The following is a 287,062-nucleotide window of genomic DNA, read 5'->3' on the forward strand; positions in this document are numbered from 1 at the left end:
GCCTGCGAGAGTGCCAGTGCTCCCTGGACCACGTCCTGGGATGGTTTGCCCGGCCGCTGTTCACAGACGGGGACTACCCGCCCTGCATGAAGGCCAGGCTGGGCTCCCGGCTGCCCTCCTTCACCCAGGAGGAGAGGGAGCAGGTGAGAGGAACAGCTGACTTCTTCGCCCTCTCTCACGGGGCAGCGCTGAGCTTCCACCTCATCAACGACAGCTTGAAGTTTGGGCAGCAGGAGGACCTGGACCTGAGGATGCTGCTCTACTGGGTCAACGCGGAGTATGACAAGCCGCCTATCTTTGTGGTGCAGAGTGGTTGGTAAGTCTGTCTGTTCCGCTAGGATGCTACCTCGTATCTGGTGTTTGCTGTGTTGAACCTCTTGTTTTCCCCGCTGCTCAACAGGTACGTCCTCGGCAACACCAAGACGGAAGACCCAAAACACATGTACTACCTCAAGAGGTTCATCGCAGAGGCTCTTAAATGTGAGTCCGTAGGTTCACGTCGGCTGCACGAAACGTTTCACATAAACTCGGCTAAGCAGCTTTCCATTTTCTCATACGAGCATAACCTGTTCCACATGATGTGATCTGGAAAAGAAGTCCAGTCTAACACAGCGAACCTAAATGGTTGGTCATCTGTCGTACTGTGTCTGAATTACAGCAATCATCATAGATGGAGTGAATGTGATTGGGTACACAGCCTGGTCTCTGATAGACGGCTTTGAGTGGCACAGAGAATACGGGATACGACGAGGACTTTACTACGTCGACTTCAACACTCCTGACATGAAGAGGGAACCCAAGACATCTGCCACTTTTTACAGGTACGTGTTTGACGTGTGGCCGTTTTACACAATGTTTAAATTTGGAAAGATATCTTTTGAATTTGACCAAAAAAAACATGGAATATAAATAATAATTACAATAGCACAGCAGGTGGAGATTCGCCGCACAGGAATAATACTCTGATACAGATGCAGATGTCTTGTTTATGGATGCCTCTCCTGATAAAGTCTCTTAAAGTTTTTGATCCGCTCCCTTTAGTCATCAAAACATAGATAGTGAGTCAGTTTTTTTCCCCCAAAGTATCTGGTGTTTAAATTTTAGTAAGTGTATGTCAAAACGGACATCTTATTTCTAATATTTCAAATGCAGATAATCTGACTTTTGATATTTGTATTGCCCTATATTTTAAAGAGCGTTTTAATTACCGTTAAACAATTCACTAACAAGTCACTAGCGGAGGGGGAAGCTTGGCATGACACTTTCACAGTTCTGGTTTCATTTTAGTTTTGAAGGACTTTTTATTTTTGATAAAGCTTCGCACAGAATGGAACGTGCCGTGTTTCCTCTCAACTACAGAGATATTTTTTCACGCTCAGCACAGCTTGTTCTGTCTTTTCTGTCGTCACTTCTTACAGGAACGTCATCCAGAGAAATGGTTTCCCAGAACTTCCAGAGAACAGGCCGGCACAGGGTGTCTTCCCGTGTGATTTTGCCTGGGGAGTCTCTGCCAACTCTATACAGGTGTGTGTGTGTTTGTACACAATGTCTGTTGCGGAGGGGAGGAGGAAGAGTGGGCAGTGCACGTGCATTTGTGGAAGGAAACGGAAGTCATGGTGGGTCTAATGTGCCAAAGGCAAGAGGTCGGATAATGAATGAAAAATAACCAGAATGCTTCCTCTGAGATAGGAACTTCACAAAGTATTAAACTGTATTAACTTTGGTTCAGAGATTCTGTGTAGACTTCACTAAAATTCACTGAAGTGTGAAGTTTTGTCAGCTCTGCAAAGATGGAAGTCTGTATTTCACATTAATTGTTGTTCCGCAGAATGAAGAAAGACCAATTTGACATACGGAATATCTAATTCACAACTCTAACGGACATTTTTAATCCTAATCATTATTATTATTATCGTTGTTTCCTTCGATTTAATTTTATGAAAAAAAAAAAAAAAAATCTGTGGTTCTCCCGTTGGTTTAAGTTCCGTGATGTTTATCGCATTATTGCAGTTTTCGTGGTGAAAGTCCAGTTCAGAAACAGGCACTATGACGGATCGTCTCTTAATCATAAACCCACTCGGCTGCCTGCTTAGCTAAACAGCACGGGGCCAACTGTGACAATCGATTTGCCCCATTTGGCCTTTATTTGCAGTTGTGTGTAACATGTTAGAGATTTAGCAAATGCATGTTTACACTGGTGTGTGTGTGTGTGTGTGTGTGTGTGTGTGTGTGTGTGTGTGTGTGTGTGTGTGTGTGTGTGTGTGTGTGTGTGTGTGTGTGTGTTTTAAATCATAGGTTGAGACCACTCCCAGCCAGTTTGCAGACCCCAGTGTTTACCTCTGGAACATTTCCAATAACGGAGAGCTGATGAGGCTCGAGGGCTTCAGTGCGCCACCGTTACGCCAAACCACTCACTGCGCTGATTATGCCACCGTCCGACAGCAAGTCAGTCTCCCGACCCGTCAGACATTTTGAAACTATTTTTCCACAGATAACATCTGGCACAATCGCATTTAAAGCTGTGCCAGTTAAGTGCAGATTCATCACTTTTCACCCTGAGGTAAAAGTGCATTAACTTATCTACGTTACGTCACTGATCGAGATGCCCTGCTGGGGAAAAGGTCTTATCTATCAAGCACATTCAGTTCTGTTCATGTGTAAAAGTCAGTGAGGGTTCATCTCATTGTTGCAGCTCATTCAACTCCCAACAAGAACAGCAACAACACATTGGTTTTCTCCGTTTTCCCCAGTATGTTGTTTGAATATATTTAAGGTAACTATTTGTGAAGGTCTGAGGAACAAAACATAACGATAATGCGAGTCTACAATGATTAAGAGTGTGCAGGATTTTTGTCGCAGTCACAATTATTGATCCAATGCACCTGTCGGTAACACTTTTTAATTGACAACTTTCTACATGTTTTTACTTTTGAGGGTGTTTGCATGGAAATGTATTGCTACAGCAACCAATCTTTCATATTAGAGATAAATTTTGGACTAAAAAGGTTCAAGTTTTATAGCCTATGTAACTGTTGACGTGACCTATTTATCCTCCGACCTCCTCAGGTGGATGAAATCAAGAAGGTGGGGGTCAACCACTTCCACTTCTCCCTCAACTGGTCAGCTCTGGTGCCCACAGGTGACGTAGCTCATCCCAACACCACTCTGCTGGGCTACTACCGCTGCTTCACCCGTCAGCTGCTGCAGGCTGACGTCACTCCGGTGGTCACTCTGTGGCACCACACGCGGCAGCGCAGCAGCCTGCCGGCGCCGCTGGATACCGACAACAAGTGGCTGAACAGGTGAGACGCAGCTCTGATTTGGGGGCTAAAGATTTATATGTTTCCATCAGGGTTTTATGGTATTTGATGACTGAAGGGGGAGAAAACTTTTTGTGGCTTCTTTAGTTTTACAACCTTTTCTGCTCAGTTCTGTTCTTACTATTGTTCCCCGAGGGACCTTTTCTGTTTTGAATTTATATTATTCAGATGAATGCTGAGCAGGTTTCATTACCAGGAAATCTGCTCCAGACACTGAACTAATAAGCATCCATTTATCAGCGATGGTTTATGGCAATTTACAACAGTTAACAATGTAAAAGCAAACGTGCAACGATGTTCCCAAGAACAGGGTGTCCTTGTTCTCATCTGTTTGAAGCCATCCTTTATCACTCGATGGTGTATTGTTCCTTCTCCTGTCATAAAGAAATAATACTGAACCCATGATAATGAAACAGTTTAATGTGTTGGCATTTGACTGGAAATATTTAGCAGTGTTATTATAATGGAAATCTGCTCAGCCATCATTACATTCCAGAAAAATGTAAATGGCGCTCACTTAATGTGAATATCTCCTGAGCTTTTTACAAGACACCATTTATCATCATTTATCACTTTTTTCCTTGCATGCGGGTGGATGAGTGTGTGTGAGGTTATTTTGAGCATATGTAGACTGATGATTGTTTTTAGTACATTACAGTTCCTCATGCCCCGATTTACTGTACGTATTAAGACGACTTGTATTTTCTGGCAAAGAGTCCAAAAGGCAAAATGAGTTGAGTTTACGAGACTGCGACTGAGAAATCCAGCACACGTTCACGTTTAAGAAGCCACGATTTGTGATGCTATGGCTTCAAAATTTGACTTACAAATCCTTGTAATGCAATGTAATTACCTGACACACTGGTTTGTCAGCTAATGTTTTCAGCTCTGCTGTGACTGACACATAGTGTGTGTCACATATATCTTGTCACATATGAAACACATCTTAGAGCATAAATTAAAATGTCCTTTCTTCCCAGGGAGACTCCAGAGGCCTTTGCAGACTACGCTCGACTTTGCTACAGGGAGCTGGGCGCCCAGGTGAAGATATGGATCACCCTGAATGAGCCCAATGATGAGATGGTGAGCTACCAGGAGGGCCATCACATGCTGCAGGCGCACGCTCTGGCCTGGCACGCGTACGACGACGAGTTTCGACAAGCACAGGGAGGACAGGTCAGTAGAACTGTGGTGACAAGGTCTTGGTTTTCTGTAGATTTATAAAGATGATTTTTTTTTTTTTTTTTTTATCTGTTAGACTGGATGGTTTCATATATCTGCCTCAATGTTATAATTAACGAAGTGATCTGGAAGATGCTGTTTTGTTATTTCTAAGCTGTCTTTGTTGTTCGGTTCTTACGTCAGTGTCCATACAAATATTTCCCATTCAAACAGCCGTTGCCACTACAGTGACATCTTTTTTAAAGTCATTTGTGTGTAAAAATACGTTTTTATGTTTATATTGGTTCTCGCTGTTTGATTGTAGTAGCAGTAGAAGTAATGTCAAATATAACACTTCCTTGTGTGCCGGCAGACGTGATAATGTGTTGGACGCGTTCAGCATAGCACATGTTAAAGATTTCATTGATTCGCTTTAGATTTTGTCAATAGGATGAACATTTCTGAGGTGATCTCCTGTTTTTCCTGCCCTGGGTGGTCTCAGGTGTCTCTGGCTCTGCACATGGACTGGGTGGAGCCGGCGTTTTCGTTCAGTCGAGAAGACGTGGAACCGGCCAAAAGGGTTTTAGACTTCTGCGTCGGCTGGTTTGCGGAGCCGATCTTCGGCAGTGGGGACTATCCTCTGGGAATGAGGAGCTGGCTGCGTCAGCTCAACTCACTTGAGTACAAATCTTTCATTCGCACTTCAACACTGTCACTTTGTCTTCTATAGAGTAAGCACGGCTGTTTACAGTCGCATTGAAAAGACAAAAACAGATCATCTTGGTTCTGTCATTTGATGTATTGATGCATTTATTGTTGTAACGGAACTAAAGGGTTGGATATATACTGGGACTATTCAAAGTGGTGGGATATCAGTGAGGACTGATGCTGCGGGACTGTTGAAAAATCTGTTGTCTTTAATTAGTTGGCATTTTTAGCCATCCTATGGTCTGTCGATCAGTCAGTCCAGCACTTCAGTTCAGACTGAAAGATCCTGACCACTTTTTGATTGACATGTATGTTCCTAAGTGACTTTTCTTCATGATCAGGTCAAAGTTCAATCTGTCTAATACTGTAATTGTGAAAGACTAAAGACATTCCCATCAGCCTCAGTTGCACTTTAAATGACATGTGTTAGAAGATACCTAAAATAAACAATAAACATGAACATGGTGATGTTAATATTTACCCTTTAGCACTACTGTGTCAACATACCGCTGTGCAGGGCTTATGTGGCTATAGAACTTGACTGTTGCTTATTGATGATGCATCCATATTTGTGAACTGTTTGTCTTTGAGATTATTGTATTAACTCTACAGTTTACGAGGAACATTTCCTGCTCATGCATGCTTTACCATGCAACACCAACATAACAGACAAAACTCCACTCGGTGTTCCTGATTTTGATCTAAGCTTTGCCTTAAATGTAAACCAACAGGCCCCATGATGGTTCAAATTCTGTTTTAAAGCTTTGTTATTAATATGAAGTATACGCAATTAATGGGACAAAGCCAAAGCTACTAACTTGCACTTCTTAAATACAACTTTTTTTTTTTTTTTTGTCCTCCTTTATTTAAAATGGCTTCTTTTCTGTGTGTTTCTGCAGGCTGCCGGTTTTCAACGAGGAGGACAGACTGCTGGTTAAAGGGACGTACGACTTCTTTGCCATCAGCCACTTCAGCACCAAGCTCGTGACTCATGCCAAGGAAGACTCGTAAGATAGAATGATTTATTGCCTTTATTTTGGTTGTGATACAAGTCGTACAGACAAAGAACAAGGAAGGGAGAGAGGCACATAACAAAAGTACCTGGTCAGTCAAACAGGGACATTCAGGTTAGATGTTATGCATCTTAAACACTACTTCTCTAATTGTTGTAGTTTTATAAGAATTCATTACTATCCTGGTGTTTAAGTAGCACGGGGTAGTTGGAAACACATTTGTTGTCCTGATATTGCTGAGATTATAATTTATAATAAGACAGATTTTTTTTTTTTTGGATTCTCTGCATCATCTCCACATCTGCAGCTACACCTACACCGCAATGCTCGAGGTCCAACACATGATAGACACAACATGGATCATGTCCCCGAGGCCTGTTGTTCCCTGGGGCCTTAGGAAAGCCCTCAACTGGGTAAGACTGTCACAGGATCTGTGTCACTGTTTGTTTGGATGGCCGTGATGATCGAGGGTTGAGTCATCGAGTTTTGTAAAGAGTTTAAAAGTTCTGTGTCGATCTACTTGCTACTTATGTAAATTTATTTTTTTGTCCTCGTGTCGAGGAGTTAGTTGATTTTATACCAAGTTGGACGCAAACTCTCATTATTGTTTCCGTGGAATAAACATTGAAAGAAAAATCTCGATAAAACCTGACATTGCTTTTGCTGCGTCAGGTGAAGGAGCACTACTCTGATGTACCCGTCTACGTGATGGCTAACGGGGTGCAGGAGGACCCGGCCCGCTTCACAGACAGCCTGAGAGTTTACTACCTGTACAACTACATTAATGAGGCACTCAAAGGTGAGACAAACATTTTACACTCGTATACCGAGTCCTTTAGATGTGACTGAAGTTTCCCCCCCCCCTTACTGGCCTCTGTGGAGCTTAATGATTAGACAGGCGTTTGAGGTCACTGATCCCCGAACAGTCAGCTGACTTCGAGCTCATGTATTTGCAAACACAAACATCAACAGAGATACAAACTACTCTGAAATGTAGAGTTCAGGTTACCTGCTCCAGTTGTTGAGTTTATTGGATCACACTCGGTGAAGACCAGGCCCTTTGAAACCCTGCAGCGTGGCACTGTGATGTGCGCACAGCATCATGTTGTTGCATGTTGTAGTTTGCTCTGTCGCCACTAAGTGGCAGCCATCCACAGTCTGTACAGTAAATATCTATGTAAAGTGATGTTTACACTCAACCAACCTGTGTCTAAAATAAATCAGATATGAGGTAACTTCCTCTTCATTTTTTTATGCTGAATAATTTATGAATTTTTTTTACTTTACTTTTTTTTTTTACTACAGGAGGCTGTGGCTCAGACGGTAGAGTGGGTTGAACACTAATCGGAAGGTTGGTGGTTCGATCCCCAGCTCCTCCTGTCCACATGCCCAAGTGTCCTTGAGCAAGACACTGAACCCTAAGTTGCTCCCGATGGTGTGCCATCGGTGTGTGAATGTGCTCCTGATGGCAGCACCTTGCATGGTGATCTGTCTCATTAGTGGGTGAATGGGTGAATGGAAAAACCATGTTAAAGCGCTTTGAGACCGAAAGGTGATAAAGCGCTATACAAGTACAGACCATTTACCATTTACTTGTTAAAACTGAATATGAATACCCGGACTGTGAGAGGACCACGATCGTGAAGGCCGTGTCTGACCATGACATTAGAAACTGAATATTTATAAATTTGGTAAAAGAATTAATAAATAATGACGAGGCATATTAGTTAACTGTGAATGAGTTGTTTGTTCATGCTTATTGACTGTATTAACCAATATGTGTACAATGTTAGCAGGAGGCTATGTAACATAATGTGATGTTGTGTATCATAAATATAGGTCATTTTTCATAAGTAACAATGTAACTACAATAGAGGTTTCATGATTAGGAGAAATATTTTATGGCATAAATGGGTATTTTAAAAGCCCAAAATATAGATAGATATGCTTCTCAGTCACATTATGATAGGACTTGTCCTTATAGCTGTATCTGATAAGTACTTTTTGCGACTTTTGTCAGTCTACAAACACAAGTGTTCTCGTCTCGGTATTTTTTGGTAACACTATTTTTACCTTGCATATTTATAAGCAGTGTGCAACCATTTAATAAACTACATTATAATGTAGCAGGCAAAACACTTCCTGCCCGCCACGTCTCGTTCACACGCACATACAAGTAAAGAAAATTACAACTGATTATCTTGACATGTTCTGTGTTCCCTGCTCCCTCCACAGCGTACACTCTGGACGGTGTAAACCTCAAGGGTTACTTCGCCTATGCTCTGAGCGACCAAAGGGACCCCGAGTTCGGCCTGTACGGCCAACTCCACGAGGAGGTCATCGTCAAAGCCTCTCTGGCCAACTACCGCAACATTATCCAGCACAACGGCTTCCCCATCCAAGGAGCTGCACCCCAGCAGTGCCCCGATGTGCCGCAACCCTGCCTGGGCTGCCACGTTCTGGTCAAGTGGCCTGTGGTGGGCTTCTTGACTCTGGTGGGTTCAGCGGTGCTGATCACCCTGAGCTTCATTATTTACTATACAGCCAAGAGACACAAGGAGTGTTACTAATAATATAATTTAATGTCTCATTTGTAAATGACTCTCGACAGAAATTGTTCTTGTTGTTCAGCAGTGTATACTTCGCGTTGAGCATTAATTGTAAAGGTTGTTTGGATTTCATGTAAAAATAAGATACGAGTGTTTTGACTCGGCCTTGAACCTTGTCGCATCTCCTCTACCTTTGAGCAATGTCAAGACAATATTGTCAGTATTGTCAAGCTCCTTATCATAATTTCAACATCAATAAGGTTGATGCCAAAACAATTAATTACTACGGCAAGAATTCTGTCTGTTCATGGTGATAAATATTATATTTGTTCATGTATCCATAGAGCAACATCAGACTTTTAGCATGTTGTAAACAAAGTAATTTATTGTCATGTTCTCATGTTGAATTTTGGGAAAACATCTTTCAACCGTGCAGTATATTTTTAATACAGATCGCTACTTTCCACCGCATTTCTCAGAACCGCTCTGTGTTGTCTTCTACTCGACCTTCCTTCTGTTTTACACCACTGAAGATAAAGTACAAAGTGTACAAACTGTCTATGGCGCTGAGGATTTGGGCAACAATCCTTGACACGATTCAGTAGAAATCTGTAAGACTCGTTCTGGAGGTGAATTGTGTCAATTTCACCACAATGTCTGACAGGGTATTCATGTAAATCTGTCTCAAGTCCACTCATTGTCTTACAGGGGCAAAAAAAAAGAAAAAAGAAGAAAGGTATTGTGAAATAAATGATCATCTTAATATTGGTAATTAAGTCCATTCAAAGTCAAAACATCATAGCATCCAGCCCATCCTCCATGAACTTCTTGTAGATGGCCATGAACTTGGCGATGAAGGCCTCCAGGTGGTAGATAGCCTTGTTGCCCAGCTGTAGTCTGTGTTCGTAGTAGGCTGCCATGTGGGCCACCTCCGTCTTCAGCTGACCGTCGCAGTTATTCAGCAGCTCTTTCACCAGACCCTGTTAGATGATTGAACAAGGGAAATAAATACTTAACTTTTTTTTTTTTTTTTTTTTAAATGACCGCAAGCTGTTTCAGCACTTTGATGGTGGTGGTAAACGGTACCTTCATGATAATATCAGGAGGGATGCAGTGAGTCAGCAGCTCGTACAGCCGGCCTCGAACCTCCAACAACCTGGAACAGAGACGGAAAGACGGTCATTCTGACGTAGCCGGTCCTCAAATAAATGAATGAGGTGATCCTCGTTTCTTCTGTCCAAAACTCTTCCTTTTCAAGCGGCTGACAGTTTCTAACTGGTGTGACCGCCTGACTTTGCTAAGAGCTGATTGGCTCGTGAAAAGAGGCGAGGATTTGGGCAAAACTCTTCGACATGAAGCGGAGCAACTTCTTGCCTTATGTTCTAAAACTGCCCACTGGCGACTTGACGAGCCGAGGTGGCGCCGTCGGCTCGTTTAGGGCGAGCCGAGACGGGCCAGTTTGCACCGCTGCTACTTTTCTCTGCAATGTTCTAAAACGGTTTCATCTCGTAGTGAATCTTTAGTCTGAACTGGGCTCAGCAGAACCATCTGAACCTGCTCTCTCTTTGCCTCGCGTACCTCTGAGGACTCTGCTGGCTGACGATGGCATTAGCTGTTTCTCTGAGGTAGACCTCCCAGTCCGTCTCCGGGACGTCTTGGTCCGCTGAGAAAGGATACCTGGAAAAGATCAACACCGGCTAAATAAGCAAATACCTTTTTGTTTGTACTTTATACCAACCTGCGGATAAGGCTGTGAAAGAATGCTGATAAGTTTTGGCACGACTTACTGCTGCACTCTGCAGGCCTCGCACATCAACAGGGCTTTGCGGAGGTTGCGACCAGACTTCTCACTGATAAGCTTGGCCAGCTCGGGTGGGAGGACCAAACCCTCCTTTTTACAGACCGATGTCAGAACGCTACACACCTGGAAAAAGGTGACAATGTCTTTGGTCACAAGTTATCTTATGCAGCAAGTGCACATGTTCCAAAAAAAAAAAAAAAAAAAAATGCTGATTAGTAGTTAAGAGTCTAAAGCACACCATCTTGCTCTAACCTCTTCAGCGCTCGGCAGAGGAACTCTGACAGCCAGGCAACGGCTCCGAATTGGCCCGATGACTTTGGAGGTGGAGGTGGAGCAGAGGATGAGGCGGCAGGTGGCCATGTACTTTTCCATTGTCCGACGCAAAGCATGCTGGGCGTCCTTCGTGAGTCTGTCCACCTCTGTTAGCAACACCACTGAGGAGAAAAGTGTACCAATTCTTACAAGAGTGACAGGCTTGCATCATGGCAGCTGGCTAAAACTTAACACAAAGAGCAAAGATGATCCTCCAAATTTCTATATTTACCTGAGAAAGTATCATTTCTGTCTTAAAAGAATGATTATACACCTGTAGGACATGCCCTTTATTCTATCAGCACAGCTGCTCTAAAACATGGACGACCAGGTCTTTTCTACCTTTGAACTCTCTCTGGGTGCTCGACTGGATTTGCTGAGACTGAGCCACAGTTTTGATCAACTCTTGAATCACCACACGGTCCTGGTTTCCTGCGTCACTGTACAACGCAGAAGAGAAATATTAAAACATCAAACACGCGGCGTCACATCTCAACCAAAGACGATCTCTCGGTAAGATCTTAATCTGCAGAGTAAAGGTAGCTGCAGTTGTCGTATGTACCCTGAGAAAGACGTGAAACAATTATCTGAAATGTACATTATTATTAAGTTACCTTGCGTTGACTTCCAAATGATAGTTGCTGGCTATCGTGTTGATCTCAATTTTCTTCTTGGAGGGAGCCTGTAGTCAAAAACCAGACGTGCGAATATCTCTTTAGACAATTCAAGTGTGACCTCATAAAGACTGAGAGCAGATGTTACCGGTTGTGCACCGTGCTGGGTGTTTGGCGGCTGAATTTTGGTTCCCCTTCTCACCACGACGGTCTGGTGCTCGATACGGAGCTTCTCCACTCCGGCTCCATACAGCTCCCTCAGCAGACACATGATACGGGTCTTCTTCCCTGCACCGGACGGACCGTACACCAACAAGTGAGGGAAGTCGCCACATTGAACCTGAAACAAAACGATCACGAAGAGGTTTTGGTTCTTTGGAAGAAGTTTCCTTTTCACTGTTAAAAAAAACAACAACAACAACCACTTGTGTCAGTACTTTTTTTTTCATGATGAGAGAGAGGTCACGTTTTGATGTTAAGAAAACGTCGTAAAAGAAGCACAAAACGGTAATATTAGTAAAAAAAAAAAAGCTCTTCATTAGTTCAGGGTAACTCTGTAGAAACTGTCCAGAGATGGAAGATAGTCTCTTGCGCTCTCCCCGTTAAATATGTCAGTCAAGTAAAAACACACCAGAATAATTTCCCCTGCATATTTTCCAGCCACAAATCCACGAGTGTTGTACGTTTTTCAGATGTTACCCAAGTTTCGTCCGTTTATAAAATACAAGCAAAAATAAATAAATAAATAAATAAAGTGAATGAGAACAGCTTTATTGATATTCGGCTGTAAGAAACGCCGCAGTACACGTGCGCACAGAGAGTTGGAGCGACGCAGCGTCCGTCCTTACCAGGTTTTTCAGCTTGGCCGCTTGGTCTTTATGAAAGTCCAGTTTCCCGAGGGAAGTCGGTCGATATTTATCCACCCACAAGCTCATTGTGTTGTTGACTTCAGTGGGTGTTGTCGCTCGTGTTGACAGCAGACAGCCTCGCCGCGAACCAGGTACTCTCCCGCGAAATATGTTATTCACATTCACGCGCTGCCAACTGCTTCCGCCCGAGCTACGGCGAGAGGAAGGAGTCAAAATTACTACAGCCGAGTGGGAAATTCAACTTTTTTTAAATTATTATTATTTTTTTTTTTTACTGTAGAAACAAAATAAACTGTCAGTACAGTTCTCGGTAAAGTGTGTTTTTACATCTTTAATGATAATTATTACATATATATATTTGATTTATGGAACATTTTAGCAGCAGTATTTATTTATTTATTTTTTTTTTTGCAACGCACTTGCGGTGTTGAAAGGGAAAAAGCTGGATCCTCGGCTTCACAGATGTCCATGGTGGTAAAAAAAAAAAAAAAAAAAAAAAAAATCTATGGACAATATACAGAGCATGAGGTTCCCTACGCGTTTATGCGTGTGTACGCGTATGGAAAGCAGAAAGTTCCACAATTTATTTGTCTCCTCTGGCGTCAAAGTACCCATATGTTCACACATGCAGCTGCGCTTTAGGAACAGCGGGTACACAGCGAGGGTCATTTGTCATGTCAACGTTTGTCTCCTCAGCAGTTCACGTGACATGCCCTCTGCTCGTCTTGCGTGCCTTTTTTTTTTTTTTTTTTTTTTGCAATGTCTACAAACATATGTATGCGTTTACCCCTCCTCCTCCTCCTCCTCCCCCAACAACCAGGGGCGCAAGTGCAGCATTTTAATGTCCATGTTTTCTGTTTTGCTACGAGAGAGTTGGAAAGGACGTTTTTTTTTCTTTGCTTTATCTGACGTTGAATGTTTGTTGTCAAAATTGGGATTTTGTTGTCTTTCATATTCCAGTTTACGCAATTTAGTATGAACCCAGTAGTGCCCCCTTTTTTTTATTATTATTATTATTTTTTTTCTGCAGCAAATCCTCAAAAACACGTTGACGCGCTTTCCTTCAGTGGAATTGATCTGGACAGTTAAATAGACAAGTCAAGTGTCACCTCGGCTTCTCTCTCCTTTTTCTTTGCGTGCGCGCTTTCCTTTCCCTCAACCTGACCCAACAAAGGAATGTTACACACCATATGACGCGTGTCTCGGCAGGTTAGCGTAGCTTATATTGAAATAGACGGCGTCGGTTATATTAATACAGATAAATCACCCCATGCGGTGCAGAACAGTGTGACATCTGAGGCCTGTTTCTGAAGTGCCTTCCGGGCGACATCGATGTTTATTCATATCGTTCACAACTTCCCAGTTTAGGAATTAGTGCGTCTCCTCCGCGTTGTGCTTGATTTGTGTATCGGCTGTTTAAAGAGTACGTTTGGCTCACGTGGGGGAGACATTTGAAATGATGGGGTTTCCTCGGGATCAGTGAAACATTTCATTTTGGGGTGTGTGTGTGTGTGTGTGTGGGTGCTTACTGTTGAAAAATTCAGCAGCGATTGTTTTCCTGATGAAACGCATCCCTTGTTGTGAAAACGGTCAACTGTCCCATCTCCAAACAGCAGAAGTAGACGGTTCGCAACCAGGTAAATATTGAATGATCATAAATAGCATTTCAATTTGTATGACCCAAATATTTCTAATGTCCTGATGTTGAGTTTTTCTAAAGTCATTTTGTAACATTCAGACCCCTGCAAACATGGCTTTGCTCCTTTTGTATTTGTATCAATTACACACACCGGCAGATCCCTCGGAGACTTTCTGAGCAGCTCGATGGCACTCTGAAAAATATGTTTGCGAGTGAAGAGACAGCAGGTCTCAAGACGTTTCCTCCAAAATGGGAAATTCTGCGTTTTCTAGCAACCTTGAGGAATGCCACAGTCCGTCGACAGCTCTGTAAGGACTATAAGCTCTTTAGTTGTTGATTAAAGCTCGCAGCTGGAGTTACAAAGAGTATAGAGTGAGCGAGATTTACAGAGGATAGGAAGAGTTTTAAAGCATTACCTCATGTGTTGTCGAGGAATGTGCTTCGAAGGTGAAAAATCCTTCGCCCTGAGCCATATTGTACAGCAGTGAGCACGACTGAGGAACAGGTGGGGTGGGGGGGGGGGGGGGCAGGGAAAGGTAGGAGGGGTGGGGAGGAGGACCCCCGAGCCTTTTAATCTGTGTGTACGTGCAGCTATTTAATCTGTTCCATCATTTCCACAACAAAAACTTATGTTTCTGTTGCCCTGAGTTTATCTTTGTAACTCACCTGCACACACTTGCATTCACGTGCAAAATAATATTCATACTCCACACACACACGCACACGCACACACACACACACACATACTTGCACCAATAGCACAAACACCTGCCTGTGGAACTCACCGTCTTCTCGCTGAGGTAATGTAGGAGGGAAAAGCATTCCTCAGTCCGTTCTTTTCTCTCTCCTCCCCTCTCAGCATTTACCACAATATACTCACTTCTTTCTGTATCATCTGTGACCTGCATCTTGCAAGCGCCGAGTTTCCCCGGCTGGATACTTGCGTTACCTCCCGGTTCTTCAGACTGCTGTGTTGGAAGTGATCTCAGGATGATACAGCCTACGTACAAAAAATGTCTGGTATGTTGAAGCCCATACAGTTCATGAATGTCTTTAAGAAGCAGTTCACACGTACAGATGGTCCCATACATGGCAGTTATTGAGTATTTGTTGACATGATGTTATTCATATTGAGTATTTGTTGACATGATGTTATTCACTTACTCCACTGTAATATTTTTCTTTCACATCACCAGGTGACACGTGGGAACCATTGTCTCTTTGTTTGCAAATGTACAGGATGAAACTCTTCTGAGAGGAGTCCTGTGTTTTGCATGCTGTTTGTGTTTCATAGTAGAATATTCAGGATTTTTACCTAATTTTGAGACCCGCCGCTGTGTGAGTTTGAAAGACAAAGACCAGGCGAGGAAGGGGTGTGCTGGCTTCAGCCGAAAATAGCTATCTACCAGGAAAAAAACCCAATGTGTTTGAGAAAACACAAAATGTCTGACAGCTACAGAGTGGTGGGCTGTGGAGGCAAACTTCATTGGCATGGGCCAGTCCAATCTGTGATTGGTTTTGGCCCAATATATACCACTAACTCACAAAAATAAGGGGGCGGGGGAGAAGAGAAATAATCTTTTACACTGATTAACCTAATGTCATTGGGTTTTGGATTTCAGATACATTTGTCCTTACAGTACACACTCCAGCAGTAACGGCACACTGCCGCTCAGCTGTTTTTTTAATTGCTTACTCGTATACTGGAGTACCGGTCGTCATCTCTCCATCCGAATTCTTCTACTGTACGTTTAGAGACAAAAACAATGAATTGGGAATGAATGAATTGACTCCTGGAAACGTGTCTAAGCAGCAGCTCCAGTAAATCCACACTTGAATTCAGATATACATCCATTTACAGAAACAAATGGGAATTTATCATCCATGTGTATATTCGTCATCGTGTGCATGAGTGAACATGAACCAATTTGCCTAAATAAACATTCTGTCTTTTTTCTTTTTTTTTCTTTTTTTCCCCTCCTTATCCTCCCATTCAGGTTTCAAAGGGATCTGTGGCTCAATTGTGGTCATAACTATGAAGATCATCGACTCTCGGCTTTATTTTAGCAGCTTCACCTCGGTCAGTTCACTCGGCTCCGTTTAAATACCGTGGTCACCAAAAGGGAAGTTGCTGATGAGGACTGGTGCGGTAGTAATGGATGACAGGCCATAAGCTGCGTTGCCTGTTCAGGAGCAGTCTGACAGACATATTTACCACCGGGCTGTGGATGTCCCCTTGGGTTACACGCAAGGTCAAGTTCCTGTCCCTCTGCCACGCTGCGCTCTGGATCCCGTGACCAGCTCTACGACAACGTGGAAGGAGCTGACGATGGACAACAGCTCCCCCTGCGATGCAGCTGACTGTCACTTCAAGCAGAATGGACACTGTGAATGCAGACGGAGTTCAGACACGTCTCCTGGAACAGGTCAGGACATGGAGGTGTCAGACCTGCAATGCAGAGCTGCAGTTCACGGTGACTCCCAGATGGAGGCACAGAATGTGAAACACTGTGGAGCTGCATCACGTCAGCAGCCGGAGGGGAGCCCCACGGTGACCTCCCGTCCTGCTGAGATTTCATCTGCCTTTTCACCCGTCCTGGATGACTGCTCTGGTAAACATCTGCCCGCCTCTGTGAATGCACCAGAGGGATGTTCCCTGGATGTCCTGAGAATAGTAAAACACAAGCCCAGTGCGATTGTATTTTGTGATAGTGATTGCAGCACTGACAACCAGGTCATCAATGTCAATGACAGCTCCGATGGAAGAGAGTCCTCCAAAGAGGCAGAGGGTGATGATGATGATGATGATGATGATGATGATGATGATGATGATTTTCCTGAGACATTACAATATAAGGAATTTCTGGTCAGTCGCCGTCGTAGAAACTCGAGCAGGAACAGGAAGTACTTGAGGAGGAGACAGGATGCCCAGCCTAGTAGCTCAGCATCTGACTGGCAGAAGCCCACCAGCCAGGGCAAACCTGAGTTCACAGGTAACCAGGAGGAAGAGGATACATGGCAGGACAATGGAAAACAGGTAAGAAAAACATGACAGGCGGAGAGCGATAACAAATACAAAGACGTCTTATACACTGTAGAGAATTGAATTTGCTAGAGAGAGATTCAGTAGCTTCATTGTGTTGCAGACACAAGGCGGGAAAAGTACAGGTTTTACTAATAACATTAACGGTCTGTTCTATTTGTTCTGATCTACGTTCTATTCAAGTTTCTGAGTAAGCCAGGACAATATGAAACTGAAGCAGCTAAATGGGTTCCAGCCATGATTAATCTCTATTATGTTGCTTTTCCCACTGTGACGTGTCAAAAATGTCTTCGGTCAAAAAAAAAAAAAAAAAAATAAGGCCTTTTTTGGAACAGTGATACCTGCTTGCATCACCAGAGGGCAGCATTGTCAACATGATTGTTCAACATAAAGCGTGTTGTGGGCCTATTTTTTTTTCTCCAATTGAGGAACCAGAGATTATAAACAGTGGAAATTATGGTGAATTATGAAATTATAGTGAAGTTCTAAATGCCTCTACCAGTACAGAAGAATATTGATTACATGTATATCCTGCATACTGTATGCTGTACAGCGAGTTATGTGCTGACCCAGTCCTGTATTTACAGTAAGTGCAGGAAAGTAGAGGATCTCCACACACTAAATTAACCATTAACTTGGTTATAATTTAGTAAAATAACCTGGAACGGGATTTTTTGTGTGTGTGTGTGTATTTTGTTGTCGTCAAATGCAAAATTAAAGAAAGAAAATTTGCCTATTTTTAAAAAGAAAATCAAGTTTTGTAATACCCATTGCTTTTCAGCGTATAGTATTATATTACCAAAACTTTTAGGAGTTAAAGGGTTCAGTTGAATTATTTGGTATATGAATTTTTGAATTGAAGAACTACCGTATCTAAATAAAAAGGAATATTTTGGCAGGTATACCTCCTATAATAGATTCCGCTCATATTTCCCTTGGCCCAGCCTGGCATCTCCTACCTCCCAGCATGCACCACACCAGCAGGCATCCTTTAGTGTGAGCTTGCCCCTAACTGTGTTCTCACACCTGTCAGAGCAGCCCTCAGTCGCTGGCACGTTCCCATAACGGTCCTCTGGCACACTGCACGATGTTCTCCCTCCTCTTGGCCTGAAATGAAAGGATTACTTCTGCCTGCACTGCCTTTTGTGAGGTTGTTCTCAGAGTTTGACCAAGTAGCTTTTAAAGTCACTTATTGACAGGCTTAGGCCAGTGCTCATTTGAATACCTGTTTAGTCAAAGAGGCCCCGTTATGGCTCCACATTCCTGGAATATCTTGGCTCGGGCAGTTTGTCACACTCTCCAAAGTGGGAAACAACTTCGCAAAATTGAATGAGTTCGAGAAATTTTTAGAAAAAAATGCCATCTTTTTATAACAGTACCTAGAATGACAGGAGTCCCACAAGACTGGCTGTAAGTTTGGTATATCGAGAGCATTTTTTTTTTCCTATCATTTGTATTGATGTTTTGACTCTTATGCAGCCTTGGGAACTGATCTTCAGTATATTGCAGAGACAGGTAAAAAAAACCAAGTATTGGTTTTCCTACTATGTGACAATTACTATAGATATTTTCTTACTGGAGTATACAATCTGTTTTTAAAGGTGTTACTTCACTGTCTTGAAGATTTATCTTTTTGTTCCCATGACAAAAGTTCCACCACAAATCTTTACGAATTGCTCAGGTACACCAGGAATGTGCTTGCTTTTCTGGATCATAACAACTAGTAACAATTAGTTTGCTGTACTGCAATTGATGTGCCCTTTGACAAATTTCAAATAGTGTAGAACACTTCAAAATATAAAACACCACTGGAGATTCCCTATCTAATGCAGGATAATTAAAAAAAAAATACAGCTTTACATGTCATTTTAAACCCCTCCTCTCATCTGTAGAGCAAGTTGACACCATCATTATTTACTCTCACTGAAGAGCAGCAGGGCACACCAAGGATCTACTTCTTTAGCTATTCATATTGTATCACATTAATAGGTGTCTTGGCCTTTCCATGACAGTTCAGACGAATAATGAAATGGCCTTTTAGTGTAGGCACCGTGGTGCATTAAAAGCGCTGTCCTCTGTGACTACTTAGGACAGAAACATGTTAATATTTCATGAACTTTAAGGGCACTCTGCTGGGAAACAGAGTGTACACCAGTGTGTCTATATGTATGCTATGGTGTGCATTTGAGCTCACATTTGCACATTTATGTGCCACTCTCTGTGTGTGTGTGTGTGTGTGTGTGTGTGTGTGTGTGTGTGTGTGTGTGTGTGTGTGTGTGTGTGTGTGTGTTCATGTTTACAGTCCCTCATGCCGCTGAAAAGCCTCCACTGGCTGTGTTTTCCCCTCGCCCTGACTCTGTCCCCTGTAGTGAGGGTAAAAATAGCACCCTAGTTCACATAGACAGACTTCTGTGTTCTTGAGTGTAGGAATCTGGAGATGTGGGGGCTGTAACACACAGGAAATGGCTTTACTGCCAGAGCTGTTACTGCAGATATTTTTCAAACTGGTCAACACGATGGGTTTGGGAATGGAAGTGGACAGAAGGGTGTGTTTGTGTGTGTGAGTGGGTAGGTGGGCGGGTGGGTGGGTGAAGGCATGCTTGTGTGCATGCATGTATGTGTGTGAGTGAGTGAGGGGGCTGTTTTTGGACTTCAAGCTCCTCAAAGGGGCCCTATGTGCTGCTATCAGCCTCTGGGACTCTGGGATTGGCAGCGGAGCCCAGAAACAAAGCAGTTTGTTCATTTCCTGGAAGGCCAGTGAACAAGTGTCTCAGTCAGACTCTGTGACCAACGGGTGGCGAGGGAAAGCGAGGGAAAGCAGGAGGTTAGATATGTGCATCACTATCGGCAAGGACAGATACAACACATTTACATAGCGTGCACCGGCTTCATAGCTTTTTTTTGTAGATGTCGTAAAAGCATCTCATTCCTTTCCACCAGCCATCTTAATTTTTGGCTTTGGTATTTATCTTCTGTCAAAGGTTTCTGTTGTCCTCGAGCTACAATAATCTAATTGAGAAGGTGTCAGCTCCTCCACAGTGCAGGGTCCACTGTGTACCCCTGTTCAGGCTGAAAAAGCGCAATGTTCATTGCCAAGGAGCCCAGAGGCAATGAACGGTGGAGTGGGTGGATGAGTACCAGGAGTTGTGTGTGGTTAGGCTCAAAGGACTTTACTAAAAGGCCTCAGTGCAAGGTTAACCCCAGAGTTTCCCCTTGAGCCATACTTACCTGCATTTGTATTTTTTTTGACCTGTGTGTTCAGGCTGCTGCGTGTGACTCCATGACCTTGCTGATGAAAAAGTTGGATCACCTCAGTGAGGAGGTCCGAGACGTCCAAAGCGCTAATTCCACCCACTCATACGCGCCCAGTGCTGATCGGGAGCAGCAGAGCACCACGGTAAGTCAAGTGCACTTCTCATTTATTTATACGGTGCTTTAAACAGTCTTGACCCGAAGTGCTTTAGCAGCACCAAAGAATATGAATATACATAAAAAAAATAAACGAACAAATGATAAAAAGATGAAGGAACTATGAACATATAGGGGAAGTGAGAAAGTTCTGATATATACATAGATATAGCAGACATACTGTGCATTGAAACATAGAATTGCACACACTTATGAACATTCTCTGTTACGTTCTTCAAGGAATATCATTAGATTAAAAGTAGACAACATTAAGTCGGGGGAAACTTTCTGTTCAAGATGAATTGTTCAGTATGACATTTTTTATTTTTTTATTTCAACCACCGAGAAACAATGAAAACGGGTAAAAGCTGTTTGAAATGACTTGAAGTTGTACATCATTTTATAACAACCAAACTGATGGTCATCTTGTGGCTCAGTATAGGTGCAAATATTATTTTACAAGGTTTCATGTTCCAACCAGTTCATATTGAGTTAAAATATTGACTTGAGTTAAGGACACATGGAGTACAGTATTAACATTTCTAGTTTAACATTTGAACTAGAACTTGCTTATGAGGCGTTTTGATAACTAACCACTACTTTTACGACCAATCACGTAACTCCAAATAAATCGGTTATTGTTTCTGTGACTGCACAGGGGTTTCCAAAAAAGACTTTGAACTCTGAACTTCGAATTAAGATGAAAAATGGATGACAGGAATGACTTTGATTTGTCTAATCAAAGCACCAGCTTGACTTTCAGTAATAGATTGTTCATTTTTAAGACAAAGCTCATAACTTTAGCAATATTTTACACACCATATATTCATGTACACCACCCATGGCCACACACACTCCCCGAACAATTCATCATACAGTGCACGACACGTTAGACATCAAGCCTATATATAAACTCGGATGAATGGGTTTCCAAGCTTGCCGTCTCTCCCCTGTTAAATATGGGCACTTAAGCATAATAGTTTAGATGTTCTCCAAGCCTGTTGTTTTTCCACCATTAAAGCCTTTAATAAATCAAGTCGTCTCTGACTCGTATGGCATCCAACTGGAAAAAAATTCTAATTCCACCCAGAAACCACAAGAGCTGAGCTCATCACAGCTATACTGTTATTTTAAAGGTGTATTTACCTTCATTTTTGGTCGCGGGTATAGCTCCTGTGCTGTGCTCAGCCGCTCGCCGCTCGCAGGGCATTCCAGCTGCCTCATTATGCTTACCAAGTGTAAATCTGGTAACCTCAAATCGCTCTTAAACCAACAGCACAGAACGTCAGGAATTTTTTTAATAAAAATTCAAGCAAACTAATGCAAATCAGGGAACCAGCAGTAAAACACTTGCATGTATACATTGCCAGCTTTGTGTGTCACACTCTCTGACACTTTATGTAATGTTTAAGTACAATTTTATATTCATTGTAATGATATATGAAGGTACAATACACGACACAATCGTAATTCATGAGAAAGTCACTCCAGATGGCCAGATCAGCTACCTGCCTTATACTAGAAGAATAGCAGAGGGAACATTTATTTCAAATATGTCAAATATTTACAGGGTAATAAAGATTATCTTTACACATTTAACTGTAATTCATCTTTTTTTTTTTTTTTTTTTTTTCCGCTATAAAGGTGTCCATGGTTTGGTGCAGAGTAAAGTAAAAAGGAGTTCAGATTTGTGTGAAATTCATTAATGAGATATCAGAACTTCCTCTTAAATATGCCCAAGTTATTCACTCGTTTTATCAGTCTAGCACCCTTTTTTCGATGTAGGCCATGGGCTTAATATATGAAACTACTTGGGCAACTGTTTTGTACTGTAATCAGATATCAATATAAAAAAAAAAAACATCTTATCATTACCCTTCTTCTTCCATTTTAGAAATGTATTGTTACTGTTTTTTTTAGTTTTTTTTTAGCCATGCTTGCATGTTCGTCGATCCATCAGTCAACCACATGGGTCAAGATTGAAACATCTACACAACTATTAAATTAATTACCATGACATTTTAAAAATGCAATTCATAAATCCCAAAGGATGAATATTACTGATGATCCCCTGACTTTCATCTAATGTCACACTGACATGTTTTTTTTTTTTAGTGAAATACATCAGATAAATTTGGAAGGATTTGCCGTTAATCTGGTACACACATTTATGTCCCCTTCTGGATGAAAAGTATGAAATTTGCAGGTCCTCTAATTTATAATTATTTGTTTCATGACTAAATTCCTGAACATTTCTATCAGCCTGAGCTGTACTTTGATTTTCTTCCAAATGCTAATATGCCAAACAAAGACGGCAAACAAGATGAAGATTATACCTGCTTAATTTCAACATATTGGCATTGTATTTTGAGCATGTTATCTGGTGTTAGCATTTAGTCCCTTTGAGTGCAGGCTCACAGAGCTGCTAGTTGGATTAGTTTTGTTTAGTTCTTAGTTTTGTTAAGAAATTGAATTTTCTCAATGCAGATCCTGCTAGTAACATGAGAAAGTACAGACAGAAAAAAAGAGTAACAAAATTAGAAAATCAGATGAGAAATTTCCCGACTTTCATTGTGACCTATACTTTGTTTTGGTGGACACGGTGTCCTTGATGTTATTATGTAACTGTGACCACACAGTTGGGAAATTAGCCTCAGCATCATGCCATCTCGATGATGGAAATGCTCTTCAGGGTCAGAAAGGGAATTTTCTACACAGACGAGCATTGTGTGTGGTGATGAAGTGAAACTGCGTCTCTTATCTATGCATTCGTTTGTGAACTGGATTCTTGACAGAAAAAAACTTGTTGTTCACTGAAATTGCCATCCTTCACTTTCAGTTCCACATGCTCACATTTTCACACACATCCATGTTATCAGCTCAGTTTTGGACAGGAAGGGAGAGCGGGAAGCACAGTGACGGGCCTTCCCAGCTGAAGTGGATACAGTAGTTGAGTCATCACGTCAAGCTTAGATGGACTTTCCAGTGTTGAGATATGAAGGGGACAAGATGGGCTAGTCAAGGGGGGGGGATTTTTCAGAATGAGAGAAGGGCAGACACGTCATCAGCGGCGTCTTATATCTTTAATCAGTCCCCACCAACACCAGCTCCTCCAAATACTCCACAGAAACTAGAGATACAGAGAGCTGCTGAAGAGACAGGTGACATGAAGACAGGGACTCTGGTAAGAGGCTGAAGGAGACACAGAGACTGATGTTAGAGGTGTTGAATTTTTAGACAAAGCTGCATTTTATTAAATTGTACATCTGTAGTTATCGTGGAAAAACACAAAGGCAGTGATGCTCTTACAGTTTCCTACAGTGTAAATCCTACTAAACTGATACTTAAACTGATGTTTGAAAATGTTGGAGTTAACATCTTTTAAGAGCAGATGTATAAAAGAGATGCATCAAATTTTAAAAGCTGGGCACGATGCAGTAATTAGCTTTTTACTGACTTGTATAAAAATTGACAAAACACCCTAAAAAAAAAACAACCTCCACCATGCAGCTTTTCTGGAGCTTTCGATAGACTCATATGATCCTCCCAAACAGATGTCGCCGGGTATCATGGAAATATAGCTTAAAAAGTACTGGATGGACCTCGTGATGCGATTGTATTCAACTTCTGTATCCTCGGTCAAGAATTAACACGAAAGAATGAACTTTCAACCTTCATAATCTTCTCCCTCTCTGTCCTCCCAGGGTACTCTGGCTGTGGGCAGGCTGGCGAGCCGAGCGAGTCAGGATCAGGGAACCTCCAGATTTCCAAACAAACCTGAGCCACTGACCAGGCAACCTTTGACCCGCAGCAGACCGCTGACTCGTTCGTCACTCTCGTCCCCTGCACATCTCCAAGCTCGAAAGGCCAGGGTGAGCCAGACCGTGTGTCTGTCTGCGTCTGTGTTTGTAAGATAAGAGTGAGTGACAGCTTGGTATATGGGGTCAATATACTGATGTCTGTGTCAAAGACTCCGAGTTTCATGGTAGCCACTTCTTTTGAGTGACTTTGAGGTGAATACTACTGTCAAAAATGAGTACAGTTTATGTTAGCGTTTCTTTCTGGTTATTCACGAGACAAAATGATTGAAAGAGTTTTGGAACGATTTCAGGGAAAACGGCAGCATATCTTTCACAAAACTGTATCAGGATTTCTGTCTCATCACAAATGTAACTAGGCTACAGTCAACTGCAGCTTCTCCCATGAGAACCTCGCTGAGGCCCTGTTTGCCCACTGATTTTTACGTGAGGTTACCACTCACGAGCTGAAATGACGTGATTCATCTCAGTTGGATCAGTTTACAGACTCGGTGTAAACCTGCAGTCTTTCCTGCAGTTACCTCATTCCTCACTAACTCCTTAGAAACACGCTGGTTTGGAGGTAAACATCATCAAACACTTTGCAGCTGACCCTGCTGACAGGAGCTTCAGAGACATGTCTGATTGATGTAAGGTGATCAGTTAACCATCTGAGAAAATGTTTTGATGTCTACCAAACTCGATTTGAAACCTCGAGGCTGCGATGCGTAATTGTGGTCAGGGAATTGTTATTTTCTAATTCATTCAATTTACATTTATTTAAATGGCGACAAGTCACAACATAAGTCACCTCAGGACACTTTACATAAGAGAGGTTGAGACGTTACAACATTATATAGAGGAACCCAACAACTCAACAATTCTCACAGGAGGAAAAATGGTTAGAGTACAACTCATCCTGAACCAGGCCTGTTGGGGTGAATGGAGAGCAGAGAGACCTGCATGGAGAAACAAGCAAACAGTAAACACTGGGTATGTTGGGCCAGTAATAAAGTTCAGAGACATGCAGCTTTGGAGTCAGATATATTTGCAGAAGGTTACAGGTTACAGTTAATGATATGCAATAGAGGCATATCAATGTATGGAGAGTGAAAGGGAGAGGAGAGGAGCTCAGTGCATCATGGGACAGCTTTGGCTTGTAGCAGCAAAACTAAAGGATGACATGAGTCAGCCTAGTTTCAGATATCTTTCTAAAAAAAACATTGACCTCTCACTCCCTTTATCATATTTGCACTTTCTGTTATCGTATATCAAGAATTTCTACTTTACAGGAAAGCTCGTTTTTTTCCCCCTCATTCAGTATTTTGACTATTTCTTTACAAGTCACGATTTACTCCCTCCCTCCCTTCTGCCGTCCTCCTCCCTCTGTCTGGGCCTCTGTCCAGTCTGGATGTCCCCTGCTGCTGTGTAAATAAGGTGAAAGTAAAAGGTTGAGACAGCTCTGCTCTATCCAGCGTTGTGCAAGGTCAGCTTTTTTCTCTGTCAGCACTGCGGCAACAACACAATCTAACACAAATACACCGCTGCTCAACAGATACAACTGTCAGACAGAGGGAGGGAGGTAACAATGATATGAAATGAGGAATTACATTGTCCATAAATTCACCAACTTAAAAAAAAAAATCAGTACGAAACAGAGCTTTTAAACACTGAAGTTTATTTTTATACAAGTAAATATACAAGTTTTTCTTTGAGTTTTCTCCCACACATGATCTCATATGGTCTTCATCAGTGGATGGAATTTATACAAAAGAGATGAATCGGTTAGAATTTGTTTAAGACTTCGTGTCCTCACTGGTGTAATAATTAAATTCATTCTTGATCTTGGAAATCGTAATTTGAAGAACATTTGAAGTTTGTAATGCAGTTTAAAATTTTGGAAGAATAGTAAGTGGACCTTGAGTTTGGATTGTTTGTTAAGCAGCAAAAAATATCTTATTTTGTGAGGCTGAATTTTGGTTCACATATTGGTGATTTGTGAGGTTTATGCATCTATATATTTAGTTATAAAAGACATCACAGCAGCAGGATTTATCTAACCATGTACACACTGAAATCCTGTCATTTTAATGCTGTTAAAACAGCAGCTACATGTTCCTAGCTGTTTGTGTACTGTCTTGGTTTTGACCTGCGAAGCACTGACTCCGAGCTCAGTGTACGCTGCAGCGCAGACTGAGGCTTGTTGTCCTGTTTCCATTAGAGGTGACGTTCCTCTGCAGAATACTGAGGTACACATCTTTGCTCAGTGTGCAGTTCACCCTGAAGTGTCAGAAATATTAGTTGCGTATGTTTGTGTGTCTCTGCATTGCATGTGTGCGGCAGTACGCGAGTGCGCGTATAGGCAGGTAGGTAGAGGGAGCAGCAGGGGCCGTGGGATCAGACCGATGCTGAGGAGTGGGTTTATTTTCCCCCGAACCATGACTGATAAAGTACAGCTGTCCAAACTGACTCCCTCTCACACACACATAGACACGCACACACACAGGCACGCACAGATGCAGATGGACAGTGGTTTTGCCAGATTAAGAGCACATATTTTGCATCAAAATTATTTGTAGAAGTGTTTTTTTAAACAATTTGGTTATTATTTTCTTATTCTTTAAGCAGATATTGCAAACATAGACATGCGATGTACCATTTCATTGTTTTTATCTGTTAGTCACTTTAGGGCAAAGATTAAACCTTTTACTTGGACTGGTGATTAGGAAGATGTACTTTTGGGCAAACCATCCACCATGAAGTATTAAAAATGTGTCGTTAATTATTGTTAATCGATATGTTTGTACAATTTCAGGGCTTCACTGGCATGTGAAGATGTGACGTGTGAAAGCTGTAGAGCACAAGTTGGACATAGAAACTGACAAATGGGTAGTTTATTTGGGAAAATGTATTTTATCCCAAACATTTTTATTGATAGCACAAATGTTTTATTGCAATTATAAAGTACATGACTGATTACAGCAAGACATATGGACATCTTGCTTTTTTTTTTTTTTTTTTTTTTTTTTTTAAGTCAGGCTTCTAACCTAAACTTTGAAATGACTTAGTTTGAGACATGAAACAAAAAAGAAATCACTGCTTTCTTGTCAAACTTAACTTTTCATGAACTGTCCTTTTAAAACTTGGACTGAGAGGTGAGATGATGCCTTGTTTGTTTAGAGATTGACAGTATGCTGTATGACCTAAAAAAATATTTGCAAAACTGCAGCTGCATCTTTTGGAAAATCTCAGCTTCTTTCTATGGATGAGTGGTTTTCCTATGACAGTGGCAGCATTTATGATACACTGTCTGTGTTTGGATAATGTTTCACAAAGAGGTTAAGGTATTAAATCTGGGCTATTGAGTTCCCTGAACATACGGTTTGTCAGTTCCTGTGGATACTGACACCAGTGTGAATACGTTTGAATTTCTTTACATTATTACCCTTTTTCTTCTGCCCTTCTAATTTTGTTTTACAGCAGGACCATCATCTATTTTCATTTCCTTTTCTGTCCTCCTTTCCTTCTCTTCATTCCAAGCCAGCTTACAGACTCTCAAGTCAACACACACACACACACACACACACACACACACACACACACACACACACACACACACACACACACACACACACACGTCCGCAACATCCTTTCCAATTTCCTCCAGTTTAATTGCATCATTTATTATGATTTAAGTAGCTTTTCCTTGAAGCGACTTCATTTCATTCATCAAACGGATGTCAGGAATTAAGCAACATAGTCTTCATGTGTGATTTGTTTTTCTTTTAATTTAAATAAATCTGTGCTTAATATTAACAAATAAGCTTTTAGGGCTTGTTGGGTTTTCATACAGCCAGGAAATCTCAGTTTCTTGGTTGAAGCAGATTCGGAATTTGGGTCATTTTCCCAGCATAGTTACTGCTGATTTACAAGAAGAATGTATATTAAGGGAAACTGAGTCACTGCCTTTGGCCAAAACTGAGTTTACATTCACCACTGCTTGCGTGTTTAGATATTTTGTTACTTTTTGTAATAAATACCAAATATTTAATTGTATTTCTTTCTCTTCTCTTTTGTTATGACAGGCTGCTGCAAAGATGACCAGTGGATCAGCAGGTATGATCACTTTTGAAGTAATAGTGTGTGTGTGTGTGTGTGTGTGTGTGTGTGTGTGTGTGTGTGTGTGTGTGTGTGTGTGTGTGTGTGTGTGTGTGTGTGTGTGTGTGTGTGTGTGTGTGTGTGTGTGTGTGTGTGTGTGTGTGTGTGTGTGTGTGTCAGTGAGTGTTTGGATGTGTGTTAAGGGGGGTTGTGTGCATTTTGTATCATTTCTGTTGGACTGCTTGCATTCCCACTTTGGGATAAAACTGGACTTTTGGGAATGTCTCCCATTGGATTTCTAGCCAGCATGTCAAAGTTCGGACTTGATGAGATTTGTCTGTTTTGTAGGATACAGAGGTTCTTCTATCTATAGCTCAACCAGCTATTTTGCTATAATAATTTTTTTAAAATTTGGACTTGAATTTTTGTCTTTTTCACTTCTCCCTCTGGGACTCATGTTCCCAGAAACTGTGTTACAAGAATCTAAACATTCTAAGGAGATGATTAATGAGTCCAACTCTGACCCCGTCCATATCTCTTATCCTCAGAGTGCGTCTCTTTTGATTGACATGCACAGGCGTCCTGGCGACTGTAGTTAAGTGCAACCCAGGGAGATGTCTTGCTGACAGGGTCACATTCTCTGCGCTGCGGGATTGTTTACTTTCATGTGTTTTGTCTGTATGGGTGTGTGCACTTGTATGTGTGGACGTGTTGTAACAGTTGCCGAGTCTCTGATGTGGCACTACCACCGGTCGGGGTCACATTGCTGTCAATGATAGTCCACGGAGGAGAGGTGTACTGTGGGTAATGAGGCCCCCGAGGTTGCAGGGAGGTCAGAGGTGATGCCGTCAGTGGCATGCGACGAGAGTGTGTGTGTGTGTGTGTATAGATGAGAGTAAGAAACATGTTATACAAGCATCGTAGCGCTGAAGGAGGTGCGTTCATACTTCAGCTTTGTTTTCTCACTCCAGAGTGTTTATTTTCTCCTCTTGTATCAGAAAACACTTTGGCTCTTTGACAAAAATCTTCTCTAATCAATCAGTGTTGGTCGGCCTGTGTGGTCTGTGTCTTGGCTGCGAAGCGGCAGGATATGATATGGTCATATCTCTGCTCACATAGCTTACATTCACTCTGCTCTCTGCCAGATAAACAGGGAATTCCTCCCAGGAGTTTTGACCAGAAACTAGTGCTGTTCATACTGTGTTCTCTGCTGGGTGTCTCCTTATCTGTCTGCAGATTATTGTAATTACCCTCAGCATGTATCTTTGATGTGTTTATTTACTCTGATTTTATTCAAATTCTGTGGCCGAAGGGAATTCGTGGCATGACGGAGTCTGGTTTAAATCCAATCTGCCTCCAAGCCACTGAGGAAAACCGCTTTAAACCTCGCAAAGATTTATTTTCAATACATTATTTTTCTGGAAAATTAATATGCACCCCGTGGCCCTGCTCAAGACAAAGCAGGTATAGGTAATGTAGGGATGGAAATAAATGTGCAGTAACCGAAGAATATTTCTGGATGTTTAAGTGCTTCATTTGATTCACCTCCACGGTGCCTGTTGTGTCTTTCTCCAGTCGCACTGCACATTGCAAAAAAACGGATTTGGAACCTGGAGCCACATGCAAAGCAGCAGTGATGATTAAACCTCATTATACACCATAACTTTAGTTGCCTGCGTTGCCTCAGCAGAGAGACATTTTATAAACTGAGCTGTATCTTCAAGAAGTTTTGCTTTTCAGTATGTTAATATTGTGTTCAAAACAGCCAGTCTGCCAAATATTCAAACACACACACACACAGAAAAATGCACTCCCAGTTCCCAGTACTCTGACTTAGTATGTGACACAGTGATAATCTTAATCAGGGGTGTGGACTGGAATCACATGACTTAGGCCTGAGTTACACTGAAATTATACAGTAAATCAGGCAACTTAGAACTCCTTGTGACAAAGTTTTATCACTGATTTTTATCACTAATGACTCGTGAGTTCACTTGGACTTAAGCAGTTTTACTTGGAATGACTTGATATCTTCTCCAAGCTCAAAAATGACAAAATATGCGAGGAAAAAATGGGCACAGCAAAGCGATTCTACATAAACAAGTTAGTCTTACAAAAGCCAATCACAGGGTGAAGAGGGAAAGGTGCGTTTGGGTGTGTAGACCAACAAACAGACAAAAAATACACTTGACCTAGACTTGACAAAGGACTTGGTTGGTCTTGACTTTGCACTTCACTCAGGGCTTCATTGCCAAGACCGGTGATTCCTTTTGACTTAAAAAAACAATGACTTTGTTCTACTTCTGATCATTAGTAGCAACGCTTATGTGTCCCTCTCAAGTGCATTATTATATTCTCAGAATAAATGGTTTCATCACAGAGTAGTTGTCTGAAGTTGCCCTTGTATTAATAAATCTCATCATATACAGTATACCATACATATGCATTATGTATATTATAAATTCTACTTAACACTTTGCCACATTTCATCATTGGGACTTTGAGCTCATTGCATAAATATAGCTTTATTCCATCTTTGTATTTTTTCAGACAATCTGGATGAATTCACTGCTACCTCTTTGGTGAAAATATTTCTGAATAGTGCTGCTATTTAAGAACAGCTGATGGGCTACATATGACCTTGGTCTGAAAAACACACTGGCAGACATTCTCCACATTTTCACTACAGTCCAGGATTATAAAAAAATTTAAAAAAAAACGTATAATCCATCAGAATTTTCATGTTATTGGAAAGTGCTCAGGGAGGCTGTGAGTAATCTCAACGTATGGCCCAGGAATCCCTTTAATGTGTCTCTTGCATATCTGTTTTTACTATGTCTGACTGGAGGGATTCAGATGATCTGCAGCTCCAGCAGTTCTCTGACACACATTTTCCTAGAAGCAGTGTCACGCTGATATTTAACCCGAATGACTTTTTTTGTTTTAGTTGTTAGTCAACTCACAATCTTTTTTTTTTTTTTTAAATCTCATATAAAACAGGTTTCAGTCTGTCCGTGTGGCAAAGAATGCGAGACTGTGAAAAAAACTCTTCTGCTGCTACTGTGTTCATAAGATACCTCACACAGACAAGAAGCTGGCTCAGCAATTAACTTGCTATAAACCTAAATAACTTAATGATGGTGGCTTTTTGTGGTGTTAACGTGCGCATGTGCATGTGTGCGTTTGTAGCGGTGATGTGCAGACCAGCCTGAGTGCAAACATTAAAGATTCATGGTGCTAGGAGGTTTCATATTAACTCAGTGCTTAGTAAATTTGTGTGCGTGTGTGTGCGCATCTGTGTGCGTCTGTTTGTGTGTGTGTGTGAGACAATATTGCAGTAGTGTGCAGCAGTGCTTTAACAAGTCTGGAAGTGGATTTGGCTGTAGTCCCGGTCTCTCCTCCTCTTTCATTCTTCACCTTTCCCTGTTCATTTTTCCTACATCTTTCTGCCCTCTGCTCTCTTCTGACTGCTCCAAATGTAAATTGATCCCCACAGTAATTTTGTTTTCGTTTCCATGTGCGTTTTCCTTGATTTGTTTCACTCTGTTTACTACAGTCCCATTGGCATGACACTACTTCTTTCTCCCTAAACTGTTGTTGCTCCCAGTGCGTTTTCGTCATGCGTAAAAAAACACACACGCAGCAAGACTTGCAAATGCTTCTACGTAAAAAACAACCCATAAATTAACTAACATTCAGTGTTTTTTTTTTATTGTTAACTTACAGCACATAAACACAGACATCATCTGACGCCTGTTTGTGCTCTATGAGACTCTGAATCCATTGATGAGCTCCTGGGTTTTCCTTTGCATCAGACTGCTGTTATTTATACAATAGTTTGGAGACACTTAACTTTGAAACCTAACTGGGGGATGTATTAGGCTGCCCAAAAGACTTATAAGGTCATTTTTGGTAAACAATCTCTGGTTTCGATATGCAGCAAATAACTGTAGCATTCACTTTAGGTTGGGTTTCTAGGCTCCTGACAAATTTACAATACTCACTCTATTTTTAGCTTTGTGTTTTTGTCCAACTCATTTTAACAAATTTGAATGAATTATAACTAATTGTTAACCGTGCTAAATATGTTCACAAGCTAGTCGCTAACTGCTGCTTGGTGCAGTGCACAGTATCAGAGTATCAGAGCTTTATATGTGAAGACAGCTGCCGGCTAAAGAGGCAAACAAAGCTGATGAGAGCTGTGAGACTGAACCAAAACGTCGGAGCTGCAGGTTGTAATAGCCCACCACAATACAATACAATACTCCATGAGGGCTCAGAGTAGGGGGACCAGGTGTCCAACTTTATCAGTCAGACCATATTCAGATTCGTTCTAGTTTTCAAAAGTCAACACTGTCGTCTGGAAATGCAGCTATAACAAAGACATTCAGACTGAAACCCAAAGATGATTGCCAGACAGATACAGAAACGGTAGCTGAAATAACTTGCGTTTACCACACTGTGCAGCACTCTCAGTGATGCAGGTCAACAGATTGTCGTAGAGACCAAATTCAAATCAAATATATTTGCTTAGTTCTTCATAGACTAAAGGCCTAACCTGTAACATGTATAGTATATTGCAAATATATTAGCGAATCGAGTGAAGCAAAGTTAGAGGACACTGTGAGTGGCGTTCTGTTTTTTTTTTTTTAACTAACTTTTCACTATAATTATACACTGATAATGTTAATGATAATAAGTACCATGTTCAGTTAATCAGTATATGATAGCATTATGGTCATGGTTTAATTGGAATAAAAATCTCTTTACATTTGGCACCATGAATGTAAACATTAGACTCTCCCACTTGTGTCTTTGCCTGTGTATGCTTTGGTCTGTGTTTGGCAGCACACATATTTGGGTATTGCCTACATGTTAACTTGTTAGTGTGTGGTCCTGCAACCCTATACCACCACAGAGAAAAGGTTTGAGGAAGGAAGTCGGTCCTTGAGGAATAAAATGCTTATTTTAACAGCTAAAAAAAAACCACTATATGCATACAGCTCCTAAGTGCCTTTAAAAGTGAGACACTCGGCAACAAGGCGCTCCTATCAGCATGTCATCTGCACTCCCATGACCTGTGGAGTTTCCTTCGTGTCCATTAGCTATTGTTTCCCCTCCCGGTCCTGCCCCAGGTCATCCTACTTCCATACCACAGTCTGCACCCTGTAGTCCTCTGCACTCAGCATTCAGGCCCCCTCGTCCGTCTCCAAATACATCGCCTACCCCTCCCCATTCACCTCCATACGGCAGAGTCTGCCTCCCATATCCCAGCCCCGGTTTCCCCTATTTCCGATCTGTATCATCTCTCCTTTTTGGTCCGTAGGCCGAGACCTTTGCTTTGTGCCAGTGGCCCAGGGTGGGCTGCAGCGATAGCCGTCTCCTGCTGTAGGTTATCCAGTCTCCAGAATAGGAGCTGGATGTCCACAGACTTATTTTCACAGGCTGGACCAGGGAAGTTGTTTTTGTTGTTGTTTTTACTGGAGAGTGTGTGTGGATAGACACTCTGAACTAGCTGTTGACCCACATTACCCCTGGCCCATTTTTCTGAAGGAACTGACCAGAGGAGCGAATTCATCAATGGCTAGTGCAGGAATATTGACAGAGATACTGTTGATTCAAGCCTACGTGAACAGATGTATAATGTTGGCTTTTAGTTTAAATCCTCGATGAAAGGTATTCAAATAATGTTGTGTATTTTAGTGAAGCCCGCTGTTCAAACTCAGATTGTTAATCGTTTCCACTCAGACATTGGCATTCTTCCCCTGGAAATCAAATGTCTCTGGCTTTTAGCAAAAAATATTTCTCATTTTTGTTTTACTTTTTGTCTTAATTTTGGTTGTATCTGTTTTTATCTCAGTATCTCTCCTCCTCATTTCCACTCTTGCTGAGTCTTCACTGCGTTTGGTTTTGTAGGAAGCACCTGTCACTCAGTGTCACTCTGATGTATTCAAAGTCAAGGGTCAAGTTAACAATATCAGCTCTGAATACCAAACACAGTGTCATTTTATTTTCTATCTTTTCATTTCAATGTTTAAAGTGCGGATCTATGAAGAATGACATGCTGTGTTTTCTTCGTTCAATTGAGATACCTTTATTTTAGGTTTATGCTTCTTTTACCTTAGAATCTCTCTGGAAAAGCGTATTAACTCTGCAGAAGCAGCTTTATTTGTCTGCGGAGCTGCTTGTACAGTGCAGTGTACCGTTTAAACTGCCGAAGGTAAAGATCACAATCAGGATGAACACATAAAAAGATATTGTGAGGGTTATTCTTCAGAATGCTTTTTGAGGATATAAGCAACATATGGAATTATTATGTGTTTTAAGATGATTGTGTGTGTGTGTGTGTGTGTGTGTGTGTGTGTGTGTGTGTGTGTGTGTGTGTGTGTGTGTGTGTGTGTGTGTGTGTGTGTGTGTGTGTGTGTGTGTGTGTGTGTGTGTGTGTGTGTGTGTGTGCGCGCGTGCGCAATCTCATGGATTGAATAAAAACACATAGTATGAGCTAAGAATTTAGGTCAAGGTCACACTGTGCCATCTGTTCAATGGTTTCATTTAATCTGGAGGTTTTCCCCTTTAAATAGACGGGTGTTACTCGCCGCAGGTGACATGCTGCTGACCATTTATTTTACAGGCTGATAAATGCTTCTCAGTTCTTCTGTTGTATCAGGATGAGTCTCTGTCTGCATCACTTGTTTTAGGTTTGTTTGCAATGCACCTGAAGATTTGAAGTGTGCAGCTGTTGAGGTGACATTCAGGATAGGTACGGGGGGGTTATATGTTGCTTCAGTCTCAAACATTAGAGACCAGTCAGCTGATCTGCTCGGCCTGAATGACTGAGTGTTGCTGAAAATAGAAGACAGAAACCAGGGAGACTGTGGTGGGGATGAAGAGGAGAAAAAAATGAGGAGGAGGAGGAGGAGGGATGGAAAGAGGGTACATGGCAGCTGAGGACACATGTAAATTTAAGGAAGCTGGGAGAGGAGAGTGGGTTGCATGAGCTGCTTTTGTCACAGGATGTGATCACGTGATCTGTTGAATCATTGATCAGACTGAACTCGCTAACCTAGACTCTGTGTGCATGTGCAGCTATTGACTTTTTACAGTCGTTCCATCCCAGTGGAGGAGAGACACAGCGACAGAAAGCTCGAAACTGGAGGGTGGTTTTGGTGGAATAAATGTTCAGAACAGTCAAATGTTGTTAAAATTCAGCTAGAATGAAAAACTGTGAAATCATTCAGGTTTAATTTGTTAATATAATTTAGAAATACTACTGGTTGTGAATCATTTTCAGGCATTAGAAGATGAACATATCAAAAGAGTATTTATAAAATCATCTCTATTCTTTGGAGACAGGTTCATGGAAATACCAGAGCGCTGTGAGCATCTTTGTGAACATTACAACCAGTTTGTGAAGTATTTTTGACACTGGCTCTCAATGCTTATTTGACACAATTTCCGAACCTCAATTGGCCCGACAGGAAGCGAAGGGAAAAACTGGACCTCCTTCCCGCTGCTCCTCCTTTTCCGCCCCTGAAAGACAGCAGCCTTCTCCAAACCAACCTGGTCCTTTTCTGTAACCACTGCGAGATCTGATTGCTCTCCCAGTGGAGACGCCCATGCTTTGCTGTGTATTTGTTCAGAAAGTCAGACCCCGGGTCGGTCCAGAACATGTCCATTCCTGCTGCTTTGATTGGCTGTTTGGGTGCTGGAATGTGTAGGTTAGTGTTTTGATTGGCTGCTGCTGTGAGACAGTGTTCCTGTGGTGCTCCTTCTGTCTGCCCAGGGTCGAGCTTGACCTCAAGGACCAGCTCACCATCCACATATCATAGCCTTCGACATCACAGGAGAGAAATACAAAACTGACTGTGGATCAAAGTCACGACACGTTTTGCAGTTTTCCCACAGAGGTGTTTAATTTCTCTTTCTTTCTTTCACACGCGCTCTGTTTCTTCACCCACAAGCCACCATGCTTCCACAACATTACAACAATGGACAGCTTATTTTTTTTACCGTCTTTTCAACATCCAACATTGATGCCCATGGGACGTCCACAGCGGACGTTGATCAAATCTTGAAAGAAGACGTTGTAAAAACTTAAATTCCGGCTATGCAGTGGACATAATTTAAAAGTATGGCAAAGACGTCTCCCTGACGTCTCGTGTTATCAGGGTATGGGGTTCTTTTTGTCCAATTTATGAACGCGCCCTCTAGAGCCTCCGAAAATGTTGTGCAAGGCTGATTCGTATTCCTCAAGAAGAGTAAATTGAAATGTAAAATCTGTATAGTCCCCCCTTTGAAAATGAATAAAGAAAATAGAAATAAAGAAAAAAGACTAATCCTGGTTCATGTCATGCAAATGCTATGTTGTCTTAATAGAAGATTTTAGATTCACTTCACAGTAACTTTGCAAAAAAAGACATAAAACAACAGAGAAATTTAATTTAATTACTTTGGAAATACTGTACATGTTAGTACTAAATGTTCTAAAAGATTAAAGAAAACAGAGAATGTCTGTAGTACTTAATCCCTTCCCCTCTGTCTATGTGTTCTGATTATAAGCCAGTGGTGCCTGTTGTTGGCTGTGCTAATGTGCTAAAATCCCGAAATCCTGCAGCCCATACATGACGGCACAGGGAACAGAGGCCGCAAGGTTGTGTGTGTGTGTGTGTGGGTGTGTGTGTGTGCGTGCGTGCGTGCGTGTGTGATTTAAAAGCATTAAACCCTTTTTTAGCAGCTTTTAGTGCTCCTCGGTAGAGACTGTCCAAGTCTCTAAAACTCCTCTGGAGGGATTAAACATCATTCATTTCTAAAATATATCCCTTTATTTAGTGTGATTGTGTTGGTCCAAAATCTCATCAATCATCTGGGTCGGACAGTGAAGCTTATCTAATATGATTTACACATTCAGTGACCTCCTGTGCTCTTATTGCATCTGAATTTCTCCATGTTAAGCCTGTCACCTGTGTGTGTGATAGACAGATAGCATCTATCAGACGGGTAACATCCGAAACATCAGCGAAATGGCGGCATTGTTTTTTTTTTTTTTTTTTTGCTTCAACCTGTAGGATTTGTTTTTATAGTAAACCTATCGATGCTGCACAGTTCTGGTTTCTTTGCTTGACTTCACATGTCTAATGACGGAAGGGAGGATGGTTCATCTTGCGCATGTTAAAAAGCACATACATACTTCAGTCCTACACCGTCTTCTTCCTCTTGTGTGCTCTCATCAGCTCTTCTCTGTTTTCGCTAATCCTCAAATCCTTTCGATGACACACGCACACACACATTTTCACTCCTCCCCTCGACATGACTAGTGCTCTCCGAATTAAAATATAATTCTGCACACCAGCATCCAATACCTACGTCTTCTTGTAAGAGATCCATGACAATATTTTTCTGAAATCAGCACCCACACACATCATGGTCCTTTGACAGTTTTGGATCTTAACTCACAAACCGTCTGCACACAAATTTCCAATTACCCGTGGGAAATGAAAAGTTGTCATGGGGCTGGTATGCATATGTTAGCCTGGTATCTATGTCATGTACTGTAGGGCAACAATAACACTAGATATTGAAAGTCAAAGCAGACAATCTGTTCTTGCTCTGAAATAAGGGTGATAGATGTCTTTGTATCAATTGAATTGTAAGTGCTTATAAAACATCTTCCTCTTTACCACATTGTTTTGCAATGTGACCTTGTCGAATACTAAAAACACTGTTCTATTAAATCCCATTCTCATCTTTCATTGTTACTATTTGAGCAGGATTAAATGTGAAAGATGTGCAGGCCATGTGACTTTGAAATATGTCCCATCCTCTATTTTCAAATATGGCACTCGTGAATCCCATTATGCTGTTGTAGAAGCACCAAAAAGAAATAGGAAATTCCATCAGTTGTTTCTTCCTCTGAAGTTTGGGCTTTAGCATGTTTGTCTGCCCCCTGCTCATCCTACACCGGATGTTCTATATGTTGGTGGTCTTGGCACTTGACTCCGAGGTCATTGGTTCCTTCCCTCCTTCATTCCTCCTCCATTCAACTTGTTGTTCATCATGTCCTTCCCTCTAAAATACTTTCCCTCTTATCAAGACTGTGTGGCAGAGCCAGCTACATGTCTCCCCTTGGTCTCAGTAGGTTGACCCAAGAGTATAAATCAAAGCGTCAGTCTGAAGATAAACTGTCAGCAGAGACTAAACTGTGGCAGGGCAGAGCAGGGAAAGTTGAACCATGAAAGTCAGCCTTAATATTCAACCCTTAACATGTACTGTATGTTTGATGGGGAACCAATCCAACAATATAAGTCGTATTTTGGAAGAAAATACTTCCCCAAGCAATAATTCAGTGCCCATCTACGACCGTCAATCAGTAAAGTGGTGTTCGGTGTCCACATAAACTCAGGATTCTGCTGACTGCTAAGGATGGCAGGCATGTTTCAACAAGCCGAAATGTCGAATCAGGACTCCGCTCATGGATCCACGCTGACCTGCAAGTCAACACTTCAAACAGGACATCCAATGGTGTCAAGCAGACGGCAGCTGAGCAGCATCCCGGGCCAGTCTGATCGCTGTGTCTGGCATTCCTGGAATAACACGGGGAATAACTCAGAGCTCAGAATGAAATTCCCAAAACTCTTAACCCGTCAGAGGAGTGAAAGCGACTCCCAAAGAGAGACAGCTCAGATGGTGGAGCACTTTCACTTCTGCTCGTCAGGCTGACTGGAGCTTGTCAACTGCTGAGTGCACTCCTCTTTATCTCAGTTCGTCAAGCAATAGTCACATATTACTCATGTTGTGATTTATTCACCCATTTGTGCAGTCAAAGGAAAACATGCCTTGGATTCCTGTATTGTGCTGTGTCTTTCCTGCACGGTCCTGTGGACAACTGACATCTTAAATAGTATAATCATAAATTCCCAATGCTACAATATAAAATTCCAAAAGTTTACTAAATTCAGCTCCATAAATGTGAGAATTTTCTGCATGCATTCTATTTCCCATCATTGTAAATTGCATCGGCTACCTCGTGGTTGTTTGCAGCAAAGACAAAAATAGCTGTTTGGAAATTTTGCTTTCCGTTTTGGTGACTTCATTGGTAGGAGGGCAAATTATTAAGTCGGTTGCAAAGGAAGCCCAACATATCTGTTATGAGTTAGGACAGCTGCTTCGAGGTCAGATTTGTGTCTGAATGACCTGAGATACTATGGAAAGCTTTCCCTGGCAGCACAACTCGGTTACAAGTTGTGTGCATGTATGTGTGGTATGACTGAGTGTTATTAGTAGCCACTGTATCAAGGGGATTGAAAGAGATCCTTGTTTGGGTGAGTGGGTGGGTTTGTGTGGTGGGGAATATGTGTGTGTGTTGTGTGTGTGTGTGTGTGTGTGTGTGAGAGAGAGAGAGAGAGAGAGAGAGTCTCACACTTGGGGAGGGGGGGAGAGGGGCGCCTCACATCTGGCTCGCTTTGTCAGCCTCATATGCAGAAGTTATGTTGATTCCTGCACCTACAAACGACTGTTGATGGGTCAGTCAGGGGGCAGACGAGGGCAGAAATGCTGGATCGGTGATCGGCGTATCTTTTACGGGGTCAAATCCTGTCAGTAGGACCTCATCCGCCTCCGCTGGTGCAGGGAAGGTGACGCAGCCCGAGAGGAGCCGTATAGGCTAAACCAGGTGAAGCGGTGACGACTATTGCGGCAGCCAGACGCAGCAGCCGGAGCGCGCTGTCCGAGCCGGGGCTATTTGCTGTGGAATAAGGGCGCTGGAGAATAATCTCGTGTTGAGGTTTTCAGTCGGGGAAATATGCGTCCGGCTGCACCGCAATGACAACCCATCGAAAGTCTGCCAAGCTACAGCTGCGGCGGTCGATCAGTGAGCAGCTGCGGGACTCCACGTCCAAGGCTTGGGATCTGCTGTGGAGAAATGTCCGGGAGAGACGGCTTGCAGGTCAGAGAGCCAAAAATGGAAGTGAGACTTATTTTAATGCGCAGAATGCAGTACAGTATACCCTCATAGATAAACTGGATAGGCCGAACAGCAACATGAGTAATGAACTGCTACCGTGAGACAGCCATAGTTAAAAAAAAAAAAAAATTAAACATCTCATTCTGAAAATGGATTTCTGACTACATATTTGTCTGTCTCGCTGTTGGAGGTCATCATTTTCTAAATAATTTGATTTATCTCTACATAGCCTTGGCCATTTCGCCCAATAATATGAGAAGGATATCGAAGACCAAAGTTTATCTTAGTCTATGCTGCATATAGCCTCATATTCCTCTAGCGTCATGCGCAGCGCGCCCTGATTATTTTGGGAAGGTCATTGTCAAATTTAGTGCTGAAAACAGCAGAGGCATGTACTGTGGACAAGGAGTCCAGCAGGGGTTTCAGATGCCAATCATTCAGTGTTTGTTGTTCAAATCCGGGTACTGGTTTACTTAACTATTTTATTTATTTATTTATTTGTGATGTTAACAATTTGGATTTCGGGTTTCATAATCTAAATATCAATATGGAGTCAGATTTGCGCGCCAATGCGCCAGGTTTGGAGGGTCAGTCGGTTTGCCGTGTATTTACTGTGGCCTGGATGCATAGAGTTACTGTAGACGTATCTCTCTTCCTCAGCTGTGCGTCAGAGAGAGGAAAAGGAGAAAAGTGCTGAGAAGGGGGAGAGCTGCAGCTGTGTCTTCGGGTTTAATGTAATTACCGAGATGTGCGCCTCTTAAGCAAATTAAACGAACATTCCCACATTCACAACGACTCAAACCACCACAGACCACGATATCGGTGCAAGCCAATGTGCCTGTCAGGCGTATTCAAGTGCAGAGTTGTGATGGATTACATGCGTGACCAGCAAACGGCCACTGAGGCGTTGTTAAAGATCATAATCAACATGCACGAGAGAAAATAATGATGACTGCTGCTTTCATGATTTTTCATACACAAATAATGAGAGGAATATCAGTCAAATAGAGCATCAGAGAACACCTGCTGCCCCAGTAATCCTTTCCCTCCTTATTTCTCACTCAGTCCATCCTGCCTTCCAGCCAGAACCCAAAAGCCCCCCAAACCCACCGCCCATCCTCCTCCTGTTTCCACCACTACCCCTCCTCCTCCATCTCATCCTACTGCTTAACCCATCAGCTCAAAGGCATACAGTTCACATCTGTCTGGATCAGATTTGGAGATGGGGAATCCTTAAAATGTGCACATCTGGCCTTACAGTTATTCTGGAATTTGGCAGTGCTTTTTCCACTCTATGAATTAGTCAGGACAGTGGAATATCACGAGAGTCAAACGTTGGTCAAAAGCTTTACACATAAAATGTTTTTCGTTTATTTGTGGCTGTTTTGAACAGGACAACTATGAATGAGCCAGAGTTTCCAGACAAAACTGATTTTATTTTGATGTCCCAACACCAGAAAATCGAATTCAATAGCAAATACACAGGTGCAAAAACACACAAAAACGTCATTTACAAAATATATATATATATATATATATATGCAGTCCAAATATAACCTCGATATAGCATCAGTGAAGCTGCGGATGCAAAAAAAAAAGGCCATATTTGCGGCTGTAATCATAGTTTTGATACATTAATGAACAGATCTCTATTTGAATGCAGAAATGGGGGCTAAATCATCATTAGCCAGTAGCTGATGGGTTCTGAGATTGGTCCTGAACTGACTGAATGTTAAAGTGAATTTAATTGTGTTCATGGTCTCTCTCAATCATCTGTGTGATTGTGTGAAAACTGAGAGCGCACAACAACACCTGGATTTGGTTGTATTTCCACAGATCTTTGAGTTAGCGGGTGAGGGTCGAGTCTCCCCTTGCGTGTGAGATTTGCGGGTCTTCGTGCCCTTGGTGTGTGTGTGTGTGTGTGTGTGTGTGTTTGTTTGTTTGTTTGTTTGTTATTGCAGATAAAGGGATTTACTCATACACAAAGCTTTATCTTAAGTAATCTCTTTCAAACTGGGCATTATTCTCACTGTACTGGATACTGTGCAGTCAGTTTGCCACCTCAGGCTCCTGGAACTGTCTCTCCCTGCTGTAATGAAAATGCTATTAGCTGTGAGTAAAACTAAATGAATACATAGTTGAATTATATCCAGGTATTGAATGTCTCAGGGCTTCCTGGTGTTCAAAGTGAATGTCTTGTTAGTGACTCTGAATCCATTTAAAGATAATCAGCAGCCTCTTTTTTACCTGAATACATCATCTCAAGGCTCTATTAATTAACAACATCACAATAGTCAAGATGCAGCTGCATGTCTTTGATACAAAATTAAGAGATGTGCGCTTATTTTAACTTTTCAGTTTTATGACTGATTTTAAAATTGAATTTATATTTTTGTAACTTTTTTTTTGCCCCAAGTCACACTTTACATTTGTATCTCGTCTGAGGTCATGTGGAGCCTCAGATGCTCTCGGGCACAGAGTCTTCTGGGTTTAAGTCCATAGGTTAAAGATTAATGGTGACTTATTTTTTACAGTCAGAGTCCTGAAGTTTGGAAAAACACTGACTGAGAATTTCAGAGTGTTTACATTAGTATCATTCTTTAAGCCACTTAAACCCCCATAAAGGGCTGAAAAGGACACATTCAAATCTGTAATCTCACCTATGTTACTGTATGTTGGGTAGTATTCGGTGATTTAGTTTATGTTTTACATCCTATATTAGAGGCAAATGTTTGGGTCATGATAAGATCGTGATAGACACAAACTTAACAGTTCAACTGTTTCCCTTTGACAACACACATGCATACATTATTTGATTCATCTTCACTATCACATTAGTGCAGCTGATTCTTCAGTCTCTTCTGTAGCGTGAGCAGTTTCTGTCCGGTCTCGGCCTGCCGTAACTGAGAGAGAAAGATAGACATTATATGACTGACTGCTTACTACAGCCTCGCCCCAAAGCCAGTCCAGTTACACCACATCTTTTTCGCTCACTATTACATTACTATACAAGTCTCCTGTGCCTTGGACCAGTTGGAAAGCGTTCTCCGTGTGCCACACAGTGTTTTAGGTTTATTTTCCTTCCTCAGTTCATCTCGAGTAACATGAAAAGCCATTTCTTCAGAGAAAAAGTGTGAAGTTTAGTTGTGATAATATTCTCCCAGATATCCTCAAGAGGGCAGTGTTATCAAATCCAATCACAGATTTTATGTTTTACAACTTTCAGGTGTGTGTGTGTGTGTGTGTGTGTGTGTGTGTGTGTGACTGCTGACCTTAAATCGACTTTGCTATTACCTACTCTCTTATCCCCTGCCTATTATCCCCCCCCCCCCCCACACTCTAAAATGAATTTAAATGACCGCCTATATCCCCAAGTCCTGGTAAATCGCTATTCTGAAAAAGTGGGTCAAAGTATGACTTCTCTCCTCCTTCCTCCACTCGCTGCACTCTAACTTGGTTATTTTATAGCGACATTCAGTCGCACATTTCAGACATCCGTATTGCTCACTACGACTTCTTTCTGACAGATTTCTTTGGACGTATTGCTATCCGGGAGGCCGAGCAGGGAATGTGGGGGATGTTTGTATCTGTGCTGGATCAGTTATGTTGAATGTCATGTGGTTTGAACTTGATGATGTGGATTCAGAGAACATTTCTCAATGGCATTACAGTCCAACTCAGCACCAATAACAATAGCTTTGCTCCTACACACATTCCTCAGCGCTCTCTCACACACCCACATGCTCTCCATTGTTCTGCCCCTTCCCATTTGGGATATGGCTGTCGAGATTGTCTTTTTTTTTTTCCCAGGCCTATGCCCACTCTGATCACATCAACCATCACAGATATGCCCTTCTCACACAGACCTATTCACATACACCTGGGGCATGTACCAAATTGTGTCTTTGGCAGAGCTTCAGGAAGCGGGGCAGTGGTCCCTGAGCGCTCCGGCCATTGGCTGCTGGTCATATGACCACAGGAAAGACTTTGTGGAAGCAACAGTTTATGAGTTTGTCTTCCTCCCGACTCAATTTCAGCCGAGAGGTTGGACTGTATGTGTGCGCGGGGAGGCGAAGGTCTGTCATCCGAGTCAGGTGCTGTGATGAAGCCTCTGTGTTTGTTCGAATGCGGTGAGTTGGAGGGAGGAGGCGACCGGGCGTGGAGCTGATTTGGCTTCCAGTGAGGGCATGTTAGAGGCAGGAATTCACAAGGAGTGCTCACACGACAGCTCATCAGGGAGAGAGTGAAGAAGACTCAGAGGTTAGTTGGATGTTATGTTATGTTATGGAGGCTGTGGACAGCACTATGACCGGCATGGAGGATGTGGATGCTGCAGTGAGTGCAGACACCGTGGCCACCTCAGCACACTGTGAAGGTGCAGACAGAGCAATTTATACAGGGAGTGAGGAGACCGTAAACAACAATGTGGACGGTGCAAATGCAGCAGGAACTGCCAAAGATGAAGATGTTACCGGCGGTGTAGTTATTGGAAATGTTACACACACAACGAGGGACGACGTAGAGAGTGCTGACACTATCTGCACCGAGGACAGCGCGGACAGTGCCGATCTCACAGACAGTATGAATATGGACATTATGGACAGCATGGATCAAAGTGCCAAGGGCGACAGTAATGACTGCGAGAATGACGGTGACAGCACCAGTGAGAGAACCTGTCTGGAAGCCATGACACCTGACGGGAAGGACTACTACCTGAGGCTGGGGGACACCCCTCGACGGCGCTCAGCCCTGCGTCTCTCACGCATCATAGCCCGCCAGCAGCTGCTGCGGAGGCTGGCAAAAGGTAGACACAGAGAGCGTTGTGGCAAAGTAATAATGAGTTCATCAGTTATTTTTGGAATTCAGCGAGAAGTTTGATTTCTGATGGATTTTATAACATTTGTGATCTGAATTTTAGGATGAGTTTGATGAATCTCTCAGGGAAATGAGACATTATGTACTTTTAATTAGTTTATGGAATTTTTCCACATTTTTTAAAAGAGGGTGAGGAAACATTTGATTTTTGTAGCCTGGGTCATGTGAATTTCCCTCTCGCTTGCTTTTCTCCTCTGGATGAACTCGTCAGATAAAATACGGGATTGAAGCCTGCTGTCTTCCTTGTTTACATGTATTTGATCTGTTCCACAGAGTTTAACACCACTATGTATAGGCATGACTTTTAGCAGGTACGCTTCTTCCCTGCTTTTTAATAATCCTTTATTGTCAAGAGCACACGCACTTTAGATCACGAGTACTCCGACTTCTTTCTGGATGTATCAGACGAACATATGGAGCCACTTCTTCTCCAAAGATGTCTTTCATATGTAAATCTAATAGAAGTCATAACAAACCCTTCAGGCCTTTTGTGTTATTGTTTTTATCTGTGTTCCTCCTAAGCAACTGGTTACTTCCTCAACTTCCTGTCACATGACTCATGCTTCCCAGGGAGTAAACCGAACATCCATCGGAACAATGTTGGGTACTTGCTGCTGTTATGTGAGTTCGTTGTAGAAGAGGAGTTCTTCTTCTTTATACTTTAAGGGGCTTCCAGGTGCATTGTTGGTACTCTTACGACACATCAGCCAGTGTGTTTGCGTTACTTCTTGTTCCTGTGACACATGTACGTTCTAAAGAAGGAGCACAAACGTGTTAAGTCTTGTGTTAGGTGTCACCCCCACCCCCTCCCCCCCGATGATAAATACAAAAAAAAGTGACACACAGTATGTTTGAAGGAGAAAAAAGAAGATATGACAGGAATGAGGATGCAAGTTTATGCCTGTGCTGGTTGATGGTATGACTTCTTTAACTTTCACTCCTGACGTCTTTTGTACACAATATTCTCTTCTCACCCCTTTCAAAGAACACACACACACACACACACACACACACACACACACACACACACACACACACACACACACACACACACACACACACACACACACACACACACACACACACACACACACACACACACACACACAAACAAACACGCTCCCGCCACTCCTGTTGCATTCCTCTCCTCAGCTGCTGGTAGACTGCGAGACAGCCTGAAATAAAAAAAAAAAAAGAACTCAGTGACCTAACCAAACCGAAATCTGAATCTGATACTCCTTGAAAGCAATATTTTTTGTATTCATATTTCTAAGTATAATTAGATTTATAAATACACATGACTTATGCTCAATCGTTGCTGGCAAAAGGGATTAGAGATGACATGTACAAACGGACACCTTGCACCCCCTCTCATGGAACCACAGCCTGAAGCCATTGAATAATCTGATTTGATTTAAATGCACTGCTTTAACACCCTCTGCTGGAGAAAAAGCATCACAACCAAACCCACAACTTGTTGACTCTCAGTCCTCTTGTCTCATCCTATCTCGTCCTATTAATCCAATCTGTTCACACTCGCCATAACCTCAGTGCTTTTAATCATTATGGTCAGCTGCTAACTCACAGCTGTCCTTCCATTCCTGTATTGTATACCCCGGGGCGGTCCGCACTTTACAGCCCTCAGTCAGAGAGGCATGGCAGACTGTGCCCGGACCTGCACCGATTTCATGCCAGTATTGATTCTGTCTTACAGTACATTCCTGAGGGCTCGACATCATCGCAGATGAACCACACGAGGCAGGACAGACATGTTCCTCCTCAACGTCTCTCCCTCCCTTCCTTCCTCCCTCCCTCTTTCTCTCTCCCATCCCTCCTCCTCTGTCTTCTGCACTGCTTTTTTTGACCTTTAAACATTAAGGACTAAGTGCTTTTGCATATGTGGGAATTTGGCTGCTTGCCAGGGTGTGTGTGTGTGTGTGTGTGTGTGTGTGTGTGTGTGTGTGTGTGTGTGTGTGTGTGTAGTGTTCTATCCTTTTATCTGTGCTGTTTATCTCTTGCAGTTATTAATCTGATTTTAACCAAAGGGATCTCTCTTAATAAACAACATTTAAATAGAACTTTGTATATGATAAACTAAATGCTCTTTAGCTCCTCTCTCTCTTACTGCTCATTATCCATCAGTGTGCCTCGCTCTAACAATTATCCCAGCTGAGTCCCACTGACATGTTCAGCCCAGGAACTTCCTGCTGCTGTTCTTAGCTCACATGCCGCTGTGGACGCATGGGAAATTCAGGGCAGGAAATGATGTCACTCAAGGCAGTTCAGGGTCCTTGAGACCCAGCAGTAGGCAGACACCGTGAAAAGGTTCTCCAAAAGTCAAGTTTACTTGCGTCGGATAAAAGGCAGGAAATGAAAGGTAGAAGGAAGAAAGGCAAACTTTCATTAAACAAAAAGGATGTGGGGACATTGGGGTGCTTGTCTTATGTGTGTTACATAACATTGCTGGCACCCTAGTTATGTAAGGAATTACCTTACAACCCCTTTGTCCCACACATAGGCACCCACATTCACACAGCAACATACAGTCAAAGACGCACGCACACACACACACACACACACACACACACACACACACACACACACACACACACACACACACACACACACACACACACACACACACACACCATCTGTCCACATTCTCTGCTGTTGTTCTTGCTTGCCGCATGTTGTCATATATTCCCCACAGCAGGAATCTAGTGACATGAAATAGACTGGAGGAAAAGCACAGTGGGCAGCTTGGATTAGCTCTGTCTGACTGTGTGCATTGAGGTGTTTAGTGTCCCACCAATAACATGTTTGTGTACTAATTAATCTCTTGATTAAATTCTGCGCTTATGAAAAGAAGTGCTTTGTTCCCACGCTGACAGGAGCTTTGCCACTTGTCTCTGTGCACAAACAAAAAGGCGCATTGCCAATTACACATGCACTAACACTGTAATGAATAATGCCATTTTGTGCTTTTTAACCCCTTCCATCCCGGAGGACTCTGTAAGAAAGAACAGGTCGTTTCTGTTCTGTTAAAAAGACAACTGGAGCCATTTTTTTGAAGGTTGCCAAGCGTGACACATTCAGTGAAGAGGCCGCCTTTTACTGCTGTGGCAAAAATGTATGTAGCCTTTTTTGTGCTTCATTTCTGTTGCTTCAAATTTGCTTGAGTTCCCGTCAAGCCCTTTTAGAACAGGTTCAATACCATCAGAGTTTACAGACACTAACTTTTTTACTCTCTAATTTAAAGTTTTTATAGGCAGTTAAAAATGTGTTTTTCAAAAATACCTGTATATCTATGTGCTGTCACTTTTAGCAAACATTATTCATGCAGCAATATTTAAAGGACTCAAATAAACGACAGCACCAGTGTTCATTAAAATGATGGAACATGTCAATTGTGCATCACTGCTGTTGTCTTAATTTGTTAATGGACAACAATGCAGGTCTGAGACTTAAAGGACAATGCAAGATTTCCTGTTTCCTTTCCTCCACTCTCTCTGCACAGTTTTTCTTTTACCTAGTTTCTATAAAAGAGTCAATCATTCTTAAAATCCCACATTCAGTGAGTAAACGGCTGGTGTGGTATGTCCTCCTCCCTGTGGTTTTCCCACAGGGTCTGTCTATCTCATCTGCCTTCCCCACCCCAGCTGTCTGACTGTCTCATCGTTTTTGCATTCTCTGACTCACTGGAGGCAACATCTGGATTGTTCTAAATGTCTGTGCTCGTGTGTGTAATGCATTTGTGTGTGTGCACACTGCATTCTCCCACACATTGTTCTGGTTTGTTACAGTGAGGCAGAGGTCAAAGTCTCCTTGCTCGCCAGCCACTAAGTTGAGCTGACGTGAAGTTAGCGCCCAGTTGTCAGTCTGCAACCTCGGGGTCCGGCTGATGCAAACGCCAGCAGAAATTAGACATTTCCTCCGTGGACGTGATGGAGCAACAGTGGTTCTGGTTAATGACAAAGATGTGCAGCTTCATGTAGGGGCAAAGTGGGAGAAAGGATGAGGAGGGTTCAGTGAAAGAAGCAAAGGAGACTGATGGACGAAGGAAAGTGTGCGAGGGAGTATTTTTGTTTCGAGAAAGATTGTGAGGGGGAGAATATAATACAGGTTAAGAGCAAGAAAAGTGTACAGAGGCAAAGCGGAGGTGAGAAAAGAGAGGAATTTCTTATTTCAGTAAACTTAAAGACCAAGTGAAAGAAATAAGGAGAAGATGACATGTAGGTGAAGAAAGAAAATAACACAATTAATAAGAAAGAAAGAAACTAAACAAGTGTGACAAGAAGAATTCTTCATGAAGCAGGGAGAGCTGTAAAAATAGAGAGATATTGTATGTGTAGATGAAAGTGCGAGAGAGGAGGTTGAGAAGAAAATTAGAGGGAATAGAAAACCTGCATGGGGCAGGCTGGAAGAGGGAGGCAGAGTTGTAAACAGAAGGGCTGGAGAGGCAGCAAGGAGGAAAGTACAGAATCGTTGCCACTTGATAGAAAGTAGCGGATGGATGTGCCACGGGATGGAGAGGAAACTCCAGTCTGAGCAAAGGAGAGAGACATAGAAGCATGTCACTGCCCGCACCATGAGAGCTTCGAGTAAGTTTTTTAAATTTCTCACCCCGCGAGCTTCTCACTGGAATTTCTCTCTCTCCAGTCTATTTTCAGAGAGAATAGTTTTCATGATCTACCCTCGCATTGCTTCACATGTGATTTAGCGAGAGGAGTTATGCAGAGAATGCTGGGAGAGGGATGTAATTGCTGGATTGTGGTGACAGGATCATTTCCTCTGACCGTTCTCATCTCTGATGGTGAAGACGGAGGCTTTTTTTTATTGCCCCGCTGAACTTTATCCTCTCCGTTTCTGTGGTGTCTTTCCCATTTGGTGCCAGCACCTCTGAATGAGTGAAGGAGACAAGTGAGAGTGAATGAGTGGGGCCATGACAGAGGTATGAGACAAGATCAGTGACTGTGGAGTGACACAGGAACAAAACTGCTGCTGTAGCAGTGACATTATTACATTATAATAACTTTGTGTGGAGGTTTATATTAATGTGAACTCTTACACTTGTCATTTAGCATTTCTTTTATTCACATTTTGTCCTGTAATGGCCTTTCCATCCTTTACTATGTACAGTTTATGTAATTAGTTTAGTCTTTTAAATTATTTTTTTTTACATATACCTGCATTTGTGCATAATGTCTTGGTGTGTCTTTTACACTGCTGGTAAAAGCCAAGTCATTCAAATGTCTTCGTCAGCACAAAGAACGGCTGCAGAGCGGTTTTAATAAGTGTCTGCTCATAAAGAAAACACACACACACACGTGCACATTTTAGAGCTGCCAGTTTAGCCGTGTGTGCAATACATATGCTAGTGGAAAAAAGTAGTAAAACAAATGCCTGTAAAACGTCTCGTGGTGCTGGCAGCAGCACCTAATGGGGTGCGGTGCCATGTGTAAGGCCCGCTGCATTTATGCATTAACAGCTGAAATCTGACTATCAGTGTTTACGTGAGTGGATACCATTCGTAAGTTTGGTACATCATGCTAAACTGGGTTTCCTTTTTGGTCTCAAGACAACGTGCGGCCTTCTCGGGCTCATGTCCAGCTTTTCTGATCTCATCATTCCAGCAAATTCCCAGAGAAAAATTTGATTCTCTAAGAGGGGCTTCCCCAACTAAAAATACTGATGAATAATACAATGTGATGCTCTCTATACCTGTCTTTGATTTGATTTGTGTGTGTTTATATTTTTGCATTAAATAATTAGGACTATCAGGATGGGATATTTTTCCACTGTAATTCTCAGAGGAAAATTCCCATAATTATGGACGCTCTTAGAAATATTTTGCAAAATCATAAAAACTTTTTTAAACTAGATGTTTTTTCATCCCTCTAAATCACATTTATGTCTCATAGTAATGGTAATGTATAGAACATGTTCTCATACAAAGGAATAAATGCCCCAAAAAAACTGTATGATCAACATGTTAATCTGCCAATACAAATTTTTTTTTTGCTTTGCAGAGATTGAGGCTAAGGAGGCTTGTGATTGGCTTAGAGCAGCGGGATTTCCACAGTACGCCCAACTCTATGAAGGTAACACTCAAACACACACACACACACACACACACACACACACACACACACACACACACACACACACACACACACACACACACACACACACACACACACACACACACACACACACACACACAGTAGCCGAAGTCCAGCTTCAAACCGCAGCTGCCTTGTTTCACACAAAGACCTCCTCCTTCAAATGTCTCCTTTTGTTTACTCCCTTGTTACTTTTCTCTCTTCCTTATTTTTCCATAATCTCTGTTTCCCTCTCTCTCTCTTTTTCTACCATCCCTTCTTCTCCATCGTCTTCTAGGCTGCTGCAATCTATTTCTAGTCTTCAGTTCCTGTCCAGAGGGAGGGGTCATGGGAAAGGCCTTGTTATCACTGCTGGGACTCTCAGAGCTTTTCTTTCTCTCTTTTCTTTTCCACCTTTCTCCTTGTATCCTGGCCTCAGCTCACCCACCACTGTTTCTTCCAGTCACCTGCCCATCAAAGCCCGTCATTTGTCAATTTCTTTCTTTCTTTTTTGCCTTTCATCCATTCTTTCCTCCTTCCTTCTTTCTTACACCCTCCCACCTCTTTGGAAAACCTACAGGCGTTTATTTATGATGATCATCGGGTCTCATACAGTTGAGGCACAAACAGGAAATGGCCCCAGTAATCTAAGAAGTAGCTCTTAAAATCCAGCAGTCCTCCGTTTAGCAGCGCACACATACTCAAACACACACACACACACTCTTGCCTCTCTGAGAAATGCTGTGAGCTCCAGTAATGTCGGGTTGTGGATGCCGGGCTCTGGGACTCTGCGGTTGCTCCTGGGGCGCACATGATGCCTGCAGCCTGCCACCGCACACAAAGACTCGCTTAAATAAAACGCTCCAGTCATTTTAGTGTCGGCATTGTGTGGGATTCAAGTTATTTTGGGGGTTGAAAGTGTGTGTGTGTGCGTGCGTGCGTGCGTGCGTGCGTGCGTGCGTGCGTGCGTGCGTGCGTGCTTTCGGCAAGCTTAAGATCCAAATGACAAGTGCTAACAGTGGCAGCAGCAGCTGTGCCATACTTCACAGACTTCATTAACAGTTAACCAGCATGGAAAACTGCTGTCTCCTGTCGTCTGTCAGTCATTAACCAACAAACCTCATTCTCTCTTGCTCACAGATTCCCTGTTTCCAATTGATATTTCCTCCGTGAAAAGGGACCACGACTTTTTGGACCGGGATCTTGTGGAGCCTCTGTGTCGGTACGGACACATACGTATTTTACACTTACACACACATGCACGGCTCGTTTCTCATTCACTTCATCCCCCATCTGACAACAGTAAAATCACAGATTCCTTTTCTAGTCCTCCTGTGTCAGTACTCCAACTTGTCCCTGTGGTGATAACCGCTACTCATTAGATGTCTGACCCCGACCCCTAATGAACTCCCCATCCACGCCCAGACACCCAGGGCTTTGATCTGGTCACTTCCCATCCCCTCTGCCATGCTCTGATCTCCCATTCAAAGAGGAGAGACCCTCAGGGGGCAAAATAGGGGTGTGTGAATGGGTGAGGGTGTGGGGGAAGGAGTGAGGGGATGCCAGTTTATACCAGCAGATGGCTTTGAGTGTGTTATAAGTCTCTCTGCACACCTCTATGATCTCTCGTTTTTACATACCCTTTTCCTTTTTCATTGAATTTTTCCTTGCTTGCTTCAGCATATATTCTCCCTCTCAATCCCCCCTATCTTTCTTTGCTGTTCCCTCCTCCCGTCTCTCCAAGGTCTATGGCGGAGGAGGGTGTGGTAATTACAGCATTAGTGATTCCTGACAGCTACATTGCGAGAAAATACACATCAGATCCCCTGAGAACTGTGTCAAGAGCTATAAAACACACTCGTAATGTGCTGTCTAAATTTTAAATTACAAAGTCAAGCTTGCAATGATACATACAAAGTTGTTGGTATTTTTGTGGCAGATATGTAGCAACAAGCAATCTTTTATCTGCCTAATTGATGGTACAGAGAAAGTTAACAGTGAACAAAGGAGGATTTCCTACTGTGTTGTTAAAGGGTTGCAATCTCTGAAAGGGCAGAGGTCATGAGCCCCAAAACATCTTTTTAGTGAACCCATGTTGAAAAGGCACCAACACAAACACCGCCCTCCTAACAAGCCGCTCTTCACATCCCTGAATTCAGAAGGTGGAGACGGTGGGTGGGGAAGCAGGCTCTCCTCAGGAGGGCGGACGGTGGGGGGGAAACGGGTGGCAGATGAAGAGAGGAAGGAGAAAAGTGAAGGGAGGAGCTGCATGTGTTTCAGGGGGAGAGGCACTTACCAAGGATGAGGATCAGCTCCAGAGGAGTGATGCCAGGGAGGGAAAGGAAGGAAGAAAGATGAAAGGAGGGAGGAAGTGTGGACGAGAAGCATATAGACAGAGTGCAATGAGAAGAGTCAGGAGAGAAGATCAAAGAAGGAAATGAAGAGGCATGTCTGAGAGTGATCAGAGTCAGGAAGAAATGGAGAAAGTGGTAGTGAAAGGTAAGATAAGAGGGTGAAAGTGAGCAGGGTTACATTGCAGGAGGAAAGCTGAAATAGACAACATCAGACAAAACATATCCAGTCTATCAGCTTTAGCATGGGACTGTGTGTGTGTGTATGTGTGTTTCAGACGTCTAAACACTCTGAACAAGTGTGCCTCCATGAAACTGGATGTCAGCCACCCCAAGAAGAAAGTAAGTCAATACTTTTTTTTTTTTTAATCTGTTTTTGTTTTAATTATACAAGAATACAGAACATTTAGCTAAGTTTCAGAAATTAGCACGTTTCTGTAGAAGATTTTGGGGCTTGGTTTTTGCTCATCACTTCCTATATGCAACCACAATGTGTGGATCTGGTCCTCTTCCAGGGAAACTCGAGTGTCTTTAAGTACCTTTAAGTGCAGCATTTGTTGCTTTCAGTCAACGTACTGAAACTTAGTTTGAGTTTAACTCAAAGCAGTGCTTATGATGATGATTTCCATTGAAGAGACTTTCATTGCACGACAGTGTTCTTGATTTTTCTCAAGACACTTAAAACTAAAAGTGAAACTTAAAATCAATCAAACATGATCTATTGCAGTTTTTGAAAATATTAGAGCTGTAATAGTTCCCATGTCCCTCCGCAGAGTGATGACTCTGATGAAGATGACCCGCTGGCGATCAGTAAACGGTGGACGTTCGAGTGGAGCAGCCGACGCTGGTCTCGTCTACAAGACTTTCTCTTGGACAGCACTAATGAGAGCAGCCCAACAGGTCAGGGGGAGGGTCTGCACAGCACAGTGAGCAGCGAGAGTGTGCTGACAGACCTGAGCGAGCAGGAGATCACAGAGATCTCCTCGCTCCACAGTGAGGACTCCACCTCTGCCATGCCTGACTCCCTATCTATGGCATCCCTCTCTGCTTCCTATCAGCCACCCAGGGAACTTCCACACTACAACTCCCTGCCAATCAAGAGCAGCCGCCATGGCCAAGGAGGGCGGAGTAAAGCCAAAGAGTTTTTGCGTCGAATGGAAATCATGCGCACTTGGGGGCCGTCGACGAGGCGGAAAAGCTCAAGTCACAGGCCACCGCTGGTCATCAGTGGGCCAGTGTTGCAGGGGGAGGAGCCTCAGGCACTGCAGATGCTCCAGTGTACTCCCATCAGCCAATTAGAGCACAGACCTAAACACAACTACCAAACTGATGATGATGATACTTGCTGCGACTCCCTTAGCAAGGATTGTAAAGACCAGTCCACATTAAGTGTGAGCCCCATCGATGAGACCGTGGTGCCCAGTGCGAAGGAGCCTGAGTGTACAAAACCCCGCACTGCCAGCAAGAGAAGCAGCATGTATCTGGAGGATATGGAGCTGCCTTCTCAGGGTAAGAGGACTGAAGGTCAGAGCCAGTTTGGCAGAAACCAGTTCCACTCATATGAAAACCTCCTCATTCACATCCCCAAAGACCATAAACCAGGCACCTTTCCAAAAGCCCTGTCCATAGAGAGCCTGGTACCGTCCCCCAGTGACAGGAACAATGGTCCACAGACACAAAGCTCTCCACCTGACAATGACCTGGGTCAACCTTGGTCCAGTAAACCTTTGTCCAAACCCCCCTGTCCTGGAGCTCCACGGGGCAGCAGGGTGAGTGTCTATGACAACGTGCCGGGCTCCCACCTGTACGCCAGCACGGGAGACCTGCTCGATTTGGAGAAAGAGGACAACCTGTTCCCTCACCTTGATGACATCATTCAGCACGTCAGCGGTTTGCAGCAAATCGTGGACCACTGGAGCCGCAGTGTGCTGCCTGAGGGGGAAACAGGAGAGGGGGGCGAGGAAGGGGAGGGCAGGAACACTCCCAGTGAGGGTGAGAGAGATGGCGTCTCCTTAAACGACACCGATTCGACAGGGACCAGTCGGGAGAGGCGGGACTCTGGAGTCGGTGCCTCCCTGACAAGACCACGGTGAGTAGCAGCTCAGGCATTTAAAGGATCATTTTGGTTTATAACACCTCAGGTTTCTTTTTTTTTTTATATGGTTTTTGGCCCTAATTTTTATTGGTTCCACAGTAATCGCTGAGATCTTGGAAAATGCCGACACCACTGCAATGAAGCCCAACAAAAAACAAGTAGTCAGTCACGCAGGTTGTAAAGCAGCATACAACTTAACCTGATCATCTAGTTCACTTTGTTTATAGGTAAAACCAAAAGTGAGGGCAACCAACATATAAGTAGTAATCAATCAATGCAGAGGAAAACTGTGGGGAACCTGTAAGTCGATCCATAAACTGTAGTGCATGTTAAAAGATAGGTTTAACAATAGTTAGGTGCCCAAAAGAACAGTGAAAATGGTTGGCTGTAATAATTTCTTTTGTTCATACCAGCCATTGAGAGATCCATCTCGTCTTTCAGTGTACATAATGGGGGAAAAGAAACACTCCAGGTTGATCTCATGTTTGAACGAGGCTGCAGCAGTCTGTAGTCTGCGAGTACTTTCCAAAGTTACAGTCTTTTATTCCCCTCTGTGTTTCCTCCAGCTGCAGTGAAAAGTTTTGAAATGTTTTGAAGATATGCATCTGATTCGTCTAGAGTGAAATTGATTTCAACAAACCCCTTCAGGCCCAGTATGAAAATTATAAATAACTCCAGCAAACAATTGTATTCATAAAGTCCCACAATTTATTTTTAAAGACTGACTTATAATTGCGAACTTGTCCTTTAACAACAACATGAGTAATAGTTTTTCTGTCCGACTTCATGTTCTCCGCAAAACAAATCTGTCTGACCTGGAACTTTGTTAAAGTGACTGTTGTTTCCTCCACTTTTGGATTTTAATTATAATGTTATTCTTAAAAGCAAGTTCCCCAAAACTATAATAATAAGACCCAAAATAAACTAGACTTACATTTACATCGACTGAATCACCGTCTCTTCATTGTATACTGGTATTTTCTCCCCCATCCCAGTCTACGGTGGCCCAGTTTCAGAACCTCTGATCATCTCAACCAGCCAGCGTCTTCCCTGCAGATCAGCAGCCAGTCGGCCGGCCAGCTCAGCCTGCTGCAGAAGTTTTCTTTGCTCCGCCTCACCGCCATCATGGAGAAATACTCAATGTCGAATAAACATGGCTGGACATGGTGGGAATACACACTTCTCACACTCGCATTAATATTATTCAACCCATAGGTTTCTCTCTTCTTCTCCATTGTGTGGCTATTACCCTGTATTTTATTCAGTCATTATAATTTGAAGAATTCGGAAGATGGAATATCCAAACCAGTGTCTGACCAAACCACGTAATACACCCTTTAGCCTACTACAGCATACTGAGTGAGTGTCACATTTTGCCTCGTGTGTTAAAAAAAAACACCTGGTTAATTATTAAAAAATAAATCCATGTCAATTTCTCGCACTTAAACCCCGGGCTCCTGGGTGTGATCCGTCCAACCACGCCTAACATACCTCCTTTGGACTTTAGCACTTTTGTAGTTCATCAAATGACCTCCGTCACTTCGACACGGGTCATATGTACGTGTACTTTTTAAGCCTCGGTGAGGCAAAACGTCGCACTGACATGGTATCTTCTAGTGGACTGACAAGTGTATTACCTGCTTTGGCGTCACAGACATGGAAAGTGTCTGAAACAATTTCGTTAACCTCTGGATCAGACCTCTCTCATCTTTGTACATTTTCCCGCTATATTTTTAAATACAAACAAATTAACCAACTATTTTCCGGGTTGTTATTACCTTATTTTTCCCAATGTTCTATGCCAACTCGGTGAGAAACAACTGTGCTATGGCCTCGTTTTTACTGCTGCCTTCACCTCAACAGTAGAGCTGAAACAGCAGGACCATATGCACAATCAACACCTTCATGTTTTAAATACCGTAACATCACTGGGTCTATGCTTGCGCCAATGTTGGAAAAAAGGGCTTCGATTCTCAGCTGCACTCCACACACAATCAGTCTCCGTGACCCGCAAACACAAACAGGTTCTTATGTTGTTAATGGCCAGTTATATTCATTTTTATTATCCCCAAGAGGGAAATTGTGTTGACCAGCATCTACATGAAGAGAGAGATAATGAAGGCACAGACCACTCTTTCTCCCACGCACTTCCCTAATTGTTTTCTGTGTATTGCTCCCAGGTCCGTGCCCAAGTTTATGAAGCGCATGAAGGTGCCAGACTACAAAGAGAAGAGTGTGTTTGGTGTTCCTCTCATCGTCCATGTCCAGCGCTGTGGTTTTCCACTCCCTCTGTGTTTACAACAGGCCCTCAGCCACCTCAGAACACATTGTCTGGACCAGGTTAGAAAACAAGACTGGATCACAGTCTGTACATTTCCTTCTCATGGTGGTTAGTTTCAATTTCAGACACGAGGCAGCTGACACACAGCTAATAGTTTATTTTCCATCCTTCATCCCTGGCTCCGCCCTTCCCTCCGCTGTTCTCCACTCAGGTGGGATTGTTCCGCAAGTCCGGCGTGAAGTCTCGCATTCAGGCTTTGAGGCAGCAGTGTGAGCTGTCCCCCGATTCTGTGAGCTATGAGGACCAGTCGGCGTACGACGTGGCCGACATGGTCAAGCAGTTCTTCAGAGACTTGCCTGAGCCTCTGCTAACAAGCAAGCTGGGTGAAACCTTCCTGCATATTTATCAGTGTAAGTCGACTCAGAGGATGTGAGCGTACATGGTTTTGATTGTCTAGCTCGCCTCGGTGAGAATACAAACAAACAAACAAATTTTGTGTGAGCTGTTTGTTCTTTTATTCAGGGTTTCAAATGATCACATATTTTCACAGGTAGTCTTGATTGATGTTGCCAGTCATTTTCTAGCTGTGTTCATGCAGAAAGTACACAACAAACAAAAGAGCAGCGATAATGTCTCACTGACATGAAATGACTGTTTGATACTTTTCATTTTTATCTGTTATGTGCTCAATCTACAGAACATTGTTCATCATGTTCAAAATCATTAAATATATCAATACATCAGACAAATTCAGCCAGATATATTGTATTAAATGTAGCTTTTAACTACTTCCTATTTAGGACCATTACTGTATCATTTGACCCATCATTCCTCCTCATTACTTTTCTCTTCAGACGTCCCAAATGAGCAGAAGCTGCAGGCTGTCAGAGCAGCCATTTTGCTGATGCCAGATGAAAACAGGGAGGTTCTGCAGACGTTGCTCTACTTCCTGCGTGATGTCACTTCCTTGGTGGAGGAGAACCAGATGACGCCGATGAACCTGGCCGTCTGTCTGGGACCGTCGCTCTTCCACCTCAGCATGCTGAAGAACGAGGCGCTGTCACCGAGGTGCGCATTAAACCCCAACAAGCAATGCAAAGGAGGAAAAAAAATTGCTTTTCATCACGTGAAATAAATTATAATATAGATTTTTCGCCGCATTATCTGTTACTCTTCTTTTTCTTTAACATTTTTATAAATTCATTACAATTTAAATAAAGGTGAATACTTCTTAAGCTTGAAGAAAAAAATATCTGGGTTTCACAGATGCAGAACAGTGTCTTCTTAGATCTGCTAAATAGCTTCAACCTTGTTTTTTTTTGTGCTGTTAATGATGTGTTTTGTTTGTCTTGAAATTATTTTAATATATATATATGTGACCAGATATAGCACTGTTTGTAACAGCAGCTGTATCAGTAAAACCACTTACTACCGCTGTCATGTGTTTCACTCTGATGTTGTTTTGTTTTTATACATAAGAGTTCGGTTCCATACAGGTCTTCTGTATGTATGGTAACTAACTTATGAAGTTCTTGTGTGTTTACACATTGCATATTCTGTGTAATCTCTATTCCTAAAGGTCAATCCAGAGGAAGTACACTACAGGCCGTCCTGATCAGAAAGACCTGAATGAGAACCTGGCCGCCACCCAGGGCCTGGCACACATGATCACTGAGTGCCAGCATCTCTTTCAGGTCAGGATCAAATACAACAGTATTCATAATAAGAAATAATGCATGACTTCATCTTTATGTATGACATCAACAGACTATCATGAAGCGGACTGATGTCTCCCCTGCTGCGTCGTTATTTTTCAAGGCAACGTTATTATTGTGTTTAATTAAAGCTAATTTCTAAAACGGCATATCATCATTACTTTGAGACCTTGAGTCAGTGTGTACAATATGTACTGCTGCTGTCAGGGACTAAGAAAAACTCGATTACTTAGGATTTTTTTTAGATTATTTTGTTGTGAACAATATAAGGTGACCAGTGAGGGAGTAGAGGTAGAAAATACTGCATATTAGAATGTTGTCCTATACTTCAAACTACAATATTTGTACCAGCAGGAGCTCGGATGAAGTACTTTAAAATATCTGTGATCTCAATGCACATATGGCAACCAGTGAATCTGCTTTACTGCAAAGTCTATTTCCTGCTTTAGACATGGTAATATTTAGCCCTGTGCTGAACGCTGTGATGCACATTCTCTGGCTGTTCCCCAGATCCCAGAGGAAATGGTGACCCAGTCTCGCAACTCCTACATGGAGGCTGAGCTGTTGGTGCCCCCACTGGACGAGCTCTGCAAGGCTAATGAGGAAGAAGTGGATGAGGAAGAGGAAGAAGAGGATGAAGAAGGGTCCTATCACACACACCTAGAACGGCTGATCCAGAACCTGCTGAAAGAGGCCAAAGATAGGAGCAAAGGCTGGGTGTCCCGCTCAACTACTGACCACACAGAGCTGGCATTTAAAAAGGTGTGTTGTCATTGAATTTCTGGAATACCGTGGGATGTTTAGAGAGTCAGGAAGAAAAGGAGAGAAAACAGGCAATATTAGAGTCTTTCTAAATATATGACACCAGATCAGAGCTACTGAATATGTAGGTTAACACACACATTACAATAAACATTGGCAGTTTTTAAGTCCTCCACAGAAAGTTCAGTTTTAGTGTTTTAACACTAGAAGTTGTGTGAGCTGAAAATACAATACTGCTCTGTATTAATTTCTGTGCATATAGATCCATATACACATACAAACTTGTGCAATTTAGAAAAATCATTTTAGCTGCTCTTTTGCACACGCATACGATTTTACTCCCATGTTGTGTTTGTGTCTAAGGTGGGAGATGGTAACCCTCTAAGGCGGTGGCGAGTGAGTGTTGAGGTGTCAGCAACTCCCACTGAGGTGCTGCAGCGGCTGCTGAGAGAGCGTCCGCTGTGGCAGACTGAACTGCAGCAGGAGAAGGTTCTGGAGACGCTGGACAAACAGACGGACGTGTATCAGTACTCCTGCTGCAGCATGGCACCTCAACCCAGCTGTGACTATGTGGTACTAAGGTGAGGGTTACTTCATTTAATTTCCATATTTTGTTTGTTTAGAAGTTGTTGTCTAGAGAATTTTGTATTCTTTAACTACATGGCATTTTAGGTTGCTGTATGCAAACACTGACGGATATAGAAAAAGAACAAACAGCTATATTCCTCACACTTTTATTTTGATCGCTGCTAAACACCTGCTCAAAACGTTCCCTAAAATATGGGAACATTTCTCAAAAACCAAACTGTATAAAATGTAGAGCTGCAACAGTTAGTTGTTAGTTAGTAAAGGAAGAACATGTATTAATTAAGTATTATTTTCACAGGAAAACATCATATATGATGGTTGCAGTGTCTAACTTATGAGAATTTGCTGCTTTAGTTGGTCTTGGCAAAAAAAAGAAAATTAATGACATCATCTTGTGCTCCTGGACATTATGGTGGACATTTTTTGCTGCTTTCTGATATGTAATAGACCAACAATCTACTGAAAAAAACATAATCTGCAGATAAGACAATATGAAGCTGTTTGTTAGTTTTAATATACCAAACAATATGCCACCTTCACACATTAAATGCCTGACTAAAATCACTGCTTTTCTCCTTTTGTCTCTCTGCCCGCTCAGATCGTGGCGTACAGACCTATGTAAAGGCTCCTGCGCACTGGTGTTTGTATCTGTTGAACACGACGACAGCCCACGCATGGGAGCAGTGAGGGGGGTTGTTCTGGAGTCACAGTACCTCCTCGAGCCCTGTGGGACAGGGAGGACCAGGCTCACACATATCTCCAGAGTGGACCTCAGGTGTGGGCGGACTTTAAGTGTTTTCATATTAACAGTTTCTTCTTTTTTTTTTTTTTTTTATCACCAATGCAACCATAAATGTGTGTTATGTGCTATTCTTGTTACAGGGGAAGATCTCCAGAATGGTACAACAAGGCCTTTGGTCACCTGTGTGTTAATGAAGCCCACAGGATCCGCTCCTCTTTTCTCCCTTTAGATCAGATGAGCCCTGAGGCCAAGATCTGAACCCCAAAGGGCAGGCTTTATCTTGGGTGATACTGCCACAGCAGCTGGGCCTGAGAACCGGTGACCCAGCAGGCTAAATTATCCAGGCAGAGGACTTTTTAGTGTCTTTTCATGATGCTGAGCCACAGTGAGCTTTACTCTCCCATACTGTACTGAGTTCACCCACACAGAAGGAAGGAGTACTCTTCGTCATTTTGTCAGGTGTCTTTAAACAACATATCAACACTTATTTATATCATAGATTATAATTTTCCGAGCCATATTTTAAACCACATAACTAGTGTTGGTTTCCAGTGCAGAATGTGAAGCAAGTAATTTGAGTTCTGTTTGACTACCCAGCGATGTTTCATGTAATTGGCTTGTAACAATGTGCATTATTGGAAGGCCGAAAACATAAAGTAGTTTTAGTATTTATTATTCTGCTTTATTCTTCCAAATCCTCATCCAATCAAATATCTTGCAAAACAAAGGTCAATTAAAACAGGTAGAACTAGCAGGCATGATCATGAGATGGTTACTTAAGTGGTTGGGTTTATGGTTAATCTGCAATACCTTAATTTTATAGCACTTTAACTGCTTTTTTAAGAGTACACACCTGCAAATTAATCCTAAATATGATTGATATTGTAGTATGTACAATCAACAAATACATAAAAGTTGCTCATAATTAAAGTACAAGAAATATTGACAATTTTGAGAAATCGATCTTAACTCCATCTCTTTCATGACCTACCAATAACAAATTTATTTGAAAATATGCACAACATTTAACATCAGCTACATTATAGAACATCACAGGCAAGTTTAGAAAAACAAAGTCACACAAACAACACCGACATCTAATGATCAAATCCCATCCCCAATTATGAACCAATTAATCTATTTGCTAACGAATGCAAACTGGACCGCTATGATCTACATCGGCTTTTTTGCTCCCTTTGTTAATCTGACATGTCCACATATATAGTATGCATTTATTATAAAGCATTCTACACATACTGTGAAGATGCAAAAACTTCTGTGTTCTAAAAAAAATATTACAACCAGTATAATATGGATACATGTCAGCATTGTGTGGTGAAAAGTGCACAAGTTTCAGGAAAAATGAGTACATGAGGGATCTGAATCACAAAAAGGGGAAACACTCATCGGGTCCATAAATGTGCTTTGTATACATTGTGTTAGATATCATTGTTTAATTTAGTTCTCTGTCACTCTTTTCAGTGTTAATCTTATCTAAATAAAATGCCATTTTAAAGTTATTATTTTCATTATATCTATGTATATGATATTAATTGTTACTTTTTTGCTGTCATGTTATAATATGTCTAAGACATGTGACCATTTCACTGCTTCTGGGAAGCATGTTTAAGTTGTTGTGTGTGTGTGTGCGTGGTCGTGCCCATGTATGTGCATTTTAAACATATGTACAGCCTGTATTGTAAATATCTGCAACGCTTTCTGTGCCAGCAGATCCAACATCATACTTTTTCAGGGTCTTCCTATCATATTGATATGCTGAAATGTGAACTTTCCACACACCATCCTACTAAAGCAATAGCAGATTAGAGCTTGCCCTGCCATGGCGCCGCCTTGGCTGTTTTTGTTTTGGCTGTGGGCAGTGTTGCTATGGTGTTGCTATGATATAATATCTCGACAGTGCCACCGTAAACCTGCGTGGATGCCTTTTGCTGGGGAACAGTGTGGTGTGTGTGTGTGCGCGTGTGTGTGCGCGTGTGTGTGCGTGTGTGTGTGTGTGCGTGCGTGTGTGTGTGTGTGTAAATATGTGTGTGTGAGAGAGACAAAAAGGCAGACAAAGAGTGAATGACTCTGACGTGAGCGCTCAACTGTGTGTGGAGAAGCTCCAAACCTAGCTGAGTAGCTAGGGTGATGCACCAGGGTGATATATGCTTGGTTATTTCTGACAAAGTGACAGAAAACAGAACAATTGTTTCTAAAAAAAAAAAAAAAAAAGAGAGAGAATAATAAAATCCAAAAGTTCAACACAAATTGTCTTTTTTTGAGGTTTTTGAGTCTAATGTTAAATGTTTCGCAATGCAAAGTATATTAGCATGAATTACTGTAAATATATCATCTCATGTTATATGTCCTTGTGTCCATTGAGTGGTGCTGTTGCCCCTCTGGAGTCTATAAATCCTAAAAGTATGCCACAGAAAATATTTTTAGATAACAGACTGAATGAAGAGTCGTCAGTGCATCATGGGGGTTCTCCCTGAGGACTTTTTCACTCCTCTCTCTTGTGTCCTTTCAAGTAATGGATGGACACTAAAACACCAATGCTCAGATCAATACTCAATCACATTTACCTACTTAGCCGTGTTAGATGGGGGACTCTCGCAGAGGACAATGAAGGTGTCTGAATACAGACGCTGCTCTCCCCAGCCTTCCATTTGAGACAATGTGTCTGTTAGACAACACAGAAACATTACTTTTAACTTCTACCTCATTTAACATCTCAGTGGTTTTATCTAGAAAGTAGGGCACGCAGAAACAGCTCCTGAATGTCAATGATCCTCCGCACAGTGGGTGTACTACTCCATGGGCTCTGACAAATGAGGAAGATCATGCTGCAAATTGCTCTATAAAAAGAAATTCAACTGACAAGGTGAATCAAGCATTTATTTTTCCATAAAGGCACATTATAACAGATTTTTCTCATGCACTCAGAGATCTAAGAAAATGTTGACTATGAAGATATGGACCATGCAAAAGTAAGACAATTTGACATGGTGGCTCTATATGTGAAGATGAAATGCAGACAGATTGATAACATCATCAATGTTCTTCCACACAGGATGACCCCGCAAAAGGATTTGATTGAGGGTGACCTCTTCTGGAGAAAACAGGAAGTGCATCTCCAGCTATTATATATCCATGAAATCTGTCATCTCGGTAACATTTTTAAGTTGTTGACTGTTTGTCCACATGTCCACAGTTTATCAGCTTAGTTTGATCATGTTAGGATATAGGTGCCTCGCCATGCAGAAATATAGGCTAAGACCCATGTTGCCTGGACATTTAGAGTCGTATTGTCTGATACTGTAGTGCAATATTAAAATGGTTTGTATAATTGGATTTTGGTAAAAATGATGCTGTCACTTTTGAAACTGCAGTTATAAAATGCTTTGTGGGATGTAAACAGAAAGTAGCCATGGTGTCCTCAGTTTGCCGTGGGATACAACTTGAACCCATGTTTTAGCCTTGATATTTCATTTCATTTTCCCAAATTAGCACAATTTCAAGTATGCCGAATGAGCAATTAGCAGTTCCCGTTTACAATGCTCTCATGGACATGGAGAAATAGAGAAAATTGTTGCTATATTACTTTAATACTTAAGAAAATGTAAAAACATTCTGATTCTTAGGTGAGTTCTGGACTGTCAATGAGGAACATCTCAATTATTACCAAACGGATTTATGAATATTTATTTGTGATGGACATCGGAGATAGTATCAGCGATGAACCTCGAGGAGTGTAAGTCACACTTATTTTTTTTTATTTTTTTGTAAAGTCAATATTATGTTTATTAGTTCAGTTTTGGCTGACCTGTGACTCTGAAAAAGAGCTGGCCTTCATGTTTTGAGGCCTGCTTCTTCTCCTCCTGCCTCTTAATTGCACAGTTGTTACAGAAATTTGGTCTCATGAAACCCCACTAACTAGTTACTACACATTAACACCAGTGAGAATACTTCCCAGGTCAAATGTAGCATTCTATCAACTCTGCAAATATTCCATCTCACTTTGCAATGACTCATGTAAGTGGGGCTTATTTTGTGACTGTGCTTTGAGGATCCTTTTTGTTGCTGTATAAATAAGTAATCCAATTTCACATCTAAATAAATGTACATTACATTAAGTTAAATATTTTGGTGCACAAAAAGAAAAATATAGTCATTCAATGCAATTTAGTCCTCCTTTGTAATGTGATTTCTGAATACAGAAAAGTTCCAGGCTGAAGTAATGCATGGCACTAGGTACTAAGTGTACTTTTAAACAATATACTTGAGTATAATTTTGTATAAACCTTGATTATACAATAAAGCTTTAAAATCTTTGATCAAATTCCTTTAGATAATGTAAAACTAATGATGCTTTTTATTCCTGTCCTTCATTTACCTTACATTATGTCCTCTATCACAGATACAAGACGTATGTAGGAGGGATGGTTAATCCATCCTCACTTATGTAATTCTCAAGCTAACAGTCCCAAATAACAGGATTTGAATAAATCTCTCATCTATAGTCATTAAAGAAACCATTATTCTCACTATCTGTACAACTCAGGTTGAGGTGATGGACTTTTTGATGTTGTGTAATATTTTTGCTCTTTATCTGCGCTGAGTTCACATTACGAAAGCTGAACAGGGAGAAAGTAAGAGGAGGAAACAGATGTATATCCTCTGAGACTGGCTAATCCACTGTCTTCTTCCAGACAACCCTGATAAGGTCATTAATGAATAAATTATTCAATGAATGAATTATTAATGAGACCATGTTGGCATGTACAGTATCCTTGAGTATAGGGCCTGGTGTTGAAGCTTTGCACAGTTAAAGAGAAATAATTAGAGAATTATGTGCTAAATGCTTTGAAATTAATTTTCATTAATGTCATTTCAGTCAGCTGTTGGAATTTGTTCTAATGGATTTTTTTTTTTAAAAGTTCACACCAAATTTTGTACCATAAAAAGCACAAATAACAAAACAGATATGTTTTGGTTGCAGGATTTCAAAATGTACTGTGCATTTTTTACTTCAAAAAAGTCTAAAGATGATCTGCTGTCAAACCTATTACAAGAGATGTTACTCTTTTTAAAATGCATTTTCATGGAAACCCTTAAGCACAAACAGCTGGAAATGTGCATCAAGATTCAAGTTCATCATGAACAATGTGGTCAATTTAATAAGATTTGTGAAATATCCCCAATGTTCTTTAATTGTACAGAGTTCTCAATAGTACTTGTGAATTATATCATGCAAAGTTTAATGTGTTTTTGTGTTATATTTTCTTATACCGCTCACATCAGTGGTTTTGGTTGGAGATGAGTTCTACAGAAAGATGACAAGGTACAAGCACTACTGCAGACACTGGAGGCTACATCAGACATTTTACCCGGCAGACATTTTGACTTGTCATTTTAGGGAATACAGAGGTGTATGGCTTACTGGAACACTTAAAAGAGACATCATTATTACACCTGTGCTTTCCTTACAATGACAAGTCAAAATGTCTGCCATGAAAAAGGTCTCCATAGTGCACAGCATAGCTAACCCCATTGACAATAATATATCTATTAGAGCACCTGATAGAGCCTTGTTTCTCAGTTGTAATGGCGACATTTGGACTCATTATGACCATGAAAGCACGAGTGCAACTAATAAATGAATGATGGCTACACTCCATCTTGGCATGCCAGAGAACCAGTCATCCAGCATGCACAATATGAGCACTGTGAAATAGGAATAGATAATAGAAATCCAGCTATTATTCAGATTACATCAGCTTTTGGGTCATGAAACAGGTTTGTTGGGTGTTACAGCAAAATGTCAAGCTCTTTTTCAGGCAGAGCACACAAGAACACAGTCAGACCCACTTTGTGTCTCTCATATTAAGCCATTATTGCATTTGACTCAGAGGTAGTCATTATTTGTGAAGGGTAAAAAAGTAAATTATTTCACAACACTTATGCTGCTCTGATTGTGTGCAAGATCCTTAAAAAACTTGACATCTCATGCACAAAAAAGTTTTAAAAAAAAGTTTCTTGTGGCATCTGTAGTTCCTCCTGCATCTAAACCTTAAACTTTTGCATAGCATTGTATGCCCTTTGTTTTTTTTTTGTAAAGCACTAGCAAAGATCTGGCAGAATATTTTGAATAAAACATAAAATATCAGAACACAACATTAATATTAACCAATTTAACTGATGAATTTTGATTGACGTTATTTTTCTGGCTACCAACTTTGTTTGGATTGAGAAAAAGAGTCACATCATGGGAATTTTGTTTCAAACGATCTTTTACTGTAGTAGATCAAATATTTTTTCATGCAGATAAGAAGAAAATGTGTTTTAAGATGTCTGGAAAATCGTCAGAACATTAGTATGTGTTATCAAATGACCTTCTCCCTTTTGCAAACATTGCCAGGTTGTTATTTTTCAGAAAATCGAGTACTTACTGCCCTGAGTTGACTATAATGGTAAAACATGAGAGACACAAACTAGGGCCCAGAGCATAGAGTAGTTTAATTATTGGTAGGCTGTCAGTGGCAAGTCAGACCTGTCATTTAAAAAGATTGTGATATTTGTGTGCTGTGCACAGTGAATATTTAATATGGCAGTGAGGAAACATCTCTCCGTTAAATGTAAGATGGACCTTACTTCTGGTTCATCTTCAGATCAACATTGGTTTTTTTTGTTAGGCAGTTGATTTTTTTTTTTTTTTTTTTTACATATAGCATTTACAAAGCAAATTTCAGATCAACTGAAACTGTTGGTCTGGGCACATTTTTAATGTTTTGTTAATATTTAGTCTTCTTTAGCTCTGAGGAAATCTGGCTGTTCGGTTGCTAAATGCTCCACTTTGTTTACCAGCTAGTCTCTAAATGTGTACATTGGGATTTTTAGAGCTTCTTTGATGAAAACAGCTGCCTGCTGAGGTAAAAAAAAAAAAATGCCGTGAGAGTATTGAAACAAAACAGTATGGCTGGACAGCTAGGCCAAACGATGAACAGAAACTAAAAGGCTCCATAAAGCCAGAGATCTGAAATAATTCTCTGTAGGTTTGTCATTACAAGCACTTCCCTTTTACATTGTCACATTGTTTTCACATTGTAATGTGATGCATTGCTCTTATACAAAGCATTGATTATAGTTGCATCAAACCAATCTTCTTTTGAATTCATAGAACATTACTGCTTGCTGACAGGTCACACCAGGTGCCTGCAGCTATTACCTCCCACTTTGCACTTTGTGTACACACTCACGGGCTGAGTCTCAATTTGCATACTTACACCTGCTATTTTGAGTGCCTAAGTGCATTCACACTGACAAGTATGGTGACATTTTTGTACTGGGTGGTGTAATCTTAACAGTCAAAAATTTGAGCATGGAACCACTTTTCACCCTTGGTGATTGTCATCATGGCTACGTAGCAGAAAGGGAGGGAGAGAAGGAGACTAAACTTCAATGTTTGTCAAACTACATCCCACCAGGAAAATGGGAGTTTTTAAGACTGTGAGAAGTAGGTTTGATGTCACTTGACATCGCAGCATTTTTTATGAGGAAAAAATAGAGTTGCTCCAAAAACAGGGAAAAATATATATACAAATAATTTGTACCTCCTGAGCTTTAGTTCATCCTTGTGTTGGTTTATATGGATGATAGTGAAGTTGTCACTTTTCTGCATTTTGGCAGCAGAAAAAGGGCAGACTTCCTAGGGTGGTCATGTTGCCTGTTTGTTGTCCTCATGTAAGTAACTCCAAATAGGAACTTTTCCAAATGCCAGTTGCCTGAACGCACGATAACTCTTTCCCTATATTTTCCTAATTTTCACTATACACATCTCTCACCCTGTTCAACAATGTCAGTCATGAGTAGTGTTGTATTCCACTGTAAAATGTCCAAATCCAATATGCATTTCTTTCAAGGCTATACCATCCCCATGGTAATTCTGGTTCTTTTGTGCCTCTGGTTCTGTACGTTCACCAGTAATTCAGCATGACAGATGTGACATCTTTGAAACGCTTGAGATCTTGAGGAGAATTTTTAATAAAGTTTTGAGGATTTGAGCAACGCTTGGTCGCATAATATGCGACTCATCAGGAGGTTGAGGCTCCATGAGGGGTTGAAGAAACTCAGCCGTTCTTGATCAATGTCACGTCCACTGACAACAAAAGTGCAGATGCTGCCAACAAGCAGATGTGTCTCTCCGTTGTTCGCTGTTCTGTGGAGTACACATTTCCAGAACTGGTCTTGTAAACTCAAGTGTTCAGGGCTACATATTGAGCTATAGCCTTTCCATCAAATCTATTTATTCTCAGTTGCGTTATTCATGGCAAAAGGCCACAATTCAGGTCTCCGTGTTCCAACGCAGTCAAAGAGCCGAGTCCTTGATCCCACGGCGTGACCCCTGTCAAAGAAGCGCCTTCCTTCATTCCCTGTGATAGCTTTCCACACCAAAGCAGGTATAACACACCGATTCCTCTCGCCCTTTAGACAATGAAAAAGACCTAACTGTAGCATAGTGTGTATGTTTAAAATATATTCGCTATTGGAACATTTTGTTAAATATCCTTTATCTCCAATTTGTTCCTTCATCACACTGCAGACGTCTGAGTTCATGCAGGAGAGAGTTTTGAAAGGGATTCATAAGAGGAAAGATGGTCTAATCTTCTTAACCCACAGAGGAGCATTTAATCCTTAAAACATGACAATGACCAATATTGAGGTTATGAGATTTGAGCAGGAGGACTTCTTTTGTCCGTACGCTCTTTCCTTCAGAATGATACCAAGGCACTCTTTTATCTTTAAAACTTGAATAAGCTACTTTGTGGTGTCCTCTGAGGATTGTCTTCTGCCTGTTTTAGAGCAACTGAGTGAATGCGTCGGGGGACGTAACCTGCTGGGTAAAAGTATTTAGTCCCAAGATTGCAGAGCATCTAAGTAAAGGAGCCATTAAGAAAATCGTGTCTAATGCCATTAGAATGTGGACTTAAAGTGTTTTAGCCTGCAGACCCATCTCACGGCAGATATTTTGGCTCATCACAGCAGGACAAGCACAGGTCTACTAATAACATGAAGAATGTCTGCGCTCCATTTTGGTGAACCAGTTCCGGGGTCCTTATATTGTCCAGTCCAGCTCACTGTATTGGCTAAGTGGAAATACTGAGCTATTGTTAAAAACAAATTAGCCTCACCGGTGCTTTTCCTGCTATGACAAGAATGTCTGCCATGAAAAAGATCTGTTGCTCAGCCTTATTTTCAGCAAACAAGTGTAAAGAACTGCCAGGGGAGACTGTCATATCTGGTTTTCACACAAATCCTGTTTCAGCTGCTTTCAAGAATGTCATTTCCTCAATTTCTGTGCAGTGAATTGATTTATTCTTCCAATCTTCAATATACAGACCCCATTGGCATATTTTTTTTATAGAAAAAAAATTACGAATGGCAGAACATATGGCTGCAAAGAAAATATTGCTTGTTTAAAACCACACGGTTTTGCATGTGCTTCATTATTTGAAAAGCAATAATAAACAGAGAAAAATGAACTTAACAGCAGAAAAGAAAAGCTTTTTCTCACCAAATGTTTGAGGGGAAAATTGAATTATAAATTGATTGATTCACAGAAATCATATAAAATTACGAAACTGACAAATGAGAAAGTGTCAGAAAGTTGCTGTGTTGCGGAAGCTCTGTAATCAGTTTCCTTACCTCCTCCATCTCGATCACGCTCTCACATATATGGATATGGATAGGCACATAAGAGCGCACATGGACACACGCCCACGCACAGCCATCTTGATAGTGACTCACAGCTGTCTGTAAAAAACAAGAAGTTATTACCTGTGCTTTTGTAACTGTCTGAGGTATCCCTGTATACATCAACAAGTCTGTTTTTCAATTACCCCTAATAGCAGAGCGAGAAGGAAACACAAAAGACAAAATTACATCTTAAATTCCATCCTCCTGACACTGAAAATTGTGGTGTCTCTTTCTTATAGGCCTTGTTTGAATTAGGAGTCATTTAAATGAGAACTTCAGATAGTGGGTCCTTGTCATACCAAATTCAACCAAACCATTGCACAGTAAACAAAATTCATAACGATCAAACCGTATTTTCTCCAGGATGCGCCGATCAAACCTGTTCTGACAGAAGTCACCTCTGCTGCACGCTCTCTGCCTGATCCTCTCTGCATCCCAATCCCCTCCAAAGCGCCAGCACTCTGATCATCAGCCCACACAGGACGCAGGCACTACCTCCACACATCTAAAGGTGCTGGAACAGAGAGGAAAATAACTGCCTGCCCGCAAGTACTGCACCTCTGTTGGAGGTGAGGGGAGGGAGAGAAAGACATGAGGTGGAGGAGAGATAGAGAGGGAGAGGAGGAGAACAATGTTAATGCTTTTAACCAATCACCAACCAGATCCCTGTTAAGACCTCTCTTTCTCCCAAAGAAGTCTTTTGTGGAATCATGACAAAGCTGCAGAAGCAAGCCTTTGTCTGAAAACAAAGAGGAGTGTGTTTGTGTGTGTAAGAGCCTGCCACTGTGGTTGTGTGTGTGTGTGTGTGTGTGTGTGTGTGTGTGTGTGTGTGTGTGTGTGTGTGTGTGTGTGTGTGTGTGTGTGTGTGTGTGTGTGTGTGTGTGTGTGTGTGTGTGTGAACCTAAGTGTGTGCATGTCCGAGATAGCATGTGTTAGTTTGAGAAATTGCTTCTCTTGAGTGAGGGAAGTGTGTAACAGCTGGGGTTGTGCGGTTGACAGAGTGTGTGCGATTGTCTCCTTCATTTCCTTTGTGCTGAAGATTGGGTCGTGGGGAAAAAAAAACTAGATGGCCTCTGCTCATCTGTAAAATTTACTAACGATCTAATGTGCACAAAATCAGAGACACACACACACACACACACACATATAGATAAACAAACCCCCAGCTTGTCACCGCTGTCAACGGACAGCATTTAAAGGAAATAAGAGGCGAGACATCCATGAGACATCACTGCCAGTCTGAAAACACACTTAGACACACACAGATATGCACAGACAGAGGAACGAATCAGCCTCTATGGCTGCCGTGTTAATGGAAATCCTATCCAGCAGATGTGCCCTGTTGGAAGAACACATGGACTGTGAAACAGGCTTATGTACGCTCACAGGTAGTGAACCAGCAGCCATGGTCTGTGCATCCACCACAGGATACTGTAGGTGTGTTTTTGTGTGAAAGAGAGAGAGACTCTGGCTCAACCTGTGAGACTCAAATGAATGCATGACCTAAACAAACTGCCAAAAAACAACATCCAGACATGTTTGACATCGCATCGTCCAGATTTAAGTCATATGAGCTTGTAAACGCAGATATACAGCAACCATTTGCACATACTGTATTGGCTGGTGGTTTTCAGCCTGAAGGAAAAACATTATAAGATATTATAAGACATGAGAGCAGTTATAGGCTACTATATTATTGCTGGGGATGATGGCAACCAGAAGGCACTAAAAGGATAGAGAGGAGAGGTGGCGAGGTGAGAATTTGTGTGCAAAAGTTACAAATAATTGCAGGAAATGGAAGAAAGTTGAGAAGACTGGGGAGAGAAGAGGGGACGGGCGAATATCGTGCAAGAAGAGATGAGTGTCAAGAGAGCAATCCTGGGATGGTTAATGAGGAAACAAAGCTACCGGAGTTAAACTGGGGGCAGTGATAAGTGGGTCAGACGGATGTCTTCTGAATATATAAACAGCCTCGGTCTGGAAACCAGACACACACATCTGCGTGAACTCCATCTGAAATGCCCCTGCAGTGCACCCAAAATATAGGCTGCCCATCTGTAGAACTATTTATTGCTACTTTTTCTTTTTAAAAACCCTTTATTCAAGGCTTCATTTGCACCATCGGTACCATTCAAATATTAAAAAAAAAAAAAAAGCAAACGACAAACGTATTGGATAACAAAAAAAACCCAATAATAATAACCAGTCGTTTCAGCGGTGCTGTGCTCTGTATGAACCCATGCATGGATGGGCTTCATGTTATTCCGCTTCAGCACCCTCCCAGAAAGTCCACAAGTGCGCATGCGTGGCTAAAGCGCGCTACCGCAGACAGGGGGCGTCAACATGGCGCTGTCTCCTCGACGACCGCACTGACTGCAACCTGCCAATGAGAGAGAGAGAGAGAGAGACCGAAAGAGGAGAGAGAAGCGTAGGTTACCATTCTGTCAAGCCTCCATCCTTTTTTTCCAGCCCTATGAATCCCTACACATTTTCAGGAGGATAGGGTGGAATTCAGAGGATTTTTTTTTTTTTTTTTAAAACACCGCTCCCACTTGTTTTTCCTGCGCAGTGGATGTTGTTTGTGCAACGGCAGCAGCAGACGCCCGAGCTTGCAGAGCAGGTGTGAGAGACAGCGGCGACCGCTCCTCTCCTCCCTGTTTCCAAGGGGAAATGTCGAGCGAGAAGCCGGTTTCAGCACCACCGGGCTCCGCTTCTTCGCTCACGGACACAGACCGAGACTCCCACCCGCCGCCGGGCTCCTCCGCCGGGCAGCAGCAGCAGCAGCAGCAGCAGGTCGCCGCGGGCGCTGGCTCCGGCTCCACCGGGGAAAGGATGGTGTCTGCAGCCGGCTCTATGGTTCTCCCGGCCGGGGTGATCAACCCCGCTGTTCCGATCAGGAATATCCAGATGAAATTCGCCGTGCTGGTGGGCCTGATCCAGGTCGGAGAGGTTAGCAACAGGGACATCGTGGAGACGGTGCTGAACCTGGTGAGTGGAAGCAGGACCGAGCAGTGCTGGAAAACACAGAAAGGAAGCCATAGAACCGAGTAGAATCACTGCGCCCTAACCCGCTATGTTTTATTTACGATGCTTCACTCCCCTGGTTGTGTGGTTTTCAGGGGATGATGTCATTTGTTTGTTCGGGAGATGGATGTGTGTGTGTTGTTGTTTTTTTAAATTTCTGTAGATAAAAAAAAAAAAAAAAAAAAAAAAAAGGAGCTTGCACGAGACTGCATATTGTGGAATAAATAAAGCTGTATTATTGTGAAGCTTAGAGGAGCTGAATGAAGCATGTGACCCCACCAAGGCATTGAGGGTAGCTTAATCACCCAGCCATTGTTGACCAAATGACCCGTTCGCGGCACAACAAGGAAACGACATTTGCAGTCAGACTTGGAGTGGATGGTGGGAAGTGTTTGCAGGCTATTCTCCTGACCCCGATGTGTACCCTGAAGTGATGCATAGGCAGGTTGTAACGACCGGCGAAGGGTTACGATGTTGCGCACAACACCGAGACCCAAAAGACATCGTTTCGCTTCCCTTTAGAGCGAAATCCTGCAGGTGCGCACGTCTGTCTGTCTGTCTGTCTGTCTGCCTGTCTGTCTGTCAGCCAGCACCGAAACAAACTGATCCAAACGCGGACAAAGGCCGACTAGCATTATGCTACCCATCGACATATGTGTGTAGGAGAATGGCTCAAAATTATGCACGGGCCTATTGTTGGAGGCAGGGCCCCGCATCCTGTGCGCAAAGGAGTGATGTATAGGTCGCTCTGAAGCGGTTAGTGGTTCATATTACTGGGCTTCAAACACCGATTATTTATGGAGCAGATATATGCCCCCCCCCCCCCCCCCCTCAACCCCCAAACCACCCCCTTCATCTCTACCCCTCAATCAGAGGTTGTGTCGGCGGTGCCGGGCCTACCATATACAGCAGAGCAGAGGATTTAATCTGAGCTGGGGGGGCGGGGGGTTGACATGACTGGTGTGTACCGTTACGAAAAAGATGAGCAAAATGTACAGCAGACGTAGGTCTGGACGACTAATGCTCCAGGAAGGTATAGGACGTGTATGTTGGCTGTTTTCCCTCCTCCAGCATCAGGCGATGGCGTGTACTGCATGATATTACATGCATCTGCCATTAAAAGAGGGTTCTGATCATTATTGATGTTCTTTTGAGGGAGAAGTAGAATGATATAGACATAATTTTGAACGTGATTTCACTGCAGTGTTTCTTGATGTGGACTGTTTCAGGGTTTTGTGGAGCTGTTGGCCTATTTACTCACTGGGTGCTTAGAGCAGGACAGTGTACAGCTGGGCTAAACCATTTTCTTCTCAGTCAGATTGTCGATTATTGGTAGGCTACTACAGGGAAGAGCACAAGGGCTTTTCTAGCTCACTTCAGTCTTGTCTCCCTCTCTTACAACCCCCGGGTTGAACAGGCTGATAACCATCCATCCTGTTCCACGGCCTCCTCCTTTACTCTGGAGAGGAGGGATGCTGCCTGCATGCACTGGCTCGGCAGGGCAGCGCCATGCATTTAAAAGCAGGTGGAGAGGAGTTGAGGGAGGGTGGGGGAGGAGAAGAGAGAGTGGAGGAGGAGGAGGAGGAGGAGGAGGAGGTAGTAGGATGCTGCAGTGGCTATGTGCTCAGAAATCACCAGCTGATGCAGCGGAAGGGGAAAGGACGCTGGATTGGTCCACATCAGATCAGTGAAAGCTCATCAGAGCATTCAACTGAAATGCACTGCGCTGTATTTTATGTAAATACCTGCTTTTAGGCCAGCGTGTTTGTGTGTGAATGTGCCTTCGATGCATTAACACACACACACACACAAGGACTGACAAATTAAAGCAGTATGCGTTGGTCATACCAAAGCTCTACTTGCTAAATCCTGAATTGAACAATCAGTTCTGGTTGCAAGGCTGCCAATAGCTAAGCCTGTTAGGGAATTCTGTTGCCCAGCTCCTTAATTAAAAGAGTTGAAACAAAGAGGTGTGGAGGCAGGAGACCTCAGCGGTCATGCTGCTGGTACAATGAGTCCACTGTGACCCAAAAGCTGATCCATTATTCCAGTCAATGTGGGAGACCACAGCAGCCACATTCTCCGTCCACCGTGGTTGTATTGATCAGATCCCACTGCGGCTTGGGTGAACAGATGGCTTGTCTGCTGTATCAGATATGCTCCCTGTTTTATACGACGAAATGCTGGCCTTTGGCTAGAGATGAACTTGAGAAAAGAAAGAGGGGGGAGAGGAGAGAGATGGCAATTCAAATCAACGTGGGCCAGAATGGTGCACTGCTGCCTTGTTTAGCCAAGAACATGCAAGCAAGTTAATGTTTCAAATATTGTAATATTATCATTTTTGAATAAAATGCCACAACGCACAGGCAGCGCACACAGTCAGATACATATATATTACGTGTGTGGGGTGCTCAGCTATTATCATCAACAAGGCATCACAGTTGTCAAGGCAACACTGCTCTTTGACTGCCTGCATCCAGACGCTCGACCGCCTGGTGTTGCTTCCCACTTCCGGACTTCTCGCACAGCATTTCTCTCTATCTTATTCTATCTGTCTCCTATTATGTGCTGATACTGTCATCACCGAGCACTGAATAAGTGAAGAGGGTGCACGCTATAGTACAACTGTATTGTTGTGAGCTCTTCAGTAAATTGACTTGGTTTGTGTATACACATCCATAGGGGGTTTAGTTGGGTTGAGATGTGGTGACTTTGAAGGCCATAGTATGTGATTCATACAGTCTCATTCTTCAGTAAGCATGGAAGTGGAAGCATCTGCGGTGGTTATGTTTCTCTTCTCATTTATGCAGCATCTTTCTTCAATTTGCCACCTGTCTGTACGTGTAAGTATATTGATGTACGTGAAGACGTCGATTTAACACATCAGTGATTCTCAGCCTAAAACTTTCGGTCCTTTCACGGGGACGCAAGACAACTCTGATGGGCCATGAGATGATTAATAGGGCAGGGGAGCGGAAGCAGATTTATTTTTTCAAATATTGCTTTAATCTTTGCTTGTTTTCTCGAGAATTACTGAGGAGTTTTACATTTTCAGGGCTCGGCTTGAACAGGACGATGAAATCGCTCTTTGGTTTGACCTGGACATATTCAGCTGGCGATGCACTACTTTTGTGGTGACAGGCCAAGAAGCTTCTGCGCCTCTATTACACATGACACTCTACAGGACAGGATAAGGTGTGGTGATGGATCCATTTACTGATTGTGCCATCTTTTCAGAAGACATTGCTTTCTTTCCCATTCACTGCACTTAGTTTTGTGGATTGAAACCTTACATTTTTGTAGTTGATGGTCAGCAACTTCTGCAACAGAGTCTAGTTATTTGTGTTGATATGCCTTGATGGTGGTTATTTTGGAGAGGAAGGCAGGTGAGGAGCAATGCTTGTTGACATGTGATCTATCTATCTATCTATCTATCTATCTATCTATCTATCTATCTATCTATCTATCTATCTATCTATCTATCTATCTATCTATCTATCTGTCTGTCTGTCTGTCTGTCTGTCTGTCTGTCTGTCTGTCTGTCTGTCTGTCTGTCTGTCTGTCTATATCTATCTATCTATGTGTCTGTCTGTCTGTCTGTCTGTCATTTATTCGAGGAATTTAAATATATATTTCAAATGCATCTACAGGCAGCGCTGTCAGTCCCTCTGCTTGAGTGCAGCACCAGCTGAGCTTATTTATAGGCAGTTTTATCTCGTTGTAATACTTTTTTTGGGATCAAAACGCCGTGTTTGTCTGGCATAGAAAATGATTGGTGACACACTACGGCTCGCTCTTAGTCTCCATGCCCGTTCTTTGCTTTTCATCCTCTCGTTCAACATCCTCCTTGGTCGGATGCAATATGTTCTGCCAGTGTCAATCACCACCTGAGCCCCTTCAGCGGTCCCACGGAGTCATCTCTGTTAGCAAATGTCTCATTATCCTTGTCCACACACTCCACACTCACCAAGGTCACCCGATACCAAGTCCACAGCAAGCAGAGTCAAGAGTCCGCACAGCACACGGAGTCTGACACACACACACAAAGGCCCACAAAAAAATATACTCCCTCAGATGTTCACATGTTTACACGGAGCTTTGAATACAGACACACAATCATTTGCACACATAGCAAACCACTGATTTAGTTTCCCTTTTCTGAAGGATACCGAAGACCAAAAAACAGTTAAAGGAAGATGAGGTGAGTTAAAATGAGTATAGCATTAGAAAAGAGTTCCTGTGTTTTGTGATGAGTTCAACACTGCTCGGCTGTGTCTGGAATGCAGTGGCACGGATGCCGATTTATACCTCCAAAGGACCAGGTCACCCACTTTTAAAAAATGGCATGTTATTTTGCCTTGAGGTGGTTGGAAACATCAGTACAAAACTCAGTTTAATTGAAACGTTTCGCAGACCTGGCCTGTGGCTACAGACTTAGGCTAACTGTTTCCCTGGAGCACTCTAATCTGCTTGCATCGCCATGCAGGGAATCACAATGCGTCATCGTGTGCTTGCCCAGCCATGCAGATGAGTCTCTTAACAACCACTAATACACTTAAGTTGTTGAATAAATAATGTTTGACCTTGCCAGCATGGGTTAAAATGGACTCTTGCGTGAACACAACACATGTTTATTTAAAAGTTACAATTGAGTTCACATTGAGTAGTGTAATTTCCAAGTAACACTTATGTCCCACAATGTTTTTAGTGTAGCTATAGTGCACAATTATTGACCTGTTAAATATCATCATGGCTTGAAAATATGTTATTACAAGTGAATTGTGATTGCCTTCATGTTGTGGTTATTGACTAATACGACCTCAGTCAAGATGACAGGCTCAATGTCACATAGCACTGTCATTAGTGGTGAAACTAGGACCAAGGATCTGTTAACCTTTTTTTTCAAATGAAATATTTCAGGTTCCAGCTCGTCAAGGATTTGAAACTTTTCTTTGTCATTTAATTGAATATCTTTAAACTTTGGGGCTTAAAATGTTAACTTTATTCACTATTTCTATTATAGTTTTTACGTTTTATAGACATAAAGTCTATTCAATTGATTAAGAAAATAGTCAACAGAATAATTGATAATGATAATCCCACCTGGTTTCTGTCAAAGCAGTGTTACCTTTTTCTGTAAATTCATGTAGTAAATGTTAAACAGTATCAGACTGTAGAATAGTGGAGGGAACAATTTTATACTACATGTCACCCCGTTTTACTTTTTGTGTGTACAGACAGCATATTAACGGTGCTACTTTATCTCCTTTGAATTAGAAAAAAAAAATATTGTCCAACATTTTCAAACATTGTCCAAACAACAGTCCAAAAAAATACATTTTACCGTCACAGAAAAAAAAAAAAAAAAGAAGCTACAAATCATCCCAACTGAGAAGCTGAAACTAAAAAAAAAAACAAATGTAATGAATATGAAAACGGTTGCAAATTATTTTTCTGTCGGTCAAATCGCTAATTAACTGACTAATCTGCACGAACCCTCGAATTTCGACGCAAAAATATCTCGGGAAGAGGATGCACATTTTGTTATCCTTGTTGATATTGGGCATTATTTTTATTTTTGGGAAAGATTAGCTGGTGTGATGCTGCAGAGAAGCTTCGTCAGCTGGTGCCTGGTGTTCACGGCCAGTGAGCAACGTTAGCTAACGGTGGCTACAGTGCGGGTCCCGACCCAAGGGACAGAAGTAAAAAAAATTTACATGGGGTGACCTACCACTTTAACTGCATGAGTACACACACACGCACCACACACACACACACACACACACACACACACACACACACACACACACACACACACACACACACACACACACACACACTTGGCCTGTTTCTCCCTCTCTCAAACACACATGCATGCTGTGTGTCTGTGGAGGACAGAGGGTGTGGCTTCTACTGCAAGGTCATGAATGACTTTTGCTATCTATCACACAGCTGGGTTGTCCTGACCCTCGCATGAGCCAGAGAGAAAGACAGGAGGAGGAAGATGATGTGGGAAGCATGCTGATCTTTACTGGAGAATGAGCGATCGATGGAGAAAGATGGCAAACGAAAGGAAGAAAAATGATGAGAAGGATTCAGAGAGAGTGAGAGGGCATGTCGAAAAGTCTGTGATTGTCCTTCAGGTGCTCTGTTCGTCTTTGAGTGTAACATGGGGTACACCTGTATGGTGTTCTGTGGGGGTTTGATGAGTTTCAGGCCCCCTGTGGAGCCTCATCACACTGTGGGTATCACGGCTCTCCCTTCTCCTCTGTTCCTTGCGGTAGAGGAGTGAAATACAGAAGGAGTCCTTTGGGCGTGAGTGAGCGGGAGAGTTTATACAGTTTTTGTACAAAGCACAAAACCTGTTCGAGATTGCCGTGACATTTTGGGGCTTTAATTGGCCATTTTTCTTCACAGTCACTTGTCACATCGCGTGATTAGCTTGTACTGTCTTGTTAGCATGGTTAGCAGTCTTCTTTAAAAGCAAGGTCTACAGGTACAGCTTCCACACTTTGATGTGTTGTGGACAAATATAAATGTCAAACTGTCCCTTAGACAACCAACCTTGTCACTCCCAAATCCGCTTACTGGACAACAAATGAATCTTTTTTTACTATCATTTCTCTTTTGGTCTTTTTGAGTTGAATTGTAACACGATTTGTGTTAAATTGTCACTGGTCTGATTTGTATGCGTGCGTAAGAGGCAACCAGGCTAAACCACTCACCTCAATTATGCTTCACTTCTCTAAATTCCTCCTCATCCTGCATTAGCTGCTATTTCTAGATGTTGGGATTTTTCCAGGGATAAGCCTTGTAAGATTTTTGGGTGAGGACACCCTCTGGGAACGGGAAGAACAAAGACGAAAAGAAAAAAAAAAAAAAAAAAAAAAAAAGTCCCGTCCTCGCTTAACGACACCTTTTGTGGCTTCTCTGTCGCTTCCTTCCATCTTCACCCTTTACCTCCTTTAAGCACATCCATCCCCCTAACTCCTCGGTGTAATCTCGTCCCTCGCTCCCCGACTCCCTGGCTGGGTGAAACGGCGGGTGGATGAATGTGGATGATCCCTATTGTGAGAAGGTAATGGAGCTGTCTGCAGTGCCATCCCTCTCCGCTTCCTTTCCCTCCACACACTTCCTTCTTCCACTCATCTTTTCCACATTTTGAGCTAAGCAAGTCTGGGGGGAGACTTGTCAGTTGATAATCGTAAGTCTGCCATCACCTCTTAACTACTGGAGTTCGGCTTTTGTAAGTGTGGATGTAGAAGTGTGGATGTAGAAGTGTGGATGTAGAAATGTGGATGTAGAAGTGAGGAGAAGGACAGAGGGAGATTACATAAGGATCTGCTTTCACTTTTGAAAGACTGACACAAATGAATTGTAGTGCGATGGCTGTGTGGGCTCTTTGAAGCTTTAAATCATCATGTAGGATATTCTGTGCTGTATTTCTGACCTCTCTGAAACAACGCTGAATATTATAGGGTCTTTTGTAATTGTGCTGTAATGATACAGTTTGCATTAACACAGAAACTGTCATCAGAAACCTATTATAAAAGAATTGTGCTGACCTGTTATTATTAAAAATGAAAGCATGTGTTTATCACCAGCTCAACTATAAATTTAATCACTGTAGTTAAATCAAATCTTCACATTGCCTGTTTGCTATATGCTTTGAGGCTTTCATTATTGGACTTAATTATTTTTTTGATTGAATTTGTAATAGATATATTAATCAATTCAAGTTTTATTGATTTAAGAAAAAAATGCCAGGGTGTTTTAATATGAGACTTGAGTTTAAATTCAGTGCAATTAACAGGTCCTCTGGTGGGGAGGTCTGATCAGAATATACTTTGACTAATAGAAAAGAGATTCCCATCAACACATTGGGTTCAAAGAGTTGTCAGTCATGCTGCGGACAAACCAGCATTTGAGTCATACAAATAAAAATAAACTATATATTGGTAATTTTCACCTAGACCGGTGTAACATTAATGTATTTTTTTCCTCAGGCTTTATTTTTTTTTAAATTGGAGGTAGTTTTTTGTTATAAAAACTTTAAACATTGAGTCCTGGTAATAATTTATAGCCCAGAATGTGTAAGGAAGTAGAATAAAAAGGTGATGAGTTCATAATCATGGATGCTTACAATTTACTCATTAGACTGTATAATGATGTGAACCAAAGAAAAACAAGTGTCTCTTTATTTGTAAAACTGTAACCAGCTGTTAATTGTAATTGTTATTGAATATCTAAAACCATAAATTGACTATTAAAGTCTAATTTGATTAATTATTTTTATGTTATTTTCCTGGGCCTGATAAATAATTCATTTCTGCAGTTTCTGCAGTATAAAGGCTACAGGAAGCTTATGTTCTTGATATTTGTCGCCTTTCTCTATGCCCTTGTTTTCACAGTCTTGTGTCTGGCTGCTTCATGCTATTGTGTCTGCCTCTTTTGTGTGTTTTTTTCTAAAGTGTGTGCATTGTCTGAGTGCGATTGTTGTAGACAGGAGGGGTGGGGGCCATATGGGTACAATTTCTATGGAGTCTTATACACAACATTTGGATCAAAAACACTGTTGAGAAGACATCTGTGTATGAATCGGTGTGTGTGTGTGTGTGTGTGTGTGTGTGTGTGTGTGTGTGTGTGTGCGTGCGTGCGTGCGTGCGTGCGTGCGTGCGTGCATGCATGCGTACGCTTGTGTGTCTGTGTTTCAGTGTTTCAGTCTGGCACCCCGACAATACGATAATCTCCAAATTATAACAAGCTGCTTTGTTTGTATTACCTGGTGTTTGTGCACTGGTGAGTGTGTGCCCCCAACATCCCAGAGAGTTGATAAATGAGTGTTCCTACAAACCCTTGCTGTAGTCTCCTACACCTTCATCTGCACTATTGCCAACACACAAAGAGACACACACATGCACAAAAATACACACACTGCTCTCTTCCTTGTAGCTCACATCATTGCCTGGCAGGGGTGATTTTATATTCATGCTGGCCTACTTCGCCTCACTCCCTTGGCTCCGTGCGCACACGCGCACGCACACGCACACACACACACACACACACACACACACACACACACACACACACACACACACACACACACACACACACACACACACACACACACACACACACACACACACACATCTGCTTTACCGAGTATAGCTAACTGTGTAGCTATTCATCATGCTGCATACTGCAGTAGCCGAAGGTTGATGATAGCCAACTTTGTAGCGTGTGTTACTTCAGTATTTCACATTAGACATCGAGCATCTCCTTGCTATGCTCATACGTCCCCTGCAGCCTGAGAAGCAGTTTCAGCAGTTGTAACAAATCATTTAACACCACATTAGACCGGTCAGTCGATCTGCACTCTGTATCAAACCACAACATTTTAGTTTCTTCTTATTTCCATCTGTGCTCTGCACTCAGTGAACCATGTATAAGGCCTGTGTGAAATAGACTTTAACTAGTGACTTCAGATGAGAGCAACAATCCCTCAAGGATTCCGTCTCATAAATCCACTTCAGTAATGACGGAGAGCTGTAGACGAAGGAGAGGGTTAAATAAGATTTATTTTTTAAATATATATTTTTTTTAGCTTTCAGACAGGAATATGTCAAAAGACTGCACAGCTTGATAAGAAAATGCCTTGGTGATGTTGTTTACACTCCAAGGAGAACTAGTTAAACAGGGCAGACACTGACACAATATGTTCCTTTTATTGTGCTCCCTTTCTGTGGAGGTGATACTTCCTGGGTAGCACTGCAGCAGTACTGGTTTTAGTGCACACCATAGAGTTGGGTCTGTGTGCTGCTGTTCATATCAGCAAGAGAAATAAGAACGCTATTGTAATCTACTGATTCCTTTTTTTTGACAATAACATTCTCTATGAAGGCTGCATGTCAGTCAGTGGTCGACAGCTGATATGACAGCATTGGTCATTTCTTTCTCTTGCATTGTCTCTTGTCAATGTAAGACACTCCATACATTTTCATCCAGTAACCATTTGTCCAGTGTCTGCTGGTTGGCACGTGCCTCCACTAGGCTTTGCTCTCTATCTCTATCATTATTTCTATTTATAGTTATGTATTTCTATAATAGTTAAATGAATACAAATTAAAAAAAAATTTAAGCTGAGAGAATCATTGCCAACTACCAAGCTGACTTCCCCCCCCCCCCCCGTCTAATACAGACATCAAAACAATAACTGGTTCTGTTCTGGTATTGATATTCAATGGGTGTGTTTCTAGTTTAATGTTTGAACATGACGAAGCCACAGTGGGGGTGTCTGTGAGGCTGTACTTGAGCACAGCGGTGCATGAAGCTAAATGCTGATAAAACCAGGCTAACATGCTCGCAGTGACAATTGTAACACTGATGTTCATCAGTTTTAACGTTGACCACATTCGCTATCTTATTCAGATTAGTTTGTTAACATTAATTAGCATTAAACACAAAGTACAGCTGAGGCTGATAGGAAAATCATTAGATTAGTATTTGAGTAGAAAATGAATTTCTGATTAAGGGATTCCCAAAGTCATTCTAATTTATCCTTGGGTGGTGGTGGTGGTGTGGGGAGGGGTGGAGGGGATTGAATGTGTGTACCAAATTTATTTCTGTACCATCCATTACAATCCGTTTCATCCATACAATCCGTTCACATGTTGACTTTTCACTCCAAACCACAAGCTCATGGCGGCGCTAAAGGAAAAATAAGGGTATCACCAATGCCAGACATGGTGTTGGAACCTTAATGTATAAAATATTTTCCCAATACATCCAGTAGACGTTCAGATGTAAACCCTGCTGATGAGGCTGGGGCACAGCGTTCAAAAACTCAACTGGCAGTCAAACACTGACATCCCCTTTAGCCAATAATGAATAATACTGGTATAGGCTGGTTAATGCCATTCTTCAAAGGTTGTAGGTGATTATGAGCAAGATGTCACAAAGCAGGTAATCAGATAATAGACCTCTTCCATCCCTTGAAGTTTATTCTCTGGTCACAGTGGCACAACCGAGTTTGATATCCCGGGGTGCCGGGGTCGAGCCTCACCCCCCCTGAGAGCTCTTTCACACTCGGAAACCCTGACAGAGAGGTAGACAAGGAGGTTTTGAAGCCGATACCTGGCAGCGGTGGTGACTCACTGTGCTGCCCTCCGTCCCTCCTCTCCACCTCACCCACCCAGCCTCCTCCTCCACGACACCGCTCCCCTCCCTTCCTTGACCCTCACCCTGCCCCCGAGCCGCATTCCGGCAATTAGGTTGGAATACACCATGTGGATGCAGAGAAGCACACTCATAATCAAGCTAATGTATGGATCCAGGAGAGTCTGAGGCCGTTTGTTCATGGGAATTACAGTTCCTCCATCACCATCAACTCCATGAGTGTTTTGGCTTTGCTGTTATGGATCATGCACACATCGTCTTTGTGTACATTTCTTAACTTCAGATATTACGGTGCTGCTTAACTCAGGGACTGGATTTACACAAGGATGTTTACCTCCAAAGCTGATGTATATGATTTATGACCTGCTTGTATTTGATATTCAGAACTGACTCACTCATCTTCCTCCCCAAACTCCAGAGGTATTTCATTATTCGACTGCATGTTTTTTTTTTTTTTTTTTCATTTAATCTTAATCTTTCAATCATTTTGATATCATGTATTTTATTTTATTTTCCAAGTGTCTGGCCTTCTCGAGGAAGAGAGTGTGAGCTCTCCGTGCACGCTGGTAACGCACTGTGATATTTGAGAATGGATTTTGTGTTGTTATGACCTTTTGATAGGAAATTGTTTCTTGTGAGTGAATTTGACATTTGACATCATCATCTGGGGAGCCTAAATTTCTTTTTTGCAGATCTATGTGGATAGCATGTGTGTGTGTGTGTGTGTGTTATTGTATAATCTTATTTAAATGTAGTTAGAGTGGAGCTGCAGTTGAATATGGGCCACTGATAGTCAAATATATGGCAACTGCGCTGAGACATTTAACTCACCAGCTATGTAAGCTAATAAAAATATCTATATGTCTAGTAATCAGTCAGCTGTATTCCAATCCGTCTTCTCCCTCATGCATAAAACATGTTGTTGCAGATGTAAAGCATTTAAAACTTCTCATGATTCAGAGTTTCAGTTGCAGCTGTTTAAATCTGAAAGTTAACTTGAAGTCTTACTTAGCCTACTCATATCCATTACTTATCCATTAGAGTCCATGAAAATATCCTGCAGGATGATGGCACTGTTTGTAAATTATTCCATCGAAATGGAATCTGTGACATACAGTATTAATGTACTAAACCTCCTACAGGCATGCAAATAAGGCACGCTTGCCAGTGGAAGACAGAAGGAGCTGCTGTGAAAAATGGGCTTTATGTAAAAAATTTAGCCAAAACACGGAAGAGATGCGAACCGTCGTTGATCACCACGGATGCAAACTTCAAATGGTTTCCTTTCAAGGTTTAACTTCCAAAGCGCGAGCCTCCGACGAGCGCCGCGCTGTTACTGCTGCGTCTGCTGTACTTCAAACAACACCAGCTTCAAACAGCACGTCCTCACCACTGTCCAGCGTGGAGGACAAGTCTGAAGTGAAGTTGATGCAGTGACAAGCCCGCAGCACAAAAACACCTCGACAGGGAGGCAGTTTGACGTTGGTGCCGATTCGTTGCACCAAAACTCTTCATGAAAAACAGTTTATTTCAAGTGTTGAAAAATGATAAACAATATGTATAGAGCTGGCTTTGGCGTCAGCGTCGCAGGTTCCTGCGTTTCCTCCGCTCACAATCACATTCTGCGCTTGTCTGACTTGACAAGTGTGTAAAGTACGTGTGCGCACTTGCGTGTGGTCTTTTTTGCACAATAACACATCATTCTCTGCTAACCAGTCGGCCCCATTTGGCGTGCGCGCGCGCATTTGTGTGTGTCATTCCCAACCCCGTCTTATGATGATGGATTACTGAGACTCACCGGAGCTGCTTGCTGCCTCTCTTATCCTCCATCAACTGTGGCTCAGCGGAACAGTTCTCTCCATTGTTTTCGGCGTGCGCGTGCGTGCGCGCGCGCGTCGACACACGTGCATGCACACATCTTATCTGCTGCAGCGCATACGCTCCAACCAAACAAACAGATTAGTGATTCTGAATTGCCACCGGCTTGGCCTGAGTCAGGTCTGCAGGGCTTATCTGGCAACCTTTGACCTTAACGTCAGCTACTCCACGCCTGCCTCATCTCACAGACACACACCCTCACATGCATTCATGACTACGAAACAATGAGGAAAACACACTTACACCCGTGACACACTTTATACGATACAGTTTTGTTACTCTGATCCATTGTTCCTCATGGCGGCACAGTCAGGAGGAGGCGTTCACAGTGACTTGTAACTCCCTTGTCTCTTTTTTCATCTCTGATGAGCCCAGCGAGGTGTAAGCAACATGCCGGATGCCCTGTAGGACTTCACTTCCTCTCAGTTGCTTTGAGTCAAATCAGGAGACAAGGCGCCGAAGACCTTGTTAAAGTACAGAATTTAAGCCTTGAGTCCTTCCTTTCACGGCTCCCGTGACATGACACACAAGGATGCCCTTGTTACTTCCTGAAAAGAGTAAACCTCAGTTACTTCTAGTATGAGACACAATCTGGTTTTTTTCCCCGAGCAGAAGAGGGCAAAAATCTGAAAGACAGCACCTTAACACTCGCCGTCTTTCTGCTCTCTGTGGCATGTCTCATTTGTTTCACGCTGTCCTTCTGTCAGCAAGCTCTCAATCACCACCTCTCTTTGATGCCACTTCTCTCCCTGCCTCTTAGTCTTTCTCTTTCTTCTTTTTTTTTTTTTTCCACTGTCAGAGCCTTCCCACTTTAGATGTTTTCTCTCTCTCCTCTCCTCGAGACCTTTTCATCCCCTGGTGAGAGAAGGACCTATTTTAACGATAGACACATAAATCATAACGGTTTCTGTTCTGGTAAGGTCCAGGCTTTTCCCTGATGGAGGGCAGGTGTTCCCTCGCTCTGGTAGATTTTCGATTTTCTCTAAATGTGTTGTGTTTTTGAGGAGGATATGTCTGTGCTCATCCACTGATTCGTGTATTTGGTTTCAACTGCTGAATTAAGATCATTGAAGCATTCTTTTATTTTGTTAATAACCTCCATAGTGAGCGGTGATTCTGGAGTATTTTTTGCACTGTACTCCATAAATTATGAAGCTAACAGTGTTGTCAAAATAGTAAAAAGGTATTCCTTTGATTATTTGTTAAACTTTCTGCACATTCTAGTCTTGATGTCTGATCGGCTGCGGTGGCTATGAAGGCTAATGATTCCTTGATTTGATGATATTGGTGCTTTTTTTCTTCTTAGTGCTACTTATTCCTAACTGTTGTCAAGGACACAGCTAACAAAGTAGATAAACTGAAAAAAAAAAAAAAAAAAAAAAAATCAACTACAATACAGTAGCTTTGATTGTGTTGTATAAAGATAGATGTAAATTTATTCATGAGAAAGTACTGTGGATTATTATTTTAGCTGAGAGGCATGAATCTATGCAGTCTTCAACACTGTCATTCTCAAGCACATCATTAAAGTCACATTTTTTAAATAAATGTTTTTTTTGCAGGGTATATGCATAAGATTTAAATTGAAACATTCCCGTTTCAATTTCACTCCCGTTTATCCATGGTCAAAAAAAAAATATGACGCAAAATGGCTTTTAATAGCAGAATTTCCAAATTCAGATCACATTTTCATGAACACGATATCTGCCGGAATTCCTTGAGAGAATTTCTATCAAATTTGGCACAAAAGTTCACTTGGACTGAAGCGTTGACTGATTCGATTTCAAAACACGTTCGTGTCCTAACTCAAGAATGCGTGCGGTAATTATGGCAAAATATCCCCTAAATGTCCAGTAAGACAAATTTATGAAGTGACGACATTGTATATTCAAAAGGCCAAACGTCAACTTCACTGTCATGATAATGTCCTTTAAAAACAGTTTTCTGGCCATTATTCAACACCATTACTCAGGAACAGAAGGGGAGATTGTGACCATATTTTACCTTTGAAACTGTGCTGATTGTATCGATCTTCTGTGGTGTTAGGTTGAAGATGAGTGTGAAGCATCCACAGTCTAGAGTTTATAGTGTCTTTGCAGGAACATCTATATTTATAGTATTGTGTACTGTCATGGCTGCGACTTTGTTTTCGATCAGAATCAGCTTTACTGGCCAAAGTCCTTCAAAGTCTTCACTGCATAGTAAATGAACCTGGACAGGGATGGCTATAAACTGCAACTTGACCGTGAGGAAGTAATTCTAGTTTTAGATATCCCACAGATTTTAAACTATAATGGTAATTTACTTTCAAGAATTCTTGACACTTCTTAACTGCTGTGTTTTCAGCTAAATAAAAATCACCATAAAATACAGATTTAGAAGCAGATGGTCTGACGCTGTTGATCTGTTGTCTGGTAATTGTGAAATCTTTGTGAATCTCTAAACAATGCTTGTGACATTGTGTGTGAGAAAGAGTATAATGTGGTGCTCTGTAAGACAAAAATGAAAAAAAAAAAAAAAGTTTTTTGTTTGTTACCCAATAGCATGTGACAAGGCTTATTGCTAGATCCGTTACTAAGCCTCTTTGGCCAATCAGGTGGCAGACATTTTAAACTGCAGTTGGATGAAGTCAGCTTTGTGATCACTTGGCTGCAATCCTCAATCCCTTCAGTGTGTATGTACATGCATGTGTTTCTGACCTGAATTTTTTTTTTTTTTTCTTTTCTGAGAATATCAGCCATGAGCAGCAAGGCTCAGTTTTGCTGCTGCAGCGCCCACTAACAGTGGGGCTCTCACAACTAAGAATTTCACGCCAGTTATATTTTGCTGTCACAGACTTTTTAGTCCTTGAACATGTCGACGGTTTTAATGTGGGAATTAGTACAGTTGCAGCTTCAGCTGTTTGTCAATGAATTTTGCAGGTGGAGGATTTCCGCTGTGGCTTCTCACCGTCAGTGTATCTGTCAGCAGGGAGAGAGAGAGGGAGCTGTCCGTTGTGCTGAAAAGAGTCTGCTGTGTTTGTCTGTCCTCTCCCTTTGTGTCATTTCTCTCTGCTCTCCCAAGCAAACATTCACACCATTACTGTTCCTGCACATTTCCTTGCTGCCCCCTTTTGTGACGTCTGACCTTACTTATTTGCGGTCTCCTTTTCCCGTCCTTATCGCTTCCTTTTTACTGTTCCCTTCTTCTTCTCTATTCTTTTTAAAGCTCCCCTTTCTTCCACTCCAGTAAATAGACTTTTGAAAAATTATGTTGTTTTTTTTCCAAGCTACTCATATGCTAATGAAATAGCACCTCATTATTATTGGATTATTTTGGGAAGACTCACTGCATCCCTTGCAGCTCTCTTACTCTATCTCCCCTCTTTTTCTCTTTTTGTGTTTGCTCTTGCTGTCATTCATGTGAATCGCTGTTTGGAGCATGTATGAATGTGTTGGTGACGAACTGAGTGAGAATGTATGTGCGAATGACTAAGACCTACAAGAGTTTTCGCAATGAATTCTTCAAAAGGCTTTTGCCCTTTGAATGCTTAGAGGGTGTGTGTGTGTGTGTGTGTGTGTGTGTGTGTGTGTGTGTGTGTGTGTGTGTGTGTGTGTGTGTGTGTGTGTGTGTGTGTGTGTGTGTGTGTGTGTGTGTGTGTGTGTTTTGGCTGACTTTGTCAAGTGAGTGTTGGTGCGCTCTTATCTGTATGTGTGTACAGTATGCTTTAAGCTTGCACTTGACAAGGTTTGAGTCAGATGTTGGAGGCGGGAAAAGGCACACTGAACTGGTCTGAACTGGAGACTTTCTGGAGGCTTTCATAGAGACAGATCTCAGCAGGTATTACTGTCTTATCTCGCCTTCTCTCACTCCTCTTTTATCCCGCTCTCCCTCTTTGGTTTCTGGCAGCGTTAATAGAAAATGACAAGCCAATGCATGGGAACGCTCAATAGCTTAGCTTTTCTTTGATGTATGTACAGACACACATTCATGGTTATTTTTGTGGAAACTGTGCCCAGGGTACAGCTCTTGGCACTGAGAACACAAATGTTGGTATTTTGAATCTAATGGAACTGCAGAGCGTTCGCGTATTTGCTAAATTGGAGGTGGTGGTGGCTTGATTGGGATTTGTCACCTTTCCCACACATTGCCCCTTGACAGGATCACGCTAGCTGATTGAAAACAAGCCTTCTTTGCCCATGGGCCACAATTTTTATGCATGTATGACTTTTCCCGTGTGCCAAATTAAACCCTGAAATGATACAAGGACTGAAAAGCTCATTTTTATTCATTGCATCGTAGCTCAATGTTAATGTATGCATTAATTTAAAGCACAAATATTATGCCACCTATAGATTGGAGTTTCTTTGGCGGCATGATTGCTTGTACTTATTTTCAGACCACATTTGGCCTATAAGGCCACAAGATAAGTAGCAAACAGACAAATCATTTGGAAAAAAACAAAATGTTACAAACTCTGATCCAAGAGCACAGCAGATAAGCACTTTAAACCAAACCTTTAGCCCAGCTTACTTTCTCCCGTTTTCTCTGTAATGGTGCCGTGATTGGATGGCTTATGTGTGAGAGAGCAGTGAGAGGGATGAGAACAGTGTTGATATCAAAGAGGGAAGCGTGGTTGTTACATAGAGCTGCTGCATGTGGCTGAAGTATCAGGCTGGTAATGAACTGCTGTCTGCACTCTCCTGCTGGGAAAATGCAATGTGTGAATAAAAAATGCAATGTGCATGTTGTGCGGCTTGTTCCAGTTTCATTCGGCTCTTTGACTGTCTTGCGGGTGTGTTTTTTTGCCGTCTGATTGTGTCTTATAAAAGTCGAGTGTACCCACCGGCGACGTGTGAAAGGAGGTGCTATACAGGCCCATTATTATCAGTCCAATCATTGAGAGTGGTTGGTTGAACATCTGTCAGTTTTCTAGGATCTATGATAGCTTCTTCTCACACATATAATACAACCTAGGCCTATGGTGATACACATGGCCTAAAAAGTATTGGAGTTATTTCTTCATCTTCAGGGATTGTTTTTTTTCATTTTTCCACAAATAAAACCCTAAAGCTTAATTTTATACGTCGGCATTTAGAAAATGAAACCGAGATTGCTGTTCATGCTCGCAACTCCGTTGCGGGCGGCACAGTGGCACAGTGGTTAGCATTGTTGCCTCACAGCAAAAGGTTCCAGGTTCGAATCCGGTCCTGGGCATTTCTGTGCGGAGTTTGCATGTTCTCCCTGTGCTTGCGTGGGTTCTCTCCAGGTACTCCGGCTTCCTCCCAACACCCAAAAAACCTGCACCTTAGGTTAGATGGCGCCGCGCTAGTGTCTGCCTGTTGCAGCAGCTCCCACTCGAGATGCTGCTGTAGCGAAAAAATTTAATAAAGTACAATAAAATATAAAAAAAAATAGATAGACCTATAGCTAAAAAGTATGGCGTATATAAAGTGTCGTCTAGATCAGAGGAGTCCAAATTTTACTGATGAAGAGCCAAAAAACAAATCTGGATGGAGGGCCACGGGCCAAAAATGTATCATTATTATGTGACATTACATTTCATTAAGATATAATATATTTTACACAGAATTTACATGTTACAAATAAATCTACTCTTTGATCTACTTAATGGTAATTGTATTATTTTGCCAAAAATACTGTCAAGAACGTAAAGCATCCATATGCTTCTTTTTGGGAGAAGTAGTAAAAGCTTGTCAAATGCTGTTCCGTGCCAAAACAAAGAAAGTGTGGGCCAAACTTCGCCCCCACGCCCCAAATTGGGCAGCTTTATTTAGATATACTGCACATGAACAATACCAGTCAGTGTAGTCATGGCAGTTCCTGAAAACGGCTCACTTCTTGTTTGATTTTGCTAACTTCAAACACTTTCATGTCCCTGAAGACACTGAACTGAATCATCCCTGTTTTGTAGTGCATCTCACAGACTCAAGACGTGTGTCTGTGTCAGTTAATGTTACTTTAGTGACTCAAAATAGCTGCTTATAGGTCACGGAGTGGTCTGCCTGCTTTGAGCTTGCCTAAACCACCTTTATATCCATCCCCTAGTGTGGATTTATGTAACTGTTAGTGTATTTTTGCAGTGTCTGATGTGTGTGTTGAAGCTGTGCTCCTCTGCATCCTCCCTGATCCTCTGCTGTGATTCCTGCAGTGTACTTAGCTTCTCCCTCCTGCTTTCTCCCTAAAGTCTAAAGTAAAAGCCCTAAACTTCATGCATAACAGCTCTTAGATATTCCATCCACTCACCGCTGATAATGTTTATTTTGCTGAGTCGTACTTCCATGTGAGTGTGCTGACTGTGTGATTGTGACGTTGTTGCTCCGAATAGCGTTCGGTGAGTGGGGGCTGTGTCTCATCCCATCTGCCATCTGTGCAGACACTGGTACAAAGGTCCATGGGAAATGCAGTCCCCCGGTGGGGGGGGAGGGGGGGCTATCGCCTCCTCCCTCTGTGTCTGGAGGCTACAGTCATGTCAACGTGTCATTGTTGATCACAATCACAGGAGAGACAGAGACACATCCTTTGTACTTTTATCATCAACTCCTCATCTCTAACTTTTTCTATCCTCTTCCCTGCTGTTCTCCCCCTTCTTATTACACTAATATTCACAAATGTTTTCCAGAGTCACAAACCAAGCACCCAGACTAATCAAATATTCTTAATACCTATCTATTTATCTAATGATCATTTTGGGGATTTAGCTCTTAAGTTTTTTAATCATAGAGAAGAGACATTGCTTGTTTTGTCAGACCAAAATCAAAACAAAGAAAAGAAAACTGCTCGCACACGAAATTGCAAAGCTGTAAAAGTGAAATATTTATATTCCCTGTTTGCCCGATCAACTCTCCAAAACATGACTAACATCACCATAAGACAAAGAACAGCAGCATCTATCAACAGTGTATGTGATTATTCAGTTGATTAATCCATGAATCAACTGTTTCAGTCTTGTGGTGACTCCCACTGGAGCAGGCTTTGTTTTTTTATATTGCTCCAAATATTGTTGTGGTCAGCCTAAAGCTATTAAAAAACAAGATGAACAGAAGCTTATCCTATGAATATGAATCTGTGCTGGTGATAATATTAACTGCTGCTCTTATCAAGGCAGTTGGCCAAAAATGGGGTCATGCAGAAAACAGAATATGGATTATTGAGTGTTTAGTGGCCAGTTTTGCCCTTGTGTAATCCATATCTTTGCAGAGATTTGCTATGGTCATCATTGGAGCACTAAACCCTCCACTGCACATTGTGAGGCTGCGGGCAATAAAATCGCTCTGGCGTCCTGATAAGAAAGCACAATAACATTCGGCTGCCGTCTCTCCCTCATTTTCCTTTTCGCTCCGTCTCTCCTGCTCGGTCTCACAAACACACCCTCTCTCGTCACTGTTTTCTCTCCTGTACTGTCTGCTTCCTCTTGCCCCTTTGCAGTTCACACCGTTCATTCTCTTGTTTGTTTTACTCTCTTTCATCCACCTCTCTTGTTCCTCTTTTTTTTTTTTTCCCGTCACTCTCCTTCAATTTTGCTCTCCTGCGCTCGGTTGAGCCCTCTTGGCGAAGCGTTAAGTGTATAATCTGTGATCTCATGTCTAGATGGGCCTCTCGTCTCCTCTCACACGGCACACAAAGGGGCTGAATGGCCGCGACTCACTCAGGGGACACAAATGAGTAATGAGCCACAACGAACACATGCACCCCCCCACCCCCTCACCCCACACGCACCCCACACACACACACACACACACACACCAAACAAACACATCCACATGCCCGCGCCTCTCCAGCGCACTCCCAGGGGCTTTGAAGTTGCATATTGATGATGCCAGTTCCAAAGGCTCAATTGAATGTGCAGAATCAGATGAGGTAGCTATTGACCGTCCTCTCGCTTCTCTGACCTGTCATCTCTGACGGCCATAATGAGCAACAGGTGCCTCTTTCCCTGATAGTCATTGAATATTCAATAGTAAGTCAGTAATCGGCCAGCATAATCGTTTGTTTGATGTGCCATCACAGCACTGAATAAAGGGCCGCGGTGGGTCTGTGACAGATTGTTTTTGGTTAAATAAATATCATTGTGGTTAATTAATTAATTTGGAACCAGCTGATTTTACACACTAAAATTACAGTAATTAATACTGTTGAATATTAATTAAAAGGCTATGTAAACAAAACAAAAAAACTAAAACATTAATAAATAGGTGCTCATGAATTGTAGAAAATGAATGAATAAAAAAAAAAAAAACAACATTTGAAAAAGATTTTAGCCCCTGGTATATTTTCCGTCAGGAGATGTTTTAGGGTTATTTTAAGACATTTGTGTTGTGAAAAATTTGATTTAAGATGTCTGAGTTCCATTTACCTGCTTCTGTTTTAGGGTCCTTGTACAGCGTTAGTGCTGACTCATTGTCATGGCTTACTGGGGCACTTCAATTGAACAGAAATTGTGAACGTAATATCAGGGATTTTTGTTCTGTCAGATCAACTTGAAGAGACCTGTAGACCGACATCAGACAGCATTTTCATTAAATATATTATGATTTATTCTGACCTTGTCTGAGGTGACTTGGGGTTGACTCACTGGATTACACAAAATCTGAAATGGACAACTTTTAAAATCCATCAAGTGTTTTAAGGTTTTAACATTTTATGTAACTTAACATGGTTTTATAAACCTGGTAAACACCGCCTAACAAAATAAACTGTTTGCATTTCTGTATTTCATAGCATGGACAGGACTGAAGCAACTAAACACTCATCTCTATAGCTATACAGAGCAACAAGGCTTTCCTCCTCAGAAACATTACAGCATCAAAACATTTAAGAGTAGGAGGTTGGGCAAAGAAAGTGTCTGAAACCGAAGGCAGGGATTTGCATTTAGTCACCTATGAACAGTCAGCATTGGTTTCTCTTAACCGTAACCGTCTTTCCCTAAAATGATGTAGTTTTAGACAGCTGAAACCAGCTAAACCTTAAAGTTCCTCTCTATCACTGATCAGACCTCTAAAATCTCAAATCTATTAATCAAAGTGGCATTTTGTTTGACATAAACAAAAGTCCCCTAATGTCTTAGATGCAGCACAAGAGCTCATAGAGACCAAAAACAGTAAACATTGAACTTACAATTGGGAAGCTGGCCAGAAACACAACTCCAAAAAGATGTTATCAGGATAAAAAAATAAAAAAAATGATTGGCTTTTTTCATGGCAGACATCTTGTTTTGTCATCGTAAAAAAAGTTCAGATTTGACTTATAATATTAATAATGGCTTCATTCTATTCATGTGACCCTGTACGAACTGACAGGGTGGCAGTTAGCCAGCATGAATAGTACCAGGACCCGGGTCATAATTCATTTTATTACTTACACCTGTACTTTCGCTCCTGTGACATGCTATCACTGGAAAAAGGCAGATTGCCTTTGGAGCAGCTCAGGACTGTTTCTGAGCGGCGTTGCTGCTGAGGAAGGGTCAGACAGACACAGGGAGTGTTTGTTTTACCAGCCTCTTATGAGAGCTGGTTTTGGCTGGTTGGGGAGCCTGCTCATATAAGCTCTTTGTGGCGTGAAGACGGTCCTGGCACTCGCCCTCCCACCCTCCTCAAACTCCCACCTCCCTGACACAGTCTGAGCCATGCCAAGCTAAGTGCCAGCTTCCTTCAGGGTCTGAATGAGCAGCACCGCCAAGCTGGTCAGGACAGAATTAGAAACAGGGGAACAGGCAAAGAAGGTAGCGCATATGTGTCCAGTTGCAGGACTGATATTTTATTTGAAAAATGATCTGTTATAATAACCACAATCATAGAGTGAGAAAGAACGGTGTCTGGCAGACAAACTTCTTTCAAGCTCATAAATACGCCACAATATGAGCTTAGTCATCAGTGATAAACCCAGTGGGAGATATTCTAACATTTTAGACTGATTCTGAATTCGTTTCAAGGTTAAACATTATATTTTATATTTATTAGGTGTATAACGTTCAGACTCTTATTGGCATGCACCAGTCCAGACCTCTGAGGTTTACCTGTCAAATTTAAAAAAAAAAAACTGGAACATCGATTGTGGGAAATGGGTTTTCACTTCTATAGCAACTGGTTGACAACAGGCTGTTTGACTCAGTTGCTGGTTTCCATGCTGTTTTGTATGTGTGTGTGAATGGAACATACAGACATGGTTGGGTGTGCTTAGGGAGCAATCATTGTCATAATGCTGCCAAAACAAATGTCTTGAGACCAGTTGCCAAGAAGACAGTGAGGTCAGCGTTCGCATCGCCTCGGAGGAGAGACGGGGTGGCACTGCCAAGCCCCTTTATCCCGAGGCATGTGGCATAATGTGTGTCCCTGTGTATGTTTACGTGTCCTTTAACCACCAGGGTATGTGTCGGGGTAGTAAAGGCCTCTTGTGCGTGCTCATTGATGTGAGTACCCGTCCCTTTGTGAGAGCTTTCCCATTAGGGTGGGAAGTGACATTGTGGAAACGCTGCAGAGTCGGGTGAAAACCGAGATTGAAGGTTACGAGTGTTTATGCAAAAGACCCATGTTTCCTCATAAAACTAATTAGTAATCTTTTGTCAGTGTGCACGATGGCGATGGTGATGGTGCTTGAGTGCGCTCAAGTGTGCTCAGGCTGTTTGTGATCAACCTCATTGCTAGTTAGGCAGCATGTTTATTTATACATCAATTAAAAGCTCCATTCAAGGATTTAATGGGCCCAGGAAGCTATCATTTTTTATTGAGGCACCATGAAATAGAGAGTATATATTTGATGTTTTCATATTGAAGAATAGTTTTTCCCACACCGTTTCTTTTTTCATTGTCTTTCTGTCTGACCGTCCTTCCCTTTTCCCCCTGACGTTCTACGTCCAAGCAGCTCTTGGCAGTGTCGCCCAGATTTTAATCGCCTTTCCCGATGTTGCTTCTGGTGGATGAGTGATAATAATTATCGATGCGCCTCCTTCTTTTTCTCCCTCTGCATTTTCTTGCGCTCCTTTTTTTTTTCCGCTTTATTGTTTGTCACAAGACTCAATTTGTTGCAGTCGTTTGCATCACCCTTCTCATTTTGCTGTGATGTTCCGAAGTGTAAGCAGAGAGATTATGCTTGTGCCGTTCATGTGTAGGTATGCCCTGGGGGTGTGTGCGCGTCTGTATTCAAGTCGTTGCGTATCTACGAGCAAGTTTCCATCTGTGATGTCTCCCTTTTAAGCTTCTGTTGCGTGTAGAGCATCCTCAGACTGACAGGTGGTATAGATGTGGTAGGACACTGTGGTCCCCAGCGACCTCTATAATTGGGAACCTCTGTGGAGAGGGGAAAATTCGATGTGGGATGAATTAATTCTTCGTCCTTTTATTCCATACCTCGTTCAGGAGTCCTCTCTAATCTGTGCTAATGCGTTCACCGAGTACACTGGATCAATTCACTTCACTGATAGAGACGGAGGGAGACAGAGGGACGAGATGAGAGAACGAAATGAGAGGCCGTTGGTCTGACTGAAGAGAGGGGAGGGATGAGAAGCAGGGAGACAAACATGGAGATTGTACACTTAGATAGGTAGTGTGTTGATGACAGAGGGCTACCTTTTAAAACCTGATCAATCCCAAGGTGACATCAGTGAAACATAAAGCAAGAAAAAAAAAACCACAATTTATAAGACCTACAGCTTCATCATAAAGCTCTGTTGATGGCGCAGCATTTAATGAATGTGTGTGTTGCTAATGACTGCAGCAGCTGATGTTCTATCTTATTTCATTATTTTATATGACAGTGAGACTGCAGACAAATAAGTCATATGTGTCAAGTTTTTTCACAAGTCACACTGACTTAGGTATCATTTTTTGTATATTTATGTTTTTCCACTCTTTTTTTGTTGCATCACATGCAACACGTGTCCCCACGAATTGAACCATGGAGGGAGGATCTGGTTTTGAGCCATGTGCTATTCAGCCACTGAGCTGCTCCTACTAACTTTTTTGTCAATCTGCGAACTGAAAAAAACATCCAATCTGATAGCTCAGTGGTTCGGACGCATACCTCATACCTCATTTCTGGGTGGCTGGACCTTTGCTGCGTGCCATTCCCCTTCTCTCTCCTCACATTTCCTGTCTATATCCACTGTGACTATCTGATAAAGGGAATAATGCTCCCCAGAAATGCTTCTAGAAATAGAATGAATAGAACCACACTTTGTTGCTGAACAGGATAATGAAAAAAAATGCTGAAACTCATTGTAACAGTAGCACAAGTGGGAAGGAGTGATGAAGCCAGATGAACTGACTCAGAAATTTCACATGAACAACAATATGTAGCTAAAGGCTGTCACAAACTCATACGGTGTATTGAATATAGCAAAGGTGTTTTTGAATTCAACTTTTCATTTGGAGAATGTGTCTTTCTCCCTTCAAAATTTCCAGTGGGGAATGCTTTTTTTTTTTCTAATCCTAATTACACACACATGATTTTGTACAAGGCCGGCGTGATCATCTCATTAAGATAAAAGTTAGCTGAAAGTGCAAAGACAATAACTTTAAATTAATTCTCTGCCCCGCTCTGAATAAGTTATTCTTCTTAATGCACGTGCAGAATGAATTATTGGAAATAAATGCTGTTCTCTCCTTCGTCATAACGCAGAGAGCAGGGGTCTGCTCTTTGCTTTTCATCTCACTGTGAAACATACTTCATTTATCTGTTTATTTCACTTTGTCTGACTGTGCAAAGACCGCAGCTCCAGTAGTCATAATGTTTATCCCATTCGGGGTCTTGCTAGCTTCTCATAATCTACTACATGTTTCTGTTCCATCTGATTTAATAACCTCAATGGCGCTCGCTTAGCTTGCTGGTCGCCATGGTTACCATTTCCTGGATAGTGTAGTGTGGTGGGGATGAACTGTGTGGGTATTCTTGCGTTCATGTGGCGCATGAGTGAATGTACAAGTGTGTGTGTGTGAGGTGCAGTCATATGAAGGCAGGACTCTCACAAGTAATTATAGTGGATCAGCCGTTAAGAGCCAGAACATTAGCACTCAATTTTAAAAGTATGGTGTACTCTGGCTAATACCATCAGAGAGGACGGGGGACTGAAATGTGTATTAATCAGTGTCTCTGTGAGATCTGTCTATGTTGTTGCGTGGTGTCGCGTGTGTGAGAAAGTAGAGGGGGGCCATTTTTATGCCTGCTGTATTATGAGTGTGATTGTAGTTCACAGAGGAGAGTGCTACTCTCCTCACATTACAGAGAGAGCAGAGTAGGATATGGTGTGTGTGTGTGTGTGTGTGTGTGTGTGTGTGTGTGTGTGTGTGTGTGTGTGTGTGTGTGTGTGTGTGTGTGTGCGTGTGCGTGTGTCTGTGTACGTCCAGATAAAGCACGTTTATTTGTCGAAGCATCTGTGGCCCCGGGCAGAAGAAATGCTTTCCTAACCACAATCAGCATCCATCAGAAGCCAGACTTACCTCTCCTGCAGACAAAAGGTTAAATGCTTCACTAAATCATTCGCTCTTCTTGTTCTCTTTCTCTCGACCCTGCCCCCCCCTTTTCCTCCCCCTACAATACTTCCTCCATCCACCTTTCTTTACACTGTCTCACCGCCTTCTTCCTGCCTCCCAAACCATGTTCCTCCTCCCCTCCCCTCACCTCTCATCATCCTCCTCCTCCTCCTCCTCTTCCTCCTTCTCCCTCACCCTCCTCCAGCTGGTCGGCGGCGAGTTTGACCTGGAGATGAACTTCATCATCCAGGAGGCGGAGAGCATTGGCTGCATGGTGGAGCTGCTGTCCCACTGCGAGGTGACGTGCCAGGCTGAGATCTGGAGCATGTTCACCGCCATACTCCGCAAGAGCGTGCGCAACCTGCAGACCAGCACCGAGGTCGGCCTCATCCAGCAGGTGTTGCTCAAGATGAGCACAGTGGACGACATGATCGCAGGTGAGACATGGAGACGGCGATGTTATTGAAAACACAGAATGCTCAACAATCAAAAAAAACAAAAAGAGGCGTTATATGTTGCTATATTTTTCCAATATCACTACACCGTATATTAGGATATGGTCAATGTCTTCAAAAACACAGGTTAAATGATTCATTTCTAATTTTTAACATCAATTAAAAAAAAAATCCTCAACAATTTTGGTAGTTTTAGTTTGGAATCATTAATTTGGACAAACTCTGAAAGGATGACAATGTAATCATCACAACACAATTTCTCTGTAACTTCATTTATAATGATAGCATTACTGCCCAGCTGTAAGACAAACACACACACACACACACACATTGACAGATAGCTTTGTTCATCCTACTTTTAATAAGATGCTAGTTAAGAACACCTATATTATGATTTTGTGCAGTATTTTGATAAATTCTTGAATCAAAATCATAGCTTTGGTGACAGTTTTCTTACCCATTCAAGTATAAAATTCATCCTTAGTGGGGAGAGACTCGCAGAGCAAATTGTATGCTCACACTGTCTAAAATCATCAATTTATACAAATGAATTTGTACAAACACGTTGTGAAGGTCAGTTGTTTAATCTAGCTTTTCCCGCTTATCTTTAAGATACTTGGCCGAGGTGGTGATTTCACACTACGGAAAGGGATTTTCCCTCAAGTGCCTTTCACAATCAGACAGGGAGCAGAAACTCCTGTACGCAGAAGTGGGTTGTATGTGTTGGAAAGAGTAAAGACGTATCTTAAGACTGCATCCTACTGACGCTGAAAACCTTTTTTTTTTTTGGGGGGGGGGGAGAGATTAAAGAAGCAGTGGTTGAAGATATGCTTAACTCACCCCAGATTTTTTTCTTTCCTCGCTAAGAAAATTGCACATGTGTGTTTGCCCTGCAGCCAGACATCCATAACAGCAAATGCAGAGTAACAACCTCAGTGTGTGCGTGTGTTTGTGCTTCCATTTGTACAAAGGGCTCGATTTCAAAACAGCACATACACAGTCATCTCTTTACATGATCATATTCACCTTGACTTCCCTTTAATGATGCCTTGGAGTGCGTGTCCTCCCCTCCCCCTCTGTGTCCTCTCTGTCCTACCTACCGCTGCAGGATAATGCGTTTTATAACTTGTTTGACTTATTACTGCTCACCACAGCAGAGTATGCGCCGCTTGAATCAATTTAATGCCGATTCTCACAGACTCCCCTCCTGATTCTGACTCTTTTCTAAAACTATTTAAAATGACCTACATGGATTGATCGCACCAAAAACAGAGCTTAGGGGTTTTGAATCTAGGACATTGTGTAGTGCGTTTCCCTCTCATACCAAGCACCTCAGTGAGCTATAGCCTTCTCCTTTTATTCCCTGTCGCTGGGCTCTGGCTAATGAAATATTGTGGGAAGAGTCTATTCATATCTAGCAGGCCTAATGGGAAAGAAGAGCCTTTCCAAGCAGATTGCCTCACTCTGAGAGGGCTGTGCTGCTTCTCTGCCATATCCACACTGATCTGTTGTGGTTGTGCAAAGTGAAAGTCAATGAAGCAGGAAGGTCGTTTTGACAAAACAAATGCCTCAGTGTGGTATTTAATTATATGTGTAAAAATTCAGAGGGTATTACAGTATGTGTAAAGCCTTGTTTTTGTAATGTCATAGCATGTAGTCAATAAACAAGAGCTCCTGCAGAGTCTTAGTGAAGTTGATAGCTTGTTACACGGAGTGACAATTACCCATTATGATGTAAACAAATTAAAGTAATACTTCCACATTATGACAGATACACTTATTTTCTTTCTTGCTGAGACTTAGATGAAAAGATTGCTACCATTCAATGTGTTAAATCCAAATCCTGCAGTTGATTAGCTTAGTTTAGCATAGAGACCAAAAGCAGAGGGAAACTGTTAGTGGCTTTACCAAGAAATATCTTTGGGACATTACATTATGTGTTTTTTTACAAGGTACTATTACAAATATTTATAAAACATTTGAACAGAGCCAGGTTTGTTGGCCCCTCTGCTTCCAGTTAAGGGTGCTCTGACCAGGATTTTTGAGGCAGATCACCGATCACAGGGTCTATTTGAAACATTTTATTCATTGTGTAGCATTATTTTATTTTTTTTTATTCAACTATTCTTGACAACACTGTGCATTATGTATGAAAATGTAGAGATAATAAAGTATAATTAATTGAAAAATGTTTATTCATAGAGCGGCACAGCGGTGCAGTGGATAGCATTGTCGGGAAAAGGTTCTGAGTTTGGGAGTTTGTATGTTCTCCCTCTGCCTGCGTGGGTTCTCTCCGGGTACTCCGGCTTCCTCCCACCACCCAAAAAACATGATTTTACAAATTGCCCTCGGGTGTGAATGAGAGATTTGTTTCTGTCTGTCTCTGCGTTGGCCCCGTGATAGACTGGCGACCTGTCCACGGTGTACCCTGCCTTCGGTCAAAGTGAGCTGAGATAGGCTACAGCCCCCGCACGTGACCCTGTTCAGGTATAGAAGAGGTATCTGTATAGATAATGGATAGGTGGATGTTTAGTCATTGACAGGCAACATGTGGAACAGGTTATTCAGAAGGAGAGAAAGAGGGCGGTATTAGTATTATGGTAGATCTGTATTATTTATATATTATTCATACCTCTCGAAACTTTCTTCTTAAGCATCAGTGAATTTTTATTTATGAATACAAACATCTCTACCTTTTTGGCAGACAGTTTGTTCCTCTTCTCACCAACAATATTCCCCGCTGTGCTGAAAAGTCTCTCGCTATCTACACTTGCATGCGCAAGTGTGTGACCGGGAAAGCAGCTTTCATTGTCCTGCTAGAAAACACGCAGCTGGCATGACAACTGGATCCGATAGGTAGAGGTTCATCGGCTGCTGATGTTGGTGCCACTATGTTCTCCATCTTCATTCGAACAATTCAGCATATAAGAGCATACAAGGAGCAGCTTGTGGTACTTTCTATGTAGCGCAGAGCTGCTTGCTCCTAAACATGCGTCACCGTTCTGCTGCTGCGGCCCAGCGGCCAGGATGTCAAAAAGCAGCCAACGTACTGTATGTGGGGGTTGAGTGCGTCAGGGAAACATCTCTTTATCCTTCTTTATTATTAAGAAGAATTATACACATTTTCAGACACCTGGATGTACTGGCAGATTGGTGAAGCCAGTGAAGCCATTTTAGCTGCGCGCAGAGAGTTTGAGGTCATCAAACGTTTTACAGCTAGTATCAGCCAATAACGATGGTTGGCCGGTTGATCGGAGCACCCTTACCTCTATTCCTTCAACAGCGCTTAGCTTACAGCCACACTAGAGCTAATCGCATGCTGGTGTAGCTTCATATTTATTAAACAATATTTTAATCAACTGTCAGCAAAAAAACACTTATTTCCCATTTTGTCAAGGGACTTTGTTTTCCTGACACACTGGAAAACATATTTTCTCCCGTGGAATGTAGAAATAAAATTACAATTTCATATGCAGCTTTGAACATAAAATGGTTAAGCGCAAGGTTCCCAGCATAGTATATGCTTTTTTGAGTACCGTGAAGTTTATGTACGGTGTATAACAATCAATCAGCATTCATTAAAAGGCTTCATGTGAACTTTCTCAGTTTGGCCTCATATTACCTGATGTATTAAGAGCAATATATACTAATCCTGCTTGAGATTCAAGGTTGTGTTTGTATGTATGTGTGTGTGTACGTGTGTTGTACTGTGGATGGAGCACACTTGAATTCTGACTGCACTGAATAATAAATTGCTCAACACTTACAGTAGACAAACTGTCTCTGTCTTATGACCTCACTATATTTCATCAGAGAAATGTCAGTAGAGGGCCTTCCAAATGCTGACTCACCATCACACTCAGGAGAGCACGCGCACACACTTGTTTTCTGCTGTCTTATACTCACTTTCTGCCGCTGTCTGTGTTTTCTCAGACCTCCTGGTGGACATGCTGGGAGTCATGGCCAGTTACAGCATCACAGTCAAGGAGCTGAAGCTGCTCTTCAGCATGCTGAGGGGAGACAATGGCATTTGGGTGAGTTGGTGGTGATTTAAAAAAAAAAAAAAAAAAAAAAAATCTGTGATGGAACTGATGAAAGTTTCAAACTTTGTGTGTATTTTTGGTGTTAAGAGCCCAGTATTATTGTTGCTTAAAAGACATGTACATTTAATGGCGCTTTGCAGGTAATGGGTAATAAAATATTGACATTGCAACAAACAAGTTTTTATATATTGTTTTATGTCATAAATGTATGTTTATTTTGTAGTGTTAGCATGTCTGACATCACTGACTTGATATGAACAACTCAATGAAAAGTCAGTAGTGCTGCACTTCATTGAAAGTTCATAAACCCAAATGGCCAAAGGAGCTTCAAACCAAACCCCACTGTCTGGCAACTGGCTAGCATTTACATGAGAAAATTATTAAATCATCAAGTCTGTTTTGACAGGAACAGGAATTCATTATGTGATTCAGTTACCATTTAAATTTTCTCGGCAAACACACTGCCATATTTTACTGTTAAAAGAAACATTTTTCTGTAGATTAACTCTGGAAAAATGCCTTAATTGATTATAATTGTGTCATTACAACTGTGTATATCCAAAGAGACTCAGGATTTTATATTGACTATTTGCTGCTAAAACAATGAGATATTTCACTGTTTCTAATACACCGGTATGCAACAATTAATAATAGCAGAAGCTTAATTTATTTGACACTAGATTAATTATACAGCATGAGTTTGTTTGTGTGTCATTAATCTGGTTGTCACTTAATGGGATGATTGTGCTAATAGAGCAGAATAAAAGAGGATGGGTGTGTAGCTGCGTGTGCGTATCTATGTTGGGATTGATTTGTGAGTATATGTCGAGACGGGCAATTTAGCTCACATTCAGTGTTTTTCTCTCTTTTAATTGCCTTTATTAACGCAACAAAGGATTGATTGTGTTACTTTGGTTAGAGTAATAGAAGCACGATGAAAGGAAAAAAAAACAGTGCCAGCTTAATCAGGCGTGAAGGTGAAACAGTCAGCACAGTTCAGTATACTCACACTCTCTACACACATAGTAGTTTTCTATTACAAACCACAGATCAGCTGCACTGGACTAAATGCTTTGCTCAAGGGCTAATTTTTTTTCTTCTTCCCTTCTATTAGACTGTTCCATCACCATATCTCCTCATCTCGCACTTTCTCTACTCTTGCAAAGCCAGCCAAACAACCCTGTGTTATCGTGGATTATTGGTTGTGGTGGTTGCCAGTTGGTGAATGTTTGAAATGCTTTTCTCCCACTGAAACACCAACAGAAACAGAAAATACACACAGTTTTGTCTAAATGTACCTAAATTATCCAATAAAATAGGTTTCTGCAGTTGCTGAGTAATGCTTAGTATTAGAACTACAATGCCAGTGGCTGTTAATAAGATTAATTCTGAAGCTGAGAGTTGGGAGTGCTTAGCTTACGTCACTTCTTGGTGGTGTTATCTTAACTGCTACCTGTAGTTTGGTAATTTGGCCCAGCAACTAGTCGCTTGGTTGAGTTTACTGAAAGTGAGTGTTTTTAAAACTAAACTGTGGAGATTTAGGCTGGTTTTATGAGGCTAAGCCTTTTCCTCTGACATCTCAACTCACTGTGGGATGCACTGTATGTGTGGTGACTTGGTGTACACTAGCTAATTCAATATACCCTTGTCCTGACTCGTCAATCATCCCTCTACTCAGGCTCCAGGACAGCCGCCATCAACAACCTCTGGTCACTGACCAGTGGTCCACAGCAAGACCTTCATCCATACCTTCAGCGCTCTCTCAGTACCTGTCCAATAACTATCGCCAACCCATCCACCTTGCCCCTATTTCCCTGTCTTTTCCAATTTCTCCACCCCCAGCAGCCCTCTCCAGAGACAGATCGATTAAGGGTTGCCATGGTATTGATGAGGTTTTGTCGGGGGAGGGCGGAGGTGATTGAAGAGTTATTGATCCGGTGGGGTTGTGCTTGAGATGTGATGTTACACCATGTTTTTTCAGCAGAGTCTCTCCCCTTTGCCTCTGATAGGAACTGATAGGCATCTGTCACATAACAATGACACTCACTTCTCTCCTCTCCTCTCCTCTCCTCTCCTCTCCTCTCCTCTCCTCTCCTCTCCTCTCCTCTCCTCTCCTCTCCTCTCCTCTCCTCTCCTCTCCTCTCCTCTCCTCCTCTATAGCCAAGGCACGCTATCAAGCTCTTGTCAGTGTTGAACCAGATGCCTCAGAGACATGGTCCTGATACCTTCTTCAACTTTCCAGGACGCAGTGCAGCGGTGAGACTAACCAGTAGACACGTGCACACACACACACACACACACACACACACACACACACACACACACACACACACACACACACACACACACACACACACACACACACACACACACACACACACACACACAGTCACATATATCTATACACCTAGGCCTCATTAATAAAAAGATTAGTCAAATGTATTCGTTGTGCACCAAAATTGCTAAAGAGTCCTTCATGCCATTCTTGTTTACAGTTAGTCAGCGCTTCTTAATTAGCACTTTACTCCAGCAGCGCATGGAGTTGAATAGTGAAAAGAAAGTAATGACTGAGTGACATATTGATTACTATAAACATTGCGTCCTCCCCCAGGCTATAGCATTGCCACCGATTGCCAAATGGCCGTACCAGAATGGATTCACTATCAACACTTGGTTCAGACAGGACCCACTCAACAACATCAATGTGGATAAGGACAAACCGTACCTGTATTGGTAAGTGGAACATAATTCCTCTGGACTATTACATAACACAAATAAAGTCTTTGTAATTTCATGCAGGGACTGAAAAACCTATTTAAGTACTTTTTCTGAACTGAAATGAAAAATCCACTCTTCACACTTCAGCTCTGTCAGAGTATTTCTGTTAATGTTTCATTTCTTTGCCCATTTTGTTAACCTGATGATATTTTTGCGAGCTCAGTTACAGCTTAATTGAAGAAAACAAATCAAAAACATCAATGGCATCCATCAGGTTTTTGTGTCAGTCCTTCAGTATTACAGAGGAAGGTTTTCTTTGTAGACTCTCCATGTTCTGTTTTTCTGCAAAAATGACTGCTTAAAATGTAGATTCTCTGTTGACAGTAGTCCTTAACTCAGCACAGCTTTGAGTAATTACATTTTTTTGTGTCAAAAACGCAATTTGACTTTGTTCCTGTTTCTGCCATCACAATTGATCCAAGCAAAGAAAAGCACAGCGATGAATAAAACAAGTTCAGGTCTGTTCATCTCTGAATGTCAAAAGGTAGTGTGGTTTGAGAAAGAAGAAATTAACTCGAGTGAACACAGATGACGCAGTTTGAAGGAGAGAGTGCTGCACTTAATCACAGCATGAGAAAGCACTCAATGGACCGCAGACTTTTTCTCAGGGTCTAATATTCTGCCACAATTCAACGTTGTATGCTTATGAGCAGGTAACCAAAGTTTCACAAAGACTTAGAGACTTAGTTTCCAAGAATAAGAGATATGTTTATATTAGCAGCATTGATTTTAGGCACTGTTCATCTAAAAAATGTAAAGCTAATACCAGTTACCCAAAGATGTCTGTTGGCCACAGACAGAAATGATCCCATAGTAATAATACTTCCTCCTTAATCCTGAACAGATGAAATATTAAAATTTTCAACATGTAAGATTTGAGTCCCCCCTTGTAATGCCACTGTGTGTGTTAATGGGTGATAGTGAGTTACTGTAGCATCCAGGCAGCATAAGTCCGGTGAAACACCAAAATCTGTAACCTGTCAGACTCTGTGGTCCGCCCTGATAATCTTATCATCAGCCTTATATATCAGTCTTATATAGTCAGTTACTGTTACTGTTAGTAGCTGTTGCTACTTATGCTACTTTGACTCACTACCGCCAGTTGAGGTGCGCGGAGGTATTGGGCGCCAGGACGGGCCGAGGCTACAGTAGCTGGTTATCATGCTAACTTCAGTACATCTGTGCAAAACGTTACATAGACATCTTAGACATAAGGTCAACACTGTTTTTTTTTCTTCACACTCTCCGGATATTTTCTTCTTAATTTGTTAATATTTTCCACAAAAAAATCGTATATATTCACCTTTAAAACTTTATGCAACTTCTTTCTGAACAAAAAAATTCAGGATTATTTTTGGTCAGAATTTGACAAGAGTTTCTCTACTGAAGGACTCAGGATGATAAACATTTAACTTATCAGACTGAATGGCATGGACAGGAAGTTAATAGATAAATAATAAATTAGAACATACTTTTACATGTCAAGGTACTCCATTATGAGTGTGCTGCTGGGTGGATTCCTCCGCTCGTTGTGCAGCTCTGGACCTTGCTGGCCTCACCGTTAGTGTTGTCAGTGCAAGCCGTTAGCCACTACGAAGCTTCATTAGCTTTGACCTTTTATTTAATCGAACTCCTTTACTCCGCTGCTTTGCTTTTTCCCTCCACCTCTTCACTCTGTGACACTAGCTAGCACCCCCCCCCCACCACCACCACCTCACCCCCCTCGCAGAGTCAAACTCTGATTCATTATCGACAGAAAGGTTTTGCAATAAAGAATCAGTGAGCCAGTCGTTTACAGGAAGGATGACATGCATCCGTATATTCTGCAGATACCATCGCATAGATGAGCTCTAATCATGAAAAGTGTTCGGGCGGAATCCTGTTTCCTTAGTAACCGTTTATCAGGTTGTCATGGTAAGTAAGGTACGGGAGAGGGGGAGGGTGATCTCCTCTCTTCTGGACCAGGTCTTATCATCCTTCTCCAGATGCAGCTGCTACTCCAGCCGCCTGTCTGATACTGGCCTCCGCAGCTGCATGAAGGCCACGATAACACACTGTACGCACTCCTAATGTGTACCAGGGATTCACTTGAGAGGGATTTATATCTGCCTTCTGGCTCTGCCATGTGTGTGATCCTTCTGGGCCTATTTTAGAAGTGAAATGTGTCTTGTTGTTTCATGAGGAAGCTTAGCTGTGAGACTGGGTTTTACATGGAGGTTAGGAGTGCGGGAAGAGAAATATAATGGGGGGAAAAATGGAAGGAAGGGGATTAGTAGTGTTTCTCACAAACCTGAAATCTGGGACCCCTGGTGTTGCTGCAAAGAAAGGACTTTAAAATCCTGCTTTTTGTGACTGGTGCTGCCTCAAATCATATGATACATGGTTGTGAAAGGTGTCCTGCTTGTTTTCTGATAGATGGGATTTCATTTGGTACAATTTCGCCTGTGAAAAATTATTTACTTCCTTATTTTTTCATTTTTAGTTTCATTGATGTTTAAGAAACTTAAAATGTAATTCACTCACACAGGGTCTCAAAACGTTACACCGTTCATAAAAAAAAGTACCCTATTTTGTTTTAATTTAGAGCTGACACATATTTTATTGATATTGAAAACTGAACTGATTGTAACTCTGATTCTTCTTCAGCTTTCGCACCAGTAAAGGAATCGGTTACTCTGCTCACTTTGTGGGAAACTGTCTCATCGTGACATCGTTGAAGTCAAAAGGAAAAGGCTTTCAGCACTGTGTAAAATATGATTTCCAACCCCGCAAGGTAAGACAACACACACAGTTTGGAAATCCTGTGCCGCTTGTTAGATGAGATAGCATCAAGAATGTGCTGCTGCTCTCTCTTCCATCTCTCTTGCACTCACTAGGAATGTTGATGAGTCTAGATAAGGTCTGTCAATTAAGACCTGCACACTGCCCCTCTACTGCACTGTCAGCATTTTGCTACTGTCCTGCACACACACACACACACACACACACACACACATACATAAACATACATACACACAGCCTTTCGTGCACACATAAACAAACACACATTCACTTGATGAGATGGCCTTCCGCAGTATTTGCTGATCCAGTAGAATCCCTGTACTGCCTAACAAAGTTCCCAGTGGTTCCATTTGATAAATATATTCGTCACCGGGTCTCACAGCATTTTGTCGACCGTGTGCCTGTGTTAATGTGTGTGTGCATGTGCGTGAGCGCTTACATGTACGTGTGTTATTGTTCACTCCCTAGCTATGCATGCACAGGGAAAATTCAAGTGTGTCCTCCCTCCCCCCTGCAGTCTAGCTGCCCATTTCAGTCTTTCCTACAGGGGAACCTGTGTGTATTATCACCAGGGAAGATGGTTTATAATCAAGACACTCACACATACACACATACGCACACTGCTAAGGTGAGCAAAGGTAGAGTGACTGGGTTCAACACATTGACATATGCTAGAAAACCTTCTTACAGAGAGCTACAATGTAAGGCTGTTAGAGGGAGTATTCTCAGTATTGCAAAGTTAGTGTCAATAGTCCTCAATTTGTTTGTGCTTATTTAATCATTTCAAAGGTCCAAACAATACACCACAGGCTTCGGCAGGCTTGCTTAGTTTAGCCATTATGATGCATTTGGACACCAACAGAGCCAATACGCAAAATGATTTTCAAAAATATCAACCATATCAGATACTTTCTGTTAGGCAAGGCGAGGTAATACTTCTCAAATAGTGTTCAAAAACAAAACATTTAAAACCACAATAAAAAAGGAAAGTAAAATCAATAAACAAAAAATATAGCGCTGTTTATATAAAGAATAAATAGGAGACGCCTCAATCAACATAAAACACAATTGTTTTGTTTAAGAGCCTCAGGGAAAATAAACAAATTGCTTCTTTGTAATGTGTTACATGGTGATTTTTGTTTATTGTTTTAATATCTCAAAGTGCTCTTGTTTTTTTCAGTGGTATATGATCAGCATCGTCCACATCTACAACCGTTGGAGGAACTCCGAGATCCGTTGCTATGTCAACGGTCAACTGGTGTCCTATGGTGATATGGCGTGGCATGTCAACACCAATGATGTAAGAGCACTGATGCTGGCTTGACTATGAATATTGGGTTCATTATTCAACTGCTTCTGGTTAAAAAAAAAAAGTCTAAGAAAATCTGATTAATGATTTCTAATAAAAACATTTATACCTGATATTATTTATTAATAATTCACATTTAACTTTCAAATAAAGGTGTCTGTAGCAGTTTTACAAATACGGTATTGGTCTGGCTCCACTTCACAGCTCCCTCCTATTGTGATATTGGCAAACAGTTGAGGTTTGCCCTCTGCATTTGCCAGCAAGGGCAGATTTGCCCTTGGGCCTCTTTCCAGCACAGCTCACCTAAACTCCAACTTCCAACTTTTCCATTTAGTAGGGGACAGGTAGCCTGACCTCTCAGTGGCAACACAGCCTTCATTACACTTCCTTCTGGGTTGGCTTTTGACATTGCTGCAGTTACTGAGGGCCGGTGTTACTCTCTGTAAAAAACATTTCTTGGCCTTGAGGTAAAATGTTTTACAGTTCATGCAACACCCTGAAAAACACTTAAGACGTGAACGAAATAGCCTCAAAATTTGTTCATGCTATCAGGGTTTGTTTTTTTCTGAAAGCTGATGATAAAATGTATGTCATCATTTTGAAAGAGCCGAAAAGAAAAGATCTAATTTTGATAAAGGGTATCAGAGGGACCTAGTTGATGAAAGGCGAGTAGACAGAAAGAATTTAATAACAGGTGTTGGCAAAGTTGGAACAGAGCGATGAGAAACCAGCAGCAATCAAAAGTTCATCTGTTTTTCAACATTCACTGTGTTCATCACTGCAGAAGGCCTTGAACTTATTGACCAGAGATTGAAAATGAACAATTGATTAACTCTGAGATATCTTACAATGTAAAGCTCAACAAACACACGTTTTCTTAAAGGTCTTAATTGGGCTGTGCGATATCAAGACATTCATTACACATTTATTATGGCCAAAAGAATCCATGATAACAAAATTATTCCAAATATTTATTGAAAATTTGATCATAATATTAATAAAGCCATCAAGAGGAGTGTCGTATTGTGCTGCATTAAATGGTAAGTGGCAGCATATTACCTCAGTGCTGATTCTTTCTCAGTCTGAAACAGGTATAAGAGGACGTGCAGCAGTTGAATATTTTACATTCATAATTAGCTAGTTGTACTAACCAATTAAATTTCACATGCAACAGATGGATGATCAATTTCCAGGCAGATTTTACTATAATTGCATATAAATGGTTGGTGATTGCTATAGCTAAATATACCATCTTCCCAACTTGTGCACTTTTGGTTTTGAGTCACAGCCTTTTCTGTGTCTTTATTAAAATAATCCAAAACGGTTTAATTAAAAATAAATAATTCTACTTATGACTCAGACTAATTTGATTTGGTTTCTTTATTCTAAAAAGTTCAAAAGGAATAAGGCATGCTGGGAAATGATCATTTGTTTTTGATTTGTGTTTGGGGTGTTTTGGGCGAGGGGACGGGCACTGGGGCCAATCACACTTATGTTACACTGCAGGTTAATTGGCTAAAATGTACTCTGAAGAAACATACAAGGCTGTGGAAAGAAAGAGGGCTTTCAACTTTTGTGTTAGCAACAACACTCCTTGGTGGAAAATAGCACCTGTGATATGTTTTGTACAGTTTGCTGGCGATTCCCTGCAAAGACGAGTTTCACTGCCATGAAACATATAAAAGCGGACTGAAAGAGCAACCTCAGTGTTAACAAACTGAAGAGGCTTATGTTCAGTGGGGACACGTCAGATAGATAGACACAGTGTGATGTCTGGACAAGGAAATTAGCATTTCCCAGCATGCCTTCTTCCTTTTTAACTTTTGAGAATAGAGCAGCCAAATTAAAGTCCAATTCAATAAAGAAAACAAGGATAAACATAATATGCTATGACTCAACACCAGAAGTACAAAAGGTGGGAAGGTCCTATATACTTATATCACAACCATCTAGCATGAGCGGTTCAACAAATGTGTGCATCTCAAATGATTCATCTGATTCTGAGTGGATTTGGTGGTGTCTGCTCTCTATATAAAGCTTGATTAACCCAATGCTAATATGTCCTGGAACTGTAGACGCCAAACCAAAAACAGATGTTGTGGCTGGTGTAACTAGTTAACAAGTTCAACAAAGCTAGAAATAGTTTAGTGTTTCACTTAGGATAGACTATGTGGCAATTCATGAAAAAAATGTCCAGCTTCCAAAAATGACCATTAACAGAAAAAGCCGTCCTTGCTTGTTAAAATCATCTTAAGCTATAATAATTCCCAAATCCCCTCTGCAAGAAAAATGGAAAAGATTTGTTTAATCTGATATCTAATTCCTGTGTTGTGTTGTTGTTGTTTTTCAGAGCTATGACAAGTGTTTTCTGGGTTCATCAGAGACAGCAGATGCCAACAGGGTGTTTTGTGGTCAGCTGGGAGCTATTTACGTTTTCAGTGAAGCTCTCAACCCAGCTCAGATCTTTGCCATCCACCAACTGGGCCCAGGATACAAGGTAAGACAGTCACATGTATACGGTACTGCCTTATCACTCTGTATGCTTTACAGTGCTTCAGTGTACCTCTTGGCAGGTAGGCTCTCCTGGCAACCTTAGCAATGTATTGTCTTTGTTCCATAATGCTTTCACTTCACGTTCACATTGGTGGTAAAAGTTGAGGCCATCAATCATTTCTGTGCTGTCAAATGCAAAAATACCCTGTTCATTAGTACCAGGGTGTCCTTATGGTTGGTAGCTTAAGGTGTTTGTAGGCATTTCATGTTTACACTGTAAATCTTTTTTTATAGTGTATGAATGCTCAAATTCTCTATTTTATATCACAAAACATGGGTTTGACACAATTATATTTTCATACAATTCAACTTTCAGTGCTGGGTTGGTCTCGTGAAGTTTGCATACACACTCCTGCCACTTTGTGTGGGAAAATGAATGTATAATGTAAAAAAGTAGTTATTATTGCATGTATACAACCCTCTGTCGACAGGAATGGAGAGTCAAATTCAGTTTACAAGTGGCAGAGATAATGAAAATGTAAAACCTAACTTCACACTTCACTCAACCTTGAAGCAACAGATTTTATTCTCCAAAACCGAGCTTCTGACAGGGGAGCTGTCTTCATTGGGATAATCTAATAGGTGCATGACTTTTTCATTTTGATTGATAATGTTCCTGTCTGTAGCCACATCTCTGCTATCAATTTCAGAAAGGGCTGATATTCCAAATTTTCAACCATAGATCATAATGTGGTGCTGCTGAGAGACACTGTACGAGGGGCATGGCTGCAATCTTTTTTTAGAGAATTTTCTGAATCAGATTAAAATGCCCACACACTAATGTTTTTTCAAGTTCACGCTCAATCTTTAGAGGTTACAGAAATGCCTCCTCGCAAACAATAAAATCACTCTGTAAAGTTAAAATAGATGAAGAAGATAGACTTTTAAACGGCAAATAACAAAATTACCAAATTACAAAACTACGTACCAAAGGCAAAAATCTAAGGGTGGATTTCACCTTCAAACTTCAAGTCTTGACACAGAACTTTGCACTCCTGTGGTAATATAAATTATTCAAATGAGGCTTCACAATGCTGGGTGTTGAGCACTGATAGCTTCAGAAATCACCATCTCTGCCTTTTGGCCTGGCTATCAGTGGCAGCTGAGATGCCGCAACACCTTGCCAGCTGTCTGCTTCTTGTTTTGGCAGACTTGTACGCCTCAGGCCACTTACAGCTTGTTTATGAAGGTGTCCAAAGCTGTCAGGATTTCAGCACCATGAGATTGCACAAATATGAGGCGGATGATGTGCAAACAGCTGCTGGTGTTTCAGCAGCTTCTTTGAAAGAGCGTATACTGACTAAAAAATTTGGACTTGGCAATGTGACCTTGACAGAGAAACATATTGATAACATGCAGAGTACAGAACGCATGTGGCAGAGCTATATCTCACATAGGAGCAATGAATCACACATGCAAGTTTCACACACCTTTCTCTGTCTCTCATATCCACCTTCTATCTGCTAAATAATTTTTCTCACACCATATGATGTACGGCGTTTCATAGACTAGACTCCTCTTACGTTCCCATGCTTGGGGTTTACTGTTTCTCTTCCATGAATACTGATTTCTCTCTCCGTCACAGCCCAAAGTTTCTTGAGGCTGATCAGTCAGATGATTGCCTCTCTGCATGGCGCAGAATGGGCTTCTCAGATGCCCAGAAGAGACTATTAAATGGCTCAGTTGTTTCAAAGCTGCAGGCCTCAGTGCTGGTATTGTAATGATGAGTGCGTGGGTTTTTCGGTCGACAAAAGGAGGATGCCAGTGGGACTCGGTTTGTGTCACGCAGCTTCCCGTTTTAATTTCGAATATATGCCGGTTCTTGTTCTTATGGCTTCACGCAGATGAAGATGTATGTATGTGATAAGCTGCTCCTTTGGTATTGCCTAATCTGTGTTGAGGAGAGCTGTACCTGTCTATGCTATACAATACATATGTGTCCATAGATGTATGCCGCCTTTTGGTCCCAGCCACTGTCAATGTAACTCTTCTGTAATGAGGGCCATAAAGCAGACAGACTCTCTGCTTTCTCTGCTAAACAAGCCTTCAGCACAGTAAGGGTGCTCACGGCCTTCCCATTTGACTTGGTTTATGATGGCCGACACGCTGTGTGTACTGAATGTCTGCGTGTACTGAATATCTGTTTGTGTCTGTTTGCCGCTGCCATGCTCTCCTAATGACAGAAGATGGAACATAACATCTTGTTTTCCTGTGTGGGCTATGGTTGAAAGAAAGCTCCAGTGTTATTTTATCTTTCTGTGAGTCTCTATATGTCCTGTCACTCGCATGTTGTTCAGTGTGTTGCTAGTTGCACTCTTCATCAGGGTCCAGATGTCCTCATTGCAGAGCGCTGCCAGCAATCTGGCCACAACGTAATTAATGAACCATGCGGGTCTATCTGGACACCTGTATTGTATCCCTTTGTGTGCTTCTGTGGGTACATACGTCTTGTGTGTATTTGCCAGGTCTCATAATAGTTATAATGAAAGTCTTTTTGTTTTTTGCATATTTGATGTAGAACCTTTAGAGAATAATATTCCCTAAAAACAGATTTGTATAATGATCATTTATCTGTAAAGGTTCTTAAGCCGGAATCAAATATTTTGGTGAATTTTGTATATTGTTTACTTATTCAATTGTATTTATTTTTATACATTTCTTGCTCGGCTGTTTGGTATCAGCACTAATACTTCATGTTTGAAAATGGCATATAGTATTGAACATTTTCAACCCTGGATTTATATTTATTAAAGTACTTATTTTTTTGATAAGCAAAATATTTTCTAAAATAAGTTTTACATTTCTTTTGTATGCTGGAAATCTCTTTTTGGAGGGTTAGCCTACATTCAGCAAACTGTGTGGAGATGTTGAGAGGCGCTAGCTGTGCTGAATGGATTAAATGTGTGTGTGTGTGTGTGTGTGTGTGTGTGTGTGTGTGTGTGTGTGTGTGTGTGTGTGTGTGTGTGTGTGTGTGTGTGTGTGTGTGTGTGTGTGTGTGTGTGTGTGTGTGTGTGTGTGTGTGTGTGTGTGTGTGTGTGTGTGTTGTTATCACTGCAGGCCAGTGTCATATCTGCAGCTGTCAGGTGTGAGAAAGGCAAGAGTTGTCGCTTTCATTCCTTTGTGTGCAAGGGACAACATGTCTTAAAGTGCAGCTGTATAAAGCTTTACATATGTAAAAATGTGTACTTTCCTGCACTCCTGCATGTTTCTGCGGCTACCTGTCGAATGCCTCCGTGCATTTCCTAATGCTTTAAAGAGTCAGCAAAGCTCTTTTACACGTTCAGCTACCTGCTTCCCTCGTTTAGTCTGGCAACGTAAATACAAGCTCATTTCACTGAGCCACATCTTAACTTCTGCACAACTACACACTTTTCATAAGTGCAGCACAATAAATGGGCTTACACTGCAAAAAAAATTTGCATCTTAATCAGTGTATTAATTTCACATTCAGGCTATTCAGTGTTTTTTCGTGCAGAGGGCCCACTAACCTTCGACATAAAGCGACGAGCGATTTATTTGTGTTTGTGATTGATTATCCCTTCACATGGCTGCAGTATTCCAGGTTACTTTTAATAGATAAGCTGTTTAATTTCTTACCACCAGGTCATCAGTTCTTGTATTTCACGAAAGTAATATGTTATAATGTCAGAAGATTTGGACAAAGGCATACTGTAATTACCATTAATTCCTCTTACAGACAATGTTTTTCTGTGAAGAATGTGTGCGTAGGTGTTTGTAAAGAGGTCTCGGATGCAGATTAGTGGTCCCTGTGAGCTCCTCTTTGTAAGTTTGTATGAGCTTTTTATGAATCAGATAATTGGAAGGAAGGAGAAAGTTAAGACGAACACAGGGAAAAACTGTAAATTTGTGTTCAGCCCTTGGATGGAGATAAGGATGTTTCATTTTGTGCTGCATGGTTAAAACTGCTCAGGGCACATTTTTGTACACTAGACCTCAGATGAAAGGTTTAGAAGAAGATGGGCCTGCAGGTCTGTGAGCAGCCTGGGGCTTTCCTGTGCAGGCTGAGCAAAGCACCAGGGGACCAAGCCGCTTGAAGGAGAGAGCGGCCCCCGCCTGGAGCTGCTGCAAAGGGTGGCAGAGCAGCTCACTGGTCTTTCATCTGCAGGGCTATGTGTAGCAGCACCGCTGCAGGATACATGAACCCACAGACCTGTGCAGGCAGACAGATATAGACATAAATGTACCAACACACAAAATGCAACCTACAATTCTCACAATTAAAAATTAAATGTGTCCAGGATGGTTTTCATTTGTCTTTAAGGCAGCAAAGAATACAGCGTTCTTGATTAAACATGCCTTACAATTTTTAACGTTTGCCTCATTCAAAATGTGTTAGTTTGACGCACTCGTATCTTCTGAAGAATAGAAATTACAAAGAACATTATTCATGGTAAAAATATATTAGATTTCAGCTGGGTAAAGACTCAGCAGCTGACGGAGAAGCTTTTATTTTTGCAGGGTAAACTGTAATATGCAGAAATTGCATAAGAGAAATGTGTCCGCTCTCTTTTGTGTGTCTTTGCTTGATCGACTACAAAGAGAGAAAGAGATAAATTTGGATCTCTGTGTGCTTCTCCTCCCACACATCCGCTCCCCCTCTCCAGCTCTTATTCTAGGCTAATTGAATTAGTGCCCGGGTTAGCACTGTGTTCATTAAGATAATGCTGTGTTGTTTACACACAGCTCATGCTTCAATTAGGCAGACTCCATTTTGGGTGTTGAACTGGTGCGCACGCTTATTTTTGTATCTGGTCATTTGTCTCTCACACAACCTTTGACATCATCTTCTTCTTCTTCCTTCTCCATTGCTGCAGAGCACTTTTAAATTCAAGTCGGAGAGTGACATCCACCTGGCAGAGCATCACAAGCAGGTGTTGTACGATGGCAAGCTGGCCAGCTCCATCTCTTTCACCTACAACGCCAAGGCGACGGACGCCCAGCTCTGCCTGGAGTCGTCGCCTCGGGAAAACCCCTCCATCTTCGTTCACTCACCGCACGCTCTCATGCTACAGGTCGGTTTGTCTTGATTCTTCTGCAGTGAGTGTACATCACCAGCCTGGTTGCAGACCTCTTAATCACCACCCACATCTCTTGATTTGTTCAGTGTATATATATGAATGATTGAAGTGAAATGACAGTTCATTTTCACTATCAGGCTTGTTTGTCACAGGCTGACTCACACCCCCCTCAATTCCTTTAGTGAAAAATCTGTATCATGCACTTTGCATGGAGCACTGTAGATATGGAGTTTACTGCAGAGGGATACTAGACTGCACCCTGCAGTAAATACCAATGTCATGAGGCTCACGGATTTGATTTTTTCTGGGATTCTCAGCTGTTAGTTAAACTCTTCCAGAGGATATTGCTTGTAGTTGTATTTAAGCAGATATCCAAGTGTCCTTCATTCAAGGTTGGTGGGGCCCGGCTTTGCTGCTGTTGGTTCTTTTTTTTTTTGTGTGCATATTATCTTGATTTCTAGGAATCTTCTCATTTGCTCAGTGTGTGACAAATACACCATCAATTCAGGCAGAAAATACTGTAATTTGCACTTATGAAGGTGACAAGTGAGTCATATTGTATTTTCGTTTTCTAGCTATTTTAGTTTAGCAGAAGTAATATAGTCACCTTCTTCGTGAGTTCAGTTCAGCGAGTTCAGAAAGCTTACAAAGGTACACAGGTGCCAAACTGTCTAATGGAAATGTGCAGTTTTGGGATAATTAAAATTATCTCAGGCTGGGATTGTCTAGATTTTTCTGAGATCCAAAAATATTTGTTTTTAAGTATTCAACTTCAAATGGATGAAAATCAGGATGTGTTAAAGGGAGTTTGTGGACAATAAAGAACAATATGTACATAGTGTGGACTCAGGTATTTTTTTGCAGTTCAGGTTGAAACTTAAGCTTTTATTTACCATTCAAAACTGAATCAATGCCATATTGATGGTCATGAGCGGCTGTAGGTCTGTATATGAGCGATGTTTACTTCTTAATGGTGGTGTGCGATTTTATCTGTGCACACCAACAGAAGAATACTCTGTCAGTACTAACAGTCCATTTCCCAACCCACAGGATGTGAAGGCCATTGTTACCCACTCCATCCACAGTGCCATCCACTCTATAGGAGGCATCCAGGTCCTGTTCCCTCTCTTCGCTCAGCTCGACTACAAACAACTCAATGACAGCAGCGTGGACACCACAGTGTGGTGAGTGGTGGAGATCAGAGGCCGCCTGAAGAGCAGCGATGCAGACAGTACAAATGATTTCTAGTTCAGGAAATTGACTGAAACATCCAAAAATGCAGGTTTTGTTTAAAGTGCAACACCTTCTGCAGCTGATCCTGGATGGAAAGAAATAAACTAGTGAAAATGAAAAAGAAGCAAACAAATTTGAGAATGAGTGTATATATATATATATATATATATATATATATATATATGTATATATATATATATATATATATATATATATATATATATATATATATATATATATATATATATATATATATATATATATATATATATATATATATATATATATATAGTCATAATAAATTCATATTTATGAATATTCTATGTGTGAGAATTTTCTTCCATCTGAAACTCTTAACCTTACACAATTTCACTGCTGGCTGCGAAATAGCTGATTACAGAGATCAGGGACGTGAGTGTGAGAGGAGGAAGAATAAGGTGGTTTTCCCTGGAGTGATGAGTGATTTTTAGAAACTCACTGTGTTCTTCAGGCTCCCAGATCATCCTGATACTACTCCATCACATGAGATTTAATGCAGTTAGATATCCAGCAGTATCTCCACATCATATTAGCTGCAGTCAGATTATTTATCAAATATCATCAGGAAGATAATGATACGAATCACACACAAAAAAAAACAACTCTGCTAATTAAACATAAATGATGGACAAGATTATTGTGGATATGAACATGACGCAGGTTTTCTCATCTCTCTACTTGCATACTGCAATAGAAAAACATGTTGAAATCCCTCAACAATTTCTACGCAGCATTATTGAAATGTGTATCTACAATGTGTATGTTGCAGTGCTACTCTGCTGGCGTTCTTGGTGGAGCTGTTGAAAAGCTCAGTGGCCATGCAGGAGCAAATGCTTGGAGGGAAGGGCTTTCTGGTGATTGGATACCTGCTTGAGAAGGTCAGTACAAAGTCCTTCACAGTGAATAGTTCTTGTTAAATGTTGTATTATACCTCTCCACTAAGGGGTCCAGTTTTTGTAATGGTTATGTAACACCACGTACTCATTATACTGGATTTTAGATTTCATTGCCAGTTTATTCGGCACAGATTGGTCAAACTAATGGGGTATAACACAAAGTTATTTTTACATTTGTGGTGCTGTAACACTGTGTGTTGCATTATACTGACGAGGGTTTATTTTGTCCAATCCTTTTAAATCAATGGGGATAGGCTTAATAAAACAATATCTTTGTGTATAATGAAACATCATCACAAACTACATCCTTCAAAATTATCACACAGTTGAATCACAATTTCTGTAACAGTTTCAGCAATACTGAAGGTACCTCATAAATGTAGGATGTATTGCTGGGCTGATTAAACTTAATTATTTAACCTTGTTTTGAATTTTGCAACAAAATTTTAAATTTAAAGAATTTTACAGGTATTTGTTTAGTTTAGTTTTGTCAGTTTACATCGGCACTTAAGATTATGCAATGAAAAGGACATTACAGCAGGTGGATTGAATGAAGTCAAGGTTACACTGGTTATACAATAAAATGACAGCATCTCTTGACAAAGTAACATAAATAACACCTGTGTAATTTCAGTAAAACTGTTATCTGTTTATCTTTGCTAAAGTGGTAGTTATTTAGTAGTGTCAAGAAAATGTTAATAGTTTCAGATGCGGACACGGCTTCTCTGTGGTGATCTCTGCATTTGGGAGACCCCTTTTTCTTTTGACTTCTATATCTCCAAAATGTCAACAATGTATCTACTATGCTGTAAGATTTCACCAGTGCTCTGCAGTAAAATCTTGCCCAGTTTTAATGCATTTGAGGGAGATTGAAATTGTTTTACTCAGCTAATAATTTTGGTAGAAAATTGACATGAACATTTTGTGTGGTTAAATTACAACTTATATTTGTGGTTCTTTTCCCAGTCATCACGAGTCCACATCACCAGAGCAGTACTTGAGCAGTTCCTGTCCTTTGCCAAGTATCTGGATGGTTTACCTCATGGAGCGCCACTCCTCAAACAGCTCTGTGACCATGTCCTCTTCAACGCTGCCATCTGGATACACACCCCTGCCAAGGTCTGTTTATTTTTGTGCAACTCCTGAAAATGTGTGTGTGTATGTGTGTGCATTGTGTTGCAAAAAAGAGAAAATCAAAGTCTCCATAAGATAACTGATGGAGTGACAAGCAGAGAAAAATAGAAAAAGAAAGCAAAAGAGAGTTGATTTTCTCACTGTGGTGCTCAGGAGGTTTTGTCTGAATACAAGGAAAATTGAGACAAGCAAGCAACATAAAACGAAAACAAGGGAGGGACTGACGTCTGAGTGGCCATTGCCCTATACAGTAATATACTAAATGAGGTTGGGGGACATGGAGGGTGGAGCTGGCACATCACGCAGGAAAAGGACAGAACACGCAAGCGATGGAAACAAAGAGAAAAAGTGACATTTGAAAAGACCCCAAGAGAAGAGAGAGATCTGCAGTTCCTCTTTTCCTTCTCACTCTGCACTAGATGCGAGTGTTCCTGGCATTCCCGCAGGAGCAGTCAGCTCCTGCCGCTGTGATTTTCAAAACTTCCTGACTCCCTGTCTTCTCCCCTCTGACCTTAAGAGGTGATTGGGTCCTGGGTACGGCAGTACCGCTCTCCAGGGCACGCTGGAGTAAAAATGGAAGAGACGCAAGCAAGCATGTTGATGCTGCTCGGGAGACTTGGGGAGTATGTGAAAGTCAGAATCCAACACAGGGTAGATATATCCATCCCATTTGTCATTTCAAAGTGAATCGACTACGTGTTTTTTTTTTTTTTTTTTACCTTCAGTTGAGTGTCACTACAGAAAATTACAATGAATTGCTCGTCAACATGATCACAATTCAGCAGGGTTATAATGAGAACAAGGCAAGCATAATAAATGTGTTAAGCAGCAAAACAAAACAAAAATCTTTCAATCCTTTAATCTCACTTCCCCTGTACCATTCTGTATCCCACTGAGCTTTATTATTTTCTGCTTCTCAGGGTATTATCATCACCTTCATTATTGGCAAGAATAGCCTTGGTCATATTCAGTAGCTAATGAAACACTTGAAGAAATCACATCTGTGCCTCCAATCTCTCCTAACGTCTCCCCGGCTCACTTTGAAAATGTAGCCTGTTTCCTCGACCAAGCACTTCTGATAAACATTATCCTTTCAGAGGCGGAGAAATGTGCTTTACAAACCCATTGTTGCGCCCAAACTGTCGCGCCACGATGGAGGAATTTCTGACTTTTGTTCTGCTGAACTGGTTGTAAATTGCCCCCGCTAAAAGGCTCGGTGTGTGAAATGTAATGTAATGAAGGTCATTTAAGTCAGCTGAGTGCACTCTCCATTCTAGATGAGATGTGATGTGGTATGGTCAGGCCGCGGCACTCCGCTAATTTCATCCGCTTAAATAGAGCTACCTCGTTAAGGCTGGTCTTTAGCGTCGTGGTCACTATAATGAGCTCAGAGATTTGTGAGCGTACAGCAGACTCGAATCTGTGTACAGGGAAGGAGAGGATTGGTTAGAGGAATTTTAGGAGAGGGAAAAGGGGAACGGAAGGAGCAAATGAGCAATTCAAGAGCACCCTCCTTAAATGTCAGCACTTGTAAGGAGCTCCTCAGATGAGGCCTGACTGCTTCAGGCACACAAACATCAAAAATAAAGCAAAAAACATTGTTACTTTTTTTTTTTTTTATTTATTTTTTTTTTTACAGGAGGGAAGTTTCCTCTCATTCCCCTGTGGCTCTCTTTTCACAATTAAACTGCCTTCTGTTCAAACGCTGTAGATGATTTGTTCCTCTCCAGATCATTTCTATTTGTATGCGTGAAAGTATCTGTGTGTACGGTATAAATGGATTGTGTGTGTTTCCAGGTCCAGCTATCTCTCTACACATACCTGTCCTCGGAGTTCATTGGCACCGCCACCATCTACACCACCATTCGCCGTGTTGGCACTGTCCTGCAGCTGATGCACACTCTTAAGTACTACTACTGGGCCATCAACCCATTGGAGTGCAGTGGAATCACCCCCAAAGGTCTTGGTATGTTCACACAGTTTGCACACATAAAGGCACAGTGAGTGTTACAGTGAGAATCACTGTGTGTACGGTATAAATGAGAATCACTGTAACAAGAAAGAAAAAGGAGTGAATACGGAGCAACGACGTGTTTGAGGCACTACTAGTGGCACTACTAGTGCCTCAAACACAGCCTCTGTTCTGCAGCACATATACAACTCTATGGTGTGTCTGCCTCCACAACTTTATTTTGTTTTATCTTTCACAAAAATATGTCTTGAAGAAATTTTAACAAGGCATTTGGCCTTTAGTTAAAATCTCAATATATAGCATGCATCAAAATTGTCTTTACATTATTCATCCATCTATCAGTTTTCCCATCTATGTATCCTTCCTCGTTGATTATCCTGTGTGAGGACGGTAATTGGAGCGTGTCCCATCAGAGCCAGCTGTAACAAAACACTATTTCATTTAATCCAATGTGCACTTGAGCTGGTGTCTCTCATCAGTAAAATGTACAGATGTGACTGAACTTTAGTGTTGTTAAAACAGTCTGACTCTGTCCTGTGGTGTTGTTGGGTTAGCCAACAAGTGCATTTCACACTTGTCATTAAAATGTAGACGAGGTAGTTTATAGACTACCTAAGACTAAAGAGATTTGCTATATTATACAACAACATGTTATTTCCTCAAACTGAGTAACAGTCTATTTTACAAACTAAGGCAGTAAAACATGAGAAGTTAAAATGCTGCTCTTCTGGGGTAGTAGAGTTTTTATAATTTAAGATGATCCAAGTGTTTTTGTAGGTTGTTTTGTTGAAGGAATATTTTCTCTCGCAATCATAAACTGTTTTTTTTGTACAGTTTTGAGGACCTTTCTATTTGTTCAAAGAGCTTAGTTTTAGCTCACCGCTGTAAAATGAAGGCCTAAAATCAATAATCAATCAATAATTGAAGGGCTAACTCAAAGTTGAATTGCCTTCAATGACTATGCAAATATGCAGAGACAACTTGTGTAATCTCAGGTTAAATAATTACAGCTAAACTGCACAAAATGCAGATGGATATTTAATCATTGTTTGAACATTGAGCTAATGACAGGAAAGAACGTGGTCATTTTTGCCAGTCTCACTCACTCACACACACACACACACACACACACACACACACACACACACACACACACACACACACACACACACAATATTATGTTTCCATCACCTCAGACTATATTACATCGATTTACAGTATATTAATCTCCTTGAGACTTACCCCAACCATAACCATAACGGGACCTTACCCAAACCTTAAACCAAATCTTTATGCGAAATTGTAATGATTTAAATTATGAGGACTTCTTGAGTTGTCTCCAAAAGGGAGGCAGGTTAAACAGATTGTCTCTACAACATGACAAATACAAGCAGGGTTTTTCCTCATATAATAACATTTAGGTGCAGCCCCCAAGCATTTTTTCACAGCACTTAAACCACTATTGCTTCACTATAAGCTTTGTTTTATCAGTGTTTGGTGATTACTATTTTTATGGGAGAGCATGCATTTTTTATGACAATAGTCCAAAATTACCTGAAAATGAATAGTTTTTAGTAAAATACCTGCCCAGCATGCCCACTGCTAACACAGCCCGTAAGCCCTCCAAAAAACAGGGGAGAACCCTGAGTACAAGTATATGCACAGGCACGCACATACACACACACACACACACACACACACACACTGGGCAATTCTCTTATCCATTAACAACCTCTGTCTGGGTGCGTGTGGGGGATGGCTGAGCAGCTCCATGGTGCAAATGTTTCTGTGTATTTCAGAGTGAATAAGACCATATCAGAAACAATCTTTGCATATTCTTTTTTTTTAACCTGTAAACAACTAGTTTTGTTTCTTCAGTAGAATGACAGCGTTGGCTATGGAGCCCGTCGAAAGAAACTTTTGTATTTACTGAAATGGCAGCACATCCTTTTGTGCTTCCTGTAAGGGCAGCGTATCTGGAAACAAAACTATAAAAGAAATGATTAAACCTACCATGTTTCCGAACACCACACATTGGCAAAGCATATTTAAAATGTTCACTGCCTTTGTACCAGAGCTTAGAGAGCAGTGTTATCGCAGAGCATCAGATGGTGGCGGCAGCCCTTTCACTTTAATCAACCTCCTCTTTTGCCTGGGACCCTCCGCTGACGTTGAGTACGCATCCCATGTTGCCGTGGTAACAGACGGATTTGACTGGCAGATCCAAGGGAGCTTTTGGAATTTCTAATCAAGTGGTAGTCTGGCTTCTTCTCTGTTTGGCGATGTTGCTGTTTGACTGCTGGGATTCAGCTCCCATAAAGAACCACTGATAACAGTACAGTAGCAATTAGCCTCAGACATATACTAACTGCTGTTCAAAGCTAAAAGCTGGTGTTGTGTTTGAAAGTCTGCACATATGTGTATACTGTATGAGTGTGATATGCACAAATTTACATAGTAATAGACAGATATTTTGCTTATGCTATGGGCTTTGTGGATAAAAAAATATATTCAACTGTACCCGCAGTCTGAAGGAATGAGGTTGAATCCAAGTCGCAGCTTTACATATTTTTGTACTAGTTTGTTTTCACTCTGCACATGCATTGAATTCAGTTGGAAATACTTAATTCCTCTTATTTTAGAAATAACTCCATTTGGTGTTGGTTGAAAATTGCTTTAAGGACCACAAAAAGGAAGAGGGGGTACTGTACCTAATGAAACACCCCAGGCCTTTGGCACTTACATTGCTTTTGAACTCTGCAGCTAAATTATAATGAAATGGAAACGATAATTAAATGCCTTCTATTGAGTGAAGAAAGGAAGTGGCTGAAACTAATTAATAATGGCATATAAGTTAGGGCAAAATTATCATATGCCTGCGCTTTATGTATTTATTCATTGTTTTTTCTTTATGCATAATGTCTTTTTCTGATAGTCATAGTGAGGATTTTATTTACTTGACTGGTTTTAAAGGAGCAGTGTGTAGGATTTAGTGTCATCTAGTGGTGACCAAATGCAACACCCCTCTCCTCATCCTCCTATTCCAACTGTGTCAGAGAATCTATGCTGCCTGAAAAACTTGCAAGAAATGTGAAGGGTCCTCGGTAGAGCCCGTGTTTGGTTTGTCCCTTCTGGGCTACTGCAAAGGGCCCAAAGTCAGAACAAACTCACACAAGCTTATGTAATTGCATACAATCGCACACATTAGTTTCATTAAAATAAAAAATACTCCTTACAGTTTGCCTTACATTATCAGGGAGAAGAAAACGTCTCATTTGTAATCACAATGACTTAATAAAACTGTTGAGTCAGATTATGAGCCTGAGAGGGAGAAAATTAATTTCAAAGAGTAAAAGATAATAATTAAAGCCGCCCCTGAGACTCAATTTAGAGGAATATAAGCTGTATTCAAGTCCTCTGTTCACAAAAGACCTTTTAAAGGGAGGATAAACGTTCACCTGGTGCATCTCTGCACTTTATTTGACGCAGAGCAGCTGCGTAACCGTGATGGATGGTCAGTGTCACTATACCAGCAACATGTTCCAGCTTGACAGATAAGGATGATGGATCACAATGGATTGCTTCAGTGTCATGCTTTGGGTTTGTGAAGAGCAGGTGAACAGACTGACACACGCACACACTGCTATGATTGGAGGGCAGCAGACCATGACAAAGAAACGGCGGGACAAGCTCCATATCTTCTTCCTCTCACACCCACATTCTTTTATGTTTCATCTAGCCGCTGGTTTAGCAGCAACGGGTCGAATATCGGTTTACATTTTCTGAGAGGATATGGTGGGGTTTTATTTCGTGAACAATAAACTCACAAATTCACTGCATTACTCTCCCTTTGTAGCATACATAAAATAAGGATGATTCCAAATATCCTGACACAGCAAAGTGGGCACACAGGCCGGACATCATAAATGTTTATTGTTGCTTATAAACTAAACAAGCTTCTGCTGGGATTGATGAGAAAATATAGCTTGTGAGAGTTTGTTTGTTAATGTCAAGATAGAGAATTAGTGAGAAAGTACCATCTGGCTGCAGATGGACTGTTAAAGGAAAAATGACCTTGTTTTTAAAGTCTTGGTCTTATATCATTCTTACTTTGATCTGAATCAATGCATCCTTTAGACTATTTGGCACCACTTTCCATTTGCGAGTTATTTGGCAGCTGTTTTAAGCTGATTCATCACAGCCATAAGCTCCTAGTGTATCTGACGTACACATTAAACACCTCAAAAATGAATGAAATACAGTTACATCAACGGAAATGCAATGCCAACATCTGAGTTGTCAGTTTTCTTCTCAAGTATTTTTAAAGTGCCAGAGTTTCGAAGCCTCTGTTGAAGCTATCATAATGAACAAACACAATAGCTGGAACGATGTCATGAATGTGTGGCTCTTTGTGCACATGTCTGAAGGTAATAGCGGTCAGTGGCAGTTGAATGAATGATTGCAGCTAAATGCTTCAAGAATGGCAAAAGATTTCCGACGCGCATGAGATACGGCTGGTGTTGTGTGTCAGATGCTTTCGTGTTTTGAGCTTGATTATTTCTGTGCCGCCTACCGTAGCAAACAGCTGATGGCGTGCCAGAGCTTGAAAGTAGATACAGTAGATTGCTGTGGTTGTTTGGTTTGGATCATTTGGACCATCAATCACAGTTTTGTAAATCGCCGTGTCTTTGCTGTAATAAGTTAGATTAGTACAACCATAAAATATCCAGAATGCCAAATTGCCACTGGAGTTAATGGCAGTGATTTACTGTTCACTGTTGTGTCGAATAGCGAGTGTACAGTGGTGTGAAAAAGTGTTTGCCCACTTCCTGATTTCCAATTTTTTTGCATGTCTGTCACACTTAAATATTTCAGATCATCAAACAAATTTAAATATTAGTCAACGATAACACAAGTAAACACAAAATGCAGTTTTTAAATGAAGGTTTTTATTATTAAGGGAGAAAAAAATCCAAAACCACATGGCCCTGTGTGAAAAAGTGTTTGCCCCCTCCTATTAAAACATAACTTAACTGTGGTTTATCACACCTGAGTTCAATTTCTCTAGCCACACCCAGGCCTGATTACTGCCACACCTGTTCTCAATCAAGAAATCACTTAAATAGGACCTGTCTGACAAAGTGAAGTAGACCAAAAGATCCTCAAAAGCTAGACATCATGACGAGATCCAAAGAAATTCAGGAACAAATGAGAAAGAAAGTAATTGAGATCTATCAGTCTGGAAAAGGTTATAAAGCCATTTCTAAAGCTTTGGGACTCCAGCGAACCACAGTGAGAGCCATTATCCACAAATGGAGAAAACATGGAACAGTGGTGAACCTTCCCAGGAGTGGCCGGCCGACCAAAATTACCCCAAGAGCGCAGCGACGACTCATCCGAGAGGTCACAAAAGACCCCACAACAACATCCAAAGAACTGCAGGCCTCACTTGCCTCAGTTAAGGTCAGTGTTCATGACTCCACCATAAGAAAGAGACTGGGAAAAAATGGCCCGCATGGCAGAGTTCCAAGACCAAAACCACCGCTGAGCAAAAAGAACATTAAGGCTCGTCTCATTTTTGCCAGAAAACATCTTGATGATCCCTAAAACTTTTGGGAAAATACTCTGTGGACTGACGAGACAAAAGCTGAACTTTTTGGAAGGTGTGTGTCCCGTTACATCTGGCGTAAAAGTAACACCGCATTTCAGAAAAAGAACATCATACCAACAGTAAAATATGGTGGTGGTGGTAGTGTGATGGTCTGGGGCTGTTTTGCTGCTTCAGGACCTGAAAGACTTGCTGTGATAAATGGAACCATAAATTCTAATGTCTACCAAAAAATCCTGAAGGAGAATGTCCGGCCATCTGTTCGTGACCTCAAGCTGAAGCCAACTTGGGTTCTGCAGCAGGACAATGATCCAAAACACACCAGCAAGTCCACCTCTGAATGGCTGAAGAAAAACAAAATAAAGACTTTGGAGTGGTCGAGTCAAAGTCCTGACCTGAATCCTATTGAGATGCTGTGGCATGACCTTAAAAAGGCGGTTGGTGCTGGAAAACCCTCCAATGTGGCTGAATTACAACAACTCTGCAAAGATGAGCGGGCCAAAATTCCTCCACAGCGCTGTAAAAGACTCATTGCAAGTTATCGCAGACGCTTGATTGCAGTTGTTGCTGCTAAGGGTGGCCCGACCAGTTATTAGGTTTAGGGGGCAAACACTTTTTCACACAGGGCCATGTGGGTTTGGATTTTTTTTTTTCTCCCTTAATAATAAAAACCTTCATTTAAAAACTGCATTTTGTGTTTACTTGTGTTATCTTTGACTAATATTTAAATTTGTTTGATGATCTGAAACATTTAAGTGTGACAAACATGCAAAAAAACAAGAAATCAGGAAGGGGGCAAACACTTTTTCACACCACTGTATGTGTGCGTGCCTGTGTTAACATGTTTTTCTTTGCTCTCCAGGAAGCCTAATAAAACTAAATATCAGTAGAGCTCACACAGAATAAGCTGGAGACTTGTTTAACTGTTATCGAGTATAAAAAATGGAATTTAACAGGAAATCAATTTTTGTTTGTATGGTGTTTGTTTTTTTAGATGGACCACGACCATCCCAAAAGGAGATCATCTCACTCAGAGCTTTCATGCTTCTCTTCCTCAAACAACTCATACTGAAGGTAGAGGGAGAGAAACGGATTACCGTTATCTTTATCACATTCTTTAAACTGCAAGAAACCACTTTTTTTTTTCTATTATGATGTTTGTTGTTTTTCCTTGCTGCTTTAATGTGTGTGTGTGTGTGTGTGTGTGTGTGTGTGTGTGTGTGTGTGTGTGTGTGTGTGTGTGTGTGTGTGTGTGTGTGTGTGTGTGTGTGTGTGTGTGTGTGTGTGTGGAATAGAATTAAACACAGTTTTTGTGTTTGTTTGAGGGTGTATTGATTTTTTTTTTTTTCCCCCCATTTGCATGTATGTGTGAGAGAAAGGTTTGTGCTGCTTCATGGTAAAAATGCATCAACCGAAAACGGAATTACTGGAGTCATCTGAGGTTAATAACACATAAAAAGAACAGAAGATCTTGAATGTTTTGGTGGATGTTTTTTTTTTTTTTTTCTCAGGACCGGGGTGTGAAGGAGGACGAGCTACAGAGCATTCTCAACTATCTGTTGACCATGCATGAGGTAAATGCTAACTTCTGTATTAAAATAGACTCCGAGAGAGAGCAAAAGATGGAGACAGAGAGACAGTGAGAGCGCTGGAGTGGAGCTGGTGGCAAAATGTGCATTATAATTTGCAGGCTGGAGTTATGGTCCACTTAAACGAGAGAGAGAGTATGAGTCAGCTTCAGTGCTGTGACAGCATGAAAAATGGCGCAACAATGGACTGAACAGAATGTACCCCTCTGTAACAATTATATCTATTCTTGCTCTGAAATACCACCTGCTCCTCTGCAGTCCCCCCCCCCCTCCATGTCCACCCTTACAACTCTCTCTTTGTCCTTTTAACCCTTCTATTCGTCTGTCTGACCGGGCTTCCTCCTCCTCCTCACCTGTTCATCTTGGCTTTCTTTTCTTTGCAGGATGAGAATATTCACGACGTGCTCCAGCTTTTGGTCGCTCTTATGTCTGAACACCCGGCGTCTATGATTCCCGCATTTGACCAGAGAAACGGCATAAGGTGAGCACCGCCCTCCCTCACACACACATGTTCTCATAAAGGTTTAATGCAACACCAGATCCTGCTGACCTGAAAAAAAAAATCTGTTTACATTTATGGTTGGACTGTTGCCATTTATGTATTTTTATGACAACAAGTAATCATTACAAATATAAATGATCAAACACACGTCCAGCTCGACATTTATTATCACAATATGGAACAATAAACGTTTTAATGACACTAGGCCAGACACATGATCACCAATCAAGCAGCAATACCGTTTACAAAATCTGATTATAGAATTCACAAAGCTTTTTTTTTTTTTTTTACACATTGTCTATTTTATTATTCTATTATGTTTTGGAAATTTAAAGTTTGTTTACAAATTTAATAGGAAAGATTTTAAAAACAGGGAGAAATTAAGACAAATTTGATTTAAAATGTACCAAATGTTATTCTATGTCTTGGTTTAATTGTACAAAGCAAAATGATTCTTCTCTGTCTTTATTATGAAACCTCATGCTCAACCACAACATAAATGCTTTACCGTGCGGTGAAGGCATTCTTTAAATTTCCACACTACTGATGTGATATATACAAAGAGCAGCTTGAACCAAGCGGGCTGATATTTCTAACTGTGACTATGACTCTAACTGTGTTGGTAATTCTCCCAAAGCACAACTACACATGGATGTCTCTTTGGTTGCTATGGTAACTCTTCTGTTGCTAGAGAGCTAGTTGCAATGTGTGTTGTGCTCCTCTTCTTTTTTTGTTATACTATTTTTATGCCCTCTGCGAAGACTTCTTTGAAGAAAGTGCTTCAGTCAGCGCACATGTTACTAACTGTAACTTTGAGGATATTTACTGATTATCAGGCAGCAGGTGTTTACTGCTCACTGAAGAACTCCTGGATTGCTTTTTTATACTTTAAGCTCACATTTAAGGCTTTATGATTTCCTCACTGATGGGTAATCAGTGTGTCTATGTGTTTGACATGTTACAGGGTGATCTGCAAGCTCCTGGCTTCTAAGAGTGAGAGCATCCGGGTCCAGGCCCTCAAAGTCCTGGGCTACTTCCTGAAGCACCTTGGCCACAAGTCAGTATCTCTCTCTGTGCTTTCCTGGTATATATTTCTTTGTATGGTAGTCAGCAGTGAATCACTTAAATGAGGGGGCTCTTAAAATGTTCCTGGAATGGCAAATCTGTTTTTCTGTCACGACTAAAACACAGCTGCTGCATCATGGTAGGGAGAATGAGAGGCGCCACTTAGAGTGGTCAGAGGGAGGAAAAACAATGCAGTAAAAACTGTGCAGTTCGGTCTCCAGTGAGTCTAAGACGGGCTGTTTGTTTGTGTGCATGTGAAGATAATGTCCTCATCATCATGTCCAGGCGGAATAATCATTTAGACAGTGTGCACTGGCAGGGAGGTGGAACCTTGATGAGCAGCAGTGAATGCTGGGGGATTTTTTTTTTCATCCCATGTGACACGCTGCACGACTGCTCTCTGCACGACACAAGAGCAGGCTGCCATGCTGCACCTGAGCCCTGACCCTTCAGTCCCCCACCGATTTAACATCTGCTCGAACCAAGCATCCTGTGGGCCTGCCTCCTTTAGTTTACATATCGCTTCAATACTTATGGAAATTTAATATTGATCAAGCACTTCAGTGTTACCTAAAACAGCACACAGTAAAGACAAACATTTGTACTTTTGAAAGACATCTCAAAATAATCTAGAATAATTCTTAAATTTATTGAACATAACCTAATTTCATGTGATTTACAGATAATCTGATGATTTATCAGCTTTAAAAACAGGATAAGAAATAATGTTCTGCTACAATCGTGTCTTCAGAGTCTTTGACATTTTACAGTGCTGTTAATCTCATAGATTAAAATAAAACAGATTTATATTTTATTGGGTTTCCGCACTGTAGTTTGAGAGTCAACTTAAAATTTGAGATTCCACGCTTAACTATATTGGATGCTACATTAATATTTGAGAAGACATCTGAGAAATTGGCAGCCTTTTCCACCTGGTGAGAGTTAATTGGTCATCTTGACAAATCAATTCCAATTTATTTCTATTAATATTACCTTTTTTTTTTTTTACCCACATTTAATTGAAAGCTGAGTGAAACTGCCTTATAGGTATGTACATCTATTTGACTACGAATGAGCTGTTGTGGATGAGATTAAAGATATGGAAGAAATGGGATCTGAAAATACACTTCACTTAAAACAGTCAACATCAGCTTGAAGTCAGACTACAGCTGCTCATAAATGACAGATGGTTTATTTTAATTATATGACAATGTAAAGATTTAATACCTGTCATAACATCCGTCTTCTATAATGTCCTGCCAGGGTTCTTGTCTTCATATATTAGTGGGTAACAGATAAAAAAAAAAAAAAAAACATCATTTGATAAATTCACTTGTGATGCTATCTTTTAATAACAGATCAACGGTCATAGACACAATGCATTTATTTCTGCATGCAGCAGACCATCTTGTCCTCAGTTATATATATTATGAAATTTAGAGTAAATTTAAGAACTGCCCTTACAGAAAAAACATGTGAATTTCATGTGTGCAAAGACTCATGTGCTCACATAACACATGTGAAACATGTATTTTGCCCACATTAAAATGTGGTTTTGAAACATTTTCATGTGTAAGGTTATGTAATGTCTGAAGCCAATGTAGATTACAACTTTTCCACATTTTGTCCACATGTTATCATATTTTGCAACATGTGGTAAAAATGTGTCATACATGTGATCACTTGTGTCCCATGTGGGAACCTCGTGTGTTTTTTTTCTGTAAGGGTGACTAAACTGATTGAAAAACTAATTCAAACCACAATGATAGCAGCTATGAGAATAACACATCAGTGTTATTCTCACATCAGTGTTATTCTCATTAAATATCTGCATATGATTAAACACTGTTCAAACCTTTGTTCGGAATCTACCGACCTTCGAGCATTATTCATTTATTTCAAATTAGGAAATACTCAAAGTTAGTCAACCCTGATTTCTGAGCGTCTCAAGTTAAAAGCCTCTTAGAAACCCAGTGTTCACCCACTGGCAAGGTTAATAATCAAAGTTAATAATTCACAGCCATATGAATGTTGTTCCAGTGCCCCCTGTGATGTTGTTGTTCTGTTAATGCCTCTTGTTAATTTCTCTTGTTGGTGCTCCGTTCTTACCTTCTTTGGTCCCATCATAGCTGCAGGGCCACATGCCAATATCAGGCTGTCTTCCGGTCAGTGACAATAAATGTCAGGTTTGACTATCATTAAGCTGTTTTGAACGTGTAAGTGTGTGTTTGTTTCCCTGCAGGCGGAAGGTTGAGATCATGCACACACACAGTCTGTTCACACTGCTGGGGGAGAGGCTGATGATGCACACCAACACTGTTTCCATCACAACCTACAACACTCTGTATGAGGTAGGTCATTGTTGGCCAGCGGCTCGTTCACAAACTGCATTTCTGTAGCAATTTACATGAAGCAGTCTGTTTTGAGTTGAGTCAGAATTTAAGCAATTGTTGTTGCATGACGTCTGTAAATCTTCTTTCTGCAGATTCTGACAGAGCAGGTGTGTACTCAGGTGGTTCACAAACCCCACCCTGAGCCTGACTCCACCGTCAAGATCCAGAATCCCAGTAAGTACAAAATCTTGCATCTCTCTGCCTCTCCGTGTTCTTTGGGCTGCCAATAATGCAGTGCTTTTTTTAAGCGAGTAAACAAACAACAAAACTGGAATTAAGAAGCCAATGCTGCTGCCGTCTCCCACTTATTGATTTGCCTCACACTCCCCTGTCCTTCACAATTGTCTCTTGTTTTCCTATTCCCTGATTTATTTATTTTTCCCTCCCACCCAGTGATTCTAAAAGTAGTGGCCACCCTGCTGAAGAACTCTTCTCCTAGCGCTGAGCTGATGGAAGTCAGAAGACTCTTTCTTTCTGACATGATAAAACTCTTCAGTAACAGCCGCGAAAACCGACGGTAAAAGCAAATGACTACACTTGCATTTATTCATCTATTGTTATATTTTTTTCTTTTTTTTCATGCTACGGCTTGATTCACATTTACTGTTTGTGTTGTGTACCAGCTGCTTGCTGCAGTGCTCTGTGTGGCAGGACTGGATGTTCTCCCTCGGCTACATCAACCCCAAGAGCCCAGAAGAGCAGAAAATAACCGAGATGGTGTACAACATCTTTAGGATTCTCCTCTACCACGCCATCAAATACGAATGGGGAGGATGGAGGGTCTGGGTTGATACCCTGTCCATTGCACACTCCAAGGTTAGAGCGGGATAGTCTTAATCAGATTATTAAGAAACAGCTGTTGACGTACTTTGCATTTGTAGATTCTGCTTGCTATTTGGTGAAAAATGAGCTTGTGTTAATGGTGACAATGATTTCTAACTAACCTAAAAGCTGAAGAAAAACATATTGAGTTGTACATATTGACTCATGCTAATTGTAATTCTTAATCCAATGACCTTCAAGGCCTAGAATAAATATAACTGATCGCCTCCCTTTTCACTGTTCAGTAATGGAAATTAAACTCACACTGTTTTTCTTAGCAGTTTCAAAGCAAGGGGACATTATGGATGATGTTTCCAAAAGTCCAGGGAGGCCAGTGTTCCAGTTTTATCTGTCCAGCATTTAGTATTGATGAGCTGGACTACCTGGGGGTTATTGATGTGGAGGTTAACTATTGTCAATGTTTGTGCTCTCATCGCATCACCAATTATATGCCACCATCTGTCACAGGTGACCTATGAAGCCCACAAGGAGTACTTGGCCAAGATGTACGAAGAGTATCAGCGTCAGGAGGAGGAGAACATCAAGAAGGGAAAGAAAGGCTCCGTGTCCACCATCTCCGGCCTCTCCGCTACACCCGTCCCCGTCGTCAACGGCAACCTAGAAATTGATGACAACTCCCAGACACAGACACCTGAGAGTGAGGCCGAGTACAGCGAGGGGGCCGGCGGGGACTCGCGCAATCTCCTCGCAGAAGGAGCCGTGAAGAGACCGAATGGAGAAGCCCTGACACCCGGGGAGCAGAGCGCCGGTCCAGGAGTGAGGGTGGAGGTCCACGACCTTCTGGTAGATATTAAAGCAGAGAAAGTAGAGGCCACAGAGGTGAAGCTGGATGACCTGGACCTCTCTCCTGAAGGCCTTGGTGGAAGTGTAGGTGGAGGAGGTGGGGGAGGAATGGAAAATGGACCTCTGGTAGAGGTGGACTCTCTCCTGGACAGTGCTTACTGCACAGTGGTTCAGAACCTCAACGGGAATCTGGCGCCTAAAGATGACACGCCGGGGTCAAGCCTGGGGCTCTCAGGAGTCAACCTGGAGGATGATGGAAACATGGGTCCGCTCATCACATTGGCTGATGAGAAAGACAGTGTCCCGAGCAACAATGGATTTCTCTTCAGCAAGGTAGGATGTTCTATAAAGATTATTGTCACTGATTAATTAAAATGTTATCTGTAGTCCCACATCTTCCCCTCCCCACTGAGAATTTAATTTCACCACTCAGTTGCCATTATATCTCTGCTACTTTGTTCCTTCCAAATCTTTCTACTTACCAAATGAAAATAAGTTGTTGCTGCAGACTTTTCCTGATGTCTTAATGTTGTTCAATTTTTCATCTCTCTATTCATCTCTCCCAGGTTGATGAAAAGCTGCTTCCAGCTCTGGCAGCAACAGACCCCCTTGTACTGCCCAGTCCAGACCAGCCCAATCCATCCGGCTCGGTCCCCGCTCACTCCACCACCAGTGCCAGTGATGACCTCAGCCTGCTTGCCCACATGACTAGCTGTGGCTCTGATTTAACACAGACCCAAAGCCACACTTCTGGGGAACTTCCAGAGGACGGGCCCTTCAAGATCCAGAGCCCTCTTGCTGACATCAGTTCAATTGCGGAGGCTGAGAGCCAATCCCAGATCCAAGGAGCATCGAGACCAGATTTCCCAGAGGGAGAGGGCACAACCGGGGCAGAGAGAGAGGCTGCGGGGCTTAAGACCGGGGGAGACACAGCCAGCACCACTTCTGATACAGAGAGGTCAGACGATGGGAAAGACAAGGACACAAAGAAGATCCAAACTACTGCAACAACTCAGGTGTGTTTATATGTGTCTGTACCATCTATATTTATTGTTCAGTTGTTGACAAAGAGGGAGCCCCTCCCATGCTGTGCTCACATCAGTCTGTAAGTGAGTTGCTAGGTCACTAATTGCACTTGCACCTGTTTACTGTGGGGAAGCAGGGTTTTGATAAGGAATCATTTGTAGCCATCAAAATAAAAATAGAAAAAAGTCTATAATAACCCTCATAATCGCTGCAAACATTCCACAAATATTGTTTTGAGATTATTCCTGTTGTCTTTCAGTTAAACAGTGATAAATCCTGGATAGCGAAGTGCAGCTGTACTTTCTCATTGTTTTGAAATCGACAGGTGGAACTTAAATAAAATCACATCCCAGAAGAAAGTGCTTTTTCACCTTCCCCACTGAGATTTATCCTTTCAGCCACCAGTCAGCCACCTGCTGCTTTAACCTGCCTTAGTGTAATTGACAGTTTGTGTTGTGATTAGCATGAAAAGCTCTGCTATGACCAGTTCTTCTGGGCCAAAAAGCTGAGTGGCCACCCACACATAAGCTACGTTTCTCTAACCGCTCGGTAAAAGCAGAATAAGAAGTCTCCTGGGGTTTTTCTGTGGTTTTGATTTTATCGAGTGAAATTACATTTCATAACTGTCTGTATGCCAAGTTTTATGTATTAGACCACTAAGAAATGCTCTGCTGGCTGACCGATCTGCTGTCCCCACCATTACAGGCCCTCCACGGTCGTACTGCGGCCCAGCTGGAGCGGGACCTGCGTGTCGATCTGGGTTTTAGAGGCATGCCCATGACAGAAGAGCAGCGGCGTCAGTTCAGCCCTGGCCCGCGCACAACCATGTTCCGCATCCCAGAATTCAAGTGGTCGCCAATGCATCAGAGGTTGCTCACTGACCTGCTCTTCGCCCTGGAGACAGACGTGCATGTGTGGAGGAGGTGAGTTAGGCTGTATGAGGTGTTTGCCTCTTGATAATCAGGATAAAATTAGTTCAGCATTTACGTCTTGTTTTCAATGTATTGATGATGCCTGTATTGAACATTAGATGAGACTGAAGATATTTTTTTTTAAAAAGGGAAGGGATTCAATTATATGCCTCTTATTTTTCCATTTCAGCCACTCCACCAAGTCAGTGATGGATTTTGTGAACAGCAATGAGAACATCATCTTTGTCCACAACACGATCCACCTCATTTCTCAGATGGTGGACAACATCATCATCGCCTGTGGAGGCATTTTACCTCTCCTGTCTGCTGCCACCTCCCCTTCTGTAAGTGGCTCTACTCCACCCCTCGGTGGTAGGAGGGAAAACTGCAGGTCAACAGCTCTTACAGGCTTTTAACTCGGGTGTTAACGCCAAAGGCAGACTTTGAAGAGCCTGCTAAACATAATTTCTTCCATGCTCAGAGAATCATTGGTCTTTCATGATTCATATGGTTCAAGAATTTGTTGTGTCTGTTACATTTTGTTGCTTTTTTTAACCTATGAAATCATGGTAGATCAAAAATAACTTCATAAAGTTGAATTTTGTACTTACAAAAAGTTCTGCCAAAGAAAAATAATTTGTAAACTAATTAAACAGTCAAAGAAATTCCTCTCATCGGTATTTCCAAATATTGAGCTGTCAATTTTATACTTCTTAAACCTTTTTTTAAACTTTGTTCTAATCCTTTTAATTAACAATATAATTTGACAGTTTGATAATCTATTCATTTGAATCATTTTTACATTTTAATCTTTCTTTTCCTCTCTGTGTTACATGTACTTTGTGTATTTTCTTGTCTTTTTTTGTCTCTGTTTTTGTCTGTGTTGCATGTGCAGAGTTCTAAGAGTAGTGCCAACACTGTAAGTTCCGTTTTTTTTCCTCTCTTTCTATTCTACTAATACTTAGTTCTGGTTTATTTGCCATTGTGACTTACACTAACCCCTTGCCTGTCTGACATCCATAGTGTTTCTATTTGTTGTGCTCCTTTGCTGCTTATCGATACTCCACCTTATACTGTTTATATCTATATATCTTCCTCATTGTATCTAGCTCATAAACATGAAATATTCTAACCCTGTTGGAATATTATATGAATAAAGTGGATAGAATAACCTAAGAGGCTCGAAGGTGGGTTGATAATAAAGAGAAACTGGAGTGAGAAGATTATTTAGAGGTGATAATAGATACATTATTGAGTCTATGTTATGAGAGAAAGAGAGAGCATGAGAGTTTTCCACAAGTCCTTGGGGGTTGCATCTGCTAAGCCTGTCCCATTTGTATCAACACTAAAGAAGGCAGGAGGAGACGGACCCCAGAGGGGGTCAAAGGGAGAGGAGGTGACCCCTGTTCCTGGGGGAGGAGGCGCAGGGGGAGAGGTGCGTAAAGAGCCTGAGACTCTCATCATCACCAGAAGAGCTAAGAGCACCAACCCAAGCCCTTCTGTCCTCACCTTGTGTGTCTGTTATTCCCCAAATGTCTGTGCTCACTTGCTCTGATGAACCTCCAGATGCTTGCACTTTGTTGGCTCTCCACAGCCCTGCACACCCTGCTTACTGAAGCAGAGACACAGCAAACCACACACTTGGTTTTAACCCCTGCAATGCTGCCTTCAGATTTATTTTCAATGTCGATATACTGCGAATTTAGTATTTAAAGAGGACTCGGTTTAATTGTCTAATTATATATTCAAGGCGAGCTTTACCTGTCTCTCCACCTCCACTGTTACTGCTAACAGGCCACACTGCTACTGTCACTATCCCACTGTTACCATCACCTGTGTGTCATCAGGCTGTACTTCCTGTGTGTTGCGTAGAGCACCTCATGTTGCCAGATTTCATCATATAAGTATGTTTTTCACTGAACCGGCATGATACTCAAGTTTGGTTTCCCTGTGTGTTGGTACAACCAGCTGTGACTGCTGCAGTCACGAAAGGTCTGGCTGCATACATTTTCTAAATGCTACTTCTGTTGTTTAAAAAAAGAGACTACCACAGGATTTCAGCACCTTTCCAAAACCACTGAGAGAGCATCTAATTCAGTGTGTGTGCCTGCTAGTTTTTCACTGAATAACTTGCAAGCATATGTTTTTGTTTTCTCCTTTCCCTAGACGGAGTTGGAGAACATTGAGGCAACACAGGGCATGTCTTCAGAGACAGCGGTTACTTTCCTGTCCCGTCTCATGGCCATGGTTGACGTTCTGGTGTTTGCCAGCTCCCTCAACTTCAGTGAGATTGAAGCAGAGAAGAACATGTCATCAGGAGGGCTGATGAGGCAATGCCTCCGCCTGGGTGTGTGCCAGTTTAATGTATTCAATATTGACCAAAATGTTTAAAACGACTGACTCAAAGTGTCGTGGCCTTGTTGAGTAGGGCCTGTTGCATTTCCCAGACGTGAAACGTTTAAATTTTTGTCGAACATTGCAAAACTCAAATATGTTAATATTATTATGATATACCATAAATCTAAAAAAAAAATAAAAAATAAAAATAAAAATTTTATGAAAATATTAATTACATTTTACAAGCTAGGAACAAGGAATTCTCAATTGTTGTTTAATAATTTAATTTAAAAATTGTTTTTTTAAATCTGTCAATTCGCCAATCAATTAATGAAGCATTTGATTCAAAGTTACTGTTGAATTGTCCCAATCGAAACTAGGTGGCGAAGACAGCCCGAAATGGGTGTGCACTGCAAAAGATTATCTTGTTTCCTGAGTCGAACTATTGAATTTCGAAGCGACAAGAAGCTGCAACGATTCAGACGTGGTTTTTTGGTTGTTGTTTTTTTAACAGAAAAGCCATTAAATGTAAAATCCCCAAGCCACAATATAATACTTACTTATTTCCTTTCTACCTCCATGTGTCCATCAGTTTGCTGTGTGGCAGTGAGGAACTGCCTCGAGTGCAGGCAGAGACAGAGAGATCGCAGCTGCAAGTCCTCCTTAACCAGCAGCAAGTCACAGGACAGCCTCCACAGTGCCTCCACTGCCAGCAAGGTACCAGACACAAACACACGCAGAAATCCAAATACACATCCAGCAACTCTTAAAAATCTGACACAGAAGTATGCCTCACTATATATCTTCCATATTTAGCAGGATCCAGACAGACTCCTGCAGGATGTAGACATTAATCGTCTTCGAGCTGTGGTTTTCAGAGATGTGGTAAGTGTGTTTGTATTTTACAGTGTACAGAGTATTTGTCAGGTTATAAATATAAGGGAAAAATATACCTGAGTTTTTCCTTACTGAATCATTTTATGTCCATGTGTTTTTGCTGTAGGATGACAGTAAGCAGGCTCAGTTTCTGGCGCTGGCAGTCGTTTACTTTATCTCAGTTCTCATGGTGTCTAAGTACCGGGACATTTTGGAACCCCAGCGAGAGATTGGCAGGTCTACCAGCCTATCAGGGAGAAGCATCCGCCACGAGATTAACTCCCCAACCAGTACAGGTGACTATTGTTTTTCTTCTGCTGCAATATCCTCAATATTAGAGGGTGATTTTGGATGAGCCAGTGGTGACTCATCATTGTAATGCTGCTGTAGTGAATAAGACTTCAAGCTGACAACAATGCCTTTGTGAGACCAAAAGAAGAAGAAAGAAGGATATTACTTGGCAGAGAAATAAACAGTCAGAAGCCAGATTAAATAGCAAAGAATTAAACGTTAAAAACAGACAATATGTTGTGGGATTTCTTAATGCATTTCACATAAAGAAATACTAATAATTTAATTCCATCATTGTGTATCCTAAAAAAAAAATCATATTGCGTCCTTTATTTCTTCCACAATGGTGCAGAGCACCCTTCCACAGCCTTCTCTGATCGTGACAAACAGACCCCCACCCCAGTGGATGACTCTCCCCGGGCAGGCCTCCCCCACACAGACTCAGGCATCGGAGAAGAGGGCCACGTGGCCGGATCGCTGAACGGCTCGGAGATGGGTCTGGGCCTCGGGCTCGGCCTGGTGGGGAGAGAGACAGACAGAGACCGAGACAGAGACATCGGAGGAGGGGGAGGGGGTATGGGAGGAGGCACAGATCTGTTGTGCAGTCTGTCGTCTGATGTCAGGAGGTCACAGGAGAGCCTGCTGGATTCTCCCCACAACCCTAGCTGCAACCCCAACTCCAGCCAAGCCCCGCCTTCGTCCATCTCAAGCATCAGTCAAACAAACAAAGGCATCAACGTCAAGGTGGGTCTGTGATGCCCTCGGTCAGGCCTGGCTGCTTAGATATGTCTAAATTTTAAGCTGAGAAAAACAGTAGTCAACACCTTTAAATCTCCCCAGTGACTGCTTGTGATTATTTTTTGCATCTGAAAAGCAATATGTTTTCATATGTACAATTTTGTACTCTCAGAAAAGCAAAATGTGGTTCTGTGTGGTCAGGAAATGCATTTGCATTCAGCCAATGCGGTTGAGGTTTGGATTAACAAGCTACTTTTAGCTGTGTAATTTTGGTCAGATCACCCGAGTTGGATTTGAATGGCAGGTCCGAACATGGCTAAGATGTCACCTTGTATGTTCCTTCCACTTCGGTTAAGTTTGGTTATTCATCATAAAAACATGCACACTTTTCTTACTCATACACATACATAGTTTAGTGCTTGTGTTTTTTTGGGTTTTTTTTCTCTGTGTTGGATTTCGCCAGAGGAAATAATAATGTTTTGCAGTGTAATAAATATAAACGCCCACATTGAAAACATAGTGCACAACGTCGTGATGCTCCTCACTGCGTCGGCAGCTTGTCTCTCACACTGCTGTCTCCCTGAAACGCAGGAGATCCTGAAGAGCTTGGTGGCGGCTCCCCTTGACGGCGCGGACTTGGGGCAGGAGTCCGGGCCGACGCCCTACCACCCAGACCCCGCTCTGAAGACACACCCCATGCTGCCCATGCAGTTCCACTCTTTCGACAGGTCAGTCCCAGTTCAGTTACTGTTTGACCTGCAGGGGGCATAAAAACTGGCAGAGATATCGGAGTCAGTGCAGCCTGACACATCCATCAGTGAATCAATTTTTGCAGCCAATACTGATACAGACACGTATAGTACAGTGCTATTTCTCAAACTGGAGTACATCACATTTAGAAAAAACAGTGGGTACAGAATCAATTGATCAATTGTCTAGAATTTAAAAAAGTAAGTCTCACTTTTGAACAAAGCCTTTTGGATGGTATAATTAACAAATATACATATTATGCATTACTCAGCAGCAGTCACATTGATTTGTTTGTTCCATTGATACCCTGATAATGCACAATTAAGAAAAGCATAATAATATAGATTTAGCTGAATGATTCATTTGTAGATTTCTACATTTACTGTACACCACAATTTGTTTGCTAATTCAATATAAAAACAAAACAACAATTATTTATTTTTCTTAGTAGTAATACAATGATACTAGAGATTCATTTTCTTCTCTTTTTGTCTTTGATCTTGGGCAAAAATCCTACATTGAGATTAAGATAATGTTGCTAAAAGATGAAGTTGTTAGACATTGAATGAACATGAACAACGTCTGCAAACAGCTTTAAATTCTTCTCCAAACTGTTACCACATAGACTTTCCACTGAGTGATGACCTGCCTATACCTCCCGTGCATCACTTAGTCTCCTTGATCCAGCTCCGTCGCAGTCCTTGAGAGCTAAGTTATTGATTGAAGACAGCGTGCATAATAGATCATGGATGGCTCCATATCTATCTCCAAGATGTCCTCCCCATGTATCAAGCCTGTCTCCTCAGGTCAGGCAGGCTAAGACATCTAATCCTTCAGCATACATAAATCACAAATACACAGTCACTAACAAACAATATTTTAGGCGTGGTTCTAAGATAAACAGTCAGAGCTGTATCACCTGTACGTTTGAAAATTAAGTGCTCACTATTCCACAATGTTAAACAAGCTTGTAATGTTGATATTTCAGGAAATATATCAGTTTCTATGTGCCACACTGAAAAATAGATTGAATTAGAAATCGGTTTATTTTGATGGCTTTCTATTGTAACACAGAAACTTTAGAGAATGATATCCTGTTGAGACTTTACACCAAGTAAAAACGACACTCTCCAATAAGCAATTTTATCATTTCTGTGATATATATATATGTATATACTGTATATATATTTTTTTATACGTAATGCATATCCTTGTAGCTGCCTGATTTTCTCAACTGTCAAGTTTTAAAAACAGCAAAGATCCATTTGGGATGATCTTTGGCATTGTAAAAAAAATCCTAGTGTATATTAGATAGATTAGTAAAAAAAATTGTGATGACGCATCTTCGTGGTAAAAAATTTAAAAAAATAATTCTCAAACAAAGGCCAAATTAATTGATTAACTTACTTCAGAAGGTCAAACAACCTGTTAATACTTTGTTTCTCTAGATATTTTTATAGCGGCCTTAGCCAGCAGTAAACGTGCTTGCACACCCACCCACCCACACTCACTGAAGTCGACTGTGCGGTCATGATCATAGAAGTTGACACACAGTGCAGGCAAGGAGCCATGATGTCACAGCGGAGGCGATAAAGAATAAATAAAGAACCTAGTGTGTTTAGATTTATTTAATGTCTTTGGGTCTCATCTCTTACAGGAGTGTTGTGGTTCCAGTCAAAAAGCCGCCACCCGGCAGCCTATCAGTCAACACGGTGGGCACGCCCACCACTGGTGGATCCGCTACTGCCGGCAGCACACCCAACATTTTTGCTGCTGCGACAGCAACTCCCAAGAGCATGATCAACACTACAGGTGGGAGATAACACATAGATATTCTTCTTCACAGCCACATCTTTTTCATGCTATTTATTTAATTCCTAAATGTATATCTTTGGGTATTTTTACTCCTGTAAATTTGTGCACTGCATCTATTCTGTGTGCAATTAAGGAGATGCAGCAGACAGACACCTACAATGTGACAAAGGTGTACGTGTGAAAGGCTTTCAGCAATTTAGAGGCTGCTCCATCAAGCAGGATTGAATTTCTTTCCTTGTTATAAAACTCTTTGATGCTTTACTCTGCTGTCCTTTGACAGCCAGAACAAACTAGAATATAAATGAACTGAACCATCAGATTCTAACTAGGCAGAGAGAGCACACTTGCTGTGCTCTCTGAATTTGCAGAGACCACAGCGACTGTAAGATATCTTAGCCATGAAGTTAATTTGGTGAACTCTCCGATACTGGACACAGTACAGTGTCATGGCTCATATTTAATTTTCCATGCAGGGGGAAAAAAAAAAGAAAGAAAACCATATATGAGATATTCTTTGATCCAGATTATGAATTTAAAAATAAGCAACTTGGGATAACAACACGACAATTGATTACATATCAGCTGACATGCAGATCAGTGTTTTTTCTACGTAGCAGTGTGCTCGGCAGAGCCGCTGTAGCAGCCTGGATTTGTATTCAAAGCTTTGTCAGCCTGTCAGACATATTTAATTGTATCATACATGCATAATGGAAAAGGAAGAGATTTGTTCCCTGGATTGGATTCTGTATATTGATTGCAGAGCTATTTTCACAAACGGGGGCCATTACCAGAAGACACGCAACAGCCAGTCCAGTGAAATGCAATCCAAATTGAATTCGGTTGCAACTGATCAGCGACATTAATACATTTCCTGGATTATTATCCTGCATTGTCATTTTTTATTCATGTGACTGTAATGCTTGTCTTATTCTTCATCGCTCTCGTCCCATCTTTCTGCTCTGTCCAGGTGCCACAGACTCTGCCTCCTCATCCTCCTCCTCATCTTCATCATTTGTCAACGGTGCAACCAGTAAGAATTTGCCAGCGGTGCAGACAGTGGCCCCCATGCCAGAAGACACCATGGAAAATATGAGGTCAGAGCTCTCATCATCATAAACCTCTTAATCGCTTCAACCATTCAGTTTTTCTCCCACTCTTTATTTTTTTTTTCTCCTTTTGGCTTTTGTTTTCATGTTGATTTGTCTGTTTTCTTGGGTGCCTGTCCTTTCCCACTTCATTCCTGTCCCTTCATCCTTCCCGAAGAATTTTCACCAACAGCTCACTGCCACAGACATTTCTCACACCTACAGACTTTTTAAGGCTTATATATCAAAACCCTGATATTAGCCACTGTAATTGTTTAAAAATGTCAGGAGCAATCGACCACACAACCACAAATGACGAGGATTAGATTGTTAATGTGACAGTTGTGCTGGGTGGCAAAAGACTAGAGATTAAAAGACTCAGATATGCCAGCTCCAGATTGAGTTAACAACTATAAAAGATAATGGTTCCATTGTTGTTGTTTAAAGGTGGTATAACCTAATATAAATAGTCCTCTAGCTACATGTATTCTATGTTGTCATGCACACACATACTGTTCCACTGACACATTTCACCCAGTCTACACTATTGTGCTCTTCATCACTTACATGGCAACTGTGTTTTAATGTCACAATTTACAGCAAACTGTAGCGTATGTAAACCTATTACCACGTATTATTCCAGCTTGATAATTTGTTAAGTTTAACCGTCTTAACATGTAAATGAAATTGTCATTAACAAAAATCTGTGTTTTATTTGTGTTTTCATACTGTGCAGGTGTCACTAATTCAACATAAGGTGATCTGCAATATGAAGATTTAACTAATTAGGAAATAGCATTACTAGAAGGAATTATATATAATTCCGTTGAAGATAATTTGTACTGTAATATTTCTGTCAATGTACTCTCTTTAGACGTGTTAGCAGATACGTGTTTTACTAAAAGTGCACACACATGCGCGCGGTTGAGTGCGTTCGTGTGTATGTGTTCCTTAATCGGTGTGTGTGTCTGTACGTGTGTTTTGTGTGTGTGTGTGTGCGTGTGCGTGTGTGTGTGTGTATGGTTTGTATTGCAGTTCCTATTGTGAGGTGGCGCAGTGTGCGCTGCGCAGCGGTCAGACGCCCCCTGAGCTCAAGTCTTTTAGCTCTCTGGCAGGCTTCCAGGCAGCCCCCCGAGATGCAGGACAGTGTTTTAGGCAAGGAGATACTCGTCCTGTCCCCATGCCCCCTCCCTCTGCCCCACCTCCACCACACACCCTCTGCTACGCCCAACCACTAATAAATGTTCCCAGAATGCCATGCACGAAAGGACAGACATCTTTGCTTCGGCAAGATCACTTTTGTTTTAGGCTAGCAGCTCATATTTGTTTACAGCAGTGCAGGTAATGTCTGTCCCTTCTGGCATGGTCGTCCTCTCACACTAACCCCAAACTCCTGATCAGACCTGAGTCTTGTTTTAACCTCCATTGCAGCTTTGGCAAATGTCACTCATCTGTTACTCTGAGCCGGTTAAAACAAAACTAAAATTCGTGAGCACTAGTGACTCATTTCTGTTTTCAGAAATCATGTGCTTAAGGCCCAAAGTATGAACCTCATTGCCGTCATGGCTCCATATTTTAGTCTGCTTTGCTGTACTCTTCCTGCCTTACTCGCTCCATTTCTTAGCTGAATGTAGAATGGAAAAGTGATCTACACACGTAAAGGCACTTTAAAATATATAGCATTTACATGAAAAATCAATATATACAGTATTTTGAGTACAGTTTAACAAAGGGCAGCTTTTTTCAGGTTTAATTTTTATCACAGCTTCACTCATCCCACAACGCTAAGATGATTAGCTCGATAATTAGCCTTTAAACTGTAGCATCATCAGGCTTTTCTTACTAATACTAACCGACACATAGTGCTTCCATAAAAAAACATAACTACATATTTGATTCTTGATTCTTTTTTCGTCTTCTCTGTCCATTTCAGACCTTTTTCTATTTCTTTCACTTGCCTTTTCCCTTCTCCTGTGTTGTCCTGTGCTTTCCTCTGCTCCCTTCCTCTCACCTGTCTCTACTCACTTCTTCCATGCATGGTTTTCTTGCTCCCTTTCTCACCTACTGTATATCCCCAGAGTTTTGCCTCACATGCTCCTCTGTGTTCCCTTTTTTTTTTTCTTTTTTTTTTCTTTTTTTTAAACCTTTGCTCCTATTCTCTTCATCTTTTTCTCGCTTATTTGCACCACAGTATCACCACCAAGCTGGAGCGCGCTTTGGAGAAGGTGGCCCCCCTGTTGAGGGAGATTTTTGTGGACTTCGCACCCTTTCTTTCTAGGACGCTGCTGGGTAGCCATGGGCAGGAACTGCTCATAGAAGGTACAGGTGCTGTACACGGCTCCTTTTTCTCTAACTGGCGTCTCTCTGTGGAGTCTACTCATTCACTGTCCCTCACCGCGATGTTTGCGTGCGAGAAAGACGGAGAGGAAAAAGAAAAAAGTGAGTGAGTGAGTGAGTGAGTGAGTGAGTGAGTGAGTGAGTGAGTGAGTGAGTGAGTGAGTGAGTGAGAGAGAGAGAGAGTGTGTGAAAGAGAGTGAGAGAGTGAGTGAGAGAGTGTGTGAAAGAGAGTGAGAGAGTGAGAGTCTGAGCTGGCTGCTTCACCCATTCCTCAAGCAGGTATGAAGTCAGTATTTTGCACTATTTACAATCAGCTAGTCAGACATGTCAATATTTTTAGATCAGATTATGATCACTTGTAGTATAACTTGTATTATAGGCTGTACTAAATGTGTTGCAGTCCTCCTTCTGCCCACCTGCTTCCTGGCGTCCTGTTTTTGTGATCCACTGTCTCAGTGTTGATCTCTCCCTCTCCTCACCTCTGCTCCTTCCCTTCTCGCCCGCCTCCTCCTCTTCTCTCCTTCCTCTTTTTTCTCTGCTGTTTGTTCCTGTCTTTTCTGTGGCATGCTTTTTATAAACTTGACGATGACTACTGTATACAATAGCAGAAACCTCTGACACCACAGTCTTCTTTGATGATATTTTTGTGTCTCGCAGTGGTGTGTGTGTGTGTGTGTGTGTGTGTGTGTGTGTGTGTGTGTGTGTGTGTGTGTGTGTGTGTGTGTGTGTGTGTGTGTGTGTGTGTGTGTGTGTGTGTGTGTGTGTGTGTGTGTGTGTGTGTGTGTGTGTTAGAGCGCAAGAAAGAGAGGCTCCTGACTGTGCTGTATGTCTCTGTGCTGCAGGTCTGGTGTGTATGAAGTCGAGCACATCTGTGGTGGAGCTGGTAATGCTGCTCTGTTCTCAGGTTGGTAACCCCTCACCTCTCCTCTCTGTCACTCCATTTACCATCCATTTTGTCAAGGCCCGAACAATGGTCTTCAATTTGTCACGTTTCGAACTACTTATGAACATTTCTTTGTTTCTTAGATCGCTTATGATTGGCAAAGTTTAATGCACACAGGAAGCTGTCGAGTTATTGATGTGCCCTGTGAGGCAGGGGTTACTATGTAATGAGCACTTTGCACATGTAATATAATATCACCTTCTATGCGTTATTACACCAAAGTTTCCCTCATCAATATCACGGCCACAAAAACAACTTTTCATGTCAATCATATGCACATAACTTCTCAGGTACTAGATTTTACCAAAACTAAATTAAATCACAAAAACAGTCCAGTTTAATTCATTTTGAAGGTCATCTGGCTCATTTATCTAAATTCCATTCAATGCCAGTATCTCTGTTTTCCTGAATAATGCTGAGAAGACAGAATGAAACTTACTGTTTAAGATCTTTCCTCGGATGATGTAGGTCACCAGTGCTCTTTTTCTTTTAAGTTATTAAGTTTATCTCCCATCAGCTCTCTGTTTCATTGGATTCTGTCGGCCTATAAGAGCGCTTGTTCTTAAAGGAGCCCGTCGGTTCTTTCCTCTTGCCTGTCTTTTGTCTTCAACTCCACTGCTGTGTCTCTGCTTCTTTCCTTTCATTGTTCCTGCTCCATCTTCAATCACACCATCGGGAACCTTGGCTTTTCTGGTCAATTTTAACTCCGTATTTCAGTAGCAACTGCTTTCATCTTCTACAACTCTCCACACTGCCCTTTCCTCTCACCACTCCCTTTCCTCTCCTCGCCCCTACCACTTATCTGGATGGCTGCTCGTCAGCATGTATAGTATTACCGTTGGCTCCGGCCTTGTCTACCATTAGAGGCTCGGGAGAGCAAACCCTAGCCCAGAAATCGATCCTGTGGATGGGGGATGTAACAGGAGATAGTCCCACGTGTCCTTCACAGCCTTAAGAGCCAGTGGAACTAATGGAGCTCTGATAGTTTGAGGCTTTCAGCAACACTCTTATCCCGCACTGAAGTCTCCACTCTAATATGCACAAACACATACAACACTCACATATGCTAAGATGGGTGCATTTTCATTAACACTTAGAGAGTGTATAAGAGGCATTTTTTTCTTCCATACTTTGAGCAGTTTTGCAGCAAGTTACACGTTTTAACCTGCTGTTGGGAAATGATGACAGTGCTCTGCTTTTTTCCTCTAGAAAAGCTATTTTAATCACATTTTTCCTGCTTTTTACATGTTAATCTTCTGATTACCCACAACAAACTGCTCAGCTATTTCAACCAGGGTTGGATAAAGTAATAGTATTTACTGTGAAGCAATATATATTCTCATATAGCTCGACTAATCATATACAATGTACATTTTTGTGCATTTATTTACCAGATTTTAATAAAAGTCACTGTCTAATTACTGAGATTCATAAAAATGAAACAGTTTTTTTATCTACATAACTGGCTTTCAGTTTAATTTCCAGGAAAATACTCTGTTTAAGATGATCTATACAGTTATAAGTTTAATCAATATCAACCTATTCTACTCCCAACCATGGTTCAACATCTTAATGTATCTTTAATGTATCTTCTACACTCAGGAGTGGCAAAACTCCATCCAGAAGAATGCTGGACTGGCCTTCATTGAGCTCATCAACGAAGGAAGGTAATCCATCACACTGACTGATCATCGGCCCACAGATGTCCCTGTGATTCATACATTAACTCTAATACTGTTATCAGTGCTTAACAACTAATGGCTTTGATAGAGCCCTAATGAGAACCTTGCCATGATAAGTGCACAGTGCCATGTGTGTTCAGCAGGAAGTCGAGTCATTAAACTGCAGTTAACTTTACAGCTGATTTGGTCTGTTCTACTTTCACTGCCTGTAATTTTGCCTTTTTTTGGTTTTTAATCCAAACTTAATTGGATCATCAGTACAAAAAAACCCGACAAAACCAAAATGACGAATATACATTAAAAAGGAAAATGATTTATATGATGTTTACACAAGCATACATAAGCTTTAGCTGAAACCATGGACGAGTCTTTTTATAGTCCATCCTGTTGAGATTTAGATTTTTATTTTTTCCCTAAGTGGAAGTATCGCTTCTCTGATTTACACCTTTGTTCTCACTCCTTTACCAGACTCCTGTGCCACGCCATGAAGGACCATATTGTGCGCGTTGCCAACGAAGCAGAGTTCATCCTGAACAGACAGAGGGCTGAGGATGTACACAAGCATGCAGAATTTGAGGTACACAAGCAGAGCACCACTTCTGTTTGTCATGATACTGTATGTAAGGCTACAGGGGAAAAAAACAAACTTGTGAAGTGGCCAATATGTAATGCTCATTGTTTTTACTGAGTGTCACCAACAAATACCTGGATATTTAAAAATAAATGAGTACCTTCAAATAGTAGTATTAATTAGTATTATAGGTTGTTTATCAATACATGTTTTAGGAGGACACAAATGAACTGTTCAATGTGTTTGCTCTGTGAAATTTTGAGCCAATATATTATTTTATCATCTGATTTTTGTCACTTTATTATTGTTTGAAAATGAAATGAATCCTTAAAAACTACAAATTTGGACCCTAGAGTTGTGAAAGCAATATTTGGGGCTAATACTCTTGGAGTTGTTGTAATAACAATGAATTGGCCATTATTTATTTTTCAACATAAATGCATAACATAAGCTAACATGTGACAAGAATTCCTTAAATTTAGATTAAATGACACTTGTCAGTGCTCCACAGTGGACAAACTTTAAAAGTGACACAGTTTCGAAATTACCATTAACAAATAATTGGCATTTTTACACTAACATTTATTGTTACATATTTGTCAATATATGAAATACCGATATGCAGTATTTCTCATAAGTTGATATCAGATAGCTGATATATTGGCTTTGCCGATTTATTGTCTAGTCAGCAGTTTCCACTAATGTATGACTACATAATTAGATGAGACTCTTCAATACCATTTATACAGTGTACTTCCATATTTGAGCTTCCTCATCTGAAAACCTAAAAAATATTTACAAGTTTCTTCATCTGAAGGCTTTATTGGTTTTACCTCAAACTGAACAAATTGACTTTCTGTAAAACTGCAGATGTTTCCTTGTTACCACAGTCTCTTCATCTCTGACAGTTATGTTGTTGGGTTTCTTACTTTCCCTCTTTTCCTCCCATTCTCCTGCAGTCCAACTGTGCCCAGTATGCTGCGGACCGGAGGGAGGAGGAGAAAATGTGTGACCACCTCATCAGCGCTGCTAAGCACAGAGATCATGTGACTGCTAACCAGCTGAAACAGAAGATCCTCAACATCCTGACCAATAAGCACGGAGCGTGGGGGACAATGTCACAGAGGTGAGCGGGCGATGCGGGGAACTGTATGTGAAGTTATTCTCTCGCACGGCACGCTTTCAAGTTGCTATTACTGCTCACAGGATGTCATTTGACATGACGTGTGGTTTGTGTAGTGATTTATCAGATTATAGGAATAAATAAATAAAGCAACAAAAATGTAAAGTGAGATTCATAACAATGATTTTTTTTTTTTTAACCGTACATACAGCACACACAGAGTTCACTCCTAATATCGTAGCTGCCTGGTAGCTGTGTGAGACCGATCTCCTTATTTAGCACAACTCGCATTGAAACGGTGATTGCTTGTTATCCAGATCTGCCTCCAGGCCGGCAGCTACTTTAAGGACATGTAAAGTAAACTTCAGGACATGCAGCATCTGAAGCCTGTCTTCCTCATGTCACTATTGATGAAGTAAAGTGTTTATCAGCATCCTGTTATGAAAGACACTTTATATTCGCTCAGATTTAAAAAAAAAAAAAAAAAAAAAGTTACATTTTAGCTGCAGTTCTGTGGTCCTAATGATATTTTTATGTTTTGTTCACTGTACCAAAATGCTTTTCCTCATTAAAACATTTGGTTCTCAAATCATTTTTATGTGTTTTTCCTCTCAGCTCAAAGCCTGTTTTTGGTGTTTGTAGAGTTGAAAAGGCTTTTCTGGTCAAATGCTGCCCTTTATCCAAATAATGAGGAACTTTCTTACTGTAGGAAATAAATTTGAGAAGTTGCTAGCGTAAATGTCTCTCGTAACTTTATCTATAACTTCCTGTAACTCTCCAAATGCACACCCTTTTTTTTTTTTTTTTTTTTTTGCTACAAACCTCTGAAATGACTCATCTTTGCTCCTTTTATGTCGCCAGCCAATTACATGACTTCTGGCGTCTAGACTACTGGGAGGACGACCTGCGGAGGAGACGGAGATTCGTGCGAAATGCCTTTGGATCCACTCATGCCGACATGTCACTCAAAGCTCTGAATGACTACGGTCAGTCATGTGTACTATTGTAAAAAAAATCATGTACTCGAACTGCACCTGCTAAAAAATACATTCAAACAGGTACAGAGGAGGACGAGGAGGAGGGGCTAAAGTCAAAAAAGACTTTCCGCAGCCAATCGGTGGTCACCCAGAACCCGGAGGCGGAGTTAATGCTGGAGGGAGACGATGATGCCGTCAGTCTGCTGCAGGAAAAAGAGATCGATAACCTTGCTGGTAAGATGCAAACACATAAGGACACACAAACAGACACTATGTTACCGGCCGACTAAACAGTAAACTGTCTATGACTCTTGTTTTTAGTACGTTTTCGTCCAAGACTTTTTACCTCCAAAGGCAAGTTGGACATTTGAAAGCTTTGCAGCTCCACTAACCATCCGGCTGATTTATCTGACTCAAGAAGATTCAAGTTATAATTTACTAAAAACTGGTGCAAATCAGACCAAAAACCTAATTTAATCCAGCGGTTTCCCTTTACATCCGATGGGTCGCTTACAATAGAAGGCAAAGTAGAAGAAATAAAGGATGAGTCTTAACTAACATGAAATGACTGTAACGTTCTCTTTAATATTCTGTTGTATGTGATTCTTAATACTGCTGTGTGTCACGAGCCTGTCAGTGCTATGAATGCCTCATGTAGTAATACCCGAGTAATACATTCATCCCCCCCAGGCCCTGTGGTTCTGAGTACTCCAGCTCAGTTGGTAGCTCCAGTGGTGGTGGCTCGAGGCACTCTGTCCATCACTACTACTGAGATCTACTTTGAGGTAGATGAGGAGGATCCTACATTCAAGAGGACGGACGCAAAAGTAAGAGCAAGCGATCTTTCTTTATTATTGATCAAAGAGAAAGTGGGAAAAAGACACATTCTCTGCAAGAAGTGCTGCGATAATGATGCTTGACAATTGTACACATTTGTACTCACTGCTCTTCACTTATTAGTCTTTCTTTATGTGAAAATGTTATTCTCTTCCTCAATAGGTACTGGCCTACTCAGAGGGTTTGCACGGCAAATGGATGTTCAGTGAGATCCGAGCCGTGTTCTCCAGACGCTATCTGCTGCAGAACACCGGACTAGAAGTCTTCATGGCCAACAGAAGTGAGTCTGCAGAGTTCTCCTTACTGGAATTAATATACTGCCTACTGATTGCAGTTTAGTATATTTGTAGTTGTAGTTGTAGTATGCAGTATAACCCCACTGCAGTGGTGGATTTGATGAGCACTACCACTGCTTTTACTGTTTTTGTAATTCCCATGTAGTTACTCATAATAATTTTACAGTATAAAATGTATACCCATTGTATTTAGATTTATTTTGAATCAATGTTTTTGACATGCTGACTATCTTGTCTCTTTCTATCTCCAGCGTCTGTGATGTTTAACTTCCCTGACCAGGCCACAGTCAAAAGGGTGGTCTACAGTCTCCCGCGGGTGGGGGTAGGAACGAGTTATGGCCTGCCACAGGCGAGGTATGTACAAAGTGTAGTCACGTGTTCCAGCTCTGTGTTAGAATAACAGTTGCAAGGCTTAATAAAAGGGAATATATTTCAGTTTCTGTATTTGCGTGTGTGTGTACACATTTCAGACGGATTTCCTTGGCCACTCCTCGTCAGCTCTTCAAGTCGTCCAACATGACGCAGCGCTGGCAGAGAAGAGAGATCTCCAACTTTGAGTACCTCATGTTCCTCAACACTATTGCAGGTAATATACGGACAGATTTGTGGTCACAACCATGTCCAATATATTATTTTCTTCTTCCCAGCCGAAACAGTCGAAACAATACTTCCTTTTTCCTTCATTTGTCTTTGTTTTATTTTCTATTGTGTGATTTTGACATTTTGTATCTTATTTGCTGCAAAGATTTTACTAATGTGACCTCATTCGGTTGCGTTGACAGTTCCTATTGTGCTGTGTTGTTCAAAAATAACTGCTCTGCCAGAAAGTGCAGACTTGTCTTGTTTGTATTTCTCTACACAGCCAATCTATAAAGACGCTTTATTGAAAAGACCACATACAGAAAATGGAAGATTTTGAATTTAGATAAATCCATATCAGATATATTCCTGCTTCATCTGCAGTTTGCTTAATAATGCCCAAAGGAGATATGAAATTGTATTTTTTTTTTATTACACTTGTGTGACCTGTAAATACAAGGAAAAACACATGAATAAAGAAAGACTATGGCCACAAAAGGCTGTGGACCATATACAATGTGATATCGACAATATATTAGCCTTTATATGATAGAAAGTTGCCATAGGTGTAGAAAAACAAAAATAAATAAATCCTTACGTTACAATGTACTATATATTAACTTGCAATATGTATGAAAAGGAAATGCAGCGTGAGTTTCAATTACACAAAGAAATGAGTGACTGACCTTCACATATGCTGGCACTTAACAGTTGTCAACAGTTTGTGCTTTTACGCCTCTTTCTGCTGGATTGTCTTTTTTACACTAATACACGTCCTTGGTTGGCGTAACTGTAATACCAGTTTGGCGCTTAATCTTGGCTAAAGTGTATTTTATTCTCACTTATTCAATATTTCAGCATGAGCCTGACTTAATAGACGTGTAAGTTTGGAAAGATTAGAGGGAAAAGTTCTGTATATTACTGTTACACTTTGGATAACCACATTATAAAGTGTATTAATCCTATAATGTGAAACTGTTGCCCCTGCAGGGAGGACCTACAACGATCTGAACCAGTACCCTATCTTCCCCTGGGTGTTGACCAACTACGATTCAGAGGAGCTCGATCTCACTCTGCCTGGAAACTTCAGAGACCTTTCCAAGGTTAGAAAACACTTAAAGATGCTGAGAACCCATATGAATAATAAAATATACATCATCACTGTTTTCCCTGTATTCCCTCCACTGCAATGTATGATGCTTTCTGGAAGTAAAAGAAGAAAACTTCATGCACGGTTTCTCTTTCTGTCCTATTTCTTCTAGCCAATCGGCGCGCTGAATCCCAAGCGAGCAGCATTTTATGCAGAACACTACGAGACATGGGACGACGACAGCACACCTTCCCACCACTACACAACATTATATTCCACTGCTCACTCAACACTGATGTGGATGCTCAGAATAGTGAGTGCCTACTTAATGCCCTTACAAACTGTAACACTCAGCAGCTTTTTGAACAAATGCAAGAACCTCAAGACTTCTTTTGAAACTTTTTTTTTGTTTACCTGCAGGAGCCCTTTACCACTTTTTTCCTCAATGCCAACGAAAGTAAGTTTGACCACCCAGAGAGAGCCTTCTCTGGTATCGGGCGCTCGTGGAGGAACTGCCAGAGGGACACGGCTGATGTCAAGGTAACTGCTCCTGATGGGCTGAATGAACAGCGTACTGAGAGGACAAGTTAGCAATATTGGAAAACAATAAATTCAACCTGCAATTGGTTAGTATTGAGACGTGTGACCGAAAAACACAATATCAAAAACACCGAAAGCATCGTCTTTCAGCTTTTGCTGTAAGAAATATTGGGAGGTTTGAGAACAAAATGTTGCTAGTTATTTTAGTTTTAATTTAAAGCTCTTATATGAGGAGTGACAAAAACTAATCCTGAAGACATCCAAACATGGTCCAAAGACTGCGATTTCCTTGGTTGACTGCACTTCGTGTATAACGTGTGACGAAAAAAAGTGAATGTCCAGGTTGTACTTTGCTTATAAATTCAAAACGTTTCAGAACCAATTTTCTGAAGTACTTGAAGTAATTTTTTGAGTGGAATTTATAGCTGAAATTCTGGTACATTCTGGGGTATGATTAAAATATTGGTGAAAACAGCTTGTGTCTCTGTCCAGACTTCTAATTACAGTTGACATGTCACAGATTTTGTAAAGTTGTCAGTCTTGACTTTAGTGATCTAATGATTTTGTTTCCTTTCTGTCGATTAGGAGTTGACCCCGGAGTTCTACTACCTGCCAGAGATGTTTGTCAACAGTAATGAGTATGAACTGGGAGTGCGTGAGGATGGAGTTCCTGTGTGTGATGTGGAGCTTCCTGCCTGGGCCAAGAAACCTGAAGACTTTGTCCGCATTAACCGCATGGTGAGAGACACCGACAGTCACTTCTAAAATATTATAAAAATGTGTCTCGCCTTGAAATCCACCGGACAGAAACTGAGAATACACCTGCCGTTTTTCTTCCTCTCCCTGCTCCTCTTCCTCTGTCAAGGCGTTGGAGAGTGAGTTTGTGTCATGCCAGCTTCACCAGTGGATTGATCTAATATTTGGCTACAAGCAGCGAGGGCCCGAAGCAGTCCGAGCTCTCAACGTGTTCAACTTCTTGTCTTATGAGGGAGCAGTCAATCTCGACATTTTGGATGCTGTGCAGCGTGAGGTTGGTTTCTATGACAACACATCATCCTTTATGGATTTACAAATTATTACAGCGCAGAAATCTCCCCCTCGTGAGTTTTTAGTGCCACAATAGTGAGTACATAAAGTACATATAGCATGTTGTTCAGGAGCATTTTTACATACATATTTAGGGAAGCAAAGAAAAGCAATTTTAAAAGGGAAAAATAAGGGGGCATGATGTGGCTTTCCTAAACTTGCTTTTTATTTTTCTCAAATGTGTGCAACCCTCCTCTTCTTCTCTTCTGTTGACTCCATCTTTGTCTCTGCAACTCCAGGTGATTGAGACCCAGATTCAGGTCAGTGGTCAGGTCCCCTCCCAGCTGCTGATAGAGCCACACCCACCTCGCTCCTCCGCCATGCACCTGGTGAGAATACATCGACAGCCTTAGCAAATCGTGAATTGGTGTTAAGTTTCTCTGTGTATGCTTACAAAAACACTCCCGAAGAAAGCTGCAGTCACATACTGGATTTCAACTGCAGACCTTATTAAATACAAAACAAGTCGTCATTAGGAGAACGGTCCGTTTTTTTCAGACGATTTATTCTTCGTATAGAAGTTAAGTTTTAAAGACATTTTGTGTGGCAAATTCGTGGTTAACTTCTACGTTGTTTGCATTTTCTTTTCATCATTTTAAAGCGCGATGCGCCAGTAATTGTTAGTCCACTGTTATAAATGGCTTCCATTGCTAAGGTGTATGGATATGTGAGATTTCATTACATACAAATGTATGTAATGATTTGTGGTTTTTTTTTAGCCTCTCTGTCCTCCCTGCTACCCTCAGCAGCATGAGGCCTCAGTGTCTCTACATCAGAGCCATCCATGTCCACCCAAACCCGTCAGTCCCAAACCCCCGACCAACCAGCGCCTCCACCTCCTCTCCTAGGCCTTGAGCCGCCCTAAGTGTGTGCACCTGCTCTGACCCTGTGCTCCCACTAATACACCTTTGTATATCCCTCCCTCCCTCTGTCCCATCCGTTCTGTCTCCCTCTCTTCCTCCGTCTCCATCCTCCCCCTCCTTCCCTCCTTCCCCCCTCGCTCTGCCCTCCTTCTCCTCTTCCTCTCCGTCCTTCTCTCTTTTCTCTGTCTGTCTCACCAGTGTTTCCTTCCTCAGAGCCCTCTGATGTTTAAGGATCAGATGCAGCAGGATGTCATCATGGTGCTCAAGTTTCCTTCCAACTCGCCCGTCACACACGTGGCAGCCAACACGCTCCCCCACCTCAGCATACCAGCAGCCGTCACCGTCACATGTAGCCGGCTGTTTGCCGTAAACCGCTGGCACAACACAGTCGGTGAGCACGTGTGTTGAGGGCGATTGGTGTCTTTTATTTTTAAAAAAATTCAGATATTTTATAAACTTCATGATTAAACATTTTATTTAAAAAAAATGTCGGTAAAAAAGTATCAGTTGCCACTCAGTTATGACTTATTTAGGTCTGCTATGCTTGTAAACCGTATTAGGTCATTTCAGTGGTTATTGATTTTGTTGTATTATATTGTAAAAAATAAAAATGTGTCCACACTCTGGATGTTGACAAAGAAATATTTGTTAATTATAGCCGAAAGTAGCCTCATTATGGACCTCATTAGCACAACAGGCTAGGTGTAATAAATCCTGGTAATGTGATTACGGAGGGTCATGGGGCAGCTCAAATGACTTCCACTATTGATTGCCACATAAGGCTCTTAATTTGTAACATAAGCTCGCATCAGAAATTCCATCAGAGACGTGATTTTATGAGAAGCTGTAGTTTAGGATTTATTGTTCGCCATTTTATAACATCTGTGTATGACTACGTGTAATATTTGACCTATAAAACCCTTCAGGCCTCCGTGGAGCCCCGGGATACTCCCTAGAACAAGCTCATCATCTACCCATCGAGATGGACCCTCTCATAGGTCAGTGCACAGACATATCCACAGCAGATGTTATTGGTTTTACATTTTAGTAGCTTGAGATAATATTGGAAAACTTCTACCCAAATTTTCTTTTTTTTCTTTTTTTTATACGTGCAGCCACAGAATTATTGTAAAATTCAGCATCACTAGCAGGCACTGCTAATAATGTAGGGATAGAATAAGGCTAGCATTTTCTGTAAGCAGATAATGAGGGCAGTGAGGTCACTGGAGGGGCTGAAGTCAATAAATCACATGATACTTGAGGGATTTATGTAGATATATAGCAAAAACACAGGCTGCAAAATCTGGTGGGCTGACTGCAGTGTTGTGCACACTTAAAACAGTGACCCGAGTGAAGAATTATCAGGAAAAGCTCAAGTTCATGTCACTTGTTAACCTAATTGCTATGCCTTCATTAACCTATTCACATCTCTACGCTCCCTTGTAGCAAACAACTCGGGCGTGAACAAGCGTCAGATCACTGACCTGGTGGACCAGAGCATCCAAATCAACACGCACTGTTTTGTGGTGACTGCTGATAACCGCTACATCCTGGTCTGCGGCTTCTGGGACAAGAGCTTCCGTGTTTACTCCACTGAAACTGGTGGGATTTGTATGATTTATAAGACATGTTGCGCAATAAGCACAGTTAAAAAAATGTACTAGTGAAGCTACAATTAATGATTCTGCCCTGTTTTGCATGTTTATATAAATTTTGTCTAAATATATGATTCAGAAGAGATTTTGAAAGCTCGTTTTTACAGATGCAAAATTGCCCCGTGATTAAATCTGGTGACTTGGTAACTGACCCGATTGTTTAACCCCAAATCATGAAGTTTTTTTATCCATGGAAGTTAAGCACCCATGGCCTTCAAAAGTATGAGTAGAGGACACACACTGACTCACATGTCTGCCTGCTTCCTCTCCACAGGAAAGCTGACCCAGATCGTTTTTGGCCACTGGGATGTGGTGACGTGTTTGGCAAGGTCAGAGTCCTACATCGGCGGAGACTGCTATATCGTGTCAGGGTCCAGAGATGCCACTCTTCTTCTGTGGTACTGGAGTGGGCGACACCACATTATAGGGGACAACCCAAACAACAGTGAGTGGTGAAATGATGGAAACGGCATGCATGCCCAGTTCATTGAACAGGTCTGCAGGGATGGAAAACTGAATGGTGATGTGTCTCTGACTGTGTTTTTCTCAGGTGACTACCCTGCTCCCAGGGCAGTATTGACAGGACACGACCACGAGGTGGTGTGTGTGTCTGTCTGTGCAGAGCTGGGACTGGTTATCAGTGGAGCCAAAGGTTTGTGTGTCTTCATACTGTTTGTCATGTTTGTACCTAAAACTGAAATTTGTTAGATTATTTGCAAAGTGGATGATGAATTTGAGTAAAAAAAATTAAATAAATAAACTTAATGAAATATTAAAAACCCGTACTCGCATTAATCATTGTAGTGCTAGTAGAATAGCCTGGCAGTAAATCGAATTAATTTCACTCATTACCGTTGCCATTACCGAAGCTGTGTGTTTAACAAAATAGTTTCTATACCATTTTACTTTGGCTTTGTCCCTCAGAGGGGCCGTGCCTGGTCCACACCATCACAGGGGACCTGCTGCGGGCCCTGGAGGGTCCAGAGCTGTGCCAGCGGCCGCGCCTCATCTCGGTGTCCAGTGAGGGACACTGCATCATCTACTACGAGAGAGGTCGCTTCTGTAACTTCAGCATAAATGGAAAACTGCTGGCACAAATGGAGGTCAATGATTCCACGCGGGTAAGGCTGTTAATACTGTTGATGTAAACGTACTGTAATTTGGTGTATTTTTATGCGCAAACATCCTCCTTATTAATAATTAAATATAATCTGTAGCTTGTGAGCTTCTTTTAACCTCTCTTTTCTTCGTTTTCTCTCTTCAGGCCATCTTGTTGAGCAGCGATGGACAGAACCTGGTGACGGGCGGTGATAATGGAGTTGTAGAAGTGTGGCAGGCGTGCGACTTCAAACAGCTTTATATCTATCCAGGCTGTGACGCCGGCATCCGTGCGATGGACCTTTCACATGACCAGAGGTAAAAGACCGGATGCCTCCAACTGTCAGGAGCTGGATCTCTTCCGAGGGGGACAGCAGAGAATATTAAATTATCAGTCGAGGGGAAGTTAGATGAGTCAGATGAGGTTTGGCTAAAATAATAAATAGGCAGAGGGAAATAAATATAATGAGTGAACTGAGTTTTTTTTTTTTTTTGATGCCATTAAAAAAGTATTTTTATAAAGTAGGTGTAGTTTACAGATTCAATTTTTTTCTGTGTTCTCTGCCCTCAGGACTTTGATCACTGGCATGGCGTCCGGCAGCATTGTGGCTTTCAACATAGACTTCAACCGCTGGCACTACGAGCACCAAAACAGGTACTGAGGTGGACAGTGTGAGAAAGAGGAGGATGAGAGAGGAGAGATGAACAAGAGGGAGAAGAAGTGATGCATTCTGCTGCGTATCTGCAACACGGGGAAACTACAGGTACCGAGACAAAGGAAAAAACAAGTACCGGACCTTAGGCTCTGTTCCCTCGTGATGTTTACTTGATTTTGAGGATGCGACAGCGCTGGTGGAAACAAAGCTTCCTCTGTGCACATGTGTATGTACACACACGTGTGTAACCACAGACACGTCATACCCAGAAGATACACACCAAAACCTGCTAATATAATAGAAAGACTGCAGAGTGGGGAAAAAGAGCAAGTCAAGCAGACCTTTTAGAGGTCGATCATACCCGTACCCCTCACAGGACTGCTGTTCCTGGTACATCTAATTCTTCACAAACAGAGATCCTAACTTTGGTTTTTCCTTTTTTTTTTTTTTTTTTTTTTTTTTTTACTTCTTCTAGAATTTTGTTCCGTTCCTTTCATTTTTCAGTACAGAATTTATTTGGGTGAACTATTAATTAAGACTCCTTCAACGTGTCTAAACTGATTAGAAATGGTCAGAAATGAACCAGCCCCACCCGCGATTCAAACATCGGTGCCATTGGCTTGATCTTAAATTCACCCTTGACAAATTGCCTGGGGTAATAATTTTATTTTAATTGTTTAATTATATCTGGTTTCATTTTATTTTAGGATGTTCATTTTATTATTTTTAATTGTACCCACAGCAGGGTTAAATCTAATTTTTATGTAAATAAGGCTCTGCTTCCTTCAGAGCCTACACTTGTTCTTTCACTACACAAACTGCGCTTATCACCTTTAATTTATTAATGACTTGCTGTATGTAAAATACTGTGTAATAATTATTATAATGTTGACAAGACTGATGGTAATAATGGTGGTGTCGAGGATGGAGATTGTTTTGCCGGAGTAGGTAACGATAACGAGATTTTGCCAGTGCCACCAAGGATGACAACCACAAGACTGACATTGATTTCCTTTGTATATTTGGTGATTGTTTTGTCAAATATGTACATATAGTCTTGGTTCAGGCTTTGTGGAAGACTTAATCAGCTGAATAAGACTGAGAGCGCAAAGGAAACCTTCACTTACCCACATTTGTTGATTATTTAAAAAAGAAAATCAAATCAATGTAAAAGTTTGTTTTGTATTTGCACTTTGCACCAATCACATATCATTATTTATTAGCTTGGTTCTTTCTGGTCGGCTGCCATTCTGTTTAGGTCCATTTTCCTACGGGATTATTTGTGCATTGATGTTTGTATTTAAAGCGTTGAGCTCATGTGTGATTATAAGTTTTACAACCTCACAGTTGTAAGCAATATCATGATTCTGTAGCTGATAGAGGTGGGAAGGAGGCAGGAGAGGATGAAATGTGAGATGTACTGTATGTGTGAAGCCATCTTGATCAAATGCGCACATGCACATACTCTATCGACAGGTTCAATTTACGTATCCAAAAAAAGGTTAAATATTTTTGGATCTATGAAACCCTAAAAACTATTGTATTCATGTTTTATTGCAAAGATGTAAAATATGACATGTGTGAGTTGGAAAAAAAAATCATGATAAGAAAAATAAAATATGCAAAGAATTTGATGACTTGACTTTTCATTGGTCACATATTCTGTTTCACTAAAAGTACTTTTTTTTTGTTGCTTCATGACAGCGAGACATCAAGGAGGCTTTCCTGAAGCATTTATTGGACTCAAAACTGAAAGGATTCATCCTTCTGCAAATGTGTGAAGAGAATGCTGAGTGGAAATGTTGCACTGTAAACAAACTTGACTTTGTTGCTGAACTACCTGCTATGATGCTCATTTGAGATGGAAGTCATATTCTGCAGCACTTACTAAGACGCCTCTTAAAGGTTCAGTGTGCAGGGTTTGGGAGGATCTCATGTCAAAAATTGAATATGAAATTGATCATTTTGTTTTCTTTAGTGTAAACCGCTTAAAACTAAGAAATGTTGTGTTTTTGTTTCCTTAGCATGAGCCTTTTATACCTACTCGGGGAGCAGGTCCTCTTCTACAGAGCTTGCTGTGTTACACCGCCATCTTTCTTCAGTAGCCCAGCAGAGACAAATCAAACACTGGATCTAGAGAGGGCCTTTTGCGTTTTTTTGTGAGTTCCGTGGCCATTGTAGAATCTTGTACACACTTAGAAGAGGGGGATGGCAATCTGCAACCTCACCACGAGATGCCACTAAATCCTTCCCACTGCTCCTTAAAGACATACAGAGACTTACAGCTTTGTCCTTTTCTATGGATGTAAGTCAAAGTCACGTGTGGAATTTCTTAAAGGAACACAGTACAGATTTGTGCTTGCAATGTGCTGAAATTCCCACTGCCAGAATCATAAAAGAAAGTCACCCCAGTTCAAATTGAGTAATGTCTTAGTGGTTTAAGGATTACAACTGAAAATGAGAGCTCTAATTTAGCTGACAAAAGGATATAATTTGGAGCGTTCAATTTGCTATATTTCACTCGACTACCAGTAATTTTGAACTTGGCTGGCTTTACTTTAACAAATGTTGGACCATAATTGTTATTTTGAATGTGCATCTTTTGTGCTCTATTAAACCCAGAGCTGAAATAATGCTCCACTTAGCGAAAGCACTGTGAACATGTTGTTTAACTGAAGAAATGTCACCATGACCCGGCTTACACCTGTGAGATCAATCATTTATTTTAATTGTGTACTTTTTTTGGGGGGGGGGGACTAATAAAGATGGGATAATGGATAAACTTTTTAAATGCTCAAGCGTAACTAAATTAGACCCAGATATATATTTGCAATCTTCTGATTTACCACTTAATTTATGGATTATGTTGCATTGATCCACCTAAAGTTGCATGCAAACAGCCATTAAAGATCTCATTTATAATCCAGATGAGAAATAATAGTGTTGCTCGGGTTAATGTGAGAAAAATTTGGATTTGTCAAGAACACTGACAGATGTGGCTCCTTTTATTGTTTGGGATCCTTATCTCTGCTCTGAGCCGTTGTGCTCTTCAGACTTTATTGAATTTTGAGAGAAAAGTGTAGCAAAAAAGTAATGAACCTTTTTCCATATAATCTGCTGTGAATGTGTGGTGTATTTCTGTTGCAGTGTCAAATATACTCCATCTCACAATATTGAACCATAGAAGATGTATTTTGAGGAAAAACAACCATGTAGCTTAAGCCAATGCAGACAAGGCTGACAGCTACACAGAGCTGTCTTGCTCCAGTCTCTATGGAGACCGGGATCAGACGCCTTATAGGTTGACAGGCTAGAGAGGGTAATCCGTTCCGCTGGTAGACCTGCCTTTCAGGACCAGAATTTAATCTTGTAGTTTACGCCACTTTTGACCTGGTCCGTCTGTGGCTGCAGTCAGAGGGCACTTGCCTGAGGGCACTTGCCTGTCAATAGTCTGCAACCTTCATTTCTTTCTCACCTGCGTATCCACAGCACCATGTCTGCCCATCTCTGTGCAACCTTTTTTTTCCCCCAGACTTTGAGAGATTATGAGCCAATTTGACATATGCACTGTTTCTAGTAACTTCTCTTTCAACACAAAAGCCTTACGGAACGCTCGAGACATTCATGTGTTACTGTACAAAGTAATGGGTTTTAATAGTGTTTTGATATTGATTTTGCAATGTAGTCTACAGACATTATGAGACACGCCATACAAAGCTTCACTTTAAAACAAGGTTATTTTTTTCTAAGACGAGTACAGTACGAGAAATGACAACAGGAAAAAAGAGGAAAGATTATAGTTCCTCATTATACGTTTAACTGCTGAGGAAAAGCAGTTTTTTTTTTTTCAGGTTCATCTGTCTTAATCATGTCAGCAAGGCTAAGAAGGGCTGAGCCCCTCTCACCTTTCAAGACCTCCTCATCACATTTTGAGCTATATTTCCCCTGTGCCGATGCAATTTGCATGGACATACCAGCACAATGGGGCCGCTAGGGTTAGAATACGCATGCATGGAGTGTTAGACCGTTCTGTCAGCGTCTTTTTGGCTGACATTGTGTTTTTGTGTGTTTGTAGTCACAGTGAGGAGGTGTCGGGCCTCTATGTGCGCGCCTGCACGTAAGCATGCATGAATGAGAGCGCATATGTGTGTCTGTGCCTTATGCGCTCCCTCCCGCCTCCATCAGGTGGAGAGTGAGGAGATGGTCGACCTCTGAGACGAAATGCTACAGATCTCCATGTTGGTGAAGGAGCTTCCTCCCTCACTGCTGCAGTCAGGGACAGAGGAGGAGGAGGAGATGATGTTCTTCAGCCTGTGGAGGGAGATGATGAGCAGGGTCAGCAGGAATACCAGCAGGCCGAGGAAGAGCCATACGTAAACGTAAACATTTCCCTGGCGTCCTGGTGATGAGGCAGCCGCTGACGTGGAGGCAGATGTTGGGGAGAAACGGAGGAAAGTCCCATTGTCTATGGAAGGGATTGCCGTGTCATTATGGTCCACCAACGGGACGTCCATCCCTGACATCCTGGCTGATGTTTCAACGTGGATTTGCAGGAGTGAAAAAGAAAGACAAGTGAGATTTATTGGAAAACAACAGAAACACACTTTACTTGCACCTTCATTATTCCAACAACCTGTAGGTGAAATTCTCTTTTGTCTGCTGGAGCTGCCAGGGATTTATTGTCTCCCTCCAGGACACCTCAGCATGGCAGATGCTTCCTGACACAAAACCTTTCACCCACATCCTCACATAACCTCCAAACAGCCTTGGCTGGAGATTAAAAAGAAAACAGAGAGCACTTCTGCAATTCTGATTCGGGGCCAACATTTTACTTTCAGAGCCCCAGATGCAGAACAGACTTCGATCGAATCAAACAGTTGCAAACAATACTAATTTATTTTAGTCCTCTTGATGTTTGTATAATAATAAATATCTAAACAATTATTTGCCATCAACCATGACTTTAAGAGTTGTTCTTGAGCTTCATGCGTTAAGGAACTACATGCTTATTGACAAGACTGTAACGAACAGCAGGGGGAGTGCTTGTCTTATCGGATGCCTGTCGGGTTTATTGCCTGTAGCTGTGTATGCTCATAAATGAAGGCATCCTTATCTGCTGAAATTAAACTCCTCATAATCAGCTTTCACAAAGACAGCTGAGCCAGTCCTCCTCCCCTGATAAATAATGCTGTTAATAATGTTCCATCACAAATTACTGCCTGGCGCAAAACTGGCATATGAGAATTGACTGAGCATTGTAATGCGGAAACATTCCCAGTCTTTGTGTTGGTGAGAAATAGAGGGAAAGGAAGAGAGAGACTGTTTTTTTTTATCTGGGTTAGGCCAGCCTTGTGTCTTGACTTGATCTATGACAGTGGAGAAAGACACTTCAAAGAGAGGGATAAATGACCATGACCAGAATGAAAGCAGGAGGTCAGCACACAATGTTCATCTCACAGTGGTGTGCGCTCACTTTCTCTTATCTGCCTGCCCTCCCCCTCCCCATTCTCCCCATTTCATTATACAGTTCATCATGAACCATATGTGTGCCCGGCCACTTCCATGATATTCATGGGAGCAGAGTAAACTATGTCCATTGTAGGTTCTTTACGAGCCTTTAAGGTACAATAACTGCAACTGTGTTCCTTATGACATTTTTGACCATTTTTCAGCATATCTGTGTAAAACAGTACGACTGTGTAGACTGGTAAAGACGACACTAAACGCATGGAAGTAAAAGAGAGAGAGAAAAAAAAAGCAAGAGGCAAATGGAGAACGACAAAACAGGGTAAGAAAAAAAAAAAAGGGGGGGGGGGAGATGCTAAGCGCTGGTTGTAAATTCAGTCAAATCTGTTAATTTATTGTACTTTATCAAGTTTAGGACCGGTGGTTTTATAACCGTGTGTAACTCTTAAAATGAAACCGTTTTGGTGATTCCATTACAAATAACTGCACCTTGTTTACTTTTGTAAACACTAGACTATGGGAAAGGTTCAATCTTCTGGAGACTGTATTTACCATGACTCATCTTTAAAAAAAAAAACAACAACAACAACAACAGAGCATCAAATCTCACTCACTCTAAGCATTAATTTAGCATAAACCCCTTGGTATTGTCTCAAAGCCATATGCTAACAACAACAACAAAAAAATCGGTCATTAGGAATGCAACAATAGACAAAGGTCAGTAGGTCATAGACCAATGGAGAAGCCATGTTTTGCTACAATAGAGTTAAAGTAGGCTACCAAATGCTTTTATTCTGAAGGACCCGCCTCGTCTCGGCTGGAAGTGTGGAGCAGCTTCCAAGCACGTCAGCTGTCAGTAGTCAGCTGGACGTTTAAGTCCTTACGCGTCAGAGGCCTCGGTAAACGTGAGGATTTATTAACTGTGAGCGGGAAGCAGACTACTTTCTGCTGCTGTTTGAACAAACTAGCAGCTCCTCTTTTTACTTTGTTTACAACTGAAGTTAGACAGAAGATCTCAAGGACATTTGTTGCCAGCAGATGGTATAGTGTCCGAGGACAGTGAGTACAGACCGAGCTTTCCTCTGAGGTTGTCAAATGATGTCCAACAAGTCATGATCCAGACGGTGCGTCGCCAGGTCATTTTAAAAGGTGACAGCCACGTGTTTGCCATCGTTCTTTTACAATCAGTAGCTCTTTTGGTATTATATTAAATCTTTGTTGTTTGATATTTAATGTGAATCATGTGTTTTGCAAAATGGATTATTTTGTCATATGCCCAAATTCATTGGTCATCTTCGACAATGCCAATTTTACAGTTCAGTTGACTCATCAATTCACCAGGGGGTACCAGATATTAAGCGGTAAGCAGAACAATCCTGGTAAAAAAAAAAAAAAAATCTGAATTGAGTGGGTGGGTTAAATACCAATCTGAGGCAATTTTATGCAGCAAACAAACCGGAGCGTACTGACCTTATTTGGACTCTTCAAAACAGATCTTTAGTGCAGCTAACCGTACGTACCAAAAACATTCCAAATGGTTTCGCTTTGGCCGTTTTCACGCTGCTTTGATTTAGTTAAAAACAGATGAGCAAACCATAATGTAAACCGTAGGTGTAAAAACTACTGGGTTCATACAATCTAACTTTACAATCAACAGTTATAAATACTAAAAAACTACGCAAGGTAAGAATACACAAAATTTCACCAAACTACAGAAACTTAGAGCTGGACTGAGAGCAGACTGGACGCAGCAGTGACTCACTATTGCCTCTAAATATACGTAGCGGTATTACAAGATGGGACTTAAATCATATTGTCCCTAAAGCCCGGAGACTATAAATAATCAAGCTGGAAGACGGGCCCTAATGTATATATATTCCCTATAATTCCCTATTATCCCCTATAAGGAAGTGAAGTGGCGAGTTGGCTTGCAGGCCATACAGTGAATGGGGTAAAAACAGACTTGTGATTTCAATACTGTACCATTACAACTGCTTTACAGGTCCAAAACCGTTGTGATGGTACGGTGTTGCAATTGTCGTGAAAAAAAAAGTCGTATATAATCTTGCAGAGGTAAATCCTTATAACCGAATTGGTTGTGCTCGTTTTCACCCAGTGATCAATTTCACAGAGTTTCATCTTGCACAACTTTTCCCAGTGTCGCCTGTGATGTTTGAGCAAACCGCCTCTGTCCGCAGACTCTTGTCTTATTCATTCATTCACTCCGTTTCACTCTCTGTCTCTCTCTGGATGGTACATTTGACAAGAACTCTGCCTTCTGTAATTTACAGCCCAAAGTACCTTCAGGGAGATCCACCGCATAATAAGGAGGGATGAGTTGGGCTGCAGTCTTTTCTGTGATTGCGTGCCAGAACTCTTGCTTTCTTTATCAAACACTTCCAGTGGCCGTCCCAGACATGGGAGGGGAGGGGCGGGGGGGGGGGAGGGAGGGATTGTGTCGCAGCTTCGCAGACAGAGATTGTGGCCTCTTTGCTGTTCTTGCAACTTTTCAGAGAAGAAGCATTGACTTCACTGCACAGAAACACCTCTAACATCCTTCTGCAGTTGTCCACTGATGGAAAGATTCTTTTATATGATGGAAAGATTCTTTTTATATATATATATACATGTCATGTTATATTTTGTATAAGCAGGAGGGATATGATGGAAAGGAAAGATTTGTCTCTTCCTCTTGTTCCTCGGAAAGTCTCAGTCTCAAGTTTCCTTTGTTTTCTGTCTTATTTCATTGTCATTATTCAGCATCTACTAACTGACGACTGTCTTGTGACCTACAAACCAACTCTATTACCATACGAAAGCAGGTACAAAATGGAATGTGGCTGGCTGATGTTCCACAGTTTGTCCCACTGTTATATAAGCTGACCTACCAGGGGGAGGGAAGGCCCTTCTTTGCTGGGCACTTCTCTTGGAGGTTGAGAGTATTTGCTCCTTCTTTCCAGAACAAATGCCTTTGATTTTGAACCAAGCCTCTTGAGTAATTTTTCAAACATCCACCTTTTTTTTTTTTTTTTCTGCATGTTTTCTCCGCCAACCTCATCTGTCATCAACAGAATATCATTCATTCCATTCCTGGAAGGACTTCACCATCTGGATTTCAAGGTAAATAAACTACATTTTCACCTACAATTTTGAAACTCCCAAGTTTGACCTCAGTTTTACTCTTGTAATATGTCAGTCATCCGTCATCTGAAAGCCCTGCTTGCTCATCTGTCTCCTCTGCCACCTTTTCTGCATCTTATCCGCCGTCCTTGTTTTGTCTTTCCGTCCCACTCTTTCCTGCTCTGTATAGGTTGTTGTCGTTAATGATATGTTGTTTTCAAATCTGTGATGAAGCTTGGTCATTGTGAGCTGAAGTGGCTGATAATTGTGCTTAATGATGCTTTTTGTATCCAGGCAACAAGCACATTGCTCAGTTCTTTTTCAAGCTAATCTACTTTAAGAGGGCAGGCCATGCAGTCCCGCCGAGTCTGAAGGGGTCAGACGTACACATGCGCACACGAACCCGCCTACACACAATAAATACCGCTAGTTGTTTTCCTTAGGAATATAGCTGCAAATGTAATGCAGAGACTGCCAAATGCTAATTGGGTAAATGATGCACCTTTATTCAGGAAAATTAGGTGAGTGTTCAAAGTGTCTTGGTTTTTTTACATTTAGGTTTTATGGACGCGAGTAGTTTGTTCTCTTCTCTAAATTGTTGGCTAGATCTTGTGCATTTTGTGCTTCTAGACACTGGGGGAAAAAAAAAAACTTGCTCCACTCTCCAGCTCTCTTTCTCATTTGCTGCCATCTTGAAGAGTAACTCGACACTCAAGCCACATTTTCCTGTAAATTACATGTGCAGTCACTATTTCACTATCTGTTGATCCGAGGCCCAATGCTTTTGAGATTATTTGGACAGTTTTTTTGTTCATTTTTAACTGTCCAGAGACAATTTGCAATTTTTGGCTTTTAGACCACAAAGAAATGTGATGGACCATGGGTCTCTGCCCCTAAATCACAAGGAAGTGCCTGTTCTATCAAGTTGCTTTTTAAAGAGTAATCTTGCGTCAGGCTGAGAAGCAGTGTTTTACTGCCATCTCTGGTTAAATGTTTCAAGTTGGTTTCACCTCCGTCCACAACCAGAATTCATGATATTGGTCTAGACGTTCTTTTTTTTCTTTTTTCTTTTTATAGCTACTGTAACTCCACCCAGCAGTGATGCCATGCTACAGACATCCTGGAGTACACCGAAGTTAAACCACCGGGTTTCAGCAAAAATTTGATTTTCAGGGTGTTAAGTTGCTCTTTAAATTATCATTTTATCTCTGTTTGCCTCTGATTGCAATGGATCTTCGTAATTGATGTTTTGCTGGAGTAGGTCCTCGCTCACTACTCATTCAGTTAACTGAACTGACTTTGGTCAATTCTTGTTTAGCTCAGCCCAAGCTTTCCCAAATCTCTTTTGTGAGACAAAGAGATGTGGATCTCTTTTTTTTTTTTGGTACAATATATATCCCTCCCCACCCCCCACCCCTCCCACTGAGTTGTAATGTTCTTGAGTCTCTGTAACAAAAGCCTGGCGTAACTTCAGCTGTTGCTTAACCTTAATGTTCTGCTTCGTGCCTTGCAACCACAACTCCTCTTTAACAGCTCCAAAAACATTGGCTGTGTCTCACTTTGTGCACTTACACTTGCTAGTTTGAGTGCATAAGTGTGTTGTCAGTGACAAACAACCAACAGTGTACTATATCCACATTGTGGACTCATAACGGTCCACAAATTTAATAAGTAAGGAATGCTGGACACTTTTCACCTTAAGCGGCCGCCATCACGGCTCTTTAGCAGAAAGCTGAGGACCAGCATATTTTTTTTAACTGGCTGCTTCATAAATCAGCTTTAAAAACATGAATATTCTATGGGAGTCCTCTGACGGCTCTAAAGCTCTGAAATTATTGTGCTTCACCCACTAACTGTACATAAAAGTGGACATAGCTTCTGGGTTTGAAAAATGAGGCCAATGTGGAAGTGCATTAAACTGCAATACCACAGAGGGCCACTAGGTGTTGGCTCCAAAAAGGCTATCGGTCGGTGGGACATGATGTCATTGGGTTTCCAATCAGGTCGAGTCAGATCCACTGCTCGTCAGAATACAGTCACTCTGGCTCTAAACCGCTCTCAACTAGAAAGATGGGGAAGGCCAACATACGAACTCGTGCCTTCATAACAGCAGCTCACAAACCAATGGGTGACGTCACCACAGTTTTGTTTTTTAAGTATACTTATACAGCTGCTGCCTTCTCTTGCTGTCAGTTTCCATCTCTCAGAAGTGAGAAGTCTTGCCGTGTCGGACTCACTCAGGTGTGATCTTAGCTGCTCTTACGACTCCGTCGAAGCAGATATTTCTTTTTAAAAGCAAGAATGACTTCTCAGTCGGACAGCCTGTCCAGGAGAAGAGAAGCTGCTGGTCGCTGCTCCTTTTGAGAACAAATGTGATGATTGGTCTCCAGGATTGTTCTTTCACACTGGATATCAACAGACTTTACTTGACATCACTCGCATCTCTATCACTTTAATAACTTCACACAGAAGAAGTCTCTTCCCGTCAGTCCCCGTCGGGGTTGTATGGAGTTCAGGTATTTTGAGACAGTTTTGCTTTTCAGCCCTCTTCCTCTCCAGTCTCCCAGTTTGGAACTCCTCAATGGGCTCTTGCAGAAGTGCTCTTCCTTTTCACTCTCAGATATGACTACTTTCTGATTATGTATTCCGGCTCCTTCATTGTCGGCATTGGCTTCTTGGCTGCGTCGAGAGCTTTAAACATATTCTGTATAGCCTTGGCTCTCTCCTGCTCGCTCATCCCGCCGGGCTGCCTTCAGCAAACTGCAGTCTGCCGCTTTCTTTTCTTTCTGCTCTACCTGGCTCAATCTTGACTTGAGCATATGTTCTGTCCTCCACCAGTCTGTATCTATAGACAGTGAGCCTTGACCCCTAAAGCTCCCTTTTGTCCTGATCAAACTTCTGCACAATCTCTGCAAGTCACTGCTTGAGCAGTCTGCGAGCGGAGTATGTTCAGCCAAACTCCTCCTGAGACATTTTGCCGCGTAGCTTCCTCTGCTCCACTTTCTCAATCTGTTCCTCGCCCTCTTTCATTTTCTCGTCATCTCCGTATAATCTCCTTCGCTTGTCAGTGTTCTCTGTTCTCACTGTGACAGAAAATAGCCGTGGCCAGTCATGCAATCTCAACAATCAACACGCATGCAGCATGTACAAATATTTAGTAAAAACCCAAACTTCCCAGTGAGATGTGTTCTACCGTCTGCTCAGTTCTGCTACTAGCCCCTCACTTCATGAATAATAGACCTGATCCATGTGGCCAAATGTCATGGCATTTGGGCCATATTCATCTGTGTGTTTGTGCACGTGCCTGCTTTCTCCTACTCTATTCATGCCTGCACAAACAAAGGCAAAACTCGCGTGCATGCTCATTTCTGAAAATGTCAAATCTTTTCGCACATATGCGCACACACGCGCAGACACACTCGCGCATACACAAGTTCATCTCAAGTATACAAAATTGCCAGGAGATAAAAGTAAGCTGAATTTCAAACATGTAAAATATCTCCTATTCGAAGCCAGATCGGCTGAAAACAGACCTCGGGCTCAACCACGTGAATTCCAAATCGCTTCTGCAGCCCCAAATACCACAGATAACCCACGTAGGGGTCAGAGATATGCAGGAATGATGAAAGTATAACGTGATGTTTCCACGTGCCTCAGAAGCTTCGAAAAAACCCACTTTTTTTTTTTCCAGTTTCAGCAGGACAACAATCTATTTCTTTCCAGATTGCATTGTTACTATTCACGTGATTTAAAATTCAAATTCAAAATAAATGACTAACAAGACACCAAATTTAGAAAATATAAAGGGTGGAATCGGGATGAATCTCCAAAACGATAAACTAATGTTTTTATTCATTCATTTAAATTTGAATGACAAAATGTCACAGTGCACCTGAGCGCACTCGAAGCTCCACCAGGGGTCCAGGACCGCTGTTCGACTGTTATCTGATTCTCTCAGATATTCAGGGCATGAAAGAAAAGATTTCAAAAGGCCAAATTGGAGTGAGATCTCGCTGGTCTTGCGAAAGGCTTATTATGACTGACGGTGAGGTAACGTGAGCTGAAGCCCGGCAAACAGTCAGAAAACGTGATTATTGTGAATAGGGAGTGTTGTATGCTAGATAATGAGGTATTTTGCTTTGGTGTGTGTGTGTGTGTGTGTGTGTGTGTGTGTGTGTGTGTGTGTGTGTGTGTGTGTGTGTGTGTGTGTGTGTGTGTGTGTGTGTGTGTACCTGTGATAAAGTGTATTTTCACACCTCTCTCTCATATCTTGTCAATCACTCCTGATACTTCAGAACCCAGTTGCCAATAAATGCAATACTGCATTAACCTTGTTTCCAGGGTGTTGCAACCCGTCTGTAGACACATCTCGCTGAACATCAGCATTTTTAGTTTGCTTTTTCCTCTTCTCTATTCTGTCTATCCTTCTATTTCTCTCCCCACACCAGACTACAACACTGTCAGTGGTCTTTCTTGGTCACTTCTCTGCAGGCAGTGATAAACCACAAAATAAAGTTACCGGCAACTAATACGATCACATTTTAAAGTGGAATAATGCCTCTGTATTCAGCAGGAATTCCTTCCCCCCCCCGCCCCCATCCTCCCCCTGAGATTAACACCCCCCCTCCCTAAAAAGAAAAAACACTTTATAGACATTTCGTTAAAAAAAAATAATAATAAAAAAAAAATCACCCTGAAGCATCAACAGCACGCAAAGAATTGTTGGGAAAAGCAGGAATAGTTACAGACCTTTTTTTTTTTTTTTTTTTTTTTTTTTTTTTTTTTTTTTAATATATGCGAGACAGCAGCTCCTCGCTCACGTCGTGCAGAAATCCATCCCGAGTTCGGTCTTTCAGCCGAGCAAACCGGATCTGTTGCCCGTAAGATCTTCCCCGTCAGCCCGTCCGCTCTTTTTCTCTCGCTCCCTCTCGCCGTCATTAAAGTGTGACACGCGCACAACACGAGCACTACAGCTGGAGTAGACACAGTCTTTCCTCTATGAATGGAGCTCGCACGCAAAAGGAAACACACACACGCGCGCATGCACGAGGCCTGTAACAGAAACTGTAACTATGGAATCATACTGGTGTGTGTGTGTGTGTGTGTGTGTGTGTGTGTGTGTGTGTGTGTGTGTGTGTTTTCTCCTGGAGAAGTGGCGGAGAGGAAAGGAAAGAGGGGGGGGGGGGATAGTGCTCATTCAAATCCCATCCCCTCTCTCTCTGTGACTCCCCTGTCTCTGCCCTCCCACTTTTCTCTCTGCTTGCTCATCACCTTCAATAATGATCACACCAACAGTCAAATCTATTCCTTTTTTTTTTTTTTTTTTTTTTTTTTTTTTTTCCTTCACTTACTTTTGACAGAACGTACTGTTCGATAGCTGGTCGACACTTGCAGACAAATCGACAACGTAGAAAGACATGCCGTCGGATAAATGCTTGGGTAAATTGACCGGTAAATCAGTTGTCATCGTGTATACCCCGTACACGCACTGGAAAGAAAGAAAACTTTAAACACCTCTCGATTTCTAAATGCATCTCTCTTCGACTTTCTTCATCTTAAAGCTCTTATCTCGTATTTTTAGTCCGCTCCCCTCTCTCTTTCTCTGCCTCTGAACCGTGTCTGTTAACGGCAGCTAAGCACACCTGTTCTGTAAAAAAAAAAAAAAAAAAAATTAAAAAAAAAAGTCTCTCTATGCAAACCTAAAACCAACTAAACAACAGCTCATCCATGAATCCTCCCCTCATGAGTGTTCAGGTGTTATTCAGTCTGAATGAGAGAAGTGTTGATTTATTTTGATGGTCATTTTTGGTGCCGTTGAACTGTACCGGGTTTTACAGGGAGATGTTCCCAATATTTTGTCCTTTGGATTTAAATGGGTTGACAAAATATGAAGAACATCTCTCGGTATACACGCAGTCCGGTTCAATGGCACAGAAAAGCACAGTTTCCAAAATGACCAATGAAATACATCAAGGACTCTCCATCATGTTTGACTAACAGCTGAACATTATGATTCCAATGAAGGGCCGATTTATTACGATATAGAGCAGATATGCAGATGTGCTTCATCCGTCAGTGGTTTTAATGTTGTGCCTGATCGGTGTATGAAATGAGAGACATTTTTCAAAATGCCTTTTTTTTTTTTTTTTTTTCCTTAACAAAATTTCATCACTTTGAGCTGCAAACATGAGGTGTTATTGTCTCACTCTCTGCTAGTGGTGTCAAGCTATTCAATAATTAAAAAAAAAAAAAATCAATATCTTTCCAGAAGTGTTTTTTTTGTTTGTTTGTTTTTTTTTTTTCAATTTGAAATATTACTTTCAGTCTTTCACAGCAGCTTTCATAATGACTAGTCTTCTTGACAGAAATTAGTTTCAGTTGAGAAAAATCTTTCGTAATTGGTTTGAGCCAACGCTTTTAAGAGCTTTTGCTTTAATGGTGCAAGAGCCGGTAACTCGGTTTGGAACGAAACACTCCGCATAAAGTTCAGTCTCATGTCTGATTTAAATAAATTTTGCGCATGACTCTGAATTTTATGAGCTTGTTAGCACCTTAATGGTATTCGTGAAGGAGTTAATTGTGTGTCGGATGACACCTGGCCCTGCTCTGTGAAGGCGAAGAGGCGCCTCCTCTTCCACAGATGCCTCCGTCTTGTGCCATCTGCCTGCTGACACGGGCACCGACGAGGAGCAGCAGCAGCAGCGGAGGAGAACAGAGAGGAGAGATGACTTTATTTCACATTCAAATCCAGCATTCACTCACATCGCACAGCTGTCGGCCGTGTTTACTTCAGACACACATTTCGCCAGCTACGTAAGGAGGTCTCCCGATGGATGAGCGCATATCTGTTTGTGAATATTTTCTTAATCTCAGGCGCCACCCCCCCCCCACCACCCCCTCCTTCCGCCCCCCTCACCCACCTCCTCCAACATGTTAATAAATATTTTAATACGACACTGCTGCCAGTTTTACTGAATGTGTTGAGGGGAGAAACCAAGGACAGAGGAAAGGAACACTGCACATCATTTAATTATTCTAATAATTATTTCCCCTGGCCTCCACTCCACTAATCACACACTGGAAGACTGTTTCTATCACAGGTAATCATCACAGAAACACACACACTAAAGAGTGCATATGTTTGGCAGAGCTAATTGAGGCAGTGTGCAAACTCGTGTGTTCTTCTGTGCGTTTCCTTTGCTGCTTGTGTTGCCTATGCGTTAACACGAGAGAGGACTGAGGGATGGAGATAAGAGCTTTGGCCTCAGCCGGCTTTTGTCACTAATCCTGGATGGCGAAGAAGTGGCTGCTGATTCCATGTCATTCCCCGATATCCCAGCCTGTTCTGATTCCACGCCATCCCATCCCTGCCCTTGTGAGGACACCAGTCTCTGCACTGCATGTTAATGAGGGGGAGACATGCAGCAACAGAGGGGTGTGTGTGGGGGAGGGGGAGGGGGACGCCACTGCGTTCACAGGCTATTTTAGAGAGAAATGTGTGTGTGTGTGTGTGTGTGTGTGTGTGTGTGTGTGTGTGTGTGTGTGTGTGTGTGTGTGTGTGTGTTTATGTTTGGGGATTTGACGGCGCTCATTCTCCTAAACTCATGTGAACACGAGTTTAAACTCTGAGATAAAAAAAAAAAAAAGGCAGGCAAGTGTCATGATATTAGTTGTGAATGGGATTCGTGAATGTTTTTGACGCTCCACCAGATATGGTTTACATCTCTCTGGTAATTTGAACCCATTTGCCAAGCATCCTACTGAGAGACGCGCTCATTTGAAAGCAACAGTGACGACTTTGATGAGCGGAGGAAAACCGTTTCACTTCTTCTGATTACAGAGGAATGTTTGCATCTGTCATCCTGCAGAAGCAGTTGAAATATAACCCGTCTTTGTCTGCAAGATGTGCAGAGTTATTTGTGATGTTCAGTTTGAAAAGATTTTGGAGATAAGACATCCGGCAATACATATGTAGCACGCGCCAGCTTTTGGTCTCGCGGCAGCGGCATGCCAATCAAGAGTGATCTCCACAGATCTGTGGGCACGGAGCCAAGTGAACATACCGAGGCGTAACCGCGACACACCCACCATACACACACAGGACAGCAGCCTCATCCGCGATTGCTTTTCCAGAATAACAATGAGGGGAGAGCCGGCAACTTGATATTGGCCCCGACTCAAAATCCCCCCCCCCCCCCCTCGAGTGGAAACCGGCAAAAACAACAGCACTTGTGTGAGCAAGAAGCCCAATAGCAGACTGAAACCTTTTGAAAACACTATCCTACTAAAACCTTTACCACTAATAGTCTGCAATTTTGCGCTCTCCCTCTGAAGGGTACACTCTAAATTCATGAAGAAGAAGAGAAGAAAGGAAAAAAAAAGAAAGAAAAGAAATGTCCTTAAAGTCAGATTCATTTGAATATATGAATAATTTAGTGCACCAAAAGATTTTGGCCCCTTAAATTGCAAATAAAATAAAAAAATAAATTAAAAAAAAAGCTTACCGTTTTACTCAGGCATTCATAATTCATATGTTCCATAGCTCCGACTGGGAGATATTTGATCGAAGACACAAGGACAAAATGCAGCACTTTGTCTTTCAACATTTCCGTCAGTGAAAATCAAAAGGATGACTTTACTTTCTCACTCGCTGTCTCCCTCTCGCAGGCTTCCTTTTTGAGTCACCCCAAATAGTTAATGAACAGAAACAGACCCTAAAAAGTAAACAATTAAACTTTCATCAAAGGTTCGTGCCGTTATTGTGACGTGCTGTGATATTTCACAAAGTGTTACCCTCCGGTTACGCGTCTGTTTTTGTGTGCTATGGCGTTCTGATTTGAGTAACATAGTTATTCTGCAATTATAAAATAAACAGACAATAATACACTCTTTCTCTCTGAGCTCTTCAAATGCCCCTGGCTCGCTGCAGTACTGCAGACGATTGGCACTAAACCTCCACATTATAGTCCTCATCAAAAAGCGATTTTATCCACATTAGAATCCATAAATAAAGCATTAACTTAGCACAAAGACTGCGTGAAATATTTGACCTTCAGACAAGAGACGGAGATAAACATTTACTGATTGATAACTTGCGCATTTATTTGACCTTCACTTCACATTTGATGCATTTTGTTGGCGTTTGTTATGAGTTTTGAGACTCTTCCACTGCATATATTAAATCATTTTTGCAACTTTCTTCCTTGCGGAGTTTGGCGCTGATAATTTGGCCCCTTTGGAGTTCTGGCTTGTTTTGTTTCGAAAACTTGGATATCAAAGCCCCCCCCCCCCACCCCCTTTTAGAGCCAATAAATGTTGCTAATTGGGCTTCAACCAAACACGACTCTCAGTGTTTACAACTATAACAAACAAAATATGAGAGTTAAAGACCTCTTCATGTGGTGTTTGCATTATTTTTTTATGCAGATGAACCACAGTGATATTAATGTACAATATGGGAAAAGCTGTGAGCTCTCCTCTTGTGTTTTTCTTGTGCTAACTTGGCAGCATAATCTCACCCTCTCTACTGGAAAAGTCAAGTCATGAAAATGATGAGGAATGGAGACTTATGGGGATAAAAATCATAAACTAAAAAGATAAAGAGGTAACCAAATAAGTAGATCTGAGAATATCACTTTAACTCCCCTTGCATCTAAATGTGCTATCTCTAACCAGGTGTTACAAAACAGTGCCACTTATGAGATTTATTCATCTGCGATTTCTGGATCACCTCAGTTAATCAGTTTCTATTCCTGTGAGAAAATGTCTTTTCAAGATGGATAAACCTCTGCAGATTAGGTTTCCTTTTCATCTCCTTATCCTCCACTTTAGTCGTCATTTCCACCTTGTCCTGCTGTTTTTTAACTAACCCTTATCTGCGTTTGAGATGATAGTCAATCTGCCACTGTGATCCCTCCCGACACTGGTGTAACACCCGTGGATCGAGGGTCCGTCCTCAGTTCGGGTTCTTCCGGATGGCACGGTGCTTTACGGTTGATGCTCAAACGCCCAGTGCATCTGGCCCAGGCCTGTCACTGGCAATATATCACACTAATGAAATGGCAGCAGCCCAATGCTATCTGTCACGAGCAATCTGCATCTGCTTAGGGACGGAACGGAAATGAGAAAGAGGGATAAAAAAGACAGAGGAAGACAGAGAGAGACATTGTGTCCCCTGAACAGGTGCCATGTTTATGTGTGCGAGTGTGTTTGAGCAGTCCCTCCTCTCGGCACACTGTGAACAAATATATCGATTTTATTTTGACGGCACCCAGCAGGCCACCTTATCCCCCACCTCTACTGGACCAAGTAGGTGAGGATATTTCATCAGGTCTACGATAGAACAAAGTTCCAATACAGCTTATCTGTCACGGAGAAAATGACTCCTGTTCCTCACTCTAACTTGCCATTTTTCATCCTTACTTTCTTTTTGTATTTGTTCCTCTGAAAGCACTTGGAGTAACTAGATCTGATATCAGCTCCACAAATGATCATTTGGTTAATTCTGAATTTGTTGATTTGACCTGCTGTCCTGAATTTTATTATTACACTGGAGAATGTAGTTGTAGGCCGGTACTATTATCATTTATAATTTGATTAAATTAAATTATATTTTAATGTTAAAAATGACAGAGAACGTCGTTTATGTTTCAATCTGCCATGATAAGGAGGGTGACCAGATTCCCAGAAACCAAATGAGGGGCAGAGAGTATGTCTGTGTGGGACCATTTTAAATGGCTATCCAACTTTGAAAATGAACGCACTAATTATACTGTGCAGGTCACAGGTTAGGCTGTTAGCATTTGAAGGACTTAACAAATGTATTTTATTTGAATGCTACTTTCCGGACTCCCACGCTAAGTACAGTAAGCGTGAAAGTAAACTAAAGTTGTACAGTAAATGGTCTTATGTGGTGCTAGCTTACTATCACAGTCTGCTGACTTGTATGATTGGGACTGCTGCGCATTATTTCAACTACTGTTCCTTTATCTGTCTGGCAGTCATCTTTGGGCTTTAGTGGAGATGTCTTTGTTGTAGTTGCATTTCCAGATTTGCATCTGTCCTGCAGTATTGACTTTTGACACCTCAAGCCAATCAAAATGTGGGACATTGTCTCGTTACGTGGGACAGGGAACATGGGAAAGTGCACCTGATCACCCTGATAATAACGGAAGAGGACAGATGACAATGCTGTTGTGACGTGAAAATACTGTTTACATGATAATCATGAATGTTAATGTTGAAGCATTAAGATTAAGAACTTGCAAATCAACGGGTTTTTTTTTTCATTAACCATCCCTCCTTTACATGTAATTTATAGGTTTCTGCACAGTTGTAAGTTCTTTGAGGGAAAATTTACCTTTTAATGTAGTCATCACTTCATATTTGTTCTCCCGAGATGACTGTATTGCGTTTGGATTGAAAGACTCGGTCGACATATGTGTATAAAACTAAAGTCCAACCAGATTAGTCAAAGAAAAAAAGATGTTTTTAAGATGTTATTCTGGTTAAAGGGGGGGTAAGGTAAATATGGCGAATACACAAAAAAATAGCATAGTGCACAAAAATTGAGGGAGCCCTCCCATCAAATACAGCCCTCAGGAACGTATTAGGAGTGATGGTTGGCTGGAGGTTCAAAAAGCAGTCTTGTGACCAAAAAGGTTGTAAATTGGAATCCCTAATCCTCAACTGCTCACTGGAGCTGTTAAGCAGCAGCAGCAGCAGCAGCCTAACAAGGCTGCAGTTAATGGTCCGCCCGGCTTCCCTTATTTGTCTCCATACCACACCTGCTGTATCCAGATAATAATGATAATACTAGTTATCACAATTTCAGGCAGGCAGCTGAACGTCCACATGGTTTACAGTCAAAGAAAGACACAAAAGTTGTCTTTGGTGTTTTAATCAGCTGAATATTTCCCCGCTTTGCATCATTTCCATCCCTGAGTGAGCAAAGGTTCAGGGCTAATTTGTCAAATTACATGTAACAGGGTCACAATGCCATTTTGTCCATTAAAAATATATTCAAATCCATTATTACTTTTTCGTATTACAAACATAGGTTGCAAATCATTATTACTGAAGAGAAAGTTTGCCATCTGATGGGCAATGTAGAGAATGCAGGCACTACGACAAAACAGGTTTCTATGGAGACTTTTTTCCTCATCATTATACTCAAATGTCCTATCTATTTTACTCTGTTTTCTGTTATATATATATATATTCTCTGTACTGTACATCAGCTTACAGTTTACAGTTTAAATCCCCCACTCCACAGGACAGTATGTCTGTGTGAGGATGTCGGTGTGGGTCTGATAATCATTGTCACTTCACCGATGTCATTCGAACAGTCAAAGAAACAGCAACAACAAAATCAACAGCAGTAGCAAGTCCAGTAAATAATGCAGTGCGCTATCCAACCCCAGCTTGGCACAAAACTGACATTTAGCAGGCATTTATCATCCTTACTTACACTCAAATTCTGTTTAAAAAAACAAAACAAAAAAACAGGAGGAGTGGCTGCAGACAAGTGCAAGTCACCAGCTGAAGGAGAAGCATTAAAACATTCCAGTGAATAAATTCATGATAAACAAGAGTCAGCTCTGGTTTAATAAGGACAAATCTCAGATACAAATCTTTAATCACATCCCAGTGATGGAAACGGAGACAAACAGTGACTGTGCTCCAGATTACAGATAAGACACAAATATAAATTTATAGCAGCAGCTATTTGATAAGATTTGAAATAATGGATATCTAAGTCATCGTGTTTAAATTAACCACAGCCAAAGTTGTAAATAAATATCATGGATTTTAACATATCACACATACAAAATCCGTCTTCCACACGTCCTATTTTGATTGTTATCTATATTATTCCAATAACTGAGGTATACCGAACAGATCTCATCATTGAGACATGTCCTCACCTCCCAAAAACTATTGGCACTTTATTGTTCTGTCTCCACATGCTTTAAAGCAACATGTTTCAGGCAGTTGACTCAGAGGAGACTACTGTCACCACTGTCATCAACAATGGACCAGCCTATCACTGTGCACTCAGCCTTTCAGGTATCCATCCTCTGAACTGTCAACGCTTACTTCCAAGTGTGACACTGCAATTCATGTCCATCAATTTACAAAGACTCCAGACCTCATTCAATCACATGCTGACAAAAGCTCTCCTTAGATCAGTGTCATTAAAGCAACTCATCATTCACCACCACATGCAAATATATGCAAGTTCCTGTGCTGATTTAAATGGAGTGAATCCTTCATACTTGAGGCACTGACATTGTAAAAAAAAAAAAAAAACCTGCAAAAGACAGACAAATTATAGTTATTCAAAAAAGGAAAATTAGTCAATATATTTTAAAAATACATTGAATTAAATCAATAATGTTTAAAAGAGGTAAATTCCACAAATGAAATGTTGAAGTGGCTATCAGGGATGTCACAAAGTTAAAATACCACACTCAAACTTTTGAATTTTTCACATCCATGAGACAATAAGACATTAAGACTGTCTTTTTAATGAGGCGCTTCACCTTATCAATGAAGAATTTAACTAATAAATACTGTAAAGCGTGACAATGAATAATTGGGTATTATTCATAGAGCAGAAGAAAAAGATATCCCCAATGTACATGCTGACAATGAGTGTTCCTGAAAAGTAGTTTTCCATATCCTTATATATATATATATATATATTTATTAATAACGCTACACAAATATTGTTTGCACTATTCTCATGCTTTCGAGCAACAGTTACTGGTCAGGGTACCAATGTGAGGAGCCACTAACCATATATTCATGGCTAATTACATCATGGAGAGTTACAATAGACCACTCATGCAAAACCACTGTCAAAAAAGCAATTAATTTGAGATTGAAGTTCAAGTAAATCCAATTAGAGATGCCTGACCCGTGACGTCAAACGTGCGCGGTAGCGTTCTGGCACGTGATTGGACAGAGAACCCGGAGTAAACAGCTGATGAGTTTGATTTACGAGATAAACTTTGTCGAAGAAAAAAAATAAAATACCGGGACGTCGCCTAAAGGCAGCAGGAGGTTGCTCTTTGTCCAAATTAGTAACAATTTTAGTGACCATTTTGTCCGGTTGGGTCGGTGTTGGAATGAAAACTTTTCCCGTTTCCACCTTGAAACGTTAAGTTTTGACTTCGTTGATCGTTGGTAATCATGGTGAGTTTCCAATCAGATACTTTGCAAACCTACAGGTAACCATCGCGGGGTTGTGCCCTGCGTTACACTGAAGAGATGCACTTCGTTTGCAGCTTGATTTCTTGTTTTTCTGCCCGACTGTCTTGGAGTTTGTGTCTGTGATTGATTCTCTCCGACAAAATTTTGTAACCATAGCAATGTGTTTCTGACATCTTCAGTTCACCTGCGCTCAGAGGAATGTGACTACACATTTGTGCCCCACATTTCACACGTTGTTGATTCAAGATCCCCTTCAAGCATGTTCGAAAAATACTCTGCTCAGAATAATGATTTTTAAATTTTTGTTTTTATCTGACATGCTTTTCCACCCTAAAACAGTTAACTATGTATAAATTCTTGAAATAACATCTCATCCGTCATTGGAAAACCCAGATGCAATTTTTTTTTTAAATATTTTTTTTATTTCCACGCATCTTTGGTTACTAAATGCATCTTTGGCTACTAAAATAGTTGTGATGTTACAAATCTACTCACAATTATCTTGCATGTATGATTCTGTTCAGTGAAGGTCAGACATCCAACAGGGGTAACACTGACTAACACCCATTTTGTGTGGTGGCAGGTTCAAATGTTGAGTACCACACTTTATTTCTATATTTATAAATCCAGCCTATTTGGTTTTCCACACAGCTAATTTTTTTGTTATTGGGAAAACAGTTTTTTATTTTATTGTAATTTTAGTAAAAGTTGGCTTATCACTTTTGTTCTTTTTCATTTTTTTTTGTAGGCTACCTTATATGTGCAGAAAAAAATGTATCAGTCAAAAATGATTTGCTAATCATTTCAGTCATTTTTTTAAGCAGATTTGCAAAACGGTCACAGGATCCAGCCTGTCAAGTGAAATGATGCTCTCCTTTATGTGATAGTAAACTGAACTGGGCTTTGAATGGAATACCAGCAATGTGAATAAATCATCACGGGCTCCGTGAAATGTAAAATGGGTATCTTTTTTTTACTATTTTATCACATTTTAGAGACAAAAACAGTTGCTACTGAGCCGCAATCAATAATAAATAGTTTTTTTTAGTTTCAGCCTTATTTAGCTGCTGGACTGTGGTCAGGGAAAGTATAATCTAACCAGTGTCATTTATACATCACATTTGCCCAGCTGCTCTGATTTCCGTTATCTTCTTGTTTGCTTGTTACAGGTTGCACATATTTAGGCGTTGCTATGAGCAATTTTTTCTTCATCAAACTATGTCATTTGAACAGTGAGGCCTGAACAGCTAAAACAATCCAGTATTGTACAATGGAAAAAAATAACTCATTTTTGAAAAAAAAAAGAAAAAGAATATAGAAGTGATTTCTTGTTTTCTCGCAACACGCAATATTAATCTTGGGGTACTGACCCACAGGCAATAACTGACAAAGGCAGTCGAAAATGTTTTATAATTTAGGTTCCTCAATTTGAAACTATTTTTCTTTTCACTGTGTTTCGTGTGTGTCTGTACAATGGTAACCACTTTTTGACTTTCTCTTTCCCCATATTCTTGTTTAAAGATGAACTTCAACACAAATGCCCACCGTGCTGGTCACACTAGCAAAGAAAATATTCCCCCTTCAACCAAAAGAGATGCTTTGCAAGTCCAGAGGACCAAACAGCGGTCAGTGCTCGGTGTCCTGCCGGTCAATGAGCTGGGTGATCGATCTCGCAGCCAGGTAGGTGAAAGAGAGAGGCACAGTGGAGTGCATTAAGGTTTATTGATTTTCATTCACTCCGCCCATCACACAACATTCACATTTCAGTTTAACGTGCCAATCATGTTGACTCATTCTTCTCTTCAGGGAAACCAATTTTCCAAACACAGTTCGGCCTCGGACAGCTCTCAGCTCAACTTCCTTGGTTGTGCCTCCAGTTCCAGCTATGATATGTATGTTGAAGAGGCTTGTGAAGTTGTTCTTGCCGCTTCTGGTCAAGAGGTGGTCTTGGACAGTTATTGCCAAGATGCTGAAACTGATGCCTTGCAAAACGAAGACATGAGACTCCTGCTGGAGCTGAGTTCAAGTGAGTTTGGCCTTTACAAAAATACTTGAACCATGCAAAAACTTTTTTTTCCCCCCCCTTATGCCTTTTTGCTCTTCACCCATTTGCTGCTTACTCTTTTAGGTTCATGCCAGGATGTTTCTATACAATCCGGCCCAAACACATCCATGATGTCCCAGAGGATGCTTTGTGTGGAGCATGCAGAAACCTTTCACCAGCACTTGAGGGAGAGTGAAGTAAGATTTTTTTATTTTTTTCTTAACTATGAGAATATAATTATTTCAGTCGTATTAGTGTTTAATCAGCATTAGTCCATTATTGTAACAGGGAGGTGTTGATCCTCAGTTCGCTGCTAATTTGTCACCTCTACTGCTTTGATCTCCAATTGCAGATGAAGTTCAGGGCAAAGCCAAGCTACTTAGAGAGTCATCCGGAGATCACCAACGGCATGCGGGTCATTCTGGTGGACTGGCTGGTTGAAGTTGTCCATGAATTTAACCTTCATTCTGAAACGCTGCTCCTGGCTGTCAACTACTTGGACCGCTTTCTCTCCTCCACAGCATGTGTGAGACGGCGTGAGCTGCAGCTGGTCGGCACATCTGCATTACTGATTGCTGCGTAAGAAAACATTTATGTTTCTTAAGATTTGAGGCTGTCCATTCAATCAGTTCGAAACATTATTTTGGTTGTGGTAAGAGTCCACCTTATGGAGGAGCAGCGACTTGTGGATTTATTGCAACTTATAAAGTGATGCCTATCTGATCTGTCCCCTTGCAGGAAGTATGAGGAGATCTCACCGCCTGAGCTGACTGAGTTTGTGTACATCACTGACAGCACCTACGCTAAGAAACAGTTGATCCAGATGGAGCATGTTCTTCTAAGGGTGCTGGACTACAAGTTGGCTGCACCCACCACACACCAGTTCCTTCACCTTTTCATGTCTGTCCACTCTGTCTGTGCCTACACAGAGAACCTTGCTCTGGTGAGTAAAATCAGTCACTCAAACAGTGAGGGCTTAGAAGGTACAGTTTTCATTTCCTTCGATCATGTTTTGATATGTTTTTCTTTTTTTCTGCTATCAGTGTATAGCAGAGTTAAGCCTGCTGGAAATTGATCCATTCCTGCGATACGCCCCTTCTATAGTGGCAGCTGCAGCCTACTGCCTAGCTACCTACACTATCAACGAATCTCTCTGGGTAAGTTTTTCCGGATCATTATTTTATGTACTAAAAGTCCCCTTTGTCTGAATTTCCCAAAGGAATTAGACCCTAATATGTTTTTTAATCTTAATCTTGTTCCATTTTAGCCTGATTCCTTAAATGCCTTTACTGGGTATACCATGGCTGATATTGCACCCTGCCTAGCTGACCTCTACAAACTATACATCAGTGCAGAGCGACACCCACAACAAGCCATCAGGGAAAAGTACGAAAGCTCAAAGTAAGGAGTGGTGCAGAAGTTTTTTTTTTCTTCTTCTTCTAATATATATACTGTGACAACTTTAAAAACAGATGAGGTAAACTAAAAGCCTTTGGGAGCTGTTGTGGTTCAGTTTTACAGTCTGAGTTAATATTGCAACCAGGACACAATTCTACATGTTTAAATTATGTCTTTTGTCTCTCTGTCTACAGGTATTGTCGCGTTTCGAGGATCGCTCCGCCTGTTGAATTGCCTCTCCTTTGAATCACTGCTCCACCCTTCCGATCCTTCTGCCGGAACACAATCATACTGAGAAGAAAACGAACACAACATTTGTTTCTACTGAAAAGTATTACTCTGAGTATTTTTCTTTTATCTTATCTAGTTAAAAAAAATTATATAAAGTATAATTATAAAAAAAAAGAAAAAAAAAAACTTACTTTATGATTTAAAGAGCTCCAGTAGACATGTTGAGAGTTATATAAAATACTTTGTTTTGAAAAATAAGTTGCCTGGTATGTTTTTTTCCAAAAGAGAAGGTTATGTCTTTGGATACATAATGTTTCCTATATCACCAATGGCAATTGTGATTACATGTGCAATGCAGACTTCCACACTCAGATTTTACGTGAGCACAGAGAATATTTCAACTCCCATCAAAAGCATTTCCTCTAATGTTAAGCACACACACATACACAAGGTGAAGCTAAAACATCCAAGCGACCATTGATCAAAAAACATTTTTAAGTGGGGCCTTTTGAAGAATTATGATAGTTACATTTTGATGTAAAAGGTCAAATGTGTCATTAGTTGTACTATATGCTTCAAAATGATAATGTCTTTAAATCATGAGCTACAGCATTCTTTATATTCTACTGAGTGATCCTAAAACATGTTGGAGCATTTTTGTGACGATTATTTTTTACTTTTTTATTCATTAAAAAAATAATTCCAATTCCCTCCGAATACTAGCCTATATTTAAGTGTCATTATTTCTTGTAAGTCTATATATTTTATTTTGAAAGTATTGTCCGGAAGCCCTGTTTCTTGAACTGTTTGTTTATTTTGACACTGGTGTTTCGCTGCTACCGCTGGTGCTCAGGTTAAACCAGTGAGTCAGGCGAACACATTGACATGAGGAGGCGTTTTCACATCTATGAAAGAACAGAAGAACTGTTGAAAACTGAAAGAAGAACTCATTGGAACTTCTTCATTATTAGTTGTTGTTTTTTTCCCTGGAAGTTTGGCTGTCTGGGTAAGTCGGGATTAAGTTTAAACTTTCTGCCTCCCTGTAGTTAGGTAGTGACGTCTGTAGAGGTAACAGCCATGTGCTTCTTGGTACATTTGATGCTGACATAAAGGAGAAAAAAACAGTTTGCTTTGTATTTTAAATGTAAATCTACTGTCAGGTGAGGACTTTTAAAAAGCTACTACTGTAGGTTTTGTAGTTCAGGTAAAACCAGATATGTTCGCAGCCATTTAACATTTCAAAGTAATTACATTACTGACATTTTTCACACATTAACTCATCTACCCTGCCAACAGCACGCAAGTTACTTTTCTAGTCTTTAAGGAACGCCACCAACTACATTGTCTTTTCACACCTGGTTCGTCTTGGTGACAGGTGGTGTATGCTCTTCTCTTCCTTTATTTGTCTCATTGATTCCTACTCTACTGATTTTACAGTGAGTTTTCTACCATTTAAATCATTTATTTAAAACAATTATTAAACCTAAAAACTGTTGGCAGTCCACCAATAAATCAATATTTAATATGTTTGTGTTGTAAAAAAAAAAAAAAAAAAAAAGTGACCAACCACAATAATATAGGCTAATTTATAGGCTAATCCAAAAACATGCACCTCAGGTCAGGTTACCTGGCGCCGTGCCAGTGGCAGCCTGTTGCAGCAGCTCCCCCCTGAGAGCCCCCCTGCTGTAGCGAAGAAATTTCCCCTCGGGGATTAATAAAGTGAAAAAAAAAATAATAATAATTTGGGGATTATTGCAAAATACTCGTGTTGCACATCAGGGTCCTCTTTGTATCCCTTCTTCTCAGTATGGCTGAACCAGCTGAATTGCTGCTCATCAAGGACCAATATGGGTTGGCGCTTCATTCTCTGAGTCGTGGGTTGGCTGCTGAGGAGGCCGGTAACAGAGAAGAGGCCCTGGTGTATTACAGGAAGGGTCAATTGCACCTGACTCAGGGACTGGAGGTTCCCACTGGGGGGGAGAGACATAATGGAGCGGTTTGGGACACAGCCAGGCAGCTTCAGCAAGGGATAAGGGACACTTTGAGGACTGTCAACACCCAACTTTCTGACCTGGAAGTGTCTCAGCTGACTGTAGTAGACCAGAGGGGCATATTGTTGAAGGATCTTCCTCCAAATCTTTATCCAGACTTGGAACCTAACAGTCAGCCTCTCCATAGCTCTCTCCACCATCTATACCCCAGCATACCCGCTACCACCCAGAACACAACCCCAACCCCCCATACGGCCCCTGTCAGTCCTGCGTCCCCTGCTGTTCTGCACACACACTCACTCCCTGCAGCAGCTCCAGGAACTTTAGCCATGGCTAACCCAGGGGACCAGCCTCCAGCGTACACACCACAGCCCACAGATGGACACCGCAGCGTGGGTTACGGTCTGGCTGGTGGCAGCTTCGGGTCAAGAAAGCAGACTGGAGCAGCAGCAGGAGGGGAGGATGGAAATGAGCTGCTTTCCATCCCCTCTGGGGTGCAGCTGTTTTTCGTGGCACCAAACGGGCAAGTCAGCTCGCTGTCTTATCCAGGCTACCTTCGCATCATCGCATTTGACAGTCAACACAAGGATTCCACTGCTGAAAGACCCACAGCATTTCTACATGTAAGTATATTTAATATTAAGTATTTGTACACATGATAGTGTAGGCATGTTGGAAAGCATTTCCCTTGGGCGTGTGTGTGTGTGTGTGTGTGTGTGTGTGTGTGTGTGTGTGTGTGTGTGTGTGTGTGTTAGAGGTAAGTAGGTGTAACCACCGGTGAAACGTTTGTTACAAGAGTTTCATAACTATGAGTCACTAAGTTGGTGCGTAGATTGACTACACCCTCACAAAGAAATGTTCATCTTACAAATTATAGTGTTGTCTTTGATGTATCCGCATAAATCCCTTGTCCCCTTTGAATTTGGGAACGCATGCATGTCTAAAAATCGTGCTAGAAGAGGAATTTGTCAACTGTTTAGCGAGATTCTTTTGACTAGTTGTTTATATAACTTCAGGGAAAATAATTCCAAAATACCAATCACAACTTCCTGGAAGGGAATGTCTTCAAATGTTGATTATAACATAAAAATGACACTTTACATAATATTTGTATTACTTTACATGGTTAAAAAAATTGGAAATGCAGAAAATCTTCACGCGTGAGAGGCTGGAAATAGTCGAATCGTGGCATTTCTGCTTGAAAACTTATTTAAACAATTATCAAAATATTTTCAGATTGTTTTTTACTTAACTAATAGATTAATTGTCTGAATGTTTCAGCTCCAGTTGCACAGTTTTTATTTTATTTTATTTTGTTTTTGTATTTTTTGTGTAAAACAGTAATGTATTTAAGTGTTGTTTGTGATTTAAATTCATGACAATGTGCTGTTTCATAGCACATCTCTTTTGATTTGGTTTGAGCAGTATCATTCTCCACTATGCCTAAATTTAAAAAAATGATAATCAGTTGCTTAATCTCCATCTTTTTTTTATGGTACAAGCTCCTGTTCAAAATTTGACTTTATCCGCTCTAACCCTAGTTTTATTCTATACATGTACATCTTTCTAACAACCTAGTAGATGTGTGTGATGATTTTTGTATCGAGTCAATATAACAACAATCTATTCTGACCCCTCTACAAAGCGTGTATTGTGTTTTTCTGTATTCTGCATTGTAACCCATGACTCTGTTTCCCACCAGCCTGGCCTGGTGGGCCACTCTCTTGTATTCTGGCCTGGCTTTGTTTCCCAGCAAGACAATGGTCCCATTAACAGATGACTCTGCGCTTCTGTTGTGCTGCTGGTCAGTGTCCTGCGCTCTCACAGGGGTCATCCTGTCAGGCGGCATACCACTAGCACGACGCAGCAGCGAGTCTGTATCTGCATTATGTCTGTGTGGATGACTGACATGCACGTCCTGATGGGACCAGAATCCTGTAATGTGTCTTTGAGAGAGGTCAAAAGGAACAGGGAACATTGTGCTTTCTAGGAAATGACTGGTGTTTTGTGGCGACTGTCTAAACCCTTTGGACTCACTACGAAACATCTCTTACAATGAAGTCCGTTCATATAATATTGTTGGACATAAGATGATTTTCAGCTCGCACATTATTAATTGCCCCTTTAGAAAAGCAAAAACTTCAATAAAAAGTTATTATCTGCTGCTTAATTTCAAAGAACTGAGGTTATTGCAAAGAACTGTGAATGTAAAGTTCTCTAGTTTTAATTTAAACTACAACAGGTGACCAGCAGAACTGAATACAACCTCCTCTGTGATAAATAATTATAGTACACAAAGAATGTGATCATTTCCAACCTATTTATTTTTGTTTTAAAGGTGTGTGACTGGCTGTACCCGCTGACTTCAAACACTCCAGTGCTGCTGGCTAACTCTGGGATCTTCATGTTCCCCGACCCCTTGGCCGAAACACCAGGGTCCTACGCGGGCATAGTGTTGTCCTCTGAACTGCCTGCTGCTGACCGAGAGACGTTTCAAGACCTCCTATCACAGATAGCAGAACTCAGGATTCAGGTCAGTTTTTACTTTCAGGCTGAATATAAGGACGGGTATGTATGCGACCACTCGCATACATGCCTGTCCTTAACAAATGGTTTGGTACAATATGCTTAAGGTGTTCCTGAGGACTTGCATAAAATAATTTCGATCAGAAGTGCTGCATTAAATGCACAGGTTATTGCATGTTACAGTGAAATCATTAATACATGCATCGTCCAAAAAAAGCCTGTATATAAAATATGTTTGCTAACACAAGATATGGATGTTCCTTATTAAGACCATGCATTTTAACATCACGGTTGATATCTGTGTATGCTTTCTTTTTTATTGGATTGAGATGTTACTGTGGAAAGATATTTAGTCGATTAGAATGTTGCTTTGATTACATTCTTTAGCATATCAATTATCCCCCCTTTCGTCTTGTTCCACTAATGTTCCCATCGCATAGTTTCGCTGCAAAACTTTCAAACTTATCAAACTGATTTCAGCGCTTTCTGAATCACCAGTGATATTTAAAGCTTTGTGACATTTCAGTCAGGTGGAATTCTTGATTTGACACGAGCTCTGAATCCAGGTCTTGAAACAGTGAGATTCATAGAAGTAAAACAACCTTTGGCGCTCTAGTGTCATTCACCCTTCACTCTTTGTAACCTCATCATGCTGTCTGAACAAAAATATCCATGGTACTGCTTAGTTGAGATTGAAAACTTTGAACTGATTTGGTGACGCTGTTGCACTGGATGCGCCGTGGCTTCTAGGTATATGATAAGTGTCACATTTCTGTCTCGACACTTGACGTGAGGAACTAAACAGTTGTCATGTTGTCGGTAAAAACAGTCCAAGCCTCTTTTGGGCGTTCAAGTATTTTAAAAAGCGTCCTACTTTCCTCTCATAATAACTATCTAGCATGCGACTTAATGGATTCCCTCACAGGGTCCAGAGGGGGCAGAGTCAGAGGTCCTCAACTTGAGTGCAAAAGTGCCCCTTGGTCCCCTGAAAGAGCAAACAGGATCGACAACGTGGGAGAAAGAAAAACGACCACTTCCTGGATGGAGTGAGAAGATGGCCCAAGGAATCTTGTCAGGTGGGTTTGTAAGCGAGAGAGTCTTATTATGGGAAAAATTTAAACAATATATCTCTATACAAGGTTGTGCACAGACTGTATGCACTACATACTGTATGTCCTTCTGTTTACAAAATAGGCCACCAGAGGGTGATGTTTATCATTGCAGCAGTCTCACAGAATTCAATGCTGCAAGGAAAATGTTATTCAACCACCTGTTCATATGCCTATAATGGATATTTTGACACCACAACAATTACCAACATTGCCGGTGTTCATTCACCACCCAAAATGTATATCTCTGTAGGAGCCACACTGTTGAGTCAGTCGCTTGCAAAAGGAGCAGAGGCCACGGGTAAGGCCATTCACAAAGGAGCAGCCAAGATCCGGGACCACATCACACCCGAGGAAACTCCGTCAGAGGTCAGCCCCCAAGTCGCCAGGAGCCTGCAGGTTGCTAAAACAGCCACCAGTGGTGCTGTACGAGTCAGCCAGTTCTTGGGTAAGGACTCAGTTTTATGAGAAATCATCCAACGGAGGAAATTAAACGGCATTTCGTTTTCACTTCACATAAACCATGAAACCCTAATGATATAATCTGCTTTAGGGTGTTGGGTATAAATCTTTTTAGTCAGTCCAAAGGAATAAGACTTTTTTCATTTAAGTGCATTCTGTTGGTCTCTTGTTTTGTATATGAATGTGTCCTATTTTTTAATATTGCTGTTGTATTTGTGTATTTATAGTGAATGGTGTGAGTACGGTGGCAGGACATGTGGCAGATAAGGTTGCGCCTCATGTGAAGAAACATGGTGCCAAGCTGGTCCCAGAGTCTCTGAAGAAGACCCAAGATGGCCGCCCTTCCAATTTCGATGGAGCCAAATTTGTGGCAGTCAGCAGTGTACAAGGTATGTGCAAAATGTAGGACATAAGTGCATGGTTGTATCACAAAGATCCTTGTGCATTGATATGTTCCCATATAATCACTGGCTGTAACTGTATCTCATGTAAAATGTCAAAATACTTTTGGCATTTGAAATGTTTGATGCATGATGGATAATCCATGCCTTTTTAGAGAACCTAACATTTTTTACATACATTTCCAGGTTTCTCTACTATTTGGACGAGTCTGGAGACTGGAGCAAAGCTTGTTGGCAAAAGTGTTACATCTGCGACTGTCACAACAGTGAAGTACAAGTAAGTGGAGATATTTTCTATATTTCTGCTTCTATATTTGATTGATAAATGTTTTAGGATCATGAATGGATTATTTCATATCTTGTTTCTGAATCTGTTTGGTCACTTTAAACAACTGTAGAAGGCTGGATCAGAAACCGGCCTGATACTTCCTCACTTTGTTCCTCTCTTCTTGGTATGCTGGTGCACTGACCTGCTTTCACACCTATTTCTTTTCAGATTTAGGGGCTTAGAGACTCTTTTAAACATGTCCAGCAACATATGACTGCACGGGGGAGTAAAGACAAAGGCTGGTGAACTAAGATCTGACCCTGCTCAACCCTTTCATGGACACCCTTTCACTAACCCAAATTACACCCAATATGACAAACCTAACACAACGACAAACATAGAATCATCTTCATGAAACTGACTTTTATTTTTTGATTAATGTTGACACACAAAGGATGTATTTTTTTTTTTTTTTACTCAGTTGTTTAAGGCCTTGTCTACACATGCTGCAGAAGAGTCTGCATTTTACCTGCACCATACACATTTTTCTGCTTTCAGTGTGCCTGGCTCTGGGTGCTTTGAAAATGCAGGTGACCTACACTCAATACTGCACCTGAACGCCTCTTGTGTAGACACAAAGGTCACCGGAGCTGCTGCTGCTGTGCTTATGTGCTACTTGCTCCTTGAGACCCGATGTAAGCCTCTGGTGTTTGTCTTTCTGATTCTGTCCATGAGCTAAATGGCTGATTGTGCTGGGTGGTGATGTTCTTGCACTTCATACTTTTTAGACCTTTTTTCCTAGTTTGTTGCAAATAAACTACAAAGTGATATAAGACTGTGTATTTCTTCAGTGTTTGGATGTGAATGAGAGCAGTACCAACTTCACATACTTGCTCTGGTATTTCAGTTCGGTTCACATCCTTATTTATTTTCTTCCATCACACCGCTCCTCCTTAACTCCACCATATTATGCGTGGTGAAGGTATGGTGACAATGCAGGCCAAGCTACAGACACTGCTCTCCGGTCGGTGACCAATGTTGGCGTGACTGCATACAACATTGACAATCTGGGCATCAAAGCCATCTTGAAGACTTTCGGTAAGAAGACGGGCAAGGCCATAATCAAAAGCCCAGAAGAATCTGACGGGAAGGAGGTGCAGAAAGGGGAACCTCAAGCAGAGATTGAGGGGAAGGAAGTGCAGGAGAAAGAGGATGAAGAGAAGAAAAAATAGATTTCCACAGGATGTTAATACTGTTCTTTGTTGTCTGACATCTTGTTCTGGGCCACCTCCTCATTCATACAATAAAATTGGCCTCTCATTTCTGAAAAGTATCAATTATGGATGTAAAATATTGGAATTATGTGCAGTTTTCAAGATTCACAAGGTATTCTGCAAGTTATTTATTGCTTTCTTGCTCAAAGTTACCCTAATATTCTATTTTGTGTTACAGCTGCATTAACTTTAACACCAAACACTTTTTTGAGGTAGTATTTTAAGCTTTTTGCTAGTCTATATTTTTTTAACTACTATGTGTAATGTTTTGTATATGAAAGAACATTCAGTTTTTATACCTGCAATCCTGTTATAACTTTAGCTGGTTCTAAATTCTGTATTGGTGTCTTAATGTACAGTGAAATACATAAACATATTTTAAAAGAACATAAATCTCACATTTTAACAATGCTTATTAGAGATGATTTTATATGGGATGTTTACAAGGACGTTCTTGGAGAGGGAAAAAGGATGTAATACGCTGCTCTTTCTTGTTGTTGTTTTTTGCTGTAATTTGAATCCCTGTAAGGGAAGCAATTAATTCAACTTGAATGCTGAAGAGTTTGGTACAGAGAAAGCTAATTTCGGGCGTAATTAAACATGGATTGAGCTTCATTAAATGTCTGCCTAAACACTTTTTTTGGTTTGTTTTTAAAGAAGGTGTCATTACTGCGCTGTCATTTAATTCCAAGGAGGAGTTTTTCCTTTTTAAACCTCCCGCTAAATCTGCGCCGTGATTTACGACACCGCCAGGACAGGCCGGAAACTGCGGTCTCCATGGTAACCTCGAGCAACAAACTTTACTGCAGTCAATTTGGTTTTTCATTAACATGACTAAAGACAGCGACTACAGTAAGTACGACTTGGCGCGGCTGCGGGCTGAATTTGAACAAGAGAAGGAGATAAAGTAAGTATGTTTCTGACAGAGTTGTCAAGAAGATTAAATGCAGTGTGCTGCAAAAAAATAGCGTCTTGGCTTTTTGGTTGTAGAGAAATGCTTGACGAGTCCGTGTCTGACCTGCGGAGTACCATGTATGAACTGCAAGAAAGACTGCAAAGTGTTGATGGGGAAGGTGGGTAAAATTTGAATATTTTTTTATATATTTAATATTATATATATATATATATATATATATATATATATATATATATATATATATATATATATATATATATATATATATATATATATATATATATATATATATATATATATATATATATATATATATATATATATATATATATATATATATATATATATATATATATATGATATTTATTGATATGCTACTTTACTGTGACAAAGGTTCCTCTTGGTTACTGTCAGCTCAGTCACTCTTCAGTGTTGTCTGTCATGTGTCCTGGCCTAAATGGGACAATAATGAGACTTTTTAAAAAAAAAAAGAAATTTCTGTTTATCAGGAAATGAGTGGAAGACAAGGTATGAGACACAGGTGGAGCTGAATGGACAGCTGGAAAGGCAGATCTCACTCATTCATGAGAGACTGGAGGACATAAGAGGAAACCCCATGGGTAAGTTCACCGGCTTTTAATGCAATTTATTCCGGAAGTACATGTTATTGAAGTCTGTCAGCTCATATCAAGCTTTTCATAGGAGTTGAATACCTCAGAATATTCTGTGGTTTACTTTTCCCCAGAGCTATGTCATCTACAGGACATAAAACAGCTACGGGCTGATGCTTGCTCACTTTTTGGAAAAACAGGAAACTTAAAATTGAAGCGGATGAGGCTCCTTGGACTCCTCTGAAAGGGAAAATGTGAAGATGGTTCGGAACACACCGCTGCTTTCATGAAGAACTACATTCAATGTATACGGAACCTGCAGTCTGTTCAAAAGATATAGTTTCATTTGTATTTTTATTTATTCATTCTAGTTCTGTATGTAAAAGCTGAGAAAACATCCCTTGAACGCACCGTCCCTAAAGACTCTTTAAGTCAACCCTCTTTTACAGCTTTATTAGTGTACAGAACAACTTAAGTGGATACAAATTAAGACCACAAAATGTTCACTGTGTTATATTCACCCATCTTAATCAAGTTTGTTTTTAACTCATGGACACGAAATGGTCACACGCTCTTGTTTTTGTTTTTTTACAGATCGACTGGCCTCAATCCGATTTTATGATGACATGCCAGTAGTGAGTGCAAACAAGTTAATTTTCTATTGAGTTTTTTTTTCTTGATCTATTTGGCTGGATTGATGTTATTTGGTGAGTTCTTTCAAAGCGCAGTTTAACAAGGAGAGCTGGCAGTGTATGAACACACACCGGCAGTCAGAGCCAGAGACACACAGTGAGCAGAGACTGCAGACAGGACAGAGAGGATTGTGACGGCAGCTGCTCTCTATGCTCCCATCGATGCAGGCTGAATAAACCGGAGTTTAATCACGGCACTGTAATCACGGGATTACAGACCATGGGAGAGTAATGCACACTAATTACAGTGTTTTAACACGCATATACACACAGGATTGCCCACCACACACTGAAAGGCCGCACAATACACTTTAAATATGTGTGCGTCTTCGTGCCTTCAGGCAGAACTAACAGATGCTCATTAGCGTATCCGAGGAGTGACAACAAGATTATGGGCTGAAGATCTGTAGATAAACCGTTAGTGGGACAGTAAGACAGTCGGAGTATGTGAGAAGAATATTGATTTTTACTACGCTGTTAGTGTCGTGATAAATGTTCGGACCACGAAGTTAAATCTTTTATCCCATTTCTGTGATTGATTCTTTTAACATTAGTGCACTCACAGCTCCTGACTGATGCTTTTAATGACTTTTAACACAAGAGCCAGATACAAATACGCACCGTGTTAAAGATTAATAAACAGAAAAATACACGCATCCATTCAGACGTGTAAATGTAACTGCACCATGTAACCATTGTCATGGAAAATTACTTTTAACAATCCCGGATTCAAAGAAAAACACAAAACACCCGTTGTGGTTGTCCAACAATTATATTAATATTATGTTGATAAAGAATGTTTATATCCATTGGTCAGTTATACATAGTTCCATTGTCTCATCATTTTCTCACCATGTACAGAATATTGTGAAACAGAAGTCTTTCAATGAGCAGATAAACCTTGAAGAGAAGATCATTATTTGTAATATACGACCTGGGCCTCTGGCTTTTGACCTCTTCCTCTCACACTCACTCACTCACTCACACACACACACACACACACACACACACACACACACACACACACACACACACACACACACACACACACACACACACACACACACACACACACACACACACACACACACACACACACACACACACACACACACACACACGTTGACTAGATTGAGTTACATCCTAATGATCCCATAAATACCCTTTGACACTGACAGAAAGTCACTGAAGTTCCAAAGAGAAACTCATTATGAACATATCATTGAAAAGAAATGATTATTAATAGATGATTAGCATATTAATAATAATAATAATAATAAAACATAAGCTCATTGCCAAGTTTACTTTCACACCAGCCATAAAATACTTGCTGGCTTGTTATACAGTTGGCTGTTCCAAAAGCGTCAAGCTGATTCTTAAAAACTGGTATTCATACATCTCAAATGCAAAAGTTGCTGCCTACATTGTACAGTGAAAGTCATTAATGCCGACTGCAGGTGCATAATTTGGGGCACAAGACCAAGAAAGAGACGCTCCAAAACCAAGAAAAACACCAGGTCTCTTCTGTAATTGCTCTGCTCTGTGCTATAAATCTCTCGCAGCCTTACAATGTCTCTGCGCGGCTGTGTTTATATGGTTAGTGAATAATGTATGAGCCTAATCCATTTTTGTACTCATGTTTTCTGCATTAACTGCTCTGTTATTGTTTAACCCTGGTAGATGTGCACAGTGTAATTCACGTGCACATTGATTTGTAATCAGACTCCAGCAGTATGACACCTTTACACTGGATTTTTGTCATTAATGGAAAGACTTTGTCACAGGAAACACTGAGACAGCGTCTGAAGCTCCTGACTGATGAGAAGTGTGACCTCCAGAGTCAGCTGATGGACTGTCATCTTGCAATTGAACAGGAGGGAAAGGTGCGAGTCTTGGCTGGTCCTGTTGACGGGGAACAATGAGAAGGATTATACCTTGAGTGTTGTTGTGGGTCAGAATGTGTGCTGGTCTAGGTTTACAATTTCTTACACAAGCAGCTTTAGCTATTTCCTGGTCATAAATATTTCAGTCTCAAATAACCATCATTAACAATAGATCGAAACAAATTTGGCTGATGGTTTTGTTTTGCATTCTTAATTTTTTTTTTTTTTAACGACAATTCAGGCAAAAATCAGTCCCGAACCTTTGTCCTGTACTGCTTCGATCGCGCGTGTACGCCGACTAGGTTCTTTGTTCATTGTTCAGTGAGATATTGGTGGAGTAAAGGTTTTAGCTGGCAGCGTGTGCAGCATTTAATCCCTCTTGTAATCTGTTGCTCATTATTTTTAAAGACTTCTGAAATACTCACACACACAGCCGATACATACGAATTATGAGCAGGCAGATTATTTATCAGATAGAAGAAAAAAAAAATGTAGCTCATTAATGGAAAAAAATGTGACGGTATGACTTTCTGTTTCTTTCAAAATGTCAGGCATTTCATAAAACCAACGATGAGAGGCGGGCATACCTTTCAGAAATTGCAAAGGTAAGCATTCAGACAAGCTAAGCACTTAGCTTTAAAACAGAACCTATTAATGGAATATTTAATATATGCATTGACTAAGTGCTACAGAAGGATAATAAACACTTTTGATGACATACAGTGCGTACTGTGTGGCGACCACATTGCTGTGCTGTCTGACTCTCCTCATGCAGCACTGGATGGGATTTTTCATTCATCCTCTCATTATATAACAAGTGAGTCTCTGTTAGGTCAAAAAAAAAAAAAAAGTGAGTCAAGGACTTCCTGCCTTGTGTTGCAACAAAAATGGTTTCTGCAGAGGTGGAACTGAACTGCATTTCTCTGTCAGCATTTTACAAACCGATCCTTATATTGAAGTAGCACTTGAGAGAGTGTGACTGGCTCTCACCTGCTGCAGACACAGAAGCTCGCATACATGTGCATGTAGTAAAACACAATATCGATGTGTATCGAGTGCACTAACTGTAATTACTCATCAGTTGTCTTCTCCCGTAGCGTTCATCTACCCATGAAGCCCAAAGAAGACAGTACTTTACTCACCCACAGAGGGCACCAGAGAGCAAACTGATGAGGTCAGTGAGGGGCAACAGGTGACGGACAAAAAAATATGAACAGGGCAGTGAAGTAACTGTGGCTTCAAAAGTGACAGAAGAAGAGTCAAGTAAAAAAGACAACATCACAAGCTTCACATAAATTACACGTGTTTTCAAAGTGTTTGACTTCATTTTTATACCACTGTGTTGTTGTTTTTTTTTATTTTTGATTTGATTTGATTCATTCATCGAGGACTGTGAATGAAGAGGGATAAAGTTACATAACTAAGAAACAAAAATGTTTCATGTTTCACGCACAAGATGCTAAAATCAATCTTGACTAAATTACTGTGATAAACTGTATGCAAGTATCATCTTTGAATTCCCATATAAATGTATATGTTTCGAGATCAGACTCAGTTTTGCGGTGGGTGTACAAGCTCTTTATTTGTAGCTATTACTGCAATCATACTGGACAAAGATTTGACAAATAGATTAATTCATAGATGTATCATCTTAGACTATTCGCGTTGCAAAACAAATATTGACACTCGGTGCCGTTTTAACTCGCTTAAGCAATTTTAACAGAAATAGAGTCCTGCATATTTCTCTCTTATCTTTTGGTGCACAGAGGGAAGCAGGCCGGCAGAAAGGCAGAGGCTGCTTCTAAAAAAGGAAAAGAGGGAGAAGAAGATGGAGGAGGAGGAGCGCGTGTGAAAGGAGGAGGAGGTGGTGGTGCTGGAGCAACAACAGAGAGAAGAGAAGCGAAGAAGTCCCAAAGGGAAAGCAGGTTACCCACCCTAAAACACTACCTGAAACACAGTCCTTAACCCAAACCTGGTGTTACTGCCCTGTTTAAAGAGAGGTAATGGGGCTCTCTGCTGGGTTTAAATGATTGGACTTACATTTCCTTCAGCTTCTTATGACTCGTGTTTACATGGCTGATTGCATTGTACTAGAAATAATAGAGTTTCTAGGTTTTCTACCAATTTACTGCAGTCAGTATTGTGTATATTTTACATTTATTGACAAGGATTATTACTCTGATCTCATGGTATAAAATGCTACATTCATAATGAAGTCTGGAATTACAGTTTGCTTATGTGTTTCTTTGTTTCAACAAGAAGCAACAAGAAGAAGGACTATTTCGTAGGCCTCGAGTGTAGTGAGGTCATCTCATAATGTACCAGAAGCCTGCTGAGTGTCACTGCATTTTATGTTTTTTCAAAAACACCTCCTACAACTTGCATTATGTGAGCAGCACCACATACACCACGCTCTCTGTATGTGGTTCATGCACAGTGCAAAGAGTCACCCCCGTCCCACCCACTAACCGCCTTTACACATGTGGGTGTAAGAAAAGTGCGAAGAAGTAGTGAATAGGAAAACTGCCAGAAGTGCTTTTTCAATTGTTTTTGTGAAGTGTGTAGGATGGGCTAAGTGCTCGTCAGCCTCAAAACCCTGAATTGAAACAATATTTCTGCGGTGGACTCTGTCGTACCAGCAAAACCAGCATGAATCCATCATTCTGTACTGTTCCTTTAGTTTCATCTAGCTGTTTCCTTATTCACTGATTGACCTGTAAGTACATTAATGTCATTGATTAGCTCGTGGATTGTGACCTAAAATCAGATTTTGAGACAACAAGGTCAGAAGCAAGGAACAATTGAATTGAGCTGAATGAAGAGTGATGTGCACATTACCTAATCTGTGACCTTATGTTCAAGACTCGCACGGCAGAACGTTATAGTGACAAGGGAACTGGCCTTTAAGAGCAAAGATCAAGACCTTTTGTCAACAAACATCAGACCTACTTAACTGAATACTGAAACACCTTGCTGTAGAGTAAACTGTTTCACGCTGGTTCACAAAAATATATTTTTAGTGATAAATCGGGTGTTAAAAGTACCTGATAGCAGTTAAAGGAAAAGTTTGCATAAGTACTATATTGAGATATTGTGCCCACTTTCGATGCAGTATCTCAATATTTTATGTTCTCAGTGTTAGCCATTCATTTATTGGTCCTTGTATTCAATAAACCAATTTTACAAGGTGTCACCTGATGACTCCATCAGTCCAATTCCAAATGCTTCAATTTCCACCTACAGCAGAAATGTGTTTATCCGCTGGTATTGACTTTCTGATGTGGCGTACAATCCTAAGTGTTCTGCGGTGACAGGCTGTTTGTTTTAGATTAATGGCTCAATTTAAAGATAGCCAGTCCATAGTGCCTTATGACAGACTGAGCACATTTACAGCGCAATACTACCCCGCTCCTTTCGCCTCTCTTTTTCTCTCTTATGTCGTGTGCGAGCTCATTTTAGCACAACTCCCCGCATCTTGCCCATGAATCACACGGCCACAGAGTAACCACCTCGGTGTCGTCTGCCGACAGGTGAAACGCAATGACACATCGCTTCACTATCTGTCAGAAAGCCACGAATCACAATACTGCTGCTTTCCCATGCTAACTCAGTTAGCCCCTTTGTCTGTACTCACCAAGTGTAAGCTGCAACCAAAGCAATCGCCTACAGTATGTATATGTGTACATAGAAAAACTCATTTTCAAGTGTGCATTCGCATTCATGCACGTGAACCCGGGAGATGAGTCAGAGTGACAGCCTGTTGCGACTTGTCCTGTGTTCACACATCATACTGTGTTGAGTGAAAATTGCAAAGAAGATGTCGCAGCATAAAGATGCAGTTATCAATGACAGAGTGGAGCGAGTGTCTTTGTAACATCTGTCAACAGTCCGAGTGTGTGTGTTGTTTTTTTTTTAAGTCCTCTCCAGGTACGTGAAATGAAGACCCATTTAATTTTCTGAATTGGTCCACATGGGATTCGCTGTAATATTGAGACATCAGTCGCATCAGTCCATTTAATTGAGCACAAACTTTTCCCCTCACAAAGTAAAACAAGTGTTTGCGTCAAAAAGTAACTCAAAGAAGGTTTTGGCCTACAAAAAGCAATCTGTCCTATTTTATGAGTGGGATCATAAAACTTTCAGATCCACATTAAATGTGCTGCACAGAGTTGAATAAAATAATATAAAAAGGGCCTGCAAAGAAACTTTAATAGCCTTAGTCACTTTGCCAAAATTCTCAATCTCTTTATATAAAAGTCAATTGAATATTTGGAAATTGCTTAGTCAGGCCTCCAGAGCAAAAATGGCCCCCTTTGAAGAATTGCACTTATTTCATTAGTACGGATGCAATATTTCCAAGCATGTATCTTTCCAATCTCATTCTGGTCAGTCAGTAAAAGGCAACGGTGACATGAATGTGGATGGAAATGAAATGTTGACTTTGAAACTTGAAATACTTGCTGTAAAGTGTCATACAGAACTGTATTCAAGACTTACCTCGTATAATATCTATTCTAACCCCTTAAATTGTACTAGCTTTATTGAAAGTAATGCATTTTTCATATTTATGTTTCCTTTTGTCATTTGAATGCGTGTGGAATTTGTCAAACACCAGATTCCACTCATTGATTCTTTTGAGTATAAACCACAGTCCTACTTTTATGTCGATGACCATTTTCTGCCCTTGTCCTCCATCCGTCTTGCAATGATCTAAGGACACTCTCTCCCTCTACATGTGCCCTGTTTCCTCAGGATTCATTTAGACAGGAGCACCTTGTCAGCCCTCAGTTCATGACGCACACTGGGTCCCCGTGAGCGTCTCCCCAAAATAGCTAAATCTGTGTTGGGGGGGGGGGGATGTCTGTCACTGTCACACTCTTTGATGCATTAATGTGCATATTCAAACAAGTAGGTCGGCTCAGGGAAGCAGTCTAAAGAAGTGCAATCGCATTCGGAAAATGGGCATTTTAATGAACATTAAGTTTTGGGTTAGATGAACTGGATGTGACCTTTTACATGAGTGTCAACAAACACAATCTAAAGACACACAAAGTAAAACATTTGACATGATAAAGCTCTTACAGGTTCAACCCATAACTCAGCGTCTCCCACCTGTTAAACTACTGTGAATGCAGAGATAGAATGACAGTAATTTAAAAGACTGCTGTATCACTGGCACAGATAAAGTGTTAACACACACACACACACACACACACACACACACACACACACACACACACACACACACACACACACACACACACACACACACACACACACACACACACACACACACACACACACACACACACACGGGGTTCATCAGGGAGTGGTGATGGAGTGGAATTGGGTGGTCCCTGGCGGCCATGATGTAGGTCAGAGCTCTTTATCTCTCCCTGCTCTGAGACGATTTCCTGCCGTCACGTCAACAAACTTCAGGGCTTATAGGAAGAAACATGCTTCTGGTAGCAAAACAGCAGCATCCTCTCAGCTCTCTGCCTCCATGCTGCTTCATGAATTCTATGTAATTCCACATGTTAAAATTGTTGAGACATGTCATTCTAACTGAGTGTTCATATGGTAAATGAATAATAGTTAAGGTAAACATTAGACTTGTTACTCCGAATTTTGATTTGTACAGGGATGCAATGAAGGGTTACATAACTCATGCAAATATTATTGTGGGTTGATACTGCTTTGTGCTTGTTCTCTCAAGCTTTTAATCAGATGCGATTAACCCATATACACCAACATAACCTATATACAACTTCTATTTCTGGTTTTGATCAAATTGATTTACATTCACCAATGTAATGCAGTGTATGTGTGTATGTGAAATGAAAAACAATGAAGGTATGGATGGTCATTCAGGTTACTATGGCCACATCAGCTTTCAGAAATGTATCTTTTTGTTATTGAAAGGTTAAAAAAGAAAAGAAAAAAAAAATCTCTTAATTGAGCATCAAAGTGATGTGGCTTGAAAGGAAAAGCTCCTTAAGTTGCCACAAAGAGGGTTGATCGATCCCCCCCCCCCCCTCCCTCCCACCATCCCCGTGTCCAGCAGCCACCCCAGCACGGGTGGGAAGCGTGGGTTTGCATCCAAATGAGGGGTGGGGGCGCACCGAATGAAAATCACGACACAGTGACGTGGAAGATGAGAAAGAGAGAGAGTGGGTGGGTGAAAATGAGAATTGGAGGGAAGCAGCTGCTATCTAGTCCATTTGCAGTCCAAACTCGGCTTCTTTTTCTTTACGCACACACACACACACACACACACACACACACACACACACACACACACACACACACACACACACACACACTGGTGTTTTGGTGGTGGTGGAGCATATCAAACAACCGGACAACAAAGGGATGCACAGGCGGGGTGGGAGGGGGGGACTCACTGCCGCCAGGACAGGATCACAGTACCACCATCCAGTGTCAGCGACAAGCTCACTGAAGTCCTCCTTTTTCATCTGCTGGGAAATAAAACACCAGTCATACTGGAGGTGACCGTCACAGAGGCGTTAATTGCTCGCGTAGGTAAGTCTGGTTAATGTGCTCTTCATCAGCTGTTACAAAAGTGATGCACGCTTTCATTTAATAGTCACACCATAATCTTAAAACATACTTGTACATGTTTTGTTTTTAAGAGTTATGCCTTTAGATCTTAAGACTTAAGACAGAAATATGCCGCATCTTCCATTTTTGATCATAAGTCATTATTATGGGATCGCAGTTTTTCTCTCGGGCAACTCGGCGAAAGGCTGCGTTTCTTCCGGTTGAGCGCGGAGCTCCTGAATATTTATAGCGCAAAAATTAATATGTTATTATCGATTCGTGACAGTGGCGTTTTCCATCCATCTCCATCTGCACTTCAGAAACAACTCAGGCGCACTGTTAGACAGCGCGTCGTCATGAAGCACGCTGTCCGCCGCTCGGCTTAAGAGCACTTAATCTGTCATTAGGGAGTTATTTTGAGCCAGTGCACCAAGCGACGGATACCGGCTGGCTACTTTACCAGCCGTCCAAACCTTCCTCCGAGTTCGTTTCTTCCCTTTTGGCACCTCTTGTTTTTGTTTATCGGCGGCGAAAACTTTTCACCGCACCCTTGCACCCTCCCCTCCTCTCTTTTGTTTTCCAGACAGTACAGCCGTACTTGTGAGCCTAGGGAGCAAAATGGAGATGGAGCATTTCGACGACCGGGACAAAGGTCAGAGGCAGGGCCGGTCTAGTATTAAGCTGAACGGGGTGCCGAGTCCCACACACAGTGCCCACTGCAGCCTGTACCGGACCCGGACCCTGAAGACCCTGAGTGCGGAGAAGAGAGCAATGAAGGTCCGCTTCTACCGCAACGGAGACCGCTACTTCAATGGGATCGTGTACGCCATCTCCTCGGACAGGTTCCGGACCTTTGACGCCCTGCTGGCGGACTTGACCCGCTCCCTTTCCGACAACGTCAACCTGCCCCAGGGCGTCCGCACCATCTACACCCTGGATGGCTGCAAGAAGATCGCCAGTATTGATCAGCTGGTGGAAGGTGATTAACCAGACTCCACACATTTATAATGTCATCTTAAATAGTTGATCCTCTCTCAAAGAATAATCACTTCCTGACCTGTGAGCTGCCATGTTAGGTGCTCCCCTTCCTTTTGAATAGAGGTATCAAACAACATTATTGAGAAGTGAGCAGCCCCAGTTAGAAATTAGGCTGAACAAGATGTTTATATGGGTATTGCCCCATAAAAAAATGGCTTATCCAGTTAATCAGGCAGTAGATGATTACTGGAAAGATTATGTCACTCATTTGATGGCCATATGGCATTACAGACTGTATCCTGTTTTTCGGCTCAGATTAGCTCTCTCTTGATCTGTTTTACTCTCTTAATAGCTACATGCACATATCATGACGTCATGAGAAGTGACATGGGAAGAGCTGAGTGGTTGAAATCAGTTTTGGTCGATATGGGATATAGACTATGAACAGGAGGAAGAAAAACAAGCTGCAAAATATCCCACATCTTTATATTTTTCTTATTATGACATTTATTATGTATTGTGCTGGCTTCTGATAGAATACCAGTGCTGCTACTTGTTTAAGAGATGTTCACAAATCAAAATAGGCAGTCTGTATTACCTGTCTTTTCTATGATCTTTCACATTCTTCACCATGAAGGTTTTAAATTCCTTTGTTAAATCTAAAGCTGATTTTGCTATTTTTGTAACTATAGTCTCTCTTCCCAAACCCCCAACAGGTGACAGCTACGTGTGCAGCTCCATTGAAGCTTACAAGAAGTTGGATTACACAAAGAACGTAAACCCCAACTGGTCTGTGAACGTCAAGGCCTCAGCGTCGTCTTCCCGTGGGCCTCCCTCTCTGGGCAGTTCCAAGGCCGGTGCCCCAGAGAGCCGCGAGACCAAGGACTTCATCCGTCCGAAGCTTGTGACTGTGGTGCGGAGCGGGGTGAAGCCCCGCAAAGCTGTCAGGATCCTGCTGAACAAGAAAACGGCCCATTCCTACGAACAGGTCCTGACCGACATCACCGACGCCATCAAGCTGGACTCTGGAGTGGTGAAGAAGATCTACACACTGGAGGGCAAACTGGTGAGACATCTTTGTATTGTTAAAAAAAAGGATGACTGGATTAATCATCTTCTCAATTCATCTTCACCAATACACTGAATGTGCTGTACACTTTGAAAGTTTTTGCGTATCGACAGGCAGCTTGTTTTATAAGATGTGTTTGTGTTTACCTTTTCATGGTGTCAAAGAACGTGAGACGAGGTTTTGACTTGGTTTTATTATGGCTGCTGTTGCTGATTTGTAACCTGCATTCCGGGGTTGAGGCAAACCCCCCAAAATATAGTCAGTTTGAGCTGATGTTTTGTTGCAAGTGTCACACATTAAGAGTAGCTCAAATGAAAGAAATAGGACAGACACTGAAATAGGAGGGAGATTTTATATTTCTGTTGAGGTTCAAAATTATAGTGACTAACAATCATCATTATTTTATGAAGACGTTAGTTCTATTTTGCTTAAAGAGAGGAACGAAAGCTCAACAGGCATAGAAGGATCAAAAAAAATGCAAAATATTGAATGAATACACTTGAATGTTTTTGTCCTGAGCTTTTGATGAATGAGGAACATGTATGTCACCGTTTGATAGCCAGAGCTGTAGAGAGAGACACAGAGACTGAAAAAGGTCAGAAGAAGGTAAAGATGAGAGAAATCTATGAATGGAGTCTGGGTTCTCGCCCACGCTGCAGGGATGTGTGCCAGAGCTTTGCCTCCGAACACGGAAATAAATCGGTCACGTCCCCCATGATAATCCGCCCACCTATCCAGCTCCCTCACTCTGCTGTGGAGGGAGACGCCATAAAAATAAAGTGATTCGTATGTAAAGATTTATTTGCAAATCCTTCACTACTGCACCAAAATGAGGTTCTCTCGTGTGTGGAAACGTCACTGAACACTCAATGAGGTCAGACCTGCTTTCTCTCGGGCCCACACTCGTGTGTGTGTGTGTGTGTGTGTGTGTGTGTGTGTGTGTGTGTGTGTGTGTGTGTGTGTGTGTGTGTGTGTGTGTGTGTGTGTGTGTGTGTGTGTGTGTGTCAGTGAGGACACTTCACAGAGACAGAGACGCCGTCTCTGCCAGCATGTCAGGGTTTAAGCTTATAGTTGTGACATGCTTTAACTCTCTAGCCTCTTCCTGTTTGCCTCCATGTCACCTTTCAGTCTCTCACGCCACCACTGATCATCATTGTCTCTGTCTTGTCTGGTCGCTCCCCCCCCCCCCCCCCTGCCTCTCTCTGGGCCACGTCGAAGCTCCGAGTTATTGAATGTAGTGACACAGAGCCACTCTTCCCCTGGCAGTAGCATCCGAATGACACAATTATTTTGAAACCGATTGTGTTGGATGTCAACGGCGTCCTGCCATTCCGTGTGGCACCGTGCAGCAGTCATCCTCTCCTAAACGGCCAATTTTGTGATATGCTTTTTGCCCTCTGGGCTTTTCATCTGTAATAGCCATTTTAGTGCTCTGTGTTCCCATTTCTCCCACTTCTATCGATTAGTCTACATGGGTTTGCACTGGCATGTCATGCCATCTCTGAAGCCACGCCGTCTATTTAATGATCCACTGTTAACTCAGCAGGAAGTGACCTGCTGTTGGATCCCAGCACCAGCCAATAAAATCCCAGGATCAGGTTTTCTTTGAGAAACCCTCCTGTTGGGGATTACACTCGCGCTTTTGCACAATGGCCGCTAACTCTGTGGTTGCCATTGGTTACGGTTATCTTGTAGATTACACAATATATGCTGCTCTTGCCACGTTCACCCCCTCTGTGATTGGAAGTAAGACTATTATGGTTGTGCTATTTTTAGACATGGTATTGATTGGGCCTGTAGGCATGGTAACACACTCACTGCCAATTTGGCACACAACTAACTGTCAAGATTTTGTATGCAGGCGTGAGTTAATGCCGATGGGAGAGTTTGAGCTTGTGATTATGCTATTAAGAGACCAGATAAAGGGAGAATATGAGATTCTAATGCAGGATGGGAATGGATGATGAAGAAATAGATTCAATTCATTTCTATTTATGTGGCGTCAAATCAAAACATAAAAATAGTTAACTCATTCAGAGAGTCTTTGGACCATCTGTGTTACACGCATTACAGAAAATCCTGCACATGACCTGAAGAACCTCCTGTTTCTGAATGCATGTAAGGTCTAGTACACACCAGATAAGCCCGTAGGAAATTTAAACCTTCTATGAAATGTGATTAATCCATGTTCACTTGACCATTACAGAGAGAAAGAATCCAGAGAATCCAGTTTACTACAACAGAAAAATAACCTCAAGATTTGAGGTAATATGACAAAATGAAACCGGTTCCAAAATACTAATGGCGCGAGTAACAAACTGTGTATTAATGACACTTGAATATACATGGATGTCAGGAGTGTACTACAGGTTATTCCCTGAGTGTTCATAAGGATAAAGTTACTTTTAAAGGTTGAGCAAAGCACGCGTGTTGGTGTGCATGCTGGTGCATGCATGTGTACATACATGTCTTTGTGTGTGTGTGTGTGTGTGTGTGTGTGTGTGTGTGTGTGTGTGTGTGTGTGTGTGTGTGTGTGTGTGTGTGTGTGTGTGTTTCTGGGCCTTGCTGCCAGTAACGTTGAGTCCCTGCAGAGCCTGGAGAGAGAGCATCTGAGAACCGTAGCTCATCCTTCTTGCCATCATTAACCCCTGTAATGAGGCCAGAGACGGTGGGGAAGGTAGTTATGTGGTAGGTTTTCAAAAGGATTGTCAGAAGTTCAATTCAGATAAACAAAAATAAATAAAAAAAATACTGCAGATAAAGCGTGCTGAGATAAGGGATGTAGTTCCTGAAGTTTTATTTTCAGATACGGTTTACTGTCGGTCCTTTTATCATGCCTCCTCATTGATGTGTGTTTATGTATATATCTGCATTTGTACCTGACTGTTTAATTATATTGCAAATAAAATGGTTGAGTTTTGATTTTAAGAGCAAAACTATACTCTTTTCGGTACCTTGCTGTTAGAGGAGTATATTTCTTCCAAACCCCGGCAACATTATAAATTAAACGTGAGTTTTACCGGCCACTCGGTGCCACCTTTTGGCCCCTGATGGTTTACCACACATGACTCGTGCATATTTTGGTCAGTAAAAATAAAGTATTGTAGTGTTTGTTACATTTGATACTAGTGTATACACCTGCATGTTTACTTTAAAACTACTGCTTTGGTGTTTGCTCTGTAAAACATTACTGTAGCAGCACTATCACAGTATTTCCTATTTGGCAGTAGCTGTGAGAACTGATAATAATGACATAGTGATGGAGCTGAGACGACATATGACAGGCTGTGAACAAGTTTCTCTGAGGATCTGATACTGCATATACGCTGGCCACTGAGTGCGTACTCTACCGTGGTCGATTTGGATATCATATTTCTGTGCGTAACATGAGAATCAGGGTGAAGAAGACTAGATCAAGTTCCACCCCCCACTGCTATATTGATTCTCCCACTGTCTCTGTTCTCAATGTATCTGATGGGGGTTATTTTTAGTCCATCCCATCTCCTTCGGGGTTACCACAACCTCAAATTTCTTGTTTTTTTTTTATGATGATTTGATCTCGTTGCCTAGGAACCGGCTAGCCTGCCGTGATGTCACACAGTAGCAGGGCAGGATGGTGTAGCTGGTCTGATCAAGAAGATAGACTGACTTGTAAGTGGCTTAGGACACGGACATGGCTGGCCTATTAATACATTTAAGCTCTGTTTACACTTGCACACACGCACACACACACACACACACACACACACACACACACACACACACACACACACACACACACACACACACACACACACACACACACACACACACACACACACACACACACACACACACACACAGACGCAGACACACGTACACTTACGCACTGTGTCGGACCCCAGCTGCCGGCCCTGAGCCCCGGGAGGCTCACGCACACTTAGGCACGGATAGTGACACACACTCTTTTTAATGGACTCGTGTATATTTCTGCTCATGCATCACTCGCCGTTATCTGTCGGCAATTATCAAGCAGTGCATGAAGTAACGCCACTTACTCATCTCTGGGGTCGGTTGATTTCTATTTTGTAGAGTCTGATTAATGAGACCCTTTAGTATGTGTCTCAGTGGGGTAAGGGTTCGGAATTCCATATTGATCACGCCATGCTAAAAAGAAAGGGCTCATACAAAACAATGTAAATATTTAGAAAAAAAAAAGTCAATTCAGGGGTCAATTCATTCCTATGCTAAAAAAAAAATACTCCCAATTAATTCTACAGTGGTATCAATGCAGATAGTTTTTGTAGGTGATTCAGGGATTTAGTAATTATTTCCATAAAGTTAGGAGATAAGGTACAGATAAAAATGGGTCAAAATGAAGCAGCAGAGGCTGACGCACCATTTTATTTTCTCTCTAGAGTGGATACAACTCTTTTCATAATGCAACTTAAAAGTGTCTTTCAAAGTGCCCTTCTAGCATTTTAGGATCTACGATTGGCGATATTGGTGTGGCTCAGTCATCGGTTTATTATCTCGTCATGTTGGTCCAGACCGAAATATTCCCATAACTAAGCGGTGGATTAGCGTGAAAGTTTGCACGTACATTCATGGTCCCCAGGGGATGAATCTGGGTTTTCTTTGGTTTTTCCCAAATAATAATACAACTGGCAAAAGCTAGCATGATAATACATTAAACTGAGATATAGAATGTGATAAATATTATTCCTACTTAGCATTAGCATGTTAGCATTGTAATTATGAGCATTTAGCTCAGCACCACTGTGCCTAAGTTTAGTGTCACACAGCTGCTGGCATTGTTGTAGACTTTTATTCTTGTGTTTTAGTACATATGGCTGCACATGTGGAATACGTTTTTGAGACTTCTCGCAAAATAATACATATTTGCCTATTTTGTTGGACTTAATTGATATTTTGGAGTTGCTCGTTACTTGGAAAACTCGAGTTTTATATTACCTTTACATAGGCCCACCTCTATGTTGCTACATGTTGCTATTTACCTTGATATGCGCTGTCCTTGCAACATAATTAAGTTCGGAGTTTATCTCTTTTCCACGACTGATTATTTGCGTTTTTATGTCCTCCTGTTTTACCTGTGGCACTCATAATACTGCGGCGTGTTTTTGGACTTAAATGGCACGGGTGAAAGAGAGGTTGTTTGTTGGAGAAAAGTGAATACAAACCACTTGTTCATCATCTGCAGTGCAGTTCTCAATTCTCAAACCGCATTGTTGGCTTGTTCTTCTCATTGCTGGCAAGGCCGAAGAGCTTTTAATATCCTTTTATCATCCTCTTCTGTTTTACTCCGCAGCCTCCTTCTTCTCTGTCTCCCTTTTTTTCTCTCTCTCTCGCTCTCTCTCTCTCTCCACCCTTAACTCTTTGTGCATCTCTTTCTACTTGCATATTTCTTTATCCTCTTATATAACGCTTTGTTTTCTTCCCATCAACAAATTTCCTCTCTCCCTGTCAGCCATCCATGCTCCCTTTGATCTCTCTCTTTCTTGTCTTCTTCTTTCACCTTCCATTAGTTCATTTTTCCCTGCCTGTGTGTGTCTTGCTGGCAGCGTTCCATTATTTTTTACGGCTATTTAGTCCTCATTTAATTAGCACACTCGGCATGCACCCCAAATTCAAGAGCAGCAACATATGGCACTGCTCTCTCTCTCTCTCTCTCTCTCTCTCTCTCTCTCTCTCTCTCCCACCCTCTGCATCTCCTTCTCTCCTTCCTCTTCCCCGTTCTCTTTCTATGTCTTTCCATGTGTTCTTCTGCACATCATCCCACCTTCGTTTTTTATTTTCTCGTCTCTCACTTTTTCTCATTTTGCTCCCGCCCCGTTTCCTTTCTCCTCTTTGGTCTGTATCCAGCTGTGCAGGGACTGCAGAGAAGGTGCTACATCAACATCACTTAGAAATGCAGTGTGTGATGAAGTGCAGGGATTATGTTATGCTCGTACACAAAGCATCTAAATGTTTTTAATCCCCATTGCAGGTTTTGCGTGTCGGTGATGTCACTTTTTGTGCTGCATAGGAGGATTGTGGGAAGTCCATCTGCTCCTGCTGATCTGCTGAGTCACAGCTACTCAGCACAATGTGTGTGTGTGTGTGTGTGTGTGTGTGTCTCGGGGGATAGTATATTGTGTATTTTCTACAGTACACTGTATTTGCAGTAAAAGACACTGATGATAAATGGCTTGTAGTGCGTTCCTCAGCAGAAATCCTGAGATTAAACGGCTGTTTTTGTCTGTAAACAGTTTATTTAGAACTTGGTTTTTTTTCAGACTCTGCCTGTCTGCCTGCCTCCTTTTGATTCAGTTAGCATTGTTGTGTGCGTCTCCGTGAAGAGTGACTGTAGCAGATTGGAGGGCTGCTTGCAGTCAGAGGGTCTGCTGCCAAAATGGGATCGATGGCAGACATTTCCAGCACAGCCAGACTGTCGAGAATTTAGTCACAGCACAACTTCATCACACATGCACACACTGTCTGACTCATTCACTTCCTGAATCACTCATTCGCTAATCTGTCTCGAATGAATCTGCATTTAAGAAGACTGTCCCAGCTTTTAGCTGCTGTAAAAGCCAGGCTGACATATCTCAACTGTCAGATTAGACTTTTTTTTCTCATCGGAACAAAGCTTTTTCAAAACAGCTAGAAAGCAAAAATGCTGTGCTTGGCTCATAAAAGCCTTTAAAATGTAAAGGTAACTTACACAATCCCAACAGTCTAAATTTAGGACAAAATATAAGCTCTTGTGCAGGGCATGTTTTCTCATGTTCGCATGTTACTGCAGTTAAACCGGGCCTGAACTCGCATTTTATTTACTGATATTTCTCCTCCTGTACATAATAGGGAGTCAAGATCCCACTGTGAGGCAGGCCTTGTTCAGACAGCTTTAAAGCTGAAAATACTTGTTGAATACATTAGTCAGTTGCCAAAGATCGGTATTTTGTTTTATTATTATTTTAGATCAAATGCTTTTTAAATGTAAATATTTGCTGTTTTTTGTGTTTTTTTTTTTTTTAACTTTACTGGACAAAACAAGATATCTTAACAAATCAGAGAAATTGTAACAGTATTTACTGCTTTGTGACATTGTGCAGACCAAATGATTAACTGATTAATGGAGGAAAAAAATAGAATATTAATCACCCGTGAAAACAAGGTTTACTTGCTGCCCTGATTCTCAGTAAACAAACTACCAGACTCCCTCATTCCCTCAGGTTAGTCCCGACTGCCTCCTCACTGCCCATTTAACAGATTGTAGGCTCACCCATGGGGCTCACTTAATCATGCTCCAGAAACGTGACTGCTAACACAGTCAGCTCTTTAATTTCTCCCACTCTCAGAATGCATTTGTATGTATTTGAACCTGGATTTAAGGCAACAGATTGACGAGGGGAAGATAGATCAATAAGGCGGAAAAAGCAGTGGAAGAAATGGACTATTGGGTCGTAGCAGAGGGAGGAGGTTGAATAACAACAAGACACGGCTCAGTTTCCTTTCACACAAGAGCAAAAGGGATGAAAGCAGGGCGGAAGGTGGAGGATGATGCCGTGTTGCCTCTTAATGTCCTCTGGGAATTGGTGCTGCATAATTCCTTATTTTTTTTAATTTGTTCCACGACTGCAAAAAGTTAGCTTTTGACACGAGAAGGACAGGGAAACGCAGTCCCGTCAAGACAGAAACGCGTACAGCTTGAGAAAGTTTGCTATCCCCCTGTGGACAGCATAAGTTTCTTATATAAGCTCTTATGCAACAGAGCAGGCGGGCGGTCTGCTGCGCTGATTTGAGGTGAACGCAGTAACACCAGTGCCAACTCAGCCTGCTGCGGTTAATTGGCCTCACGTCATCGCTGCTCTCTTTTTTTTCCCCTCTATTTATTTTTTTCAGCTTCTCCTGACTTCCCATCCCTCTCTGTCATTTCACATCTCCTGCCAGCGCTCTGATGAAATGAGGCTGTTCGTCGTGTGCTGATTGAAACAGCGGGAGGTCATGTGGTTTGTGAATTCTCCCTCGGGGTGCAGATGCTTTTATCCTCCCCTCTTTCCTCTTTCAGATCGATTTCTGTCCACCTTTCCTCTTGTCGGGCGATGTGGCTCTTTGCCTGCTTGTTTCTGTGCCTCGTTTGGGAGATTAGGAGAGTAATTAAAATTCCCGCACAAAAAAAGGAAATTCATTTTTGTCTTGTTTCATTTTGAGAGTGAGGACTTTTTAAAGTGGGGTTATAACTTGATAATACCTCCTGTGCCAGCTGAGTACGATAGTCTCATTTGTCCTTGAATCCCGGAGTGGTCATAATGCATATCAGTACTATGGAATGCCATTTTAGCAATATAGTAAACATATAGTCCATCAATACCTGGTAAATAGAGTCATAGTTTTAAAACAAACCAATCACTACTAATTTCTACATAACAACAGTAATTTAAGCACAATTATGTTCCCTACACACATAAAATCCAATGTTTTGTTTTGCCATAAATGTCTAGCTTTTCCAGATTATAGTCCCACCCCAAGGCCACGTACTGCCTGCCATCCTGAAATGCTGTTGATATCTGCTTTGACACACTGTTGTTGAAATGTGAAAGCTTTGTTAATCAGTTTTCCCTCCTTTATTCCTTGCTCTCTTTTTTCCTTTTCATAGGAGGCTCTGCATGTCTTGCAACAAAATGCTTTGCCCTTTCTGTTTCTGTCTCTCTTTATTTGTATCGGCACGTCCATCTGTTACTCCGTCAGTCTGCCCGTCTTTCAGTATCCATCTGTCTATCTGTCCATCTTTCTGTCTGTCCCCTTCAGTCTCTCTCAGACTTGAAGTTTCAGAGCAGCAAGGCAGTCCCCGAAGGTCAGCTGCAGTCGATTCAGCACCATGGACAGCTCCACTGAGCTGAACTCCTCTGGCAGAGTACAGCGGCAGCTCATCCCTCCAAAATGTTGTCTTTCTGTGGGCTGGATTATGTTGACCTCACCATGTCCTCTGTGTAACCACTGTGAGTCTATTGTGGTGCAGAAGATTAGTGGTTGAGTCTTCTGTTTTTTTTTTTTTTGTTTTTTTTCTGGCTTTGTAGCCAGCTGTTTGTCTCAGAGAAAAGACTCTAAGTTTCTTATCAGAGAGAATAAATATTAAAAAATAAACTGTTGTACTAAAATTAGGGATTTAGCTACTGATGTTTTTCTTTATTGATTAATATGTCAAATTTTTTTCTATTAGTTGATCGGTTGCATGATCTATAAAATGTTACAAAATCGTGAAAACCACTAACCAACCTAACAATCCAAACTTAAAGACTAACCATACAAAACAGAGAAATAAAACAGCAAATCCTCACATTTGAGAAGCTGTAACCAGGAAATATTCAGATTTTTTTTCTTGATAAATTAGTTGAAATTATGTTAAAATCATTCACAATTAATTTTCTGTTGATTGACTCGTTAATTAATTGTGTCCTACTCACTATTACTTATTTATCTGGAAGTAAATACACTTTTTCCGTTTCCTTACACAGTTACGTTTCAGCTACCTTTGAGGGGCTGTCAGACACTCCCATTAAAAAATGAGGAGCAGGCAGATGAGTCCCCAAGTAAACCTGAAATCTGATAAAGAGGCAGAAGGAGTGGATCCAGATGAGCAGAGGGAGAAGTGTTGTCGCTGATCATTTGTTCCCAGCAGCTGATTCACAAGAGCTGCTGTCGAAAACCAGACAGACAGTCTGAAAACAAAATAAAGACTTCGCACCACCAAGGTGTTCAGGATTTTCTCCGCGTGTGAGTGTGTTACTTCCTGTCATATGTGCTTGTCTTTACAACATGAGCATCAAGACTGTATATACACATAACCCCACGTGTTTTGTGTTGTCATCTTATAAAAAAAAAAGAAGTGAGATGAGATACTGTGAGCGATCACCCAGATTTAAAATGTTTTAAACTGTCTGCTGCTGTCCTCTGCTTAGTCTGCTTATTTAAAACCCACCTATGGGTTTATTGGACTCAGTGCTATTTGAGCTCCAAGGCTGTCATCAAATGTTTTGCCTTTTTTCATTTGACGTCAAAGTTATTCATATACCATTACATTCCTCTGTTAACTATGTACCTCTTCCTCGCTTTCTGTTTGATCCTCAACTTCCAGGTAGTTTGTGTGTCTACGTAGTTTTGAGACCATATTGACTGTTTACTTTTGACACTAGCACAGTCAAACATCAGAGAATCAGCGTAGCTTGTTTATCTCCCTGCTTCTCTGGTTGTGCTGTAGTTGGATATTCTGCTGTGTGGAATCTGTCCACATCTTATTATTGAACAGTGCCACCATGTGGTGTCAGTTATTCTTCTGCCTCAGTTTATGGTCCACGTTTACAGCAATGTTTCTGCAGATTGTGTTAGTTGCAGGACTGTTTAAAAAAAAAAAAACAGCAGAGTTCCCAAATTTGATTTGTTTCCAAGCTTGAAGGAAAAAGGAATTAAAAAAAGATCAAACACAGGAGAGATGATCAAACACTTTCCTGGAACAGACTCTGTAGTAGATATTTGGTGAATCTACACTAGGTGGCGTTGTGAGAACATAAAGAGATTCACTGAGCTACATTCATAATAAACTATCATTTGTTGTGGATGACATTCCATCAGGAAGCGATGATGATTGCATTTTTCAAAGGGTTTGCTGGTTATGAATCAATGATTTCCTGTACAAGCATCTCTATGTAGTTCTTGTTTACTGTTGTTTCATTTAGTTTAATATCAAACAAATATCCCCTTTAGTTATGTATAGCACAATGATGCACAATACACTCTCCTGTTTATCGTGGTCACAGTGGACAGTAAGGGAGGGAGATTGGGGTTTGCCAGGCATGTAAGGTCTGACACACAGTAAATAATGTAGATAAACCTGTTAACCTTCTGATTTACTGCCTGCAATCTTGATTTTAAAATAATGCATGAATAAATTGATTATGTAAATTCAAAGATCGTATTTGAAATGCTCCGATCACTGTGACCTAGTCTTAGAGCCCAATTCTCACTTTAATAAAGATGCATGAGAGTTGAATACATGGCTACAAAATGTCCAATCTCCACACTCCCCTGCTCCCTCCTCATCCTCTTATTACAGTCCCCCTTTTCCTCTTTTTCTCTGTTTGTTTATTCCTGTCCTTCTTTAAGTGGCGCTGGATGTTGTGTAACTGCGCTGGTTCTCTGTGAGAAGGGAGAACCAGAGACATCAAAGCAGCTTGTTTTGTCATTGGGCTCAGAGCAGCAGTCAGGAATAGATCTGCTCGTCTATGGCTCTTTTCCCTCTGTCTGTTTGCTTCCTCTCTAACTCAGGGGATTTGGTGATTTGGTGTAATCTCTGAATGTTTTTGGTTTGATGTTCTTTTGTTTCTTTCACCTTAACCAGCTCCTTCTGCTCTCATATTATTCATTGGTCCACGAGTCCAAGCATTTCAGGAACGCTCTTCTTCCTTTTCTCTACACCATCTTTTTTTAAACGGTAAATATATTTAATGGCCATGTGTCACTTGTATGACTTGTGACACATGGCACATGTGTGTGTGTGTGTGTGTGTGTGTGTGTGTGTGTGTGTGTGTGTGTGTGTGTGTGTGTGTGTGTGTGTGTGTGTGTGAGAGAGAGAGAGAGAGACAGTTCTGTAGAGTATCATGATCATAGTAGATAAAATATGAATGATGGAGTTCTCTTATCACAGTGTGCACATCGTGCAGTTAGTGGCACACACCAGCCACGCACCAAAACCTAGAGGGCATTGTCACCATGGCAACCATCATTTTTCACACCCTTTACCGGGTACAGTATGTGTTTGTGTGTTGCTCACCAGCTTAAAGTTGCCCCCAGAGGCTGCCCTACATGGAGACTGCCCCTGTTTCCCTTTCCTATTTTCTTTCCCTCTTTCTGTCCTCATCGGTCTGATTACACTCGTTTTTCTCCTCTTTGTTTACACAGCCTTTCCAGTATGCCACCGTTTTTTTTGTTTTTTTTTGTTTTTTTTTTTAATCTCAGGATGAGCAGCTTCAAAGAGCCTCATTCCAATAATCAGATCTTGGTTTACTCGAGCAGCAGTCCTGGCTTTAGGATGTGGTCAGACTGACTCAGAGCAGTAAATGTACAGCCTTCTGTTGTCATCCAACAAAAGTCCTCCTTAACAAAAACAAAAGCTTTCAAAAGGATGCAAACTTTAAACTGAGGAATTACATTTCCGGGCATGAAAGAAAACAATAAAAGTCCCTCCTTGAAAAATATTTGGCAACCAATTTGATAATTGGTTGATAATAACAAGTAGTTTTTCAAGGAAAATGCCAAACATTTCACAGTTGTCTTCTGTTGGTTGTTTTATGTGACTGCAAATTTACTGGTAATTAATTAATAAAGTTTTAAGTTAAACGAACTGGAAAAAATTATTATTATCTTGGTTTTTTTTTTGACGCAATTTTATTATTGCGTCAAAAAAAAGAAGATAATAATGCCTCATAATATTTATTACTTATTTAAACAGCTAGTCTCATTGGGATCAATATTTCTTCTTCATGAGAGACTTGTGCATAAGAATAAATGTATGAGCATGAATAAATGCACAATTCATATACACAAAACAGTGGTTTCACATTAATAACAACAATAACAAGTGCACAAATGTGATCTGTTATCTGTTAAAATAATTAGAAGAAATGAGAGCAAAATGCAAATCAGTTTTTCCGAGTTGGATGAGGGCAAAATGCAGATGAGATAAGAGAGTAGCGCTATAGATGAATAACGCTCAGCTGAAGAGAACCACTCTCACCTTTTAATCCGAGGTACTGCACTGAGTGAGGACTTTAGCACCTGTGATGAGGTGTGGTGGACTGTGACACAGTTGGTTTACATCACGAGTTGGTTTACATCACTCTTTGTTTAAAAGAGAAACACACACAGATGTCCTGTACCTCCGAGCAATTTTTAAAGTTCAGCTCACTTCACTGGGAAATATAGTGCCACAGTTTGTCATTGTCACGCTATTTCCAAGCAAGCCCTAATATCTAAACAGTTAGGACTACAACTCATCATTATTTTTCATGGTTGATTGACTAATTGTTTCGTTAATGTAAGGTCAGAAAATTGTCAAAAATGTTCTTTGCAGTGATCTGAAAGCAACTTCTTTTGTCTGACCTCTTCTAAAATGATGGTACGCTCAGTGAACTTTCATTAATGTTGTGTCGTACTTCAAGTGACTCGATACATGCTTCATTCCAAGTAAATGGTATATTATTACCATAAAAATGTGTATTTATGATCTATGGTAATGTGTGTAGTAATTATAGTGGAAGTAAAACCAGAAAACTCCAAAACCAACATCAAAATGCGAAGATATTCACTTTACTATGATGCAAGAAAAAGGAAAGCAAAAAAGAAATCATCATTATTGAGAAGCTGAAATAAGAGGCTTGACATATGTTCATGAAAAGTTGCTTACACAACTGGTGTATTATTTATACAAATGGCTAATCATTTTCTGTTGATCAACTAATCAATTCATTGACCAAACATTTCAGCTCAATAGGCAGTAACATACAGTAACTTTGGCTTTTTTTTCCCAATTGTTGATTAATATTTGGATTATCATTTTGTCTTAAAAATGTCGGAAATATGAAATGTGATATGAAATGTGATATTATGTATATAATATATATATATATATACATATGAAATATATATATATATACATATGATATATACATATGAAATGTGACAGCAAGAACAGCTGACAACATTATTAATGGCAACCTGTCGGTACCGTGAGGGTCCATTTATTGTGGTCAGTGTTTAAGAGATGCTTTACAGCAAGCAGCATGCAGTTAATATAAATATAACAGCAATGTGAAAATATATGAAATAAACAACAGTGCAGTTAGAGGTAGAAGTGGCCAGAGCTACAGCACTGACACTCTGGGGAAACGTTAACAACACCAGCATCGGTATCGCAGCCATCTTGTTAGGAAGTCGAGACGCACGCTCCTGAAATAATCACCAGCACTATCAGGGGATATCAGGGAACAAAGCAATATGCACTCTGTTATGAAACTAGGATATTATCATTTCATAACACAAACACACACACACACACGCACGCACGCACGCGCACACACACACACACACACACGCTATCTGAGTGTGCCAGTGCAGAAACGTGTGTCTTCATGTGATTTATGGCCGAATGTTTTCAGACACGCTCTCAGACGCCAAAGCCTTGATTTGAAAAGTTAAACGAAAGCGATTCAAACTCCACAGAGTCTGTGTCTGAGATTAAACTTGTTTTTCGGTCTCACTGTTGGCTCATTTAGAGTTTGCAGGGGGTAAAGAAGGACACACGCGCGCACACACACACAAAATGGCCTGCTTATTAGTAGATAATGCTGTTATATCAGCTGTGACTTTCTTTTGGGGTGTTGTTCAGTGGCTAATAGGAATCTAAATGGATTCTTGGATGTTAATTGCCATGAAAATGCAATAACGGTAGCTTTGTGTTTATGTGTTAACTCCAGGCGGTGCTAGACATGCGTGCAGCCTAAACTATAATGGCTCTTAATAGGTTTTTGGTGGGAGATTTTTCATAGCGGATGAATGAGCTATTGTATTCCTGTAAATCCCTCTCTGACTGTACCGTTTGCCTATCGTGAAATATAATTTGGAATATTGATGGCTCGAGACTGAAATGTGATGGTTGGCCTGTGGGGTGTAATTAAGGTTATTTGAGTAAATCATGCAGAGTTTAGATCAGATACGGAATTAGTTGTCGCCTAAATCAAATAGAAAATAATGAGCTTGCAGCGTGTTGGGTTTGCCTGTTTGTCATAATCAAGACGCGATTTCTGAGATGCTGAGTGAGTAAGTGAGTAAATTTAGAGATTACAAACCCAAATAACTCCTGCCTTGCGGAGGGGGAAAAAAAAAAGAACATTTTAAAGCTTGGGCTAAAGATTTGAAATGATGTCTTTATTTGGCAGCTCTTGATGAAGTAGTGTACTATATTCTGCAGACCAACTTACCGCTTTTCTTTAAAGATCCAGCGCTGGTTGTGTTGTGACCCAGGGTATTTAAATGTCTGCCTGTCAGCATGTCACTGTCAGTTCGGTATCAACTGCACAGCACGGGGTCCGTCGAAGAACGGCAGGGACTCACGAAGACTGTGTTTTTTTTTTTTTTTCTTTTCTTCTGCGAGTCAGATGTAAACGTAGTCAGCTCTGCACTTATTTAACAGCAATGTAATATTTCTCTCAGCTGGAAATAGTCTCTTACCTTTTTTTTTTTTTTTTTTTTAATCTTCATGTCGGTCATATATGCATTGTCTATGGTTTCTAAGTTTCTCCACTTTGTTTTTCATTACCACTTTTAAGACCTCAAGGAACAGACCCCCCCCCCCCCCCCGCTCCCACTTGCTTCGGTGGATGTCTGGTGCACGTGCTGCTGCGCATCAGCAAATCAGTGAGTCAGCAAGGTCTCGTTATAGTCACTGATAGAATGATTAAGTGCAGAAACAGCAGGGGGACTGATAACGCGCGCAAACCAAAAACAAGCACACACGCACCAGCAGCCCCCCCCCCCGCCCCACCCTCCCCAGGTGTTCCTCGTCAGTCTCCCGGTGCTCGGTGTATGTGGCTTTTCAAACCTGAACCCAGGAAGGGCAAGGTGGGAGGGGGGAGGGGGGATGTGGGTGTCTTTTAGTGTGACGGGGGACACGTGTCCATAGTATCAGTAGTGTGGAAAGAAGAACGTGTCCAGAGAGTTGTCGTGTCCAAAATCTGAAGACCCTGCTGGGAAGTTGCTGTCGTAGTTGAGCTGCCTTAAACATTCTGCTGGAAATCTTGGTCATTGCTCTTGGCAGCTTGACGTCTGCATCGGTGTAAGAAACCCGAATAATTGCTAAAAAGGAAGGACTAAAATGTCGTCAAATGGCTGGGAAGGAGCAAAGTTGAACTGGTGTGCGTGTGTCTTTTATTTCCAGGTATCGTGTCTGCAAGACTTCTTTGGCGACGAGGACATTTTTGTGGCCTGTGGACCAGAGAAGTTTCGCTACCAAGATGACCTGATGCTGGATGAAAGTGGTGAGGCGGGCCCGCCGGCTCCTCTGACATTTTTCATGCTCACATTTCACATATAGCTGTGTGCCACTCTTATGTTTTTTTTTTCCTTCTCTTTCTTTCTTTCTTTCTTTCTTTCTCTCTTTCTTTCTTTCTCTCTTTCTTTCTTCCTTCCTTCCTTCCTTCCTTCCTTCTTTTGTTTCCCTCCTTCCTGCCCCCTAGCGGTGTTTTCTGATTGTTTCAAGTAGATTTTTCGTGTGTTGTTATTTAGCCGTTTTATCATTTCAACTGTGTTGTGATAAAAGAGGTGATGTTGTGATACACCAGTCTGCTGTTTTAACACTTCTAAAATATATATATATATATATATATATATATGAATAATTGGTTTAAATTTTGTAGTTTTATATTGCGTGGCTGTTCAGTAAACAACAATTCAGGAAAAGTCATACAAGGGGAAAGCGCACAGAAAGGGAAATGCTATAAACAAAACAAAACAAAATTTAAAAAGTGTTTTGTTTTTCACTTTATTTCTTAGTTTGTCTTGTTTCTGTGCGCTGATGATAGCCGTGGCCGTAGGCATTATATTTTCTGGTTGTCTGTCACGTTTTTATTAAGGCGATGCCGCGACGACGCCTTGAGGGAACACAATTGGACTCGAGGATAAACCAGTTAGGCTTTGGCGGTCGAAGGTCACCGTGACTTCACGAAACCCAAGTTTATACACCAATCATGACCAACTTTCTCATGGGATTAAATAATGAAGTGATGACATTTATATATCTAAAAGGTCAAAAGTCAGCTTCACTGTGACATCATAATGCTCTTCAAAAACACTTCACTGACCATTATTTTACACCGTAGCTCGGTAATAAAGCAAGATATTGTGACCCTATTTCACATTGGGTTGGATATTAAATTTGGCGATTGGACCCTGAAAATCTGTGGTAGTTGTTTCGATCTTCCGTTCTGTCGGGTTGAAGACGTTGGTGAAGCGTGCATTTATTTTCTCTTCGCGGCACATCCACATTTTATACATTGTCTGCTGTCATGGTTACTATTCCTTCTTCACCAGTCAAGTCTTCACTACATGTATTATATGAGTCTATAGACCGACATGGATGTAAACAGCAGCTCGAACTGGTTATCAGAGGCGTAGCGCTAATCCGTTATTTATTTTTTTCCGTGACTTTATCCCTGTGACTTCTCTATATGCCACATCTTCCTGGTTAAGCTGGCAAAGGACTATGTAGGCTGTCCAGTTCGTGCTCTGTTGTTTCTCCCTCTCCTCTGTCCTCTGGGATGGTTCAGTGCACTTGAGCCTTCGTCTAACCTATCGCACCATTGTTCCTCTTCCTCTCCTCTGCCTGTCTCCCTGCCACAGCCCACTGTCCTCACTTCACCCATCTGTGGCTTGCTGTCCCCCCCCCCCCCCCCCCCCACCCACCCCGCCCCCCTCCCCGTAGACTGCTGCCATTTAGTGCTCATCTGTATTCTAACTCTCGTCTCTCTTTCTGTCTCCTACATGAATGAGTGTGCTCTGGCTTTTGTTCAAAGGTTTATTCAATTCATTTGTTTCCCCCGTATCCCTTCATCCATTAAATAATATCCATCCCACCTGGGTTGTCCACCTCCACCTCCTTCCCCCTTTTTGTCTCTCTGCCTCCTGTTTCCTCCCTCTCTTCCCCGCTGCTCGGCTTTCATTCGCCAAACATAATGCCCAGCTGCCTCCATGAGCCCGTCTTCCTTTCGTAACCTTCTTCTCTCTTGAGGAAGATCAAAAAACAACCTCCTACATGCAACAAGGCTAATATGAACGCGTTTCCGTCATATCTCCATCTAGGTTTTCATTCATTACCGATGATCCTCTTCACAAGCAATTTGTCTTAGTAACCACCTACAAGTCAGAAGCGCCTCTCATGTGTGTGATCAGAATTCATTATCGGCTCGCATCTGCGAGAACATGTCAATACAAACACACTGAACCGTTCAGTAAGCATATCCACTGTTTCCTCTGCTCTTGGTGTCCATGTTTGTTTTATAGGCCATCAGAGCATTTTTCTTGCTCTGTTCAGAGTGAGTATTTCACGGCAGAATAACTTGCCAACAAGGCCCCTCCCACCTCAAAGGCTCCTCCAAATGTGCTGTTCTTTTTTTTCTAAATTAGAAGAAGGAGTATTTTGTTTAGTCCCCAGTTTCCCAAAATTCATTGTAATTCATTACTGTTGAAACAACACCAATTGTCCTAGATACACTTCACTTCAAGGAACTTGGCAGCTTGGCTGCTCGGAGAACTTGCCACAGTTGTTCTGTGGATTTAGGCTCTCTCAGTTGCCTCTGTCTCCTCATGTAATCCCAGACTGACTCAGTGATGCGAAGATCAGGACACTGTTAGGGCAACACCGTCTGTTACTGCACTCCTTGTTCTTTTTGTTGCTGAAGAGGTATGTGGGGTTATTTTCATGCTACAGAATGAATTTGTGACCAATCAGAGGCCTCCCCGATGGTAACGTGTGATGGGAGAATAAAGATCTCCTAAACTGCCTAAAGGTCTCAGCGCTTTACTTTCTTTAAGTGAAATGGCTTTATTTTTGCTACATTTAGGACATTTAGGACACGCTTTCTATAACTTCCGTTTTAACCTCCATATACAGGAATGCAACCCTCACCGAAAGTTATGTCTCAATCCTAACTGCTAGACTCATACCTGACCTTGTGGCGACTGGATTTTTTTTTTTTTTTTTTTTTTAATCCATAAAGGGGAGGTACAGTAAGTCCTGATTCTATTGCCTCACACAGAGTGATTAAAACACACACTTGTCTATATTTTCTCCGTCCCAGAAGACAGACAGTGTAATTTGACACCTCCTCTTGCCCCAGTAGGCAGAGAGGAAGAGGTAGAAACAGACAGACAGGAGCGACAAGCGATGAACCAAACAGACAGCGCGACTCCTCTTAGCATCCCTATAATTATCATCTCTGCCTCGGCTCTGGCACACTGTCATCATGTTAACACTCTGCATTGTACATTAATCACTGGGCCGCAGCGACTGCCACACAAGCAAATACACACAGAAAGACACACACACACACACACACACACACACACACACACACACACACGCACACGCACGTGCAGCTGAAGACAGGCGCACAAGGCAGGCTGGATGATTTCCTCTTCCCGCTGGTCTAAAATGGTAATGAGCTATAATGGGGCTGGGTTAATGAACAGATGAAGAGCAAAGTTTTGGGGATGAAGGAGGCAGGGAGGGTGTGTGAGCACCAACACATGGCTCATTTATCAGGAGTCTGTTCGTGTGTGTGTGTGTGTGTGTGTGTGTGTGTGTGTGTGTGTGTGTGTGTGTGTGTGTGTGTGTGTGTGTGTGTGTGTGTGTGTGTGTGTGTGTGTGTGTGTGTGTGTGTGTGTGTGTGTGTGTGTAAAATATCAGACCTCTGTGAGTCATATAGCTGTCACTCTTGAAACACCACAATAATTGCGTTTGGAAAGCAAGCCCAGAGAAGGTCAGGAATCATTTTTGCAGGGGACCTCAAGGTAAAACCAATTACAGCTGTGTTGATACATTAGCGATTCGGTGTTTTTCTTGCATGACTAAAGGTCAATATCAATCAAAAATAACATTAAAGCAATCGTTGGCTCGAGATCCATAAAATGTGAATTTTAATCTAACAGAACTGATGCGTTTCAAAATGCTCAGCTGTTACTGTGCTAGTGCTTTTCATTCAGGTGTTGTGACATGGTGTCACACACTTAATATCCACTCCTTCAGTGAGTCATCTTAGTCTACCTTGTTTGCAATTGGATGTAAACACTACAGACTCTGTATTTGTCTTATTTGGACACTATTTGAGTGGATGAATAAATAAAAGTGAAGGAATTAGTGGTTACCAAAAGAGTCCCTGACCAGCTCTGTCTGTATTGTCTTGGTGCCTGCAGAGTGTCGTGTGATGAAGTCAGTGGCCTACGGGAAGATGACGGGCTCTCTGACCCGAAACTCCCCCAGGACTATCATCCAATCAGGACGCAAGTCCCCTGCATCCGGTAAGACAGTAAAATAAGTGTCTTTCTTCTTCTTGTGCCCTCCTTCTCTCTTCCTCTTGTTAATGGAGTTGAGCATTGTGCATCTACGTATCCTTGCATCTGTGTGTTTATGTATGAACAACGTGTGCAGCGTCGCAGTCCTGGTTGTCATAGTTGAGATTTTTTTTTTTTTTTTTTTTTTATCCCAACACTTCCTCATCCGATTGCTCAGGGTTCTCTAGCTCATTACTTAATCAGCGTCACAGCACAGTATGAGTAAACACCACAATGAAATCCGAGTTCTGCCGAGTGTCTGGCGGCGCGTGTGTGACTGCGTGAGCTCTGTCTGGTTGTGTGCAGAATATGAATTCAAATGAGAATGATTTCATAAGGGAGAGGAGAAAAATGCAAACAGGGATGAGAGGTAAGAAGAAAAAAGCGAGAGGGAGCGAGAGTGGAGATGAGAGGGAAAGAAGAGGGGCTGGTGACTCAATCCTGCAGCTCCCCACAAGCCGTTCCTCACCTGACATACTAATGAAATGATGATAGCTTCCACTGCTACCTGCTCTGTTGTTTGTGCCTGATGATCTGCCGGAAACAAAAACATGCACAAAAAGAGTATTATTTCGAACTGAATGCAGCTTTCATTGATGCACCAGTGTGTCTGTTGTGTGTGTGCAGCAAACACTTAGTCTGGCTCAGAGCTGGCGAGCACTTTGTGATTAGTTTAGAGCTTTAACAAATAACAGGTCATTATTTTCCTGATTGTACAGCTTGAGCTGTGTAAAACACCTGGTTATGCAACAGCGCATTTGACATTTCATCCCTGTTGTAATTATTTTGTGGTTCGAGTATACAGAGATCTATTAGGCAGGGAGATGATTCAGGATGATGAAACATACAGAAACTTCCCAGGTCCACCTGCTGTTTGAGCACAGATGCACTTTTTTTTTATTTTTATTTTTTTTATGTTGGGAATATATTTTTTAAGACTCAAATCAGTTGTGTAGCATTACAAAATTAAAACTGACATTTGTTGATGTGTTTTGTTTTGAGCTGTGGAAGATGAAGTGAAGAAGAGTAGGGAGATAGATAGAGCTAGGGCGAGAAGAAAAAGTTCTGGATGGTGATGGCTTGAAAACTTTGGGGAAAAGGTTATGAGTGAGTCATACGCTATCTGATCTCGCTGGCTGCAGCAAGTCTAGAATGAAGGTGTATACTAATGTGTGTGTGTGTGTGCGTGCGTGCGTGTGTGTCTGTCTGTGTGTGTGAGAGGGAGCGAAAACAACAGGCAGAGACGGGGAGAGAAAGAGAAAAAAAAAAAGGTCTGACTCGTCTTGGTTGCCATGGAAACATAGCACAGTAGGAGCATGTAGCTACAGACACAATAGGTTGTGACAGCCATATATGGCAGTGACTTCCTGTGAAATGGCCTGCAGTGGCGCTGACTGACGCTCGGCACTCGCTCGGAACCCTGAGTCAGACCGTCCTGGCTTTTTCACTTCTGAGAAATGTTCCCCCTCTGGGGCTGCTTCCGCTGCTTAACATAATCAAATGGTGCCGGGGTTGCTGTTGACCGTTTTGTATCACACGGTGTTATCTCCCTGAGACATCGTCAGACGGAGGAGCTGAAAGTGGAGCGACAGCAGAAAATGAAAAATAACTGATGGATCCGCTGTTCGACCCCGACTGACCTTGTTGTTAGGTTTTTCACCCTAGTGTTTGATATTACGCATCGTTCTTCACTTAAAAGCACAACATGCCTTCTTCCCTTGAGGGACAAATTGGCAGAGATTTTATAACAGTCAACAACAGCTGATACTGTGCGTGTATCCTGATGGCTCACAGAGGTGCCAGTTCTTTTAATGATGTGTATGTTTATGCATATATAAAAAGCCTTAGTGGGGAGTTCATTTGCTAAGGTGGTACCATCACCATCATTTGATACAATAAGTAGTGCGTGCCTCACATTTGCACTTACTTGCAATTTAATCATTTAACATTTACTATGACGTAAGATTTTGGGATTGAAGTTTAATATTTGAGAAACAATAACAAATGTGTTTTTTTTTGCCAGAGCTGTTAAGGCAGGTTTCTGCACAGAATCAGATAAAACTGACTGAAATGAAAAAATAATTTGAATAATTGATTCATAATTTATCAAACAAATATATAAATATTCTGTTGTATATCTGTTATAGGCTTTTGTGTTGTTTTACGGACAAAACAAACAATTTAAAGATGTCACCTTTGGAAATTCTGATGTGTATTTTAATATATTCTGCATGTTTATGGGCTAAACCCTGAATCAGTGAATTAAATACAAATTAACAGATGTATCATTAGTGAAAATAATTCTTCCTTTCAATTCTAAAAACGACTAAACCCTTTATAAATATAACAGAAACAAACAGGAGAGGTGTGATTCCACCTTACATCATCAGCACATTCCTCGACATGTGGACAGCTTTGATTGAACAAGTGAATCTAGGAAGGACGGTCAGCTGCTGTCACTCAGTTAGCAGCTTTATTGGAAAAACTAATGTTTAATCTTGTGTCGCCGGGTCCTCTTTGAGTTTGCAGCTTTTCTAATATCAAGGCTGAAGTTAGTGTTATGAAGTGTGATACGTCCCCCAGCTGTCTAAACAGAGCTGACAAGAACACCAAGAGTTAATATCTTGCATAACAGTGCTATTCACCTTAAGTGCTGGTGCTCATGTCCAATCTCCACCAGTGTATCCTGTTTGCTTCACTGTGGGAGTTGTATTGATGCAGAAATCTAATGTGGTTTTAAGTCCAATAACTGTGCAGAATAAGCATTTGACTGGTAATTCTAAGATAATTATATTCAAATTTGCATCCGCTGGTTGTTTAATTCCACCTGATGTCTAAATCAATTTGACTGTAGGTGTCGGCTATTTAGCCATTTCGAAACCAGCTCTAGTATATTCGTATTATTTATTTTCCAAACTGTCAGAACACAATAATGACCTTCTACAAGTTTCAAACCTAGCTGGAGGTCTTCAGGTGTTCTGAAAGCAGCCTTGAAAATCCCATGTTAATTTTTCATTCAGCCAACACAGACATAAAATAATTCTCCATCACATTTAATAAGCTGAACCAAAGGAGCAGCACAGAGCAGATGTGAAGTGTGAATTATCTCTGAGACCGTGGAAGAGAGAGAGGGCGAGCGAGAATCGGATGTAACACAACACGCGTGCTGTCAAACACCACCTGGTGTCCTTCTGTTTGTCTGTCTCCTCATTGTGTGTGTTTGCAGCTGAGACCTTGACACCACTGAGGAGCAGAGGTGTGTGTGAGGGACAGACAGAGAGACAGCTGCACACTCGAACACAAAGAGTGCGAACGGAAGGTGTTGTACTGTAAAAATCATTGAAAAGTTGAAATATTTACAGAATAAAAATGATTCACCACCCTGACACATTTTCATGTTTGACACAGGTCAACAAATAAGAAGCTTTAAATGTCAAAGTAAAAAAAAAAGACCTTTTCAAAGTGATCTCAATGAATTCATTAACAGATATTTAATGAAATACTTCATGCCAGTGGTTGGGAGAGGCAGTGTGTTTTCCTTTATAGTTACGGTATCTGCTTCTTAATTGATTGATAACGTTTGACAATTATAAGTTGAAAGGTACAGATCGTTTAACAGCTTTTCACACATCTCGTCAAATTATGGTCATTACCCACCTACATTCTAACTAATCAAAATTTAACTAATTAATCTAAGTTAACCTAATTTTTCAAAATGTTATATGATAATTTGATAGTGTTTAACACAGAAATCTACCTTTGATATTGTTGCATAGTCTTGAAACAATCTAAAAAAAGGACAATTGTTAAGGTATTGAACTTAAAACTTCAAATTTTGCAAAGCATGTAATATCTGACAGAAACAAACACGATAACAATCATTTATTGTGTTTGGTACGGTGTAAATAAAGTAAAAACATTTGTATTATAAATTGTGGCTCACACTCAAAAGTAGTCAGATGATGGAGCGAAAAGGAGAGTGAAACTTTTGAGTCTTGTGTTTTGCTTTTATCAGACTAAGTAAACACATTGTCTTGTCAAGTCTGTTGCAAGAACACGAGCCTTCTGAGAAATATGCTGAATCAATTCAGAGATGCAATAATAACAAACAACTGCTCAGTCTGCTTCCCCTCTCATTCTGAACTCTCCTTATTTATTGTTATTGAAAAACATCAAAGCTTTAAGACATACATATTGTATATTTGTCAGGTGAATCATACTGCAGGTCTGTCTTGCTGATGAATCGTAATTAGACAAAAATCCAATAATTTGATATAATCAAGCGGCATCAAAGTGAATACAAATTTTGATAAAATACAGAGTTTTATGATTTCAGTTTTTGTTGAAAGATATTCTCTCATAATGTGGAAGGTCTGATTTGGCTGTAGTTCCTCAGTTGTGTGTGGGCAGGTTGCTGCCTGACATTGTCATCACTTGAGTTTCATTCTGAGATGATGTCACAACCCCGGCTGAGTGCCTATACACACAGACCCAAAATAATGTGAGAAAACAATTTGCACTCGTACATAGTTTCTCCCCCAATCTCGCCATCTGCCTCTCTGCTCTCCTCCGATGCCTCACATTATCTAAAATTAACAGAGGAGTGCAGATGGTGTCAGAAAGCATCACTCTGATACTTCAGGGTCTCACCTTTCTCTTTCTGTCACGAGTAACTCTGCATGATTGGAAAGACTTCATGGTGAGGGCAGCTGCCCTGCAGGCTCCAGAGGATCTTCTGCTGGCTGCGGCACTCTCTGAAGTGCGATCGCATGACTTGGGCAGCCTTTTCTTCTTCTATAAAAAACCGACGCATGAAATATACTTTCTGAAAACTGATAAGCAAAGGGGGCATAACATCGAGAGAACAAACCAAAAACACAAGAAAACAAATTCATGGCTGAGGCAGTATTGATATTTACACTAAAAGCATAATGACACATGCCGCCAGGCAGCTTTGTGTTTATGAAACAACGGTGTATTAACACTTGAAAGAAAAAGGCCCCTTTTCCACACTTTTTGTTCAATCGTGGAGGAGAAATTGTCCCACAACTTGTCAGGAGACACAGTTCTCTGCTAAACGTACCGATTTCGCATGCTGAATTCCCCATAATACATCTGGACAACCCTCACAAAACATGCATGAACTTCATTATGTCATCTGTTTATGTTAAGAACCATATGTGTTTGTTTTTATACATGCTCTATTTTGACTCTACAGTGTGTGAATGATGATGTTTGGGTCTTAGGATAAAGGTGTGATGATGGAAAAATAATTCGAAATACAAAGGATATAAGGTTGTGACTGGTCAATAGGACTCCTTAATAAGTCTTATCCATACAGCTTGCAGCACTCCATCCATCCATCCATCCATCCATCCATCCATCCATCCATCCATCCATCCATCTATCTATCTGCAGCTTATCCAGGGTCGGGTCACAGTGGGAGCAGGTTGAGCAAGTTAGCCCAGACTTCCCTCTCCCCAGGAATGTTTTCCAGCTCCTGCTGGGGGATCCCAAGCCCCTTCCAGGCTGGATGTATAATTCCTGCTGTGCGTTCCGGGTCTACCCCAGGTCTCCTGCCAGTTGAACGTGGCTGGAAAACCACCAATGGAAGGCAGCAAGGAAGCATCCTAATCACATTCCCGAACCACCTTCACCGGCTCCTATCAATGTGAAGGCACAGTGGCTCTACTCTGAGCTCCCTCCAGATGTCAGAGCTCCTTACCCTATCTCTGAGACTGATCCCGGCCACCCTGCAGAGCAAACTCATTTCAGCTGCTTGTATCCACTATCTAATTTTTTTTGGTCAAAGTTCATGACCGTCGGTGAAAGTGACTTGTAAATTGAAAGCTTTGCTTTTCGGCTTATCTCTGTCTTTACTAAAATGGTCCAGCACAGCACCCGCTTTACTGATGATGCGGTATGGGTCTGCCTGCCAATCTTACGCTCCATCCTACTCTCGCTCATGAACACCCCCGAATTACTTAAACTCCTTCACTTGGGTCAGGAACTTCATCCCAACCTGGAGGGAGTAATCTATCGTTTTCCAACAGAGAATTATGGCTTCGGACTTTGAGATGCTGATTCTGGAGACACTACAGGACTATCACCTCCAGATACGCCACCGGGCTGCTCACCTTCACACTAATGCGGATGCCCTGTCAAGACGCCCCTGCAAAGCAGAAGAGTGCTGGTACTTGCCAGCGCATTGAGGACCGTGACACAGCAGCTCCAGTGGTGGCAGCCCTGCACACCGGTCCCTCACGCGGTGACAATGCTTCCCCAGCAATGGCCGACGATGACAGTCTGGATGCCATTGATAGCCAACAACTACAACGAGACCATAGCCAAGACCCCATCCTCTCTCTCGAGTATGGAATTGGGTGAGGGCTCGCCAACGACCAACATGGCGAGCAGTATCTGCACCGGACCATGAGACCAAAGTCACCATAAAGTCACTGACAGGTTGGATGTCAGACGGACCGCTTAGTGGGGAAAAGAACTGCAGCCACAGGACTGTCCTACAGAACACTGAACACCTTCCAGCGAGTGGGCGGAGCTTCAGATGTGGTGTAACTGCCCCCAAAGTATTACCTTGTTGCACTTTTCACAGCAGCTAGCTGAAGGACTTTCGCTCAATACTGGACCAATTTCAAAACTAGTCGTACCCATTTCCAAAGTTTATTTCTAACTTAACTTTTCACAGTGCCATCAACAGCTCAGCGTTAACTAGCCCAATACTTTAGTCGATAATCAAATATCTGCAAAACTAATGCCATTTTCATCAGTTTACCAGCTTGACTTTGAGTTAGGTATGAGTGCTTGCTGGCATTGCTGTGCCTTGTACAGTCTCAGAGATCTGCCCACATGTTTGAAGACACTTGTTTTCTACTCTGGCACTGAAATTGCTTGAGTCATACCACTATTTCAACTGTATGTAAAAGGCTTCATTAAACAAAAAAATATCAGAACTGCTGTCAGGCCGCTAGTAGCCTAATTTTCGCTTCATATCTCCTCTATGTATTCCACGCTCACAGTAAAACCATGTTATGACTTTCTTTTAAATTGAATTTTCTATCACAGTATATAGCCAATGGATCAACCAGCACATCGCGCAGCTGGACACAGGCACACACATGTGGTACTTTTCCATATTCATCGCGAGCACATCTTCCTTGTGAAGTTTTTGCAACCTAACACTTACTGTGCTTAACACAGTAGGTGTGAGAGAAGCTGAGACACACCATCTTTTGTGGCTGCATTGCATTCTGGCCAGATTGATATCTCTCTCTCCTTAGCGGGCCTCTTCATGTGCAAGTGTGAATGCAAGACGAGTCCAGAAGGAATCCATTATGCATTACATACATTCGCTTGACTGACACAAAGCAATTTATGTCCCGTAGACGTCACACTGGGAGGATTCAGGATCCGGGTTCAGATTTTGCTTAGGTTTGACACATGGACAGAAGGACCCAGGTCCAATCTAGCAAGAGCTGCTTCACACTCCTGTTGACTGATCTTTTTTTTTTTTTTTTTAAACATATACCACTGATGTTTCAGATTATTGAACATGTTTCTGCCTTAAACATTCAAGTGGGTTTAAAAAAAAAAAAAACTTCAACATGATCTCTTAGCTTGGCCAGAGAAGAGCACCCCTGAACTGCAGTGCATGCTGGCACTATAGCTGTTGCCTCGGGTGAAATTTCAGTTCAGAAATTGCAGCATTTCTTTTTCTCGAGGATGTTTGGACAACTGACAATAGAGCTCTCAGAATCCATGTAGGACAGGATGCCCCTTCACCGCTCCAGTCTCCTCGGATGACTCGATGTACTACTGTATATTCGTCATTCTTTCTATCGGCATTAATCTGTCCTCGCAGTTTCTCTTCAAATTCACATATCAACCTAATTTTGTTGGCGTAGGAGAGGCCACTGCCAAAATATCAACATTATACATGTTTCTGTATTTACCCTTCTCTCTTCTCTCTCATCTCAATTCTTTCAATTTAAATCGATTCAATTTGCTTTATTGACATGATATTTTAGATTAAACATGTTGCCAAAGCAGAAATTCTTATATAAATAATAAAATAGAAATGTTCCAATGATAAAATTAAAAAAAAGATGGAAAACAGAAGGAGATATTTAAAATAGAATAAAATCTTACATTGAAACATTCCTTGCATGCATTAATGCATTTTTTTTTTTACTGTTGTTTTATTGCTTTCCTGTACCTATAATGCTGCTGTAGCAAAAAAAGAAGTCTTCTTTAAATTGTTTTTTTTAAATTTTGAGCAGAAATTAAATTTTAGTTTCGACATCTCCTGTTCACCAAAGAACTCCAATTCTCTTTTTTTTTTCTTTTTTTTTTTCTTCTAGCAACTGTGTTTTATGGCAACCAGTTTCAATGGCAAGTTCATGATCACTAATTATTCTCACTCACTGTCTCAAATCGAATTTGCTTTATTGGCACGAATGTTAGGTTAACAATGCTGCCATGTAGAAGATGTTACAGAAGATAATACCGTTCATCATTTCTACAATAATATTTACATATATGTCATCATTATTATAATGACATATATGCCATCATCTGAAACATGTAACCCTGTTACATCAATAACAACAAACCACACCACAAGACGGTGCTTTCATTATAACGCAGTCCAAAGAGACAGAGGATAACAAATGCGAAAAAGAGAAATTACTATCATGTAAAGTAACAGATAAACAACAGATACAATCTCGCTTTATTTCTCTCTCTCTCTCTCTCTCTCTCTCTCTCTCTGTCTCTCTCTCTCTCTCTCTCTCTCTTTCCCGGTGCGCGTCAGAGTTTGCGCAAGCAGCCTCTCCGCCTCTCCTTGTAGTACAGCGCTGCTCCGTCTCCCATTCACCACACTTTACTATCACACTCGGACGGAGAGCGAACAAAGGTGCTAAAGGTGCTGCTGTTTTCCCCTCTTCTCCTCTTCAACCCACTGAGGACTATCACTGTGTTTTTCGTCATGCTGGAAGTGGAAGGTAGGAAAGCGCCCCCCCCCACCCCCCCCCCACCCCCTCCAAAACGGCATTTTCCGCCGGCTTTTATGTTGTCGTTTTCCGCGTCAACTTTATGCTCCTGCTCGGATTATCTGCGGATATACGCGGGTTGCTTCGACTCACCGGGTCACCACGGGTGTGCCTTTGAATACCTACCGACTTCGCGAAGTGTCATGTTGTGATTTTTGTAGTAAGGAGTCACTGAGGGACGTCTTTTAATGTTAATGCTTCTCGTTGCGTAACTGGGAGGAGTGCCCGTCTGTGCGCGTAACGCAGATGCTGGATTTCATCAATGGAGATGTCCGGTAATGGCTTAAACAATAGCACTTTTGTTTCATATCATATTTCATCGGTTTGTTTGTTTTTTCTATTTGGAAAATAAAAACACTTGTGTGGTGCAGCTGGAGCTATTTCAGTCTTGTGTGTGCTTTATCGCTGTTGTCTTTAATAATTCAGAGTTCTTTGATCTCAGCAGAGAATATACAGTGAGGGTTTTACTTATCTGCTTTGCCAAGAAAATAGACCGTAAGTAGCCTAGAGAGAGACTATATAATAAAATACTGTTTACATGCAGCAATCCCTTAAACTGTAGGCTAATGTAAAAAAATTAAAAAATTAAAAAAAAAGGCTCAGAGATGGCAGTATGGAAAATATTACACAAAAAGAAGGCTGGGAAGTGGCAGAAAATAACAAATCTTGTGGCTTTTTAATTTTTTAATTTTTTTTTAATTATACCCTTTTTGTTGTAAAAAATAAATAAATAAAATAAAAAAAAAAAAAAAAAAAATATATATATATATATATAAATATGCTGAAGGTAGTCTTGACATCTACCTCCAGTTGGGCTCATTTTTGCTGAATTTCTGTTGAGGACCACTCAGTTGTTACAATTTTTGTATTGTCCTTGCAGTGTCTTGTTGCCAAGAAACAATGTTTCCAGTGACATGAAAATCGGGGCTTATGTTTTGCTGCAGGTTAACGACAATGCCGTCACGCTTTTTTTTTTTTTTTTTTTTAACGAATCTTTTCTTTCTTTTTCCTTTTGCCTGACCACACACAGTAATTGGGTGCAACGTTGGTTAATGTAATGTTCTTGTTTAATGAGATGATGCCGCCGGGTTTTTTTGTTTTTTTTTGTGTGCTGTGCTGCAGCTGGGAAAGTAGACCGAGCTGCAGGTCACAAGTGCACTGACAAGGGGGATCTGGTTGAAAATGAGGACAGACTGGTGCTGTGTTGACTCCCAGCCATGCACTCAAACCTAGGAACACGCTGTAATTATTCAGTGCACATATGTTTTAAGGTTTAGGTAACTGGCTAAGGGCAGTCAGAGCAACGGGATTTGTCAGTATTTTGGCTGAAGTGAAGAGTAGTGTGGATTTCAGTGTTCTTTTTTTCTTTTTTCTCCCTTTCGCTCCCTCTTGTCCTCCTCCTCCTCCTCTGCCTCATTCATGTGAATGGATAGATGCTGAGGGCGGAAGTGTAGGCTGCTGCAAGACACTAATATAACTGTTCTGGAAAACATGCAGTCACAGTTAAAGGATCATCTATTTCAATATTTCTCTACCAGCTTCTTCCCTCTCGTCCAACCTGCTCCATTTTCGCTCGTTTTCTCCCCTCCAGTGAACGGGACGCCGGCCAGTCAGCTGTCCACTCCTCATTCGGGAAAATCTCCCAGCCCCTCCCCGACCAGCCCGGGCAGCCTCAGCCGACGCCGGGTAAGACAAGAACACACAGGCATACACAGACAGACAGACACACACACACACACACACACACACACACACACACACACACACACACACACACACACACACACACACACACACACACACACACACACACACACACACACACACACACAAAATCACCCCGTAGCATTTAGTGGCATTAAATCACAAAATCTAAAATATATTCCTTCTATGTTCTTAGGAAAAGGACAAAGCCCTGACTGAGAATAGACCGACTACATCTTAGAGTCGCTAGAATACGAAGAAACCACAACATCATGACATCTTTAGTGTCTCCGAAATGGGTGGGGCGTTGACCTTTGACCTCACCCAGTGCTGCTGTGGGAATCCAAGAGTGGCAGGCTAATGTTAGGATCCGTGTTAGTGGTTTTCAAAAGCAACTCCTCCTTTTAATGCTCATATTTTTTGTTACATTTCCAGACATGCTGACCCTTAGCTCTTTGTTCCTCACGGAGAACTCTATCTGCCTTTGATAGCTCAACAATGAACGATGCTATCACTGACTCATAGAGATCACTTGATCCGTCAGTCACTAATTTGTGCAATATCTCCAGCTAAAGGTTTGACTGACTGGTTTTGTGAGCAGCCTGCTTCGATCTTCAAGTCTCTTTTTATTTTGCAAAAATTTGTTTGAATCCTCTTGTTACCCACCAAGCAGTGCGTTGTGTTGCATTTTAGCGTCTTTCAGCAGACAACAACAAAAAAAAGACGCTATCAGCTAACTTAAAATTCTCTCTTTTTTTTTTTTCTTTTTTTTTTATCAGGTCACTTTGTACATGTCTGCTCGTGTAAATGATTTAGAAACACATTTTATACTGGCACATTTGATTATGTCAGCCATTTTTGGTTTTTGTCAGGTATTCTGGGCTGGATTAAAAAAAAAAAAAACCTGTTAAAAGAGCTAAACTAAGAATCCTGATGTGTGTTTTTTTTTTTTAAACTAACGGGAGAGAGAAGATCTTGGATGCAGCCGCATGACGTGCACTGCACAGCTCGTAGTTACGATTGATGAAATACTACTACGCAGAGCAGGAGCATGCAACTCTTATCTGGAAAACCTTGAATTTCACATTAGACACCCTGAGTTCATGTTCAGGGTGTGCGTGTGCGTGTGTGTGTGTGTGCGTGTGTGCGTGCGTGAGTGCTTAAAATCACAGTATTTGTTAATCCGGGCCTTGACAGTGACGATGGTGAGCTCTTAATATCAGCTTCTATCCTAATCCGACTCCGTCTTCCCTTTGATTTGCTGGAACTCCAAGCCTGCTGTTGATTTAGTTCCTTCTCCCTCGTAAACAAACGATCACACGCTCAGTTCACCTCGACTTCGCACGTTCAGACGCAGCAGCGTGTGTTTGAATCTGCCGTGTATTTGCGTGGGCCTCCGCTTGCACGTGACTTGTGGGTTTTTTCCTCAAGCGTACTGACTGAAACTCGCCGCACTTGGGTTCCACTTTTCTGCCCGACAGCAGCGAGGCAGCTGTGATTTATCGCGTGGTTATTCAGCTATTTATTTATGCAGGCACTTGGGATTTTTTTTTTTATTTTTTAGGGAAGAAAAGGCAAGAATGTGGTTGGAGTCAATACCTTTTAATAGGACAAGGAGAATTGAATGGTTTGTGAATCATTTCTGTACATAAATATTTGTGTGTCTGTGCGAGTGAGTGACTGTAACGCTAAAATCAGCACGGCATAAAGAATTCATCTCCTGGGCTTTCTAGATTCAGTCTTGTGCTACCCCGAGGCCCTCAGGCCTCTGAATCCATCAGTGATATGGTTTTATTGATGTGATATGAAGGTCAGCCAGAGCAACAGGAGCGCATCAGATTTGGGTTGTGGCATCTGAGGACAGAACGGGGTGCAACAGAGGCTCCACATTCGTCTGTAGAATGGAACTGGGTCACCATAGATTACAGTGTTCGAAGGGAGCGGGTTGGCGTGCGCACACATATATAAACTCTCTCTTCCTTTCTGTCCTCCTCTCTCTGAATGAATACACGTGGGGCATTTAATGTAGACGATTGCAGCACTCTGCTTTTTCCTTCGAAAAGTATTTCAGACACATCCTAAAAAGACGATGTTGCAGAGGTGAACGAGGGTCAGTCCAATGTTATGAGAAATGGGAAGACAAAATTTCCTCTCCAAATTGCTTGTCTTTTTGCCTCCGTTCACTTTTCTTGTTGAGACGTTAGCCTTCGCAAATTGGCTTTGTGCAATTTGGACCTCACCGATAACGCAGTTAAATTCTAGTTTGATGCAACACAAGTTGAGTGTGTATTTCTCAAAGAGAGATTATTCCAGGTTTTGTACTTGCTGACACTCTGTAGTTAGCCTACAATGGCTTGACTGGAAGGAAGGAAGGAAGGAAGGAAGGAAAGAAGGAAGGAAGGAAGCCTCCCAGCCTATTCTCTTTGTTCTCCACTCTGCAGCTTCGCACTCTTCAGCCATATTACAATGTAATTCTCCCCTCTACGTCTTACTTTTTCTATCCTTGTTCCCTGTTAGTGATTCCCTTCTTGGTCCCTTCCCTCCCTGACAGTTTCTAATTTCTCTTCTCACTCCATCTCCCAGCCTTTCTCACGTACCCACACCCTTCCTCCTCTCGCTTCCTCATATGAAAGGGTGTTAACTTCACAGGGAGAAATTACATTCCATCATTTCCCTTGTAAATGAATTCTAAGCTTCTTTTAGAAGTAGGCACCGAGTCTGAGGCACATTTTCTGTCCTCCTTTGTCACCTCTGTGTAAACATGGATCAATAATCATAAATGTAGGATACACACACACACACACACACACACACACACACACACACACACACACACACACACACACACACACACACACACACACACACACACACACACACACACACACACACACACACACATAGAGATCCCCTCTGTTGGTATGCTTGATAGGCAAGTGAATACATTCCTCACATTCTAACCGAACCGTGACTCAGAAATAATCCTTTTCCTTGAACCTGAATTTTGTCATCTTTTGAAATTCCCGCCAATAAAGCACTGAAAGTTGCTAAAAGTAGTTTAAATCAAATAAGTCCATTTCCTAAGCAGCCACAGTCTCAGTGAGCCGCTATCGGTGTTGCATTTAAACAGTTCACCTCACTGAACCCTGCATTTAAACACTGAGAGGCACTCTGCTGACTGAAGTAGGTTGCTCACACAGCTGAGACCATCACAACCTATTTTCCCTGAGCAGAGCGTACCTACATAATATCCCACCGTGGCTTTTTCTTCCCCCTTTTCACACATGCAAAAATGTAAGCACACAGACGTGCACACATCTTCTGCACGCAGAATCACTTAAACGCTCCTGCGTACTTCAGAAAACACACCTTTCAACGTGAAATCTGCATTTGCGCACATTGCGGTAGACAAAAGCTAGACGCGCACTTGCACGTGTTGTGTGTTTTATACATTTGGGGCACACTATGAACCATTTTTATGAATTACCAACAGAGGCATGAAAGAGTGATCTACATTCACAAAGTCATCCATCCCCTTCCTCCTCCCCTTTGCACTTCTTCTAGTCCTTTCGGAGCCGCCCGCCTGACCAATAGCACCCCAAAATCTCCATATTCATTTTTGCTGTAATATTTTATATTAAACCCTACAGGCACATATCCCGCACAGGCACACACCTTGAACTTAGTTTTCTGTCAATATCTGCTCCGAAACGCGAACAGGTGAATTGAATGAGCTGGCGAGGTCACAGCTCTTCTCCGTCTCTTCGCTCCATTAGGTGTGAAAAAAACATAAGCAGGCAAATAAATCATAAAAAAAAAAAAAAAAAAATCAGACAATGCATGGGCGAGACAAACAGAAGGTCCGGGCAGCAGCAGCAGCAGCAGCTGTGACACAGTCAGGTAGCTGTTTGTGTGAGTGGACGAGAGAAAGGAAAGCGCTAATTGTCATCCGTAGTATGTCACCTTCATCCTTCTCTCCCAATTTAGTCATTCACGCCCATAATCCATTGAATTGCATGCTCCATCTCTCATTCTTATCGTCCATATTTTGTGTTGGGTGATTCATTATTAAGTTATTTGCGTGTGTGTGTGTGTGTGTGTGTGTGTGTGTGTGTGTGTGTGTGTGTGTGTGTGTGTGTGTGTGTGTGTGTGTGTGTGTGTGTGTGTGTGTGTGAGTGAGTGAGTGAGTGAGAGAGAGAGAGAGAGAGTGTGCACTGACTGAAGAAGACAGTTTGCATTATGAACCTCTAATTGTTGTCTCATTCATCCATGTAAGTGTATTGTTACTAAAGATTGTATTTGTTTTTTGTTGGTTGTAATATATTTCCTATTTCATGTTGTGTTCATGTCATTAGATGGCTCGTCCAATTTTGTTTCTATGAATGCCAAAAAGACTGGTTGCGCCACATGAAAGAAAAAAAAACAACTATGGAAGTGCTGCAATTTCAAATCTTAAAAGTGGTTTTTGGAACATTTTATTACTTTAAATGATATGAGTCCCGTTCATATTCAGATCTTTACTGCGTCTAAAAAAAATCTCACATTTGCACTTCCATTTACAAACATAAAAGATATTTAAACATGAACATTTTCTCGGGCAAACTATGTTGATAACCTGGTCTGTCATCGACATATTGTGTTCTTGTCATGTAAGGCTGCCAGCTCTTCTTGGTTCATTTGTTTCTGTTTGTGTTTTCTTTGCTAAATGTATTAATTTCCATTTGTTGAAATCCTCATTAAATTCATTGTCATTTCATTTTCATTTTGTGTTCTTTATTGTCATGCTCCTCATTTCAATTCTGCTGATTCACTGCTGTTCCTCATCATCACTATGATAACTGTGAAGATGATGATTGTCTTCATATACAAATGCATTAGTTCTTCTTTATTAAATGTATTTCCAGTATGCAGAGCAGAACAGCTGTTACATCACAAACACAGTCCCAGAGGTGTGTTTATCTCCCATGTTGTCCCATTGCTTCTCTTCTGAAAATTATTTTCTGGGGGTGGGGAAGCCGAAGTCTCCCTCCCCCTTTTTTATTTATTTTTTTTAAATTTTCCCTGCAATATTTAATCACATTTCTGTATTTTCCTGGGATTGCGGTCTCTTAAGGGATTGTGATTAGAAACCCTTACTGCGTCCAACTGGCAGAGCAGAAAGACAGAATCCCCAAACACTGTTGATCCCTTCAGATGACAGTCAAGTAGATTATGTTTTCTATCTGTCTAGACACCAAAAAAGGAGTCAAGAAATATCATCTCCTGATACCTTGCGTACTTATAAGAGACAGAACAGGAAGATGGGACCAAACAGAGCTCCCCATTTCCATCAAATCTTATTAGATTTTTCCACCGAAGCACGCGCTACAATAATAATAAATCGTGCTTTTTGCTGGATATGACATGACAGTGAAAGTGACAAGAAACACAGCCGGAGAGGAGTTTTGGCTCCCCCAGCCGAAGAGCACGGAGAGAAAGAGGGCCTCAGGATGTGTCGTAATCAGATTCAAACGGGCATGGAGGACAAAGCTAGCATTACACTTAAGTTGGTTATGTAAATGTGTGGTGCATTTTTAATGCTCCGTTCTACAGCTGACCGACTTCCTTTTCAACTACAGAGATGAACCATTATTTCTGCAGCTGCACGTGTACTTTTAAGATGATGCTCCACATTTAAGGTCAAAGGCGGACATCCTGTTTAAATCCTATTTATGCGCTGTTCAGTATTCAGTCGCTGAGTGTTGCCCTTCCAGGTTTGAAGAGCAGTCGCTCCAGCCATGATGTAAAAAGGTTTGTCAGTGTATTTTTTAGTGCTGTGACTCATAGCTAGAGCCAAAGTGTACAGACGTAGAGCTAGGAATAGTGTATGTCGTATTGTGCAACGGGGAGAAAGCTGGACGGTTTAACAATAACAAAAGACAGCTCCTGCCAAATCTCATGATCAATATCAACCAGACCAGACTCCATACATCTTTCTTTCTGTCTCTTCTCCCCCTACACACACACACACACACACACACACACACACACACACACACACACACACACACACACACACACACACACACACACACACACACACACACACACACACACCTCTCACTGTCTGTCTTTCTCTCACTTTCTCACTCTGTCTGTCACTCCATCTGTCTCATAGTTTTTCACACAGGAAAAAAAAAGACACAATCTTCATAGAAGGTTGAACCCGCCTCCCAGCCCGCAGACAGGAAATGGCCATATATAGGCTTTCTGTCTCCACACTGGAAGTCTCATAAGCTGCAGTTCTCCTGCTCTGTGAGCAGTTTCCATAGCAACAGTATTTTGTTTCCCTCTGTGGCAGGAAGAGCGAGTTCAGAATGAGCGAACGAGTAGAGGACAGGTCTGGATGCACGATAAGGGCACAGGGGAGGCAAATATATGAGTCGGGGCGAGCAAAATATAAGAGCAGAATAACAATGTTTTTTGAGATAAAGCACGGGAAGGGTCATCGGCTTTATGGGTATTAAGTGGGTTTTCTTGTTCCGGGATGAGTGCCCAAAACAAAAAAACAACATTACATAAACCAAATTCAACCTGACTCACAGCTACATTCACCCAGGTGGTTTTTGGGGTCACAGCAGCACAGATGAGTAAAAGAGCTGACAGCTACTTGGGCAGAGATATGGGGTAGGATCAGTTCTGTAAATAGTTTTCAGATCTCAGTCATTATAATAAATAACTTTTTCCACTCTCAGTCATGACAGAAAGCTCTCCAGGATGTACAAACGTCCTGCTTTCATACTACGATAAAGCAAATGAATAAATGCTGATATGGTCTGACTGTTGTGGAAAACGCTCTCGATATGTGATTTAAGTCGACACAGTTTTCAGAGCCTTTTTGCGTACTTTTAATATACCATAATAATGTACTGCTTAATACTTTGATCGGCAAATTTCGCCTCCTTTCACATATCACCACATATCATTATCACAATGATGGCCAGCATCCATTAGTTCAGCAACACATTTTAGAGCTTATCTCCTATAAAAAAAAAAAAAAAAAAGGGCCAGACTGATGGATGTAAGAATTAGACTGCACATTATGAATTCATGAGAGAGCATCAAAAGTATGTCTGGCTGCACCTGCGTTGAACTGAGAGATGAAAGAAACTTGTGTCATCTGCTCACCAACGTTAATATAAAAGCAATCACTGATCGTCTCCTTGAGTTGAACATCTCAGGACAGACGCACGTGATGATTGGCTCATCGATGACACGCATAACGCAGATCATTTTGTTAATAATTCACGTCAGCCAGGGGGCTCCACTTATATGTTAGAGGAACTGCGATGGCGTCCACTTGCATCACTGGTCACAGCTGCACCTGAGGGGGAAAAAAAAAAAGAAGACCTGTGAGGCCAGAGAGAAGGAGATTCAGCCAAAAGGAAAACAAGATAGATACTGAGCTTCACTTTACAAATGATGCGCAATAAAACTGTCCAAATGTAAAAGAATCTGAAGCCAGCAGCGTATTTAGGAGAAGAGGAGCGCAGAGAGATGGACAGGAGGGGAGACAAGAACCAAAATACAAGAGGGGTAGATTCTCATTTACAGTCCTGACTAGATCCTCACTCCCCATCCCTGTTGCTTCCATGACAACCAGACAGAAGGTTACAAGGTGCAGGGCATAATGAGTTTTTGTCTTTAGATAGATGCAGACACCTCATCTCAGCCACTCTCCTTCACTTTAATGACGCTCCTCCTCACTAACCGGATGAGGGGCAGTTTTTTTATTATCTGCCCCTTATTAGACTCATTGAAACCTGTGATTTCATGTTTTATTAAAGGTAGTTATGAGGAGTGGAGGGAGGATGCAACTAGAAAGGAATCGCTTCAGGTTTAGGAGTGAATGGAGAGGAGCTAATTTGGATGCTGTCGTCTGTCCAATGTGGACACACACACACACACACACACACACACACACACACACACACACACACACACACACACACACACACACACACACACACACACACACACACACACACACACACACACACACACACACACACACAAGGAGGGTTTGCTAAAAAGAGGTTTATATTCAGATCAGCAGCTTAAGTAAATGTGCTCTGACTCTTTTCATGAGCGGAGTATACACACAACACAGGGCAGCACATTACAGCAGACACACATGCAAACAAAGACAGACTTAAGGATGTTCAGCGGTTGAGACGAGTTGCCCCTTTGAATATTTTTCGTCATCCTTATTAGTTTTGACAAGGATGGTAGCAGAAGGGACCGTGATTGCATTTTGTTGGGTGTGAAGTGGATTACAAACTATTTTGGGTAACACGAAACTGTCTCCCTCTTTTCCTCCTGCCGTCCTGCCCTCTTTCTGTCCCGTGTTTTGTAGGGGTCCGAGGGTTCTTCCACCTCTCTGTCTTCCGCTAAAGTTTCCAGCTCTGTGGAAGATGGAGATGGACTCGTTCTTGAAGGTGAGGAAAATGTCACAAGAACTATCCCATCTGTTGGCAGGGGCCTTGTACTTGCAAATATCATGCATGTCTGAATCATGTTCATGACCTTTGATGCATCTCGGTCTCCCGTGTCCGTCTGATTTGTACATCTTGTTCGCAGCCCCCCCCCCCCCGTTTCCTCACACCCTTCCCCTCCTCCGGAGTCTTTCTCCATCACTCTTTGACGACATAAACAATGCTAGCAAATTATGAATTGGAAACATTATGATGGAAATGAGTCAATGATGTAAAGAATTAACTTGAATAATCTGTTTTAATTTGAGGCAAGTCACTCCAATATCATGTGGCATTTTCATCTTCACTTAGAGAGAGTCCAGACAACCTTTTCAAATGTTATAAATCAATTCCCGAATTAATATTTAACCGAGCATTGATTGCATATATTTGCATTTTTATTTGTCAGTTGGTTCTGCATGTACTTTTACATTTGCCAGCTTGATTAACATTTACAGAGAACTCTGCGGAGCCTCGGTGTGACGCAGTGTCGACCATGGGATGTAAAGAGAGCCCTCAGTGGCTCAGAGTCTTAGTTTGAAATGATTTATAACTGATGATTAATCTGTTTACTTTGCAAGTACTTTACAGTTTGTTTAGATGTAAATATTTGTATTAATCCCATATTCATGTTCAGCTACATACCGTATCAATTAATTAGCAATAATAGTTGCCACAGCCTATGCTTTGAGAGACTCTCTATGTCCTCCTCTGTAAATACAATGAATCCTTGTCAGCCTGGGAAAAGGTTGCAAATCACTGAACTAGTTTAGATTCTTGAGGCCCTCAAGCTGCTCTAAATCTCTCACTTTCTTCCCTGCAGCTGAGGTTCCAGTCGATGAGGTTCCAGCTGTGCCGTCCTACATATCAGATCGCTACAAGGTGGGGCGGATGTTAGGTGATGGGAACTTCGCAGTTGTCCGGGAATGTGTGGAGCACTCCACGGGACGGGAGTACGCTCTGAAGATCATCAACAAGGGCAAATGCAGAGGCAAGGTAAACAAACGTCCACGATATGCAACTCCCAGAGCAAAAGTGTACTGTGCAAGTTGGCTCCTCTCAAGTTTCTTGGTTTAAATGTAAGATTACTTGCGTTGAACACTGCTCAAGTACAAAAATGGCTATTTTCAAGACCCCTTTGAATGCCTTTCCAATATGAATAGAACTAAAAAAAAAAAAAAAAAAAAAAAAAAAAGCTCTACGCAATCATGTTTTTGGTAATTGAATTCTGTTTCATTAGCTCAAGACATTAAAGAAATATAAAAATCATAAAATTTGAAATAACATGGATCCCTTCCACTATATTTTTAGGCTGGTGTGGCTGAAAATCGGGTTTTCTCAGTGGGTTAAATTAGCACCTTGCTGCAGTGATGTAGAAGTGTACTACTGTTTGTGTCAGTACTCCATGACATCACAGTTTGAATACGATTATATAGCGCATGTCTGACATTACTTAACACGCCGACAGAGGTGTGACAAACCGGACATGTTCAACCAGAGAGGACAGTGAAGCTTTTCATCCATATGTTAACTTACTCTTTATTCCTTTAATCAACTTGTTTCACTCGGCTATGAAATAATTATTGTTATTTTTTTACCAGGAGCACATGATCCAGAACGAGGTTGCCATCCTTCGCAGGGTCAAACATCCAAATATCGTCTTACTCATCGAGGAGGTGGACACTTACAACGAGCTTTACCTGGTCATGGAGTTGGTCAAGGTGCGTGGCCGTGTTTGTATACCGCAGCTAAATATTTATTCTTAATGTGCTCGTGAGCCATCTGCTTTGGTCGGGGACGGGCTGGGGCATCTTGCCAAACTGAGATAACGATAGATACATTCATTTAAAAAAAAAAAAAAATTTATGATTGTGATGATTATTTCAAATTTGAGGCGAGCAGAGAGGCAGAAATGGTGACAGAGACAGAAGAGCAACATTCGACCAGTGAAGCAAATGATGAATTCCAACCCGTCACACAGTATGGGATCGGGAGAATCGGTCTCTGGCCCCGAGCGCTCGTGTGTCCACATTCTTCATTCTCTCTCTCGCTCCCCGAGTCGAGAAATGTTTGTGCATAATTCAGGAGCCAGGAATGTGATCCATCTGTTCGTGCCGTGGTTTGGAGTACTACAGAATATAGATGAGAGGCAATCTGTGAGCGTACGTGTGAGCATGTCCAAAGTAGGAGGATCGAGAGGAGGCTGTGGATGAATGAGGTGGAAAGGGTGCACTGCCAGAGTGACAGGGATGAGAGAGGGAGGCAGACGGATAGAGGCTTTGAAAGGGGGGAGGCGATGGGTAAGAGGAGAGAGATGTAGTGTACCCATATTTTAGTGTCCTTTTGCCTGGTTCTGTTTTGGGCTCGGTCCATTAGTTTAAATTAAGGGAGAACTTAACAGACAAAAATGTCGCTACTTTCTGTCATTTTTAGTAAGGCCAAGTGAAATATTTGATGTTGAGGAGGAACTTAACGGGCTGATTTACACCACATTTAACATCTTGTGGGATGTTAGTAAGGCTTCATAGACTGTATAAAAAAAAAAGTGGACGTAGCTTCCAGGTCTGAAAAACACGACGATGCGGAAGTTCCTTAAACTGCAATACCACCAAGGGCCACTAGGGGTTGGCCCCTTGGGGTCGAGGGGGGCGTGTGTGTTTGATTGACAGGCCTGTGGTGCGGTCAGGTTTCCGCCCTCGGTGGGCAAGGGGTAGTGTCCTCAGGTTTCCCATCGGATTGAGTCGAAATCCACCGCTAGCTCCTTCTCAGCTCGACCAAATATGGTCACTCAGCGAGCAAGATATTGCCGACCAAATACCGAACTTGAAGGGTGACTTCAGTGTCGGTTGCCGCTTGGACTGACCTCAGTAAAGCTCCCGTAACGGAATGGGAGAAAATCCCTGCAGCCGGGTTCTGAAATTTTACGGAAAGCATCCAAATTTATGGCAGTATATTACTTATTTATATTATAGAGTTTTAATATGAGATTTTACATGTAACGTCTGAATGTCCATATACTGTCTGCAACATAGTGGAGGTAGAGAAGTACAGAAGCATTGGTTTGAGGCTGAGCTGTGTCGTTTGACAGCGCTCATATTTAAACAAGTGTCGCTGCGCAGGTCGGACCCTGACTGTGCGTGATCCTGTGCTGGACGACACAGAGAGACATTCAGCCCTATTTTAAGCCTCTGTTCCACTTCGTCCACTCAGGGAGAGAGACACGGAGGGGGGGGAATGAAAGAGAGGTACAGCGGGAGGCAGCCGAGGTTCAGACAGAATGAAAAACGTGAGAAAGTGAGACCGAGCTGTGGAAGTATTAACAGGAAAAATTAAAATAAATGGGAAATATTAAAGATGGGCGAGGAGATGTTTCAACCAAGGTGAGGAATCGGGACACAGTTTATCCCTCCAGCTGCTGAGCGGACAAAAAAAATAAAAAAATAAAGCCCTCGCTAGTAAATTTAGTTTGTAGCTGGAAATTATTCTTCACAGAAAGGATGAGCAACTGGGAAATGTCTGAACTGAATCTGTCGTGCTCTGCGTGCGAGATATCGCTCCTAATACTTGACGGCCCACCCGTCCATCATGCCTTGTCCGCAGGGAGGAGATCTGTTCGATGCCATCACCTCCGCCAACAGATACACAGAGAGAGACGCCAGCGGCATGCTCTACAATCTGATCAACGCCATTAAATACCTCCACAGCCTCAACATTGTGCACAGAGACATCAAACCAGAAAACTTGCTGGTGAGTTCACGCAGCTCATACACACAGGGTCGTATAACCTGTGGCCTTTGCGCTCATTCTTATCCTGCCGCCTTTCTGAATGAGCAGCGGAGAAATTTCACTCCCTCTGGACTCTCACAGAGGAGACAGATGACTCATCCCTGCTTGCCCTCACACCTCCAGTACTCTCCTTCTCCAGCATCCCCCATTTGTGCTGTCTCCCTTCTGTCCACCATTGTTGTGCTCTCACTCCAGCTTTCTTTACCCCTTTTGATTCCTTACAAGTGATGGTCAGAACACATTCAGACTTTAGAAATGTTCCAAAGCCAGTTGAGTAGTCTCCGCTGTAACATTCGCCCATTCTGACCATCGAGCCACGTGAAGCTTCTTTTCCTCCACTGTGCAAAGAGCTGAACGGTAGAAATGTCCAACAAAAAACAAGTTTAAAGTTTAGTCCAGTTCAGTCACCACAGGCCAAGCAAAGTAATAATGACCTCCTTGTATCGCTCCTTTAAATAGCGAGGTAGGATGAGTCTGTTGCTGAAGGTTTAGTTTGTTATGAAGGACTTTTTTTTTTATATGCCCTTAATGGCTTTGTAACTGTTTTAATTACATAAATAAAAAAGCACTGAAACTAAGTGGTTCAAGTGGTTCACAAAAGGTTTCCTTTTATTATTATTTTTGAAGGTCCTGATATGGAGACTAATCACAAAAACATGGAGCAGGTGGAAAAAAAATAACTGGAACACGTGACACCATGTATGAAAGCCTACACAAACTATTACCTACAAAAGAAAACACCATCTTTACAATTTTCGTTAGACATCATAAAGAAATCTATTTAGTATTAAAGCTGTTTTGGCCATCTGGCAAACTTAAGTCTAACATTCACTCACATTTCAGTTGTGTAGTCTCCACCAACTCCTGGTTAAAATATCTGCTCAATGATTTGCTGGATTCACCGGCTGGTCACAACGTTTTTCTGCTGTTGGGTTATGAGCAAATAGAGTCCAGTGAGTTTAACCAAACTTTTCGGCTTTGCAGCCATTTAAGATCCTACTTTTAACATTTTGTTTACATTTTCTGTGCTAAGGTGTATGAACATGCAGATGGCAGCAAAAGCCTGAAACTGGGAGACTTCGGTTTGGCGACTGTGGTGGACGGACCCCTCTACACTGTCTGCGGGACCCCGACATATGTAGCACCTGAAATTATCGCAGAAACAGGGTAAGAGCAGCAGCTGCAGAGCTGAAGTCACGTGGACAAATCGCCACTGCAGGCACTACTCCTTTAATGTCATAATTCAGTTTCATGGCCGATATATCAGTCTGTTTCTCTCCCTTTGCCTACAACTACTTTATTTGTCTTTGTACAGGTATGGCCTTAAGGTGGACATCTGGGCAGCTGGAGTCATCACCTACATCCTACTGTGTGGCTTCCCACCCTTCCGAGGGTACGCTAATTGTCACTACTGCTACTTTTTATTGCTTTAAAGTCGTTCTTAAAGTTGAGTACGAGTCCCCCTGATGGCTGGCAGTAATATTGCACCTTGCCTCCTGTGGACACTGTTGTCTTTATAACACTCGTTCATGAGGAGCTGTTGTGTTTGCAGGAGCAGTGATGATCAAGAAGTGCTTTTTGATCAGATTCTTATGGGACAGCTTGAATTTCCTCTACCGTACTGGGACAACGTGTCCGAGACAGCCAAGGTGAATATTCACTGTTCAATATTCATCTGTCCATATGTATTGTGAACAGGCTGGGGGGGGAATTCCCTTTATATACAGAAACAGTAAAAAAAATTTTAAAAAAAAAAACCTCACCACGGTTTGCTTGTTGCTGCAGGAGCTGATCCGATCCATGCTGGAGGTGGAGGTGGATCAGAGATACAACGCCCTCCAGGTGCTGGAGCACCCTTGGGTCACTGTAAGTTCCGGTGTCATTGACCATTTTGGCCCCTCACATGTATGCGGTTCTATTTCTTCCCCCCAAAAACACTGAATTTATTCCGTCTCCTTCCTTGCCCGACACAGGACGAGGGTCTATGCGAGAACGACCACCAGCTGTCAGTAGCAGGGAAGATAAAGAAGCACTTCAACACCAGTCCGAAGGTCAACGACACCACTGCCGGAGTGTCAGTCATTTCTGTAAGTTACTACCAAGAGAAACTGCAATACCCATAAACCCAACTGCTCTTACTGCTTCTTACAACAGATACGGCTCTCTGAGTGAAAGTTTGTGTCTCGTGGTGTTTCTCTTTTTCAAGTGAACTGGTGTTTAGATTGATTGTGCTGGTTTCTCTTTGTGTTCAGTTGGATGACAGCTTTTCTATGCAGAGATCTGGGTCATTGGATTTCTACCAGCACCCGGCCATGTACTGGATAAGGTACGGCAGGTTTCCACCGAGACACAACTGGGTAGACAATCGCAACCCAGCGAGAAGTCAAAACGAACCAAAATAGTGTCTATGAAATTGATGTCGTCCCCCCCTCCCCGCATGCTGCCCTGCTGCTGTGCTGCTTTGACAACTTCATGTTGTCCCTGTTCTGTGTTTTTTTTTTTTTTTAAATATATATATTTTGTGCTTGACTTTTTGGTTCTTTCCTTTAATCGTCGTAAACACAGATTTCATACCTGCATTACCCGCGTTACCCGCATCGTTTTCGTCCGTCTTTTGCGAAAGCCTTACACCTCTGTGGTGTGTCACCGTTTATCAGTATCCCCCGGATTTCTTGGTGTGTGAATGCAAGTTATCCACAGATTTACCCCTGTGAATGAATGTCCGTTCAACAAACTATTTCCTCAATAACAAAGTAAACAAACAGGTGTTGCTGAGGTTTTCGCTAACGGTCACGGGTTTTTTTTTTTTTTTGCACTTTCTTTGTGAACGCTACCTTTCCAAAGAAATAATCATGTACTTGTATGTCTCATTGAATTCTTGTGATTTTTTTTTTATTTTTTTAATTATTTTAAATTTAGCTTGATGTGATGCTCATGGCTGCCTCCTCTAACAACAAACCTTGCTATTCAGCTGCCCAACTCCTGTTGTGTGACTTTATCCACTGAGTTCTGGAGGACCTTGAGGTTCATGGTTATAAAGGTTATTGAAGTTAAAGGAATTTAGACACGGGAATTACGAACTTTGATGAATGAATGCAAATGAAGGCATTAATAATGCATTTTGGTATGCCAATCAGTTTTATTCTGCTTTTTTATATTTGCAGTCATTTTTGGTATGTTACTTATTGACAATAGAGAGAAAAGATATGAAAAATAGTTTAGTTACATTTTGCAGATTTTGCAGCAAATAAAAAAATATAGAAAATCCAGGAAATAAAAAATGAACAAAGACGCAACAGAGTACTTTTTTTTTTTTTTTTTTTTTTTTTTTATTATTCCCTTTGTGGCTGTTAGATATTGATTAGTAACTTAATGAACACCTGGTCCTCCATTTTGGATAATCCACCGTACCACCGGGAGCCTGCATCAGTAGATCTAACCATCACGTTCTTGTTCCTTCCTCTTTCAGGCCACCCCTCTTGATAAGGAGGGGCAGGTTCTCCGACGAGGACGCCACCCGGATGTGAAGCCGCTGCCTCTGCAGATGATGCGACAACAGTAACCACCACAAAAACACTGCGGGCGGAGCCTCCCAGTTGGCCTCCCCGGCCCGCCCGCGGCGCCCCTCCCTCTCTGACCCCTGACGCTTGCTCCGACCCCTCCCCGGATACCCCCCCCCCCACCTCCCACCTACCTGACTCTGATGATATCGCCATGGGCTCAGCCACCACCGTCCGCTCACCCAGCTCGCCCTTCTGGAGAGGAGGAGGCAGACGGGAGGAGGGGGAGGAGGAGGATGAGGAGGTGTGCAGAGGAAGAAGCGAGGACGGGAGAAAAAAAAAAATCCTCATCCGGCTCCTCCCTCTGTATGGAGGAGGAACACAAATTGGGAGAGAACTTTTTTACTCCCCGAAATCCATCTTTCCAAGCCCGGAGGAGAGATCGATCAAGGGGTGAATGAGTAGAAAAAAGGCGATCGAGAAGTTGGGAGAGAGACTAAAGAGGCAACGAGACAGGGATCGTGGTGAAGAGGGAAAAGGTGGAGTGATGTTACAGACTTTTTTTAAAATTATTATTTCTAACGTTCTCTGATCTGAGCACGTGTTTCAGAGCTCACGGAGCGAGAAAGGGCAACAGTACTGTTGACCACTTCAGTGATGATCGGGGCTCAACATGGAAACTTCCTTATGGTGGAACAGCTCTACAAGGCAATATGAGAATATGGACCGATGTTCATGTTTTATTGAACCTTATGTATTCTTTCTTTATTCACTACATTATTTTTTGATATGCATTTCTCTTTTTCATGACGGATACGTTTTTGTTTACGTGTCCCGAAGAGCTTGGTGGAATGAAAACAATGGCGCCGTGCGTAGAAGTAGAGCTCAGAAATGTTCTGGTAGGCTGTGGTAGATTCAATGAGCAGCGTAATGTTGGAAAATGAGAGCGACGGTCAGCAGAGAGAGGAGTTTTTTTTTTTTTTTTGCTAAATGTGTTCAAAACATTGTTCACTGAAAAAGAACAAAGACAGCACCTGTGCTATAAATCCTGTGCTCCACACAGTTTTGCCGTTGCCTTTCCGTAATGTTGGATTGCAGTATAACAGTTTACATTTTACACAGACTGCTCTTAACGCCAATAACGGTGCATTTGAGTGCTCCTCTGAATTTTGTTAACCGCTTGGTTCATGACGAATACACAAGATTCAGCAGCATCCAGGTGCTTGTGTAGCAAACTCAACATCTGAACTGTGTTTTCCTTAACGCACACGTTTTCACAAATCAACACCCCGGGTGTATTTCATCGACATGTCCCGGCTGCGTCATTGCAGCTCAAGTGTCCCACTTGTATGGATTTGGAGATGTGTTTCAGGTGGTAAATGTATACAATTAACAGTTCTTGAGGGCTGCCTACTTGCGCACAAGTACTGCAGTCTAGGTGCAGTTAAACAAGACTGAGAGAGTAACAGTTTGGATGCCAGAGAACCAGCAGCACTCTTGCAAAGCAGTACAGTAAAAAAAAAAAAAAAAAAAAAAAAAAAAAAGATGGAGGAGGATTTATTTCAGCTCTGTACAACCTCATTCATGGCTTCATTTATTCAGATGAAAGCATGACAGACATACAGTAGCCTATTCTTATAAAAACAGTTTAGTGATGAAGTATTGTTTATATGTTCTGTAAATAACTAATTTTATTTATTTTGATAGTTCACAATACAGTATATTTCTTTACTAGTACTAAGTCTATGAGAATTGTTTAAAAAAAAAAAATCTGTCATACATGTGTATCGGTCAGACAGCAAACAAAAAAAAGAATCGAGAGGAGATCATCAGGTCTAAATGAAACAATACAGTTGAGTTGAAGAGGACCATTTTGACCTGACGTCGTAGCGCCTGTCAAACCTAGAGAAGCAGACGCGACCATCATCTTCGCTTCTCATTGGACACTGGGAATGATATTACTACTTCTACAAAAGAAACCAGCAATGTGATTTCCAGTAGCTGATGTGCGATAAGAGACGAGAAGCCAGATGAGTGAGAGAAATGCAGAGCAGGTTTCAGTTGTTTTTGGAGATGATCTCCCTGCAGTCGTCACACTTGTCTAAGTTTCTGTATTTACTTGTCATTGTCGCACATACACAGTAACGTGCCGCCATATTGACCGGATCAGTATGAATCTGTTGTGCTGTTGAAATCCACTCTCTCTCCAGCACATGGGCACATGTGGTTTACCAAAGTGCTCTCGCAGCTGCGCCGCCGTTTATCAGTCTGTTGCAATACCAATACCTGTACCTCTGTTCAACAATGGTCTATCAATAACAATAGTACTAATTAAAATATGGTTCAAAAACAAATTCTCGGTGTCTTTTTATAAAGCTTTGATATGTCTAGTCAGTGGAAGATTTCACGGTTCAGTGTGTTTTCATTATGTTGCATAACTGGATTGCTGGCCAGATATCAATTCTTGGCTACAGGAATCCCTAAATCTAAGCGTTTTCAATATATATTTATATCGTTTTTTGTTTTTGTTTTTCTCATGCAGGTGGGATGACAGAGCAGATGGATATTTATCATTCCAATATATTAATAAAATCTTATTTTCGATTTACCACAGTCGGGGGGTCCCCCTCTGTGACTATGCTGTCATTATTCACTCTGTGTGTGTGTGTGTGTGTGTGTGTGTGTGTGTGTGTGTGTGTGTGTGTGTGTGTGTGTGTGTGTGTGTGTGTGTGTGTGTGTCAGAAATTGATGGGAAAGGCGGTGTGATAAATGTAGGTATAGTATGTCGTCCTAAAAGTCCTAAAACGTCACACAATATTCACTAATCCAAACAATGATTAAAATGTCATAATATAGTATTTTCTCCAAAATGTCATAAATTAGTAATACGATAGCATGTCGTCCAAAATGTAATTTTTTTTTTTTTCAGGCAACACAATAGTGCAGTTGTCAGCGTTGTCGTCTCCCAGTCTAAAGGTCTGTGGTTCGATCCCTGTCTGGGACTTTCTATGTGGAATTTGCATGTTCCTGCATGTTTCCTTAAAAGTAAAATATGTTTGGACGACTAACTTATGCATGTTATCATGCATGTAGTCCATGATGTAAAACAAACATCATGTAGTCGTAAATGTGACAAAGTCACACTCCAGGCAAGAACATGCAATCCTCCACAGACAGAGTTCCAAAGCCCCTGATCGAACCGAGTACTTCCTGATTGTGAGATGACAACGCCAGCAACTGCAAAATTGTGCTGCCTTTATTGCATGTTTGTCTGACTTACATAACTTATATGACTTTTAAATATTTTATGGAAGAAAGCACAGTGGTGCAGTGGTTAGTGTTGTTGCTTGAACATTATGTTTTACATTATGGACTACATGCATAAGTTAGTCATCCTTATTGTGGACTATAAACTTTAGGGTACTAGTTTTGCAGGAACATGCAAATTCAACTTAGAAAATCACAGGCAGGAATCAAACCCGGGAACTTTAGACTGAGAGACGACAACGCTGACAGCTGCACCACTGTGTTAGCTTCCATAAGTTGAACGGAAGTCATACTTATAGCATGTCGTCAAAAATTACTTTTTTTTTTTTAATCATATTTCGGACGACATGCTATAGTATGACTTCTGTCATAATTTGAACGACATGCTATAGTATAACTTTTATGTAATAATATGATGTTCTTCTATACTTTTGAGGACTTGCTCTATTATCATATTTTTTCAGTTTTTGTATGACATGCAAGAGTATGGCATTTTTTTTTGGACCTGACATGCATGTCCAGACGAATCCCGTCCTTAAGACACCTCAAGAACCAGGGATTACAAGTAACCCAGACATTTCTGCCTGTTACTGAACAAGTACTCAGACTGCTGTCTCTGCGTTTTCATTTTGATCTTGCCTGCCATATTCCCCGACTGACAGTTTTCTGCCTGCAAGGAACATCATACCCAGCGGAGAATGGTGCGCGTGTAGGTCTGCACACCTGCGACTGTGAAGTATCTCTCCCCAGAAAATCTTGCTCACTCTTGCTAAAGTTGTAGTTTTCTCAAATTCTACACTTCTGAAATCTTTTTTGAAAAGTCATTTAAGTGTTTAGAGCACACACACTTCTACTTGGGTTATAATAGGACAGGTATAGTAGTTACAACTGCAGCGATTAAACAACATGTAAACGTACAAGTACACCCCCCCCACCTCTGTCCGTTTGTAAAATATTTTCTTGTCATTAAAAGTAAGATATTGTAAACGACATGCAGTTGTAAAGTTGGCCACCAGGGGTCACTCTCACGTGGGACTAACGCAGCGAAGAAGAAGCTTTCTGTTGTTGACATGCAGCGTGAAGCAGCGGAGGGCTAAACCGCTGGAACTATCGGAGCAGTCGGCTATAAATTATGAGCTTCACAGCTAAAATCGTGGCGTACCTATGACATAGCGCCTCCGGAAAGAAACGTAACGACTAATATATATTAAAAAAAAAAATTAAAAAAAACTCTGGGGAAAATGTCAACAAATGTTGAAAAGGCAGACTAGTTAGCAAGCCCAGCTAAGCTCCCCGCTACTGTTCCGCTCCCCGCAGTCATGAGCGAAGAAGACAACTCGGCGTCTGCACATAAAGACAAAGACTCGACTCTTCTGCTCACCAAAGACGGACAAAGGTACTATGTGAGTAAAAGCGGAGTTGTCGACAGCAGAAATGTGATCACGCCGCACGAACCGGACAACAACGTCTCCTCCTACGACATGGACGACCCGGACGAGGAGAGCGACGTGCTGGACACCTCGGACCCCAGAGACAGCGCGGCGAGCCCGGAGGAGCTCAACGACGAGGAGACCTCGGAGGGCGACAACGCCCCGAAGCAGTGCACCTACGAGGGGTGCACGGAGACCACGACGCAGGTGGCCAAGCAGAGGAAACCGTGGATGTGCAAGAAGCACCGGAACAAGATGTACAAAGACAAGTACAAGAAGAAAAAGAGTGATCAGGCCATGTCCAGTGGGAAACTTGATGTAAGACTTTATTATTATTACTATTATTTTTTTAGTGGCAGATATATATTTAAATCCAAGTGCTGATGAGAGGCTAAGAGTTTGATAAGATACCACAGCTTTCAGTGCAGTTTACACAACCAGGGCTCGACTCATTCGTTCTTTGGCACTTTAGTGATGCACAAGACAAACAAGACTTCCTCTATTAATTGCCTATTTTTTATTTTATTTTTTGTGCACCATAGGAGAACTCTGAGGAACGACCCGTGTCTGTGAACAAACAGCGTCTCGGTGCCATGGGGGACCGTCCAGCCAGACCTTCTCTCATAGAGCAGGTCCTCAACCAGAAAAGACTGGTAAGTCTTTGAGCTTCTCACGTTGACTGATAAGTTATAAAGGTATTTTTGTGTCTTTATTATGAAAGAAAAAGAAGAAGAAAAAAAAAGTTTTGAGAGCAAATTAGTCTCACTGCAATCAAAAATCAGGATTGTGAGTAAAAAAAAAAAATGTATGAAATGAGAATACAATTATTTGGTTTGCAAACCAGTTCTCATTTATAGTTTTGTTGGTTTTGGTTACAGACTTCTTTTTTTTTTTTTGCTTGCATAGTAAATACACAAAAATAACTCGATAATAGTGTCTGATGCAGACGGGTGACGTTCCTGACGTTTGATTTAAGTTTCTGACAAATGTTCATCCGGCGAACTTCCGGGTCTGGAAAGTTTTACTCCCGAAAGACCTGGATGTGTGTAACACACAAACTGAACTTTGAGATTTAAGTACTGAATTTGAATTGTGAGATCTGAATGTGGAAGTATACAGAGGGTTGAGTTTTCCCTGGGAAAATGAATGCTATTTCGTAATCTTGCATTCAGTTTCAATTTGACCGAAATTGAGTTTTAAACTAATAAATTACATTTCAACTGTTTTTTACATTGACCTGCTAAAAGGAGAATTCTTTCTCCGAGTTAACCTAAAAACTCATATTAAAACCTCTCGATTTGTGACATGGAAAACATTTTTGAAGCTAAGAACTTTTAAGGTGTTGAGGGAATATTTTATACCAACCCGTATAAAAAAAAAACCCCACAACTTCTTATTCAAATCAAAATTGTTTCAAATGCCTTACCTTGCGAAGTGTGGAAGTGAAGAGGTTCGACAGCTCGCGCGTCTCTCGATGTTCCTCCACCCGGAAGACGTCCCCGCTTTTGACGGAGCAATTCTGTGCGCTCTTCCCCAAAAAGGCGGATAGAAGCGAGCGGGCGGATCTGTAGAAGGAGTTGTTCAATTTTGTTCTGAAATCTTGTCTCGTGTCCCTCAGTCGTTGCTCAGGAGTCCAGAGGTGATCAGCTTCCTGCAGCAGCAGCAGCAGCTCCTGGCCACACAGAACCGCAGCCAAACGCAGCAGCAGTTCCAGGGCTGCTGACGCCAGCCGGTCAGTGTTTAACGTTAGTATTTGCAATGCACTGAGAGCACTGAAGAAACACGCCGGCTCCTAAACGGATAGCATCTGCACACTGTAATTGGGGAAATGTTCCAGTCAGAGAACCAGGCGGAAGATCAAATAATACGGTAATCATGTGGTGAGACTGCTGGACGAGTGAAAGTTAACTTGACAAGTCCCTCAAAAGGTGAGGACTTTTGAAGTAGCACGTATACCATGCAAACAAACCGAGTCTGGTGCTGTTTTGGAAATATATTTTTCTAAATATAAGCCAACATTTTTATTTTATTTTTTTCTCCCACTTAATGTACATTTTTGTTGCATTGTCGAGTCCTATTCTTTGTTCGTTATCTTTATTTATGTGGCAGTAATAACCCCGAGACCGTGGAATATAATTATCCCAAGTTGTGTAGAATCCAAATAAGCCCTGAGTTCAGTTTCATGTTTTTTTTACATTTTTTTATTTATCATCGGCTGAAAATATAGCATCTTTTGTGATACTTTTAATTATTGTCCTTCACTGTGTTTTTAAGGTTTTCTCTTGAAGTGATGTTATGTGTGACAATCAGTTATGTAGTGCATGTCTTTCCAGGAAAGTGCCACTTTTATGACTTGTTTTTAACACAAGATTTGTATGTCTGAACACAAAGAATTGGGATGCTGAGGGTTTCTCCTGCTAGCTCTGTGGGCTTTGTGTAGAAAAGAAGCGGGGATGTACTGTATGTTGGTAAAGTGCGAAAAGCATAAAGAAGTTACTTCATTATCATGTCCCTGTTTTAAGCGCGTGTCCCCTGCTGTGAATACGAGATTAAAAATATGACGCTACCATTGGGAGATTTCTCAGATTGTGTGTTTGCGATGAAAGCTTTATTCTTTAAATGTGATGGAAAAAAATTCAAATCTTAAAAAACAACAACAACAACAACACAGAATAACAATTCTTTGAGTACCTACAAATATATCCCAGTTTGTGTTGTCTTGTGCAGTTAACATGTTCCAATGGAAACGGGAGGATAAATGCTTTATCAGAGGGGTCGACCGATTATCAGGGCAGATATTTAGGATTTTTACGATTGTTTTATTTAAAAAATTTTTTTTTTACTAAATCGACAATTAAATGAATTCATTTTAAAATGCGCTGCTTTGGTTCTGATGCGGAGTCTCTCAGTCTGCAGTCACCAATCTGTGGTGTTGAGCAATGTCCCGCCCACAGCTTTTATCCGATTGGTTGTACCTCATGAGAAACGGCCAATCAACGCCGAGTGCTTCTGCGCCACAGAAGGACCTCGCTGCGCTTCTGTGGCGGAGAAGATTTCAGCAGCCCAGAGAACCTTTGTTTTAAAGTTAAGACAGCAGACGCAGCAGAAGTTAAAAAAAAACAACAACTCGACAGTCACCTCTACACGTAAGTTGCAAAACTACTACAATCATGTCATATTTGCTCTTTTTATGAGTTTGTGAATCCAGTTTTGTGTTTGGATTTGTCATTCCAAATGTTCACACAAAGATGAACATCTTTACCGTAAATGTACGTCGGTTCCACGTGTCCGTTTATCAGCCTCCTCGATTACCAAAAATCGGCATCGGCTCTGAAAAAGCCACATTGGTCGACCCCCCCCCCCACAGATCGCACTGAAATTAAGGAACACTTTGATAGTTTAAACTTCACGAGCTGTAAATTAAACTGGCTTGAAGTAGCGTCGTACTGTACGCGTGTTCCACCTGTGTGGCGTGATGACACGCGGATCTAACAAATATGTAGTTTTGGACGAGATGTCAGGAAGAGGGATTTCAGGACAGGAGACTTGGATACAGCGAAACGCACAGAATCTACGGTGAAGGACTCGGGGGCGCACACTCGAAAAGTGCGCGTGCGTGTTCATGTTATGACACCGAAGAAATGGGGTTGTGCGGCGAGCCCATCTGCGTCAGGACCTTGTCCAGCCACTGTAGGGGCCCGTGCAGATGCACTTCGATCCAGCAGGGGGTGCTGGTCACGTCTTGACGGTGGTATTCAGCTCCCCAGCCCTGAGGAGGGGACACAAACCCAAATCTCAGCCGGTTGTAGTGGCAGTTCAGGTAACTAGTCAAAATAAATGGCTGCTAAATTGGCAATTGTAATCCCACTTTGTATTTAGTAGGAGTTTGAGTTACACTGACAAACGTTCGAGTGGATCTGGAACTGTTCGGATTAAGCTATAGCGCAATCCCTCCAGGAATTAATGAATGCAATATTTAGGGGAGCTTGCAATTTTGCAATGTTCCCACGATTTCTCCACAACAAAGGTTTCTCAAGTGGAAGCTTTTGCTGAAGACATTGTGGCACGAAGAAATTCTTTCCAAACAAAACTTACTCTTTTAACAAAAACAACTTCTTATTTACAGTCAGCAAAGTTCTCCATCAAAACGAACCACATGCTGGTACACCAAATTGACGTTCAGCGGTTTATGGCAAATGTGGTCTTATGAGAATTAGGCTACAAAAGGATGTAGAATATATATTCTGCAGTGACAGACTGCTACTTTTATGACAAAGAATTTGTTTTTTTTTGTTGTAACTTTAAGGCCATGGTTCTTTAAGTTCAGAAAATAGAGAAAAGACGAGAAGATTAATATTACGAGCTAATTCTGTCATGTTTTATCATACGAAATGATTACATATTGACTTTGAAGTAGTTCCAAAAAAAATAAAATAAATAAAAACCTTTTTTCCTCAACTTGTGATTTTTGCCAAATCCCACAATTTAATCACAAAAAAAAAATCATTTAAAATTCTGCAAATTGCATAGCAGTTTTTTTTGACTAATACCACCACAAATACAAGTCAATTGTTGATTGCAAAAAAAAAAAAAATGGCAAAAGACAGAACTCCTGGAGAGACTGATTTAGGTTTCGAGCCGAAACGTGACCACCGTCTGCCTTTCTGTCACCGGTCGCGTTCGGTTTGAAAAGAAAGCTCGGTACCTTCACGAAGCTCATGCGGATGGTGCACATCTTGGTGAGCTCGTAGACCACCTCGAAGCCGTGGTTCACGGACTGGGCGAGAAGCTGAGCGAACAGCTGGTTGTTGAAGATCTTGAGGCTGCAGCCGCTGGGGATCTTGCAGACGGTGGTGGCGTGGAAGCCGTGCTGGAAATTACAGTTGCGGCTCTGGACGAAGATGCTGCTGTCGCTCAGACACTCGGCGTACACCTCGCCGCCGACATAGTAAAGGTGCAAACCTGAGAACGGAGACGAGAGACGTCAAACGCTCCCTCCCCCTGCTGATGAAGCCCGCCAAGCGACCCGAACACTTAACACCAGCAAAAGGGAGGAAAAACATAGCCCCCCTTTTTTTTCTTTTTTCATCCAAGAAAAGACGAATAGCGAAGATAATAGTTAACAATGAAGCCTATATAATCAATCGCTGCCCTGCAAACGGAACAGAAAAGGCTGTTTTCTCTCATTTGGCCGGTGGAAAACTACAAGGGCCGCTTGTAAGTGCTTGTAAATGAGGAATGTCTTGAGTGGTGTCGCTATTGTCTGCAAACTTGCAGACATAACTGCCCTCAACCCTTTGTGTCACCCATATCATTCAAAACCGCACACGTTCCTCTCAAAAGTGCACAGTTTACTGTAACCCGAAGAGACGCTTGATGTCTGTCGGGGGGGGAAAAAAAAAAGGGCCGGCTTCGTTTCACTCTTTCACCGCGACCACAAGAAGGGGACGAGCGCAACGCCCCGACAGGCGCGCACGCATCCATCGATTCAAACCAAGTCGATTCCTTTTTTTTTTTTTTTTGCCAACCTCCTGTCTGCCGTTGTTTACTCGTTGTTTATATAGTCCCTACAAAAAAACAAAAAAAAAAAAAAAATGCGTTGTGATGTGAATTTGACCCACAAGAGCCGTCCAGCCTACCTTTGCCTATGTGCCTGCGCGTGTGTTCGATGGTGGAGTTGCGGTTGACGTTGGAAAGCAGGCCGAGGCAGAAGCGGTTCTTGTTGTTGGACGGGTCGGTGAAGCCGTCCACCAGGACGCTGCGGGCCGACGCGTGGAACGTCTCCCCCACCCGGTTGTTGAGCTCGTAGTAAGCCACGGAGCACCAGTACTCGGGTTCCTCGTAACATACGGGCCTCATGTCTAAACGGGACCGCGGGCAAAGAGTTTGACTTCGAGGTGGGCGTGGGGGGGGGGTCAAATAAATAAGTCTGATAATGTGCGTCGTTTCAGATCTACGGTTTGCGCTGCAGCGCACTGATGCAAATTCCTTCAAATACGACCAAATCCAACCCCGTTTCCTTTAGCGTTGCGCAATCTTTCCAGTTTTTGTGTTGCCCCCTTTTTCTTTTCTTTTTTTAAATGCGTTGTTGGCATCAAATTAAAAATGCGTTTTTCATAAAACAATAACATTTGCCCATTTTCAACATTTCCTATGTTGTCTTCGTTGTATTTTTAATTAAGTCCCACAATATATTTAGTATTTTGATACATGTTTAAGTATGCCTGCAAATGTGAAGCGAAAAGGATCTTTATGTCGTGGCGAAACTATGAAATAATGAGTCAACACTTCTCCTATCGTCGCGTATCCCAAATATCTCGGCGTTACGTTACCTCTGTGCGGAGCGGAAAACGTAAGTTTTGTGGTTTCCGTGGAGTTGCCGGGCTTCGCGTCCTCTTGGGGGTTCGCCTCCATCATGCTGTACGGAGGCGGCGGAGTCTCGGCTGGAAAAACCGTGTCACAAATCCCAAAGGAGGATTAAATGGGGGAGGACGTAAGCGACGCGCACTCGTCGGAGACCGTGGCGCAGCGCGCGGGTCAAGCTTGCGGCTTTTCATTCTCACCCGTGATGTGATATGGACTGCCGGGTTCTGCGGAGCTGTTGGGGGAGCTGGGGTAACTCTGCGAGGTGGGAGACTGGGCTAGGGACGAAGCTGGGGAGGAGGAGAAGGAGGCGCACGGCAGCGGCGGGAAGGAGTCTGGGTAGGTGGCGTTCTGGGGCATCAGAGGCTCGTTGTGCAGTGAGGCATTTCTGAACTTCGCCAGGAGACTGTGTTGAGGGTTGAACTCGCTGTGGCGTGGGACCAGAACCGGTGGCAACACTGAGGAGACGAGAGGAAGAAGAAGAAGAAAAGAAAGACAAAGTCAGAACTGGAGTAAGAGACAGATGCTGCCATAAAGAGATCATAATGCTGCAAATGCCATTGGCTTGGGAACACGAGATGCTGACGTCGTATTTACAGCAAATATACAAAAAAAAAAAAATGTTGTCGGCTACTGCTTGTACCTGGAGTCTCCACACGTCTGTAGTGGTACGGGTTGACACAGATGTCCTTCTGCTTGGAGCCGAAGGCGAACTCGCAGCACTCCAGGGCTTTCAGCTCGTGGTGGGACTGCAGGTCGGGCCAGCGCCACACCCTGCAGTAGATGACGTGGGGCAGCCCCTTCCTGTGGGACACCTGCAGCCTCCCGTCCAGCGAGCGAGGGATCGTTACACATTTGCCTGAAAGAGTCAAATGAAACGTTGCCGCGCTCAATCCATCTTTACAAAATCAACGGTGCCGTTCCTGCTGTCTGGAGCCACAATCACGAGTTGCAACGGCACTTCGTATTACTTTTAATTCTCTTCATACTCCAGAAGAAGCAAGACAGTCACGACCTGTAGTGGTCGTTTCTTGTCCAACTGACAAACAAAAAAAACCAAAACCAAAAACAAAAAAAGGCTCCACATCCAAAATAATCTACACAAAGGGGGAAGCATTATTTATTCCAAATACTGAGACGTTCAAAACTTCACCAAAAATGGGGATTGCAAAGATGAAACTGAGGATTGTCCGAAACAAAGAAGGAGCAGTTTCTGGACTTTGAGGACGTGAGGTCAAAGACCGTCTTCCTGCGATAGCCACACCCTCCAGGTAGCATCACCTGCCCTTAACTCCCAATGGCCCATTAATCTCAGCCACTAGATGGGGTCATAACTCCCGCAAAAAGGAGTTATTAAAAAAAACAAAAAAAACAACAACTCCACCTAATCATTTTAGCTCCTGCACTTCCTCTTGTGCACCTTTAAGTGGAGGCTCCACAAATCTGCCGTACTTTTGTGTTTTCTACAATATTTCAGCTGATTAAAATGTTTATTTAATCTTAAAATAATACTGTTAAATGTGAATATAAACAATTAATTTTGAGAAGCAGTGTAAATCTCTTTAAATAATACATTTTTTTATAAAAAATAATTCGAAAAAAATTCATCTTAAATTTAATTAATAAAAAGGTTTCTGGGACTGAGAAATGGTATCTGTTCCATCCATCATGTGACCTTATACGCATAAAGCATCTTCATTGCTGACTTGATCGATAAAGATGTTCTTTATCGCTTCTCTATAAACCTTTATACCACTAAAAGGAAGCGCTGCCTCCTTGCGACCCTTGGCCACATGTTGCATAATATATTATGAGTCCACCGAACAGTGATTTTTTTTTTTTTTTTCCCACTCAAACGGTTTCCTTTGAGGCCCGGAGAGGTAAAAGCATCACATTTATTCACGAGAAACAAGCAAAACGTTAGAGAAAGGTCAACGCTGCATTGTTTTTCCGAGTGTTCTTTCAAATCCTGTTGATCAACTCATGTCAGGATTATCTTGTGACCCTTTGTGGGTTCTGACCTCCACAACGGAAACCGCTATACTAAACATGCACGTTGGACTCGGTGATACTCACTGGGCTGCCCCGGGCAGCTGAGGGCTCTCTCCAGCTCCTCCATCGCCCCCTTCTTCTTCTTTAGTTTCTTCACCAGAGAGTCCACAGCCTTCTCTGCCCACTTCTCCTCCTCATCCCCTTGTTTCCAGCCCAGCAGGCGCTTCACCGCCGGGCTGGTGAAGGAGAATAGGGAAGTAATGGAGGTAGAGGAGGTCATCGCGAGGCGGATAAACGGGTCGGCAGGACGAGCTGATGGGTGCTGTTAAAGGGATAAAAGTTCCCCTGGGGACTGGAGTGAGGAAGCAAATAATGAGTAGCCAGGGCAGAAGAAACGGAGAGGTGGGGATAAAAGAGGGAGCGTGATGAGTCTGTGTAAACAAGAGGCTGTGTTCTGTATTCCGCTGTTACTTCCGAGCAGCTCTGGTGGAGGAGTTGGACTTCTGCCAGTGCGGCGCAAACCCTAAATCCCCTCTCTGTGTTGGCACAGAAGCGACCCGGCAGCTCTGGATTCGGAACCTCCTGCAGGGAAGGTTATTCCTCGCGCAGCCAGAAATCCAGGTCAGGTTTCAATCATCTGGCAAGAGAAGTGAAAGACCGTATTAGCTGACAATTCAGCCAAAAACAGATGCACGGATGGAGGAATGGGGAGGATAGGTAGGAAGGAGACCTTTGGTTTATTTCCCCTAACAAATAAATCCAGAGTCACTGAGGTGATTAAGCTGGCCCTGAGTGATGGAGAACGGCCAGGCAAAATCAAAAGCCGAACATCACATAACCAAAATCTGCTAGTATTTAATGAACTGGGCATTAAATCCCACGATAGGGGGTCTGTATCAGCAGGGCTCCGTTACAGAGAGCTGCTCTCCCGCATGCTGAACAGCATTATTATTCTCTGTGGAGAAAATGACACATGCAAGAAAAACAATTTCAGACAGAGCAGGCCAAGATGACCAGGCTCATTTCTAGATTCACCAACAATGAGGAATGTCCTTTCTGGCCTCTGTTTCTATGATCATGCCACTGACGCCCAGGAGCCATACTGTCTGGCCAGAACACATCACAGGACAGGAGGGGGAGAGGGAGGGAGGGAGGGAGACAGACGGAGAGGGAGAGAGCTCTCCCTCTGTTTGTGTTTTTTTTCTGCCCATCAAAGTGCTATTGGAAATGGCACAAATGCCAACAACAAGGTGTAAGTAGAAGTATTTCACGACATTTAGGGAGCCTAATTGAGTCCCATTAATAATCACTAATGTGCATCGCTCCAGCATCATCATCCTACATCATCTAATATTCATGCATATAATACACATAAAAGTGCGTCCGAGACTGAATAGTGAGTTTATTACGATCTGCTTGCTCACTTGTCTTCTGCAGTGCGCCTCGGTCTTAGGGACGACCATGTCTGACACACTTTTTGTAACCTATAAAACCCATTTAGCTTGATCTTGTAAATGATTCCGGCATGCTCGATAGATGCAGCTTTTCGTTGCTCATTCTCCAATTTTACACACATCTGTTTAAATGCATGTAATGCAGATAATACAAGACTGTGTAAAGATAACTCGGAAGCTCTTTTAACCACGTCTTTTTTGTGTGTGTGTGTCATATACATCCCCTCATTGTAAATAGAGGACAACCACAAGAGTTCCGTCTTTAAATTTGGGGAGTTTTATGGCTTTTCAGTCGGATGAAATCTTAACTAAACAAAACACGGGTGATAATGAAATGAGCATACCTGCGTTTACAGTACGCCCTGTGTTTTCTGGTAGAAACGTGACCAGCACTGGTTTCCCAGCAGACAGCTGGTTGTTTTTTTTTTTTTACAATGACAGCAAAAGCGCACCAGCTCAATGCCGCATCAGTCCTCTGCTGCCGCCGCTTTATGGAGCCTGGCGTCACTCAGTCTGCAGGCTCAGATAGGCTAATTACCTAATGCATTACCACCAGGACACCCCTTCCCAAAAAACTAAACAAAAAAAAAATAGTAAACACGCCAGCTTCCTTTTACTACTACTACAACACAAAGTCCTTTTTTTAAAATTTTTTTTTATTTTGCTGCTACAAAATCCGGGATCTGCCCGCGCAACCTCTAAACACACCTTGACGGCAAATATGTGATCAGACACACGACATCCAAAATCAATCATGTCGTTGTTACCGAAGTTTCACAGCATGTCTCTGCAGTCTAAAACCTCCGGTCGATCAAAGCACGTGTATCGAAGACAACCATCGTTATTTGTTTGTCTTTTATTTTTGAATAAGTGTTCAAACCAGTCTTCTAATTTTTAATATTTCTGCTCTGAAAGACTTTTACGAAACTCAAGTCATTATGATGATAATATCTGAACATTTCATCGCCCAAAAGTTGCCTCGTGGGAAAAAAAAAATGTCATGCAACTTATTTACAACAACCGCAATCTTTGATATTCAACAGGGCCACAAATCAACAACAACAACAACAACAACACCACTTGGACATTGGCTACAAAATTAAAAAACAAAAACAAATCACAATTCCTGGAAATATGCAATGGAGTGCTGGTTCATTTTCTCACCTCTGTTGTGGTATCAAGTGCACTGCAGACAGCCGCGTGAGGGTGAGCGGCTCCCCAGTCTGTAGTGCAGTAGGTCAGGCCAGCACACTGGAGCTGCGAAGTGTGTGTGTGTGTGTGTGTGTGTATTGTTTCTGGGCGCGTGTGTATTTTAGTGTCAGGCGAGCTTCAATGACGAAAACTGCGTCCAGTTTGGTTATTTCAAAACAAAAGCATAACTAAAATACGAACGTAAAAGGCGCTTATTTCAATGTCATGTCAACAAAAGGGGGAGAAAACAACAACAACAACAACTGGTGTGATACCAAATATGTAAGGCCACAGAAAAAAACAAAAAAACAAACAATCGATAATACGAGTTGTGTGTCTGTAAAATTCAATTCCTTTAATGGTGAGTTCTATGGCTATACATTTAAGATACTAAATTATCTGTTGATGACCAGATTTTGCATTGTAATTTCATTTAATTGTTAATGTTTATGATAATCAACTAATCTAATTTTTTTTTAAGACTGTTAAAATGATTAGGGTAGGCAGCTGGAGTATTTAGGTAGCCTATTTAGAATGATTTAGGTTAGTTCATAATATTTGATTTATAATTGGCCTATCAATTATGCATACAAATGATACAATATATCCTTGTAAAAAGATAAAACAATCAACAGTTCCAATATTAATTTATCAGTAGGCTTCAAGAATGACATTACATAAGATTATTGAAAATACATTTAAAATTTTAGATAAAAGATACAATTTTAGTGAATGCTGGAATTAAAAAAACAAACAAAACAAAACAAACAAATGTTGTAATTTAGCCACCGTGTTTAAATCTATTTGGTTATTGGGTTTGGCTCATTTAACGGTACACATAGCACAATGTCGGTCGAGGCTACATTAAAAGTGACTCCGTTATTTTTAATTTAAAAAAAATATATATATATTTCAGCTGTTAATTCCTAAAGTCTACAGCAGCCTTTCTACCAACTGCTGCGATTTTGGTGAGGCCCTTCGCTCAAAACTCACTACGAGCGACTGACTTTCGGCCTTTATTGTGAAGGTTCGGTCGTTATTTTCCGGTGGTGTCCTCTGCGGTCGCATTGACGCAGGTTTGAAGAGCTCCGAGGCTCCACTCCTTCCAGCAGCCCCAGCCGAGCGCCACACAGCCTCGGCGGCGTCAGCCTGGCTGGAACCGCAGCGCCTGTATGCGAGATCCCTCCGCCTCCCCCCCCCTCCTGGAACTTTCCCAGGATTTCAGGGATTTCAGATTCAGCGCTCGCGGCTTGCATGAGCGCGCGTGCGTGCGTGCGTGCCACCTGAGCCGTGTCCAGTCTCCCAATCATCAATCAGAGCTGGCTCTAACTAATGGAGGCCAGGAAGAAGAAGACAACAAAACAAACACACCTGTTCTCCCCTTCCAGACTTGCTCTGGTGATTTTCCTAGGGCAACTGGTGGGAGGCTCAAGATGTTCTCCCTGGTTTTGTGTTACACCTCATTATCCCCCTCATCCAATTAATTGCCATTATTAACTCGCACACTTTTAGTAAGACGTGAGCAAGAGTGCATCCGTTTGCCAATTCTGCGTAGGGTTCCAGATTATAAACGGTAAGAGACGTGTCGAAATTGATTTAGAGTCAAGTAATTATTATTTATAGCCTCGTAGCCTTTTAAAAAATAACAGACCCGATTAAATCTGCCATTAAGTAACTATTTAGGATACTTTTATGTGGCCGCGCGCACATGCACACAAACACACTGCACCTGTAGCCTGAAGTAAAAGTAAAACAAAAAATTGTTCTCGAGGAGGACTCCTCGCAGTCATCCTCCACGAATTCACTCAGGATGTAAAAAAAAAAATCAAGGTTCTCCCCCTCCTCCCCCCCGTCCCCAACTCTTTGAAACCTGTATTTGTTTCATTATCTATTGTTGGGAGCAGTACAGAGGTCTCTCTCATTGCGGATGGATACGATTCTTTATTGGGAGTGCCGTGACTGGTCCAGTTAATGACGCAAGCCCGGCTGGCGACAGTGAGTCTACAAGTTTGACATTTTCACAGTTTACAGCAACTGCCTGCGGAACGTAACAATACTCCCAACGCGAAGTGAAACCACTCCGGGGATCCAGTCAGAAACCATTTTGACTGCACCCCCCACCCCACCCAGGTGAACCGTCGCAATGATAACACCGGGATACGCCGCCGGTGAGCGACGTGAGGGTGGCGGTCTTTTAATGCCTGTGATCTCAAAGGCTGCGCCGCGGACTCGCAGGGAATCCGGGAGGAGCAGCAGCCAACTATGAAGGAAAACGAGGAGCACTTTAACAACCTGTTTACCTTTTAGAAGTGACCATAACATCCTGGAAAGTGCAGACGATCTGTCCAGGGGCCCCTTAAACCGCTCAGACTCGCATTAAAATGGTAATTTATAGTTATCTATTTTGGGCATCACATAGAAGTTTAAGTGAAACTCATTTCCTGACAGGGATCTGGAGGAATCATACCGAGATCAATGCCATGCTTTCCTCACGTAAATCTATAATTGGTCACCTTTTTTTTTTTTTTTTTTACTGGAGAGCTGATTCCGGAGGCAGGAAACTAGAAATGTGCATCTTGTGACTCAGCGCCTCTGTGTCTTGTTTGGTTGCAGAGGCACAGACAGACAGACAGACAGACAGGCAGGCAGGCAGGCAGGGCACAAACAGGATGCGCTCCCCGGGGCTCCGAGAGGCCCCGGAGACATCCGCATCAGCGGGAACCCTAGACCTCAAGGCTTTACATAAGAAAACAAGCACCATTAAAGTTCATTTGCTGCGACCACGAAAAGGCCTGCTGGACTCTTTTCCAAGATGTGTGGACATCAAGTCTTACAGGAATGGATGAACATTAAGATAAATAACCTAATTCAGGGTTTCCTAGTTTCTTTCATGTAGAGGTGGAGGCCAAACTCTCGATAATACAAACTCCCCTGTTCCATTTACGTTCATAGAGCCGATCCTTGATAACTTAATCAGAGGGGTTTTAGCGGTTAAATGTAATTTAGACCAAATTAAGTAAAGTGTTAATGAGTTAGATCCTGCAGATTAATACTATTGATATTAAACAGGTATCCCCTGACCTCACTGATCTCTGTAGGGTGCCTGATGGGTACCCTGGTCCAGAATGGGTCGGAGTGACCTAAGATCAGTCATCATCAAGTCATGCACTGTCGCACTAAACATGTTAAGACGATGCATGTGTTCAATTTTGCAGAACGATATCAAGCACTTGGCAAGATTAGATGACTGATAAGAAGATCTGAATACAGCAGAACAGAGTTTTAAATATTATAAAAGGTTCAACAAAAACCCTTTAACTTGCTCTTAACCTGGCTGCAGATTTTAAGCTGGGCCTTGCTTTCAAAAATGTAACATTTCAAATAAGTGCTTTAGGTTACAGATTTAAAAAAACAACAAAAAAAACCAAAAAACCCTGATTAAGCTCAGAAGTCCAGAGGTCTGCAGGGAAGATTTTTTTTTTTAACAAATACAAAATGTTGAAGACCCCACAGTGCAGCAGTTTAAGCTCGTCTCTACTGACTTCCTGTGATTGATTTCAGAATGGACATGGAAGCCATTAAACGGTCATCACCTCTACAGCCGTCGTGTCCTCTGACTGCTGGCTGGAGCCGCTGGTCTTCAGTAGAGATCAAACTTTTCCCAGATGAAGGCACAAAACAAGGTGATTCTGCTTTTGTCGCCCCTTGACTCTCAAAAGTGCAGCTCATATATATATATTTTTTTTAAAGCCTTTTATAAGTTTTCTTTGATTTGCAAGGTTTATATTTTGTGGTTTGTGAGCCTTAACCTTGTCTATATATTTTGTCTCGTCTTATTTATTCTTTCTCTGTTCCTCTTCCATTACGCACTCTGTAACTTCTATTTTGGAAAATACTCTGTAAAGTTGGTTGTTGTTTTTATACGGCTAGAATAACTAACAGAACAGACTAATTTGACGACAGTGAAAAATGATTATTAAAAAAAAAAATCTTACAGCTCAACCTGACATTCAAATTCCTTGTTTTGTCTGACAGTGCCTATAGAAGTTATTTTTACAGCAAGAAAAGCTGAAAATTCTAACAATTAAGACTGAAATTATTAAATGTTTGACATTTTTGAAAATTGATTGACAGGATTAATCAATAATAATAATAATAATCAAAGTTGCCAATTACATTTCCTGACAGGTCTCGTTAGTAGGTTAATATTAAGATTAAATCATAAATCATTGACCGTTTTTTATTTTGGTTCATGTCATCCAGCCCATCAACCCTTCGCCATGTTTCCTCCAAAATAAAATACCACCCTGTTGAAAAATTTCATATAATAACATTCATTCTTTCGACACGGATCATCCGATTCTCCACATTTCACTACAGGTTTTTCTCAACTGATTGGACTCAACATAAACATGAAGTAACTTAGCACATGGATCAGTCATACAGACATTCTGTAAACTGTGGCAACAGAAGTGTGCACGTAACGACGGCCATAACGAGCCAACATCCACATTAGAAAAAGGCCGGATCCTGAGGAACCCGCAACTGTGTCATTACTTCAGACATCCAGTGATGTCTAGAAAGGAAAAGGATCAACGTGCTGTGCTTTGCTCATGAGTACAGTGAAAGACAGACACAGTTGTAATCCCACCTCATCCAAAGGCTTGATGGCCCCATCATAGGCCTTTCTCTATGACACAAGGGCTTGTCTGATTGGCTAATCAGTCTTATTTGTTGACTGCAGTTTCCAGGCTCCAGTGATGTAGCGCAGGCGAATGAAAAGCAGGTCTCGTCCCATCTGCAGCCAGCTCCAAAACGGGACCAGCTTGGACCCTGGCACAGCAAACATACAGGCACTTAAAATGTTCCAGTGATGCTTTTACAAGACAAATAATGGAAATATGCCCGTTTGCTGACGTTTACTGCTCATAGGCTGAGCAATGACAGAAAAGACTTCATCACAGCAGTGCCAGGCAGGCTTCAGTACGTGTTTTTTTTTTTTTTTTTTTTATAAGCGAAGTGAAGCACTACGAGCACACAAAACGATACTTCCAATTTTAAATGACTAACACAATGTTTAAATAGGAAATAACAATAAAATAAAAAACAAAAACAATCAGGCAATCACAGAGTTGAAAACACATCCGACAGAAATATTTATTGAACTACAGATAGGCTGCACAGTGGGAGCACACATGTCCACATTTTCCATGAAAAACCTACCTTCTATTTCGGTCCAGTTGACCGCCACCTCTGCTATGGGGATTTTAAAACACTGAGCAATGTACAGGAGCTCTACGTCAAAAGCCCTGAGAGAAGGAAAAGAAAAGATGACAACAGATGTTCAAAAGTTAATGCTTTATTGCATCTTCATTAAACACAGTGGTTTAATCACTCCTGCTGAATATGGAGCCTCAATACGTTTTCATGATTTAGTATTTAAAAACCCGTCAACTACTGAAAACTAGCAATAGAAAACATAAAACAATCAAGACAATATTTAAACCCCTGCACACTAATAGTGCACCCACACGCGTGTTCTTACTTATGTTCCCCGATTAAGGTCAATAAATGGTTTCCCTGTGCGCTGACTGATGCGGACTTCAATTGTCTTCAATTCAATTGTTGTCTTGGCTGCCCATTATTGCCTCATAATGGGCCAACGGTCGTGATGGCGGTAAATTAAGGAAAGTGGCCTCTTTCGGGAGTGTAACGCGACCTGAGTGTCCTTCTACTCTTTTAATAATGAATTATAAATGGAACGGCCAATCTCCTCGCACAGCCTCTCCTTAAAAAAACACCCCCCACCCTCCCCCCTCAACCCACAGGCATGTTATTGCTTTTAATGCCATACGGAAAAATGCACAATACAGCTACCTTAAGTGCCCTTGGAGTATTTAGATTCCTTACCATCGTTCTACATGGAGAGAGGAGAAGGTCTTGAGTGCAGCCTCGCGTGTGAAAAGCTTGAAGCCACACTGTGTGTCTTTGATCCCTCTGACACAAAAGAACCACACCAGGAAGTGGAAGCCAAACATTAGGAATGTGCGAAACACAGACCGCTGTGGAGACAAAACAGCGGTTATTTAATGATCAGGAGGACATGGTCCAAAATACGTTGGTGTCCAAACGGACAAAGAAAATTACCTGAGCTACAGACTCCTTCTCCATGTGAGCTCTGGATCCACATGAAATAGCCATGTTCTCCTAAATGGAAGAGAAATGTTTTTAGGATGGCCAAACATTAATCACCAATATTATTTCATGCGTGTCAGACTGAACAACAAAAACAGAACACAACTGCACCGGTTTAGGGTTGAGGGCATTAAGTCCAGCCTCCACTTTCTCAATGTCAGAAAACTTAGTGGCTCCATCAGCATCTGCCATCAGAATGACTTTCCCTCTGGAGCTCAAAGTTCCCTTCAAGAGAGACAGAAAAAAACAAAACAAAGTCAACTCCACACGGGTGCCTTTGAGCTGCATTCAGACATACTGCATTCTCACATCCACAGACTCACCATCCTCACAGCTCCTCCTTTCCCCCTGTTCTCCACCAGCGTCAGGACCCTCAATTTATCTGCACTGTACTTTCTACTGTACCTGAAAGCAACCTGGCAGGACATCACAACATATAAGTCCCTTACAAAACAAATCTCTACTTGTATCACACACACAAAAAAAATAGTTTAGCCGAGCAATTTTGAATTAAACCAGAACATATTCCCCAAAAAAGATTTAAAATGATTACCTCTGTGGTTTTGTCTTTGCTGCCATCGTCAACCACGATGACCTCATAAGTGAAAGAAGGGTTTTGTTTCTGCAGTAAGGGAATAACGTGAGGCGATTTGTTTCAAAACAGGCACTTTTTCCAACTCAACACTGCCATCTACTGGTTACTTGAGAATAGCATGCAAAAATGAGAGCCGTCTTTGTTAACACCACCTCCACTTTCAGACGATTCTCTCATCTATTGAAACGGTTACTATTTGTAGCTCATAAATTAAATTAGTCTTCCGATCTTTTTAAAAATATGAAAATACAATTTGAGGTTCACTTACCTGTCTTTTTTCTAAATATTCCATAGCTTCATCCAGCATCACAGGCACTGAAATGACACAGTAACAGACATATTGGGGCTTGCAGCCGACTGCAGGTGCAAAGAGACATGACGCCGGAAAGACTGCGATTATGGGATGTAAACTGCACCGACGTGGATGGTAAATGAAAGCTTCGCAAGTGAATTGATGGTGGACAAGTCGTCATTGTTGTTCAATTCAAAGTGGTGAATTGTAACGCAACTGAACGGATATTTCCCAGGGGAACTGGAATAAACGAGTCTGAACAGTCTGCCCTGCATTTATAGGTATGATACTGTGCAGAAGTCCCTGACAGGAAAAACTGGTGTCACTCACTTCGGAGCTCCTCGTTGTAGGCCGGGATCACCACGGAGAGCTCCCTGGAGTGGGGATCACGGAGGCTGGGGAAGAGCTCCTTCTCTCCGGTGGCGGTGAGGAAGTATTTCTCCTTCTCGTGTCGTGTCAGTTTCACCGTCCCTGCAGTTAAATGTGCGACTGTGATGAGCTGAAAAGGGAGAAATATGAGAACGGTGCTCCTGTTACAAGGTCATTTTAAAGTTTTTTTTTTAAACACGGGTGTAAAAACCTATTTTTTTTTCCAAGATGAGAAGAGGGCAATTGTATAAATGTATTTTATATCTTATAATGTTTTTAATATCAGATCTAAAGCTACAAGACACAGAAATATTTGTTGTAATAAGGATTTGGCCAGAAATACGTCTAATCCATTTTTTTTTTTTTTTGTGATTTGATCTTATTGAGCTTAAATTTGATGCCTTTCACAATGTATTTTTGTTAGATGTCGTTTATGGTCTGCGCATGTCATATGTTGGTTTAAAACTGTATTTAGAGGAGTTTTTTGGTTTTCTTACGTATCATGTAAAGGCTTTTGTAAAAAAAAAAAAATGTTTGGTGCGTTCACGATCTCGAATAAAATAGCAGGAAGAACGGGAAGCATCATAAATTTAAGGTGGAAGAGGAATACCATTTTCAAAGTTTATATCTGGACGAAGCCAAACGGACTGCTGAGGGACTGACATGTAAAAGAGAAACCCACACTCACGCTGTTTCTGTCAGTCAGTGGGTGACAAATCAGGAAATGCGTTAGCTCCCCCCTCCACTCCCCCTTCACATTTCAGATAACACATTTGAGGTTAGGTCAATATTATAATCACTTACCACAATCAAAGCTAGAGCTGCTAACGCGACCAAAGCTTGAACTATTTCACAGAGGAAATCCATTTTCCATGAAGTTATCCTGCAGCTTTATTGTGGACCACCGGTCCAGGAGGCTATCTTCTACCTTCAAAGCGACCTTGCTTTCTCCTCGCTCTTGTTTCGCGTCCGGCAGCGTGCGCTCCGACTTCTTCGGTTATTACGAGGAAATAAGAGGCTGACGAGGCTGTTATTACAGCGGAGGGCACTAAATAAGACCCTTTATATCGCCATTACTTTTTGGGCAGTTCACTGAACTTCCCTTCCAATCACAAATGAACACAAAGGCGACGCGGAAGTCACTGGTTCCTCCACGACCACGTCATCAGTTTGAAGCGAGAGAGCGCCGAGCAGAGCGCTCGAGCACCCAAACACACTGCCCACTAGCGGCCAGGGGTGGAAATACGTTTCAACAACTCCGCGAGAAAACTGTCATAAAAGGGAAAAATGACCAACAATTGGTTTGAATTATTAGTAACGAATCCCATTCACGTTACACAGGCTAACTATTAAATGCAGGTAACCAGATATCACATCTTGATAGATAAAACATTTGATGGTTTTCACAGCAGATGTCAGACCCAACACTAACATACAGCTATTATACAACTTATAGAGCGTCTTATTTCGTTCAAATAGCTCAGTATGTAATGTAAGTCTTTTTTTAAAAATTATTATTATTTCAAATTGTCCTAAAAGTTGGGTTTATTCTCAAATTTGATCTTTTAAAAGCCGAATTATTTATTTTGGATGATGAAAAAGAAAAATACACATTCAAATAAAATTAAAAAAAAAATTAAATTAAAAAAAAAAAAGCAATATCTGTGGTAACTAAATAAATGAAGTAAGAGTTTATTTACAATAAAATGGCTTTTGGTCGTATACGTGAGCATTTGGATCCTGTGTGCTTTCTCCGTCCGGCTTCCGTAATTTGTTCACTAGACCCACGTGGTTTATCAAAACATCATGGCGGCTGGTTTCAAGTAAGAATTTATAAACTGCACCCATTTAACCGAAATTAGCTACTTTAAATGCATATCTATTCTACGCAATACATGTAACAGTAGCAGTCGATTAAATCCGATAATTGAGTGCTTTAAAAAAAAAAAAAATGAAAGACATGATGCGTTAAGTAAACACTTCATTCAGCACCTGTGTTGCGTCTCCAGTACTGTAGCCAAGTTCATACTTGCTTGTTCCGAGTTCACAATCATCTGAATAGTCATCTCAGAAGCAGTGACTCGTTGAGTCCTACTGTACGCTGTTGTCGTTAATCTGATCTCTACTTCCAGGACTGCAGAGCCTCTGGAGTACCACAGGAGCTTTCTGGTTTGTGATGGAAATACAAAACTCTTCATCCGCATATCACTTGATCTGCTGAGTGGAACGATTCATACTGTATTTCTGTTTACCAGTAAAGTCATTGACATGCAAACGCTTCCTCTTCAGAAAGAAAACTGCCGGCCCGATGGACGGGAGCTGTCCGAGTTCAGAACCACAACACTGAACATCGGTGAGGCTCCGCGCTGATTCTCACCCACTGCATGTTGTCTGTGTCACTGTATTTCCGAATGGGATTATTTTTGTCTTTCTCTGTGTCCCTGTTCAGGGTCCATATCCACAGCAGATGGCTCGGCGCTGGTGAAGATGGGAAACACCACGATCATCTGTGGAATCAAAGCGGCAAGTGTTCAGGCTGCAGGTAAAAATATTTATTCCACTTAACGTGGACCAAGATAACAATTTTATCCCCGATTTCTTCATCTGCAGGAGCTGTCATACCCGACAGTGGAGGCACCTGGCAAAGGATACATTGGTAAGGAAAGTACCAAGGATGACAAGTGTTTATTTCAGACAAGGTACTAATAAACAAAATACATAAATAAACAACCAACCACTGACTTCAGCACTCTCGCCACTCTTTTCAGTGCCCAACGTGGACCTCCCGCCGCTGTGTTCCTCTCGGTTTCGGCCGGGCCCGCCGGGAGAACAGGCCCAGGCTGCCAGCCAGTTCATCGCTGATGTGATCGAAAGGTATGACGACTTTAATACCGTTTTCATCGGGTGTGTTAACTGTGTTTCTACCTGCCACTGCTTTTACAATTATTTTTCTATGTGGGTGCTGCAGCTCTGAAGTGATAAAAACAGAGGACTTGTGCATCGACAGAGGAAAGGTAACCCCAGAATCGTGTGTACGCAAACACACACACACACACACACACACACACACACACACACACACACACACACACACACACACACACACACACACACACACACACACACACAGGTGCTGATTGTTGTTAATGTTTGCACTAACTCCGCTGCTTGTGGTTGCAGCTCTGCTGGGTGCTCTACTGCGACATGATGTGTCTCGACTACGATGGGAACATTCTTGATGCTTGTATCATCGCCCTGCTGGCTGCCCTGAAGAACAGTATGTGCTGTAAAAAAAAAAAAAAAAAAATTCAATGTACATGTATTCATTTAATATAAATAAAAAAAAAAAAAAAATCGGAGGGCACTCGGAGAGCGCAAACTTTTACCGAGGCCAATGATCCACTTTTCTAGGATATGAAAATCTGCAACTACAACCACTTTCTATGTCTGGATATATTTCCAAAACTAAAATAAAGTCAGTGTGCGCTTTGTGTCTATCTGAAGCTGCATGAAAAAAAAAGATACTGTAAGCTCCTTGGCAGAGATAACAATCAGTAATGTGTGCCGGTCATGTAGTGCTGAGGTTTTTGTCTGTTGCAGTGGTCACTCACACAGCTGTCCAGCTTCCATCTTTTCGTGAACACGTTCTTTATGCCCTCAGCTACAGAGAGTGGTCTAGTGATGTAAGCGGTGTTTAATCAGTATACTAACATTTCCCTGCTCCCCACAGCACAACTCCCAGAGGTCACCATCAACAAAGAGACGTGTACACCGCAGGTGAATCTGAAAAAGAGATGTGGTCTGCATATTCACAAACATCCAGTTGGTGCTTCTTTCGGTGTCTTTGACGAGTAAGTTACCAGAATGAGAACTGTATTGTGTTGAGAAGTGTGATGGGCATCGTTTGTAATCCTTGACCTGCTGTCTGTGCAGCTCCATAGTGATCGTAGACCCCACAGCTGAGGAGGAGAGTCTGTCGACGGCTCATCTCACCGTGGTGACCGATGAGGAGGAGCGACTCTGCTCTGTACACAAGCCAGGTACCCGTGTGGATGATGGCTGGTGCCAGTTTCTTATTGATTACACAAAAGTAAACTCAGTAGTAATATCAAACTGTCATAACTGTAGGGCTGGAGAAAGTGATTCAGCAAGTTTGTTTAAGAATATAAAGGTTACATTACAGTTTCAATAATTCATATTGTGAAAATATAAAATAAAAATCAACCTTCTTTTGCTATGATTTAGTGCCACCATAGTAAAATATATATTTTACTGTCATCAACAACAATTTCTTTATATATTTCATTTATAGCCATTTTGTTTAGTTACTTATGTCTTATCTACTATATGCACTTTTTGTATATTAGGCCTAAAAGGAAAACAAATGTCATTTTTACTTCTATGTTCAATGCCGATAGGCACCTCTTCTTCTTCATAAGGTGTATTATTAAACTGTGATTAGGCTTGTACTATAATAGTGGTATAAGATGAATGCCATAAAATTTAAAACATGATTAGGATGATAATCATTAACTAAAATTGCATTACGTTGACAGTCATTGAGTATAACTGATGTTTAACTAGCTGAAACTGTAACCAGCACTGGCAAATCAGCATCATAAATTTTGCATGAACTTTCCTTTGACTTGTGCGCAATGAAAAAAATCATGAGAAGAACGAGGACTGAATCCCAGTTACAGGTGCAAAACTGTGGCGGTTTAAGAGTTTCTAAAACAAATTACATAAATGAAAGGTAATAAATAAAGAATTGCTGCTTACAGTCTTTCCTTGTGGCTCAGGCGGGACCTCGCTGTCGGCAGAGAAGCTGCAGGAGTGCATCAGCCGGGCAGCAGCACGACAGAGAGAGATCCAGAAACTCATCGACAAAGTTATACGTAGTGTGAAGACAGCGCAATGAAGAGACAAAGACAACGCCTTTTTATCTAAAAGCTGTATTTTCCACTGTCAATATATATTCTTTTTTTTAATAACAATAAAACTGCTGACAAAGACTGCTTAAAAAAATTATTTCTCAGTGTCCAGAAATGTCTCACACACTCATGGCTCCTGAACTAATTAAAAGGAAATGCCTTTTTTCAAAATGTGCTGTACAAAAGCAGGTACACCGTCTTGCATGATGATCTTGAGTCCTCGTGTGAGCCCTGTGCTGGGACTGCTAACAGAGGAAAGACTTCCAACAGACTTGAGAGGTAGAGAGCTGCCCCCAGGCACTACTTCAAGATCAGATTTGCATTTTCACATGTAATGGTTCGGTGGAGGATTTGGTGTCAATAAGCTCAGCTGGGATCCGTGCTTAAAGGGCAGTGTCTACCGGGGGGCGGGCGGGGGGGTCAACCAAGCAGAGGCGGGAGGATCAGGCGGCCTCGTGAGGAATCCTCTGAGAATGTGCATTCATGATCCTCTCAGTCCACAGGGCCTCCGATAGAGAAACGTCTTCCTGAAGGGGCGATGTGTTATTGTGGAAGCCCACTACGTACAAGAACCATCTTCTTCCGTTTCATCTCAAAAAATATCAGTAAGGTTCTTTAGGTTTAGGGCTCCCTGTTCTAAAAACCCCATCCTCTATGGTGGACATAGTTTTGGTTCTCCAAAACCTCTGACAACCATTACATACAAATTTGTCAGCTAGAAAACGACAAACAGAAAGGACAGAAAAAGTTTTTTTTGTTTTTTTGTCAGCCGTCTCCAC

At 41.6% G+C, this 287,062-nt stretch overlaps 14 protein-coding genes across 37 annotated transcripts in view; 9 read left to right on the forward strand and 5 right to left on the reverse strand.

Annotated features, from left to right (window-relative positions):
- kl (klotho) overlaps positions 1–9,222 on the forward strand; it is a 10,951-nt gene extending 1,729 nt beyond the window's left edge. The window contains exons 2-14 of one of the 3 annotated variants that reach the window (XM_069720287.1): positions 1–316; positions 401–480; positions 659–821; positions 1,419–1,524; positions 2,296–2,445; positions 3,067–3,302; positions 4,301–4,496; positions 4,984–5,162; positions 6,089–6,196; positions 6,510–6,615; positions 6,875–7,001; positions 7,508–7,553; positions 8,438–8,512. The exon at positions 1–316 is cut by the window's left edge and continues 115 nt beyond it. In XM_069720287.1, coding sequence (XP_069576388.1) covers positions 1–316; positions 401–480; positions 659–821; positions 1,419–1,524; positions 2,296–2,445; positions 3,067–3,302; positions 4,301–4,496; positions 4,984–5,162; positions 6,089–6,196; positions 6,510–6,615; positions 6,875–7,001; positions 7,508–7,539 — 1,799 coding nt within the window. In that variant the 3' untranslated portion in view covers positions 7,540–7,553; positions 8,438–8,512. Of the gene's footprint in view, positions 317–400; positions 481–658; positions 822–1,418; positions 1,525–2,295; positions 2,446–3,066; positions 3,303–4,300; positions 4,497–4,983; positions 5,163–6,088; positions 6,197–6,509; positions 6,616–6,874; positions 7,002–7,507; positions 7,873–8,437 lie in introns of those variants that run through there. The other 2 variants (XM_069720271.1, XM_069720280.1) reach the window with 2 other exon arrangements.
- rfc3 (replication factor C (activator 1) 3) lies at positions 9,125–12,527 on the reverse strand. Its single transcript, XM_069720296.1, has 9 exons — positions 12,327–12,527; positions 11,681–11,818; positions 11,479–11,546; positions 11,207–11,304; positions 10,805–10,986; positions 10,539–10,675; positions 10,330–10,428; positions 9,838–9,907; positions 9,125–9,731 (listed from the first exon to the last, which is right to left on the reverse strand). Exons 1-9 carry the CDS (start codon positions 12,411–12,413, stop codon positions 9,540–9,542), a joined length of 1,071 nt encoding a protein of 356 aa, XP_069576397.1. The 5' UTR covers positions 12,414–12,527; the 3' UTR covers positions 9,125–9,539.
- A 27,285-nt stretch (positions 12,528–39,812) lies between these two features.
- stard13a (StAR related lipid transfer domain containing 13a) lies at positions 39,813–64,090 on the forward strand. Of its 3 annotated transcripts, none has more exons than XM_069720304.1 (14): positions 39,813–40,294; positions 51,196–51,267; positions 52,408–52,489; positions 53,897–53,960; positions 54,392–55,707; positions 56,709–56,879; positions 57,894–58,053; positions 58,206–58,404; positions 58,849–59,062; positions 59,574–59,688; positions 60,220–60,471; positions 60,835–61,052; positions 61,658–61,834; positions 61,942–64,090. In XM_069720304.1, the coding sequence occupies exons 1-14, from the start codon at positions 40,150–40,152 to the stop codon at positions 62,057–62,059; spliced, it is 3,303 nt and encodes a 1,100-aa protein (XP_069576405.1). In that variant the 5' UTR covers positions 39,813–40,149; the 3' UTR covers positions 62,060–64,090. The 3 variants fall into 3 exon arrangements, with proteins under 3 accessions (XP_069576405.1, XP_069576413.1, XP_069576421.1); XM_069720312.1 differs by having other exon boundaries at positions 39,813–40,273; XM_069720320.1 differs by lacking the exon at positions 39,813–40,294 and adding an exon at positions 48,974–49,767.
- Positions 64,091–74,218: 10,128 nt separating this feature from the next.
- nbeaa (neurobeachin a) lies at positions 74,219–165,911 on the forward strand. Of its 14 annotated transcripts, XM_069720420.1 has the most exons (62): positions 74,219–74,545; positions 101,306–101,537; positions 105,489–105,589; positions 107,759–107,854; positions 108,210–108,331; positions 111,023–111,149; positions 112,338–112,457; positions 114,817–114,963; positions 119,855–120,052; positions 121,109–121,242; positions 122,100–122,208; positions 123,193–123,345; positions 125,158–125,326; positions 131,935–132,014; positions 132,452–132,514; positions 132,913–133,010; positions 133,996–134,088; positions 136,339–136,447; positions 136,582–136,663; positions 136,883–137,006; positions 137,113–137,305; positions 137,780–138,448; positions 138,682–139,131; positions 139,847–140,064; positions 140,243–140,396; positions 140,948–140,971; positions 141,404–141,487; positions 142,219–142,399; positions 142,982–143,106; positions 143,206–143,274; positions 143,393–143,561; positions 143,909–144,300; positions 144,886–145,022; positions 146,702–146,856; positions 147,827–147,953; positions 148,980–149,099; positions 150,136–150,269; positions 151,124–151,185; positions 152,827–152,891; positions 153,375–153,483; positions 154,437–154,603; positions 155,462–155,586; positions 155,659–155,811; positions 155,899–155,931; positions 156,268–156,404; positions 156,577–156,694; positions 156,962–157,064; positions 157,181–157,296; positions 158,280–158,392; positions 158,552–158,692; positions 158,800–158,919; positions 159,505–159,657; positions 159,785–159,949; positions 160,245–160,334; positions 161,067–161,259; positions 161,795–161,866; positions 162,315–162,470; positions 162,798–162,968; positions 163,074–163,175; positions 163,448–163,644; positions 163,788–163,939; positions 164,193–165,911. In XM_069720420.1, the coding sequence occupies exons 1-62, from the start codon at positions 74,228–74,230 to the stop codon at positions 164,281–164,283; spliced, it is 9,180 nt and encodes a 3,059-aa protein (XP_069576521.1). In that variant the 5' UTR covers positions 74,219–74,227; the 3' UTR covers positions 164,284–165,911. The 14 variants fall into 14 exon arrangements, with proteins under 14 accessions (XP_069576521.1, XP_069576434.1, XP_069576465.1 ...); XM_069720333.1 differs by lacking the exon at positions 155,899–155,931; XM_069720364.1 differs by lacking the exon at positions 155,899–155,931 and having other exon boundaries at positions 161,082–161,259.
- Positions 165,912–167,906: 1,995 nt separating this feature from the next.
- On the reverse strand, positions 167,907–181,498 carry LOC138633962 (serine-rich and transmembrane domain-containing protein 1). The gene is made up of 2 exons (XM_069720523.1): positions 181,368–181,498; positions 167,907–168,805 (listed from the first exon to the last, which is right to left on the reverse strand). Exon 2 carries the CDS (start codon positions 168,798–168,800, stop codon positions 168,459–168,461), a length of 342 nt encoding a protein of 113 aa, XP_069576624.1. The 5' UTR covers positions 168,801–168,805; positions 181,368–181,498; the 3' UTR covers positions 167,907–168,458.
- Positions 181,499–187,018: 5,520 nt separating this feature from the next.
- Positions 187,019–190,812, forward strand: ccna1 (cyclin A1). Its single transcript, XM_069720509.1, has 9 exons — positions 187,019–187,062; positions 188,602–188,760; positions 188,887–189,106; positions 189,209–189,321; positions 189,477–189,703; positions 189,863–190,067; positions 190,168–190,281; positions 190,392–190,525; positions 190,717–190,812. Exons 1-9 carry the CDS (start codon positions 187,060–187,062, stop codon positions 190,766–190,768), a joined length of 1,227 nt encoding a protein of 408 aa, XP_069576610.1. The 5' UTR covers positions 187,019–187,059; the 3' UTR covers positions 190,769–190,812.
- Positions 190,813–192,560: 1,748 nt separating this feature from the next.
- On the forward strand, positions 192,561–199,406 carry sparta (spartin a). Of its 2 annotated transcripts, none has more exons than XM_069720542.1 (7): positions 192,561–193,367; positions 195,083–195,277; positions 196,196–196,346; positions 196,633–196,827; positions 197,069–197,230; positions 197,429–197,519; positions 198,493–199,406. In XM_069720542.1, the coding sequence occupies exons 1-7, from the start codon at positions 192,561–192,563 to the stop codon at positions 198,740–198,742; spliced, it is 1,851 nt and encodes a 616-aa protein (XP_069576643.1). In that variant the 3' UTR covers positions 198,743–199,406. The 2 variants fall into 2 exon arrangements, with proteins under 2 accessions (XP_069576643.1, XP_069576636.1); XM_069720535.1 differs by lacking the exon at positions 198,493–199,406 and adding an exon at positions 197,739–198,190.
- Positions 199,407–199,587: 181 nt separating this feature from the next.
- Positions 199,588–209,159, forward strand: ccdc169 (coiled-coil domain containing 169). Of its 2 annotated transcripts, none has more exons than XM_069720605.1 (8): positions 199,588–199,691; positions 199,775–199,857; positions 200,210–200,320; positions 200,906–200,946; positions 202,788–202,886; positions 203,438–203,491; positions 203,984–204,078; positions 204,653–209,159. In XM_069720605.1, the coding sequence occupies exons 1-8, from the start codon at positions 199,615–199,617 to the stop codon at positions 204,849–204,851; spliced, it is 759 nt and encodes a 252-aa protein (XP_069576706.1). In that variant the 5' UTR covers positions 199,588–199,614; the 3' UTR covers positions 204,852–209,159. The 2 variants fall into 2 exon arrangements, with proteins under 2 accessions (XP_069576706.1, XP_069576714.1); XM_069720613.1 differs by having other exon boundaries at positions 203,984–204,060.
- A 185-nt stretch (positions 209,160–209,344) lies between these two features.
- dclk1a (doublecortin-like kinase 1a) lies at positions 209,345–258,313 on the forward strand. Of its 4 annotated transcripts, none has more exons than XM_069720553.1 (17): positions 209,345–209,429; positions 210,031–210,426; positions 211,142–211,491; positions 227,465–227,564; positions 231,496–231,600; positions 242,293–242,387; positions 250,801–250,882; positions 251,742–251,914; positions 252,520–252,639; positions 254,519–254,665; positions 255,738–255,871; positions 256,020–256,097; positions 256,257–256,353; positions 256,490–256,570; positions 256,678–256,791; positions 256,957–257,030; positions 258,174–258,313. In XM_069720553.1, the coding sequence occupies exons 2-17, from the start codon at positions 210,066–210,068 to the stop codon at positions 258,229–258,231; spliced, it is 2,169 nt and encodes a 722-aa protein (XP_069576654.1). In that variant the 5' UTR covers positions 209,345–209,429; positions 210,031–210,065; the 3' UTR covers positions 258,232–258,313. The 4 variants fall into 4 exon arrangements, with proteins under 4 accessions (XP_069576654.1, XP_069576680.1, XP_069576662.1 ...); XM_069720561.1 differs by having other exon boundaries at positions 209,373–209,425; XM_069720570.1 differs by lacking the exons at positions 209,345–209,429; positions 210,031–210,426; positions 211,142–211,491; positions 227,465–227,564; positions 231,496–231,600 and adding an exon at positions 240,495–240,653.
- A 4,231-nt stretch (positions 258,314–262,544) lies between these two features.
- On the forward strand, positions 262,545–265,467 carry rfxap (regulatory factor X-associated protein). The gene is made up of 3 exons (XM_069720625.1): positions 262,545–263,219; positions 263,444–263,554; positions 264,520–265,467. The coding sequence occupies exons 1-3, from the start codon at positions 262,791–262,793 to the stop codon at positions 264,622–264,624; spliced, it is 645 nt and encodes a 214-aa protein (XP_069576726.1). The 5' UTR covers positions 262,545–262,790; the 3' UTR covers positions 264,625–265,467.
- A 217-nt stretch (positions 265,468–265,684) lies between these two features.
- Positions 265,685–273,969, reverse strand: smad9 (SMAD family member 9). The gene is made up of 8 exons (XM_069720592.1): positions 273,875–273,969; positions 271,341–271,893; positions 269,908–270,123; positions 269,465–269,722; positions 269,234–269,344; positions 268,541–268,762; positions 267,607–267,863; positions 265,685–266,670 (listed from the first exon to the last, which is right to left on the reverse strand). The coding sequence occupies exons 2-8, from the start codon at positions 271,534–271,536 to the stop codon at positions 266,527–266,529; spliced, it is 1,404 nt and encodes a 467-aa protein (XP_069576693.1). The 5' UTR covers positions 271,537–271,893; positions 273,875–273,969; the 3' UTR covers positions 265,685–266,526.
- Positions 273,970–278,219: 4,250 nt separating this feature from the next.
- Positions 278,220–282,469, reverse strand: alg5 (ALG5 dolichyl-phosphate beta-glucosyltransferase). Its single transcript, XM_069720635.1, has 10 exons — positions 282,157–282,469; positions 281,314–281,482; positions 280,960–281,006; positions 280,650–280,718; positions 280,420–280,512; positions 280,208–280,321; positions 280,049–280,108; positions 279,812–279,963; positions 279,125–279,210; positions 278,220–278,734 (listed from the first exon to the last, which is right to left on the reverse strand). The coding sequence occupies exons 1-10, from the start codon at positions 282,217–282,219 to the stop codon at positions 278,619–278,621; spliced, it is 969 nt and encodes a 322-aa protein (XP_069576736.1). The 5' UTR covers positions 282,220–282,469; the 3' UTR covers positions 278,220–278,618.
- Positions 282,470–283,145: 676 nt separating this feature from the next.
- Positions 283,146–286,377, forward strand: exosc8 (exosome component 8). The gene is made up of 11 exons (XM_069720668.1): positions 283,146–283,175; positions 283,485–283,521; positions 283,642–283,705; positions 283,802–283,875; positions 283,963–284,008; positions 284,121–284,226; positions 284,321–284,366; positions 284,533–284,629; positions 285,083–285,203; positions 285,286–285,392; positions 286,152–286,377. The coding sequence occupies exons 1-11, from the start codon at positions 283,159–283,161 to the stop codon at positions 286,268–286,270; spliced, it is 834 nt and encodes a 277-aa protein (XP_069576769.1). The 5' UTR covers positions 283,146–283,158; the 3' UTR covers positions 286,271–286,377.
- supt20 (SPT20 homolog, SAGA complex component) overlaps positions 286,286–287,062 on the reverse strand; it is a 12,387-nt gene continuing 11,610 nt past the window's right edge. For both annotated transcript variants that reach the window (XM_069720656.1, XM_069720649.1), the window contains one exon: positions 286,286–287,062. This exon is cut by the window's right edge and continues 231 nt beyond it. The gene's annotated coding sequence lies outside the window, so the exon portion shown is untranslated.

This window comes from Brachyistius frenatus, unplaced genomic scaffold (assembly GCF_029030835.1).
Source record: "Brachyistius frenatus isolate BFR_SWC_R1_liver_20210118 unplaced genomic scaffold, ASM2903083v1 Contig_5, whole genome shotgun sequence".
Taxonomy (NCBI): Eukaryota; Metazoa; Chordata; class Actinopteri; family Embiotocidae; genus Brachyistius; species Brachyistius frenatus.

Bases quoted from the DNA above. Each gene is read 5' to 3' on its own strand.
- ccdc169 (XM_069720605.1), top strand. From the start codon at position 199,615: ATGACTAAAGACAGCGACTACAGTAAGTACGACTTGGCGCGGCTGCGG. The intron at 200,321-200,905 runs GTAAGTTCACCG...GTTTTTTTACAG, and splicing joins CATAAGAGGAAACCCCATGG to ATCGACTGGCCTCAATCCGA. The intron at 202,887-203,437 runs GTGCGAGTCTTG...TCAAAATGTCAG, and splicing joins CAATTGAACAGGAGGGAAAG to GCATTTCATAAAACCAACGA.
- ccna1 (XM_069720509.1), top strand. The intron at 189,107-189,208 runs GTGAGTTTGGCC...TTACTCTTTTAG, and splicing joins CCTGCTGGAGCTGAGTTCAA to GTTCATGCCAGGATGTTTCT. The intron at 190,068-190,167 runs GTGAGTAAAATC...TTCTGCTATCAG, and splicing joins ACACAGAGAACCTTGCTCTG to TGTATAGCAGAGTTAAGCCT.
- rfxap (XM_069720625.1), top strand. From the start codon at position 262,791: ATGAGCGAAGAAGACAACTCGGCGTCTGCACATAAAGACAAAGACTCG. The intron at 263,220-263,443 runs GTAAGACTTTAT...TGTGCACCATAG, and splicing joins TGTCCAGTGGGAAACTTGAT to GAGAACTCTGAGGAACGACC. The intron at 263,555-264,519 runs GTAAGTCTTTGA...CGTGTCCCTCAG, and splicing joins TCCTCAACCAGAAAAGACTG to TCGTTGCTCAGGAGTCCAGA.
- stard13a (XM_069720304.1), top strand. From the start codon at position 40,150: ATGACAACCCATCGAAAGTCTGCCAAGCTACAGCTGCGGCGGTCGATC. The intron at 51,268-52,407 runs GTAACACTCAAA...TCTTGCTCACAG, and splicing joins GTACGCCCAACTCTATGAAG to ATTCCCTGTTTCCAATTGAT. The intron at 58,405-58,848 runs GTAAGTCGACTC...TTTTCTCTTCAG, and splicing joins CTTCCTGCATATTTATCAGT to ACGTCCCAAATGAGCAGAAG.
- nbeaa (XM_069720420.1), top strand. From the start codon at position 74,228: ATGTCGAGCGAGAAGCCGGTTTCAGCACCACCGGGCTCCGCTTCTTCG. The intron at 155,932-156,267 runs GCAAGTTGGACA...CATCCCCCCCAG, and splicing joins AAGACTTTTTACCTCCAAAG to GCCCTGTGGTTCTGAGTACT. The intron at 156,405-156,576 runs GTAAGAGCAAGC...CTTCCTCAATAG, and splicing joins TCAAGAGGACGGACGCAAAA to GTACTGGCCTACTCAGAGGG.
- dclk1a (XM_069720553.1), top strand. From the start codon at position 210,066: ATGGAGATGGAGCATTTCGACGACCGGGACAAAGGTCAGAGGCAGGGC. The intron at 242,388-250,800 runs GTAAGACAAGAA...CGTGTTTTGTAG, and splicing joins GCAGCCTCAGCCGACGCCGG to GGGTCCGAGGGTTCTTCCAC. The intron at 252,640-254,518 runs GTGCGTGGCCGT...CCTTGTCCGCAG, and splicing joins TGGTCATGGAGTTGGTCAAG to GGAGGAGATCTGTTCGATGC.
- LOC138633962 (XM_069720523.1), bottom strand. From the start codon at position 168,800: ATGTCAGGGATGGACGTCCCGTTGGTGGACCATAATGACACGGCAATC.
- alg5 (XM_069720635.1), bottom strand. From the start codon at position 282,219: ATGGATTTCCTCTGTGAAATAGTTCAAGCTTTGGTCGCGTTAGCAGCT. The intron at 281,483-282,156 runs GTAAGTGATTAT...CTCCCTTTTCAG, and splicing joins CAGCTCTAGCTTTGATTGTG to CTCATCACAGTCGCACATTT. The intron at 278,735-279,124 runs GTAGGTTTTTCA...TTGCTGTGCCAG, and splicing joins CAACTGGACCGAAATAGAAG to GGTCCAAGCTGGTCCCGTTT.
- sparta (XM_069720542.1), top strand. From the start codon at position 192,561: ATGGCTGAACCAGCTGAATTGCTGCTCATCAAGGACCAATATGGGTTG. The intron at 196,347-196,632 runs GTGGGTTTGTAA...ATATCTCTGTAG, and splicing joins GGCCCAAGGAATCTTGTCAG to GAGCCACACTGTTGAGTCAG. The intron at 197,231-197,428 runs GTATGTGCAAAA...ATACATTTCCAG, and splicing joins GGCAGTCAGCAGTGTACAAG to GTTTCTCTACTATTTGGACG.
- rfc3 (XM_069720296.1), bottom strand. From the start codon at position 12,413: ATGAGCTTGTGGGTGGATAAATATCGACCGACTTCCCTCGGGAAACTG. The intron at 11,547-11,680 runs GTGAGAAGGGGA...TTTTGACTACAG, and splicing joins TCGAGCACCAGACCGTCGTG to GCTCCCTCCAAGAAGAAAAT. The intron at 9,732-9,837 runs GTACCGTTTACC...ATCATCTAACAG, and splicing joins CTCCTGATATTATCATGAAG to GGTCTGGTGAAAGAGCTGCT.
- exosc8 (XM_069720668.1), top strand. The intron at 283,522-283,641 runs GTTTGTGATGGA...CTTCCTCTTCAG, and splicing joins AGTACCACAGGAGCTTTCTG to AAAGAAAACTGCCGGCCCGA. The intron at 285,393-286,151 runs GTACCCGTGTGG...CTTGTGGCTCAG, and splicing joins CTGCTCTGTACACAAGCCAG to GCGGGACCTCGCTGTCGGCA.
- smad9 (XM_069720592.1), bottom strand. From the start codon at position 271,536: ATGACCTCCTCTACCTCCATTACTTCCCTATTCTCCTTCACCAGCCCG. The intron at 270,124-271,340 runs GTGAGTATCACC...TGACTCTTTCAG, and splicing joins CAGCTGCCCGGGGCAGCCCA to GCAAATGTGTAACGATCCCT. The intron at 266,671-267,606 runs GTACCGAGCTTT...TCCCCTCCTCAG, and splicing joins TCCGCATGAGCTTCGTGAAG to GGCTGGGGAGCTGAATACCA.